Below are 243,793 nucleotides of genomic sequence, written 5' to 3' on the forward strand. Positions count from 1 at the left end.
ACATGATCTGACTCAGGTTTTAGCAGTCACTCTGGCCATGGTGTGAAGAGGAGGGTCGAGGGCAAGACTGTACAGGGGTCACTTAGGATAGGAAAAGGGCCAGAGAAGATGATAGCTTGTCCTACAGAAATAGTGGTGATAGTGACAAGTAATTAGGTAGACTTGGGTTATATTCAGAGATGGAAACAATGAAATTTAGTGGTGACTTGGATGTGGGGAGCAAGGGGAAAAGAAAAACAAAGGCGAGTCCTAGTTTTTTGACTTGAGGAACTGGTACAGAATAACATAAAATAATCCCAGTGTTTTTGTTTAATTGTGCATTTATATTTTAAAATATGTAAAATATACTTCTGCAAGATGTATTATTTACACGTGTGCTACATATGTGCAGTATTATTACCTATTATATAATCCATAAATCTATGAATTGAAGGATGGAGGGAGAGAGAAACACACAAAATTATTAACTCTGGTTTTCCTACAGAAGTTGGGAAGAGGAACAAGGTAAAGAAGGAGAGGAGGGATTTTCCTTTTTTGATATATTTGCTTCTGCTTCATTGTAATTTTCGATGAAGATGTATTAATTTTACCCAAAAAGATATACCATAGCTGTTAATACACCTGTAACTTCCGGGTAATAAGAATATAATTGTTTCATATTTGTATTATCAGGTTGTATTAGTTATCAGTTGCTATATAACGATATCACTATAAACTCAGTGACTTAATACACACCCATTATCTCACAGTTTCTGTAGGCCAGGAGTCTAGGCACAGCTTAGCTACATCTGCTGCAAGGTTGAAGTCAAGATGACAGTTGAGGCTGTGGTACCATCTGGGGCATGAGTGGTGAAGGAAGTACTTCCTTACTCACATGGTTGTTGGGCATATTCAGTTTCTGGTAGGTTTCATTCTGAAGGCCTCACTTTCTTAAGGGCTGTCAACCAGAGACCACCCTCAGCTCCTCGCCCCGTGGGTCTCCATGATCGCTTGCTTCCTCAAAGCCTATAAGGAAATGAGTCTCTTTTGTATATTTGAAGCAAGTATAAAAATGATAGTTGCATCAGTTGATTCTTTAGAAGCAGATGGTTGAGATGAATCAATCTACAACCTGGCCTTATAGAAGTTCACTGTATATTGTGTTTTCTCAGCCTTCACAATGACCTTTCCAAGACCTAACTCACACTGACTCGCTGTGACCTAACTCTGCGTCTCAGGAGAGTTTTTCCGCACAGATGTCCAGCTGCCTCTGCTATTTGATTCAGGCTCTCACATGGTTTAGTAAACACCCCCCTGAATGTCAGTCAAGCTCACAAGGACCCACTCTTTCTTTGTTTCTCTTAATTAACCTAGTACAGCCCTGGCCTAGCCCAGCAGCAGGCCCCAACCCATCTAGGCCAGTCAGTTTCTCATCTTTCAGTTCCGTTCACTTCAGTCTCAGTCGTGTCTGACTCTCCGCGACCCCATGAACCGCAGCACGCCAGGCCTCTCTGTCCATCACCAACTCCCGAGGTCCACCCAAACCCATGTCCATCCAGTCGGTGATGCCATCCAACCATCTCATCCTCTGTCGTGCCCTTCTCCTCCTGCCCTCAATCTTTCCCAGCATCAGAGTCTTTTCCAGTGAGTCAACTCATCGCATGAGGTGGCCAAAGTATTGGAGTTTCAGCTTTAGCATCAGTCCTTCCAATGAACACCCAGGACTGATCTCCTTTAGGATGGACTGCTTGGATCTCCTTGCAGTCCAAGGGACTCTCAAGAGTCTTCTCCAACACCACAGTTCGAAAGCATCAATTCTTTGGTGCTCAGATTTCTTCACAGTCCAACTCTCACATCCATACATGACCACTGGAAAACCATAGCCTTGACTAGACGGACCTTTGTTGGCAAAGTAATGTCTCTGCTTTTTAATATGCTGTCTAGGTTGGAAGGACTGATGCTAAAGCTGAAACTCCAATACTTTGGCCACCTCATGCGACGAGTTGACTCACTGGAAAAGAGTCTGATGCTAGGAGGGATTGGGGGTGGGAGGAGACGGGGACGACAGAGAATGAGATGGCTGGATGGCATCACCGACTCGATGGACATGGGTTTGAGTGAACTCCAGGAGTTGGTGATGGACAGGGAGGCCTGGCGTACTGTGATACATGGGGTCGCAAAGAGTCGGACACGACTGAGCAACTGAACTGACCTGAACTGAACTGAGGTTGGTCATAACTTTCCTTCCAAGGAGTAAGCATCTTTTAATTTCGTGGCTGCAATCACCATCTGCAGTGATTTTGGAGCCCAGAAAAATAAAGTTTGCCACTGTTTCCCCATCTATTTGCCATGAAGTGATGGGACCAGATGCCATGATCTTAGTTTTCTGAATGTTGAGCTTTAAGCCAGCTTTTTCACTCTCCTCTTTCACTTTCATCAAGAGGCTCTTTAGTTCTTCACTTTCTGCCATAAGGGTGATGTCATCTGCATATCTGAGGTTATTGATATTTCTCTCAGCAATCTTGATTCCAGCTTGTTCTTCCTCCAGCTCAGCATTTCTCATGATGTACTCTGCATGTAAGTTAAATAAGTAGGGTGAGAATATACAGCCTTGACGTACTCCTTTTCCTATTTGGAACCAGTCTATTGTTCCATGTCCAGTTCTAACTGTTTCTTCCTGGACTGCATACAGATTTCTCAGGAGGCAGGTCAGGTGGTCTGGTATTCCCATCTCTTGAAGAATTTTCCACAGTTTATTGTGATCCACACAGTCAAAGCCTTTGGCATAGTCAATAAAGCAGAAATGGATGTTTTTCTGGAACTCTCTTGCTTTTTCGATGATCTCATCTTTAGGAATCTGGAATTGGCTGCAAGAACTGCTGTCAGAAAGATATCCTTACCCTTGACAACTGTCACTCTTGTTCCCCATCTCACTGGGGTCCTCAGAAGAGAGGACTTGACCATTGGGAAGGAAGCTGGACTGATGGCCTCAAGCTTCCTTCCAGCTACTGACTCATTCTTTCATTTGTTCTGGAAGTATTCATTGGTCAATGACTTGTTGGCACTTCACGACTTTTCAGAAGGAAAGCTATGACAAACCTAGACAGTGTATTGAAAGCAAAGACATTAGTTTGCCAACAAAGGTCTGTATAGTCAAAGCTATGGTCTTTCCAGTAGTCATGTATGGGTGTGAGAGTTGGATCAAAAAGAAGGCAGAGAATCAAAGAATTGATGCTTCTGAACTGTGGTGCTAGAAAAAACTCTTGAGAGTCCCTTGGACTGCAAGGAGATCAAATCACTGAATCCTAAGGGAAATCAACCCTGAATACTCACTGAAAGGACTGATGCTGAAGCTCCAATACTTTGGCAACCTGATGCGAAGAGCCGACTCATTGGAAAAGACCCTAATGCTGGGAAAGATTGAAGGCAGAAGGAGAAGAGGGCAACAGAGGATGAGATGGTTGGATGGCATGACCGATTCAATGGACATGAACTTGGGCAAACTCCGGGAGATAGTGAGGGACAGAGAGGCTCGGTGTGCTGCAGTCCATGGCATCGCAAAGAGGTGAACATGACTTAGTGATTGAACAACAACAACAATAATGCCTTTTCATTTAATCTTGACAACAACATTACATCCATTTGACTTGCTAGAAGTTCAGTAGCCACAAGTCAGGAGGCAGGTGTTTATTATCACCTACATTCTATAGATGTAGAAACGAATGCTTAAAAAGGTAAAGGAACTTGCCCACAGTCTCAGCTGTGAAGGGGGAAAGCATGAGTCTAAAAAGAGATCTGATTGCAGAGTTCCTTCATTTTACTCCTGGAGCTTGGGAGCACTTGTTCTCCCATCTCACAGAATTGGAGGTGGCCTGGGGAACAGATGTATGCCGGGAGGGAGGACTTGATCCATCTCAGATGACGCAGTTCTGAGGACCATGCAGTACCCCAGTGTAGACACAAGGGGGCAGAGAGCCACAGGACACACAGCTCCCCGGGCCTGGGCAGAGTATGGGTCTTGCTTCTTGCTTCCTGCATTCCCTTAAGATATGTACAACCATAAAGCCTGCGTTCTTTTACATTAGGAAAAGAATATGTACAACTATTAAATATATACCCAAACTATAAAATAGTTCATAATTCATTACAGGAAACAGAGGAAGGACTGAAGAATAAAAAATGAATGTGGAGAGAAAAAAATGAGAGTAGTGACAAGTGTCAACACTGCAGGAGACCAAGATCCTACTAAATTTGCTTTTTTAAAAAAAAACAAACAGCATTGTCATTGAGATAAAACATTGCAAGAGTTTATCATCAAACAGTGCTTTAATTCTCACTTAGTTTTTGAAAGAAAGTAGACCTCTTTAAATTCTCTTTTCCTTATCTATACTGGAGTAAAAAATAGCTTTCATTTTTTATAATTTTATTTATTTTTGGTGGTGCAGGGTTTTCAGACTTCAGGGTGGTTCAATCAGGAGATTCTTAATTTTTGAAAGGTTTTCTTGCCTGGGCTTTTCTCTAGTTGTGGTGCGAGGGCTTCTGATTGCGGTGGCTTCCTTGCTGTGCAGCACCGGCTCTAGGGTCTCCCGCATTGGCAAATGGATTCTTACTGAACCACCAGGGAAGCCTGAAAAATTCTAATTGTAGAACAGGAAGAGTATGTAATCTCATTTTATAGGAAAGAAGTTTACTTTAATGATGTTTTACTCTCATCTCATAATATTTTAGAATGTTAGTACAAAGACAAAATCTTGTGGTTCTAACACAGGCAAAAAAGGGCTCATCTCTTGAGATTGCCCTGAGAGCGAGTGAAGTTAGGGTAAGAGCCAGATCTAGTTGAGCTGGTCCAGGGAGCCCTCTTCGGGCCCTCATCTTACTTGGGATGAAGTACGGTACGTCCAATAACCTACAGGACAATACAATTCTGCCTTTATCATGCTTTCAAAGATGAAGAATCTCCTGCTTGAACCACCGTGAAGTCTGAAGCACTATACTTTATATGCCAACATTCCTGGTCATTTAAGTTTCATGAGTAAAAAGAAACACTCTGCAGAGCAGGAGGCAAGCTTCTGGTCTAGTGAGGATGGAGGCACTGATGCTGTCAGGCAGAGAGTGGAGAGGAGAGGGCTGGGATGGTGCAACACTGCCCTGCCCCGTAACTCAGAACCAGGACAGGAGGCTGGTGTTGGCCCGTGCTGAATCCCTGACTAAGCTGGCTCCGGTGTCCACACTGACCACCTTCCTTCCCACCAGATGGAAGGATATGTTAGGAGTGTGTCGTACTGATACGGACAAAACCACACACACATTACAACCCTGGTTGGGGCCATGCTTCTCTGGATCACGCAGACACATTTCCTTGGCAAAGAGACCAGTGTTTGATGTTCGGAAGTGAGAGAACTCAAGGAGCCTGAGCTCTCTGTTGAACACACTGGGGAGAAGCTCTTAGTAACAAAGTGGATGGCACGAGAGCTTAAGCTTAGGAACTCCTGTGGCAGTTTGGTTTGGTTCAGTTGGAAAGTGCAGGGGAAATGTGATGAGGCTGAACTCAAATTATGATGATGATTATTTCATGAAGCCAGACTGAGGAGGAAAGTGAGGGAGCCATCTGGTGGCTTTAAAGAGGGGATTACACATCTGTGCTGAATAGGACAAGGCTGGTGGTGGGGAGACCAATCCTGACACCCTCGTGTCAAACCAGGAGTGGGGGTGTCCTGAACTAAGGGATGAGCAGTGGGAGAAGGGGAGGGACAGAGCTGCAAGGGAGGTGGGGCGGGTGGGCTTGGTGATCACCCAGCTAGTGGGATTGGATGAGGTGATGTTTGTGAAGTGCTTAGCACAGAATCAGGAGAACAGGCAGGAATGGATAGACGTCCGCTGCTACTGCATGGGAGCAGAGTTGAGGGAGATGGAACAGAGGAGGGGATTGTGAACTACATGGGAGTGAGCCCTGAACATTCTACAGGGCAGCCGGGAGGAGTGATGGAGTCAGCCCAACACTGAGAGAAACACCAGAGTGAATGGAGCCCTGGCGCTGCCTCACAGCAGATCCTCATTTTTTGTCCTCACACCCAACAAAGACAGGCGGCAGATTTCTCAGGAAGACCTTCCTGCTCGTCCCCATCAGAGCAGCATGCCTAGGTTCAGTGCTGCAGTGGACAATCCAATCTGAGCAAGGAGGTCCACAACTTGGTCCATTCCCATCAGCCTGTGCTGTCCACGCTCCTGGGGTAACTTGGAAGATGGTATTTCTGTGTGAGTGCCTGTCTGCTCTGGGAGCAAAACTTAGGATGATGAAAGACCATCTTGCCGCAAAAAAAAAAATTCCCTTACGCTTTGCAAAATAACGTTTCTAGAACACCTGTGCAAGTTTGCAAAATGCTTTCACAAGCGTGATCTCATGTGATTTCCTAATCACTTGCTGCTTCAAGCAGAAGAGGTTCGGACAAGGCAGCTGCGGCGTCTCTCTGGTTGTTAAAGCTAATTGTGTTCATTTGGTTTTGGCTGTGCTGGGTCTTCGTGCTGCACAGCTTTTCTCTAGCTGTGCGAGTTTGCTGCAGTGCGAGGGCTTCTCATTGCGATGCTTCCCTTGTTGGGGAGCATGGGCTCTGGGGCACAAGGGCGCTATAGTTGAGGTTCCTGGGCTCTAGAGACAGGCTCAGTACTTGTGGCGCATGGGCTTAGTTGCTCCACAGCATGTGGGATCGTCCTGGATCAGGGATTGAACCCTGTCTTCTGCATTGGCAGGTGGATTCTTTACTACTGAGCCACGAGGGAATCTGCTGTCTTTGGCTTTTGTTCTTAAACTTTCTCTCTTCCTGGTCAATGGGTCCTGGCTGTAACTAGGGCAGGAGAGGTGGGTGCTTGTGTGACTCCTCTTGGGCCTGCACATTTCGGGTGGGGGGTTGAGCCTACAGGTTTTGCCGATTTCCTACTGCCATGGATCCCTTCTTACCTCACCTCTGGACAGGGTCTTTGGCTTCCTTCAAACTCAAGGGTGCCCATCTGTGAAGACTTCTGGGCAAGAGGGGGATCATGGGCAGTATGTGCAGAGCCGGGGTTGGGAGGCATTATGTTGAGTTCCAGAGAACAGTTCTGGAGCTGCGGCCTCCAATCTGAGGCAGGAAAAACAGTTCCCCCGTCCTTGAATGCATCATCTGATTTTTGTATTATCTAAATTCTGATACAGGAGAGCTTGGTTAATACAGGTGGGTGGATGGGTAAGATTGAAGAGGAAATTTTCAAAATGGCCAGACATATAGAATCGCAGTGCATTTGTGCCCTTTCTTGCTGTTTAGCAAACTGTGCATCCTCAGTTGTGTCCAGCTCTTTGTGACCCTAGGGACCATAGCCCACTAGGCTCCTCTGTCCATGGGATTCTCCAGGCAAGAACACTGGAGTGGGTTGCCATTTCCTTCTCCAAGAGATCTTCCCGATCTAGGAATCAAACTGATGTTCCTTGTGTCTTCTGCGTTGCAGGTAGGCTTTCTTTCTTTCTTTTTTTTTTTTTTTTACCACTAGCGCCACCTGGGAAGATTTAGCAATTTGTAGCTTCCCCAAAAGAAATGTCAGAAGCCAGCAACTAGTTGCTTCGGGAGGACACCTTAACAGTCTTACCAAAGCTACAGCCCCATGTGCTGTGGCAGGTTAAGTTCTGTTCTTGTTGACCCATCAGCTGAAGTTCTTCGACTTCCTGGCTGAAACCACAAGCTAGAGAGCTCAGACAGCCACACCGCAAGGACACAGAGTCCCTTGGAACTCAGACTTTCTAATAATACATCTTCTCAGCAGTGCCTGGAAATTAAGTGTCCTTGTTTGTTTTACTGGAGACAGCGGGACTCCCTCCAATTTTCCTCCTCCTTACGATGGGAGTGATTTCTTCAGCACTTGCTTTTCGGAGTATAAGAAGCTTGGAGAAAGCAGCTATGGATTCTCTTTGGTTTTCTTTCTAGAAGCTTCCATCTTCCTAGTCAACAAGTCACATGATGTAAATATACCTGGGGCAGGGCTGTCGGGGACTTGTGTGACTCTTCTGGGTTCTGCAGGTAACTGACTTCACCCTAACTCCAGTGGCTGTGGTAATCTGGAGCGTGACACTCGGAGGCACGGGGAAAACCAGCTGCACTCTCAGCAGTCAGGGCACCCCCAGGGTCAGACTCCTGTGCCTTTAACTGAGCGGAGTCTAGAATGTTTCAGGGAACCAGTTCCAGGCCTGGAGGATGTTCCTTTGCTCTGAAGTTTCCAGATTATCTAGGTCAGGGGAGGAGACTCTGTCCCATGAGACCCCACGCAGACTTTAGAGCCATGGATGTTTGTGTAAAAGGCAGGTGAGATTCAACCTGCAGTCTTTTTTCTGGGATAAACTTTCTTCCTGAGTTAATCTCAGAGAAAGAGCACCTTGATTGATTTCCTCCCCAGAATCAAGTCTCTAACACTAGAAACTGGGATGTGTGGCTTTCGTGAAGAAAGCTTTTATCTCTATAAGGCTGGGGGCAGTGGGGTAGAGTCATTAAGTGTAGGGACTTTGGAGCTGGGTTCCTGGCCTGGCTTTGTCACTTGATAGCTGTGTGGCGGTGGGCAAGTTCCTGAAGCTCTCTGCACTTATTCCCTCATCTGTTAAGAGGGGAAAGTAACGCTGCACAACTACCTCACAGGTCTCACGGTAACGGGGAAATGAGTTAGTGTGCATGAGGCACTCAGAACAGTGCCTGGGATGTAGTTAAGTGCTAGATGAGATTTCGTTGTTGCTGTTATTTTCACTTTGAAACCAGAGGAGAACCGGAAGTAAAAGGTGTCATGTTCGGTAGCCTGGAGCAGTGTCTTGGCCTGGGAAGCAGGAGACCGGGTCTCTCTGGTCCAGCTTCCCACGAAGTAATGGGGTGACCCTGAACCACTCAGAACTTCAGCTCCTTCACTGAAAATCAGGTGAGATAACCCAAGTGTCCATCCATAGATGGACAAGTGGAGTGTCACATACACATACAATGGACTGCTATTCAGCCAGAAGCAGTAATGAAGGTCTGACACAGGCTGCAACATGGATGAAACTTGAAGACATTATGATAAGTGAAATGAACCAGACACAAAAAGACAAGTATCACCTGATTTCACTAAATACCTAGAAAGGCAAATTCAGAGACTGAAAGTAGAGCTAACATGACCAGGGCAAAGCTGAATAGGAAATGAGTAGTTATTGCTCAACGGTGACAATTCCGGGTGACGAAAACGTTTCAGAAATGGATGATAGGGTCGATGATTCAACACTGTGAATGTACTCAATGCCACTGAATCGTACAGTTACAACAGCAAGCTTCATGTTATATATATTTTACCACAATTAAAAAAATTCAAGCATAATAAGAAGTCAAACACAGAGAAGGAGAAATAAGCTGACTTTGAAGGAGACAGACATGTGCTATATAAACTTTGAAACATTTTTAGTAGTCCATGAGGATATAAATATGGGTTACCAGGAAAAAAATGAGGTGCTGATGGCGTCAGCCCCCAAGTCCTTTCCAGCTGCAGCCTGCTGTGAGGTAAAATCCCTTTTCTTCTCGCACTTTCATGCCCTTGGTTTCCTTCAGGATGCAGCTCCGGACCAGTCTTCCCAGGCCTCCCGCCTCCTCTTGGCTCTGCCTGCTGCACCCTCTCTCAGGGGCCTGCTGCACTGTAACTTGCTTTTATTTCTTTCACGTGATTTTGGCTGTCTGCCACCTATGTTGTTCTCTCCTCAATGAGGAAGGATTGTAGCCTCTCCAGCTACCCCCAAATCCCTGACTCAGGATGAGTCAACAAGGAGGATGTTCCCTCCTTAGGACCTGGTTCCATCATGTTTGACCTAGGTTTTACAAACTTTTTAACAAATGCACCTTACTTTGTGACCTGGACTGCATGCATGTGCACACGCACACACAAATATATATGTAATGTTCATGAACTTTACCATTTATTATGCATGGTTCAACCTTGAGATCTGTGATTTATTTGATTTGTGAAAGTGCTTATAGATACACTGATTTCGTAACCCCTGACTGGTTCATGCCTGGGTGTGTTGGCCACTGGCCACTAGGGGGAGCCGACACGCCAGGTTGCGCAGATGAATGAAGTAGGCTGGAGGGCTCAGAGGAAGTGGAGACAACCTTTTCAGCCTTGGCGGGGACCTCAAGATGCCTACACATCCCTTAACAAGCACCCTCACAGAGGGACTGGAAGTGCTCATTCAGGCTTTATTTAGTTGAACAAACATCTATTTTGTTGACTTAGCTGAATGAACTTAGTTCCTGGTCTCTGTCTCATGAGGGGCGCCCTTTAAATGTGTTGAGTGTGGGAGAACATCCCTGGTGGTCCAGCGGTTAAGACTGCACATTCTAATGCAGGGGGTGTGGGTTTGATCCCTGGGTGGGGAGCTAAGATCCCACATGCCTCATTGCTAAAAAACCAAAACATAAAACAAGCTGTGTTGTAACAAATTCAATAAAGACTTTAAAAATGGTCCACATCAAAATATCTTTAAAAAACATGTGTTGTGTGCTGGTTGTTGGATTTTTGGCTTAGGACTCAGACCCCTTTCCTGCTGGGGCAACACAGAGCTCCTCTCTTCCCTTTTTTTTTTTTTTAAATAGTCTTATTTTTGGCTGTGCCAGGTCTTTGTTGCTGTATGGGTTTTTTTTTACTTGTAGAGAATGGGGGCTGCTCTCTAGTTGCTGTGTGCAGGCTTCTCATTGCGGTGGCTTTTCTTGTGGAGCATGAGTGCCAGGGCATGTGGGCTTCAGGAGTTGCGGGTCTTGGTTTCTAGAGCGCAGGCTCAAATAGTTGTGTCATAGGGGATTAGTTACTCCTCAGTATGTGGGATCTCCCTGGATCAAGGATCGAACCCATGTCTCCTGCATTGGCAGGTGGATTCTTTACCACTGAGCCACCAGGAAAGCCCCTTTCTTCCCTTTTTGCACAGCTGCCCTTCAGATGTGTCATTGAATGCCTTGCATTAATGCCGTGTAGACTCTGTCCCACTGAGCAGGTTCTAAACTGTACTACTGTACTCTGTGCCAGGCACCCTCCTGAGCCTAAGCACATGAGGCTGGTTGTGCGTGCCATTTTGATTGTGGGGAAAGTGAGGTCTCTAGAAAGGAACTGCGGAAGTAGCAGAGCCTGGCCCTGGTGATCTTGGGGCCCATGCGCAGGGAACACTCTGCAAGCACGTCAGCTGCGGTAAGGACGCCTGGCCTGGGCTCCCTCCCTCCCTCACACGGATGCGAGCAGACATCCATCTCAGCTCCTGCACAGCTTCCAAGTCTGCCTGAAGCCACAGGCCAACAGGCATCTCAGACTTCCTCCTGGAGCACCATGAGCATCAAGCGTCAGCTGGTTAACCACATCAATTTCAGTGGCTCTCACCGTGATCGACAGGTAACATAGTTCCTACCCTTGTTCTTCTACAGTCATGTGTGAGAAGCAGTTAAGGTGATGACTGCTGTGTGCTCCAGTGGGGCCAGGAACGCATGCTTCAGTATTTGAGTAGATTCAGTAGTGAGTAGACAGCTTATATCCAGAGTAAGCCAGAAGGATTACAGTACCATTAAGGGATTCCTTTCACCTCATTAGCAAACGGTAGAGCTCTCCTCTCTGCCAACCGCCCCATCCCCAACCTTGATGTTCACACCCTCAGCATGGTACAACCAATGTCCACACTCCATGTTACATGTTAGGCTGGGGCCAGCTGTCAAAGGTTGTTTTTTTATTTTGAAAGTCACTCAGTTGTGTCCAACTCTTTGTGAACCTATGGTCTATACAGTCCATGGAATTCCCCAGGCCAGAATACTGGAGTGGGTAGCTTATCCCTTCTCCAGTGGATCTTCCTGACCCAGGAATTGAACTGGGGTCTCCTTCATTGCAGGCGGATTCTTTACCAGCTGAGCTATCAGGGAAGCCCAATCAAAGGGCATGGGAGATACCTTTCAGCGAGTGCCCAGAGACTGAGCTGGACTTACGTGGTAAGACTGCCTCAGAGCAACTCCACGGAAAAGAATTCAGAAATGATTATGGGGATTTCCTCTGTTGGCCACAGGGGGTAGCCACAGCCTGGGGTGAAAATCAAGTTTGCCAGCTAAGTGCTTAAGGGGACTGCAACACGTCTCATGCCAGTCATCTCTGATTCTGCCAGGAGGAAGCCAGAGGCTGTGGAGATCAAATTCCCCTCCCGCTTTCTGGTGGAGTCTCCCCAGGAAGAACAGACTGGAGCCATCTAGTTGCTCCCTCAATTGTACCTCACCCTGATCCTTCTCAAACGTTATTTACTATGGGGACTTCCCAGTGGTCCAGCGGTTGGGAGTCTGCCTTGCAGCGTGAGGGACATGGGTTCATCCCTGGTTGGGGAACTGGGATCCCACCTGTCATGAAGCAGCTGAGCTTGTGCGCCACAAATACTGAGTCCGTGTGCTCTGAAGCTTGAGAGACACAACTAGAGTGTGCGTGCCACAAAGAAAGATCCTGCATGATGCAACGAAGATCTTGTGTGCCACAACGAAGACTCAGTGTAGCCAAATAAGTAAATATTAAGAAAAATATTTACTACAAGCTCCCTGGTGGCTCAGATGGTAAAGAATCTGCCTGCAATGCAGGAGACCTGGATTTGATCCCTGGGTCACGAAGATCCCAGGAAGGAAGGCAATGGCAACCCACTCTAGTATTCTTGCCTGGAGAACTGCATGGGCAGAGGAACCTGGTGGGCTATAGTTCATGAGGTCGCAAACAGTCGGATATGGTGGAGCAACTAACACTTTCACACTTCACACAAGCTCCCAAGACTCTTTTATGACAACACTCTTCTCTTCCAGCTGATTTTGGGCCCCTTTCCCACCTCACCAGGATTTTCAACCAGCTTCCATTTTCTGTCCACTGCTGAGGTTCACAGTCAGTGGATGCTCTGTGGCAGCTAACTCTAGTTAGGAGCTCCCGTGTGGCGACAATCGTGGCAGTGACAAAGGTATCGTAAGGCCTCCTCTGTAAAAACGTTCTGAAACATCAGCCTCCAGAGAAGATGTGACTGACTACCTCCACACTCTACTGCAGGTATTTAAGGAGGGTAATGACAGTATATCTCTTAAGCAACCAGCAAATCCTGGCCAAACTATAATTGGGAGAGGATCTCACTATGAAAGATTGACTGCATTTTATGGTTCTGAATCCTTTACTTTTTTGTCTACAGCCAAACACTCTGACGTGGCTTTTCAGTTCTTCTCACAAGAGGCAGAACTCGCTTCCTCATCTCCTTGAATGTTAACTGGTCTTGTGACTTTCTGAGGCTGAAACAATGCCACAGAAATGATGACATGCCAGTTCTGAGCCTAAGCCTTGAAGAGCCTTGTCCACTTGTCCTTCTCGTGTGTTTGTTGCAGTTATAAGAACACGTTTGGGCTATCCATGTGGCAGGAGGCATGCGGAACAGACCTGAATTGCCTCAGCTGCCTGGACAAAGCCGGCTTCAGTCAGCTGACAGAAGTGAGTGAGACCGGCCAAGACTGGGAGAAGCACCCCAGTGACCACCTGGACATGTGAGCAGTGCCTGCTTATTGTTGTATGCCAGTGAGGCTCTGAGAGCTGTGTGTTACACAGCGTTATTGTGGCCATATGTAACTGACACACCCACTTAGAAATCAAGAGTGGGATGCATTCCTGGAAGAATTATTAGAAGCAACTTTCACCTTCAAATAAAATGGGTTCCTGTAGATTGTTTCTTCACTTGCATTGATACCGCAAAGTGAATATCTTTCTCTGGTCTTCAATTCTAGATGGATTTAATATCTGGGTAGAAGCCAGCAAGTGAGCACAAGTGAAAAGTCATTCTTTGTTATTAGGTTTCACGTGAACAGAGGTGGAGAAGCAGAGACAAGAAAAGTGACACCTATCTATATTTTTGGAGACGTCAGATAACATGTGACCTCCCTACCAGATGTGGTGGGATGTTTGTAGCAGTTAGTATTTCTCATGTTGGCACGTACACGTAGAGGTCAGTACCTATACAGATCTTTGAAAAGTAATCTTTGTAAGACTTATTGGTGGGTAGTGGCAGTGCTTGGCTTCTGCAATTTCAGTGTAGGTCAAAAGCACAGATACAAACCTGGCAAAGCAAATTCATAGTCCCGAGTTCACTGTGCTCTAGCAATTGTAGGATTATTGGCCTCCTGAGCTGGGGTCCCAAACTCTGACACATGAAGATAAATAGAAGTGCTCTTCTCCTACCTTTTAAAATATTACATAGACTAGAATACAGAGCAGGGTTTTTAGGACAGACAGCAAGCTTCTGGCTGTCTGGTTATACACATGGTCGTATATTCTGACAATGACTCAGTGGGGCACACAGAGGAACCTCATTAACACTCTCTGGTCACTCAAGGCCTGTCATCAGTCAGTGTCAGCAAGTGTTCTTTCTGAAAGTGAGTCTTGTCTCTGAGAGGTTAATTTATAGGTGGGGGAGCATATAAACAAGTTTCCCCCTTTCCCAATGAAACACTGACTTCTCCTCCCTCTTCCTCATCTCGATTCAGTCTCTGACCCCGGGGCTATGGACACGCACGTCATGTCTTTAGACAGGGAAATCCCTCAAGTTGGTTCCCGGTCCCAAGGGCCCCAGAGGCCGTCACTCACAGATGCCTCTGTCTCTCCGACCTTGGCATAAGTGTCGAGATGACCACTGTCCTGGCTCCGTAAAGGGAAGCCATTGTATGCCCCTGCCTGATGGTAGAGTAAGAACACAGAGATGGAATTCAGAGGTGGCAGCTGAGGGATGGCAATGTCGCACACCCGCTCTTTCCTGCCTCACTCCACTCCCCCTGCCTCACTGAGGTTTCGGGAAGAGACAGTGACTTCTCAATGAGCATTCATGAGGGAACAAGCCAACACAAAGAGACACTCAGTGGGATTAGCATAAATAAAGATTTCTTTCTCAGCGTTATGTGTGGGTCATTTTTTTCCTACAAGACTGCTGTGATTCAAGTAAAGTCTTCTGACCAAATTTAAAACCCAATTCTGGATGAACACAGGCTTTATAAACACTCAATATTATTATACAAGCTGTAGAAAGAAAGAGTTGCCACTAGATAATAGTGGCATAGCTTTGCAAAATTCCTTTTTAAATAGGGGAGCTTAAAGTTCCACACATGGAACAGGCTAACTGTAAGATTTAAATCACAGGAAAATGCAAACAAACAAAGGAAATCCCACAAAGATTAGAGAGTGCAGACACTTAGGTGTTCCATCCAGCAGGCACCTGTGGCTGAGACAAGGGGAAGTCCACTTATAACACTCCGTTCCTTGAGCAGTGGTTCTCAAAAGTGTGGTCTCCAGACCAGCAGCATCAGTATCACCTGGGAACTTGTTGGAAATGCCAGTTCCTGGGCCTCTTCCAAGACCTGCTGAATCAGAAACTCTGGGTAGGGCCCAACGGTCTGTGTTGTTACGATCCCTCCTGGGGATTCTGATGTGTGATCAAGTTTGAGAAACGCAAGTTTGTAAGATACATTCAGTCTCACAAGATAGATAGGAAAGGGTTTTCCTTCCCAAAGAGATTGAGTCCTTAGTACCCAAAGACATTTCAGTAGTTGGTTACCTTCTCTTCTGTGCATCAAGGATGGTCCTGTACTGAGCATCCTTGAAAAACTAAGAGTCATTCTAATAGTCTCCTGTGTTCTGTGATTTCACCCTCAGTGACTCTGTCCCTGCTGTTCACATGTCAGCTGCTAAGCCCTTTGGCTACAGCAGCACCCACTTCCTGGCACCAATTTCAATACCAATAAAACCTAAGTTATGGTGTGGTAACAAATTGCAGCCTAACGTCCCTAACTTAATGTCATCAAGATTTATTATACTGTCCATAATACACCTGTAACACAGGTCAGCACTGGACCGCTACTCCCTGCAGTCCCTGGGGAAGCTAGGCTGATTTCCATCTGCACACTTGATTCCATGACCACCATGATGGGGATAAAGAACCTGAGGAGCTGCACACTGGCTCTGAAAGCTCCCATCTGGAATGGACACGTCATGTCATTTCCACTGATGTTTCATGGGCAAGGGAGGTCACAAGGTCATGCCTACCATCGAAAGTGGGAGGGCAGTACCCAGAAAACCAACTGGAGGAACTGAACACAATCCGAATGACTCCTGTTGCAGGTTACATGCTTGGGTCACAATACTCACCGTGCGCAAAGCTGCACACCAACAGAAAAGAGCCAGAAGGGACCTCCTTCTTCTGCCGCTCTGGGTGCCACTCGTGTGCTCGTTCTGTGCGGACGTGGCACCTCTTTCGTGAAGTGGCAGCCAGGAGAGCCCAGCGCTCACCATGGTGGACGAAAAGCCCAAGGAAAGAGTCAAGGCTGAGAACGATGATCATATTCATTTGAAGGTGGTGGGGAAGGATGGTTCTGTGGTGCAGTTTAAGAGGCATACACCACTTGGTAAACTAATGAAAGCCTGTTGTGAACGACAGGGCTTGTCAATGAGGCAGATCAGATTCCAATTTGACAGGCAGTCAATCAATGAAACAGACACAACTGCACAGCTGGAGATGGAAGACGAAGATACAATTGACGTATTCCAGCAGCAGACAGGGGGTGTCTACTCAAAGGGGACCCTGCATCTTGACTGTAGAATTCTGTTCTCCCAGACCAAGACAACGTCCTCAATTAGAAAACTGCAATGTGGTTCCATCACACCCTGACGACTACAGTAATAGTTTCTCTATTCTTTCATTTCCCCCTCCCCATTCCTTTCTTGTACAAAGTAACTGGTGTATGTGTACAAGCACATTGCATTTTTTTAACTAAATGGCCAATGGTATGTTTTGATTGATATAAAATGGAGATGGGCTAGGGAAAAACACTGATTCTGTGAAAATACCCCCTTTTCTCCATTAGTGGCACGCTCATCACTTCTTATCTTTATATTCCAGTAAGTTATTTTGCTCTCACTGTTTAACAAAAAAAATGAGCAACATAAAAATTCTTGCATACCTTGTTTGATTGAAGAATTTTAATGTTTTTCATTTATCCTTGTAAAACCAAGGACAATTTTATAACTTTTTTGTATGTAGCTGTTACATATAGGGCAATCTGTCTTTAAGCAGGGATAAATTACTCCAAAAGAAAGGAATCCTAGATAGTGTTCCCTTCAAGTGAAGCATCTTGTTGTTTAAATAAACTTGTTTAAAAAAAAAAAAAACTGGCAGGAACTGGCAGGGCAGAGTTCTCAGTCTTATATTTACTATCTCTTTGGTCCTACTGACCTTCAAACAAAATCAATATCTTTTTTCTCCCCAAGAATATCTTAATTCATAAAATGTTTTTATTTTCTAATAAAAAATATTAAAGTTAATATACCCACAGGAAAGTGCATAAATCATGAGTATACAGCCTGACAAATGATCACAAAGTAAACCTAACAGATCAGCTACAAAAGGCTAGGAGCAAGATTGCTGTTGGGGGTGCCCAGCCCCTCTCAGGCCTCTCCTTCCCCTTCCCAATGGGAACACCCCTCGGACTTCCAACACTCATTCATTCAACTCGGATTTATCAGCCAGGGACCGGAACTCTTCAGTCCTGGCAGGTGTTACAGACACAAGCAGGAAAGCCGATCTTATGAAGCTTCCTGTCAGAGGGCTGGCTTTCCTGGGGAGGGACATATTTCAGAGAGGGTTTGGTGGTGTGTGTTGGGGGGAGAACTCTCTGAACTTTCTGAGACCCTTATTGATGAGTGTTGCCTTTATTACCTGTTTATTTAAGCACATTTAGGATTTCATAACAGAGCAGATGGGGTCACAGCTAGAATCTCTTTGCTGCCTGACACATGAGAAGTTAAGTAGTCCGCCCTGCTGGCACCAGGTCCCCGAAAGCCAGCTTTTCCAGCATTGAGCTGCCCTGGGCACCTCTGGGTGAAGCAGCTCCTGCCCACCTGCAGCTCAGGGGTTTCTCTTCCTCCCCTTCATAGTGGTTCTAGGGCTGGGTTAACTGGATCTTTCTGAGTTGGGGAATGGGGAACAAATGAAAAACATATGTTTTCCCCCAGAATGCCATTTGGTCTCAGGAATATTTTTTATGCAGCTTCTATTATCTGAAGGTTAGGGATATGGTGCCCATTCCCTTGCCTATGAAATCAATAGTCTTAATGGAGAGGCAGAGGGCAGCTGTTCCTAAAATGCCAGCCCTTCCCCAAATGTCCTCAAAATTAGGCTACACCAGTACTTTGCCTTCCAACTTGTCTACAAAATTCTTGCTAGGATTCAGGCCAGGTATCTCAGGGACACCATGATGAGTGCTGACTTACTCCATCTTTCACCCTTAAAGAGCTGATGTGACTTCCCAACTCCTCCCCATAGGAAGTAGCCAGGCCTTTGGTGGGGAGGGAGGGCAAGCCTGAGCAGCTCTGGAACACTGTGACCAGCGGTTCAGCCACATCCCTTCAACAAAATGTACTTTAAATATATTTTTATGATCAGCTGGGCTCTAAATTACAGCCATGCTGAATAAGAAGAGTGTAAACATATGATTAGTAATTTCCATATGGCAGAAAGCACCAAACAGTCTCTGGCTAAGGCCCAGGGCTCAACAAGAACTGTTCTTCCAGTAAAAAAGAATAAGAAAATTGCCTTTATTCCAAAGTCAAAGCAACAGGCCATGACCTTCTCTTTCCTGTACAGTAATAGTCTGGCTTCACGAGGAAGTGGGGAATGAAAGAAAAGATGAACTTAGGAAAATGTTCCAAGAGCTGTCTGCCTGCTTAACTTCCATCACTCGCTCATGGACAGAGCCACCTCCTCCTCCTATACCATGAACACAGAAAACATATCCTGGGCAGCCCTGATCCCTGGCCGTCTGGTCATGACTATTCCAGGAGATGCAGAAACGTCACTGTATGTGGGAAAATGCCACATGAAGACTGCTCAGCCAAGATAAATGATTCAATGTCAGGTTTCTTGTTTGGCCACAGCTCTCCCCACCCCAACTAACTTGTTTGGAAAAGAACATATGAATAGCATCTCATAATTCAGGAATGATAACATTCTCAGTGTGGACCAATGGTCACACTGGGAAACACCTGGGATGCTTTGATAACAGTGCAGATTCTCAGACCTTAAGCATTGGAATCCTCAGGGTGGGGCCCAGAATTTGCATTTTCATCAGCTCCTTCAGGAAATTCTTAGGCATGCTGTGAACCACTTACACAAAAGCCTCAACAAAAATAAAACTGTCTCTACTTGCAGCAGGCTCCCTGGACCCCAAAAGGATTTAAATCATTAGGATTTAAAGAAATGTTATTTCCTTTGAGGGAAAAAAAATAGCAGATTTCTTACCTGATTCTATCTGCAAGAACTGTTATATATCTGCAGTATTTCATTATTATTAATACAAAAGTCCAGGATAAAATTCTTCTCATTAGCATACTGGTAACTTATGGGAAGGGTCCAGTACTTCATGTATTTTGGGGACTACTGCCAAAAGCAAGGCCTCCTCCCCCATAGTAAGCACAGGATTTAGTCCATTTAGTCATGATGGTGGAGGACAAGGGGTCAGTTTTGCTTTTTTTTGTTTCAACACTACAGTCTCAAGTTTTCTGCTGCTTTATACCTTTTGTCTTGGGGAGGATTCCAGGTTAGCCTCCACATTTCTAGGGCAAGGATGTCTGGGGAATTGGCTCTCTGTCACTTAAAGGTTAAGCCTTCTCTTCACTTAAGCTGGACAATACACTGAGGAGTCTCCAGCCCTCTGCTGCCCTCACTTGGGGACTGTGCCCAAATCTCCTGCCACAAATCCCTTTATGGAATGGTGCCCCCATAAATCACAGCTGTCCCAATGGGGGAAGTCAGGCTGGTTTTATAGTGTGCCAAGATCCCAAGATAAAAAGCATTCTAAGTGCCCAGAGCTAGCAGAGCAAACAAGGCACAAGCTAGCATATGTTACCCAGAAGTTGGCTCCATAAATACCTCCTTCCAGATACAACAAACACTCATTTTCTTCTGCAAAACTCAGCACAAGGAATCTGAAATGCCGCACGCAGATGTAGGAATTCATTTTCTTACGCATGGAAGGTACGAGTGCCTTCTGTTCTCAAATGAAACAAAGAAAATTCTGAGGACTGCAAACCCCCTGAGATACTTCCGTGCTCAAAAGGCGTGCCATACTGTTAAGGGGCAGAAAACTCACAGCCCCACTTCTCCTCAAACACCAACTCTTCCACTTTAATTTATTGTCCTATTTCAGGTCTGAAGGAACTTGGGTTTGAATAACTATCTGAAATGAAATTTAGCACAGATCCCAGAGCAAGCAGATCCATCACGGAGGGAAAGGGGTGCTCACAACTCGAAGTAGCTGTGCCCTCACTTTCCTGGTTCAGTGATACGTCTCCAATACACCCGGGCTCTCACAAATGGAACTGGTTAAAGTTCACCACCAGTAACTGTGCCAAAACACAGTTGCATTTTGGCTGCCATGCTTCTTCATTTCATACAAGAATCATTCCCTTCACCTTTTACAAAGTACCTGAAAACAGGTGCTGCTGAGCCAACAGCACGCTGGAATAACGTGTGTATAGTTTCATCTTTCCTTTCTCATTCCTGCAGGTTTCAAACAGTCACCCAGCAGCTGCCCCCCAAACTAGAGTCAAGGACCAGTGCTTCCGCACCGGAGAAGAGTTAGCTTAGGAGTTAATTGTGAGGTTACCTGTCTGATGAATTGTCTGCCTAATTAGGTCTTAAGTCTGAGACTCCTGCTGTGCAACCTGAGTAATGAGCAGAGCTGGAGATGGAGTCATGTGCTTGGAGGTGTCTCCTTTTGTTGGAGCCTAATACAAGTGGCCCTGGTGGCTCAGAGGTTAGAGCGTCTGCCTCCAATGCGGGAGACCCGGGTTCAATCCCTGGGTCGGGAAGATCCCCTGGAGAAGGAAACAGTAACCCACTCTAGTATTCTTGACTGGAGAATCCCATGGACAGAGAAGCCTGGTAGGCTACAGTCCACAGGGTCGCATAGAGTCGGACACAACTGAGCGATGGAACAGAAGACAAGTGGCCATGAAATTAAAAGACGCTTACTCCTTGGAAGGAAAGTTATGACCAACCCAGACAGCATATTAAAAAGCAGAGACATTACTTTGCCAACCAAGGTCCGTCTAGTCAAGGCTATGGTTTTTCCAGTGGTCATGTATGGATGTGAGAGTTGGACTGTGAAGAAAGCTTATTGCCAAAGAATTGATGCTTTTGAAGTGTGGTATTGGAGAAGACTCTTGAGAGTCCCTTGGACTGCAAGGAGATCCAACTAGTCCATTCTGAAGGAGATCAGTCCTGGGTGTTCATTGGAAGGACTGATGCTAAAGCTGAAACTCCAATACTTTGGCCACCTCATGTGACGAGTTGACTCACTGGAAAAGACTCTGATGCTGGCAAAGATTGGGGGTGGGAGGAGAAGGGGACGACAGAGAATAGGATGGCTGGATGGCGTCACCGACTCAATGGACGTGAGTTTGTGTGAACTCTGGGAGTTGGTGATGCATAGGGAGGCCTCGCGTGCTGTGATACATGGGGTCGCAAAGAGTCGGACACGACTGAGCAACTGAACTGAACTGAAGACAAGTGGACGGGGCACTCACCCTCTGCCCATCAGCTTTCACTGCCACTGCTGTAAGTCAAAAGAATCAAGGCAGACAGCTGTCAGAAATGAAGCAGGGACAAAATAAAAGAGCTTAATGAAATTTTATTTTGAAAATATGGCAAGAGTCTAAGGCACTTCAAACATTTAAATACATATGAGACCAAAGTAAATGTAACATGGGATAAAGGAATCCATAAATACGTGGAGAACTACACTATGTTTCTCTAGAGGCCAATGGATAGCCAATTTCTCTAACACAATTCAACTTTCATCATTAGACACAGGACTGTGCAAATATTAATAAAAATACAGCAACATTACATGTCGTTCTTCATGTCTTCAGTTACTATGGAATATAAAAGTTCAAAATACTGTGTCAATTTTATATAGATACCCTTTGTATAAAATGTTATATAATACGGCCACCTAGATAAAACCAACTGAGTAGACTTCCTTTTGTTAAGTTTTACACTTTTTGAGAATTCCACCTTTTATTTTTAAAACCAGAAACCTACCAGCCCAGGCCCGATTCATTCATAATCAAAGTCATCTCAACTTCCTTATTTTAAAATAATAAAGACAAAAGGAAAATCAACAAAACCATCCTGGAATGGAGCTTTCAAAGAGCTTTCCAATGGGTCCACATTTAGTAAATATAAATACCTGTGGAAAAGTTTTAACAACACCATGCCAATGAGAACTTGATACTCTTCAGCAGTGGTGGGGGCGTGGAGAGCAGGAACAGAAGTAACAGAAGCTGCCCACTCAGGTCAGGTTACAATTTCCTACAACTGTACATAACGGAGCAGAGACTCAACAGCAAGTGTGCCCTACACAGAGGGAAGATGGCCAGAAGGGAGGCGTGTGTGCCCAGCCAGAAATCTCCTGCTGGCTCAGCTTCCACTGGCAGCTCCAGCCTTCAGCCCCCAGTTTTCTGTGTTCTGTTTGCTGGTGAGCTCAGGCACAATGTACATTCAGTATCTGTCAGCCCAACAGGAACAATTAGCAGCTTAGTGGTGGCATGTAAATGGACGGCTATTTGCACACAATCAGTCAAATGACCCTCGGTGGGTGGGACCAGGAGATGTCTTCCTTCCAAGTCTAGGGGTGCCCTAGAGACCAGGAAAGGAAAAAAACAACAACTGGGGGTTAAACAGTGCTTCAGGTAGATGCATCCTCTGTGACACAGGAACTCCGTGAGCACCACATATAGCCAGAGCGAGGAGGGCAGGAACCCCATACACGGTCCTCCAGCAGGAGCCACTCTCAGGCCAGCAGGCTTGGCAGAGCCACCTCCAGCTGTCCTGGGAAGTCAACTTCCTGCTGAGAGGGAACCCTGGGACCACAGGCTGCTGCTCACTGTCTGTTTTAAGAAAGATGCCAGGAAGGCGATGTGTATTTATGGGCTCAAGATGTGCCATTTGGATAACTCTGCCCAGAATAAACCCTTCCTGTGAAGGTATGAGGACAAGCAGGCATCTAGCCTCTGCCATACTAACCATTAGCACTCCTGGCCCTCTGGGTGGGGCAAAAATTATGAATTCTTACACTCCAGACTCAAACTTTGGTTTTCAGAATCATCATGAAACCTGCATGTCCTGACAGTTCCCCGAGGAAAGGGGCCAACTAGTCTGGTGGCTTTCAGCCTGTGTACGAACGCCAAGCGCACAACACTGACCGGAGACTGGGCTTTGGCGAAGTTGACGTGGGCGTACAGCAGGACAGCGATGTCCTTGTGTCCGGCTTCCAGGGCTATCGAGAGTGCAGTGCTGCCATCCTGGAGACGAGATGAAAACAAACCAAGATGGGTTTCTCAAACTTCCAGGTAGCCAAAAGCTAACAGCACCAGTCCCTCTCAATTGGGTAAGGCTCCCCAGTCTGTTTGTTCAGTTCTTTAGGAAACCTTCTGGACCTCTGAGGTGCCAAGACTGAAGGGTGTCAGGATGATAGAGGCACAATCCCTACCCCGCCCTCAAACAAGGATCAGCCCGTTGATAGGGTCATCACCTCACGGTGGTCAGTGTGTATGTCTGAACACGGGGGAGTCTCAACAAAAACAGGCTGCCCAGGAAGGGCTCTAATTCACCCAACTAGCCCATGGGCAGGGGGCAGTAGGCAAAGGCAGGGATAGAAACGCAACTTTTTTTTTCTTCTTATAATTACAAACGAGCCATCAAGCAGCATGGTGTCTGTTCTGATGCCCTACAATTTGCCAAGAATCTCTTAACTTTCTTCTTGGGGAGGGAGTGGGTCCTATAGCCCTAACCACCCTTGTAGAATGCTCCAAGTCACATCTACATTTAAGCACTGAATCCTGCTGCCTTGAAAGAATATATCTTATGGATATACAAGGGGAAACACTAAATATGGGAAGAAAAATTTTCAGTTAGGATTCCATTAAAATGCAGGAATTCAGATGGATATAAAGATGTATCAAGACAAAAACAGTATACTGGACATCAACTATACTTTAACCAAAAGTAATTAACAATAATAGACAAAATATGGCACAACTTATTTTCTTTCTAGACCTGGGATAAGGATTCCCTTTTGGTCACCAGTGGCAGCGAACAATCCGTGTGTTTGAGCCTTAGGGTCCTCCCTCCCACTCTGAATTCTGGGAGTTACTTTTCTTCCAGAGGCCAGCTGGATATCCTCCTGCTCCTTGAAGGATAAGGAAGCAAACAGGGGACCAGGATTTCTGGAAGTCACTGTGGCTCAATGGCCTCTTATTATGAGATCTACAAGCTGTTCTTTGCTGAGTAGAAGTAAAAGCAAACAGAGTCAAGGCACAGGAAACACAGACTGCTCTTAAGGAAAGAGAAGCTGGAAGCTGGCCCTCCTCGGCAGCGGATGTGAAGGGAATCTGGTGCAACCGCAGCTCACGTGCTCCTGGGGAGGTCACTCCAACTGCAGACGCCAGTCAGCCCTTCCTGCCAGTGAGTGCCTGAACTGACCGGCGCTTCCTGCTGGTGTGGGCCTACCAGGATCTCAAGTGTAGCGCAAAGGAGAATGTTTCCCCTCTAATCTTTTAGTGTTTGGGGCCAATGTAAGCCCTGGTTTCAACGTGTGCTCCAGAGAGATAAACTTTCAAAAACAGAACCAACCCAGCCAGTCCTCTGGGACCTTTGGACCTCTGAATCTTGTCACCACTCAAATGTTAGTTCCTGTGCCATGACCTGTTGGTTCTCCTGCTCTTTGGTCTGGAGGCACCCAGATCAGCAGCTTTCCTCAGAATTTTTTCCAGTTTTCCAGGCAAGGGGTTATCTGGGAATGGGAAAGTTTGGGAACTGGGAGAGGAAGATGAGAGTGACAATGACGGGAATAGCCCGAGAAGGAGTGGGAAAATGTGCTGAAAACAAGCCAAGATAGTCCGCATCCCCTAGCTGATGAAAGGCCACAAATTACTCACTCGGATGGGCCCCAGTGAAGGGTTTCCAAGTGGACCAGGGGCGGGGGGCGGGGCTGCTCCTCTTCTCTCAGTGCGCCTGGCAGCTACCTACACCGAATCCGTTTCTGTACTGTGAATCTGTTCACCTCCCTTCAGTATACCGGTTCTCGTACATGCCCATCACCTTCTTCCTTTTATAAATTTTGGAGTAAGGCCTATTTCTCTTTCTGCCCTTGGCTTCAGTTAATGGGAATATTAGTTTGTACACCGAAGATGCTGCCAAGCTGGGCTGTGAAAGGAAGTGGCCTGGATGACAACACAAATCCCTGAGGAGGATAAAGGAGGATTTGCTCTCTCCCTGGTCAAGCAGCACTGCCTCTCCCCCAAGTCCCTGCATGTTGCTGGCCTGGAGGCCCCACCAGTGGAGACAGCTTACATTGTCCTCCAGGTGGCCGTTGCAGCCCGGCTGGGCCAGCAGCAGCTTGACAATCTCCACGTGCCCGTGCTCACTGGCGCACATCAGGGCAGTGGAGCCCTCGTCGTCCTGAATGTTGACATCAGCCCCGCAGGCCAGCAGGCCCTTCACCATGTCGATCCGCCCGTGACTGACTGCCAGCATGAGGGCCGTCTGTCCTGCCTGTGAGGAGAAACGAGAGCGGACTTGAGAAGCACGTGGTGGATTGGCAGGGTGTGACCCACAGTGGGGCTGTGCTGGGGGAAGGGAAGCAGGGAGAATGATAATGGGAAAGCATCGACAGGGAACTGCTTGGGGCTGGGTGGTGGCAGGCATGGAGAAGCTCACTTCTCGTGACTATGAGATCATAAGTAAGACCCTAAAGTCATGAGTTAGTTTTCCCTTTGGCTTGGAGGATCCATCTCATGATAGCAAGGAGCTGGAAAGTTCAGAAGATGGTCACAAGTCAATTGCGATCACATCTGGGTGAGGGGCCCTGTGCAGGCAGGAAGACACTGGGATCTGGAGCCAGTCAGGGAGCAGTGGCCACTGGGTAGATGGTGGGGACTCCCAGTCACTCACAGGCAGGCTGACCCACAATTCACGTGCACATGGCTTCAAACAGATGCAATGCAAGGCAGAGAAGGGAGAAGTTTCCACTGTGTGGTTAAGCGGGCATTTCACGGGTGTGTTTGGTCATTAAGGACCACTGGGCAGCCACATGGACTGTGCTCAGTGGTTAGGAGTGTGGCGGGGGCACTTGTGCACGTCACAGCTATGCCAGCTAGCACAGAATCTGCAAGTAAGTGCACTCACCTGGCTGGCTTTGGCGTTCACATCCCCACAGGCGAAGAGTTCTTCCACAACTTGCATGTCCTTCTCTGCTTCCACGGCAGCGAGGGCTGCCAGCATGATGGGGGTGTACCCTGCCTTATTCTGGTGATCCACGTTACACACGTCTGCAAAAACATGAGTCTCTTGAGGCAAGAGCCAGTCTTCTAACAGCAGCAGTTGTCCTCCTAAACTGAAGGTGTGGAGTATGGGACAGCCCAGTGAAATGGCCTCCAGCAGTCAAAGTCCCAGAGTGAGTCAGAAGGAAATGTGAGAGATGTTTTCATACCAAACCAAAGAAAAAGTTTTTTTCTAGTTCATGAGAAATGACAGCAAGCTCTCACAGCCCCTCTTGTTTGTAAATAGCGGCTGAACTACAACAGCCTGGAAGTCTGGGAGGCTGCTCAAAGTAATGGTTGCTTTGAAGAATACAATATAATGTGTGATCTAGACATTAATCTCTGTCTAGAAAAATCACCATTTTGGAGCGAAGAAGGTGATCAGAGGTACAAGGGAAAGAAGGATTTGTAGAGGCTTATGCAGGAACACTGAATATGGTGTTACCCGCTCATAAACCACTGATCACTCTGAGACCCTGAGCTTGATGCTCTCATGTGGGACCCTCTGAATCAGAATCCAGTCACATGACACCCAGCTCTAAGAACTGTTGTCTGACAGCAACTTAAGTTAAATCCCTTACGAACTGTCAGGGACTCCTAGACTCAATAAACCAGAGCTTTTCTAGTCCTGTAATTCTTAAGAAGTCTTCAGGGCCTAAATTAGGCTTCCCAGGTGGCTCAGTGGTAAAGAATCCGTCTGTCAATGCAGGAGACACAGGAGCTAGAGTTTAATCCCCGGGTCAGGAAGATCCCCTGGAGGAAGAAATGGCAAACCACTCCAGTATTCTTGCCTGGAAAAGTCCATGGACAGAGGAGCCTGGCAGGCTACAGTTCATAGGGTTGCAAAGAGTCAGACATGACTAAGCATATATACATACACAGGGCTTAAGTTATCCTGCAGGCATCCTTAAGTTCCTTCAGCACTTTCTAATAAAATGAAAGGAATGGAGAGTGCAGGCAAGATACTTTTTTATGTGAGACCAGATACAATTCAAGTGCTTAGGGTGTTTCTGTCATTGAGATTGAGAAGAGATTGTATGGTGCAAACGTTCTTAAGTTCTAAACAACTGCATACTAGGGACATAATGGTATTTACAATAGAAATATTTTTTAACATAGAAAAGGAAAAAGAAAAGAAAAAAGCCGTCTGATGGAGAAGCGGGTGAACAGACATGCTCTTCAAGGCTCCTTACTATCTCTGGCATTCGGCTCTTTGCTGATGTTGCTAGTATCCTAGATTCACACTCTTTATGGAGCCACAACTCAGTCTATAAAGGTGAGCATTATAAAAAGTGAAGTAAATCCAGAAAAGTGATTAACCAAAGCCATGCAACAATGGAACTAAAATAATTTAGTTTACCAAAATATTCTGCCCATGCAAAATTTCCAAGGGCAGATTAAACTGTTACTTTCAGGAGCAATCCTGAAATCTGGTTCTTAGCTTTCCCAGATATTATCCACTTCTCAATTTAAACAGTAACTTGGACTGAGAGTATCACCAGCTCTGTTTATAGTCTGGAAAGTCTGAAGGGAAGGAGGCTTGGAATTCCTTCCTTTAAACTGGAAACAGTTTTATCCTAACATGGCCCCTAAACTGGGAACAATCAAACTTGGAAAAAGTATTTGTTTGGTCTCTTCTCTGCATTAATCCAATGTTCCCAAAACAAAGCAGAAAAAAACTGGGACAGTTGGGTCAAGAAGCAGAATGGGAAAACTGGACAATTGCATTGCATATTCTAAATCAGATGTTCACACTGCGTTCTCATTCATCAGACTGAGGTACTGTGGATTCTGTACCCATCAAATTAGAAGTAAAAATACGTATTTCAAAAAGAAATAAAGTGACTTGTAGACTCAAGATATCGATAGTAGGGCTGTTCCATTTGAACATAAAGTTGAAAGCTCCCTATTTCTCAAGGGGACCCTTCTATGTAACACCCCCTCACTCCATGTTTAGTATATCTACTGGCTATATTCTCGAAAGGTGAGCTCTAATTACTAACAAACATTTTCACTGTTTTTATTACTATGGTTCAGATACAAGAATAACACTTTCTTTCCTCAAAGCTGATTCCCCAGGAATAGGGTGCATTTTGGAGGGAAGAGTGATGATTCTACCGCAATCTTTTGCAGCAGCTCTGCCCGGTCCCCACTGTCAGTAACTGCACAGCTCTGCAAAGTGGCTGGAGAGGGGTCACAGCCCAAGCACAGAGAGAGCACACAGACAGGAAAGCTGTGGCTCTGGCCCCAGGAGCAGCGTTCTGCCTCTTGAGAATGAACCTGGCAAGCCTACCTGAGTCAGCTCAGGCAGGAATGTGAGTCACGTGTGTTACCAAGGATACATCTTGCTGAACTGCAGCACGAATATCCTCAACGGCACCTTCCAAACAGATCTGGAATCTGCTTCAAGCCTCCCATGAATGACTCAAGAACGAGATTCTTACTGTCTCATGGGGCAAAGCAATGGAAAGGTTTTTAGAAGGGTCACAGAACTGAGGAGTGGGTTGGTTAGCTCCTTCGAAATGAGTCACAACCTGAGTCTGTTGGAGGAGAGAAAGGGACTGCTAGCGTACCCGCATCCAGGAGCATCTTCACGATCTCGAAGTTGGAGTGGGACACGCTGTAATGCAGGGCAGTATTGCCGTTGCCGTCTGCCATGTTGATGACGTGACGCAGGACTTCTGGGGAGATGGCCTCAAAGGCAGCTATGTAGTCCCCCACCATGGCTGGGATGGCTGACTTCTGGCTGGACACGCGGAACCACTCGTGCTGGAGGGTGTTCAGACAGAACCGCTGCCAAGACAGCAAGGGGTTGGCCATTAGTAGTTCTATTTATAGACCTTTCTGAGACCCAGCTGGAAGCCCAAGAAGTCAGGCCTTTTATAGTCAAAGTACATGCAGATAGAATCCGGTCTCAAAAGAACAACTAGTAAAACCCAGAGCCCTCAGAGAAGCCTCAAATTCCAAACTGAAGTATACCTTCTGATTTGCACACACGCACGTGTTCTAATTTCTATACCATTGTGCAAGAATTATACCAGGATGCTCAACTGCACCCATTTCCCTGTGAGCACTTTACCCTTCTTCAAAGCCTGTTGAACTTTCTTAAGTTGATGCCTGATTCTTATTAGTGTGCGTGCAAAGTTGCTTTAGTCGTGTCCGACTCTTTGTGACCCTATGGACTACAGACAGCCAGGCTCCTCTGTCCATGGGGGTTCTCCAGGCAAGAATACTGGAGTGGGTTGCCTTGCCCTCCTCCAGGGGATTTTCCCGACCCAGGGATTGAATCCGAGTCTCTTATGTCTCCTGCACTGGCAGGTGGGTTCTTTACCACTAGTGCCACCTGGGAAGCCCCCCTTAATTAGTGCGCATGTTTGTTATTAGTAATTATTTCCATGTGAAAGAATTCATTCAGTGAATTCTGAATGACGGTATGTTTGTTATTATTCTTTCTTAATTACATTTCTCCTGTACCACTGAAAGGGGTACACTGAAAGTGGTACACTGTGCAGAGAACTTCAAAAATACGGAGAATGTTTTCCCTAAGAAAACACATCCTTCATTCATTAATACTATGTTTGCCCTGAAGAAGCAGTGAGCTTTTCTCCTTTTCTGGTCTTACAGTTTAAAAAGAAGTTGTTTCATGATTTAAGATTTTTTATGTATGCATTTCATCCCAAGTTTCCTTATTCTTTTTCTAAAATACTTATTTATCTTTGTTGCTGCCCCTGGGATTTTTCTGGTTCTGACGATTGGGGGCTACTCTCTAGCTGCCGTTCGGGGGCTGCTCATTGTGGTGGCTTCTCTTGCTGAGGAGCACAGGTTCTGGGGCGCACGGCTTCCGTAATTGCAGCTCGTGGGCTTAGGTGCCCAGTGGCACGTGGGATCTTCCCTGACCAGAGATCGTACTGGTATCCCTTGCATTGCAAGGCAGATTCTTAACCTCTGGACCACCAGGGAAGCCCTTATACTTTTCTTAATGCTTGTATTACCTTTTGCTGTTCTTATCTGCCCTCATCTCGTCTTTAATACATAGTCCCTTAAAGTGATGGCTATCTGGGGTCCTTGCAAGATTGTTCTAGTTTTTTACATTCGTCTTCGGTTATTTGTTTCTATTTCATGTACGTTCTTTGAAAAACTGAGCTCATTTTATTTCAGCCCTTTGGAGTCTTACTGATTTTTTGGTTTTCCCTCTGTTTTCTTTCTGATTGTTCATAAAAATATATTGTTCTCCCTGAATTATCCTTCTCTTTGTAATTTCAGACTTTGGATTATATTTGTGTTTTTAGTCAGCTTTCTGAGATAGGAGTTCCTCATGTTCAGGGAATTTTTCTGATTACGCCTAGCAGTCTCTTAGCCTTTAGTAAGCCCTCAGATGAGAGAACCGTTCTGTTTCAAGATTGTCATGTCCACTTAGAATGGTGGTTTGGTATTACGATAGTGCTGTAGCTTCTCTCTTTGTTCATCTTAGCAGTGAATTGGGTGGAGCCATGCACCAGAGAGGCTGGCTGCGTGTTTGAGGGCCTGCAGTGCAGAGGTTCTGTTGTCGGTTACCTAACCCTGGGCTCGGTTAGCCCCTGCTTCCTGCGCTTGCCCCTCATCTGGCTGCAGAGGAAGAAGGGTAAGGGGTGACCTTGCTGCAGGGCCACTCAGGCCTCTTGTTGTCTCATCTGGGTTAGGGTTTTGCCTGCCTCCTTCCCTCACCGGCCCCTTGTTCCCTTGTTAGCGTAGAGGAGAAAGTAGAGAAGTCTGGAATGTGGGATGTGTATTAAAAATTGTACAGTGTAGAGAACCTTTCCGGAGAAGGCAATGGCAAGCCACTCCAGTACTCTTGCCTAGAAAATCCCATGGATGGAGGAGCCTGGTGGGCTGCAGTCTGTGGGGTCGCTATGGATTGGACATGACTGAGCGACTTCACTTTCACACATTGGAGAAGGTAATGGCAACCCACTCCAGTGTTCTTGCCTGGAGAATCCCAGGGACGGGGGAGCCTGGTGGGCTTCTGTCTATGGGGTCACACAGAGTTGGACACGACTGAAGTGACTTAGCAGCAGCAGCAGCAGCAGCTCAAATTCTGACTCTGCTATCGATGAGCTGTCCGAAGCTGGGGAAGATACTTAACTCTGTACCTCAGTTTCCTCATCTGCAAAATGGGGGTAATAAAAATACCTTTCCTTCACCATGTTTGTGATGACAAATGAGGTAATACATGTTAAGTCACTTAGGCCAGGGTCCATTTATTATTGAACTATTAATATTATGTAGGGAAGTTGGCCTTAAAAATGATTTTCATAGTAATCAGGACAGGAGGAATCATTTGACACAATTAGGCTGCCTCCTTCCTATCCAGTCCAACTTCAACTCCTTCAACATCCATCTCCACAGCACTAGGCTGGAGACCATAACCATGCAGGCAACCTGATTCTTACTACATCCCAAATAAAAATGTTCAACCACAGAAAGAGAATAAAAAGCAAATTTACTTTTTGCTGAAACAAATTACTTTTTTTCCATCAGGATCATCTGCATCTGGTCATCAGACCCACTTGCCTTCCCTTAGGCTGTGGACACATGAAATTGGCATTTCATAGTTTGGGTCACTTGAATGAAAAGGGTCCTGACCAGGAAACAAGTCATCTAATTTTTCTTTTCTTCTGCTCACTCACATATTCAGATTTCAATTCCTCTGGACACCTCACACAAAAGGAAGGGAAATTATGTCATCTGGGTGTCAAACTCTGTTATAGCTACATATTCAGTATCCTGATATGGTCACATGGTCCTGGCGTTGCGATCATTCACATTTGGGACTTTTCATAGCACAGTACTTTAAACATGTCTTTACTGAATGAATATTCAATTAGCAAAAAAAAAATGAACCAATCCTGGAGTGTGTGCTAAGAACATGCTTGACAATTGGGACCCCAGAAATGTTAAGTCCTCCCTGAGGATCATATAACCTAGTATTATGGGTTGAGTCCCTGGTGGCTCAGTGGTAAAGAATCCACCTGCCAATGCAGGAAACACAGGTTCAATCCCTGGGTCAGGAAGACTCCCTGGAGAAGGAAATGGCAACCCACTCCAGGGAAATCCCAAGAACAGAGGAGCCTGGGGCCTATAGTCCATGGGGTCACAAGAGTCCAAACAAGACTTAGTGACTAAACAGCAATAACAATGAGGAAGGTAAAAGTAAAAGTATATAACAGCTATAAAATCTGGGGTCTGAAAGCATCAGTTTTAAGTTCAAGTTAAACCTAGTAGGAAAACACTGCAGTGACCTTTCCTGGTTTTATTATTTGTGACCAAGGTATAGACAGGCACTTAGTCTATACTGATAAGAGTTCAACATGTACATAAATGTCCCCCTAGGTCAGGGACTGCATTTAGTATTTTCTTCTGTAAACATCATTGCTATGCTCCTTTTTCAGTACAATATTTGAAGGTCAAGATTCAGCTGGCTCTGATAAATTTAAGTTTCTAAAGCAATTTAAACAGATGTGAAAAGACAGCATAATTAAAGAAAATGACGCCATATAACAAGGTAATATGATTTAGTTGGGATTAAAAAAACCATGGGATGAGAACTGAAGACAGGTATCATCCATTCCGAGCACTAACTAGTAGCTACTTATAATCTTTAGGGCCTCAGTTAAAGCGAGATAGACCAGGATAGAGTGTCCTGGTGGGCACATGTACGTCCTTCTCCTGTGCTAGCCATCGCCAATTTTTCTTCAGATTGGGTTCGTTATAAGAGGAAAACTATTTGCTTTTCTAGCATTAGGTAATTCCCTAAGTCTCTTCCAGTCTTAACATTTTGGTTTCATAACTTTACAATTTTGTGAGACCTATGAATCAAATTTCTCATCAGCTGTAGACTTTGATTATTTAGCATAAAACTTCATATTAAATCTTCCACTAATAAGCAAAGATTCAAATGAACATTACTATCTAGAATAACATGAAATGCTATACCTTCTCAATGCACTGAATTCAAGTGTCTACCAGAAGGCTGGTCTAACCTATGAAAGAAGCTGCAAATCTAAACATCCCTAGAGCAACATACGTGGCAAGAACATCTGATTCACCATGGCCATGGAAATATTCATCTGTCCTGTGTTATGCTACTCATGCTCCTTAAGGCAACTGTCTACCTCTTTGCCACATGCTTCTAAATCTCTGAAGCTGTGAGAGACCAACAAGTGCAGTTATTTCTAGGTTTAAAAATAGTGACTGCCTGCATTCCACATCAGAGCATAATACGCAGTTTCATAATTGAAAGGAATGCTGACCTCGGCTCAGATAGGTTTCTCTTAAAAACACAGGCTAACTTAAAAAAAATTCCAGGACTCTGCTCCCTGGATCACAAGGTTCTATAAGCAGTCGGACACGCAGAAAGATGACAAATGGCTGCAATTAGCCTTCCTTTCCATATGCAAGTATTTGCCTCGCAGATGCTCAGCCCCCAAGAAAAGTACAGGCTGGAGAAGCGAGATCTGAAGTCAGGCCTGAGGGAGACATTCACAGGGTTACCCGGCACCCAGGGCAGCAGGATGGTCACTCTGCTCACACATGCTAGGAACAGTCGGGGGGAAAGAGGCAGGCAGCAACAGCCCGGGGGAAGCCTAGAGATAGGGTCTGTAGGTCAGACTCACCATATCCTTGCTGGTCAAAGCTTTCGGGTCATTTATATTATTTTTCAGTAAGTTGCATGCAGACAACATCTTTTCACTTAATTCATATCTAGAAAGGGGGAAAAATAGAAGAGAGCTCAAGACTGATTATAGAAGGAAAGGCATTTTTACCTCAAACTCTATAACCCTTTACAAGTCCAGGAGCCTCAAGTCAACCTCAGCAGGTTGTGGTGGTGCTAGGTGCCTGCCTGGGAAAGTCCAGACACCTGAGGTCGGATGCTACACACAGAGCCAAGGCCTCCAGCCAGAGCTCTGGATTTATTTCATGAGGGTAGCTTTCAGTTTTACCACTTTGGCTTGTGTGGCATTATGGAGATTTTCCACTTCTTTGGTTCTAAGTTCTTAAACATATTTTTACTCTTGAGGGGTTGAAGAGGTCTGAATTACCACACACCCATTATGCTGACCAGTAAACCATACATCTGAAATCACATCTGGTGACTCAGGAAGGGTTTGTTTAACCCACACGAAAACATAAAAGTCAGATTAAAGTATACTTCAATAAAGCTTTTAAAAAACCAAGATATCAAAATATTGAGCCATTTAAAAATACTTGAAGTATAAAGACACTTACCTCGTGTTAATGAGGTTAAATACTCATTTACCAAATTAGTTTTCTGAAATGTTCTAGTTATACTTCACATGGTGAAAAAACATACTGAAATTTCCATCTGTTCTGCTGTCTCCTGTTCTATAAGCATCGATTCCATGTTTGCTAAGTCTTTAAAATTGGTTACACTTTTAGCACATGTTTTAGCCAACCAGAGTGTTTGATATTTCAGCTGCTGTTTATGACAGTCCCAAAGCCATTCTTGTGGTGATCCCAATCACTCAATGAGCAATAAACTATGGGCATGTGACTGATCACATCATCTCTACAGTAAATGTGATCTTTGGTTGAGGCCAAAAACTGTTCCTCTCATATAGTATCAGTATGGACCCATAATATCAGTAAGGACACCTGTGTAAGGATAAATGGGTAATGGTAAAATCTGAAACTTCAAAATGTGAAATATGTTGGTTACAAAAAATTCTAATATGCCTTTAAATATAAATGGGGTTGTTAAAACAATGGAAGCTTTAGTGGTGCTTAAGAGTTACGTGGATGGTGCCTCCAGATACAAAGTTAGATATTAAACAGTTAAAGAAACAAAGGTGAACAGATACCAAGCCCTTCTCTTTGCTACCATAAGAGATCTAGCAGATTATTACTTCTGCACTTGTATCTACTAGCATCAGGACAAGAAGTACACATCTAAAGAACAGGCAAAGTTTAGCCCTTTGTTGGAGACTGGAAAGACTTATCTATTAAGATTCAACTGCACAATCTGCACAACGAGCCAATTCTACTGCCAAAGTACACCAAACGTGGAAAGGGGGAGGGGAGGGGAGGATGTACCACACCTCTCTCTGATTTCCACCTTCTCAGGCTCACATTCTGGAACCTGCATTTCAGCTTCCACCCTGGTGGACGTGAAACCTTCCCCAGTAACTGCGTGGTGGCCTTCCGCCATTCCCCGAGTGTCTTCCTCCTCCTCTTCCTCCTCCTCTTCCTCGGGAGGATACTCAGGGACATCACACTCGTCATCTGACTCGGAAGAAGAGCTTTCATCTGAGCTGGAATCATCACTGGAAGTGGTTTCATACCTAGGTGGCAATTGGGAGTTCAGGAGATGCGAGGTGCGCCCATGAAGACCCAGTGACAGAAATGTTTATGAAGGGAAAGCTGCTAAATGACTCCAGAAATTTCACCAGAGGTTTTCAGACCCTGCACTTAGAAGTCTGGAGTAAGGTCTACTTAGAAATCTGGTGGTTTTGAATGGGTTCTCACTTAAAAGGTATAACCAAGGTTGCTGAGCAGTATCAGATAACCACTTGTAGAAAACAATATGTATATATATAGCACCTCTGACTTAGTGTAAATCAAAGGAAACTTATTTTATGGAAACCAATTCTCTGGTTGTTCATCTTTCCTGTCCCTTTTCTTCCCCACTTTCATTCTTCCTTTTCTGTACCTTTGACTCTCCCACTGTTCAAGGTAAGAAGATTACGTAAGTGACCGACAGTCCCTCTGGTACACGCTCTCCAAACTGTGGGACACATTACCCAAGAAAACGTTAATGACTTGGAAAGCAGACACCACTAAGTTAAACCTTTGTGGGACACTTTACTATAAATATTATCTCAACTAACTCTGCACTATTGTTTCTTATTGAGACCGTGTATGGATTAATAGGATTAACTGCTTTGATTCAACTGTAGGAGGACAAACAGGCTTGACTATTTATTTACCTGGGCCAATTACAAGAGAAGGAATAAAACAACTAAGACACATTCCATTTAGAAAGTGAAGAACTGACGGCATGGAGAGGTTACTCTTTGGGCAAGAGGCCCTGCTATTCTGTGTGTGAGCCTGGAGAGCCAAGCACAACAACCGTTCTGAGGGAGAGGAGGACCACCCTGGCTCGTGGAGCAATGCTCAGTCTTTGCTGCTCGGTCCTGCCACAGCTAAGTTACAGGCTGTCCAACAATGCGGGCAACCTGCTGTCTGCTGCTTTCCTTGAAGACCACTTGTTTCACATTCAAGGTGAGAGGATGTAGATTACTCAGCTTCATCAGGGATCCTTTCAAGAGCGAAATATCCTTACAGAGAGCAAGAACAGAGAAGAGAGGCCCAAATGCACCTTTGTGAGGAGGGAATCTTCTGTCACCCTATGCGGCAGCATCCTAGACTAGCACCTTTAAATAGGACTTAGGTAGACAGGAGGCAAAGGAAACAGACCACACATCAACACTGGTACCTCCATCTTTCCTTACCCTCCGTTAATGCCAACAAACTGAAGATTCTTTTTTGCTCCATTTGAATCTTTGTTGGCATCTTTCTTCTTCATGATGGACTTCAGCGTACTTTCATTATTTGTACATACTGTGGAGAAGTGAATCATGGTGATCAAAATCAATATAATTCATACCCATATAAGTAAGTGAATAGGTATTCTTTATGTACATTCATTTTTTATTTATGTAACTAGAGATCTTGGCATGTATATATGAGAAACTTGTCCAAAATCCATTGGAAAACTGTGTGCATGCAAAGAAAATGATTCAAAGTTCCATTAATAACATTCTTTAAATGGAAAACAAAAATCCATTAGTCCTTCCAGACATAACAAAAGCAGTGACAAACTAGCATTTATATCAGGCTTTACTGTTTATGAAGTGATGTCATATCTCATTTGATCCTCAAAAACCATCTAGGCACTAAGATAGGGATTATTATGTCTTAAAGGCCCATCTTTAAGACAGCAGTTGAGATAAACCTAGAAAAATTTATACCTGCCAGACTGTGAAACAGTGAAATGCTGTTTAAAATATTCTGTAATTTGCAACATCAGATGAGTTTTCTTAAGGGTACCTCATCGCTTTCTTTGATAATCTTAAGAGATATTCTAGGTCTACTTCCTAACAACTGTGTAATCATTTTTCCAGGTCAATTTATAAGAAACATGGGCATTAGACTGGAATGCTGACAACTTTGGTCCTGTGCTGATGCTGAGAAGGGTTGTGAGTGAGGAAAGTTACCATAGAGGCCAGCAGCTATCTGATCGTCTGTCAGGTTCACTGGAGACAGCATGCTTTCCTGAGTGGGGAACGTGTCCTGGCTGCCGATGGGCTTCCCTTCCGTGGTCCCCACCTCCTGCAGGGATGTCTGTGAGTTTAATGGCCCTCCTGACTGAAGGCCTCCACACTTACAGGTGTATTCCAAATTACTGCCTGTGAGGAAGGAGAAGGAGGCACAAATGTGTGATGCTAGGACCAAATAAAATGGGCTAAATGGTTTTTTAAAAAATTCTTGCAATTCATCATTTTCTCAAGCACTTTTCTGGTGTTTTCCTTCTGCATAATTAGCACTACTACCCAAGCCATCTAAAAATCAAACCCCCGAGGCCTTGCTGACTCTGACCTCTTCCCTTTGACCGCATCCGGATCGTCCTCCTAACCCCGCAGCGCCTCTGTTCTGTCTGTTCTGGCGCTGCCGCCTCACCTTACACTGGACCACCAGTGTAGCATCCTGACTGTCCCTCTTCCTTCACATTTACCCCGCTCCCATACTGCTACAGAGGAGAACTCCCACTCAGCTCAAAACCCATCCTGATTCCAGCTCAAATGCAACTTGAAAAAACCTAAAAGTCTCGTTACCACTCAGAAAACATAGTTCATACTATCAATACTTAGCGATATTCTAACATCTGCCACTTGGCACTAGCTTACCTCTCCAAGTTTATTTCCCACTACACCCAGTGGGTGGAACTCCTCCCAGTGTAGAAAGTGGGGTCTCCTCTTTTCTTATAAGCACACCTGCCTTGGTTTACTCTCTCCTGCCTGGTGCTGCTCCTTCCCTAGCCTTCCTCACATGGCCAACCCTCCCATTACTTCCTCTTCCAAGCCTTCCCTCATCTCCCCATTGGAAATTAACACTCCTTTCTCTGAATTCTCAAGGCCCATCTTTAAGACTCTACTATTGCCTAGAAAATCCCATGGATGGAGGAGCCTGGTAGGCTGCAGTCCGTGGGGTCGCTAAGGGTCGGACACGACTGAGCGACTTCACTTTCACTTTTCACTTTCCACTTTCACACATTGGAGAAGGAAATGGCAACCCACTCCAGTGTTCTTGCCTGGAGAATCCCAGGGACGGGGGAGCCTGGTGGGCTTCCGTCTATGGGGTCACACAGAGTCGGACACGACTGAAGTGACTTAGCAGCAGCAGCATAAGATCTATAATACAAGGTACCAGCTGATTCCTGTGACTATCTTAGACTCCCTTCTTGTCTGTAAATATTTTAAGGGCCTACAAAACTAATTTAATCAACTTTGTTTCTCTCACTGCATCTTCTAGATTGCTTTTGCCTATGTTAGGTACTTTAATATCTGTTCACTGATGAAGCAGAAAAATTAATTATTATTATGTAATTAACATATATATATAGGTATAGCACAGAATTTGTGGGTTTCCCAGCTGGTGCCAGTGGTAAAGTACCCGCCTGCCAATGCAGGAGACATAAGAAACACAGGTTCGATCCCTGGGTTTCGAAGATCCCCTAGTGGAGGAAATGGCACCCCACGCCAGTATTCTTGCCTAGAGAATCCCATGGACAGAAGAGCCTCGTGGGCTACAGTCCATAGGGTTGCAAAGAGTCAGACATGACTGAAGTGACTAAGCACACACACACACACACACACACACACAGAATTTTCAACGTGGCTGACATTTCCTAATTCTGTTCATCAATGGCACAGTGCCTCCTCCTTTAGTTCTGTAGACACTGGGACCTCTCTGATGCTTTCTTCACAAATTCATCTCCCAACTCAGCATGGACAGACAGTACTGAATGCAGCCCTTCAAATAACGTTCAACTGTCCCACGATCTGATGTGACCCCTGACAGCGAATAAGAAATGTCTCCAGTGCCTTTTCAGGCTCCAGAATCACTGTGGATGGTGACGGCAGCCATGAAATTAAAAGATGCTTGCTCCTTGGAAAGAAAGCTGTGACAAATCTAGATAGCATATTAAAAAGCAGAGACATCACATCACTGACAAAGGTCCATCCAGCCAAAGCTATGATTTTTCCAGTAGTCATGTATGGATGTTAGAGTAGGGCTATAAAGAAGGCTGGGGGCTGAAGAACTGATGCTTTTGAACTGTGGTGCTGGAGAAGACTCTTGAGTGTCTCTTGGACAGCAACGAGATCAAACTAATCAATCTTAAAGGAAATCAACCCTGAATATTCATTGGAAGAATTGATGCTGAAGCTGAAGCTCCAATACTCTGGCTAGCCAAAGCAAAGAGCTGATTCATTGAAAAGACCCTGATTCTGGGAAAGATTGAAGGCAAAAGGAGAAGAGGGTGATAGAGAATGAGATTGTAAGACAGCATCACCAATTCAATGGACATGAGTTTGAGCAAACTTGGGGAGACAGTGAAGAACAGGGAAGCCTGGTGTGCCGCAGTCCATGTGGTCAACAAGAGTCAGACATGACTTATTGACCAAACAACAGTAACAACCAGTGCCTTTGCTTTAAGTAAACAAAGCAGGGCATTTATCTTCATTCCTCCTTTTCCAACTTCATTCATCATTACTTCAAAATTACTACAGTAACCTCCGAAGAGTCTCAACAGTTAATCCTCAAGTGCCAAAACACTTCCTAGAGAAACACTTTCACTAGGCACTTCCCCATTCCAGAACCAACAATGACTTTTAAAATGAAAATACATTAACAGTTTTATTGTCATGAAACCTTAAACAGTCACAAAAGTAGAGAACAGTATAATAAATCCCTCTGTTTCCATACTAGCTTCAATAATGATCAGCTATCTGATTTCATCTATACTGCCTCCAGCCATTCACAATGATTCTTCTGAAGCAAAAGGTGAAGATCCTATCACTTTCATTCATAAATATTTCAGTATATATTCCTGAAACATTCTTAAAAAATAAGCATAAAGCTAAAACCATCAAATCTAAAAAAAAGATAATTTGAAATTATTATATATCTGGTTAGTATTCAAATTTCTGCAGTGATTTCTTAATGTTTTTTAATAGTGTTTGAATCAGAACCTCAGCCCTATATTTCCATTGGTTACTATGGTTTTTAAGTCTTTTAATCCATAGTTCTCTTTCCTTCTAAACACAACTTTAAAAATATTTTTTAAATTGACGTATAATTTATATAAAATAAAATGAACAGAATTTCAGTGTAGAGGTTGATGAATTTTGGTAAATATACATGCGTGTGTGAGCACCTCCCTAATTTAGCCGCAGAACATTTCTGACAACCCAGTAAATGCACACTTCCCACCTGCTGCCCGTTTCTAGATAATCTTCCCACTGGAGGCAACCACCCCTCTTCTCCAGAACTTAGTTTTGTAAACGAGGGCTTTTAAAAGCTCCTCCAGTCAAGGTCCACCTTCTCAAGCAGGTGCCTGAGGATCCTTCACAGTGAACATGGACAGCTTCTTCTTGCCTGGGGTAATTAAACTGCTCAACAACTCCTACCCTCTACTCACTCAGAGTGGTCTGGTGACTTGGTAACTCCCACCTCTCTGCCCTTCCTTACTAGGCTGTCTTAACAGGCCTGGAATTTCAGCTTTCTTAACCAACAGAATTCCACTCATTCTTTTCAAGGGTTGGCGTCATTTCTATTTCCTCTAGCCTTTTTCCTATAATACCATTATACACAGATCTTTACCCTTCACTGTTCTGCAGTGCCTACTGTCCAGACCAGAATACATCCTGCCCTCTGTTTCCTTGGTCTTATACATCCCTTCTGTGAGAAGGTAAGCTCCTTGAAGTCCCTCCGTGCTACATTATCTGTGTCCTCTGCAGTGCTCTGAACAGTGCTGGACAATTGAAAGACTTCAGTAAGTGCCTGTGTAATGCAACAGAAAGTCACAGGGATTCTGTTAAGTCTAATGAGCAAGGCAAAGAACGACGATAAATGTTAAACTAGTTCTCATTAGTTGGGTCAGAGGAAATTTGTCACCTTTATTGTCACAAAATGTTTTGCAGATTGTGTTGAAACTCTGGCTGCTCTTGAGTGACCCAGAAACAATTGCCTGATCTTGTGTTTAGCGGGCACAGATAAATGACACACACACCAGCATTAAGACTGACAAACGACTGCTGTGTTCAAGTAAAACACATGAAAAGTGCAGACAAAAAAGTCAAAACTAAAGTGGCCAACAAAATTCAATGGTTGCAACCTGGTTGCCCTTAGAATGCCAGAGTTAGGTGTAAGATACAAAGAACTATCTGCAGATGGATCCAGTATTAGTAGTTTTTAAAGTTCTGCAAGTGAGACTTCCCTCAGTGGGGAGGAATCACCTGCCAATGCAGTGGACATAGGTTTGATCCCTGGTCTGGGGGAATCCCGTACGCTGCGGAGCGCCTAAGTCCGTGTGCCACAACTAGCAAGCCTGTGCTCCGGGGCGGGGGTGAGGAGGGGTGGTCCATAACCACTGAAGCCCGCGAGCCCTAGAGTCCATGCTCCACAGCAAGAGAGGCTACTACAACCAGAAGCCTGTGCGCTGCAGCAGGGGAGTGGCCCTTACTTGCCGCAACTAGAGAAAAGCCCACTCAGCAACAAAGACCCAGCACAGCCAAAAATAAATGAATAAATAAAATTTTTTTAAAAAAGTTCCACAAGTGATTCTGATGTGCAGCCAGGATTAAGAACCAGTGAATTAAATTGATCAATCAAAAATTTGCTGAAAACAATGTAAAACTTGACTGTGGTAAACAAGAGTTTAGACTTTCCTTTAAGAAGAGCCAACTCATTGGAAAAGACTCTGATCCTAGGAAAGACTGAAGGCAAAAAGGAGAAGAAGATGGGAGAGGATGAGATGGTTAGCTAGCATCACCAACTCAATGGACATGATTTTAAGCAAACTCTGGGAGACAGTGAAGGACAGGGAAGTCTGGCGTGCTGCAGTCTATGGGGTCACAGAGTCAGATACAACTTAGCAACTGAACAACAAAAGCTGATTTCACTCTATCAACTTGGACCATGTGAATTATCAGGAATTACCGGTGGTTTAGTTAGCAGTCCTGGACCACTAATGGTAGAAGTCCATGACTAACAGTAAATGCCATGCAAACAGTAAGGGTTAAACAACAGGAATAATCACCAAACACCTTTAGAATTCTGGTACGCTGCCCAAGCTGCTCAAAATTCCCACAGTGGGCAATAGTTGTGCAGGTACCACTGGGGAGTCAGTGAATAGGGGAGGGGGCAACTGCAACCTTTGGTCCTTAACTCAAACTTATAATGTCCATAAATGCCAGTAAAGCATGAGCTCCATTTTACAAATGACCAGATTAGTGATAACTAACACAAATGACAGAAATCTCAGTGTTCCAGAAAATAAGAGCATCCTCAAGGCATTAATCTAATTCTAAAGTACACTTAGTATTTAATATATGGATAATTTTACCACAAGTTAAGGCAAACTGTAATGAAAAATAAAAACTTTTTTTTTTAATGTTTTTGACTTTAGAAATGTTAAAGCTATGTGCATGCTAAGTCGCTTCAGTTGTGTCCAACTCTCCATGACCCCAGGCTCCGCCAGGGGTCCTCTGTCCATGGGATTCTCCAGGCAAGAATATTGGAGTGGGATTGCCATGTCCTTCTCCAAGGGATCTTCCCAACCCAGGGACTGACCCCAAGTTTCTTATGTCTCCTGCACTGGCAGGCGGGTTCTTTATCACTAGAGCCACTTTTATATATTTTAAAAAACCAGCGAAAAACAAAAACAGAGACGCTTTTAAAGAAATCACCTTCTACAGTCTCCTCTGTGATATTTATCTGTATAGAATAGGTATTAGTTATTGGCACATAGCAAATATGCTTCTAAATTTATTAGAAAGTTGACTTTTATAAATAAAATGGATTTTAAAAGTTGCTCTGTTCACATACTGTAGCTCTTCTGGCATGCTAACTCATATTTTTATTTATAATGCCAAGTGCTTTCTGAAAACACAGCTATGAACAGTGTGGCCAACTATTTAATTATGTCATTGTGCCAGATTTTCAGTTAAACATTTGATTTGATTTTTAAAGAACATCTAACTTACTTGTCAAAAAGAAATAGGACTGAAATTTCTGAGTCATAATGTAGGCCATTCATTTAGGCGTTTTCTCAAAGTGTAACTTCAAATGGGTCTAAAATAATACTTCCATTTTTTCCATAAGGAAAAGGGCTTGAGCACAAACGTACCCTTTTCAGTCTACATATTAGTTTGGGGAACAGACAGTAGAGATTATTCATGAAGGATCACCTTCATTGGCACACATTACTTTTGAGTGGAAAGTATGTAGCTTTGATGGAGGAGACGACAATCCCTGTCTGTAGGCTCACCTCTCAGAGCTCTCCTTGAATACCAATGCTTGTGGCCACCAACATAAAGTCACTAAATGGTGAGAACTGCAGTGTAATAATTTCTAGGGCCATTTTAGTATTTCCCTGAGACATACCAGACAGCTGTCATGAATGTATCTAAAAGTGGGTATTTGGAAATTAAAATGCTAGAGTGTTATCAAGAATCAGATGCTCCCTCACCACAACTCCACCCACATTTAATTACACACCAATCCAAGACTTGACCCAGAAAACACACACTGACCGGCTGTATTAACTAAACATTGGGTTAAGCCGACATGCTCTTGAGTTCTTCCAGATACAGCTAACACTGTCCTCTCCATCCTAAGCGCATCTTCTCCCTAAACCTCAGAGAACTTAACTGCAGCTGAATTCTTCAAGCACTTTTACTTTCACATTATTCGGTGGCTAACATACACCTGCACGGGTTATCATTTGTATTTCTGGTATATGTGTTTCTGCTTCCCAACTGGATTGCAAGTTCAAGGCTTATGCCACTCTCCCTCTGTTTCAGCACCACACTTTGCATACAGTTGACAACAAATTCATAGCTATCAACAGATCTGAATAGAGATGGGGACAGAGCAAACTTTAAGTATGTTTACTGAGATACAAATGACTTGCCTATTGAAGGAAGAACCAATAATTTTAACCATCAATCATTACCAACAATTCCCTTCATCATTTATGAATGGACATCCAGGAACTAAATGCCATTTCTGTTCTTAAAAACCACCTATCTCTATGCTTTAGCCAGAAATGAACTGCATACTTCACAGATTCATTCAGAGTAGAAGTGTCAAAGTAAACTTTCATCTTTTCCCAGAATGCATATACTTATTTCACTAATACTCATCTAAAATGATAAAGCATCAGTTTCTCTTTTAAGAAATTATTTTCAAACAAGAGTCAACTAAAGGGCTCACAAAGGGGGTGGACCGATTTTAAATCTTTATAAAAGATTTTTCTCAGGGCTGAAGTGTTTTCCCCAAGGTCAGTAACAGATGTCCTAGATCTGTAATTTCAATCTGGGCGTTGTGGGGGGGCGGGGTGGGGACGATAAGCTATCCCTTTTCAGAGTCTGATAAAAATTATGCACTTTCTTTACAAAAATTCCAAACACAAAACTATTTCATGAAGCTATGGAGCCCAGATTAACAACACTCACTTTAAGGCTGTTTATTTCACAGTATTTTCCGGAAATAGGACCTGAGTGTGCCTTATTGAGTGGTAGCAGTGGGTGGCAGCAGAAAATCATGAATTTGGGGAAAAATTGTTCCTCGGATGAATCTGATGGGCAGCCTGGTGAAGAGCTAATTTTATAGAGTAATTCTGCTGAAAGGGCCCCATGCAAGAAAAATCTAAACCTCCCTTCTCATGACACAGGAGGACACGGCAGCCCAATACCGTTCACCCCAGGTGTGACTGCAAGTTCTTGGGCAACCAATACCAGACATCAGCTCTCTGACCTCTGGGTCAGAAGACTTTCACATCATGCTCTCACACACAATGTTCCAGAAATATTTGGTTTGGATTATTCAATGCTCTTATAGCATTACTAAAAGCAAATTGTGATTTTAAAGAGAGGTACTGTGAAGAATGCTGATCGCCGAAGAATTGATGCTTTTGAACTGTGGTGTTGGAGAAGACTCTTGAGAGTCCCTTGTACTGCAAGGAGATCCAACCAGTCCATTCTAAAGGAGATCAATCCTGGGTGTTCATTGGAAGGACTGATGCTAAAGCTGAAACTGCAATACTTTGGCCACCTCATGCGACGAGTTGACTCACTGGAAAAGACTCTGATGCTGGGAAAGGTTGGGGGCGGGAGGAGAAGGGGACGACAGAGAATGAGATGGCTGGATGGCATCACCGACTCTGACATGAGTTTGAGTGAACTCCGGGAGTTGGTGATGGACAGGGAGGCCTGGCGTGCTGTGATTCATGGGGTCGCGGAGAGTCGGACACAACTGAGCGACTGAACTGAACCGAACTGAACTGGGACCAGTAAATGGTATATGATTTGAACTAAGGAAACTAACTAGAAATGATATTTTGTAACAACCTTATTTTCCCTGTTTTTGCTTTGGCTCGGATCTCTGTCGACAAAATTGCTTTCACAGTTATGGGAATGACTTCAAGTTCATAAATTTTTTTCTTTAGCAAACCCAAGATAACTAAGAGTGCAAATATGGAAGCTGATTTAAAAAGCAGTTCTTTTATCTGCGTATGAGAGATGATTTTTCTATAAATCATGTGGCAGGCCGTTAAGTTCCACAGTTATAGATAGTTCTGTTTGTTATTTGCTCAGAGACAGTCACATATTTTTAGAGTATTTGTAACTGCAAGTCATTTGTCTAGAATATTCTCTCTCCTCCTCCTCTTGTCAGAGGTAAAAAAAAAAAAAGAAAAAGTAACCCACTCCTCAAACCAAAACAATCTAGTTGATTCACAGAAAGAATAAACATGTTTTTCCTGAGGTTTCTGAGAAACTTATTTCCTCTTAACCTTTTAATTCCATGAAAGAAAGTATTAAATACATTAAAAGTACTTTAAAGATCGTCTTTGATTACCATCAAATTCAGATGCATCAAAACTGTGACATTATCTCTCAAATTCTGAAAAAAATGTCTGTGATGTTTCATGTGAAAAATACATAGGCCAATATATGATTCAAATATCAAAAAATGATGTCTCTGAAATACAGAATTGCATCTCTGAACATACCAAACACAGGGGGTTACCCCATGACAGCATGAGGGAGGCTCTCAGTATTTTGTGTTCTTCTGAACTGTTAACTTGTTATAAGCACATACTCCAGTTATAACTTCAAGAAACTGAACAGGAGTGCTAGGCATTATTATCATGCTGTTAAAATAATGCTATTTTGCATATTAAAAAGTGATACTTTCCAATCTTCAACCCTTGGAAAACTGAAGAGGATTCTCTGGGTTGGTACTAATATACACCTAGTTTAATTTGGGGCTTCATTTTGAACTTTGACACAGATTATGGAAGAATCTGAATTGAAAATTTATTCTACTCTTTTTGTGTTTTCCCATTGTTATAGTTCTTTATCTTGATAAAAGTGTTACCTGGAGAGGTATAATAATGGGGGGGAGCAGAGGAAGGTGATGGCTAAACAGAATTATGAAGACAAAAGTCTGCATTAAACACAAAAAACTATTCATAACATGTTTATTTGGCAGTTTGTTCTAGACCTACCTTTCCATTTTTGTAAGTATGAAAAACAGGTAACAGCAAGGACAGCCAGCATTTATACTTTGTGCTGCAGACTATTCCAAACGCTTCATTCATACTGATTCACTAAAGATTCATTTCAACCCTGTGAGGGAACGAAGACAACCTGTCCTGGTGCTGAGAAGGAATTTGAACCCAGAACACCCGGCTTTGGAGCCCAAATGTAAATTCTTTACACTAAATTACTAGGTTCCCATAAGTGATCATTTTTATATAGAAATGTATTCTAGATTGTACATAAGCAATATTCTCTAGTGTTCAGGGTACACAATAAGCTGGAGTATATCTGACACCCTTTCATTCTTCACAGCCTGTAGATGTTGAGATCTCTACTATATCAAGCTGCTTTCATTTTCACCCCATACAACAAACACCAGATAATAAAGTTTTACTTCTCTAGGTTAAGTTCCCAACCAAATTCCTTCATTAGAACTTTAAAGCAAAATACAAATGTGATGGGAATTACAGAAATACTTTAAAGTTGTTCTTGCATGCTCCAAGAGGGAGTTGCCACTATGATCAAATAAGTGCTATAAAAAATATTTATGTTTTGTTCATGAATGTTGTATGCTTCCTGCATTTTAGCTGATTAATTAGGTGTTCATGTGCAGGATCAGATCTAAACAGTGATGTCTGGAATGTCAGGGTGACTGGAAATAGACCATAAAACACTGCAACACAGCCAGACAAAACCTCCACCCGAGTCTTGATGCTCCGGGTATCAGGCGGATTACACCTACGATACAGCTGAATATTTCTGGCAAGAATGTGAAATAGAAACCCTGGTTTGGGGAGGAGGGAGGGAGGCTGACAGGAAAATGCGCTTACAGTGGATGATGTGCTGCACCATCTGTGTCTGGTGGTATTTAAGTGTCTCATTTTGACTTCAACATCTGACATGATTTTTAAAAAGTAGTGGAAACAGACATATTATTAGCTACTTAAGACCTTGCTTTAGTTCACACACCATTTTAATCCCTTTACTCTAACTAAAATGACTCCCTATATATTCATTAGACTGTTGATTCCAAAAGGCAAAAATCTGTTATACATCACCTATCATTGTCATGTTCATTTTTTCTTCCACAATAAGCTATCTGTTTCACAGCACAGTTACTAAAAACTAACACTGATTCAGGTTTGCAGGTGAAACCTCAGAAGACATAAAAATAATCTACTTTGAAAAAACCATGAAAAAAAATAATCTGTCTATGTTAACCATTGCCTTTTTGGCTATAGAGGGAAACAAAGAATTTGAAATTTTTGTTAACTTATATTTAAGTCTCTGCTGCATGTTTTCACATAAAATTAAATTTAATGCACACCATACCAATCATTTGAAGCATTTTAATTCATTTTATGTGTAGTACTTGGCTAGAGCAGAGAGTGTGCTTTTAGTAACTCTGCAAACCTCACACTACTGTTTAACATGTCAATAAAAGAAACCAGACTGGCATGCTAGCAGCACTACCCCAAGGACAACAAAGATCCCTGTGCACACTGTAAGCCAGTGATGAACACACTGACAATCTTATGGGATGGATGCCCTTCGAATGACCATTTCACAATGAAGTATAAAGAAGGATGACTTTCCTTCCCTAAGTCACATTAGTTCATGAGAGGTGAAGAGCCAGGAATGGAACTCAGTGGTAGGATGATAATATGCACGATGAGAACGACACGTAACTGACAGGAGAGCTCAGTTTAGTGCAGCTCACAAGGAAACAGCGTATGTCACCACATCTTCCAGGGTAATTTCATTTTAAACTTCAATTTAAAGAAAAGCAAGGGTGAACAGGAATCCCAATGAACAAGGGAAAAGACAAAAAATGTAAGCCTCTAACAAAAGAAACAGTGTTGGAAAGGCCTCCCTTCTCTCAAGAGTTCTGGCTCCCTGTCAGAGAGGCCTTCCTGGACCATTCTATCTCCAGCAGTCCCCACCTCTCCACCATCACTCACTGTTTCTCTAAGTGGAGTTCTTTTCTTTATAACATGTATCACTTCCTGACATATTTATCTTTTTATTGCCTGTGCCCCAACTGGAATAATATAAGCACTATGAGAACAGGACCCCATATTTATACTTAAAACAAAGCAGGAATTTAATCATTATTTGCTGAATTAATGAGTTTGCATGAATTGACAGAGTCTCTCTCCCCTAAAAGTTTTAGTTAAAAACACTTCATACCAGTATTTTTTTTATTGATCGTATACTGGTAATTGTGGTTGAAAACAGTGCAAGATTTTTTTTCAGGCTGCCCTGTGTGCAATCAGCAAGTAAATAACTAAAAGACATCTATCAAACTAGCAGCCTCGGAAGACAGCCCCTAAGCCAGGCAACACTACTTTGCTTTTCTTCTTCTAGTTTTAGTCCTCAGCCAGGGGAACGAAACTATCAGATAATGAGAATCAGCAGAGCTGTTTATGGGTTTAGACTCTTGGTTTTTGTTCTACCTATGACCATTCTAAAGTTTGCTCCATGGCTCCAAAAACTGGCTTCAGCAGTTAAAAAAAAAAAAAAAAAATCCCTCCTAGATTTCCACTGTCCCCACCCTCGCTCACTTCTAGGTCCTTCAGAAGTGCCACCTACCTGTGACCTTACCCAAGCTGGTTTTCAGGAAGTCAGGGTGCCTGAGCTCTTCAAGGCTTGCAGATTTCATGACAGAGTTGATTGATGATAAGGTGCTGATGAGCTGGGAGTTGAGGGAGCCAATCTGTGAGTGAGGTTCCCCAAAAGCTTCTGCCAGTTCACTGTAGTTCTCAGCCAGCAGTGCCTGCTGTTCCGCCAGCAGCTTCTGGACACGTTCGATGTAGTGATCCAAGCCTGTCTCCATTCCAGTCGGTGCCTGGGGCTGGGGGCTCTCCACGAACTCTCCTACAGGCTCATCCCCAACACCTACGCTCCTCCGGCTGCCTGTCGGCCCCACTGTCAACTGGGGAGGACCACACGCTATGGTCCTCATTTTGAGGCCAACCAGATAGTTGTCATTAATACTGATCTGCCCCACGCCTGACTCTTTGGTCTTTGCAGCTGATGGCCTGTCAAACCCAGCGTTGCCGGAGAGCACCGTCCCCACTCCGATGGACCGCATCTTGGTGGAGCTGACGTCCTTGACTCGGCCTTCTCCCACGGCTACTGTCCGCATCTCCACGGTGCAGGTGCTGGTCTGTTTGTCCACAGTGCTAAGGGAAGTGTTGGTACAGGATTCTGTGAGCGTGGCCAGCTCAGTGTTGGTGAACTGGCTCACCTGTTCCAGAACCGTGCTGGTGTGCTGGCTCACAGTTCGAGGCACTGCCATGATGGCAACTTCCACCTGGCTGACAGCCTCTGTGTTTACGCTTCGGGAGGCACACTCCTTTGGAGAGCAGACGGTCACATCAACAGAACAATCTCCGCAGCCGATGGAGCGCACTTCTTTGAGATTCAGGTTGGTCCTGAGGAGTGCCAGGTCATTCACGGACTCCTCTGTGTTGCTGCCCGTTTCACAGACACTGATGTCCATACCTATGCTCTTATCACACATTTCCACCGACCGCCCAATACATCTGTCATGCATTTCCACCCTTTCCTTAACAATCCACCAATTCATGGGCAGCTCAGGCCCCACCTCTTTATTCTCATGATGGGGCTGGCAGGAGATGCCTACACTACTTGTTGGCACGCATGTCCCCACACATGTGTCAACCACATCCACGTGACTGCCAGCCATTTGGTCTCTGGTGGGTACCACCGCCTCAACCATCTTGCTGAAAACAAGCGGCTGGGCCATCACGGCTTTATCAACTTTTTTCCTCGAGCCAGCAGCTTGCAGTTCTTGCTTGAGTTTAGTCATCTCCCGGTCATGGGTGGTTTCTTTAAGCTGTACTTCCAGGCGATAGATCTTATCCTTTAAGGCTTCTATGGTCTGCTGTTGCAGCTCAATTTCTTTGTCAGCTTCAGTAGTCACTCCGAGCATGGCTTCTGTCACACTGACCCCAGAATTCCTCGTCTCAGTGACCATGCCTACAGCGGCATCCTTACAGTACCTGGCGCCCCTGCGGTACACGACAATGTCGTTCATGTCTTCATCGGCGCCCACAGCCACAGACCGGAACTCTTGAGGCCGACACTCCCCTTTCTCCCTGAGCTCTGAGGAGGCCTCATAGCTGCTGTCCTGGATCTTCTGCTCCAGGGCCTGCATGTCTGCTGTGAGCTGCCGGAATTCCTTTATCCTCTGGGTGCTCTGCTCCACGCTCTCCATTTCTTCCTCCTCGTAGTCAATGTATAATTCCCCACCACTCCTCCGGGTCCTGGACAGCTGTTCCAGCTGGGATGCATTCCCAGCACTGTAGGACCGTTTTCTCACACCACAGACATCGTTCTGGGATGCTGCTCTCTGGTTTTTCAGCTGTGAAGCCAACTGTCTTTTCTCCTCTTGCAGGACAGAGATCTTCACCTGGAGCACAGGGATGGTTCGTACCTGCTCTTCTAGCTCCTTCAGGCGCTTCAAGGCAATGGCCATCTGCTCACGGATGTGCTGCAAGTGTATGGGGCTCACGTTGGTCACTGGAGTGGAGATCCCTGAGCTCAGGGGGCTGTGACGGATGGAGCTCCCCATGGAGGAGGTGGTGGCAGCAGCTGGGGCATAGCCACCATAATCCCCATTGCCTTGGTATCCATTCTGAATCTGGGTCATGGTGGGATTGTGGTTTCCAGAACCCAGAAAGGAGGAAAGGGAGCTGGTGGAGCCCAGGCCTCCAAAACTGGCCAGCCTGGGCCTTCGGAACTCACCAGGTGCCACCTGCATGGTGACTCTCTCCTGCTCGAGTCTTCTCCGGGTCTCCATCAGTGTTTTGGTGACATGAAGGTTGTGCTTTGGGAGTTGCGGTGATGGTGGTGGCAGCTGTCGACTTTCTGGGATGGTAAGAAAAGTGGGAGAGGTCTCCAGAGGGGCAGGTGGCTTTGGGATTGGGGTTGATGTAACTTGGTTTCGGGCTAGGAGGAATCTGGGGCACTGCCTGTTGTCATCACTGTTGGAGGATGAGAGGGATTCAGTGGAAGTCCACACGCAGTGCTGGCCAGGTGCAGCCCTGGAGTCTGGGCATGGCCCAGATGGCTTCCGCCTCTTCTGGATGTTCACTTTCTTGATGGTGTTTCCTTTCTGTATGTCATCCACGTATTTGAGGAAATCTAAGTCTAGTTGGTAACCATAGGGGGTCTCCACAAAATAAGGATCTTTTTGTTCCCTGTCTTGTTCTCCATTCAGAATATCATCTGCTTTTCCTAAGAGAGAGAGAGAGAGGGGAGATTATTATAATGCCATTAACACACACAATGATAAAAACTAGTCTTTGTATATGTTGTAGCATGGTAAGCAAATATGATTTAAGAGCTAACAAATCTATGTTCTAATCCTGAATCTACAACTTAAATGGGTATTAACAAACCTCTCAGAACTTCAGTTCACCTCTGAGTAAAAATGGAAATGCTGCTGCTGCTGCTGCTGAGTCACTTCAGTCGTGTCCGACTCTGTGTGACCCCTTAGACGGAAGCCCACCAAGCTCCCCCGTCCCTGGGATTCTCCAGGCAAGAACACTGGAGTGGGTTGCCATTTCCTTCTCCAATGTGTGAAAGTGAAGTCGCTCAGTCGTGTCCGACCCTTAGCGACCCCATGGACTGCAGCCTACCAGGCTCCTCCATCCATGGGATTTTCTAGGCAAGAGTACTGGAGTGGCTTGCCATTGCCTTCTCCGAAAAATGGAAATACAAGTATTTAAATCATAAGGCTGTTAAAAGAATGTAATGAAAAAATGATTTTTAAGAGCCAGGCACATAGTAAGTCCTTACCAAGTACTTGAGTTTTTTAAAGAATCATTGAAGACTTGAAAGCATTTTCAAGTAGATAATTTCATTTTCTGTCTATAGTCCCTTGAAGTATAGCAGTCACTAAGACTGCTACTTTATAAAGTGTACTTTGAGGCAGAAAAAGTGAGAAGTCTTAAAATAACAGACCAAGTCAGTGGAAAGCCAGGAAGCCTGGACATGAGTTCGCCCACCTACTGCTCTTTTGGAAACTACACAGTCTTTCTAAACAGTGGCTGAGGTACCCCAGCGCCTGACCACCCCTACAAGATCACAATTCGCCTAGACACCTTCCTTGCAGAGAACACTGGGGCACATGGGACACTGAGTGACTAACTCCAGCAGCAAGGGGGCAAGAACAGTTTGTGGGTAGACTTCAACTATATTTTGTGGCTTCCTATTTAAAAAGAAAACAAACTCTATCCCATCAGAGGAGGAGAAGCTGTTTTTGCTTTTTTTCCCCTCTTTGACTTCTTCTGGACAAAACATCCACTATTTCAAGAATACAAAACAAGGTATTTATATTTGCGATGGATCCAAACAGATGCAAAGGGAGAATGAAAATAAAGGAAAATTTATTCTCTAAACACTGGATCATATGGCACTCGATAAACGCTACCTCTGGCTAAACCAAATGGTTAGAAAAGGAAACATGAAACTTTCAAGGAACAGATCTTGCTGCTGACCTGAGCTATGCATTTCAAACTGAAAACCAAGGTTGTTTTTGTTTACATTGTAGGATTAAACAATGTGTTTTCCTAGAGTCATGATAACAAGATCTGCATCTGAGTGTTATGGGAAGGATCCCAAAGTAATGACTGAAAATGCAAGCCATCAGTACCCCTACCTCTAGTGTTAGTTGCTCAGTGCTGTCTGACTGTTTGTGACCCCATGGACTGTAGCCCACCAAACTCCTTTGTCCACGGAATTCTCCAGGCAAGAATATTGGAATGGGTAGCCATTCCCTTCTCCAGGGGATCTTCCTGACCCAGGGATCCGAGCCTGATCTCCTGCATCACAGGCAGATTCTTTACCTTCTGAGCTAGGAGGGAAGCCCTATGGCTACTCCTATCCTGGGCATAAAAGCCCACCTGACTGCTGTCAAGGCCCAGGTACTTGCAGCAATTTGGATTGCTGGTCTGTGCTTCCCACACTCAACAGTGCCGAATGTGACACCCCACAGTGTGAATGCTCTGAACAAACCTTTGCCTCCATCTGCCTGCTTCCCTCTAAAATGTAGGAAAGAAAAGTACAAAAAAGAAAACTGCCAGAGAGGAATAAAAAGTACCCTTCGTATTGTCATTTAAAACGCCATTAAGTTGTTCTAGCTGTTAAAATTTGTGAATAAGATTTCAATTAAGGCACGTGGATACAGAATTCTATTGGAAAGAGGTGCTCAGCAGCAAATATTTTTTGACCTAAGGAAGGGTACACTGATGAGGAGCGCGGCGCCGGAAAACTTGTGCTCCAGCTAAGAGAACGTGTCCTCTTTCTTTCCTTTTTAACTCCACAAGGACAACATGCTCACTCAAAGTATGCAGCCAGACCTGTTTCAGTGCTGTCTGAAACTCCATAAGCAAAGAAAAACTGCAGGCTTGGGACAGGTAGATTCTAAGCTGGGCTGGCCCAGGCCCTTGAGGCCAGCGCTCCCTGCTGCCGCCCCGGCCGCGGCCGGGGGACTGAGCCCCAGAGGGAGCCCCTGCCGCCCTCCCGCCTGCCGGCCGCACACCTACCGGGCGCCCGCTGCGCTCTCGCCGGCTGGCCTGCCGCACTCCAGCTCGCGGGCCCAGGCTCTCCACCCTCCAGGGAGGCAGGGCGGACACCGGGAGAATGGGCGGCGGGCCGGGCGCACACGCCATAGGCCCGGGCCGCACCAATGAGGTCTCGGCGGCCCGGCGGCCCCACCCCCGCACCCTGAGCGGCTCCGTCCCGCTCGCACTGCGAGCAGGAAGCCCGGAGCTTTCGAGAACGTGTGTTCTTTTTGCCCGTTCTGCCAAGAGTCAAAATAAAGCCGGCAGTTTAAACGTCTCCACAGAGAGACTCTGTCTCTGTCGCACCGGTCCCTTCCTCGTGAAAGAGTGTGTGTTCTGCTGTGGCAACTAGCGGCCTCGGCTCTGGGCCACCTGAGCAAGTCGGGGCACAAAGGGCCCCACTGTTCACCGCGGGGTCTCAGCACCGCCCCGCGCGTGCACGGGATCCCAGTGCCCGGCTCCGCACACCCGAGTTATCCTTGAATAGGGATCTCCACCGCGCCTTTGCCACGACTGAACGTTTCTTTAAAAAAAAAACTTTTTAAAAACCACCTTGCTTAAAAAAAACCAAAACTATATATATATGTGCTATACACACATATATAAATACAGTACACTAGTAAAATATTGTAAAGCAATTATACTTCAATTTTAAACAGAACACGAAAAGGAATTTTTAAAAATGTTATGCACAAACCATTTGAAGAAAAAGTAACTCATATCTCACCACCTAGTGGCAATTGTTAGTATTTTGGTATAGCTCCTGTTTTTCTGTGTGTATCTTAACATAGCTAATTTTGCCTCTTACGCGTCTTCCTTAGGAAAGGTTGATTTTAGTTTATTACTCTTCAAAACTTTTAAAATGCATTAACGTCAAGGTTTAGAAAACAAAACATGTCACACTTTCCAGAGAAATTCAACTGACTTATCTTTAGTTATTTCTGAAGTTCAGGAAAGGTACAGGTCATGCTGAATTATCCCCAGATGAACTTTGGACTTCTAAATCTGGGAACCAAGGAAGGTTAGAATTTAACCATGGTGAGCTTGATTATTTCCTAATAGTGTTCGATTCAGGCTGTCCTGAGGACTTGTAATCCAAATTTCATTCTCCAGCAACTAAAAAGGAAGATGTATTTCTCAAGGTGTCATTTTTCCAAACAATTCTTCACAGTACAAATTATTCTACTGTTAAGTAAAGATACCTAGTGTCATGATTATTTTATTTCCTGCTTTCTACCTTTACATACATTAACACAAACAGGACACTTAGAGTGCCCTGATTTCCCAACTTTTTTATGTGTTTGCCTTGTCTCTCTGTACTAGACTGAGAGCAACAAATTTAATTTTTAAAAGTTCCTTCTTTGCTCTCCGTTCCAACCACACACATGAATTAACAAGATGCTATGAATAAAGATGTTTTATAATGTTTACTGAAGTAATAACTGAATATACAGTATAACTGAGATCTCTGAAAACCATTTAAATACTCTAGTCTGAAGTTGCTTGTTCTATATTAGTGTTAAGGACATTTATTATATTGATACTGTTTCAGTATTTATCTTTAGGTTCTGGAATCATGAGTGATTTTAATGTTTTTTAATGTTTAAAAAATTTTTTAAATTAATAAATAAAACATTTTTTACAGCATATAGGTATTCATCTTTTAGAAATATGATTATAAGTCACTGTTTTGAATAATACATGGGAATGTATTGGAATGTATTGAAGTAAAAAAGATAGCTCATATGACAGAGGAATGTACTGGGCAAAGATATTTAGCAAAGATAACTAAATGTTCCTCAGTATGTGCTACCTCACCCTTCCATATGAACTGGACTCCCTTTGTTTAATTGGGCAAATATAAACACAGTATTTCCCCAGCTTCTTTCGCTGTTAGTATGCCCATAAGCAGATATGTCATGCAACAACCCCCAGAAGCCTCCCTTCTAAGACACAGGACTAGCTCTTTGACATCCTTTCTCTTTGTTTCTTCTTGTGTCTTGCTGTCTGGAATGCAGATGTACTGACTGGAACAGTAGATGCTATTTTGGACTTGAGATCACATTGAGGGATGGAGGAACAAGGTGCTTGAAGGAACCTGGGTCTATAAGAGCTTTGTGGATCAGAGCACTATCAGTTCAGTTCAGTTCAGTTGCTCAGTCGTGTCTGACTCTTTGCAACGCCATGAATCACAGCACGCCAGGCCTCCCTGTCCATCACCAACTCCCGGAGTACACTCAAACTCATGTCCACAGAATCGGTGATGCCATCTAGCCATCTCATTCTCCGTCGTTCCCTTCTCCTCCTGCCCCCAATCCCTCCCAGCACCGAAGAATTGATGCTTTTGAACTGTGGTGTTGGAGAAGACTTTTGAGAGTCCCTTGGACTGCAAGGAGATCAAACCAGTCCATTCTAAAGGAAATCAGTCCTGGGTATTCATTGGAAGGACTGATGCTAAAGCTGAAATTCCAATACTTTGGCCACCTCATGCGAAGAGTTGACTCAGAGCACTATACTACTCCTGGAAAACTTACCTCTCTCTACACATTTATGTGAATTTATATTTAATTTTGTTTAGCTTTTGTTTGCTTAGAGTTCCTGTTCAGTTCAGTTCAGTCGCTCAGTCGTGTCTGACTCTCCGCGACCCCATGAATCACAGCACGCCAGGCCTCCCTGTCCATCACCAACTCCCGGAGTACACTCAAACTCATGTCCACAGAGTCGGTGATGCCATCTAGCCATCTCATTCTCCGTCGCTCCCTTCTCCTCCAGCCCCCAACCTTTCCCAGCATCAGAGTCTTTTCCAGAGTTCCTGTTACTGAGAGCTAAATTGAAGTCTAATGGATACATTACTCTTTGCCCAGTGTTGTCTTATCCCCCTCATAAAAAAGAAAAAAAAAAGAAAGAATTAGGACTAGATCTTGAAAAGAAAAATGTTTAATAATAAACTGGGGAGACATTACATTAAAACATTTTCATTACAAAAAAATTGATAAATTCAAGAATAATTAAGGAAGTGTAAAAACAATGTGAAAAAAAGTCTGTAAACGGGTTATTAAGGAGACTGTTAACTGCCTAAAAAGCCCTTTTGGACTAACAGAGCTTATATGAAGCCAGAAACCACTGGCTGTTATCTGCAACTGGAATCCGGAAAGTAACAGCTTCCAGTTAAACAGTCTGGAATCAGAGGGGTGTCCCTGGTGTTTACAAGAATTTTCTGAATGTCTGGAAATCCAGAGGTAGAGACTGTTCCTGGCACCACCTCTACCTTCATTATACAGCATTTATTGAAAGCTTAATTGGGTGCAGAAAATGGTCCTATTCAGTGGAAAGAGTAGGAGGAAGGATTTATAACAAATAAAAGGAGGTACAGTCTAGATGTGAAATAAATGCCAAACACCAGAAACATAACACTAAGTTAGGTCAGTTACAAAAGTATATTATCAACAAGAACAATCTGATGATATATGAAAAAATGATCAATACTGGATTAACCAGGAGATGAGTTCTGAAGACAAAGTAAGTGATGACAGAGTAAAATGGAAAGAGGCGTTGATGAGCCAGGTAAGAGCCTAGTAGTGCAACGAAAGAGGGGGCTACAAGAGAAGGGGGTGACCTGGTACAGAAGGGGATACTGCACTGGGTCTGGAGCAGGGGAATCTCACCTCTGAGAGGTCGCACACCAGGCCCTGTGCTAGGGACTGAAACGATCAACAAGGAGTGTCTTCACAGCTGTGTGTGGAATAGACCAAGGTAGGGAAAGAGATTAAATTCCAGGGGACCAGTTAAAATGTTATGGTACCCAAATGTGATGTGACGACCAAATAAAAAAAATGACACATATATGTTTACCTTATATGTATAGTTAATACTGATTCTCAAAAGACAGTTTTAGGAACACCGCACTCTCTCCCTCCCCCTTCCCTTCCCTTTCCTCTTACTACTATTTCCCAAGTACTGCTGGAGGAGCTGGGGGACTCAGAGTGAACAAGGAGACAAGGCCCCGTTCCCACAATACTCGCAGTCCAGCGTGGGGGCAGCGGGAGGGGGCGCAGGGGAGTGCATGGAGAAGGAAAGAAAAGGCAGAAGCAAAGTGAAGAGGCAGAACCAGCAAAATTTACATTTGTGTGTCAGCCTAAGTGGATGGGCTTATAATATGCTCTACGTGGTTTTTCAGGGTTGAACTGCTTCCTAGACACCAAAGGTCAGAGTCCCTTTTCCATCCTCTCTCCTCTAACCCAGTTTGTACAGTCTGCAAACTGGGGAAACCAAACACCAAATGGGACAGCACTGACTGGAGACAGCTTCCTAAGTCCAGACCAGATCCCCAGGTATTCAGAGAAAAGCTGAAAACAACAAACTGATGGTAATTCTACCCTTTATTTATATATTCACCAGCCATAAAACTAGTGCTCTGTGACAGAGCTAGTGCACAGACCCAAGAACAATTTGAAATGCTCCTTGCAATTTTTCTGCATTAACAAAGTGAAATGGAGATATGGCTATTTCAAAAGTCATTTCGTTTAGATTCATGAAGTATTATACGGTTTTAACTTTTCAAAGAAGTTAAACTTAATGTCCAAATAATATTCGGTTTGGGGAGACATAAAAAGTAATGTAGTGGCCAGGAGGTAGAAGATTAGAAGGTAAGAAACTAGTCTGGGAGTACTAACCTGCTAGCGGTGTTTCTTAACCAGGGCTGATTTTGCCCCCCGGGAGATATTTGGCAAACTCTAGAGACAATTTTGCTCGTCACAACTAGAAAAGGGGTGCTACTGGCATCTAGTGGGCAGAGGCCAGGATGCTGCTAACATCCTACAATGCTCAGGACAGTCCTACCTTCCTCTGCAAAGAATTACCCGGTCCAAAATGTCAGTACAGTCAGCTCTCTGCATTTGTGGATGTGAAACCTATAGACAGAGACTGTTAAATGTGCTATGTCATTTTATATAAGGGACTGGAGCACCAGTGGTTTTGCTGTCCCTGAGGGTCCTGGAATCAATCCCCTGAGGATACTGAGGGCAGACTGTGGTGTTGAGGCTGAGAGTGCCTGTACTAAAGACAGTGAGCAAGAGTAAAAAATTCACATATAGCAATTGAAAATTTGGCTATGTAAGCTGTGTTCTTCAAGTCTTCCATTTTTCAGCAGGACCACAGCATCATGCTCAAGTGACAGGATAATAAAAATGCCAATTTTGAGCCAGAAACCAGTAAACACTATTCTGTACACCCTACCACAGTGAGCCATTCTTTACTCTGAGTAAAAAGCACTGGAGGTTTACGAAATAATATGTCCTGGTGGACTTTTAAATGGGCAAAACTTTGATATTATTACTCTATCTATTAATTAGGATACAAAGGCTTCTTTGTCCTGGTTTCACCACTGCATACTCTAGGCCCAATTACTGACTAGTGGTGCCATGAAAAATAATTGCACCCATGTGCCAACACTCTTTTATGTGTTTTTCTTCAGCAGATATTCTACCTGACTATTGAAACTGAAGAACTCTGCTAATTCCTATTACTGTATTGTCCCCTCTCACATGAAGCATGAAGATTTTTGCCTAAAGAGCTGAGTCAGTCCCCAAGAAGCACATAATTAAACACAGATTCCCATACTTAAAAGCAGCAGAGTGCAAGCATCCTGCTGTTTAAAGCAGTCAAAAAGATTCAACATCAGCTGAGGCTGAGAGGCAGGAAAGAAAAGCAGTAGGATCAACTCTGAGATGAACTTGATGAGAGAGAAGTTCTCATGGAGATAATTACTCAGAGTATGAAAGTAATTGAGTTAGCAAATCAACTCTCCCCGGGATGGAGCAGGGGACGAAGAAGACAATGATGTGGAACAGGTCCTTCTAGACAGGTTTAACAGGAAAGTTCTGATGACACTGTTCGAATTAAGACTGAGACCCAAGGAGCTTCTCACACCAAAATCTACGGGAAACCCTATTTGTTAGAGAATACACAATGAAAAGTATAATAATGTAAGTGTTCCTTCTGTTTTTTTCCAAGAGTGTATGGCAAATGAGATTTTTCTCTTGCTCTTCCAATTACCAAAGAATTGTTTTTCTATCTGCTTTTTTCCCTTATCCATCCAATCATTCATTCAAATGATAAGCACCTATTAGAAGTCACGGCTGGTTCTATAAAACCTGAATCCCTGTTCTGTGAAGTTTATATTACCTACTTGATTTCACCTACACTTCTTTTTGGGTTGCAGCTGCTTTAAACGGCTACCCAAATATGCTTTGTTCAAATAAAATGACAACATGAAGGAAAGCAAAAGTGGCTGCCAGAAGTTCATGGGAAATACCAGCTCAACATAACTCAGTTTTACAGGCTTGGTTTGTTTATATGACTAAGTTATAATGTGCTGTTGTTTCTTATATCTGGAACTCTTCATTACTGCTTCTGGCTTCTTCCCCTACATCTTCAGATCTCCTCTCATAGCTGTTCTTATCTCTGTGTTTGTAACCTGTCCCCACACACATTCCACTGTCTCCCATCACTGCTCCTTTTCATCCTGGTCCCACATTCCAGGTCTACCTGTCTCCACACCCCAGAGATGGAATGCTGACCCAGGGAAGCTGCAATTGTCAGGCTGAAAGATGGATTTATTCTTTCATTCAGTAAGTATTTATTAAGAACCTATACCATGCAGCAAACACTGCTAGGACTAAATCAAAAGGGACAGAGAGCCTACCTGGATAGAACTTGTGAACTCTAGGAAACAAAGGATGCATAAAAATCTAACAACTATGATAAGTGCTGTGAGACTAAAATCCAGGAGGTATGTGGGGACAGAGCAGGAACCCCTACCTGGGCTGGGCATAGAGAGTGTTCTGCCAGGGTGCTGTATTTGAGGGGTCCACTGGGCTAAGTGTGTGTGTGTTTGTGGGGGTTGGGGGTATTTGGCAGGGAGACCAAGATGGGAGAAATTTTAGGCAGAGAAAACAGCATCTGTGAAACCTGCAACTTTTAGGAACTGAGAAGAGCTTTGCATGATAAGGAAAACACAAAGTGAGGCAGAGAGGGGACTGCGCCCCAGTCACAGGTCCCTGTGTCAGGTTTGTAGTTCTCAAGTGCATCAGGCAGCTACTGAACACAGGAGTGAAAAGATAACGATTTGTGTCTTAGCAAGACTGCTCTGGCTAGGTGCTGGAGTTCCGTTCCGTTCCGTCGCTCAGTCGTGCCCGACTCTTTGCGACCCCGTGGACTGTAGCCTACCAGGCTTCTCCGTCCATGGGATTCTCCAGGCAAGAATACTGGAGTGGGTTACCATTTCCTTCTCCAGGGGATCTTCCCGACCCAGGGATCAAACCCGGGTCTCCCGCATTGGAGGCAGACGCTTTAACCTCTGAGCCACCAGAGGTGCTGGAGTATGTATTTAAAATTCTCTTCAGCAATCTTCATGAAGTTTCCACAGACTGTTCAAGTCCCTATGAATTTTTCTTGCGGTATCACAAATTCCTTTGCATTGTGTGAGTTTTAGTTACTGAACTAGGTAAGAAGTGCTAGCCTTACAAGAACTTCAGAGCGTGCCAGCATCTGGGGGCAGTCTGTGGTCCACACCTTCCCCCTAAGCTATTCAAGAGGAAACTGAGAAGGCCTGACATATCTCAACTCCTCTGGGCAGAGCTGCAGACAGGGATCGGGTCTTTGTATTCATCCTCTGGGGCTCTATCCTTGACCTCATTCTGCTAATAAGAAAGAAAATATTTTCTTTAAACCAATGGATGACTCACTGTAGAGAAAAATGATGGGATTTCCTTTTCAGAAGGTGATTTAAGTACAATAAATCTAATCTGGGAGGGGTGGGGTGACATGAGTGAGGGCAGGAAGAAACAAGAGAGGACATTTTAGGGAATGCAGGCCCTGACTGAGCTTGTTGAGATGCAGAGCACAAACTCGCTCCATATTTGAAACTAAAATGGGCACAGCAGGGGCTGAAGATGTCTGTGAAGCAAAGCTGGCTGACCCTGGCAGCCAGCAAGTGTCCTGGTGGAGGAGGGAGGGACAGATGGGCAGCATACTACTGCCGACGTGCAGTGCTCCCAGCTTCAGGCCCTGATTTTCTGCCCACGCTGACCAGGGGCTGAATTACCCAAGCGAAGGCTAAAGACAGAGAATACGGTCTGGGAGAACGTAAGCAATACATCCTGAAAATTCAAGACTTCTACCCACCACAAGGTCTCTGACAAGCTGAATTAATTTCAGATCAGCTGGCCTCTAACCACCTGAGTGCTCTCTCTGCCTGCCTGACAAGGATCTTGCTGCAGGGGACCCCTATTGTTTGAACTCAGACAGCAGGTTCTACCTACTCCTTATTTATCTCAGTTGTCAGCACACATCAGATTAGCTATTTTAAAAGAGTGTCTGGGGTCTAGTTAGTTCCCAAACTCACTTTTAGGTTCCACTGTCCAAATCTGGGATAAGTTGGGCATCAAAATAATAGGATTAATGATAGTAGCAGATGACAGTCCACTGAATAAATCAGGTATCTATGAGTCCATAATGCTATAAGAAATATATAACAGAGTTCCAACTTATATTTCAATAAATAAAGAGTTATGAAAACAGTAAATCACCATTTAACAACTATTATAACAGTAGGTGACCCAAGCAGGAATCATCAACGGATGCTGAATCTAGAGTATAGAGATTTCCTACTGAAGAACAGGAATTTTGGCCTCAGGATGCCTCGCACAAAAACAGCTTTCAATCACTAAGGAGAAAATGGTGATACTATGGAGTAGAAAGCTGATCAAGAACCACATGGACTAGGTGATAAAGGTTACAATCACATGTCCCTGAGGCCCTGATCTGAGAAAGCACATATCAGTCTTCCTGGGTTTCTGCTTGGAAGGTATGACCTAAATCTGGACATGTCAATAGATTTACCTGAAAGACATCCCACAAAAAGACAGATCTCTCTCTATCTTTCTTTATGCCATGCCACACAGCTTGCAGGATCTTAGTTGCCCAACTGGGGATTGAAATCAGGACTCTGGTAGTGGAAGCATGTAGTCCTAACCACTGAACCGCCAGGGAATTCCCAGGTCTCTCCTTTTAAAACTATCAAGGTCATCAAAGAAAGGCTAAGAGCTATTTCAGATTGAAGGAGATTAAAGAGATATGACAAAAACATGTCTTTATATATATACCCACACATACAAGTACATGTATACATAAAGAGATAAAGCAAATGTGGCAAAATATGAACCACTTGAGAATCTGAATGTAGGTGGAGGAGGCAAGAGAGTTCTTTTATGAATTTTCTCTAAGTTGAAATTATTTCAAAATAAATTACATAAATGTAGATGATGATAACCTTCCTCTACTTGTGCCTCCAGTGTCTCTGGGGTACGTGAGAGCAGTCAGCCAGTCACCGGGGAGCACAGCCAACACTCTGCTGCTGCTCATATGCAAATAGAGCAGTCTGTTTTTTATCAAGACTAATGTCTCCGCGCTCCTATATTACATATTCTTTGAGGAATTTTACATTTGTTTGAGGTATCCCTGGAAACTTGCAGAGCCTTCTCAAATATTAATCTTGCAGATTGGTTGCCAGGAGCCCCATTACAGAACATAAAGTTCCTAAGTTCATTTCTGTCACATTAAAAGTCTTCACCAATTTGGCCCAATCCAGCACTTCCAAGTCCCCAACCCCTCTTCCTTCCAGAACTTCAACATACCAAGACACTTTCAAGCCTCTCTGCCTTCGTTCACTCTGTTCCCTCTTCCGAGTATGCCCTTCCCCAGCCTCTTCCACTGATCACAACTGGGGCCCAACCCAAAATTTCCCATAATTTGTAGAGTCTTCTCTTATTCCTAACTGCTCTGTCCTGGGAAGAAATGGTCACCTTCTCCCCTCCATCCTCCTGGAACACTTTGTTAACACACTGACCTGTGCTATGAGTACCAGGTGCATGCCTGTCTTCCCCTACCAGACTGCAGGTGAGCCGGGGGACAGAAACCAATTAATACTTATTTTTTCTATCCCTCAAGGCCTAGCACAGTGCTTGGCACATAGCATGCTCAGTATTTGTTGAAATGAAAAACCTCATGCCTAGGCATGTACCATTTAGTTAAGTCTGGGAGGAAGAGCTGTAGTGATTAAAATCAGATACTCTGGGTTTGAATCCTGGCGCTGCCACTTTCTGTTGGCAAGTTAGATTCCACTCCAACTGTATAACTGGGAAAATAACAGACCTGCTTCACAGTGCTAATGTGGAGCACTCAGAGCTAGGTCTGTGGTCTGCTATTATTATTTACTATTATTGTTTGGTGAAGCATACACTCCTGGCATACTAGTCCAGAACTCCTCTTTTACACCCTGCTTTTTTTCTGCCTGCCCATGGAGCTAGGACTTGAGGTGTCTGTGATATTTTTCAAAATCAATTAAATGAGTCTGTGAAAATCTTGAGGTCTACCTGGTTTTTGCTGGCTGAAGGAGATGCTGGCTGGGCCCTGCAGTGGAGGTGCATGTGTCTGTGTGTGCACACTAGGGCTCAGGGTGAGTGGAGTGTGGATGCTGGTTAGGTATATAGGGAACCCTACTTTAGTATCAATTATACATAGGGAGGAGGTAATATAACAAAAGCAAAAGCAGACAGGCTTCTCCAACCTTTAAAAGTATATTATAACCAAGAGGAAATATTTTCTTACAATATCAAACCAGTTAACACTAAAGAAAATCAATCCTGAATATTCATTGGAAGGACTGATGCTGAAGCTGAAGCTCCAGTACTCTGGCCACCTGATGAGAAGAGCCAACTCACTGAAAAAGACCCTGATGCTGGGAAAGAATGAAAGCAGGAGGAGGGGACAGCAGAAGACAAGATGGTTGGATGGCATCACTGACTCAATGAACATGAATTGGAGCAAACTCAGGGAGATGGTGAAGGATAGGGAAGCCTGGCATGCTGCAGTCCATGGGATGGCAAAGAGTTGGACACAACTGAACAACAACAACAACAACACAATAAGAGGACAAAGGTAAGCACTGATTTTTATGAACTATCCTATTCTATCTCTAATTAGGTCATAAGAGCAGAACATTTTTTAACACACTATGCACAGATGTGTGCTGTAGAACCACTGAATACACTTCCATGCGGTTGTCCAGATTGGGGGGATGGTATAATTTTTTCATAAAACAAGTACAGGAGCTATAAATACTTCTGAGTTCACAGTCCAGCAATGGGCAGCAAGGGTCTGGAATCACACACGCAGCAACAAGGTCTGTATGTATAAAATGAGAATGTTGGTGGAACTCAATGATTTCCAAAGGTTGCTTCCAGACCACAACCCTCTCACTATACTTCACACAAAGTTCCATAACATCACCTGCTAAGTGATCAAGTGACGAAAGGAATTAATTGAAGCAGCTGTCAGGCCAGATGAACGCAGGCAGACGGAGCCAGGGGCCTTGCTCTCTGCCCCCTCCATTTGTAGCACTTTCCAGCTGCATGGTGACAGCTAACACAACCTAACAATCCCCAAAGGCAGCTTCCTTTTGCTGGATCATCAGTCCCACTCAGGGTAGGTCTTAAGAGTCTCGAAGCCAGGCTGCAGGTGAGCAGTGAGAGGAAAGAAAATGGAAAGGGTTACAGTTCCTGAGAATGGAAGGGGCGATGTGTTAATAAAGGACACATTGTAGCAAGGAGGCATGTGACATTACGGAGGCCGTGAGGGTCACACAATGGCCCTCTTCTCCAGTGCTTAGTGCCAACTAGAAGATGCAGCAACTCTACCCAAAATCTGTCTCCTAATAGTTGAGATGCCTGGGCTCTTTAGGGCTTATTCTCACAGCCTCAGCACTCCTGTCTTCTAACGTCCACTGTCTGATTTGAAGACTTAACTGCTGAACTAGAGCCTAAATTTATCATGCATGCACAGAAGGGAACTAGCTTGGGGACTAAATGCTGTTTTCCAAACTTTCTTCAAAAATAACACACTGCTCTAAGCGTACATAGGAAATGTGCCAGTGCAGAGGGTAATTCTGTGAAAAGCAGAGAACCAGCACAAGCTAGGACTTTGGGACAGAAAGGCTTTTCTAACAAAACATTATGCCTTTTGGCGAGGTGGGAGAGGCTAAAGTAATTATATAAATCCCAGCTCTTATTTTGTTTTACCATGTTTACATAAGAAAAAGAAACCAACTTCAAGGCACACTGAGCAGCTCATTAGAAAAACAGCTGAAAACAAATGACCAAAAATGGAGTCACCAACAAGAAAGGAAACTCTGGGAGTTAAGCAAGCCAAGAACTCAAACCTTAGTGTATATATATACATGCGACCTCTCATTCCCATGACAATGACGTCTTTATGTTAGAGCCATGGCTAAAGCTGAAACTGTCACTGAACCAAAAATCCAGGGCTGAGTTATTCTTTCCAGTCTGTAAGAAAAGCAAATATTTTTCATAACATACAGAGCTTGAGTTTATATTTCACCAACCCCCACCCACACGTCACACTCTCCTGTTTTTCTTTTTTTGGGGTTTTCTTACTTACCCACCCAGAAACAAAATAACTGTGATTTTCAGCCAGCAGGAAGCCAAGTCTCGGGCCCACTTCCCTCAGCGTTATAGGGCCTGCACACGTTAGCAGGCAAAGAGCCCAGGAGCTGCTTCAGAGCATTTATTTATACCCATTTGGAATTTCCTGACCAACTAACAGCCTGCTGGCCACGGGGTTTAATTCCAGGACTCTCGGCGTCAGTGAGACAGCAAAAACTACTGACGAACAGAACCGCTACAAGGATCTCAGCAACACAGAGGTGAAGACAGGTGTCTCCCAGGCTCCTTCCAGTTTTTCAAACAAACTATGCTCATGTTCCTCAGACACATGAAATGCTGACCTAGAAATGCAGCTGTAAACCTGCTAACTCTTGAAAGAACACAGAAGGCAGCAAATGTTTTCTCATTCTTCCTGCTGACTTGGTCCCTCCTCCTCTAAACCATCCAGGGCTGAGAAAAGCTCCCAGTCATGACCTGAGTCAGGGCGCAGGGCTGGTCTAGGAAGGAAATGATTCAGTCCTATGCTGAACCCAGGATCAGCTGGAGGCAAGTGATTCCTTTTTTTGGTTCATTCTTATTTAATGCAACATGCAATTTGAAGGCTAAAAACACTCCCATTTGTAAACCACAGACCCAAACCTTTTTTTTTTTTTTCATAGTTCCTTAAACATTTTATCCCAACTGGATCATATGACGTTCAAAGACACAGAATTAGTTTCCAAACAAGTGCATTCTGTTTTAGGGGGATAATGTTTTTAAGTGATGTTTTGTTTCTGTTTTAAAAATCTAGTAAGAATCATCTGTCCCTCTAATGGTTTAAATTCATCAACTAAAAAAAGAGGGAGAAAAAGTCCTTTTAAATCTGTTCTTCACCTGTGTGCCTAAGTACACTGGGTAAATGTGGCTGATTCTAGTGGAATAAGATTGACTGAATTCCATCTACAGGGAACAAGCAAAGCCAGTTCTAAACAGTAAAATGGAGATTAACAAAGATTGAGGATGACTCCAAAGGTCCCGTTTTAAAAAATTCTAAACAGAGGACAGCTATGAGGAGAGAGGCAGAGTTTTACGAGAATCCCCTGGATTTGCAGTGTCTAACTGGTTCACCTTAGCGCTGGCACACACCTTACCTCACTCCACTTAACTCCTCACTCCACCCTCTGCTCCACCTGGTTCAGTTCAGTTCAGTTCAGTTCAGTCGCTCAGTCGTGTCCGACTCTCCGCGACCCCATGAATCACAGCACGCCAGGCCTCCCTGTCGATCACCAACTCCCTGAGTTCACTCAAACTCATGTCCACAGAGTCGGTGATACCATCCAGCCATCTCATTCTCGGTCGTCCCCTTCTCCTCCCGCCCCCAACCTTTCCCAGCATCAGAGTCTTTTGCAGTGAGTCAACTCGTCGCATGAGGTGGCCAAAGTATTGCAGTTTCAGCTTTAGCATCAGTCCTTCAGTTTTTGAAACAGACATTTTCCTGTGTGAAGCTACAAAGATCAAACTTTTTAAGATGATGTGGGACTCATCTGGGCTTGTTTTACACCAAATCAACTGATCCAAAGAGAAATAACAAACTAATAAAGAACAAAGTTTCAAGTGCCAGATACTTTGAAATATAGGATCAAAAATATTCCAAATTATTTTATCCAACAACACCTACATTTAGTTAGACTAATTTCCCCCTTGTTTCTGGACTTTATAATTTATTGAGGTATTTACATACCATAAAATTCACCCATTTTAAGTGTACAGATTTTGATGAGTTTTAGTTAATGTATACAGTTATTTACCCATCCCCACAATTCAGTTTTAGAAAACATTCATCATCCTAAGATTTCCTTAGGCTTGTTTTATCATTTAGAAGATAAATTTTCTCCTCTGTGCTTCTGAAAAAATTGTTATTATTTAGTTACATTATTATATTCCAAACTAAGTATTAATATCAAAAGACTTGTTCTTGAGAATTAAACTGAGGAAGACAAAAGCATCTGAATGAGGTATTCCTTTCCTGAAAGGAAAAAAATTTGGCTAAATTTTTATTTTGTAAATATTGTGTTCTGGTAAGAATAGAGCTTATTAAGCAGTTGAATATAATTATTTTCTCTGTGTGCTTCTATGAAGCCAAGGTCTAAGAGAAAAAGCCACTGTATACAAATGAATGTCTAGTCCTTTATCAAGGACAATTTGGGTGGTGGCTCAGACGGTAAAGCGTCTGCCCACAATGTGGGAGACCCGGGTTCGATGCCTGGGTCAAGAAGATCCCCTGGAGAAGGAAATGGCAACCTATTCCAGTACTCTTGCCTAGAAAATTCCATGGATGGAGGAGCCTGGTGGGCTATAGTCCATGGAGTCACAAAGAGTCGGAGACGACTAAGCGACTTCACTTTCACTTTATCAAGGATGACATGGGTTGGGATGGGAGAAGAGTTAAAAATAGGAGCTCCTTCTGCCTGCAAAGTGTCAGTCACAAAGGTTCCCACTGTCGTGAGAAAGACACACCTGTCTGTCTCTGCTGCTGCTGCTAAGTCGCTTCAGTCGTGTCCGACTCTGTGTGACCCCATAGACGGCAGCCCACCAGGCTCCGCCGTCCCTGGGATTCTCCAGGCAAGAACACTGGAGTGGGTTGCCATTTCCTTCTCCAATGCATGAAAGTGAAAAGTGAAAGTGAAGTCGCTCAGTCGTGTCCGACCCTTAGCAACCCCACGGACCGCAGCCCACCAGGCTCTTCCGTCCATGGGATTTTCCAGGCAAGAGTACTGGAGTGGGGTGCCATTGCCTTCTCCGTGTCTGTCTCTACTCTCCCTTAATTTATATACAAAAGAAGCCACTGAATGTGATCCGGGAGGATGAAGATGTACTCAAGGCCTTTCCTTTGATAGGTGGGCAGGAGCCAGCAAAAGGACTCCCTGTGAGGAGGGAAATAGGCTGCAGACAAAGGTTTCTGTGACACCATGCTGGCAGGCCTTGTCCCAACGGTCCTCCCCTGGATGGTGGTGCAGGATGGCAGCCAAGCATATCTGTACCCACAGTACTTCTGATGCTTACGTAACAGGTTAAGTGCATCAAGACTCTTCTCCCCAGAGCGCCTGACCCCTAGTCTAGAGATAAAACCAAAGCTAAATGAACTACTGAGTAGTAACAGTGGATTACATTTTGGACAACTTAAGGTGCGTACTTCCCGACAGCCTGAATTCACCTTCCTCCCCTAATGTGTTCCTTTTTTCCTTGTTACCAACTTCTTAACACCCTTCCAGTCTCAAAGACAAAGCACAAATGCACGTGAGTCATCAGTTTCATAAAGCCCGCCTCACAGCCATCCTTCCTCACTGCCCACTGTGCACAGTTATTTTGGACAGCACTGTTCCAAGGGCTTGGTACATGTATGAACTCATCTCATCTTCAAGACAACCTTATGATGAAGCTTATGTCATCCATGCTGCCACGCCACTGATACGTTAATACGACACAGCACTGGACAGTGATGCCCTCTTCCCTGTAGCCCTGAGAGGGCAAAGAACAGTGTGTGGTGGGGAGGGAGCTGGCCTTTCTGAAGGGTGGGGAGGAGAAAGAACATGTTACTTCTGCACTTTTGCTGGTTCCTTCCTCTTCTAGTGTGTCACCACCCCCTCCTCAATCTTTGCAGACAAAAATTCTCCCAGTTTGCAAAGACCAGCTAAATAAAGTATCAGTTCTGTTGGAAGCTGTCCCTTATCCTAATGTGGGGTCAACCTCTTCCATCCAGGCTTTCAGTGAAGCGTGCTTTCTCCTCTATATGATTCGTGCACACATCTAACATCCCTACAAACTTATGGGAGCCCCTGTCTTCTTCATTCAACCAATGTTGTGCCCCCGGCACTGCAGGTGCCCAGGGTCATTCAATTCCTTCCAGAGGAGCCACACTTGAAGTGTTTGTTTCCTTTTAAAGAACTGTATGATAATGTCAAGGACTCTGAACCCATGCCCTCATTTCACAGCTAGGGCAGGTCTCTGGGCCAGGGGGGTGACAATGCTAACATCAACTCTGCCAATCAAGGGGAAGTGCCAAGGCTGGAAGCCGTCAGAGCGGACACCCCCCATGCCTCAAGTTTCCCACCCTGCTGCACAGTCAAAGCACCTGGGGCTGTTTCCAAAAATGCTGAGCTGTCCCCCCATCTCTATCCCGATGAATCAGAATCCCCAGGGTGGGGCCAGGGGCATTAGCAGTTTAGAAGCTTCACAGAGGAGTCTATGCCATGGCCAGGGATGAGAACCTCAGCTGTGAACTCTGCAGCTCTTAAGTGTGTTTTTCATCTTGACTTAAAGGAAGCTGACAGCCAAAATGGGGGCAGCCCCTTAAGTAATTCAAGTAGCCTCAAGGGTCAGATCACAAGTTCAAATACCTTCAGCGTCCAGGTTAACAATGCAAAGGAAGGAGTTCGGAGGGGTTTGGGAGAAACTAGAAGGCACATGTCCTCTCCAGTTGACTATGGTGCTATGGAAGTATACACTCATGATCCAGAAAGACGTTTCAGGAGTTGAAGAAACTGGTATTTTTATATGAAATTATTTAATGGAAAAATCTTGGCCATTAATTCAAATTAAAACAAGACCTTGGGTTGGTCAAATAGAACGCACTCCCAAGCCTCAGTTTAATACCAAGCAAGGACTTCACCATCTATTTGGGATCCAATCTCATCCTGTTTCTGTCCCTTTCCTTTTCCCATTTTCCAGCTGGCCAACTGTTTTCCCCCTCTTATTTAAAATTTCTAGAGTCCTTGTTGAAACAAATTGAATACAAAGACAACAATCAAGACAAAAGCCTAGGATCCCTACTGCCACTTCTCTCACAGGTAATCTTAATGTGCAAAAATGCTTAACGTGAAAAAGACCTATAAGTCTTTATCCTAAAAAGAGACAGGGTGATAGTAAGGTGCTCTGCTATCATGCTCATGGAGGGCCTGCATTATTTCTGCTATATTTGAGACTTCCCCTCAACCCCTAAAGAATTCAAATACCTTATTATGCTGTGTTAACCATCCTTTCCTGCCAGACCGGTGAAGGGATGTGACACTAAAACCTGGGTGTCTAAGAGAACTGCAATGACTGAGAAAGTGTATTCATGCAGTTCCTTTCCTCATCACCAAGGTTCCTTCTCCACCCACCTCCATCTTAGCCTGAGGGGGCTGACAGGACCTGAAGGGGATTACAAGGTTAGGACAGGTCTAGCAAGGACTTACAGCTCTTTCTCATCATAGGTGTGGACAGCATTGGGTGTTGGAAGAGGACTCCTCCTTTAGCTGCCTGGATTAGAAGGATCTGCACCTAAAACTTATTATCAGGGAGATTTTCCAAGGAGAGGCCACAATCAACATGAAAAGGGTGTGCCCCAGCGGAGGTGTGTGATTCCAGTTGGGAAAGTGAAATTAGGAAGAGGATGCTATGTATGATGGGCCTAATCTAAAAGACCAAAATAGGATCTTGTCTTTGTTGAACTTGACCTAACAAAGTGCATTTCCCCAAACACATTTAAGGCTTAAATCTGGAGTCACACTGAATTTCTACACGTTAGGCTTTCTTTATGGTCTGGGTTGCCTCATGATTATTAATTTCATCAAATTTAAACTAGAGACTTTCTCACAATATATTTTCATCCAAGGTTTGAAATCAACATTTAAAAAAACCAAATGACAAAATGAACTGGGACTTGAAACTAGAAGATTTAAAACTTTAAATGAAATTACCACAGAGACTAAAGGCTGTAAAATGATGAAGCAGCAAGGACAGTTTATTTCCTTCCATCTAAAAGAGGTGATAGATCTGTAGAGACCTTTCCCAAAAAACTGTGGGTGAGAAAGAAGGTAGAGCAGTGACCATACTCCCACCTTCGAGGTTACCAGCTCAAGTTCTCATCCAATTTCAACCAATCCACCAAACCGGAGTAGCTAATAAGCCAAAGGAATTGATTGGAGCCCCTTCTCACTCTGGTTGGATTGTTAACAGAGAAAGAAACAGAGAGGTCAAGGGAGCTAGAAAGAGCCTCCCAAACAGCCTCTGACAATATTCCTCTCTGGATGACCACGTCGTACCTGAACCCAAGGCATTTAACAGACAATAGCATTTTAAGCCTACCTTAGGGGACATGATGGAGAAAATGAAGATACTATTAATTTCCACTTAGATGTGAGGTATGAGGAGGAAGAATGCAAGTGAGTACGTGTGACAAGAGTGAAAGCCACCTGTTCATGACAGGGAACTACCCAGGTGAACAGGCTGGGAGAAGATTGCCCAGCATATGACAATTTAAGAATGGCAACCGGCAGGGCTCAACTTCACCTCACAGATTCCTAAGCAGACACTGTGCTTGTATCTTACTCTATTAGCTGCCCAGTGTTAAGGCAGCACCAAGGAAGTGGGCTGTAAACCTTTGTTGGTTGAACATTGGTTATTTTGGGTATAATGCAAGCCACGATGGGCATACCATCATACCAAGATGAAGATGACATGAATCCTGCCTCTTAAGACCTCAAAGGTACAGATTAGTGAGACACAATCACAACTCTTACATAAAAGAGAGTGATGGTGACTATTTAACAGGATAGAAAGCTCTCCAGGAATAAAGAAGCGGAAGGGGTGAATTCACACTGGGAGTATCTGAGGACACATTTTGGAAGAGGTGAGACAGAAAGCAGGACTTAAAGCATAAGAAGGGCTCATATGAACAAATATGAGAAAGACAGCCAGGTCAAGAGAACAACGCTTTGGGCAACGCCACTAAGAGGGGAACAGGGTCGGTAGCAGCTGGGATGGTGGAGAAGCCTCTGCTTCTTTCACATGACTTGGGATGGAGCTATTCTCTTACTACCTGGAGTCAGGCAGGCCTGGGAAGGCCAACCGTGATTTCTGCAGGTACCATGACTGAAGAAACAGAGAGACTATGGTTTGTCAAAGTAAGGCAAACACAAAGGCTCCGAGTGCAGAGCAGAAAACAGAGATTAACGTTACTGAAAGCTAAAATGTTTGGAGAGATAGAAAAAATAACGAAAATATTAGAAAGCTAAAAGATCCTTAATCTTGCCAGCTATCCTTAATAAAACAAAATCAAAGTAGTGAGAATAAGGCAAAAGACAGACCAACATTCACAGAACCTCAGTGTTGGTCCTTACACAAAGAAGGGAAACAGGCACCCTCTGCCAAGTATATTTCTGTATAGTCATATAAAAGTGAGCTATTGAATGAATGAACTAACTGAACTGAATTCTACTGAGCTTTGGATCATTCTTTCTGGTAATTCCCAAACCATACCATGCTCATTTCAATTGACCACAATTTGGAAAGCCTACCTTTTCATCATCAAAGTGTACACAGGACAGAAAACCAAAGGATAATACTCTAGAGGAAAAGTCCCCAGATCTAAGCCCCCTTTACCTTTCCAGAAGCTTTTCTGTCTTGGATTTCTTTATTTAAAATCAGTATCCTGGGGTGGTGTAAGTTCCAGAGGCTGTTTTCTAGTGCCCAAATAATGTCCGAGCACCACCTTCAGAGAATCCGTAGCTTGTTATATCAGCACATAGAAGGAGATACTCACAACTACTGGGATTCCTTACAGGACAGGATGACAGGTAACCGACCACAGAGCTAATGATGGGATATGACCATTTCCCCTCACACTGCCAAGCAGCTGTCTCTGTGGCAGAGCTGAAAGCTGTGTAAAGTGTGGTGCTAAAGGAAAAATCTGGTGGCACAGGGCTTCGGAATTTTGCAATCTTTTCCTGTAAGCTGGATTGTTGGAATGCTTTGACATGCGAACCATTCCCTCCTCCCTGACTGGCCTATGGACTTCCAGGTCTCCACCCTGTCGTGCTATAAAAATCAGTGTATCATCGGGCTGACTCACCACCTGAAGAGGCGGAGTACCGGCTAGGGGACATGCTGCATGAAGCCAGTAGGTACTTCAACCTGCTCCTCCAGGTCATGGGAAGACAAATCAGTCTTTGTCTCACAGTTGGAGGGAACATGCCCAATGGGCTGCCTCAAAAAACATTTCCAGGGGGTGGTCCTGATTTGAATGAAGCATCATGGTCAATCAGTCTGAAATGCTAGGGAAAAGGAAAGTTTCTTGGTGGATACTCTCTCTGAGTATCCACCAAGATGAGGAGGACACTGAGCAGAGGGAGACTGAACTTTTTTACGTTTTAGTTAGAAGAATGTAAGAACTGATGTGTGTGACTAAGGCTTTAAAGATATTAAGCAGCCGCGCTTATGAATTATTAGAAATATCCCCTTTGTCTTCTCCCCTTTTCTTTCAGGAGACTCTTAAATGTGCCTGCTGTATAGAACTCTTGAAATGCCTTCAGCTAACATATTGATGCAAGAAAAAGGGGACTCAGAAAGTGGACAGGGAAATTTTGGCAGTACAAGCTGAATCAATGTTTTCACAAAGTTATTTGCAAAGTTGATAGAACTTATCAACTAAACCAAATATTGTGAGACTAAATTCAGAAAATCCCATGACTAGCACTTGATTCCATCTAACAGAGATCATGTCCAAAATGCATAAGATCCCTTGGAGAGAGAACTGTTTCAATCAAATAAAATCACAAAAAAGGAACTAAAATAAACTTAGGACTTGTGACTAATAAAAAGAGCTATAAATAAAAAAACTGCTTTCATAAACCATTACTCTAGCATCAGCTCCTCTAAATAAAGGTTTATATGATGAAATGTAGTCATGTCCACAACCTCTTATCCAGCTGATAGAAATGTCACAGACTACTCAAATCTGGCTTGTCACAAACAAGACAGTGTAAGAGTACAAAGATTTAACTTTCAGAATAAGAACAAATCCCATGAATCCAACAATTTGTTTCTTGGCCCAGTTCTCCCTCATGTCTATAGTTCTGTTTTTCATTCTGTTGGTTAGAAAAGCCTTCTAATATTACAAAATATTATTTAATCTTCATTTTCAGCCATGGTTTGCTCCAAGAACTACTAGGATTAGAAATCTGGTCTCTATTTCAAAAGATCCTCAAAACAGCTACATATTTATTTTTAAGCTGTGAGATCACTTGTTCATATAGAATGGTCAGATGAGATCACTGATGCTATATATACAAATGGGCTGCATATTTCAAACACTTCTCTTGTTTTCAGCCTTAATAAAGAACTGCAAGCGTATCCTCTAAAACATGAACATACTTTTCCTAAAGCATATGGAAATGAGTAAATCAGTTATAGCACACTCCAAAAATATCTAACAGGGCAGCCGAGAGAGGAAAAACAGAATCATCACTTTTTTTGGCCTTAGAACTTCTACAACTGTTTGAATGAATCTTATCAAGGCTCATTTCCCGGTTGGGTCTTCTTTGAGGTTTTTATTAGAGAAGTCTACTCAATACCATTTTAAAATACACTGCCAGAAAAGAGCAAGAATGCATTATTTCTGTGAATGTGAGAACACCACTAATTATTTTTCATGCCAGATAAAATTAAACAGCCTTTTATAGAAAAGGTCCCCAAAGCAGAAGTGAGCGTTAGTCACTCATTTTCCTCCAAGTGCATTCAAACCTTTCTTAGAAATTACACAAAGGAGATGAACAAGAATTATCCTGGACACAGGAAGAAGGAAGCTGATGGGCTCAACTAGCCCACCCAAAGTTCTTCCAGAAAGAGGGGAAGTGTATAACCAGAAACAAATGCCGATACTCACGATGAGAAGCTGGCAGATGAGCAGGGCACAGAATATTCAAATAAATCCCTGTAGAAGGGCTGTTGTAATCCTATGCCTGCCTATGCAATCTCCAAAAGATAGCAAGAGCTCAAGTTCTTAACATAGCAAAAACTCCCTGTTGGGATTCTGTGCTTTTTTCTTTCTTGCTGGCACCGACGGAGCACCTGGGCAGAAACTGACAACGGAAGGGTACCTTTGCTCAAGACCTAGGACTAGCAGGAGCCCGAAGTCTACTCTTCCTACACCCAAGTGGGCTGGTACTTGCTGGAAGATAAGCCATCCTTCCTCAGCTTAGCTGGAGAGCTAACCGCCTGTCTGAAATCTGATGCTTAACCCATTAAGACTCACGGTTTAAAGCAAAAATCTTATAAGGTAAAGCTGGCTACAGCTTAAGACCAAAGCCTTGAAAGTTTATAAAACAGGCAAGCCCTGACAAGGGAGGGACTCTTCAGAGCCTCTTTGGGGCTGGATGAATTCTGGGGCTCTGATTAACCAGACAAGCAAGACTCTAAAACCCAGGGTCCCTGTTTGTAGGTGGTCTTGGCGTTTTAACACTTACGAAATTCAAATGTAAATGCTTCTTAAAAAAATAACTATCTTCCCAAATGCCATCACTATAAGAAAATAAATTATTTCACTTAGAAATTCAGTGTGGAATTAGCCTTCAGTTAACTAACAACTAACAGTTTCATTTGAAGTTGAAATGATAATCTAATTAAATCCAGTTATTAAACACATCAAATAAAGGGTGAAACTGCATGAGGCACTAAATATACAAATGTTTTATATATATATATATATATATGCAATTAGAATACACTTGTTCATTTGGCTCTCTAGAACAATTCACACTAAGGAAAAAAATAATCCCTGTCAGGAGAGACATGTTATTTATAATCATTCTACTTTTGGGTTTTATGTAGTTTTCTGAAATATATACTTTCCCATTGATCTGTCCAATTAGATCTTCATAGATACTACACTTCTGATTTTTAATGTCAACAGAATGTGTCAAACAAAGAAAAATGACTCTCCACTTTAAATTTCTGGGTTAGCCATGGGGGCAAGTCATGTTTTTCCATCTGAACATAAAAGGGAGATTGAACAGAAGAGATCAAAATCCTGGCTAGCTCTTACATATGTTTTTATGTTGGGCGATTCTGTTACCCTCTCAGCTCTTCTGATAACCACTGAACATACCACTTAAGGGAAAATGCATTTAATTCTGTTGCAGATTGCATCAGGAGACTCCAGAAGGTCAAGTAGGATACTCACAAATTAAAGCAGCCCCAGTTTCTCTTCAGCTCACCCTCTGTCTTTGGTATAATACAAACACAGAGGTCAGGTCTGACTCACCACCACAAACACACCACCTCTGCCATGCTCTGTGACATTCTTTACAGATGGTCTCAGAAAACACCAGGTCCCCTCCAGCCAGACCAGTCAGTGCAAATTGGTCTTGTTCTTGACAAACAGCATTCATATCCCTGCTGTCAGGTTCACCGCAGTGGGCTCAGAGTTCTGTTTGAGAAATGCTCCTGCCCAGAAAAAATATTTACACAACGGAGAGTAGGCTGCACTGCACCACAGCCGTCTACCTTCTCTGCCACGAGACTCTGACTCTCTCTGACTGACCAGGTCTTATCTGTGGCCTTTGTACCGCATTTAACATCAGCATGGAGACAAAACTTGGAGCCAAATAACTGACGAGGTAACAAGATTTTATGACAGTTATTTAAACATTTTAAATATTTTTATGAAAGTTATTTAATTTAAAATGATAACCAAATGGTTAATGCAGTTCAATAAGTATATTGAATGAGTAAATATGCATCTGTCTGGGAAAATATACATATGTTTAGGCTGTGAAAGAGAAGAGCAAGAGGGGAGAAACTGTAATAGACTAGCAAAGGCAAGTCTATTATTAGAAAAAATACAAATGGTGATGGCAAGCATAAAAAGTCATTTAACTGTCAAACACAAGACAATTTTCTTTCCCCAACATCCCAGCATCTGACAGAGCCTGGCAGAGGGCACCTGAGCAGGTGTTAATTAGATCATGACAGAGATAGCAGAACAAGGAGGATGGTGATTTCTCCTGACTTCTGACCAGCACTTTACATCTTAAAAAGTGTTTTGACGGTTATTGTTTTATTTTTTCTTCATAACAATCCTGTAAAGAAGGTAGGACAAGTATTATTATCTTTATCTGACAAATAAGTCACTTGTTATTTGGCTTCTAAAGAGACTCTAAACTCTAATTAAAGTTTCACAACATTAATTAGTGTTCAGAGAGGCATCAATCAGTACACTGTTTATAACACGATGGGAAAACCTGGGAAAAAGCAGACTGTCCCTATCCCTAAATTCTGCAGAAATACACCAATTTTTCTAACCAATGACTCCCATTTACTTCCTACTTGGCTATAAACAAAGAGAACAGTTAATCATGAGCAATTTATGATGTTCATACTTCATTACATTAACAAATGACATTAGTGTACTCTTAGTAACACCATAATAAAATGCTTTAAATTAATGAAAACAAAACTGGACCAATCAACAGAAGTAGGATGAAGGATCTGGTGAAAAAGACATAAAATTATGACAAACAATTGATAATGAGGGGGTGGGCAGTAAGAAGAAAGATGAAATCTGGAAGGGCTTTAGAAGTAAGTTTGCCAGGTTTAGCAAATAAGAGGACACCCAGTTAAATCTGAATTTCAGATAAACAAAGGGTTCTTTAATAGTGTAAGAATGACTCTCTTTTATCTGGATACTCTGTTCACAAGGAGAACTTCAACTTCCACTAGAATGTAAGATTCCTAAAGGCAGGGCTTTCTGCATATTTTGTTCCCTGCTCTATCCCCAGGGCCCGGAACAATGTTTGGCACATTTTAAGGGCTCAATACATGACGTACTGGTAAAGTTTATTTCTTAGGCTTAGATGGTATGTACATGAATGCCTGCTATATAACCTTTACATATTTTTTTATGACTGAAATGTACAATAATACATTTTACAAGTTACAGTTATTAATTAACCACTCTTATAAGGGGGAGGAGGTTGGGGGATGGAGTGGGAGTTTGGTACAAGTAGATGCAAACTATTACATATAGAATAGATAAACAAGGTCTTGCTGTATAGCACAGGGAATTATAGTTAATATCCTACGATAAATCATAATGGAAAAGAATATAAAAAAAGAATGTACATATAGGTATAACTGAATCACTTAGCTGTACCAGAAATTAACATTGTAAATAAACTATGTGTTAGTTGCTCGGCCGTGTCTGACTCTGTGCAACCCCATGGACCTTAGCCCACCAGGCTCCTCTGTCCGTGGGATTTCCCAGGCAAGAATACTGGAGTGGGTTGCCATTCCCTTCTCCAGGGGATCTTCTCAACCCAGGAATCAAACCTGGGTCTCCTGTAGTGCAGGCAGATTCTTTGCCATCTGAGTCACTAGGGAAGCCTACTTCAATTTTTAAAAAATCAATACTTTCTACCCAATCTAACTGAAGGACTCAGTGGGGAATGAGAGTGTAAAATGACTTGTGAATGGTCCCTTATCCAATTTAAACTCTAGACAGGGACGTGAACATGGTATGATCAGTCTTCAGGTGTGTCTTGCAGCAAGGGCACAGTGTAACTAGGTTGTGCTTTTCTCAGTTGTCTTCTTTTGCATCTGCTATATTCCTCAGACCATGAAAAGTGTTTCTTTTGCCAGTGTTCTGACTCCATCGTCACATGAGATTTCTGCTCATGTTCTGAGGAGCCCAAAGCAGTGATTTTTCAGGGGGAGGGGGTAGGAAGGGAGACCTCTTTGGGACATAACACATCTAGGGGAAGTATAGTTTAAGAAAGCATATTTAATATTTACTTTATTTTTGAAAATGAATAAAACATATATTTACTTCATACTTAACACTTCTACTGAACTATCCAAATAATGTAGTTTTTTCTCATGGGAAAGATCAGTCACCAGCCTTTATTAGCTTTCATAAAGCTCTCTTTATCCCATCTTAATCTGGGTCTGTAAATGTTCTTAAGTTAACTACATTTCAAAAAGTATAGTTATAACTCACATACGTTTTTGTATTGTTTGGCTTTTTTTTTTTTTTTTTACAATGGCTAGGTATTTCTTCTGTAATACAAAGTGAGAAAAGAAATGCAGAGATTCTTATAAGTATAATTTCAACTATATGAAATATATAAAATTTATAAAATGAAATAATGCCATTTGCAGCAACATGAATGGACCAAGAGATTGTCATACTGAGTGAAGTCAGTCAGAGAGAGACAGACAAATATCATATGATGTCACTTTTAAGTGGAATCTTAAAAAATGGTACAAATGAATTTATTTTTGAAACAGAGCCACAGATGTAAAAAACAAACTTATGGTTACGGAGTTAGGAGGGAGAGGGGATCAATTGGGAGACTGGGATTGGTATATACACACTACTATATATAAAATAGATAACTAATAAGAACCTACTGTATAGCACAGGGAATTCTACTCAATAATCTGTAATGGTCTATATGGGAAAAGAATCTAAAAAAGAATGGACATATTAGTGACTAAACAACAAATAACTAAATCACTTTACTGTGCACTTGAAATTAAACACAACATTGTAAATTAACTATACTCCAATAAACTTTTTTTAAAAAAAGTAAAATAAAATTTTAGAAAAGAGAAAAAAATAATGGCTATATGGAAAATGAGCAAAACATTTATTTCGGAGTGGTGGTATTACCAGTAATTCTTGCTTTATTTTTTGGAAAATACTAAGCTTCTATACTATAAAATTTTCCCTAATGAGTTTCATATATATGTGTGTGTATATATACATACACACACACATATATGTATATATAGTTTATACATGCATATGTATCTGTGTGTATATACACACACACATATTTATATACATATATGTACATATAAAATAAAGGTATGTGTGACTAAGCCTCTAATCAGATTTGTTTACAGGCTTAAAGAGGCCATGGTGACTAGTACAAACAAAAACCTTCTGTTCCAGGCACCTGTCTGAAATAACAAATCATACCCTGACACCCCAGAAGTCACAAGTCAGAGAGTTTTTCTTTGCTTTCAGACTCAGTCCTTAGACCTGTTAGGCAGGCTACCAAGTGAGGAAGGAAGGTTATAACTCTATCATCAGACTTCAGGAACAAAGGAAAGTGATACTCCAGGACAAATCAAGTTGGAAAAGGAATTAGGGTCACTTGGGATAAGTATCTAAACCCCTGAATATAGAATTCTGTCAGAGATACCAGAGGGTTTTGAAGAACAACTTCAAGACCCCTTCCTCTGAGTGTGTGAAAAGAATTAAGGGCAGGAGAGGGAAAGGAGATGATAGTATCATGGGGGGATTGAAACCCACTCAAAACTCTTAAGAAAATTCACAGTGTTTCAATTTCTGCCCGTATCAAATATTTGACTAGAGAAACAAGTACTAATCCTAACTCTTCTTTCTTCATTTAGGTAAGTTACTGAGCTTCTCTGTGCCATGATGTAGGGACAGCAGTGGTGGTGGTGAGAGTGATGATAACACATACTCTCATAGGATTACAGATGATTAAGTATAATAATGCAGGCAAAGCATCTTGGGTACCATGGTAATACTAACAGTTCATTAAATATTATGTATTGTCATTCACATTATTGACAGCAATCCTGAGCAGAATCTATAAAAGTCCTGAGAAGTCGAGCAGCAGAAAGGACAGGAAGAAGAATGAACGGATTAAGATCAGTTGTTCCATAATTAACAACTGAGTTTATCTGGGTTTGATCTGGGGCAAGCTATAGCATCTTGTTAGAGAGGATGCTTGTAGCTGGGATTGCTGACACAGAAAGTCTCCTAGGGGGTGAGTGGGCCCATTTCAGAGGTCTCCTCCTTCTCCTCCTGATATTTTACAGCTTATACAACACTTGTAGGCATGTTTCTGAAGCTCTCATTGGTTCTAACCCTGCAGGCTGACATACTTACTGATGTTTTACACATGGAGAAATAGTCCTGCCCCATTAATTCATGGTAATGTAGAAGATGGGTCTCCTGACTCCAACCCTACATTCTCTCCATTACCAGTGCACAGAGACAGCAGTGCAAGGACTCAAGTGCTCCACAAGAATTTGCACATAAACAATTACTGCTCTCACACATTCTGCTATTTGGCAAACAACTTAAAAGAAGAATGAACACTTGGAGTACTACTTTGGAGAGGTTGTCATCTCCTGCCATATACAGTATTATACACTTTTCTCAGTGTTTGTCCTATAAATTTCTCCAAAATCTTATGTAAACAATACAAATTACAGATATGCAAAATATATAGGCTTCTAATATAATCAAGTAAGAATCAGAATACAAATCTTTATGATTCATAATATCTATAGCTTACTGTATATTTCTTTTTGGATAAGTTAAAGAATGAATATACCCTTCTCTTATCCCACTCCCCCACTGTTGGGCAAAATCAAACAAAAGCTGCTTGGGAGTGAATACTAAGGATTGGTTTTAAGCATTCAGATTCATCTCTTCTCTCATTGTTTGATCCCTCATAAAGAAGTGTAAGAGAAGTATACATTATTCTTGCATTAGCATTCAGGATTTTACATTTATCTTTCAACATTCCAATAGAGTTGCCTTAGATAATAATTTACCTAACTGATTTTTGTACATAAAAACTAAAGATAAAAGCAGATTCTGCAAGATTTTAAACAACAAAAACTTTAATGGACAGAAACTGCTTTGAAATTCTAGTTATCTAGGCAACTTATTATTATTTATCCATTATTTAAAAAGAAGCAAATTAGTCTGAGCAAAGACACACACTAATGCACACACACACACACATACACTCCAGAATATGGAGTTACCTGAGGCACAGCCGTTAACTTTCGTGGTGTGAGCCATGCTGGCTTGAATCCAATGACCGATCCAGAAAGGAGTGAGAAGTCATGCAAATTTTATGCATCAAGTTCCCAAATGCATTCAACCTGAAACAATAAAGAGAGCCCCATCAAAATGGGTCATTTAAAAATATGTGTAACACTAAATCTTAGCCTTCTGTTTACAAAGATGACTGCTAATGGACAGAGCAAATCAGAAAAGTGGGGAGAGACAGCCTGTGCAGCAAGGTGGTGACTGCCCTGTATCTGGCCACTGGATGTTTAGAGTGATGCACCCACAGATGCACCCATGGACAGGGACTGAAAGCGGGTCTCTAAACACAATACTTCTATGGGAGATAAAATAGGTTCTACAGAAATGTGACTTTTTGAGGAAGGTGTCCTTCAAATATAAATACGTATCATTTCACAAACTATTTCTGGTTTTTAAACTTATCTTCCTTTCCAAATTTTGGTTCAACAGTTTCATTTTTTCAATTACAATTTCAAAGCAATGTAAAATGCTATGCAAAATGCTGTTGTTGCACCAAATGTTCACATATTTTAAAAAGATTAATTTCATGTGAATTCTCTTGTAAGATCTCAAGTTTTTCACTGATCCAGTCTTTTAAAACATAAATCTGATCCAGGCAGTCCTCGTCTTAAAAAAATATAAAAATAAAGATCTGCTCTGTCCTGTTGGATAAACTTCAAATGACTTAGCATGACATGCAGTTTTGAAACATCAGGGTTTATGTTAGGCAACATATTTCTTATTTTATATTGATTTTCTACTTAAAAGTTAACTGAGATTACTACAAGACATTACAATCATAAAATTTAAAACAAAAAGAAAAGAAGCCCATTGCTCTAACCTTTGCTTCCACAAAATGCTTTTTGAAAAATATTGGCAAGGAAAGCAATGAAGGTACAATCAGGAATATTCCATTTCTTCCATTGTGCCCAAATTCTCACTCTAGACCAACAAAATCTGAAGAAATTTAGCTTAACAAATTCCAAGCTGAGAGACAGAGTGAAAATTGAGAAACCTACATAAGCTCTCCCAAACAGGAGAATTCTAAAATAATAACATATCCATGTATCCTGTATCTTAATGCAGCTATTGATGCCATTTAAGAGCTTTTAATAATACAGTAAAATACTGAAAGTATGTTGATCAAAAAAACTATTCTGTCATAACCTATTTTGTTAAAAATACATATATACATATTTATACATCTATTTAAAACAATTAGAATAAATACACCAAAACATTCATTGTGGTTGCCCTTCAGTGATACAATTATCCATGATTTTAGCTCCTTCATTACTTTTGTCATAGTAATTATTTATAAAAGAGACATTAGATACTTCCTGTCAACTTGGTTTAGTTTGCTTTAAAATGAACTGAAGAAAGAAAAAAGCATTTTAAAATGCTATGCAAAAGGAAACTATCACGCCACGGTCATGGAGATTGTAAGAGGTCAGAAATATAAGTAAACAAAAAGGAAGGAAAGGGGAACTGGCTAACCCCTTTGATCACACAGGGTGAGAATTCCTTACTGCTTAGCTGGGGATCTTTTCTTCACTCTCTGAATGGGTCTGCACTATGGTTCAAAGATGTCTACTGTGAAAGCAACTCAGTGCACTCTGAGGGACCTTCTACAGGCTGCTTCTGAGAGGCGTGCTCCCTTGTGTGGCTTTTCCAGCTACAGCTGAGTACTGCTCAGCTTGCCCACAGAGACTCAGGTCTCACTCTTCCACTGGGAGGCCTCCCACCTCCCTGCTGGTCCCCAGTTTCTATCTGGCAGCTCACCAAGAGGACAGGACAGCTCTAATCTCTCTATGTGGTCATCACCTGACATTCTGTTGGAAATAGGCCCTGGTTCAGGTCCATGGCACTCAACTTGGAGAGTCAGAGCTAGGCAAATATAAAGGCAGGCTTTAGGGATAAGAGTGAGCATTATGTCTGACAAATGTAGCTTTGTTAATAAAATAAGGTGGGGACTGGGAGAACTGAAGGAGGAGTGGGGTGACGAGAGGGCAAAAGGAAGAAGCCCAGCTTCTGGAATTATTCAAGTAACTTTACTTTTAAAAGCCAACAACAGCAAAAACTCTTTACTGGTCTCAGTCGAGCCCTGTGTGTGTGTGTCTGCGTGTATGTGTATTCTTCCTTCATAATGGCTTGTAAATACCACCATTTAAACTCTTGAGGGAAAACTGAAGGCAAGAAGAAACATGCTGCTTGTGTTATGGGTGAATGAAGTATGTGTCAAGGTATTTGGATGGATATGTGCCCAGAATCTTCCGAGTCAAGCTTCATAAACTTTGGTCCAAGGTCCTCTCCTTGAACATCTTTCACCTGGCAGAAGATCTTTATCTCAGATCCAAATTGGTCTCTCCCACCCTCCCCCAAACTGAACAATAAAATCAAAATGAGGAGGAAGCCTCAAATTAGGAACCACAGGCATATCACTGGTAAAATAACAAGACATGCCTGTCACTGGGTGTGGAGCCTGTCAGTGTCTGTGCAGAAACAAGTTTTATATTGTGTTATCGATCTTTCCCAGTTATTGTTCATGCCTGACAGGTGGCTTCAAATTGTGAGGACTCGGTCTTCTTAATGATATGCAGATTCTTATGTCAGTGCATTGTATAAACCATGAAAGGTTTGGCTGTGATCCATTCTCTGTTACAGATCAATAAACTGTTTCTTTTCTCTGTCAGAGAAGACTGCAAACCTGTAAATCTTAACTAGTACAACAGTGGCTTGGCTTTTCTGGCTAAGAAAAAGCACTTCTTTGAAGGGATTTAGAAAAATATATCCACAGAGAAAATAATTTGCCTTCTTGCCTGTTTATTTAAAGAGACTGATTTGCATTGAAGAACAGCTCCCCAAGTATGGTGCCGAAAATAATGTAGACGCATGAATTAACCTCACAGATACATTAGTTTAATATGAAACAGATATGAAAAAGAGCTCACTTGATGTTTTAAAAGAACATCAATGAAAACAAATAAGCAAAATAGAAACTTGATGTGCACTCTAAGCCAGTATTGCCAACCAATCAAATGCCAATGCCCTGGTTACAACCAAGATTATGATGGTGATGGTGACAACACTGATGGCAATGCTGATGACCTCCAGTGCTGATCAAGCGCTTACAATAGTTACTGAAATCTAAAATGTCATCTACTCTGAAGTGTACTGTTAAGTGCCATTGGTTAAAAAAAGATGTTGTTAATTAAATGCTAATAAAATGCTCCGATAAATTACAGTAATTGTAAGATATATCCTCACTTAAGAAGTGTTAAAATGTGCATCTTGAAATTGGTGAAATAATGTTATCTTTAAGGCACTTTTAAAGAACTTAACAGTTATTACATTAATTAAACTACAACAATCCTATGAAGTACTAACATCCTCTCGCTACATTTTACAGATAGGAACCTGAGGTTTAGAATTTGCTGAGGTCACATAGCTGGTAAATGAAGGAGCTACGTTTTAGAGCTAAGCAATTCAGCTACAGCTCATAGGCCATGCTTTGTGGTTAGTGACTTAAGAGTGAGAGCATGACTGCCGTAAGAAGTAAGAACTCCCATGCATAAAGTCCCTTTCAAGGAGTTACCTAAGGGATGGATATGCTTACTGAAAGGATGCTTTGTTTTAATCCCTTTTAGGTAGAAAGTTATGTTTCAGAATTTTATGTAATATTGGTTTTAAAGCAATTACATTTCAAACTTTATTCTTTCAGATTAAATGTTTAAGGGCTTGAGGAGGAACCTTCTCAATATACCATGGTATACTCAATATACCATGACACACAGGGTATATTTTAGCACTTATTGGTCATAATCTCTTCCAGAGTCCATAAGATAGCAATCTTGATTATTAATCTTGATTCATTAGACTTTGCCATGAATGCCATTTGACTCTTTCAAAAAATTCAGTGCTTAAGAAATTTTTCACCACTGAGAACAGGTGGGAGATTCTCAAGGGAACTGTAGGAGTTTAAAAAATGGACAGGATAAGGGTAGTATAACTGGAATAAGAAACTTGCTGCTCAAAATGACAATTATGAAAGGGGAAACAACCATTTTGACGTGCAAGTTCTAGAATATCTTTTATAACATTTTCAAAATATAATTTATAAAGTTACAGAAGCAATATAAAGAATTTGACTTAAAATCTGGAAAAGACAAAACATGCCAAAAAATGACAATTTACTATCTGACAATCCTAATGTTGTCATTGCTACCACTTGAGACACTTTTTAATATATTGACTATATGCATATTTTAATTACCTCAATGTGCTTTTAAAGACCTACGCCATCCTAGAATCTGAACCAGCCAATATTTTGTTTCCATTTCAGAGACATAATGTCGGCAGCAGCATGGCACAGGAACGGGGGCTGCGCAGTGCAGGAGCTAGCCCACATCCAAGGTCAGGGGTGACGGCTGACAGGAGCTACCCCACGTCCAAGGTCAGGGGTGGCGGCCATGAGGAGATACCACACGTCCAAGGTAAGGAGCAGCGGCTGTGCTTTGCTGGAGCAGCCGTGAAGATTACACCCCACGTCCAAGGTAAGAGAAACCCAAGTAAGATGGTAGGCGCTGAGAGAGGGCATCAGAGGGCAGACAGACTGAAACCACAATCACAGACAACTAACTAGCCAATCTGATCACACGGACCACAGCCTTGTCGAACTCAAACTAAGTCATGTCATGTGGGGCCACCCAAAACGGACGGGTCACGGTGGAAAGGTCTGACAGAATGTGGTCCACTGGAAAAGGGAATGGCAAACCACCTCAGTATTCTTGCCATGAGAACCCCATGAACAGTATGAAAAGGCAAAAAGATAGGACACTGAAAGATGAACTCCCCAGGTCGGTAGGTGCCCAATATGCTACGGGAGATCAGTGGAGAAATAACTCCGGAAAGAATGAAGGGATGGAGCCAACGCAAAAACAACACCCAGGTGTGGATGTGACTGGTGACGGAAGCAGGGTCCGATGCAATAAAGAGCAATATTGCATAGGAACCTGGAATGTGCGGTCCACGAATCAAGGCAAATTGGAAGTGGTCAAACAGGAGACGGCAAGAGTGAATGTCAACATTCTAGGAATCAGCGAACTAAGATGGACTGGAATGGGGGAACTTAACTCAGATGACCATTATATCTACTACTGTGGGCAGAAATCCCTTAGAAGAAATGGAGTAGCCATCATAGTCAACAAGAGTCCGAAATGAAGTACATGGATGCAATCTCAAAAATGACAGAATGATCTCTGTTCTTTTCCAAGGCAAACCATTCAGTATCACGGTAATCCAAGCCTATGCCCCAACCAGTAATGCTGAAGAAGCTGAAGTTGAACGGTTCTATGAAGACCTACAAGACCCTTTAGGACTAACACCCCCTAAAAATGTCCTTTTCGTTATAGGGGACTGGAATGCAAAAGTAGGAAGTCAACAAATACCTGGAGTAACAGGCAAATTTGGCCTTCAGGTACAGAATGAAGCAGGGCAAAGGCTAGTAGAGTTTTGCCAAGAGAACACACTGGTCATAGCAAACACCCTCTTTCAACAGCACAAGAGAAGACTCTACACATGGACATCACCAGATGGTCAACACCGAAATCAGACTGATTATATTCTTTGCAGCCAAAGATGGACAAGCTCTATACAGTCAGCAAAAACAAGACTGAGAGCTGACTGTGGCTCAGATCATGAACTCCTTATTGCCAAATTCAGACTTAAATTGAAGAAAGTGGGGAAAACCACTAGACTTTTCAGGTATGACCTAAATCAAATCCCTTCTGATTACACAGTGGAAGTGAGAAATAGATTTAAGGGACTAGATCTGATACAGTGCCTGATGAACCATGGATGCAGGTTTGTGACACTGTACAGGAGACAGGGACCAAGACTGTCCCCATGGAAAAGAAATGCAAAAAAGCAAAATGGCTGTTTAAGGAGGCCTTACCAATAGCTATGAAAAGAAGAGAAGTGAAAAGCAAAGGAGAAAACGAAACATATACCCATTTGAATGCAGAGTTCCAAAGAATAGCAAAGAGAGATAAGAAGGCCTTCCTCAGCGATCAATGCAAAGAAACAGAGGAAAACAACAGAATGGGAAAAACTAGAGCTCTCTTCAAGAAAATTAGAGATACCAAAGGACTATTTCATGCAAAGATGGACTCAATAAAGTACAGAATGATATGGACCTAACAGAAGCAGAAGATATTAAGAAGAGGTGGCAAGAATGCACAGAAGAACTGTATAAAAAAGGTCTTCATGACCCAGATAATCACGATGGTGTAATCACTCACCTAGAGCCAGATATCCTGGAATGTGAAGTCAAGCAGGCTTTAGGAAGCATCACTACAAACAAAGCTAGTGGAGATAATGGAATTCCAGTTGAGCTATTTCATCCTAAAAGATGATGCTGTGAAAGTGCTGCACTCAATATGCCAGAAAATTTGGAAAACTCAGCAGTTCCCAGAGGACTGGAAAAGGTCAGTTTTCATTCCTATCCCAAAGAAAGGCAATGCTGAAGAATTCTCAAACTACTGCACAATTGCACTCATCTCACATGCTAGTAAAGTCATGCTCAAAATTCTCCAAGCTAGGCTTCAGCAATACGTCAACCGTGAACTTCCAGATGTTCAAGCTGGTTTTAGAAAAGGCAGAGGAACTAGAGATCAAATGGCCAACATCTTCTGGATGATCAAAAAAGCAAGAGAGTTCCAGAAAAACATCTATTTCTAATTTTTTACTATGTCAAAGCCTTTGACTGTGTGGATCACAGTAAACTGTGGAAAATCCTGAAAGAGATGGGAATACCAGACCACCTGACCTGCCTCTTGAGAAATCTGTATGCAGGTCAGGAAGCAACAGTTAGAACCGGACATGGAACAACAGACTGGTTCCAAATAGTAAGAGGAGTGCATCAAGGCTGTATATTGTCACCCTGCTTACTTAACTTATATGTAGAGTACCTCATGAGGAACGCTGGGCTGGAAGAAGCACAAGCTGGAATCAAGAATGCCAGGAGAAATATCAATAACCTCAGATATGAAGATGACACCACCCTTATGGCAGAAAGTGAAGAACTAAAGAGCCTCTTGATGAAAGTGAAAGAGGAGAGTGAAAAAGTTGCTTAAAGTTCAACATTTAGAAAACTAAGATCATGGCATCTGGTCCCGTTTCTTCATGGCAAATAGATGGGGAAACAGTGGAAACAGTGGCTGCCTTTATTTTTTTGGGCTCCAAAATCACTGCAGATGGTGACTGCAGCCATGAAATTAAAAGACCCTTACTCCTTGGAGGGAAAGTTATGACCAACCTAGACAGCATATTAAAAAGCAGAGACATTACTTTGTCAACAAAGGTCCGTCTAGTCAAGGCTATGGTTTTTCCAGTAGTCATGTATTGATGTCAGAGTTGGACTATAAAGAGGGCTGAGTGCCGAAGAATTGATGCTTTTGAAGTGTGGTATTGTAGAACTCTTGAGAGTCCCTTGGACTGCAAGGAGATCCATCCAGTCCATCCTGAGGGAAATCGGTCCTGAGTGTTCATTGGAAGGACTGATGTTGAAGCTGAAACTCCACTATTTTGGCCACCTGATGCAAAGAGCTGAGTCGTTTGAAAAGACTCTGATGCTGGGAAAGATTGAGGGTAGGAGGAGAAGGGAACAACAGAGGATGAGATGGTTGGATGGCATCACCGACTCAATGGACATGAGTTTGGGTAAACTCCGGGAGTTGGTGATAGACAGGGAGGCCTGGTGTGCTACGGTTCATGGGGTTGCAAAGAGTCGGACATGACTGAGCGACTGAACTGAACTGAACATACTAAGATTTGTCTCTTTAGGTACAAAAGTGGGCATGGATACATCCAGGTCTCTCACAGACTCTCTCCCATCCACATCCACTCTACATTACGAAAGTACATCAGCATCTTTCCAAAAGTATGCAGAAGGAAATGCCATCAATGAAGAGGTTAAAACCTTCTTGGAGCCTGCAGATGCCTCAGAGCCTTGCATGGCTATGCTCCAGCTGGGTTGCTGTGCATCACACAGCTTCCTCAACACTTAGAAGTAATGGTAGCAAGTTTTCTTTCCTGGAAATTTTCTGTGATGGAAGTTTATCAGCTCATAACCTAGGCTGAAACCAGGTACTTCTCTGCAAAAAAAAAAGAGTAAAAACAGTCTGGAGAAGAGTAGACAAATGAAAATTAGAATTATTAAAGTTTGTGAAAAGTTTACCACCTTCACATTTTTTACTTTAGAGGGAAGTAATGTTATGACTCAGGACAGGCATGTGAAATGGTATTTATTGACTGCATTGGTTTACCTCTAATGGGTTTAGGGAAAACAGACCATTAGAGAATCCTAAACCTTGATGTTATAAATAGTCTATATTAGTGAAGCCTTGCTCTTAGCAAGCATCTCTCCTGGTGGTAGATTATGAGTTAAATTATCAGTGCTTTTGCTTACTCAAATATCAAAGAATCAAACCAGTTACAGATATAAAAGAATTAGTTTGGTACAGTTTGAAAAGATTTTTCTTCATTTCCTATTCAAATTATTTAAAATGTGCAGCTCTTTATTTACTGCTGTAGCAGACATTTTCCCTTTAATTCCTTCAGGATTCTTATGTGATAGTCTCTGTAATTACTTTTAAATTGATCAATACTGTTAATAACAAGTTCAAGGGTACCTGGACTAAATAAAAGGGATCACAGCACATTCTTAGATTCTTATCTTCTAAAGAGTAGGTCTCCAAGTGTGGTTCCCAGAGCAGCAGCAAAGCATGACCTTCTGGGACCTACTTAGAAATGCAAAGTCTCAGGCCACTCCAGACCTCCTGAATCATCAGCTCCAGGGTGGACCTTAAGTCAATGAGGACTTTAAAGCCAATCAGTAACATAAGATAAATGATCTTATTTTTAAGTAGTTTGCTTACGCATTTTATTATCTTTAATGAGAGGTAGGTCAGGGCTCCTTCAGTTATGATATCATGGGGAAAGAACACTGGACCTGGACCTTCCAGGAACAGTTTATTCAGACCAGTCCTTTGATTTTAATTTTCAAAAAATATTTTATTTTCTAATCTTTAGAGCAGAAAGGTTCAGCCATGCTACACAGAAACTTCCCAGATATTCTTGTATTTTCCCCAGAAGATACAAGCTTATTTAAGGGAAACTTAAAGGAGGTCAAGTGCCTAGATCAGAAGGTACTTTATAATTTGCTGCCTGACAAAAGTTCCCCAAAAGTTAAACTGTGTTATCAAAATAGCATATGTACTTGAAGTGAAAACGGTTACGGGAAAACCTGCAACCAGAAACCAAGTCCAGAGATGTAAAAAGACAGCACTAGCATCTACTGTACTTCATTCACAGTCAAGTTCAAGTTGCTCTAAACAGGCCATTGAAGCTATTCCAGTAAGGCTGGAAAACTGCTTTCCCTTCAGCTGAAATAAATCTCATTTATGCTTTTATCTTTTTAATATAGACTCAGAACATTCTCTGCTCTTTTATTGTCTCAGGCTTTCCAGCTGGGACAAGCAGACTGCTTTCATGACTGTGCAAAAATCTAGCTGATGTTCATCTACCCATGCTCGAGGGCAAATTCTAGCTTATGCAGGGTGGGGGCGCTGGCATCTGCCATGGAGATTTCATTTAAAACTGGGAGATGGCTGAGAATCCCTGTTTCCTGCTGGTGTCCCATTCTACTGAGAGATGCTCCGGGTGACAGCGGCGTGGTGACAGCCTGACCTGACCGGCCTCAGGTCACACCCAGGAGGCAGGTCTTTGTCGTCTTGTCAGCATGGAAACTGTCGGCTCCTGGGGTTACTCCCACCAATTTCAAATGCGGAGAAGCCACTGATGCTCTTTTCAGTGCCAATTCAGAAGCCATCAATCACCCAAGACTTCTGCCACATTCAGCTGGGAAATGCAACAGGCCAAGGGAAGCCGACTCCCCGACAAAGACTTAAAACCCTTTCTCCTCACCTAAAGTCCTGCCTCTTCCGTCCTGAGCTTCTCCATTCCCGCTTCTAAAAGACTCTGACAGCAATGTCTCAACTCCACCACGCTAGGAAAAGTACCAGAGCATAGAACTTGCCAAAGAAAAGGCTTCACCCCCCTCACCCAGGGCAGAAAGGCTGGGTTCAACATAAACTGAAGCCATGTACCAAGAAGTCTGGCTCATAAAGTGTGCGATTTGGCAGCACTTAGGAGCCAAATGCCATCAGCTTCTGAAATGAGGGCCTTGGGGCATGACTGAACATTCAGGCTTCTGGGTGATAACACCAACTGGGCAGAGTCTGAGACAATGAGGTAGAGAGCGAGCTCCCAAATTCTGAAAGACAGGGAACGATGAGATCCAGACCTGGGGGGATAAAAGACCCGATAGTATATGTCTATCAGACTAAAGCAAAGTTAATTCACAAACATTTGAAACTACAGATGGCATCAGAGAGAAACAAAACCAAAAATTTCTAGCTGTCAAGGGAAGATAAAAGTTCATTAATGACACAATAGCTTTATTTTTAATTTAAAATGTCTAGCAACCGTGTTTTTACTTGTTCTACACTATTTAAAAAAAAATAACGTTTGTGTTGATGGACATCTACATGTGTTGGTCAATATTTACTAAGTCCCATGCTACTCAAAGCATGGTACCCAGGTCAAGAGCAGCAGCATCTGTGTGACTTCTTAAAAAAAGTAGACTCTTGGACCCCATTGAAGACATACTGAATCAGAATCGGCATCCTAAGAAGCAGCCCAGGTGATTCGTACACACACTGTGGTAGGAGAGGCACTGGCTTAGCCCTGTTTTCCCCATCAGGCCTCATGCTTCTGAACAGGTTACCCTGTATCCCAAGGGACCCCCCGGGTGGTTCACAGCCTTGGCTGGTCACTGGAATTACTATCGAGGTCCAAGTACATGACTGGTAATTATGTGGTGATATGGTGTTACATTATATGGTAATAATTATCCATGAAGTTGTGCAGTTGGGGCCCAGGCAGAAGTATTTTTTAAGGCTCCCTTAGGCGATGCCAATGTGCTATGTTTGAGTCACTGGTCTATTTCAGTGGTTCTCAGAGTGTGGCCCCAGAACAGCTGTATTACCAGGGAACTTCACAGAAATGCACATTTTTTTCTTCCCACCCTCCTTCCAGCCCCTGCTTTACTCACAGTCACACACACGCATGCATGCACCGAGACTGTAACTGTCTTTACAAAAAGAGAACTCAATAAAACCTCAGAGTTCTCAGAAGGCAGCTGTTCTAGTGTCTCTTTTACACAATTTATTGAGCACCTGAAATAAAAATATGTTTCATAAAGATGGCATAAAAATCACTTTAAAATGATAATGAAGACAGATAGATACATGTCTAGGAGCTGAGGGGACCACAGGGTCAAACATGCAAATGGGGGACCCGTGGCTGAATGGTAGATAATTCCACTGCCCACTGGTGATCTGCAGGGTGTTTACCTGACAGCAATAGCACTTCCCCAAGTCTGAAAATGCAGCATCCCAACACTCCCCATAGATTCTGCTTCAGTGAGTCTGGAATGCAGTTGAAATGTATATCCTTCACACACATCCCAGTGATTCTTGTTATCAGAAAAGGTTGGAAAACACACTGCCTTATAGACTTCTACTCCCTAGGTCACTGGTTCTCAAAGTGTGACCCTGGACCACCCATGCCAGCATCACCTGGGAACACGAAATGCATATCCTTGGGCCCCACCTCAGACCACAGAATCAGAAAGTCTTCAGGTGGGTCCAGTGGTCAGCATGTGCACAACTCCTCCAGCTGATGTGAAAATCATGGCACCAGGCTATTTTCAAAACTCTAAAGTATTATAAGTGGAAACTGCCTGCTCTTTTTCAGACACGTAGGTTTTGGTGAGACGTTCTAGCCTCATCTTGGGCCCTGCCTGTGTCTTTCTCAGGGAAGGGACTGTCCTCTTCCAAAGAACAGCACGAAAGAACACACTGAAGACAGTCTTTGGTTGTCATCATAAATTATTCACCTGGACAGGAACAGAGCAGAGTGCACTGCTAGAATGAAAGCAGTTACGCTAGTGTGGTAGGAGATTTAAAAAATATCATAAAATTTCACTTTTATTGGAAAGACAATCCAACAGTAACAGGAAACAAAATAAGTGGCTAATGTGGTGAGATGGCCAGATCTTCCTAGTTCCTGTCCTTTCTTTCTCTCTTTCCAGACTGTTGTTCCATCAAGAAACATGTTTAACATATATATATGGAATTTAGAAAGTTCATAACGGGACCTCTTCTGAGGAGGTCCTTGGACTTCTTCGGCCCCACCCCGGCAAAGACAGGACCGGCAAGACCCAGGAAGATGCAGAGGTCGCGGGGCCAGTAACCTAAAATGCAGAGTGGAGCTTCTAAACTTCACTGGTCTCTAAAGCCATACTGCCAATGGACAAAAAATGCAGAGCAGCTCCTGCCCCTTGGCTCAAAATGTCAGTTACTGGGAGAAGGCAGTTATTTTGATGGGCTTCACAGGGATTTTGCTCTGTTGAGGAGGCCTATCCTGAGCAGCAGGCCCTGGATGTCCTACTTGGAGAGAGATGGTTTGGAGATCATTCTGGAGGAAAGGCAGTGCAAAATGGAGACAACATTCTGCTAATACTGCAATTGGGGGCTGATGAATAAATTGCAAAGTAATGACAATAAAAAAAAAGTTCATAACGATGACCCTATATGCAAGACAGCAAAAGAGACACAGATATAAAGAACAGACTTTTGGATGCTGTGGGAGAAAGTGAGGGTGGGATGATTTGAGAGATAACACTGAAACATGTATATTACCATATGTGAAATAGATCACCAGTCCAAGTTCAACTAGTGAAACACGGCACTCAAAGCCAGTACACTGGGACAACCCAGAGGGATGGGATGGGGAGGGAGGTGGGAGAGGGGTTCAGGATGTACACCCATGGCTGATTCATGTCAATGTATGGCAAAAACCACCACAATACTGTAAAGCAATTAGTCTCCAATTAAATAAATTAAAAAAAAAAAAAAGAAACATGTTTAACACAAAGGTATGAAAACCAGTTCATAGTCTCACTGTGTTCAAATGCAAGAGAATTTACTTTAAAATGTAGGGAACACAAGATAACATTGACAATAAAGTGACAAGTCTCAGAGGGGTTTTGAAACCCGTAAACCAAATGCAAAGTTCTGTGGTTTCTAGGACACCTACAGTTCTTCTGTGTATTCCTGCCACCTCTTCTTAATATCTTCTGCTTCTGTTAGGTCCATACCATTTCTGTCTTTTATCGCGCCCATCTTTGCATGAAATGTTCCCTTGGAATCTCTAATTTTCTTGAAGAGGTCTCTTGTTTTTCCTATTCTGTTGTTTTCCTCTATTTCTTTGCATTGATCACTGAGGAAGGCTTTCTTATCTCTCCTTGCTATTCTTTGGAACTCTGCATTCAGATGCTTATATCTTTCCTTTTCTCCTTTGCTTTTTGCCTCTCTTCTTTTTACAGCTATTTGTAAGGCCTCCTCAGACAGCCATTTCGCTCTTTTGCATTTCTTTTCCATGGGGATGGTCTTGGTCCCTGTCTCCTGTACAATGTCACGAACCTCCGTCCAGAGTTCATCAGGCACTCTATCAATCAGATCTAGTCCCTTAAATCTATTTCTCACTTCCACTGTATAATCATAAGGGATTTGATTGAGGTCATATCTGAATGGTCTAGTGGTTTTCCCTACTTTCTTCAATTTAAGTCTGAACTTCGCAATAAGGAGTTCATGATCTGAGCCACAGTCAGCTCCTGGTCTTGTTTTCGCTAACTGTATTATTCTGCAAGGAGATCCAACCAGTCCATTCTAAAGGAGATCAATCCTGGATGTTCATTGGAGGGACTGATGCTAAAGCTGAAACTCCAATACTTTGGCCATCTCATGCGACGAGTTGACTCACTGGAAAAGACTCTGATGCTGGGAAAGGTTGGGGGCGGGAGGAGAAGGGGACGACGGAGAATGAGATGGCTGGATGGCATCACCGACTCTATGGACATGAGTTTGAGTGTACTCCGGGAGTTGGTGATGGACAGGGAGGCCTGGCGTGCTGTGATTCATGGGGTCGCGGAGAGTCGGACACGACTGAGCGACTGAACTGAACTGAACTGAGGACACCTACATTGCTCAAGAGAGAGGTTCTGAGGCTTTATGAAGCATCCCAAAGAGGATGGACCCAAGGAAAGTCAGGAAGCCCTGAATTTCCATATATTTCACAGGACACAGATCTAGACAAAAGGTCTAACAAGTTACTATCCTAAGTTACAAGAGAAAACTGATCCCCTTACCTGGAAACCTCTTTTCCCCTGGCCTTTAAAGATGCTTGTGAGAACTAGGAACTCATCCACAACAGCAGAATTCAGGCATAAGCAAAATAGCAGCCCAAGACAAAGAGCCTGGGAACTGTGTCTTCATCTCGACTTGGCCTGGAAATACTTCCAGGGCTATGAGAAAGTTACTTATACAATCTAGACCTCCAGTTCTTCAAAGCTAGACTTGGACAGCCCTACAGACACTTCCAGACCTGACAGACTTTCAGTAATTCTGTTCTTCTAAATCCTGGGCCCAAGGGGGCACATGAGGCTCCCCAGGGCTGATACTGCCAGACAGGGTAAGGCTGTAGGGGACCTTGTGCATAGGTCAGCAGGACAGGGATCTTGTCTCACAGGCCCCCACGGCCTCCAAAGTTCCTCCTGGCACAGCGATGGCCAGTCAAAGAACTCCTGACAATCAAAATCAAAGGGTTGCTGCAATAGCAGAGCTCTCATTTTTCCTCCAGTTCAGTCCCAGAGTGGTTGCTTATTTCTGCAGCTTTCAAATTAAGTTATCTTCCCCCTCCTCAATGTAATAGTACTAAATTTCCAACAATAAAAGTTTAAGAGAGAAAGGGGAAAATCAGCTGTAATTTCATTACTATCTACATTTTGCTATATAGCTTCCCAGTTCTTCTCTGTGCTCACATACACATGGGTGTACTTACGTATTTTTCTCCAAATATGTTATTTCATTTCTTTTAACATTATTGCCATCTTTTACAGGTTCAGTTCAGTTGCTCAGTCATGTCAAACTCTTTGCGATCTCATGGACTGTAGCACTCAGGCCTCCCTGTTCATCACCAACTCCCGGAGTTTATCCAAACTCATGTCCATTGAGTCAGTGATGCCATCCAACCATCTCATCCTCTGTCGTCCCCTTTTCCTCCCGCCTTCAATCTTTCCCAGCATCAGGGTCTTTTCCATTGAGTCAGTTCTTTGCATCAGGTGGCCAAAGAATTGGAGTTTCAGCTTCAACATCAGTCCTTCCAATGAATATTCAGGACAAATTTCCTTTAGGATGGACTGGCTGGATCTCCGTGCAGTCCAAGGGACCCTCAAGAGTCTTGTCCAACACCATAGTTCAAAAACATCAATTTTTTGGTGCTCAGCTTTCTTTATAGTCCAACTCTCACATCCATACATGACTACTGGAAAAACCATAGCCCTGACTAGACGGACCTTTGTTGGTAAAGTAAAGCCTCTGCTTTTCAATACGCTGCCTAGGTTGGTCATAACTTTTCTCCCAAGGAGTAAGGGTCTTTTAATTTCATGGCTGCAATCACCATCTGCAGTGATTTTGGAGCCCAAAAAAACAAAGTCTGCCACTGTTTCTCCATCTATTTGCCATGAAGTGATGGGACCAGATGCCATGATCTTCGGTTTCTGAATATTGAGCTTTAGTTCAGTTCAGTCGCTCAGTCGTGTCTGACTCTCTGCGACCCCATGAATCACAGCACGCCAGGCCTCCCTGTCCATCACCAACTCCCGGAGTTCACCCAAACTCATGTCCATAGAGTCGGTGATGCCATCCAGCCATCTCATTCTCTGTCGTCCCCTTCTCCTCCTGCCCCCAACCTTTCCCAGCATCAGAGTCTTTTCCAGTGAGTAAACTAGTCGCATGAAGTGGCCAAAGTATTGCAGTTTCAGCTTTAGCATCAGTCCCTCCAATGAACACCCAGGATTGATCTCCTCTAGAATGGACTAGTTGGATCTCCTTGCAGTACAAGGGACTATCAAGAGTCTTCTCCAACACCACAGTTCAAAAGCATCAATTCTTCGGCGATCAGCTTTCTTCATAGTCCAACTCTCACATCCATACATGACCACGGGAAAAACCATAGCCTTGACTAGACGGACCTTGGTTGGCAAAGTAATGTCTCTGCTTTTTAACATGCTATCTAGGTTGGTCATAACTTTCCTTCCAAGGAGTAAGCGTCTTTTAATTTCATGGCTACAATCAGCATCTGCAGTAATTCTGGAGCCCAAAAAAATAAAGTCTGACAAGGTCTCCACTGTTTTTCCATCTATTTCCCATGAAGTGATGGGACCAGATGCCATGATCTTTGTTTTCTGAATGCTGAGCTTCAAGCCAACATTTTCACTCTCCTCTTTCACTTTCATCAAGAGGCTTTTGAGTTCCTCTTCACCTTCTGCCATAAGGGTGGTGTCATCTGCATATCTGAGGTTATTGATATTTCTCCCGGCAATCTTGATTCCAGCTGGTGCTTCTTCCAGCCCAGCGTTCCTCATGATGTACTCTGCATATAAGTTAAATAAGCTGGGTGACAATATACAGCCTTGACGTACTCCTTTTCCTATTTGGAACCAGTCTGTTGTTCCATGTCCAGTTCTGACTGTTGTTTCCTGACCTGCATACAGGTTTCTCAAGAGGCAGGTCAGGTGGTCTGGGATTCCCATCTCTTTCAGAATGTTCCACAGTTTATTGTGATCGACACAGTCAAAGGCTTTGGCATAGTCAATGAAGCAGAAATAGATGTTTTTCTGGAACTCTCTTGCTTTCTCCATGATCCAGCGGATGTTGGCAATTTGATCTCTGGTGCCTCTGCCTTTTCTAAAACCTACTTGAACATCTGGGAGTTCACGGTTCACATATTGCTGAAGCCTGGCTTGGAGAATTTTGAGCATGACTTTACTCGCGTGTGAGATGAGTGCAATTGTGCGGTAGTTTAAGCATTCTTTAGCATTCCCTTTTTTTGGGATTGGAATGAAGACTGATCTTTTCCAGTCCTGTGGCCACTGCTGAGTTTTCCAAATTTGCTGGCATATTGAGTGCAGCACTTTCACAGCATCATCTTTCAAGATCTGAAATAGCTCAACTGGAATTCCATCACCTCCACTAGCTTTGTTCCTAGTGATGCTTTCTAAGGCCCACTTGACTTCACATTCCAAGATGTCTGGCTCTAGGTCAGTGATCACGTTATCATGACTATCTTCGTCATGAAGATGTTTATTGTACAGTTCTACTGTGTATTCTTGCCACCTCTTCTTAATATCTTCTGCTTCTGTTAGGTCCATACCATTTCTGTCCTTTATCGAGCCCACCTTTGCATGAAATGTTCCCTTGGAATCTCTAATTTTCTTGAAGAGATCTCTTGTTTTTCCTATTCGGTTGTTTTCCTCTATTTCTTTGCATTGATCACTAAGGAAGGCTTTCTTATCTCTCCTTGCTGTTCTTTGGAACTCTGCATTCAGATGCTTATATCTTTCCTTTTCTCCTTTGCTTTTCGCTTCTCTTCTTTTCACAGCTATTTGTAAGGCCTCCTCAGACAGCCATTTTGCTTTTTTGCATTTCTTTTCCATGGGGATGGTCTTGGTCCCTGTCTCCTGTACAATGTCACGAATATCCGTCCAGAGTTCATCATGCACTCTATCAGATCTAGTCCCTTAAATCTATTTCTCACTTCCACTGTATAATCATAAGGGATTTGATTTAGGTCATATCTGAATGGTTTAGTGGTTTTCCCTACTTTCTTCAACTTTTTCACTCTCCTCTTTCACTTTCATCAAGAGGCTCTTTAGTTCTTCATTTTCTGCCATAAGGATGGTGTCATCTGCATATCTGAGGTTATTGGTATTTCTCTCGCAATCTTGATTCCAGCTTGTGCTTCTTACAGCCCAGCGTTCCTCTTGATGTACTCTGCATATAAGTAAGCAGGGTGACAATATACAGCCTTGACGTACTCCTTTTCCTATTTGGAACCAGTCTGTTGTTCCATGTCCAGTTCTAACTGTTGCTTCCTGACCTGCATACAGACTTCTCAAGAGGCAGGTCAGGTGGTCTGGTATTCCCATCTCTTTCAGAATTTTCCACAGTTTATTGTGATCCACACAGTCAAAGGCTTTGGCATAGTCAATAAAGAAGAAATAGATGTTTTTCTGGAACTCTCTTGCTTTTTCAATGATCCAGCAGATGTCGGCAATTTGACCTCTGGTTCCTCTGCCTTTTCGAAATCCAGCTTGAACATCTGGAAGTTCATGGTTCACGTATTGCTGAAGCCTGGCTTGGAGAATTTTGAGCATGACTTTACTCGCATGTGAGATGAGTGCAATAGTGCGGTAGTTTGAGCATTCTTTCGGAGGAGGCAATGGCAACCCACTCCAGTACTCTTGCCTGGAAAGTCCCATGGATGGAGGAGGCTGTTAGGCTGCAGTCCAGGGGTTGTGAAGAGTCGGACATGACTGAGCAACTTCATTTTCACTTTTCACTTTCATGCATTGGAGAAAGAAATGGCAACCCACTCCAGTGTTCTTGCCTGGAGAATCCCAGGGACGGGGGAGCCTGGTGGGCTGCCCGTCTATGGGGTCACACAGAGTCGGACACGACTGAAGTGACTTAGCATTAACAGCAGTTGAGCATTCTTTGGCACTGCCTTTCTTAGGGACTGGAATGAAAACTGACCTTTTCCAGTCTGGTAGCCTCTGCTGAGTTTTCCAAATTTGCTGGTATATTGAGTGCAGCACTTTCACAGCATCCTCTTTTAGGATTTGAAATAGCTCAACTGGAATTCATCACCTCCACTAGCTTGTTTGTAGTGATGCTTCCTAAGGCCCACTTGACTTCGCATTCCAGGATGTCTGGCTCCAGGATTAATATCCTGAAGAAGGGAACAGCTACCCACTCCGGTATTCTGGCCCGGAGAATTCCATGGACTGTATGGGGTCACAGAGTCAAACACGACTGAGTAACTTACACACACACACACCTATTAATATAGCTCTTCTTTTGATACCTGCATAACATCCTCTTTCATATTTATGCTATATTTTATTTGACCTTTATTTTTGAGTATTCAGATTCTAATTTTTTCATATTACAAACTCTTTAAGGAACATATTTTTCCACACAGCTTTGTGTACTTATTCAATAATTTGCTGTGAATCAATTCCAAGAAGTGGATTTGTGAGAAGAAAAGAATGAGCGTGCGCATTCTGATGGATAATGTCAGTATGCCCTGCAGAAAGGTGCCAATTAAAACTCTCACCAAAACTTTGTGGGAGGGTCAATGAAACTGGACTCCATGCTGACCTAAGTTTATTGTTTTCAGTACAGCAACACACCCTCAAGTCAATGTATTTAAAATCTTTCTGTACACAATTAATATGTTTTCACTAAGTTTGTATTTAATACAGCAATTTTAGTTGCAATATAGAATTCTACGTTCATTCTTCATCCTTGGCTCAGAGTGATTTATATTTTATAAAACTCAACACTGTTTCTGAGGGTAAATTTATAGAAAAAAAAATGAATTCTTTCATCCAGAAGTCTGAGGATGAGAAATGCCTGACTACTACAGGATATGGGGCTTGGTATGTAACCAATTAGTCAGAACAGAGATAAGAATAAATTCCAGACTTCTGTCCTAAGACTGAAGGGGTCATGATGTTGAGAGAACATAGTTACGGCTGGACCCAAAGTACCTTCTGGAACAAATACTCCTTTACCCTCTCAGAAGAGGTATCCAATGCACACACATCCCCAAAACAAGCAGATGCTTAAGAGAGAATTCTGGTAAAGCAGAGAAGAAAGTTCTAGCTATTGCTGGAACAGTTGAGACCAGATTCCTTAAATTACCATTATGGAACAGAAATTTATACAACCAATTACAGGTTAACATAAAAAAACTTCTGAAGTTATGACACAAAAGTAGACTTTTTAAAAGAAAGAGAACCAGGAATATGAGGAAAATACAAAATTTATATGTACTGACAACATTTATTTTAGAGGTGCACTTACAAAAATAAAACCATAGTGTTAAAGACACATGTATATATTATATATAGTGTTGCATGATCATAAAACTCTTAGTTGATATTCTTTAAATAGAAAGAGCTCTGAAAAAACCACCTAAATCCTTCTTTTGTAGATGAAAGACATTGTGTAAAATAACAGAAGTTAAATAGCCAGAATATAGTCTAACAAACTAGTCAGTAGAGGTCTGTGTCTTTATTTAGAGAAGTGAGGAGAGGAAGGCACATCACAGCTTTTACCTATGAAAGAGGCAGAAGGGGATGGAACTTTCCTTTTCTGAATTTCCTCTAATTTTCTATTTATTTTCTTAATCTTTTGCTCCCCATTCCTTTCCTCATAACCTTTAATAGATGTAAAAGGAACCAGTTCTGGGAATTCCAAGCCCATGGAATGTATATTTCTTTATTCTTCTCATTAGCAGGAACATTGGGCTTCTGCAGGGGATACCTTAAGGTTTTTGTGTTAAGGAGAGAGAGAATAGTATTTAAGCCCTAAGTGTCCAGACAGTTCCTCTTGCTCTAACCTCCCACCAAAACACAACATCTCCTGACAGTGGAGGGGCTCTGAGTCACTGTGGTGCAAGACTGACCTCCAGAGTAAGAACCCATCTGAACACTCATTTCCCAACAATTCACTAGACAAGCAGTGGCCCGGGGTCCCGCAGCACCAGCACCACAGACGCAGAATCTCAGGCCCTCAGCCCAGACCTACTGCCCAGAATCTGCATTTCAACAAGAGCCCCACATTAAAGCGAGAAGCACTGTTTCAAGGGAGATCTCTGTACCACTTTTGCCTCTCTACAAAGGGAAACGGGGTAGTGGTAAAAGGATCCATTCCATTGATTTTTCTTTATTTTTTGAATTTCAACTTTCACTTTAAAAGTCTTAAATCATACACATTTCTTCAGGCCTCATGAACACAGAGCCCAACCCCAAAGTCCAATACTGCTGTCAACAGAGAATGGCAGGGTTATGCATTTGCTTTTTTTTTTTTTTTTTAAGGTTTCAAAGGTATTTACTATTTTTTTAAGGTTTCAAAGGTGTTTACTATTTGTATTTTTTATTTGCTTTGCATTTGCTTTTAAACAAAAAAATTTGCAGTGAACTTGATCAAACTGCCATGCTTTGATGATCCTTGGACTGCATATACTAAAACAGTAAAGTATCCTCTTGATCTCTTTTTTAAAAATTGAAGTATAGTTGATTTACAAGGTTGTGTTAGCTTCAGGGGTACTTTTTCAGATTCTTTTCCACTTCAAGTTATCACAAGATATTGAATACAGTTCTCTGTGCTATTTTATATATATATATACACACACACAGTAGGTCCCTGCTGTCTATCTCCCCTTGACTTAAAAAAAAAGTATTTATTTCTTTATTTTTGGCTGTGCTGGATCTTTGCTGCCACACAGGCTTTTTTCCTAGTTATGGCAAGCAGGGGCTACTCTCCAGTTGTGGTGTGTGGGCTTCTCATTGTGGTGGTTTCTCTTGATTCTAGGGTGCATGGGCTTCAGCAGGTGCGGCATGTGGCTCAGTAGTTGTGGCTCCCAGACTCTAGCGCACAGGCTCAGTAGTTGCAGCACATGGGCTAGGTTGCTCTGTGGCATATGGCTTCTTCCCGGATCAGGGATTGAACCTGTGTCTCCTGCATTGGCAGGTGGATTTTTTACCACTACCAAGGAAGCCCTTCCCTTGACCTTTATTTAAAAATTCATATTAATGCTGGCAGGAAGAGACAAGGAATATCATTCCATTATAATAGGGATTGCAAGTAGACACATAAAGTGGCACCTTTCTCTTTGTAGAATTCTCTATTTTGGACCTTTCACTGCAACTTTCTCAGTCTAAAAGGGGAGGAGGCTGTGGCAGAGAGGCTGCAACATGGGCCCGTCCCTCTAAGCTGAATCTTTAATCACAACACGAGAGCCATACAGGTGGGGAAGGGGCGATAGACATGTTTTACAACCACACTGGTTGGCTGCCGTGGGTGAATAATGGTCAAAAACTGGATCAATACCATCTTAATGCATATGTTCACACTGAAGGAAAACCTTGAGGGGCCTTTAGAAGGAATGTCAGCCTTCAAGCTCCAACAAGCCATACCCGAGTGAGAACCTTTCAAGTGCCAAAGCTGCTGTTCTGAGTCTGGGTGAACAAACACATGCTCTAGTCTTAACAGCTCACTAGAACCCTGCTGTGATATGAGCTGATAATCAGACACAATACAGTGACTTAAATCTCTAAGTTGCATTTCACGATATTACTGGACCAAGTCCACACTCTGAGATGAGTTTCCACAGATCGTTACAGTTCCACTAATTTTCTGGTTCCTTCCTCATTTTCTCTTATGCCTTCAGCCAAGGTGGCCATATAACATATGGTCCAGATTGGAACATTTTTAAGAATGCTAAAATGATAAAGAGATGGGATGCTAGGACAACAGGCATAACCTAGGACTGTCTCAGGAAAACTGGAACATATAATGTTCCTACCTGTAAAGAACTAACAGAAACAAAAAGGGGAGGGAAGGGAAAAACAATAAATAGAAACACTGGGAGACTTATAAAGACACTCTAGAAACCAACTACAAAATGGCATCTTATATATTTCTCACTGCCATGGGGTTCATTCAATACATCCTTATTAATAAGATATAGTAAAAATGCACTATGAGTGCTAACAAAGGCGGATAGCAATGTGTGGTGTCAAAAGAAGTTATGTTATTTCCAATAACACTTTGCATAAACTCCAATGAAATAATTTCTAGAATGCAAGGCTCCTAACAATACAATCTCAAAACACTCTCCTGGGATGAATCACATTTGACATGCATTGTTTCTCTCACTTTACCCAGAGTCTCATAAGTGGGTTATCTCAATGGTTTCAGGATTAAAATTCTCCCAGCTTCTATTTTTAAACCAAACATGACAACAAACATGTCCACACTTTATAATTTTACAGTGCTTTCACATGTATTATCTTAGCTAAGCTTTCAAACAGCTTTGTGAGATACCTTCTCCTGTAACAGATAAGAAAACTAAAGCTCAGAGAAGTGAGCTGCACGCATGACTTACTGTGCAAGTGCAATGATTATGTCACCCTTGTTTTCTGAGCATCTGACATCCAAAGCCTAGGACAGCTGATATTCAAAACTATTTTTAATTAATTAAAACTCCTTTTTTGAATGAATGAATGAATGAATAAATTCCATAAGAAAAGGAATTGGTCCATATTTATTCCTGCATCTATGATCTCACTTTATGACCCAGAGAAGGCAAATCTAGTACATATGCAGAATTTTTTTAAAAGAATAAGGGGATGATCCTAGTAAATAAAGATGAAAGTAACAAAGAATTTACTACTAAGTAGCTAATACATCTTAAAGGAGAAGGAATATGCAAAAATGGTGATCTCTAATAGGTAGTAGATGAGCTGTTGTTCAGTTGTGTCCAACTCTTTGTGACCCCAATGGACTATACAGTCCATGGAATTCTCCAGGCCAGAATACTGGAGTGGGTAGCCTTTCCCTTCTCCAGGGGATCTTCCTGACCCAGGAATTGAACTGGGGTCCCCTGCATTGCAGGTGGATTCTTTAATTCCAGAAGGCAGAAATGCACTAGAGCAACTAGATCCTTTCGTTTTCCACCTGATTTCCTTGGACTTCAATATCAGCTCTATGGATAACACTTTCCCCAAACTACCCACTGAAGGTCTTGGATTGGAGCTGGTGTTTCATGTCTCTGTTGTATATAAGTATGGGCCAAAAGAAGTGAGGTCCTTCAGCGCCTTTACTATTTGTTCTTTTGAGTCAACAAGGAAAAAGTAGCTTGGAACACTTCACGAGACCCTGGCAAGAACTTTTCCTTCTAACACTTTCCTTTCAGTGTTTTTCCTCACTTGATACCATGGGTGCACACAACTATACTGAATTTTCTCCTCAAAACCACTTCCTTAAAGTAAATTAGAATGATTTTTTTAAAAAGTGCATGCATGTGTGTATGCTCAGTCATGTCCAACTCTTTGCTACTCCATGGATTGTAAGACCTCCAGGTTCCTCTGATTTTCCAGGCCAGACTACTGGAGTGGGTTACCATTTCCTTCTCCAGGGAATCTTCTGACCCAGGGATCAAATTCGCATCTCCTACATCAGCAGGAGGGTTCATTACCACTGAGCCACCTGAAAGTGAAAGTGTTAGTTGCTCAGTCGTGTCTGACTCTATGTGACCCGACTGCAGCCTTCCAGGTTCCTCTGTCCATGGAATTCTCCAGGCAAGAATACTGGAGTGGGTTGCCATTCCCTCCTCCGGAGGATCTTCCCCACCTAGGGACTGAACCTGGTTCTCCTGCAGTGGCAGGCAGATTCTTTACCATCTGACCTACTAGGGAAGCCCCTGAGCCACTTGGGAAACCTTAAAAAAAGAGTGAGGATTAAATACACATTTAACGGAGAAAGATTATAGAAACTAAAACATTACACTTTTTTCTCTGTAACTTTCATCAGTTTGAGATCTGGTCAGTGCTAAAGGTAGACAATTATAATAGAGTAGTTAAGTTTCATAGAAAGGCAGAGAGAAAAAAAGAGGTATGAAGTGATAGTTCTTAAATTTCAGCTTCTGTAACTATTTATCATATTTCACTAATATAATAAAAGTACAATATAGCATACTTATAATACCAAGAAATATCATAAAATATCAGTATGTAATGAGATATCTACCCAGAGCTTACTTGTCTAGTCACTCTGACTAGAGTGACTAGAAAACTAATGAGAACAGTTTCGGGAAAACTGTTGAGAACAGCAAATAATAAGAACAGAAAATAATCAAATAAACTATAAGTAAAATAATATCTATCAACGTAGCTTATGCAGAAATCCCAAACCCATGGCCAATTTACTCTTCTTTCACATGTTCTAAATATTAAATTTGGTTGTTTGGGTACCATATTCCCAGTAGAAGGTCTGTACAGTCAAAGCTATGGTTTTTCCAGTATTCATGTATGGATGTGAGAGTTGAGACTATGAAGAAGGCGGAGTGCCGAAGAACTGATGCTCTCGAATTGTGGTGCTGAGAAGACTCTTGAGAGTCTCTTGGACTGCAAGGAGATCAAGCCAGTCAATCTTATAGGAAATCAACCCTGAATATTCATAGAAGGACTGTTGCTGAAGCTGAAGCTCCAATATTTTGGCTACCTGATGTGAAGAGCCAACTCACTGGAAAAGACCCTGATGCTAGGAAAGATGGAAGGCAAGAGAAGGGGGCAGCAGAGGATGAGATGGGCAGATAGCATCACCGACTCAGTGGACATGAATTTGAGCAAACTCTGGAAAATAGTGGAGGACGGAGGAGCCCAGTGTGCTGCAGTCTATGGCACAGCAAAGAGTCAGACATGGCTTAGCAACTGAACAACAACTCCCTAGTAGCCCTGGTCAGATTGTAAGTTACAGGGATTGCTTGAGAAAGTCGTAGTAACTCAAAGGCAAATTCCTACAGCAAGAGAAGAGTTTTGAAAATAATGTTTAAAAAGCTGAAATGTTGGAGCAAACATCCCTATAAGCTGTATGTTTCCTGGGGACAATCATCCTATTATAAACATAGACCCAACTTTCTGTAAGAACCTTAAATTTTGTTCCATATATTGTTTAAGAAAGTCTGTAAGAAATGCTCTAAGTTCTTTGGCTATGTTTTTCTCTTTAAAAAAATTAAAGATATAATTTACATGCAGTAAAATTCACTCTAAAGTTTTAGTATACAGCTTTGCAAGTTTGGACAGACATGTGGTCGCTTAATCCCCATTGCAGTCAAGATACAGGTTAGTTCTATGACCCGGACAAATTCCTCGATGCCCCTCTGGAGTTAATCCCTTCTTCATCCCTGTCCTCTGGCAACAAGTGATCTGCTTTCCAGTTCCTGTAGTTTTGGCTTTTCCAGAATGTCATATGAACAGATTTGTGCATTATTTTTTGAAATGTCTGTAAGGATATAATCAATTTCAGAAAATTTTCAAACCAAATGGTTCAAGTGAGAGAGGGACAGAGAAGATATAATTTGAGGGACAAATTCTGAGTCACTGGGAATGCTCAGCTCTCCAGAATACAATATTCTCTGGTGAAGAAGCACAACCTATATTTTTACTGAAATATTTTTAAAATAATGCCTGGGGATACTTACATTTTCCAAAGGTGTGTACAACTGTCTAGATGGGTACCCTAAACAAACTTAGAAAGACATAAAAGTAAAACAAAGGGTCAAGCAATGACAGTATTAGATGCTGTTCTGCTCTGAACAGTTAGCTCTAGGAGTCTACCATCATGCTTTTGATTCTCTTGTTATTCCTGCATGTAGTCTAGACTAGTACTAAGCACACAGTAAACACTAACAAAAAACTTGTTGGAAACAACAAACAAAAAGCTTGTTGAAAAAAAAAACATTTAGTTTTGTGGCCAAGCCAGATCATTAAAGCCAAAAGTTAATTTGTGATCAAATCACAAAATAATGCTTGCCCTTTTTTCAGTTGCATAAATTATTAGTTTTTAAACATTAGAGATTTCATTTCTTAAAAATGTGACCTCTCTTATTTCACTGATTATTAACTTTAGGCCTAATTCTTAAACTCCTAAAAATTTCAGAGTAGTCCTTTTTACCCAGGTCAATGGTAATACTTTTCTGAAAACAGCAGTACATACATAAAATGCATGGATACTTACCATCTTAACTTGAAAGCACAGTGAGTACACATCAATTCAAAACTCTGTGCTTTGTTTACCTGCTTTCCCAGAAGACAATACATAACTCAGCCTGTTAGGTCAGGATTCACTCTACTTCTGTTACAGAGGTTAAAAAGATCAGCCTTACCACAGACATTGAATGGAGAAGAACCAATCCTGGTAAAGAATGATGCATTTTTTATGTAATGACACATCCACGACTGCACTAAAATATACATTTTCCCACATACAAATCAAATCAAAGCTAAACCTAGTTCATTTATGTTAAAAATCCTTTGCTGTTAAATCAGATTCTTATGGGAGAAACCTCCTAGAATCTGAAACAGAATTTTGCATGGTCAATAAACAAAAAAATGTATTGCAGAAAGGATCTTATGCTGCAAAAGAAGCATTTAAAGAGTTAACTAATATTGAAACAACAATATTGACAGTTGTTTTTAAAATGATGAAGAGAGGATCTTAAAACAAGGAGAATAAAAGTTTTAGTTATCAAATAGCTATTTTAAGGTAGTAGCTTTGAAAAGCCTGTGAAAGTTATGGACCTTTTCACCAGAAGATGCACATACGTACACACAGAAACACACACATCTAAATGAGATTTCAAAAGGAGACAGACGGCTGTCTCCCTACCCTCAACAGATCCAAAGTTCAAAACTTCTGTTTTAAAGTATAGTGAAAGTGGAAGTCGTTCAGTCGTCTCCAATTCTTTGTGACCCCATGGACTATACAGTCCATGGAATTCTCCAGGCCAGAAGAATAATGAAGTGGGTAGCCTTTCCCTTCTCCAGGGGATCTTCCCAAGCCAGGGATCAAACCCAGGTCTCCCGCATTGCAGGCAGATTCTTTATCAGTTGAGCCACAAGGGAAGCCCTTTAAAGTATAAGATCTTTCCAAACTGTGATCTAACCAGACACTTTAAAATGACCATTACTTTGCTCTTCTTCAATGTTTCCAAATAGGTTTTCCTCTTTTTTTCATTTTGTTTATTAAAAGGTTCATAACATATTAAACATGGAGCTACAAAGTAGAAGGAAAAAAATGATAAATTTACTCAGTTGGAAACATACATTAGGTTTTCCCAGGTGGCTCAGTAATAAGTAAAGAACCTGCCTGCCAATGCAGGAGATGAAGGAGACATGGGTTCGATCCTTGGGTTTGGAAGATTCCCTGGAGGATGAAATGGAAAACCACTCCAGTATTCTTGCCTGGGAAATCCCATGGACAGAGGAACCTGGTGGGCTTTGGTCCCTGGGGTTGCAAAGAGTTGGACACAAGTCAGCTACTGAACACAGCACACAGAAACCCACATTAACTACAACACTAGGGATACTTACCCTCATCATTACTCCAATACTGGGTTAGGAGAGGCAAAGGCTCCAAGGAAAGGCACAGAAACAAAACTCAAAATACTAAAAGGAAGTACTAACTATTTTCCATCGATAGTAGAAGCTAAATAGATGGAAGAGAAAAAAAAAAAAGGTGACAAGTACCTATTTACTGTGAATGACACAGAAATTAATTTGCCTTTAGAAATTCAATTACATTTCAAATGAGAATTACCTGCCACATAAATTCTTGTCTAGCTTGAATTTTTCTCCCTCTCAAAGATGGTGAATTCTATCAGCTGGTCACTCACGGAGCCACAAACCATCCCTCAGTTCTCGTGGCTGAGTGTCCCCATGAGACAGGAATTTGGGGTAGGAAATTTACAAAAGCACTGCTGACATTAGCAAAATAAAACACTTGTTCAAAACCAGACCTGCCACTAAATTCCACTCTCCAATTTTCAGTTTGCTGAAATCTAACTCAATTCAGAAGTGTTACTGTGAAAATAATGTTTGTTTTTCAAGGTTTGAGAGGATAAGGAAATGAGTCTTCGCATGTTACCCTCAGAGTAGGCTGTTCTCTCCCACTACTTTTTTTTTTTTTATGTGAAGCAATGGTTTTTTTTTTTTTTTTAATTTATTTTATTGGAGGCAAATTACCTTACATTAATATATTGGTTGGTTTTGCCATACATTGACATGAATCCGCCCCGGGTGTACATGTGTTCTCTTTCTTGAACCCCCCTCCCACCTCCCTCTTCCCCATATCCTCCCTCCATGTCATCCCCGTGCACCAGCCCCAAGCATCCTGTATCATGCGTCGAACATGGACTGGTCACTTATGATAATATACATGCTACAATGCCGTTCTCCCCAATCATCCCACCCTCACCCTCTCCCACAGAGTCCCAAAGACTGTTCTATATGCCTATGTCTCTTTTGCAGTCTCGTATACAGGGTTCAGGTTACCATTTTTCTAAATTCCATATATATGCGTTAGTATACTGTATTGATTTTTTTCTTTCTGGCTTACTTCACTCTGTATAATTGGCTCCAATTTCATCCACTTCATTAAAACTGATTCAAATGCATTCTTTTTGATGGCTGAAAAATACTCCATTGTGTATATGTACCAAAGCCTTCTATCCACTCATCTGCAGATGGACATCTAGGTTGCTTCCATGTCCTGGCTATTATAAACAGTGCTGCAATGAACATTGGAGTACATGTGTCTCTTTCAATTCTGGTTTCCTCGGTGTGTATGCCCAGGAGTGCGATTGCTGGATCATATGGCAGTTCTATTTCCAGTTTTTTGAGGAATCTCCACACTGTTCTCCATAGTGGTTGTACTAGTTTGCATTCCCACCAACAGTGTAAGAGGGTTCCCTTTTCTCCACACCCTCTCCAGCATTTATTGCATGTAGACTTTTGGATAGCAGCCATTCTGACTGGTGTGAAGTGGTATCTCATTGTGGTTTTGATTTGCATTTCTCTGATTATGAGGGATGTTTAGCATTTTTTCATGTGTTTGTTAGCCATCTTTATGTCTTCTTTGGAGAAATGTCTGTTTAGTTCTTTGGCCCATTTTTTGATTGGGTCACTTATTTTTCTGGAATTGAGCTGCAGGAGCTGCTTGTATATTTTGGAGATTAATCCTTTATCAGTTGCTTCATTTGCTATAAACAGGGAAAGCATTCCCACTACTTTTGGAAAGCACAAACAGAGTGGCGTGAGGATGTCTCCTTCCCAGTTCCTTAGGTGCAAAGTCATTTGCTTTAAAATTCTTTGGAATTCCAATGCTCAGAACACGCTGTACATTGCTTTGTTTATGTGTTAATGATAGTGGTATTGATGATCTTATTAGCTGTTTCACAGAACAATCCCTGTTTGGAAAAGGCAGAAAGAAGACTAACAAAAAGAGAGGATCATCAAGATGGATGCTCTTCTTTACATCCAATAACCAAAGTAAACATGGGATAAGGTGGATTTTAGTGCAGGAAACAACAGTTGGGTAAAAGACTTTCACTTCTTTATCTGATAAAGCCAGAGTAAATATACACAAGCCCAGACTACCTCTAACCATACTGCACACATCTAACTGCATTAATTATCACTTTCACGGGGAAATCACATTTCTTACAGATGAATTTCTCACCACTACAGGTCTTTCCCCCACATAGGGAAAATGTTTTTCAGGTTTGGAGTATCATTGATGGTAAATGAAAATTTGATTTGGGCTAACAACATGGCTCTTGCCTACATCTATTTAAAAACTGACAATAAAATGGAGCACTCTCTTTCAAAATTTCACTGCAACCTAGGCAGACATTTTAAAATGTTCATGTGTGTTCCAAAAAGGTTTTCCATTCAAACAGACTTCATCTGCCTGAGCAGTTAGGACAAAGCTGAACAGTCAAGAGTCTAATACTTTACAAAGCACAGGATTTGGGATGAGAGATTTGGGGTTCCCTAACGCAAAGAGTCAGTCACCACTGAGCGACTGAACTGAACTGAACTGACTGAACTCAGGTGTGGAATTATTCTAAAATAAAGCTATGTACAATGAAGACTTTACCTAGAGCCTGAGACAGGCAGGCAGGCGTGTGTGAACGCACACACAAACACACACACAGGAAGGTAGAAGGGAATGGCACTGCTTGGTAAAATCATCCAAGATCAGCAGATGAAAAGAAGATGGGCTCTTGAGAAACTTACTGCAAATGATAAGAATGAGAAAAAATTAAAATGGAGACACATCTTCAAGTAAAATATAGTGGAATACAATCCTAGACAAAGTAAAAGGACAGCTTGGAAACACCTGATGAAGCCTGGTGAAACAACCTGTTTAGCATCAGATCTCTGCGGGAAAAGTACATCTTTTAGAGTGTTTTTATGGCTGAGCCTGGTGGGCTACAGTCCATAGGGTCACAAAGAGTAGGACACGACTTAGCAACTGAGCACACACATGGGGCTCCTTTAGGAATGTAGGACTTACACGGAGATATGGTTTTTTTATGTACTATGCATTTTATGATGCTTTTAAGTCATCAACCTTGTTTAGGTGAATGTATTAAAATACACAAAAATAAATGTAGTTAAATCCATTTGAACTGCCGCAGGTTACAAAGAGTAAACACGTCCTAAACTGTTGACCTTGTTATGTCCCTTTGCTCTCTGGCCCCAGCAGTGGCACAGTCAAATTGACTGGCAGGATGAAGAACCATCCTATGGAGGAGTCAGAAGGAAATTTCAACATTCAAATGATTCAAGGATCAAAGGAATCTATGGAAGAGAACTGTAGGGAACCGAGTGCTTCAATGGCAGAAATCAAATTCACCAAGTTTAAGACAACAAAGCTAGGCTCTCCTGAAAGGATGGACAACTTTTGTTTGCCCAGAACTTGGGAGCAGAGAACCAAAACATTCTTTGCCAAATATTCTGCCTCAAGTTGACAATACACATTGGGACACTTCACAGAGCTGGTGCCAACAAAGTAACTTGAGCACCAATGGTGAGGAATCACTTACCTGAGATTCTATCACTATGCTTATCCTGAGCAAAATCAGAGCATCCCTGACAGCAGCTATAGTTACATCCCTAACAAGCTATAGTTTCCTCCTGGAAATGCAAGATGGTGCCCCAGAAGGCAAAACCTCAGGAAGGTATAGGAGAAGAGAGCTCCTCTGTCTATGGGATTTTCCAGGCAAGAATACTGGAGTAGATTGCCATTTCCTTCTCCAGAGGATCTTCCCGACCCAGGGATCGAACCTGGGTTTCCCACATTGTAGGCAGATGCTTTACTGGCTGAGCCACCAGGGAAGTCTAAGAGAGAACAGAGGTGGTTAATATGGAACAGGTGACTTCAGCCAAGGAAGCTTTATAACTCCACAGGTAAGAAAAATAGCAAGAGCAGGGAGCCTATGTGAGTGAACTCACTGCCCCTCCTTTCCCATTCATTCAGTCAAATCCTGTTCGTAATCAGCCTCTGACACAGAAGGTATTGTTTGTCTACATTTCATGTCATGCTGGACAGGTCAGGGTTCCAGGCAGTGAGATGAGATCTATCTTTCTTCATGGCACTGGTCTGCCAAAAGAATCCCTGGAACTGCAAGAGTCTATGATACGTCATGAAAGTATTCAGATGTTTCAGAAGTTGATGAAAAGCCTCAGATAATTAGTGTCAGTGAAAAAGAACCACAACAGTACACTTCTTGGATGAGCAATGTCTTAGTCTACAACTAATGATGGAGACCATGTAGCTAAATTAACTTGCCCCTCAATAACTGCTCTGCTGCTGCTGCTAAGTCACTTCAGTTGTGTCCGACTCTGTGTGACCCCACAGACGGAAGCCCACCAGGCTCCCCCGTGCCTGGGATTCTCCAGGCAAGAACACTGGAGTGGGTTGCCATTTCCTTCTCCAATGTGTGAAAGTTTATTTTTGATAAGAACCCCTGGATCTTCAATTTCAGTTTCCCCAACAGTGACTGCTGCTATATAAGCTAGGATATAAAATAGTGGACATTCCATAAGGGCTTACAGAGTATGAAGCTGACAAGCAATACTCAGGATCTGGGAAAAACTACGCTCTTGATAGAAAATGACTGAGCTCCACTTCTTCATTACTGCCCATAATGATGTGGAACAGAAGGGAAATGAGATGCTTATGATCCAGGTGAGGAAAGGGAAGAGGGAAGGTAGATACTAAACAAACAGAAACAAGCACCTACTTTGCATGGTTAGATGTGCAAATAATGAGAAACAAGAAGACATGGAAACTGCCTGGTACAAGAACACTGAGAAGTCTGAAATTATTCTGATAATAATCACCAAGGATTTGGTGTATGGATATCTAAGAGCAATTCCTTACTGTCTCCTGGGAAACTCCTAAATCCCATTTTATGAAAACAGACTGGGCTCTATTCCAGACCAACTGACACTTAAATATGACACTTGAATATGCATATTTAAAAAAAGTTCCTCCAATAATTCTGATGTATTGGCCAAAATGTTCATTTAGGTTTTTCCATAAGATGGTATGGAAAACCAGAATTAACTTTTTGGCCAACCCAAGACAATGAAGACTGAATCACTGTCTGAGAGTATTAAAAAAAAAAGTCAAACTAAGACCATCTAAAGCCTCTATGTACCAGGCATAGGTGGTTCAGTGGTAAAGAATCTGGCTGCCAGTGCAGGAGACGCAGAAGATACGAGTTTGATTCCTGGGTCAGGAAGATCTCCTGGAGAAGGAAATGGCAACCTACTTCAGTATTCTTGCCTGGGAAATCCCATGGACAGAGGAGTCTAGCAGGCTATAGTTCACGGGGTTGCAAAGGGTCAAACACGACTGAGTGACTGAGCACACGCCATGCAGAAACTGAGTTTATGATCCTTTATAAAAGGGCTAAAAAGGAATGTGAGTGAATGGATGAAGAGATAACATTAATAAATTGTGAATGCTATTTTTACTTTTTATTGTTCTTACTTTCTAATAATAGAAGGGGTGAATGTTCTATTTTAAGGACCAGGGCGTCCCTGGTAGCTCAGTTGGTAAAGAACCTGCCAGTAGTGCAGGAAACCCAGGTTCGATCCCTGGGTGGGGAAGATCCCCTGGAGAAGGAAATGGCAAACCACTCTAGTATCCTTGCCTGGAAAATCCCACGGACAGAGGAGCCCGGTGGGCTGCAGTTCATGTGGTCTCAAAGAGTTGGGCACAATTGAATGAACTAACACTGGTCTCAAAGGGGCTTATTATGAAAAAGATATAACAACATTTCCTTCTGTGGGTTATACTGGTCTTAATATTTTGGGGAAAGGGTTTGCACAAATAAATTCAGGATCTCTGGTTCTCTGAAAAGTACACTAGAGAACAAAAAGAAGAGCAGACATGCCCAAGGACCTCAGAATCTCATCAGAGATGTGACCTTCACAAAGGTCCAAATGATCAGAACAGAGAGTGGGCAAGGAAAGTTCCACGGAGCAGAGGACCTGGGGGAAGGGGACACCGAGGGTATGGAGAGAAAGAGAGCAGGTTTACTGACAGTCAGGCACAGGCTTTGTAAGGGCCACCATGGGAGGCCAAGATATCTAGGTGTGGGGTTGGGGAGGGGGGCTATACAGTGAGAAATATGGAAGGCCTGTCGTCCTGATGATTGACTCTCCCCATCTGTTCTACCTAGGTTGGTTACCACAGTAGCATCATTCCCCTTGGCAGTGACTGCTTGGGGAAAGGACATGTGACTCAATTCTGGTCAGAGGGATTTAACGAGACATTCTCTAGGAAACTTCTGAGAAAAGTTTTCTCAGTCCTAAAGGAAATACACAGTGCTGGTCTGGATGTGGTGCTCGGCACTTCTGCAGCCATTCTGCCACCAAGCAGAGGATGAACCAGCAGACGGTGAATAACAGAGTGGAATGACATTAACAGCCTGAGCTACTGATTCAACCTCAAAAGCTGCTCTCTGGACTTATGAAAAAGATACAATTTTCTTATTGTAGAAGGCAATTTGATTTGGGGTTTTCTTGGGTTGTTGCTCACACCTAAAACATATTCCAACATGAGCACTAGAAAAATGAGCTGGAATGAACTTTTGGGGGTCCCCAGACCAGGTTCAGCAATATGGATTTTGCAAGATGGGCAAAGAGAATTTATTAATTAGGACTGGCACTGCTGGTACTAACCTGAATGGCAGGAAAAAGTATAACAAGTATTATTATTTTATTAATACCCATAAATCTTTCATTTATTTTCTTATGGGACAGAAAAAGTATGTAAGAAAAGTCAAGATTGGTTAGAAAATGGTACAGAAACTCATAACATGTGGAGAGAAAAGTCTGTTTTCTCTTGTCCTATTTGCTTTGCTATAATACTTACTTTCATTATATTCTGTAATGAGGCACCAAGACAACTTCCATGTGGTAATCAATTCTAAGTTAAACCCTCAATGGAACTTATAAGAAAGGAAATGTCCCCCAGTCTCTTCACACACACACAGTCAATGTGTAGACACAGAATTATGAAAAGTCCCATTTGAAAGGAAGGCTGTGCTTTGTGCCCTGAAGGTTGCTACACTTGCATTTGAAAGTAGAAGTTATTAAAAAAACAAAAATGATAAACTGCTTCATTTTGCATGAAACCTCCATCTGTACCAGTTACAGTATATATAATAAGTAATTATCTGCTCCTAGTAATTATCTTCTCTAGCCAGTTTTAAAATACTTTCCATTCAACTTTCCTTTTAAGATTAACAGTACAATTATTAGCCATTGATTCTTTTAACTTCTCGTAGAACCTCAAGGGAAAGCACAATTATCTAGACAAATAATCACAGTGTGTGGATATATCATCCCAGAGATCAAAGTGCTGCAGTATGGAACTTCAGCAACATTTCTGGCCAAGAAAATCTTGCTGCTGATACCTGATGGTAAAGAAAAACATGAAACTGACTTCAATAGAAGTTTGATGCCATTCTGTAAGACCTGACCAATGACTGACCAGTCATCCTAAACTGAGGATCACGTGCCCCTCCTTTTCATTCAAATCTTTATTAGGTGACTACTAAGGTGCTGGTCCTCGGGAGGCAGGGATCAATGATACTGCCCTTGAACTCACAGAACACAGAGTAATGGAAGGAAGTTATTACAACATACTGTAATTTAACTGTATGTTAAATACTGATCCTATAAACAAGAGCTGAGATGTACAGAAACACAAAGGAATGGCAGATTACCCAATCTGGAATGTGGGGAAGGATTATCAGAGGACATTACTCTTGAAAGGAATTTTAAAGATGAGTAAGTTGTTGGCCCTGAAGGGGAGGATGTGTAGTCTTCAAAGAAGACGTATAGCAGATACAAAGGTAGGAAGATTCCAAAGGGCTCTGTATGAGGGAATTGTGGGAAAGTAAATATGCAGGGCTTCCAATCTGGCTCAGCTGGTTAGGAATTGGCCTGTAATGCGGAAGACCTGGGTTTGATCCCTGGGTTGGGAAGATCCCCTGGAGAAGGGAAAGGCTACCCACTCCAGTATTCTTGCCTGGAGAATTCTATGGACTGTATAGTCCAAGGGGTCACAAAGAAATATGCAAGGGCTGGAGATGACTAAGGGCTTTGTATGCTAAGCTGTGAGGATCACAACAAACTGTGGAAAATTCTGAAACAGATGGGAATACCAGACCACCTGACCTGCCTCTTGAGAAACCTGTATGCAGGTCAGGAAGCAACAGTTAGAACTGGACATGGAACAACAGACTGTTTCCAAATAGGAAAAGGAGAACATCAGGGTTATATATTGTCACCCTGCTTACTTAACTTATATGCGGAGTACATCATGAGAAACTCTGGGCCAGATGAAGCACAAGCTGGAATCAAGACTGCCAGGAGAAATATCAATAACCTCGGATATGTGGATGATACCACCCTTATAGCAGAAAGTGAAGAAGAACTAAAGGGCCTCGAGATGAAAGTGAAAGAGGAGAGTGAAAAAGTTGGCTTAAAGCTCAGCATTCAGAAAACTAAGATCATGGCATCTGGTCCCATCACTTCATGGCAAACAGATGGAGAAATAGTAGAAACAGTGGCTAACTTTATCTTTCTGGGCTCCAAAATCACTGCAGATGGTGACTGCAACCATGAAATTAAAAGACACTCCTTGGAAGGAAAGTTATAACCAACCTAGATAGCATATTAAAAAACAGAGACATTACTTTGCCAACAAAGGTCCGTCTAGTCAAGGCTATGGTTTTTCCAGTGGTCATGAATGGATGTGAGAGTTGGACTATAAAGAAAGCTGAGCACCAAAGAATTGATGCTTTTGAACTGTGGTGTTGGAGAAGACTCTTGAGAGTCCCTTGGACTGTAAGGAGGCCCAACCAGTCCATTCTAAAGGAGAGCAGTCCTGAGTGTTCATTGGAAGGACTGATATTGAAGAATACTTTGGCCACCTGATGTGACGAGCTGACTCATTTGAAAAGACCTGTATGCTGGGAAAGATGGAAGGCAGGAGGAGAAGGGGACGACAGAGGATGAGATCGTTGGATGGTATCACCGACTCAATGGACATGAGTTTGGGTAAACTCTGGGAATTGGTGATGGACAGGGAGGCCCGGAGTGCTGCCGTCCATGGGGTCGCAAAGAGTCAGACATGACTGAGCGACTGAACTGAACTGAACTGAACTGATGCCAAGCTAAGGAGTTTGGATTTTATTTTGAAAGCAGTGGGAGTCACTGAAAGTCATCTGAGCTCCAAAGCCACAGGTCTGGGTTGGTTTCAGGAACTGCTACTCTGACTGACATGAGGAAAATGACCTGGTGAGTGGAGAAGGAACGTGAGAGCAAGGAGACAGAGTCCTGGTAGTTGTTCCATCCTGAAGTGTGAACAGCATAAATTTCATAGATAATTCTGTTTGCTGGGCATAAATTGCCCTGTATATTTAACCAGTTTTTAACTCAACTTGTGAATTCAAGTTTTCTGTCTCAAAAGCAAAGGAGGAAGAAAATATCTTGGGTGGGTGCGATGCAACACGCTAACACTGAGCAGCAACAGCAGATACAGATCCTCCTAGAACTGCTTGTACCAAGGCAGCTGTTCCCATCAACCAGCCACATGCTGACCCTGCCTTTTTTTTCTCCAAAATTTATTCATTTATTTTAACTGGAGGTTAATTTCTTTACAATATTGTAGTGGTTTTTGCCATTCATTGACATGAATCAGCCATGGGTGCACATGTGTTCCCCATCCTGAACCCCCCTCCCACTTTCCTCCCCATCCCATCCCTCAGGGTCATCCCAGTGCACCAGCCCTGAACACCCTGTCTCATGCATCAAACCTGGACTGGTGATCTATTTCACATATGGTAATATACATGTTTTAATGCTATTCTCTAAAATCATTCCACCCTCGCCTTCTCCCACAGAGTCCAAAAGTCTGTTCTTTGTATTTGTGTCTCTTCTGCTGTCTTGCATATAGGGTCATCATTACCATCTTTCTAAATTCCATATATATGTGTTAATATACTGTATTGATGTTTTTCTTTCTGACTTACTTAGCTGTGCATAATAGGCTCCAGTTTCATCCACCTCATTAGAACGGACTCAAATGCATTCTTTTTAATAGCTGAGTAATACTCCATTGTGTATATGTACTACAACTTTCTTATCCATTCGTCTGCCAATGGACATCTAGGTTGCTTCCATGTCCTGGCTATTGTAAACAGTGCTGCAATGAACTTTGGGGTGCACGTGTCTCTTTCAATTCTGGTTTCCTTGGTGTGTATGCCCAGCAGTGGGATTGCTGGATCATATGGCAGTTCTACTTCCAGTTTTTTAAGGAATCTCCACATTGTTCTCCATAGTGGCTGTACTAGTTTGCATTCCCACCAACAGTGTAAGAGGGTTCCCTTTTCTCCATACCCTCTCCAGCATTTATTGTTTGTAGACTTTTGGATGGCAGCCATTCTGACTGGAGTGAAATGGTACCTCACTGTGGTTTTGATTTGCATTTCTCTGATAATGAGTGATGTTGAGCATCTTTTCATGTGTTTGTTAGACATCTGTATGTCTTCTTTAGAGAAATGTCTGTTTAATTCTTTGGCCCAATTTTTGACTGGATCCTTTACCTTTTTGGTATTGAGCTGCATGAGCTGCTTGTATGTTTTTGAGATTCTTTGTCAGTTGCTTTGTTTGCTATTATTTTCTCCCATTCTGAAGGCTGTCTTTTCACCTTGCTTATAGTTTCCTTCTTGTGCAAAATGTTTTAAGTTTAGTTAGGTCCCATTTGTTTGTTTTTGCTTTTATTTCCATTGCTCTGGGGAGTGTGACCCTGCCTTTTTGTTAAGACAACAATCAGGTCCTGACTAAGTTTTCTGTAGCCTCTCTCATTTCCTTTTGTTGACGTTCCACGGGAAACTCATCTTTGCTTTCGATTAATTACCTTTATTCTTATCATTACCCCCTTTCTTCTCAAAATGAGCACTCATGTTCCACTAAGAGATGAGCTAATATATGCAAAGTGCCTAGTACAGGGCCCGACATATAAAGGGTATGAAGTAAATTAACTATTAATATTTTCTGCTGTTTACTGCACTTTTATCTCCCCCAGTATAAGCCTTGGGAGTCCCTGAGCCCAGTTCTCTCACATTTGGACTGTAAACGGCAACTCTGAAACACTGTTTCTCTAGTGAGAATGCAGTAGTATTGTTCTGGACCTTCACTGGGAGAAAGAAGATTCAGTGTTTGTTATTTATATTTGCTTCAGAGACCAATGCATTTTCTCTCAAGACATGTGTCTGGATATTTATAATTTGTTTGTCTACGATGTGCCTTACAGGAACCACAAGGATAGTTAAGTTACTGAATCATAAAAGGTCACTGCTTTTCCTAGCAACTCATCTGAGCAGATGGCAAATGACTATTTTTACGGCTTGTTTCTCTATTACATGTAGAAATATTTATTAACGTATTTCTGTTGCATTTGTGCAACCAAGTTAGGCAGCTGCCAGGAAGGCTGAGGGAAGGGACTCAGGGCTTTGTCTGAACAAGTGAGCAAGCCTCACCTGGGGGATGGGAAGCAAGGAACACCCATTAATTCCTCTGAAGTAAAAAAGATGTTAAGCAAGGCAACACCAACAGCCACCCATAGTTGCTTTCACTGCATAAGGCTCAGTTCAGTTCAGTCGCTCAGTCGTGTCCGACTCTTTGCAACCCCATGAATCACAGCACGCCAGGCCTCCCTGTCCATCACCAACTCCCAGAGTTCACTCAACCTCATGTCCATCGAGTCGGTGATGCCATCCAGCCATCTCATCCTCTGTCGTCCCCTTCTCCTCCTGCCCTCAATCCCTCCCAGCATCAGAGTCTTTTCCAATGAGTAAACTCTTCACATGAGGTGGCCGAAGTATTGGAGTTTCAGCTTTAGCATACATTTCATTAAATCTGAGATGTCACCATCACAAAATGGTCAGTATTTTGTGTACCACTGAGAAATCAAAAGCACTTAAGTGTGGAACTGAACAGAGGAGTCCTACATGAAGCTGGGGCTCCAAAAAGCCACAGAGGAGTAAGCCTGCCACACAGAAAGAGATGGCAATGAGAACCTGGAACTGCATGGAGGGAAGGGGGACCTTCCCAAGGATTTGAACTACAAGCCCACATGTGGGTAGGCTTACATCCTGAATTCCCACCACCAGTTTGGTCTAAACACCCTCAGGCAGAGATTCTCATGCCTGGTCTCAGTTTGGCAGTGCCCAGTGACTGGCAGAGGCAAATTCTCAGAAAGACATGAACTTCACTGGCAATTATAAAATGCACCCCAATCTCAGATATATTAATGCATAAAACCAGGTACACTGAGGAACAGAAATACAGAAATGCTCACCTACTCTGAGGCCCATCCCAGGCATTATTTGGAGTCTGGAGTGGAGAATAACGAAACCCAGGAAGAGGGCAAGACAGAAACCAAAGTTCAAAAAGCCAGTTATCCAACAGGTAGCCTAATGCAGGGAATGAATGCACACAGGAGACAGGCAGGGCACCCAGATTTCTGAAGCCAGAAATAGGTCTGGACAAGCGGGCTTGGCACGGTGCTAAGCCTCTATCCATTTGTTTCTCTGGCTTTCAGAGCTGGGACAGAATCTCTCCCAGCTTTACTTCCTTATCAATAAAATGCAGAAAATACTTTCTATAGAATTACTAAGGAAATGGAACAAGCAACTGCATTTTATAAGTATTTCATATACTATTAAAAAACATTGTGACAATAAAAATTATGCTTATTATTCTTGATATAAATATTTTGAATGCTCTTTTAGTCAGACTTTGTGATTGCTGCTGCTGCTGCTACGTTGCTTCAGTTGTGTCCGACTCTGTGTGACCCCAAAGACGGCAGCCCACCAGGCTCCCCGGTCCCTGGGATTTTCCAGGCAAGAACACTGGAGTGGGTTGCCATTTCCTTCTCCATTGTTATTTCTACTTTATTAATATAATTTTCACTTAGCAGACGGCTGTGTATAGGTCAGGCACTTAATAAATCCTTATTAACTAAACAAATAAACACTACTAATTTTGGCCCAAACCTTACTCCACCCTAAATTTCTGAGGGCTAGGTACCACCATTGCTGAAAACAGAAAGGGGAGAAAAGACAAAACACCTGACCCCTGCCTCAGTCTAGAACATGATGTATTTATGCTTAAATAAGTACACAGATCCTACATATCCACCGTTGGTCTCCCTGAAAGTCACATCACAGCAAAATCAAAATATTAGCAGGGATGAAGTGCAGGGATAAAACCAACAGATTGAAGGCAGATTCTAGGAGGCAACATTACAATGGATTCAGATGGATAGAAGATAGGCAGCTTTAGTATGGGAGGGTTGTTCCATTACTGGCCAAAAGACCCTCAGCATCACCAAAGAGTATCTTTGACAGAAGAAACCAATGTCTTGGGGCATTTGCCAATCAATCTTATTAACAGAGATCAATAGGGAAAGGAGGTCCTTGCTAAGGCACATGCTTAAAATGGGAGGGGAAAGAAAGTACTAGGCTGGATAAGAAACTTGAGATGAAAGATGAGGGCCTCCATTTCCAACCTGAGTGGACCTGGGTATTCTAAGAAGATGCTGTGGATGAGGGAGAACAGGAGGGAAGGGAGACTTGGGTTTATCCAGGCTCTGTCCTCATCTGTCACATGCCTCTGAATTTGGCCATCAAATAAGGAATAAGACAGGATGGTCTATGGCACAATCTGTCTCTCACACTTTTTGATTTCAGATTTGTTAATTAACAAATCTCTTGCTCACCCTACTCTTTGGCCAGGAGTAAAGGAAGAGTGCTAAGGAGAGAACAAATCAAGTAAATAGGAATGAACAAAGACAAAATTGGTGGCTACAGAGGTAGAAGGGGTAAGCTACAAAGAAAAGATACTGGGAAATACTGGTGTACACACGGAGAATACAATAAATTAAAGGGAAGGTTCAAAAAGTTGAATAGAATGCAGGGAAGTTTTTGAAGTAATTTAAGGGTGGGTTCAGGATGAAAATTATAATTTGGAACAATGGAGAGTGGCTGAAATTGGGAAATGACTGGAGTGACTGGAGAAATGAGCAGTCTAGAAGGAGGGCCAAGCTCTCAAAGTCTTCAAGTATACAGGACGCTCCCCAGGCCAACCCACTCAGGAGACTGATCGTTTTAAAGTATGAGTCCATGTTTGGCAAAAAAGGCTTGAAACTTCTTTTCATTGATTTTATTCTGAACATTTGTTTCAGTATCTCTCAGGGTACTTCTTTGGGGGTTATTTAGTTAAAAAATCAGGGAAAGGCAAAGACCTATTCAAAAATTTTTAAAAAGTGATTAAACAATTCTGAGTTCCAGAAATTCTGTACAGAAGCAGGGATATAGAAATATAGAACTTTTGACAATGGATAATTATCAGAAGATTCAGCACACGTTTCCTGTGGATAAAAAGAGAAAAGACAAAAACATGGAGGCCTGTAACTTTCCCAGAAATAAACAATTTTTCTGGGAAACTTGGATATAAGGTTTATTTTACCTAGGTCAGACTGCTAGCCAGCATTTTTGTTGGACTCAAGTTCTTAAAGATTTAAATGTTTCCTATTCTCAACCTTTGGCTTACAGCTAAATACTTAACAGTTCTTATCTGGGGGCCCTACTTGATAAGAACTTGGGAAAATGTACTAAAAATATGTCTTAACAAATCTTTCTCATGATAGGAGCAGTCTTTTTCCTCTTTGAGGAAATCTGGCTCTTATTGCTAATCTACAGGAATCTGCTTCTGAAGAAGGGCCCTGTGGGCTTGTGGGGTCTGCTCTGGACATTAACAACCTTAACTGCTGTATAACCTTGGCAGCACCTTCAGACCCCAGAGCATCTTATAAATGCAGATTTCTCTGACATTTACATTAGGCTGCACAGACATTTTATTTAGAAATAAATTTAGAAATCAAGGAATAAAAAATTTAAATAGTCTGCTCAAGGGCATAAGCAAGTCCATGTCAAGATTTCAATTTTAAATTAAAGACTGGATGTATGCCTCTTGTACTAAGAGGCAGAGTCTTTTTGGTGGTTTATTGAGGAAGTTTTAAGTTGCACTTTTAAAGGAGATAAAAATGCTTTTGTTTAGTGTAAATTTTAGGATGCTTCTCTGCAGCTCTCCAGGTACATACTAGATTCATTTGAAATTTAAGTAATCATTTACCCATTTTTCACTTGCTCCCACTGGATTTTAAGCTTCTTCCAGGACAAGATCCATGCCTTATTCACCCTCACAGCCATCTTTCACCACGCCTAGAGCAGTGCCCCATCACAGCCTTAGGGACCATGAGTGAGGAGGTTCACAGATGACTGTCTTCTTTTTGCTTCAAGGGAAGCCTTTGAGGTTGAAAACACAAGTCATCAATTCCAAATAAATTTTTTTGGTTCCACGAACTGCTCTACTGGTTCAAGTCAGACTACTCCTTTATCCCCTTCTTTTCCTCCCTTGTAAAGTGCCAAGACACAGCACAGCAACAAAAGTGGTCACAGCAAACTGTGTGGTATAAGCTTAAGGAAGGGTTGAAAACAATTTTAGTGAAAAATATACTTCATATTAAAAGAAAAAAACTGAGTAAATTTCACTTTTGAAAATTCTGATTCAATATTTCTCTGAATATCATGCAAAGTTTGCATTCTCTCTCCTTTTCTTAATAAGCAGCTTATGTACAGGCTACCAAGGATGCAGAGCCATGCATAATTAAGTCCGAAACCCCCATTACATAGTCTGAGCTCTGTCAATAAGAATCAATGAACAACTGAACATCTGCACTTGGGCAAATCACTTACCTCTTAAAAGATACACTCTTTTTCTTTTAAACCTTGAGGGAATATTGAGAAAATTAGTACTTCAATCTACACAACACTTTGAAGGGTGAAATTTTATACAGTTTTGTATATTTGTACAATGAGAATGAGCGGTAGAAGAGGTTTTTACTGCTGTTATTGTCCAAAAATAACCATTCAACAATTCAGTGGAATTCTAGAATTATTTTTATCTTTCTCTATTTTTCTATATTGATGACATTTGTTAGAAATGAACATGTATTGTTTTCTACCAAGCCAATAGTTTTATTTTTTTTACATACAGATTTTTGAGTAGTAAAAATGGAGTAAATGGATTTTAGACAAATTAAGAATTTCATGACAGTAAAAAAAAAAGTGCTAACAGGATCCATGGGTACATGGATTCATGCTGCTACTGCTGCTAGGTTTGCTCAAATGTGTGAGAAACAGAGCCTCAATAACCATGCAGAACTCTTGGGGGACTGGTAAACTGTCAAATGGATACAAGCTTTGAGGCTGGGAGTCCTGAGTTTTAAGTGTCAACTCTGCCACTAGTTGGCATGGGCTCTTGTCAGATAGTTTAACCTCACTGTGGTTTCCTTATCTGCAAGAGGGACTCACATACACACACACACACACCATACACCATACACACAGGAGTGACAATAACACAGTAAAGCTGTTTAATCTGGGCAGTTAAGGTATGAGTTTCAATTAGTGTCTCTAGGGTGGTAGGCAGGTAAGTGAATGTGCCAGAAAGATGGAAAGCTGCCTCGTGGTGACAACACCACCAATCAGTCTAGGCACCAGAAAGCCTGGTCAGAATATCTGATTTGGCTTCACTTTACTGGGACAAGTCACCTTCCCTCTATATCTGTGTCCTTAAGTGTTGGCGGCAATGTGGTTGTCTTTCTACTTCCTGGAATTATTTTGAAAATTAAATAAGATAAACACAAAAGCAACTTGAAAGTAAAAACAAAAACAAATTTAGAAGTATTCTGAAATTATTTCAGCGCTTTAGCCCTTAAAGTTTAGATAAGCCAGATGGGAGAAAATAAAGAATTTGACCTAAGAGTCAACTCTGATAAATCAAATGACTACTACTTTTCAATCTGGAACAGGATCAATAAAAAAAAAAAGCACATTGTGCACAATGATGCTAAAATGCGAAATCATATATATAGTACCAAGTACCCAGGGGATGTTCAGCGAATGAAAGTGGCTTGCACAGAAGCAGAAGCCTGGGCCTCCTAGAGCATTTATAACACCATGTGGTAATTGGATGTCCACCCTCGTGCATCTTCCACCAGGATGTGTGTGAGCTTCTAGACTGCACAGGTGATTCCATGGGTTGGGGGTGAGGCCTGGATGAGTGTATTTAAAAAATCCAACTCATTGAGGATTTTGATGGTGTATAGCCAGGGTTTAGACCCACTAACCTAATCCAAACAGTTCATTCTAAAGGAGATCAATCCTGGGTGTTCATTGGAGGGACTGATGCTAAAACTGAAACTCCAATACTCTGGCCACCTCATGCGAAGAGCTGACTCACTGGAAAAGACTCTGATGCTGGGAAAGATTGGGGGCAGGAGGAGAAGGGGACGACAGAGAATGAGATGGCTGGATGGCATCACCGACTCAATGGACATGAGTTTGAGTGAACTCCGGGAGTTGGTGATGGACAGGGAGGCCTGGCATGCTGTGACTCATGGGGTTGCAAAGAGTCGGACACGACTGAGCGACTGAACTGAACTGAACTGAACCTAATCCAATATGGTAATCTCCGTCTTCCTCAGAACTAAAGAGGTAAGATATTAACAAATCATCTTTCCACTCTGGTGAGAGGGAACAATCAATAATAAGACTAATTTTTACTGGGTACAGAATTGTGCAAATCCCTGTTGCATGCTGAGAGGATTCAGGAAACCTATTCATGACTGACAAAAGACAAATACACCTAGAAAACCTCTTCCAAAAATCTTTCTGAACTCTTGTAGACTTTCTCTTCAAATGGTTAAGGAGCTCCAATATTAGCTTCAGGAGCTTTGGAATGATCAGAAAGTCAATGAATCCAACAGGTAAGTTTATAGCTGTAATCTGCCTGTTTCATCCAAGGTAGCCTTTCATTTATTCTTGTCATGGCCTTCCTAAGGCAGTTTTGGGGATTTGTTCTTATATTCCTGTTCTCTCTCTCAATATCTCTTTTTCCAAGAGGCTTAAGCAACACCAGAGGTCCTCAAGACAAGCCAAAGCCTTCTGGCAGAGCGTCCAAACTGTACCCCCTTCACTGGGAAGGGCACAGTCAATGTAAGATGCCACATGGGTTACGTGCATGTGGAGCAAGTGAGAGAGCAGGCAGGGCTGGCAAGTGGGTTCTGAGCTGTGCTTGCCCTGCTTAGAGAGAGGGCAACTCATGGTCTCGATGAGAGAAACAGAAAGAAAACGTCAACAGCAGCTGGAAGGATGAATGTCTGTTAGTCATGGGAAAGGAGGAAGCGGATGATCATGAAGTTTCAGACTCTTCATCTCTAACTGCCCAGAATCTGTGCTCCTTGAAGATTTAGAAACAGTGTAGATTCACCAGTACTAGATGATTCATGTCTAAGGCCTTTAAGTCTACTTTTTTCTCCCTCCAGTAATGGGCCACGGGGACATTAGAAAACCCTGTGTGGATTCAGGTTCCTTTTTTGACATGATGCCTTGAGAATCTCCATACTGCTAAGTCAGTATGAAACTCAAACCCGACGTGAGTGCATGTGGGGGCTTTCCATACACATGTTCAATAAGGTCAGTAATGCTTCATAAAGCTCACGTATAATGATCTAATTCTGGCAGAGCTAATACAAAGAGTTCAAAATGAATTCATCCTTGATAGGACTTATTAACCATTTACCCTGCTAACTTTATCTGATATCCATCAACTGTTCAGTTATTCTTTTTATCAGATGAAACCCAAAAGTACAATTCTTAGCTATAATACATCACTTTCCTCAAAGGGTGAAAATGGACTTCAACTTCTCTTGAAAACCAGAGAGACAATTAAGCATCTTAGATTTCTGGTATTGAGTATTCTGAAATTATTTCAGCAGTTTAGCCCTTACATAAAAGTTTAGATAAGCCAGATGTAAGAAAAGCAAATTAGAGAATTTGCCCCAAGTTTCAACTCATAAATCAAATGATTACTACTTTTCAATCTAGAATATGATCAATTCAGTTAGCAAACTGGTGCCTTATATTTAGGTTAAGACAAAAGCTGTCAACAGGACTGTAGTCACTGAAAGAAAGAAATGCTTCTTTTTATTGCCGATTCTACTCTATGCCAACTTTTCTTTTTCTTGCACATTACTACCTGTTGCTTAAGGTGACCCACAAAATCTGGTTTAAGATGATGGATTGTTAAAGAGTTAGTGTCCTATTCCAAGAAAGGGTGGGAAAAGAATGGGATGTGGTTAATGACACTGAGTAACACAGAGTAAGAGCATTTCAGAAGATACCAGCGGCTGAACAAAGTCCTGTGGCTTGTCCAGACCTGAACCAGGCAACTGAGAATGTTAACAGAAGAATTTAAACCAGCCAAATATGCCTGGAGAAACACTCCCACCTGAGGAAAATCTAGATTTTAAAGTATTTTTAAATTATAGCAAAGAACTAAAATTTTAATTAAAAACTTTTAATATGGGAATACATTATATATAAACCCTCTGAAAACTACAGTAATGCTAACTTGAGAAAATCTGTGTTCTGTAAACTGTATGTACCTAACAATTTGAAGGCAAGATTCCTTGTGGATCATTAAATATCTTCATCCATTCTGTCCCTAGCTGAATGCTGGAAAGCTATTATGATTACATAGCAGTTCATCTCATTATAAAAGAATGGCATATTTAGCTATTCTGACTTAATGCCAGCTCTTCTTTTTGTAAATACACTTTTTCAAAGTTTAAGGCAACTTGTGCGTTCAATTGCTCGGTTGAGTAAAACTCTTTGTGACCCCATGGACTGTAGCCCATCAGGCTCCTCTGTCCATGGAATTCTCCAGGTGAGGATACTCGAGAGGTAGATCTTCCTGACCCAGGGATTGAACCTGGGTCTCCAGCATTGCAGGCGGATTCTTTATTGTCTGGCCACCAGGGAAGCCCTAACTGGGCCCACCCAAATCTGATGCTATGCAAAGGGTAAATTATGCCTAGCATCTGTCCTGAAGTAGAAGTTGTCAGGATAACAGCTCACTGCTGACTTAGTTTTATTCTACCTGTTTTCTCCTGTCCTATCTTCTACTCAACTAGATAAAAAAGGTTAAGCACTGAGATGCCTCTAAGTACTGTATGGCTTGAAAAATTACGTTTCTAAAACAATTTTTGAGGCATAATATGATACCTATCCCAAGCCTCTCAACCTCCCCTACTCCTTTAAGACAAGTATGGACTATGAAGAAAGCACTGAAGATTTGGCCCTACAGAGAGGACTTTTAAATTACCTGAGCATGTGCTTCTTTAAAAAGAGTGGCTTGCACTAGTTAAGGCTTATAGTTTTTTCTCCTAAGGGTGCTACGGAATGTCACCAATAGATAGTAAATGTAAGTTCAGAAAATGTTAAGTCCACATTTAAAAACATGTTCTTAATTTACAAGTTACCCAAATAAATAATATTAATTACCTGTTTTTTTCCTCCAACAACTTTATTCTCTATTTTAAGGCTGCAGGTAAGTTTGTTCAAACTACTAGAAGGAGGAGATTGTACTTGGAATAATAGGGTGGAGCCAGTTCTGCCTCAGGACAGACAAGAGATGGTAGGAGCCAGAAGAGAAAAGGCAGTCTCCCCACCCAGTGCATACAAGGCTTTCCTACTGAATCAAAGCTTCTCTTCCCAGATGAAAAATTTGAGTCTTGTGGTTGAAGACTTTTTTTTTTCCCATTGAGCAAGCTTCCTTATTCATAATCATTCAAAAAATTATTTCATGGATGTGAAGAAGTGAATTAGGTATCTAAAAGTGAACATGTTTTCTTTAAAATGGAAGTCTTTGCTTATAAAGAAATTATGTCCTGATAAATATTTTGACAAGGAGACAAGACCATTTTCCTGCATTAAAAATGTGGACCTGTCGGAATTCCCTGGCAGTCCAGTGGTTAGGACTCGGTGCTTTCACTGCCTTTGGCCAGGGTTAGAACCCTGGTTGGGAGAACGAAAATGCTGCAAGCTGTGTGGCATGGCCAAGAAGAAAAAAGTGACCTGGACGTGAGAATACTCAACCTTTTCTCAGTGAGTGCCTCAGTTCTACACCACCGGGATCTAGATCTAGAACTGTCTAATGTATTCTTGGAATTACTGTTCTTTATCCTACATAAGCTAACCACAAAAGCATGAGCAGAAATACTCTTCAGGAGGACGTCTAGTGTGCAGGGTAGCTAACAGGGGGCGGGGGGCCACATGTATTCTTTGGTAACTGCCCACCATAAGCGTGGTGTCCGGAGGGTGGTTCCATAAATACTGTTGACTGACAACACCCAGGATTCATTCCTTCCTCCACTCTGCCCACACCCTCTTTCCATGAGATAGTCCATTCTATAAATATGTTTTCTTTTTGACAACAAAAGTGATAAGCCTTAAGTGGAGCTTATTCCTGAGAGAAACTTAAGCAGAAAAGAAGAAAACAGAACAAGTAGTGCAAAGTGTGTATAGATGTGTGTCAGGAACTGGTCTGCTGATCTGAACTTATGCCAAAGAAGATAGGTGTGGAGCAGCACCCTATCTACCTAAATTGACAGTGGGAAAAATTCAGTCTGAGAAGCAATTTTTCCTACCAGCCCATTTTGCCAGTGCCTCCTCCCACAGTCAAATGAAAGAGTAGTTGGCTCCCTATCACTGTGGAGCAGCTGAAAAGGTGACACTGGGCTCTTCCTTCCAGGCGGGCTTCTGGCCAAGAAGAAAAGTATCTTCTCAGACTAAACAGATACACCTAGGTGAGCAAGGGCTGCTGTTTTTTAAAAAAATTAGTAAGAAAGTAAAAACCAGGATATGAGACATTTGCCATTCCTCACTCCTTTTTCCTTCCCTACAACTGATTCCATTTTCTTTTTGAAGACAAAGGACACATCTGGCTTTGAAATATAAATGTCTAACAGCAAAACTGATAGGTGACAGCTGTTGGATACAAACTGTTAAACTAAGCCACTGAAAACTGAAAAATATATCATAAAACTTTATTACACTTTATTGGTCATAATAGATTCCTTGCAAGAATAAAAAAAAATCAATCTGGCTGACCCACCCTTCATTTATAGTACTATGTTTTGAAAAGTCAAATAAGAAACTACTTTCTTTCAGACTATTAAGATCTAGGGTAGGAACAGCATTTTCAGACACATGGCAGATCATATTACTCTTTACCAAACTTTTCTGCCTTTTCCCAAGGGAAATTATATAGCACCTCCTGTGCTGCACTCAAGTGTAGCCATGTGGCTGGCTTTGGGCAATGACCACATATCACTTAGAGAGGAAGCCTGAAGTGCTAGCATGGAACTTTACCTTGCTCTCTTATCTTCCTTGGCTCTGAAGAGCAGCAGTGATGCAGACTGAGGCTGCCCATCAACAGACAAAAGGTCAACACAGAGAAGAGCTACAGCTGACCCACGAGGGACACACAGGACAGCTGAGAGAAAGCCCCTGAGATACGGGGTCATGGAGCATAATTACTATCTTGACTGTTATTATGTATCTTACCTAGGGCACTTAAAAGCTTGGGTAGAGGGATGGATAATAAGTTCACTGGTGAAACCTGGTAGGTACCAATTGAATATAAATCAAATATTTCTTTGGAGGGTGTGGAAACATGCAGTTTTTAGGTTAAAGGACAGTTTATAGAAGTGGCAAGCAAAATAAGGGCTTTGTACATTAGAGATCCAGGTTATGCAGTTTGATAGCAACTTAACCAGCATCCAAAGTATCTACTCTAACAATCAGCATAAGATCTGCCATCTTTAATTCACTTGCTTCAGATGTGAGTAGAAAGAATATCAACTAGCCCCTGAGGAGTCCTTGAAGTAACTGCCAAAACAGTGTCTCTTTAGTTCCCATGGATACATCTTGTAATAAGGTAGCTCTAGGGATGGGCCTTACCTGGTGGCTCGGAGGGTAAAGCGTCTGCCTACAATGTGGGAGACCTGGGTTCGATCCCTGGGTTGGGAAGATCCCCTGGAGAAGGAAATGGCAACCTACTCTAGTACTCTTGTCTGGAAAATCCCATGGACTGAGAAGCCTGGTAGGCTACAGTCCATGGGGTTGCAGAGTTGGACACGACTGAGCAACTTCCCTTTCACTTTCAGGGATGGGATGAGGAGCCTGGTAGGCTGTAGTCCATGGGGTCACTAAGAGTTGGACAAGATTGAGCTATTCACCTTCACTTTTCACTTTCATGCACTGGAGAAGGAAATGGCAACCCACTCCGGTGTTCTTGCCTGGAGAATCCCAGGGATGGGGGAGCCTGGTGGGCTGCCGTCTATGGAGTCACACAGAGTCGGACATGACTGAAGTGACTTAGCAGTAGCAGCAGCAGCAGGGATGGGATGAAAGTTAAAAGCCTAGTAACGCAAACAAGTGCCCAAGATTACTTAAACCTTGAAAGTCCATCTTATTGGTTGACATGTTTTAGCATTAAACAGCACTCCTTTATTGAGCTGCAGTCAGGGGTGTGGTTCTAGGCTGATGCTGGGTGGAGAGGTAAGGCTGGTATGATGATTACTGAAGAGTCACTGCTGCCTCTTAATAGAATTCCCTTCTGCTGTGTGCCTTCAGAGGTTTGTCTGGGCGAGCAATGGCATCAACTCTGCTGCATGGCATATGTTATCAGCTGGCATCACCTCTGGACCTTGGTATTCCAAGGACCCGGAGTAGGTCAGCATTCTTCCAGGTGGATTCAGCAGTTGTTGTCCCTCTTCTTTCATTACACATGGATCTTTTGTTAGATCAGGTGCCACTCAGAATCCCCTCTACCACCATCTTTTGTCTTTAGACGTCGAAGGGAAGATATAAAATTTACTCCTAATGTCTTTGGCATACTTTATAGTGACCCAATCTATATCCAGAAGCTGGTATTAACTGCACAAATGCAAAGACCAACCAGGGAAGGTAATTTGGGACACACCAACTATCTAATCTTTACCAAGAGAATATATCCTATGGACTAGCCTTGAGCTAGGTACCGTGAGAACAAACTGGAATCCTAGGGCCTAGGTCTTAAGCTCAAATGGGTTTTTTAGTTAGTTGATGAACAAAGAAAAAGAGAAAGAAAACAAGATTACTCTCTTCTCAACTAGCACAACCTAGAAATGAAGAGCATGTGTGTACACAAACCATAACTCAGAGACACATGAGATCAGTAAGAGTTGGAGAATGCAGCCAAGACTTTCTCCCATCCAGAGAAACTTTTAAGGGAGGAAAAAGGGAAGCCTAGCAAAAAGAAGAATGTATGATGCTAGAAAGACTAGAAGAGAAAAGAATACAATTCATCCTCAAGTTATTTGTATACTAACAGTTTCAATCAAAACGCAAACAAAAAAGATAATTCATAGTTCTCAAGAAAATGATACTAAAGCTGACATGTGGAAAAAAAATGGTTGTACCTTTAAAAATAGGAGGAGGAAGCGGGGGCGGAGGAGAATGAACTATCTGCATGATGTGTAGATGGAAAGACAGCTGAGTAGAAGAAAAAGTACATGACGCGTTTATACAAAAAGTATAACAAAATGATACATTTACAGTTTTTTACTACATAAAACTGTGCTTATATCGAAATAATTGAAATCACAACCATTAATAAATGCAAATGAGTAAAAATTTAAGATTTTTAGAGTAGAAAATTATTAATGAACATTTCTTTACGAGATCATGCCTACTACATTCCACAAATTCCTTTACTTAAAACCTCTAATCCAGAGGTTCTCAACCCTGGGCAACACCTCCTTCCTTCCTTTGCCCTGTTAAGGAGGCTCGTGGGAATCTGTGTCGTGGGGTCCTCATAATGACTGAGAGGCATGACTGGTACTTAGTGGATAAGGGCCAGGGATGCAGAATACCCTACGGCGCACGGGACAGTGATACGCAATGAAGAGCTGTCCTGCTCGCGACACCAGCAGCACTGCTATTAACAGAATGCCAAGCGGACAAAGACCAGTTCTTCTAAGACGGCCCACGTGCTACCCAAGGTCCGCTGCACGCCAGGCACGTGTGCTAAGCCGCTCGGCTGGGTCTGACTCTGTGACTCCATGGACTGGAGTCCACCAGGCTCCTCTGTCCATGGGATTCTGCAGGCAAGAGTATTGGAGTGAGTTGTCATGCCCTTCTCCAGGGGATCTTCCTGACTCAGAAAATCAACCTGTGTCTCTTACATCTTCTGCACGAGCATGTGGGTTCTCCACATTAGCGCCACCTGGGAAGCCCTAAGATACACTGCAAAAACCCTAAAATCCAACCAGATACTTTTTACTTTATAATATTGTAATTTTTAAAGAAGTCCAACTTTTTCACTAAAAAAAGCTCTCAAAAAGAATGCAGTCTCTCCTCAAAGATGGAAATGGACAAAGGATTTTTACATAAGTAGAAAAACATCAAATCATCTAATTTCCTGAGACAGGTTAATATTGCTTTGATGCTAGAAATGATATCTGAACAAACACAGAGGGCCTAAAAGTTATCCCCACTTACTAAACACATTTTTCACCCTATCATTTCATTGCTATCCCATAGCTGGTCCAGAATCACTGTCAGCCACTCCTGCTTGTTTCTTGTGAAAAAGCACACTCAGTGCCACCCAGTATGCGTGCAGCTACTATGGACAGCACCTTCTCCGTTGCCCGGAAGAAAAAGGAAACAGAAAAACTCCCTTTCCTGTGAGGTGTAGAAATGAGATCCTGCATGTTCAGTTAAAAGATTTTCCTCTTTTTCTGCATCTTCAGTATTTAAAGAGATGTGAGATCACATTTAACTTTCCAAAAGGCTGATGATACTGCCATCTAGTGAACACAGTCATTATACCAGAAAGACAAAAATGTAAGTGCTCACGGGCCCATTATTTCTAAAGTAGACTTCAGGAAGTATAACAAGTAACCTATTTTAATATCATAAGTATCACTTATTATAACATTTTAAAAGAGGGGAAAAGTTACTAAAAGAAAGTTTGCAGTCTAGGTATTATTCTTTGTATTATCAGCACAATAGGGGCATAGAAGCAAATGATACTTTCCTATAAAGCACAGAAGCCCTGCGCTTCCTCCAGCAGTGAGGGCTATGGCTGCACTTAGGATCAGGGCTTGTTGATGGCATAGCCCACTAATCCATGTGTGGTGAGTACCTGTGCTTTTTTTGAGTAACTAGCTTATAGAATCCTAAACAACCTGTGAGCCATGGATCTGGTCACAATTCTTTCCTTGCCTTGGCTGCTGGACCGCACAGAGTTAATCAGCCTATGTCTAGTGTATTTACAAGCCCTTACACAATACATGTTCTGTCTTCATCCCTCATTTCCTCTTCTGACTATTTCCCTCTGTCCGAGTAGCCTCACCCACTGATCATTAATTTCATTTTGTACATCCTTAAGTCACCATAAATTCTTTTCTGAAAGACTGAGTACATATAAATGAAATCCATTCTTGTCATTTGTTGTGTGTATGATGCCACGGTGGGAACCCTGATCATATAACCATAAATATATGGAAGACAAGTGTCATAGGTCATGATGATTCCTGCCTTGTGTGGGTCCCCTTTCTACTTGTTAACTCCTCATTAGAAGAACAGCTGATGGTCAAAACCAGGATTCAGAGTTATTTCTCACTTACAATCACTGTCTTCTACATATTCTAGTATGGCCTCAGAAGACATCATCATCTTAGGGTGAAGGTTAAATTCATCCTTAGGATTTCATGTTAAATTCCTGAAGCTTCTTCACCTTATGGGACTGCTTTTTCATTTTCCATTTGACAAATTCATTGACTCTCACTGCTTTTATACCTTGTCCTATTTCTAAATACCTCTGGAGAAGGAAATGGCAACCCACTTGGAGATAAGTCTAGAAACCCAGTTTAACATACTGGAAACTAAAGTACCAAGTCAGTGAGGAACTTGGCCAGGTTAGCAGGATTCTTTGTTCACTGACAATTATCTGAGACTTACTAAAAGATTCCTTAATTTGCCTATTGTTTTTATAGGTCATAAGCTTGGACCAGGCACAATACTAGAAAATGGAATGCTGGGGACTGACAGCTAACAACCCCAAAGGCCAAAAACCACCATGCATGTCAGGTCTACCTTCCGTATGAACTGAGGATGGAGACATGGCTGACAGGCAGAGTAATAAGGCAATCTGGTTACACTCAGCCTGGAGTAGCAACATGAGCACGCACAGGACAGAGAGGACAAATCTTAGAGAAAAATAATGGTGAATAATTCAAAGAAACAACCAAAGTGCATTATTCTTCCATGGACTCAGGGAATAAACTAACACTTCTGTGAAGAATGATCTTATGTGTGGGCTTCTTTCTCTTTGCTCAGCCACAATTCCCAGAAAAGTGGGAAAGACTACATATCTGATTTCTGCTGGTAGGTCTAGAAGATGAAATCAAACAGACACTCAGGTCACAGACATGCAGCCGAAAGCATGTTCTTCCCTTAGCGTACCAGAACTGTCTCCACTGGCCCTCCTGGCTTTTCAAGCCTAGTCATCACTCCAGGGCCTAGAGTACACAATTCCTCTTTTATCTAGAAGGATTCTTCAATGACCTTTAAACCCAGGAAAGCTCAGCCCTGCTGGTTCCAGCCACCTCTTGATAGAGTCAAGGAGGCATGGAAATCACTTAACATTACCTGATACAGGAGATTGCAATTTGTCAACCAGCTACTATAGTAAACCAACACTTCATACTGCTGTGTCTTGTCTAAGGAAGGAACTGCTTGGATTCCATTTTTCAAATCATACAAAAAAACCAGTACTTTAAACTACACAGTATACCATCACTACTTCCATACCATTCCATTCATCACTACTATCTTTTCTCATTCAATACGACCTGTGCCTAAGGGCTCACTTGGAATGGGACTGAGGTCCCACAGAGAATTTGTATTTTATATACTTCTATACCAGGCTCATTTATTAGGATGATCATGCATTTATAATCAAAAAAGAGTCTTGGATAAATAGAAACTCTAGCCAAATCAGAACTTTAGCCTTGTTATTCTTGTGAATTTATCACAAAGAAATAATTTATAATGGCCTGAAGAAGTACCAAAGAATTACACACAATCCACATTTTTAACTTCGGGAAGATGGTTTATAGATTATGGTACTTTATGGTACTTTAATATGATTAAATACTATTTATCATTATAATTGTAAAGGCTTTGTAAATGAATGGAAATCTGTACCATCTTAGGTAAAAGTAGTACTCCAAATACACCACATAACTAAAATGTAAACTAAATGTATGTAAGAAAGACGAAACCTGTTATAGTAGTAAAATTTATATATAATTTAAAATATTTCACTGACTTTCTTTAACAAGTAAATATAAAAAACCTGCTACATAGTGGTTCAAGGAAAATTAATCTTATCGTAGTTCCAGACTAAGATACTGACCTACCCCTCCTTTATTTAGAGTTACCTTCATTGGAATTTACAAGCATTCCTAAATTTTGCTGAAGTTCACTAAAGAGGTCCCAATGACTTAAAAGATAAAACACAGTAGCAGGATCAACATCTACAGGGTCTATTTAAAATGGACTTGAGGTAGGGATTAGAAGTTTAAGGAATTCTTAGAATTTACAAACAAATCCATTTAAAATATAAGGCATAAACCTACCAAAGTTCTTTCTAAATTAAAATACTTCAGTGGCATCACAAAAACATCATAATGATCAGTTCAATAACATGTAAATTTTTTCTAGTCAAAGCCAACTATTAGGTGTGGACAATCTTTTAAAAACATTTTTATTGTTTCAACTGACTTTCCAAAGCCTTAGGGGTCAAGTTTTCTCCCCTTCAGATTCTCAGAACATAAGGATTTTCAGTGATCTTTCAGAAGCTCAAGTCCCAGTGGGTAGATGGACAAGAAGGAACAGCAGGAGGCCAGTGGTGACACAGAAAGCTACCAAGAAGTGTGAGTACGTGCTCATGTTTTGCTTCCCATGCTTCCATCCAAGAAAATGCTGTATCGAAATGATGTGTATGAATGCATCCATTATGCATTATCACCACTGCCTAACCCCACTCACAGACTTAATACTGGCTCAGCTCACCTCCCTTGGAGACAATCTGGACCATCAACTGGGGTGGAGGCTCTTAAGTAACTTTATGAGTTGGCTTCATCTAGGTAGCTTCTCAGGTGTGTTTCAACGGTCACACCCTAAAAACTGACAACATTCTGTGAACAGTGGGTCAAGTCTGTTTATCCCCTTGGTTTGAAGGACAGACTGACCAAATCAGCCCAGCCTGGGTAATGACTGCACTACTCTGAGGTAGAGATTGCAGATACAGCCCACCCTTGTGATCTTCAACTCACTCACAATTTGCACATGCAAATACCCTCAAGTTAACTATCTTCATCTCAGATGCTCTAAGACAATCACCTTTTTCTAATTGCATTGTTCAATAGAGAATTTTTTAAAAGTCAAAATATTTATTTTAGGTCTTTAAGAGAATATACAAATACTAATAAAGGACACTCATCTCACACGCTAGTAAAGTCATGCTCAAAATTCTCCAAGCCAGGCTTCAGCAGTATGTAAACCGTGAACTCCCAGATGTTCAAGCAGGTTTTAGAAAAGGCAGAGGAACCAGAGATCAAATTGCCAACATCTGCTGGATCATGGAGAAAGCAAGAGAGTTTCAGAAAAACATCTATTTCTGCTTCATTGACTATGCCAAAGCCTTTGACTGTGTGAATCACAATAAACTGTGGAACATTCTGAAAGAGATGGGAATCCCAGACCACCAGACCTGCCTCTTGAGAAACCTGTATGCAGGTCAGGAAGCAACAGTTAGAACTGGACATGGAACAACAGACTGGTTCCAAATAGGAAAAGGAGTACGTCAAGCTTGTATATTGTCACCTTGCTTATTTAACTTATATGCAGAGTACATTATGAGGAACACTGGGCTGGAAGAAGCACAAGCTGGAATCAAAATTGCTGGGAGAAATATCAATAACCTCAGATATGCAGATGACAACACCCTTATGGCAGAAAGTGAAGAGGAACTCAAAAGCCTCTTGATGAAAGTGAAAGAGGAGAGTGAAAAGGTTGGCTTGAAGCTCAACATTCAGAAAACGAAGATCATGGCATCTGGTCCCATCACTTCATGGGAAATAGATGGAAAAACAGTGGAAACAGTGTCAGACTTTATTTTTTTGGGCTCCAAAATCACTGCAGATGCTGACTGCAGCCTTGAAATTAAAAGACGCTTGCTCCTTGGAAGGAAAGTTATGACCAACCTTGATAGTATATTGAAAAGCAGAGACATTACTTTGCCAACCAAGGTCCGTCTGGTCAAGGCAATGGTTTTTCCCGTGGTCATGTATGGATGTGAGAGCTGGACTGTGAAGAAAGCTGATTGCCGAAGAATCGATGCTTTTGAACTGTGGTGTTGGAGAAGACTCTTGAGAGTCCCTTGGACTGCAAGGAGATCCAACCAGTCCATTCTAAAGGAGATCAATCCTGGGTGTTCATTGGAGGGACTGATGCTAAAGCTGAAACTGCAATACTTCGGCCACCTCATGCGACGAGTTGACTCACTGGAAAAGACTCTGATGCTGGGAAAGGTTGGGGGCGGGAGGAGAAGGGGACGACCGAGAATGAGATGGCTGGATGGCATCACCAACTCTGTGGACGTGAGTTTGAGTGAACTCCGGGAGTTGGTGATGGACAGGGAGGCCTGGCGTGCTGTGATTCATGGGGTCGCGGAGAGTCGGACATGACTGAGCGACTGAACTGAACTGAACTGAATAAAGGACAGTTGACCTACTTATTGACATAGAATGTGAAACACATCAAATAAGTCATTTATGTTGTAACTCTGAAAGTTTTATACTCTTTACTTCAAAGATTCCATGGTATTAGATACATCACACAGATCCACACGTACACGTGGAAATTTTCAAAGGGAAAACAAATGATGTATACTATGCACAACTAAGTAAGGATAGCACAAACATGAAAGAGGGTTGCTATGGTGCTTCCCAGCAATCAGTCTAATTTCAATACCACATCTATTCCAGTGCTTTTTTCTTTGTCTAAAAGTCCTTGCCACCTTACCAAGTGCTTCCCTCCAAGCACAGGAAGTTAAGAGCACAAGGAAAGGGAGAAGTTACAGACATCCTTACAGCCCTGGAAGTAAACATTTCTAGAACTCTACTTCTGGGTTGGGTGAAGAAAGTAAGGCCGGCCCTTCTGGATTGGGGTGAGGCAGGTATGTGCAGTTGATCCTGGAACTGGGTGGAAGCAGGAATCTGCACAAGAACCAACAAGTTCACAGGAGAGGCAGCGACTGAACGTGTGTTTAGCAGTCTTAACCATCTGTTTTCAAGTGGATTAAGATTTGCCAAATTTAACCTTAGTGCCATTCTGAATGACCCAACAGCTCACAAAGGGATTAAAGAAGGTGAAAGAGGGTATCATTTCCTGATGACCAGTCTAAGAGTCAGTTTTAAAGAATGATCCATGAAAAACTCACAAACTGGAATTAAGCTCCCATCCCCAAAGTTTTTCCTAAGGATAAAACACTTTAAAATCTGTGTTTGTTTTCTATACCTGTGATTCTACTTCTGTTGTGTAAATAAGTTCATCTGTACTCCCTTCTTTTTAGATTCCAGAAAACAAACTTATGGTTACCAGGCGATAATGGGGAAGACAGATAAATTGTGAGACTGAGATTGACATACACACACACTACGATACATAAAACAACTAACTAATAAGGACCTACTGTATAGCACAGGGAACTCTACTCAATATTCTGTAATAGCCTATATGGGAAAAAAAATCTAGAAAAAAGTGGATATATGTATATGTATAACCGAGTCACTTTGCTATACAACTGAAACACAACACTGTAAATCAATTTTACCTCCAATAATTTTTTTTTTAAAAAAGCTACTAACTAAGGGAAAAAAAATAAAAATAAAAATCTGAATGGATGATTACGCTTTACCAGTTTCTTCAGGGAGAGTAGGGCCCCCAGGGAGTCCTCCTTCCCTAGCTCCTTCTTTGCCCTATAGCTCTGCTCAACCACTGTGAACCTGGACCATCCCATTCACTTTCTGGGTAAAGAGGATCCTGATTTTTTTTTTTAAACTTAGAATATTCTTATAGCATGTCATCCACAGCTATTCATTTTTTTTATCTCCTCACCTCTCCAGCTGCAGAGAAGGGATGTGGGTGTGTGTGCATCGCATAATATATATATTTACATAAATATAAATATGTATATATTTCTTAGTGTTTATGTTCTTTCACTTCTTTATCCCTTTGTCTAGGCTGATCACCTTGCCTACCATAGAAGGGCTTCTTTGTTTTTCTCTCACTCCGTAAAGCCCAGTGTAGATATTTCCTCCTCTAGGAAGCCTTTCCTGATTTCCTCACCTCACCCCACGATAAATGCCCCTTTCTAGTGCCTTCATAGTGCTCTATGGAAAACTTCAAAGGGCTTAACATACTGTTAAGATTTTGTTTTTACTGCTTTTTTTTGTTGTTGTTCTTTCTTCAATTAATCCATTAGTTTCTTTGGGAAGTCTTCTATTTCTTTACTCCAGCATTGACCCATATAGCAAATAATAACTATCTAAAAATCCTTGCTCCGTGCTCGAATGAGTTCGACTTTGCTCATACACTTGTTGTTGGTAACCTCCTATATTTTATGCAAAATGGCATACTTAAATGCCTCCCTTTCATCACTTGGAAATCAGATTAGTTCCCTCATAAGACTGCCCTATAGAATCACTGATAGCGAAGATTAAAAAGTGATTAACAAATAGGAGGAGTTCAAGTTCTAGTCTCATACTTTCTATATGCAACATCTCTTTTAAAACATTTTAACCATAAACTTATAGTACATACACTTTACAAACTATATTTAAAACACATCCTTATAGCAAGACACTTTGTAATGAAATATATTTTAGACTCTTCAGCAGATGGACCTGATGTGCTCCAACCACAATACTGTGGTTACTTACTTCACTTCACTTCTTACTTCACTGCATAGAGTTCAGTTTTCCCATGTTTGCAATTCTCACTGCTATTCATTCTTCAGGCTGTTGTTATTTAGCCATTACGTCGGGTCTGACTCTTTTGCAACCCCATGAACTAGCCTGCTAGGCTCCCCTGTCCATGGGATTTTGCAGGCAAGAATATTGGAGTGGGTTGCCATTTCCCACTCATTCTTCAAGACCCCAAAGCAAACGCCACTCTTCCATGGAGGTTTCCTCAAACTAGACAGAAAGCATCTTTCAAAGCATCCTCTAGTCTCCTACAGCGTTCTTTGCCTTATTTGTCTTTGCATCACAGCATGATGTCATGTATGTATATGAGCATATCCAACAGATGCTCAACAACTACCATAGCAACAATGGCCCTTTACAGTTCTTTGTATATATAATAGAGAAAAACGAGAAACAGACTAAATATTCAACATCGGGGGACAGCTTAGCAAAAACCATGGCACATAACACAACAGCATACTATGTTCCTAAAATATGACTTCTGTCCATTTACGAAAACATGCACATAAAATAATGCTATGTAGAAAAAATACACAAACAGAATGTGAATGATGGTCCAGTTTTTAGAATATCTGGGTGCACATTTACCAGGCAATTTTAAGTTAAATAAACTTGACATTAATTCATGTTATTTTTTGTGTACATTCATAATATATCACATCACACTCATCTTAAATTCTTCTGCATTTAATATGTAGCCAGGGTGGTCTCACTACCTTAGAAATTATCAAAAGCATCCCCAGTGACCAATGTCTAAGAATCCTCATAAATGCTTTAACACTGCTTCAAGTCCAAATTCTCAACGGACTTAGAAAAGCTTTATTTGCTATTCAATAGCTGCTTTGAAACACACCCTATCTGAAACCATCAAACCAAGTGATACAAAAAGCTAACTCAAAGCTGATCTCTGTATCCTTGGCCGTGTTAAGAGCAAGGGATCCAGTCAGTATGAGTGTTAGGGCAAGCCATGGAGACCAAAAAAACCAAAGAAAAAAGGATGAGAACCAAGAGGGTGGGTGAGGGTTTCTGTCATTCTATCACTGCCCGTTATCTAGGCCTTCCCCTTCCAGGGGCTGCATGCAGCATGGACAGCACAGCAGGGCTCACCCTCCGTCCATACACACCTGAACTTATCACTGCATTGAGTCATGAGTCCAAATATTCTAAAATAAGGAAATTCTAATGACAAAAAGATGTTTCATGTCAAGTATTTGACTTTAGGGAGTCAGACCTCAGTGAATTCTACTTAGGTCAATTCTTCAAAAGTTTTAAGAGTCTGCAAGTGGCACATATTTGATTTTAACAATCTTTTCCCTACATTTCATTTTCTAAGTCACTTCGTTAGGTGTCACTTAAAATACAGGCAGTAATAAGATACTTCCCATCTCTGATAAAAAACGGACCTGGACTAATTTCTTCTTCCCAACATGGTCATGTCTTCAGTAGTTCGTTAGTACAATGACAAGAACTTTCTCTGAAAGATTAGTTGTGAGTGGGTGGTTCTACTGTCTGCCTTAGATGCACATATAGTAAACATAAAATGCTCTGACAATTTCCATTTCCTAGTGGAAGTGTCACTCACATGAAAGTCACATGACTTTTTATATACAAATCCAATAGTCAAACAGAATCTTTTATAGTGTTTCTTTGTGACTGCTGTGTTTATGCTATCCTTCACTTCTCTTCTTAGCCTAAGAAGGAAATTTTCAGACTAGATAAGCTGGATAGCTCCTTCACATCCCAACCCATCCATCACAGCAAAACCCTTTAATATCTTAAGCCCAACATCTACAACCCTCCTTGTCCAGAGTCTGTAAGGCAGGTTTTTAATGATGTGCCAGATGAAAATCCATCCTCCTCCTCTTCTCAAGACCATCTTCTTCCAAAAGAGTATCTCATCATGAGCTCAGCGTCATCAGATGCTCATACCTTAGCAATTTAGGAAGGGTAACTGTACATGGTATATTAAAAAGCAGAGACATTACTTTGCCAACCAAGGTCCATCTAGTCAAGGCAATGGTTTTTCCCGTGGTCATGTATGGATGTGAGAGCTGGACTGTGAAGAAAGCTGATCGCTGAAGAATCGATGCTTTTGAACTGTGGTATTGGAGAAGACTCTTGAGAGTCCCTTGGACTGCAAGGAGATCCAACCAGTCCATTCTAAAGGAGATCAATCCTGGGTGTTCATTGGAGGGACTGATGCTAAAGCTGAAACTGCAATACTTTGGTCACCTCATGCGACGAGTTGACTCACTGGAAAAGACTCTGATGCTGGGAAAGGTTGGGGGCGGGAGGAGAAGGGGACGACAGAGAATGAGATGGCTGGATGGCATCACTGACTCTGTGGACATGAGTTTGAGTGTACTCCGGGAGTTGGTGATGGACAGGGAGGCCTGGCGTGCTGTAATTTATGGGGTCGCGGAGAGTCGGACACGACTGAGCGACTGAACTGAACTGAACTGTACATGGGGCTGAAGTTAGGGCTTTTTACTTATTCAAGGTATGTTCCCAGTTGCATCATTCTGCCAGGCTTCCTAAATACAAACTATACAACATTAATGAGTGTGGGGTGAAGCCCCGGGCATTCATACCAAAGGTCAAGGCAGTCACAACTGACTCATATTTATAGTCTACACACTGCCATATTTAGTGCTTCATTTTCTCTGCCATTAAATACAATACTCTTCCAGTTTGAAGCAGGAGTCTACTCATAGGAAAGAAAGTAAGTCTAAAAGAAAAGTTATGTTAAGGTTCAAGAAAAAGTATGATTGTATCATCTGGGAGCAATATAACTTTCCTCATACCTAGTATTTTATATCTAGGAACCAAAAGCCTGACAATAGCTAAGCCCAAAGGAAAAAACCCCTAATATTAAAAAATCATTTTAAAGATCCTTTGAAGTATTTTAGAATATAAAAATACTTTGAAGGAAAGGCAATCATAGAGACATTCTCATCTTTATTGACATGAAGACAGCCACAGTATATACTATCTGGAATGAACAGTGAACTCAGACAAAATTCAGACCGTTCTCTGGCTAACTGTGCAATCTTGGATAAGTCATTTAACCTGCCAAGCACTGAGTTCCACTTCTAAAAAATTAGGAGGTTTCTATTAGGAAAAAATGAGATGATATTTGCAAACTCCCCAACACAATGTCTGGTGTATCAGTTCAGTTCAGTCGCTCAGTCGTGTCCGACTCTTTGCGACCCCATGAATCACAGCATGCCAGGCTTCCCTGTCCATCACCAACTCCCGGAGTACACTCAAACTCATGTCCATCGAGTCGGTGATGCCATCCAGCCATCTCATTTTCTGTCGTTCCCTTCTCCTCCCGCCCCTAATCCTTCCCAGCATCAGAGTCTTTTCTAGTGAGTCAACTCATCACATGAGGTGGCCGAAGTATTGGAGTTTCAGCTTCAACATCAGTCCTTCCAATGAACACCCAGAATTGATCTCCTCCAGAATGGACTGGTTGGATCTCCTTGCAGTCCAAGGGACTCTCAAGAGTCTTCTCCAGCACCACAGTTCAAAAGCATCAATTCTTCGGCGATCAGCTTTTTTCACAGTCGAACTCTCACATCCATACATGACCACGGGAAAAACCATAGCCTTGACTAGACGGACCTTTGTTGGCAAAGTAATGTCTCTGCTTTTTAATATGCTATCTAGATTGGTCATAACTTTCCTTCCAAGGAGTAAGTGTCTTTTAATTTCATGGCTGCAATCAGCATCTGCAGTGATTTTGGAGCCCCCAAAAAATAAAGTCTGACACTGTTTCCACTGTTACCCCATCTATTTCCCATGAAGTGATAGGACCAGATGCCATGATCTTTGTTTTCTGAATGTTGAGCTTCAAGCCAACTTTTTCACTCTCCTCTTTCACTTTCATCAAGAGGCTTTTGAGTTCCTCTTCACTTTCTGCCATAAGAGTGGTGTCATCTGCATATCTGAGGTTATTGATATTTCTCCCGGCAATTTGATTCCAGCTTGTGCTTCTTCCAGCCCAGAGTTCCTCATGATGTACTCTGCATATAAGTTAAATAAGCAGGGTGACAATATACAAGCTTGACGTACTCCTTTTCCTATTTGGAACCAGTCTGTTTTTCCATGTCCAGTTCTAACTGTTGCTTCCTATTTAATAAATGATTATTAGCTTCATCATCATTATTTATCATGTCTCCAGGAAGGAAGTGAAATCAAGAACCCAAATAATCACAACAATACTTGTTTGGTACTTTGAATATTACCTCTAACTTTAACCTTAAACATATCTATCAACTGTACCCCTTTATAGGACGAGAAGGTTCTTTTGCTGAAATATAGGGCCAATGACACTCCACTTACTTCCACAACCATGACTTAATGTAAAACAAAAGCAAGTATGGAAAGTTTAAAACAGTTTTAGAAATTCTTTTTTTTTTTTTGACCAACTCATAATTTTGTTTCAGTACAAACAAAAACAAGATCAGTGTACAAACCATAAAATACTATCAGTAAATATCACCCTCTCCCAGGTTATGAGTTCAATACACATTACAACTTTAGCCTCACTCTAACCTCTTCTCCTCTGTATAAGGTTGCTTTAAAAGAGAAAAATTTAAACAAGTGCATTTGCTCTTTTTAATTAAAATAGAACATATTAATACTAATACAATTAGTAAAATATTTCTGTTCTAGATGAGGGAAAGGAAAAGAGAATGATGATTGATGTAGGAACTATTAAGAATAAGCAACTACTAAATGTTAATGAGGTGTCTCTCCACATAACTAATTACAGTAGTCTCAAACTATTAACCTTTAAACTGGACGCAAGACACCCAAGCTATTCTTTGTAAATTCTTTTGGCTGACTGACCATACTATGATAAGTTATCAAAGCTACTTCAAGATCACTTATGGCTGCAAAGATAATTTATACATTTAAATGTCAAGAGATAGCCAGGTATATTTTCAAAACATTATAACACCAGGCTTTATTTACCAGCTAAGGATTATACCGTATTATACCTAATCCCATGGCATCTGGTCCCATCACTTCATGGGAAATAGATGGGGAAACAGTGGAAACAGTGTCAGACTTTATTTTTCTGGGCTCCAAAATCACTGCAGATGCTGATTGCAGCCTTGAAATTAAAAGACGCTTACTCCTTGGAAGGAAAGTATGACCAACCTAGATAGCATATTAAAAAGCAGAGACATTACTTTGCCAACAAAGGTCCATCTAGTCAAGGCTATGGTTTTTCCAGTGGTCATGTATGGATGTGAGAGTTGGACTGTGAAGAAAGCTGATTGCCGAAGAATTGATGCTTTTGAACTGTGGTGCTGGAGAAGACTCTTGAGAGTCCCTTGGACTGCAAGGAGATCCAACCAGTCCATTCTAAAGAAGATCAATCCTGGTGTTCATTGGAAGGACTGATGCTGAAGCTGAAACTCCAATACTTTGGCCACCTCATGTGATGAGCTGACTCACTGGAAAAGACTCTGATGCTGGGAGGGATTGGGGGCAGGAGGAGATGGGGACGACAGAATGAGATGGCTGGATAGCATCACTGACTCGATGGACATGAGTTTGAGTGAACTCCGGGAGTTGGTGATGGACAGGGAGGCCTAGCGTGCTGTGATTCATGGGGTCACAAAGAGTCGGACACGACTGAGCGCCTGAACTGAACTGAACTCCCAAATTAAAGTATACAGGAAGTGGGAACAATATGAAAATTTCTTACAAAATGAGGAAAATGTACCTGAAAAATTCATCTTTTAAAGTTATGATATAAACCTGATTCTTGTTGAAAAAGGAACAAGAGACACTTTCTCTCTACCTAAGAAACAGTGGTAAAACCCAAGAATGAATTTTGAAATAGAGCAAAATGCTTAGGAAGATCATTATCATTGTAGACAAACAGATTTGCAACTACTATCATTTCAATCATCACACATAAAATATGCCTTGAATTATGCTTTGTTTTCACAGAAACTGCTGGCCAAAAGAGCTTGGATATAATAACAGAAATACAGAGAACCAAAAACTATTCTGATTACTTTAAAATAAGGAATGAACTGAAAATGAAGAGTCAAAAATCCAGAGAAACTGACACTATGTAATCACTCACTAAAAACCACAACATCACTTTTGCTGTATTCTTCCCCCAAAAGCACACATAACCTCAAAGTAAACATCAGAAAAGCTCAAATTCAGCGTCACTAAACAAAATAACTGACCAGTACTGCTCAAAAATATTAGTAGCAAGATCAGGATAGACAAGGAAAGGCTGAGGAACTGTCACAGTATAGAAATCTAAAGACAGAAAAACTAAATGCAGTCTGGATCCTGGAACAGAAAAAGGACTTTAGTAGAAAACTGTGTGTAACGCTAATAAGGCCTGTAGTTGAGCTAAAAGTATTTTATCAACTTAAAATTTCCTGATAACTGATAAGAAAACTATGGTTATGTAAGATGTTAACATTAGGGGAATCTGGCTGAAGGGTATATATGAACTCTGTATTATCTTTTGCAACTTTGCTTCAAGTCTAAAATTGGAGAATAAACTAATTTTTATTATTTCAAAATAAAGTTTTTAAAAAAATCATATGGATGAGGAAAGCAACTGCTGTATCCTTACTTCCCACTTTCATTTGGTTTTCTTTACTTGGAGCATATTTTTTTATGAAAGCACATTCTTTTATGAAAAAAATAAAGTCTATTCCTCTGCTTTACCTAGCTAACCATAGACAAGCATAGAAAGATGTGAGATAAGATTCGGTGTGAAAGAATATCACAGTGACCTTCCCCAAAATGAATATGGTCTGCTTTCTGCAGTTTAGCTAAGCTTTTCAGTTAGTCCAGAACAAAACAAAGTCTAACTTTAGAACCTGTTAGCAAATTCTCAAAGTGGTCCTTCTTAAATGGCCGAACAAGAAAATACTAGGTGTTCAAACAATCTGTCAACCAGGCAAAAGATCTTTTGGCATAAAATTCAAAGATATTTAAGAGTGACTGCCAGCAATGGGTGGGTGGGGTGTGGTTAAAGAAATCTATGTTAGGAGTGGGGTGGGGTATACAAACGGCAAGAGAGAGGAAAGCTCAAGAGGTGTCTATGTGCTACTAGCTGCTTCCTCACTTGACAACAGTAAACTGGACTGACAGTGAATTTTAAAACATCTTGTTCACAAATCTCTCAAACATACCAAAGAGGATTTTATTACTTATATTCTATTTAGATTACTACATTTATTAATATATTATATGGGTTAGTCACACTCTTTTCTCCACTTTCCCTCAAACATTTAAGTACTCATTGTGATGCTCTTTCAGTTCAGTTCAGTCGCTCAGTCGTGACTGACTCTTTGCGACCCCATGAATCACAGCACACCAGGCCTCCCTGTCCATCACCAACTCCCGGAGTTCACTCAAACTCATGTCCATCGAGTTGGTGATGCCATCCAGCCATCTCATTCTCTGTCGTCCCCGTCTCCTCCCGCCCCCAATCCCTCCCAGCATCAGACTCTTTTCCAGTGAGTCAACTCGTCGCATGAGGTGGCCAAAGTATTGGAGTTTCAGCTTTAGCATCAGTCCTTCCAATGAACACCAGGATTGATCTCTTTTAGAATGGATTGGTTGGATCCCCTTGCAGTCCAAGGGACTCTCAAGAGTCTTCTCCAGCACCATAACATTAAATAGCATCTATGCCCACAGCAGATAGGCACTTAAAAACAAAAACAAGATCACTTACTGTTCATCAAAAGATATAAGAACTTTTTTTACCTAAGTAGTTTTATTTACAGGAATTTATCTTAAAGATATACAAGTATACACTAAGGTAAAAAGACTGTTAATTTTTGCAATGTTTAAAACAGAAAAAAACTGAAAACACACTAAATGCTCATTAAAATATAACTTTTAAACAAAACAGTACAAAAAGGTACTCTCCAGCATTTAAGAAGAATAAGGTCCATCTAGATGTACTGACAAAGAATGTATTCATAATCTATAATTAAGTAAAAATAAGTTAAAATGTAGACAAAACGAGTCTACAAAAAAGTGAATATGTGTATATATAATATATATACATTGTATATATAATATATGAAAGGATGTATACCAAACTTAAGAAGAATCACTCTAGGAAAATATCTGTAGAGACATTGGGGTTCTTAACTAATTTTTAAAATAACCAGTGGAGATCATTCTTTTAACTTTAAATTTTAGAAAAGTAAAAATAATGTATAAGCGGCTGTGTTTCTATACATCGAGAAAAAACAATCTAACAGAAAAAAATAAGAAAACGATTTATGATTGTATCCAAAGAATAAAATACTTAAGAATAAATTTAATGGAGACAAAAGACTTATACCCTGGAAACTACAAAACACTGCTGAAAGAAAATATGGAAAACCCAGATAAATAGAAAGACATCCTACGTTCATGAATTAGAAGACTTACCACTGCTAAGATGATACCACCACCCCATATTATCTACAGATTCAACACAATTCCTATCAAAATTCCAACAGCCTTTTCTCCAGAAATGGAAAAGCTGATTCTTAAATTCATATGGTAATACAAGGGGATTCTGAATAGCTAAAATGGTACCAAAGAAGAAAAACAAAGTTGGAGGACTCACATTTCCCAATTTCAACTTATTACAAAAATAAAGCAATCAAAACACTGTAGTACTGGCATAAGATATAAATCAATGGAGCAGAACTAAGAGTGCAGAAACAAACTCTTACACACATGGCCAACTGGTTTTTCAAGAGGGTGCAAAGATTCTTCAATGTAGAAAGATAAACTCTTCAATAAATATGCTGAGACAATCAGATATCCATATACAAAAGAATCCAGTTGGATCCTCTACTGCACACAGTATGAAAAATTAACTCAAAATGGATTAATGAACTAAATATAACAGAAAAAAGCATAAAATCCTTAGAAGAAAATAAAAAGGTGAATCTTTCTGACTTTGGATTAGGAAGCAATGGATACTTAGATGTGAACCCAGAAGCATGTCCAACAAAGGAAAAATAAAGAAAGATCCTTGAGCTCTTTAAAAAAGGAAAAAAAAAAAAAAAAACTTTTGTGCAAAGGACATTATCAAGACACTCCTGGGCATGTATCTGGAGAAAAACATGATCCAAAAGGATAATGCACCCCAATGTTCACTGCAGGACCGTTTGCAATAGCCAAGACTTGCTGCTGCTACTGCTAAGTCACTTCAGTCGTTTCCGACTCTGTGTGACCCCACAGATGGAAGCCCACCAGGCTCCCCCGTCCCTAGGATTCTCCAAGCAAGAACACTGGAGTGGGTTGCCATTTCCTTCTCCAATGTGTGAAAGTGAAGTTGCTCAGTCGTGTCTGACCCTTAGTGACCCCACGGACTGCAGCCTACCAGGCTGCTCCATCCATGGGATTTTCTAGGCAAGAGTACTGGAGTGGCTTGCCATAAGCCAAGACTTGGAAGCAACCTAAATGTCCATCGACAGATGCACAGATAAAGAAGATGTGGTACATATGTACAATGGAATATTACTCGGCCATTAAAAAGAATGTTGTAATGCCATTTGCAGCAACATGGATGGACCTAGAGATTGCCATACTGAGTAAAATAAGTGAGAGAGAGGAGAAAAACCGTATGACATTCCTCATATGTGGAATCTAAAAAGAAATGATATAAATGAACTCACAAAACAGAAAGAGACTAATGGGAAGGGACAGTTAGAGAGTTTGGGATGGATAGGTAAACACTGCTATATTTAAAATGGATAATCAATAAGAACCAATTGGATAGCACATGGAACTCTATTTAATTTTATGTGGCAGCCTGGGTGGGAAGGGAGTTTGGGGGAGAACAGATAACGTGTATATGTATGGCTGAGTCCCTTCACTGTTCACCTGAAACTATCACAACATTGTTTTTTAACAGGTTATATCCCAATACAAAATAATTAAAAAAAAAAAAAAGTGAAAAGACAACCTAAAGAATGGGAGAAAATATTTGCAAACTATATATCTGGAAAGGGTCTAATACTCAGAATGTAAAAGAACTCTTACGACTCAACAATAGAAACAACGCAGTTTTAAATGGGCAAAGGACTTGAATAAATACTCCTCCTAAGAAGATATGCAAATGGCCAATAAGCACATGAAAAGATGATCAACATCATTAGTTATTAGGGAAATATAAATGAAAACCATAATGAAATAGCACTTCATCTTAAAAATGGCTATAATTTTTTTTTAAATAAAGGAAAAATAAGTGTTGGCAAGGATAGAGAGAAATAGGAACTTTAAGCATTGCTGGTGGGAACATAAATGGTTCAGTTGTTACAGAAAACAGTTTGGCAGTTTTTCAAAAAAGTTACACAGAGTTACCATACAACCCAGCAATTCTACCTCTAGGTATATACCCCCAAAACTGAAAACAGGGACTCAAATACTTATGCATCCATGTTTACAGCAGTAAAAAGGCAGAAAAACTCAAATGTCCATCAATGGTGAATGGATAAACAAATTGTGGCATATCCATATAGTATATATTATTCAGTCATAAAATGGCTGATACATGCTACAACCCGGATGAACCTCAAAAACACACTAAGTGAAAACAGCCAGACACATAAGGTCACATAATGTATAACATTTACATGATATATCCAGAATCATGACATAATAGAAACAACACAGAAGGGGCTGCCAGGAGCAATGGCAGGAGGGAACAAGGAGTTACTGCTTAACACATCTAGGGTTTTCTTTTGAGGTAATAGGATGCTTTGGAACGAGAAAGAAATGGCTGCTGCATAACACTCTGAATGTGATAAATGCCACTGAATTGTTAATTTTTAAATGGCTTGTTTTTTGTTGTTGGTGTTATGTGAATTTCATCTCATTAACAATAAATACAACTTTAGAAATAATGTACAGTTAAGATCAAAACACCAGTCGCCACTGAGTTACTTTACTCTGGAATAGTAAGACTGATACCAATGTGGATGGGCATTTTTGGCACGCAGATGCCTCTCTGTGGAACACTCTAGATAAAGGACTGTTCCAGGGAGAAGAAAACATACTGAAAACCAGGGACTGTAAGTAAGCACTATCCCCGGGGCAGCAAAATGATCCACTGCCTGAGACACAGCCTAGTTCAAATTAGGATAAGGGCTGAGAGGACAGACGGCCCTGGATGCCTTCAGTCTCTCTTCTCTCCAAACGATCTACAACAATGAACTTCTAAGAAGTACCATCCTCCTTTACAGGTGAGGAAACTGAATCACAGCTCAGACACAGCACGCTGGGGATGAAGCTGGAAAAGATGTAACTGATTTGGTATAAAAGCTTCCTGTTATCATTTTACCAAGTTCTAGAAATCAGCATTTCTCCTATTCTTTCAGTACAAATATTCTCACTAGGAATCTATTTGGAAAAACACCCTAAACAGCAGTAGAATCACTTTGCAGTTGATTCTCTGGTTCTTCTTTTTGTGGTGGGAAATCCCCTTCAGAGTGCATTCACACCAGAAAAAGTACTGTCCTTTTAGTTACTTGTTTTCTGGGCCACATCAATTAACTCTCAGTTAATCCTTCTCAACAGGTATCAACAACTGCATTTTACTTTAAGCTTTTTGCTTTGGCCATTTCATGTGATCATTAGGATACAAGAAGGTAGCTTCTCATAACTTCTTAAAATCAAACTGTTTCTGTAACAAGAAAGAGTGATATGAGAACTTTTATATCTTTATCAATTCTCTTAATTTGGAATAAACAAATTATCATCAATACAAAGTGGCTAAATTAAAAGATTTCTTTAATATGGTAGAGAAGGCTGGAATAAAAATGACATGGAATATTAACTCTCCAGACTTGTACTTGTTTTCTCAAAATTTTCCACATTTTAACTGTCATAATTAAATATTACTAAAGATTGCTGGGAGAAATATCAATAACCTCAGATATGCAGATGACACCCTTATGGCAGAAAATGAAGAGGAACTAAAGAGCCTCTTGATGAAGATGAAAGAGTGATAAAGTTGGCTTAAAACTCCTTGCAGGTCTGTATAGTCAAAACTATGGTTTTCCTAGTAGTCATGCACGGATGTGAGAGTTGGACCATAAAGAAGGCTGAGTGCCAAAGAACTGACGCTTTTGAACTGTGGTATTGGAGAAGACTCTTGAGAGTCCCTTGGACTGCAAGGAGACCAAACCAGTCAATCCTAAAGGAAATCAGTCCTGAATATTCATTGGAAGGACTGATGCTAAAGCTGAAGCTCCAGTACTTTGGCCACCTGATGCAAGGAGCCAATTCACTGGAAAAGACCCTGATGCTTAGAAAGATTGAGGGCAGGAGAAGGTGACAACAGAGGATGAGATGGTTGGATGGCATCTCTGACTCAGTGGACATGAGTTTGAGCAAACTCTGGGAGACGGTGAAGGACAGGGAAGCCTGGTGTGCTGCAGTCCATGGAGTCATAAAGAATCAAACATGACTGAGAGACTGAACAACAACAAATTTCTAAAACTGTGGAAACTAACAGTTATTACCCCATTCAATATATTTGAATATTCAAAAATATCTACACTTGTAGATTTGAGTTATTTCTCTACTTCAGCTCACTGGACCTCAAGATAGTCTACAAAATATAAACAATCTCAAGCTTACTAACAATTTAGGATTTTAAAGTGTTTCTGCTTCTCTTCTCTTCCAGGACTGGTTCCCATCATTTTATCAAGAGTTCCTGAAATGAGAACTCTGTTAAGGTGGAGGATTTAGAGACTTACAAAGTCAAAAAGAAATCATAACTCCTATATTTTTAATCATCCATCCTCCTGGTGTATGATTTACCCCATAATTCCCACAAGAAAATGAAGAAAGTTTTGAAGAACGAGTTATTCTCAATGTAAATCTTACAGTCAGCCTCTGTCAATCATGTTAGCCTTTTCCGCTGGTTAGCCATTCTCTACCTCCTGCCAGAAAACTACACCACTATTTAATTGCTTTGTGACTTCACATTTTATTAAGAGGCAGAAAAACATAAAGAGCTAAAACAAGGAGATAAGCCCATTGCCGTAAATTGTCCCCTTAAGCAATGAAACTTGCCTCTCTAGTGTAATAAGGTGGGCACTGTGGAAAAACCCCGACAAGTGCAATTCAGCCTAAGTCCAGAGCCCCCATCACTTACAGAAACTCTTATAGTTCTCTGGACTGCAGTGCCATAGATCAGAACCTGGGGCAGCCAACTTGCATGCTTTTGAATGCCAGTGTGAAGGGCATAGCCCAGTGAGTCAATTTGCTCTCCACTCTACTCCACCCCAAATTTATTTTCTATTCTCATGGACCAAAAAAAGGGTGAGGGGCAGAAGAGAATGAAGAGAGACAAAGTTGTAAAAAACTGCAACCTGAGAGCATGCCATCTGCCTTCCTGTTTCCCTGGAAATCAAACTACTTGCTATGTAACTCAACGCAACAGTTAAATGTTCACCCTCATGAACTCGGAAGAATTTTTTTCTTTCCTACTTTACTGGCTTCCCTGTAAGTCTCCATTCCTTCCTCTGTCGTGAGATGGGTATCATTATCAGATCACACCACATTCCTGAATGTGCCCTAGTCCCTACCCTCTGGAAGATTATATCCAGTGACTCCCAAAAACTAAGTAAGCCTTGGTGTTTAAAGCCCTGAGAAAATACCAACTAGTAACTTCTCTAGGATGCTGCCAGCCAGAACACAAAGGGTTTAAGTGTTTTTAAAGCCCACTGATGTGTAGAAGAAAGCATGTTTAAGACATTTTTCAGGAAAAGCATGCAAGTATATGAGTGGTGTATGTGTGTGTGTGTATAAACAACTAATATATTTAGTAAGCATAAAAAAAGTCAGAAAAGGTATAAAATAAACTCAGCAGTGGTTATATTAAGGTGTGGGATCAGAAGCTGGGATGCAAGTCATTTTTCTTTCTGAATAAATGCTTTATGGCTTGAATATATACCAATGGATATGTATTATTTCTGTAATTGATTTTAAAAGCTAAAATATGGAAAAGAATGGTGACTAAAAAAGAAAAAGAATGGTAACTAATCTTTTGAAACCAAAAATCAAAATACATGTTCTACTAAAGCATTTTTGTCCCTCATTTAAGTGCAAGAGGCAGTTAACTAAAAGTAACAACAGACTGGTTCCAAATAGGAAAAGGTGTATGTCAAGGTTGTCTATTGTCACCCTGTTTATTTAACTTATATGCAGAGTACATCATGAGGAACACTGGGCTGGAAGAAGCACAAGCTGGAATCAAGATTGCTGGGAGAAATATCAATAACCTCAGATATGCAGATGACAACACCCTTATGGCAGAAAGTGAAGAGGAACTCAAAAGCCTCTTGATGAAAGTGAAAGAGGAGAGTGAAAAGTTTGGCTTGAAGCTCAACATTCAGAAAACAAAGATCATCTGGTCCCATCACTTCATGGGAAATAGATGGGGAAACAGTGGAAACAGTGTCAGACTTTATTTTTTTGGGCTCCAAAATCACTGTGGATGCTGACTGCAACCAGGAAATTAAAAGATGCTTACTCCTTGGAAGGAAAGTTATGACCAGCCTAGATAGCATATTAAAAAGCAGAGACATTACTTTGCCAACAAAGGTCCGTCTAGTCAAGGCTATGGTTTTTCCTGTGGTCATGTATGGATGTGAGAGTTGGACTGTGAAGAAAGCTGATCACCGAAGAATTGATGCTTTTGAACTGTGGTGCTGGAGAAGACTCTTGAGAGTCCCTTGGACTGCAAGGAGATCCAACCAGTCCATTCTGGAGGAGATCAATTCTGGGTGTTCATTGGAAGGACTGATGCTAAAGCTGAAACTCCAATACTTTGGCCACCTTATGCGACGAGTTGACTCACTGGAAAAGAGTCTGATGCTAGGAGGGATTGGGGGTGGGAGGAGACAGGGACGACAGAGAATGAGATGGCTGGACGGCATCACCGACTCGATGGACATGAGTTTGAGTGAACTCCAGGAGTTGGTGATGGACAGGGAGGCCTGGCGTGCTGTGATTCATGGGGTCGTAAAGAGTCGGACACGACTGAGAGACTGAACTGAACTGAACTGAACTGAATTTAGTCATTGGAAAATTGAAGTTTCCAGGTTTCAATAGTTGGGTATTTTTTTTTTAAGGTAGACATAGTATCTAAAATATGACTGTCAAAATTTCAAGATTGTCAAAATTGTCCACAAAAAATTCAGGTTTCATAAGGTTGTTGTTGCTGTTGTTCAGTTGCCCAGTCGTGTCTGACTCTTTGCTACCACGAGGACTGCAGCATGCCAGGCCTCCCTGTCTCTCACCATCTCCCAGAGTTTGCCCAAGTTCATGTTCATTGCACTGGTGATTCCATCCAGCCATCTTATCCTCTGATGCCCTCTTCTCCTTCTGCCCTCAATCTTTCCCAGCATCAGGGACTTTTCCAATGAGTCTCCTGTTCACATCAGATGAACAAAATACTGGAGTTTCAGCTTCAGCATCAGTCCTTCCAACAAGTGTTCAGGACTGATTTTCCTTAAGATTCACTAGTTTAATCTTCTTGCTCTCCAAGGGACTTTCAGGAGTCTTCTCCAGCACCACAACTCGAAGGCATCAATTATTTGGCATTCTGTCTTCTTTATGGTCCAACTCTCACAACTGTACTTGACCACTGGAAAGACCATACCCTTGACTATATCAACCTTTGTCAGCAAAGTAATGTCTCTGCTTTTGAACACACTGTCTAGGTTTGTCATCGCTTTCCTGCCAAGAAGCAACAGTCTTCTGATTTCATGGCTACAGTCTACATCCGCAGTGATTTTGGAGCCCAAGAAGAGGAAATCTGTCACTACTTTCACCTTTTCCCCTTCTATCTGCCATGCAGTAATGGGGCTGGATGCCATGATCTTAGTTTTTTTAATATTTAGTCTTAAGTCAGCTCTTTCACCCTCATCAAGAGGCTCTTTAGTTCCTCTTCACTTTCTACCATTAGAGTGGTATCAACTACACTTCTGAGGTTCTTGATGTTTCTCCCACCTATCTTGATTCAAGTTTGTAACTCATCCAGCCTGGCATTTCTCATCATGTGCTCAGTGTATAGGTTAAACAAACAGGGTGACAGCAGAAAGCCCTGTCGTACTCCTTCTCGATCTTGAACCACTCATTTTCTCTATACAGGGTTCTAACTGTTGCTTCTTGACCTGCATACAGGTTTCTCAGGAGACAGGTAAGATGGTTTGGTATTCCCATTTCTCTAAGAGCTTTCCACCGTTTGTCATGATCTACACAGACAAAGGCTTTAGCATAGTCGATGAAACAAAGACAGATGTTTTTCTGAAATTCCTTTGCTTCTTCTATAATCCAGTGAATGTTGGCAATTTGATCTCTAGTTCCTCTTCCTTTTCTAAACCCAGCTTGCATCTGGAAGTTCTTGGTTCACATAATGCTGAAGCCTGCTGCTGCTAAGTCACTTCAGTCGTGTCCGACTCTGTGTGACCCCATAGACGGAAGCCCACCAGGCTCCCCCGTCCCTGGGATTCTCCAGGCAAGAACACTGGAGTGGGTTGCCATTTCCTTCTCCAATGTGTGAAAGTGAAAGTGAAGTCGCTCAGTCGTGTCCGACCCTTAGTGACCCCATGGACTACAGCCTACCAGGCTCCTCCATCCATGGGATTTTCTAGGCAAGAGTACTGGAGTGGCTTGCCATTGCCTTCTCCGATGCTGAAGCCTAGCTTGCAAGATTTTAAGCATGACCTTACTAGCATGGGAGATGAGTGCAACTGTCCATTGTTTAGCACATTCTTTGGTACTACCCTTCTTGGGGACTGGGATGAGGGTTGACCTTTTCCAGTCCTGTGACCACTGCTGGGTCTTCCAAATTTGCTGACATAATGAATGCAAAACCTTGATGGCATCCTCCTTTAGGGATATGAATAGTTCTGCTGGAATTTCATTGCATCCACTAGCTTTATTAACAGCAGTGCTTCTTAAGGCCCTCTTGACTTCCCACTCCAGAATAGTCTGGTTCTGGGTGACTAACCACACCATCATAGTAGTCTGGTTCATTAAGATCTTTTTTACACAGTTCTTCCATGTATACTTTCCATCTCTTTTTGATCTCCCCAGCATCTACTAGGTCTCTACCATTTTTATCCTTTATTGTTTCCATCTTTGGGTGGAATGCTCCCTTGATGTTTCCAATATTCCTGAAAAGAACTCAAGTCTTTCCCCTTTTGTTGTTTTCTTCTATTATCAAACATGGCTCATTGAAGAAGGTGTTCCTGTCTCTTCTAGCTCTTCTTTGAAACTCTGTATTTAATTGGATATACCTTTCCCTCTCTCCCTTGCTTTTCACTTCTCTTCATTCTTATGCTATTCGTAAAGCCTCCTCAGATAACCACATTCATAACGTAAGATATTGAGCAAATAGAACAAGTCCCTAAATTGGCAACATCATGTCTTCCTTCCTCTTGGAAACTAGGACATGGTAGGTAAACCTAGAAGCATCCCTCCTGATGGTGGGCCAGCATACACAGGAGGAATTTGGCTTAAGTCAATGAATAGTTTTTGTATTTACTTTTTGCAAAAGGACTACCCAAGGAGAAAAAAAACAAAGGAAAGAAACAAAAAACAACACTGGAGTCCCTAAGGACTGTAGTTTGGGTCGGACCTCTCTTTAAAAGAATTACGAAGATTGCAATTGGCTACTCTTTAGGGAAAAAATTAATTTTCATTCATATCTCAAGTCATACTTCAAATAGTTTCATACAGATGAAATACTTTAAAATGAGAAACAGAGCCATAAAAACTACAATAAGAAAATACAGGTAGATTTCTATGCAGTCTTGTAGTTAGAGGTGTTGCTATTCATTCAGTTATTCTACAAACATTCCATTGTGTGTGTGTGTGTATGTATATATATATATATACACACACACAACACCCTTATCCATTCATTTGCTGATGCATATTTAGGTTCCTTCCATATCTTGGCAAGTGTAAATAATGCTCTGCTGTGAACAGTGGGGTACAAGTATCTTTCTGAATTTATGTTTTTGGTTGGTGTTTGTATTTTTTTATATACCCGTGAGTGGAACTGCTGGGTCATATGGAGTTCTATTTTGAGAAACTCCCTTATTGTTTTTCATACTGACTGCTTCAATTTACATCAACAGCTTAAGATGGTTCCCTTTTCTCCACACCCTCAACAACATGTGTGATTTGTGTTCTTTCTAATGACAGTCATTCTGACAAGTGTGAGGTGACAGCTCACTGTGGCTTTGATTTGCATATCACTGATGATTAGTGAGGTTAGGTCATCTTTTCATGTGCCTGATGGCCAACGGTGTTCCTCTTTGGAAAAATGTCTATTCAGTCCTCTGCCCATTTTTTAATCAGGTTGTTTTCTTGATGTTGAGTTGTATGAACTGTTTATGTGTGTTGGATATTAATCCCTAATTGGTCATATCATTTGCAAACATTTTCTCCCCTTCAGTAGGTTGTCTTCGTTTTGTCAACGGTTACGTTTGCTGTGCAAAGGCAGTAAGTCTAATTAGGTCCCATTTGTTTACTTTTGCTCTCATCTCCTTTGCCTTAGAAGACAGAGGTCTCTGTCCTCTGTCTCTCCCTTCTCCCCTCCCTGCTTGCTGCAAAGAAGGAGCCTTCTCCCTCCAGATGCTCAGCCAGCCCAGGTCCTGCAGTCCTGGCCCCTTCAATTGCCTGCTCTCTTCCTGATCTCACCACCCATCCCCCTTCCCTTCACTTCCCTCCTCCCTCCTCCCTGCCTTCCTTTCAATATGTCCTTACCCCACTCTGCTGCCTCCTCCCACGGCATCCCACTTTGCTCCTTCCCTTCCCGGTATGTTTCCACACCTGGGCAGGTGTACACCTGTACCTCTTTGGCCTATCACTGTGTCCCAGAGCATCAAGAGTACAGATTTACAGTCAGAGGCCTGGAGCACACACTCAGCTCAGCCAGAGACCACTTGCATGACCTCAAGTGAACAAGTCTCTTAATTCCTCCAAGTCAATTTCTTCCTCTGTAAAACAAGGTTAACAATACCTGCTCCACCTCCCTCAGTTATGTTTGAGGATCAAGCAAGACAATGCATGTAAAAGTGCTCTGTGAGCTTATAAAGCACTTTTAACATTCTAGTTATTCCTGTTACTTCTCTCCCCTCAATATCCTGACCCTGCATCATCAAGGGAGCCTGACCTTCAGGCTGCTCATGGTGTTAACATGTAATAACAACGTCAGCATCTCCAGTTTCTGCTGTGAATTACTAATCCGGTAATGATCACGTTTAATTTAAAACAAGTACAGCTGACTCTTGAACAACATGGGAGTTAGGGGTGCCAATGCTTCACACAATCAAAAATCTATAGTCGGCCCTCCATCCATGTCTGCCTTCTTCAGAATCCAGAGTGCCACATCTGCAGGTTCAACTAGCTACAGATCATACAGTACTGTAGTATTTACTACTGAAAAAATCTGCATGCACCCATGCAGTTCAAACCCATGTGGTTCAAGGGTCAACTGCATATAATCTATGGTTTTTTAGTTACATGAGCTTGGACTTTTGGAAGACAACAGCAGTAGCCAACAATTACTGAGCTCATTCCAGGAGTCATGCACTTGTTCTAAAATTGCTGATCAATCGCTCAGTTGTGTCTGCCTCTTTGCAACCCCAAGTACCACCCCAGAGAAGGTTTTATTATTATTTCCACTTTTTGATGGGGAAACTGAGGCAGAACAAAACTGCCATGATTTGAACCCAGGCATCTAGCCCTAGAGTCCATGTTTTTACCCATTGTCCTGCAATGCCTTTAATGACTAAGTGAAGTCTACAGTGGAGGCAGAGAAACCAGTCAGGAGGCTAAGGCTCTAAAGGATTAGAGACAAGAAGATGGACCTGACCTGCACTCTTTTAAAAAGGCAAATGAAATTATTCATTTGCCAACTACCTATGTTATTGAGGACTTACGGTCATCAGGTACTTCCATATTCTGCTGGTGGGAATATAAACTCCCACAACCTTTTGAGAAGGCAACTAGCAGAATGCATCAAACACCTGAGGGATTCATTCCCACACCGTGGGCTGACTCAGCAATGCTACTTGCAGCAATCCGCCCTAGACAGACAATCATGGACGTGCACAAAAAATGTTATTACAATGTTGTTTCTGAAACTAAATAAGGAAAAACAAGCAAATGTCCAACAAAAGGAGATGAGGTAGAGAAACCAATGCATACCAATATAAATGAACACCATATAATGTGAAATGATGCTGTAGAAAAGAAGGCAAAGCACATTGTCAAGAAAAAAGCATGTAAAAAAGCCTGTTGGTATGGGCTTTGGCAAATGACTGGTTCAAGTTCTGAGTAGGTTTACCAGTTTTCTGAGCATGGTAAGTTATTTAAGTTTTCTGAGCCTCAACTTTCTCGTGTACAGATGGGGATAAGAAAAGCACCAACCCCACAGGGTTGTGAGAATCAATAAAGTAATGTATATAAAGTGGTTGGTACAGAGCCTGGTATGGAGTAAGCCTGTGATAAATGTTTCTCATTTGCAAAAATATAACAAGTTAACACATATGACACACACACACACCCCATTACAAATAGTTGTAAAAAAAGTATTATAAATAATGTAGTAAAATTTTAACTCTGGTTATCTCTGGAAGCGAAATAGCAGATTTCTTTAAGTTCTCTGTATTTTCTAAATTCTCTTTATTTGAACAAAGCCAGCAATATATTAACATTTAAGCATCTTCATTTTTTCCAAGTAGCCTTAATAATAAATATTCCTTTCAATCTATTAAGTTTCTCTAGTATAACCCAGTCTATGCATATTGTGTTTAAGGAAATGGGGTACTTTTATTGATTTAATCTGAAGAGTAATACATTTCCCCCTTTATTTTTCAAACAGCTTGCTCATATTTCATTATATAAAAGTCTTTTCTGCACTCATATATTTTCAGATTAAGAGCACTCTGAAGGGATTATTAGAGCATAAAAGCTAGAAGAAAAGAATAGATTAATGTCTCTTAAAAAGCAAAGTTAAAGAAGAAAAACATGACAACTTCATGATAGTTATATGGGAAAAAAGTATACCTTACCTTAAGTATGTAAGGCCAGAAATTACTGCAATAAATATCTCAACTCCATGGACAATTTCTTGGTGTGGTCAAAAGATGGAAGTAATTCAATAGTTCAGCAGTCCATCCAGTACAGTGACAATCATTCTGAAAGAAAAAAAGAGTCTCACTGTGGGAAATGTGATGGGGCAATACTCCTTTCCAACAGGAGAGGGGAATCAATTACTAAAGACAGCTATGCAGTTTATTATGGTTAAGGCATCTTCTGGTTGCAGGTGGAAGTGGCAGACCAGAATTAAAAAAGCCTAGGATATCATCATACCTCCTTTCCTTTAGGTTAAAGCTAGTCACTAGCTCTTGGGGTGTCTCACCATCAGTTCACTTGTACTTCATGTACTTCTTTTCATGTATCCATCTGCTACTGCTGCTGCTAAGTCGCTTCAGTCGTGTCCGACTCTGTGCGACCCCATAGATGGCAGCCCACCAGGTTCCCCCGTCCCTGGGATTCTCCAGGCAAGAACTCTGGAGTGGGTTGCCATTTCCTTCTCCAGTGCGTGAAAGTGAAAAGTGAAAGTGAGGTCGCTCAGTCGTGTCCAACTGAGTGACCCCATGGACTGCAGCCTACCAGGCTCCTCCATCCATGGGATTTTCCAGGCAAGAGTACTGGAGTGGCTTGCCATTGCCTTCTCCGATGTATCCATCAATATGTACATATATCAGCTCACAAATTTTTATATTTGGTATCTTTGTCATTTCAGAATCAGACTAGCCCATAAGAAATACATGGCCTTTCTCGGAAAATCGGCTCCACTGAGGATTTTCACTGTGAACCGCAGTTCCCCTAGATTAAAGCTCTGGGACTGTTTTCATGTCATTCCCTCCATCATTGCCCACGCCAGTATCAGCCCACCACCACCTTCCCTTGAATGCCCTACTGCTCTCCACTCTTTTTTACTCCTATGCCTGGTACCTCAATGGGAAAGAATCTGCCTGCCAAGGCGGGAGATGTGGATTTGATCCCTGAGTCGGGACGATCCCCTGAAGAAGGAAATGGCAACCCATTCCAGTATTCTTGCCTGGAAAATTCCAAGGACAGAGGACCCTGGCGGGTTACAGTCCATGGGATCACAAAAGATTTGGATATGACTGAGTGACTAAACAACAATAAAACATGCCTCCACTAGTACCAAATTCTTTGGCACCCCCACCTGTTTATAACAGCAGCCTCTATCCTGGCCTCTCTCTGCAGATCATTACCTATCCAGCTGCTTTCATACCATTACTTGGGTAACCTTGGATAGTCCCCTATCTTCTGTGTCTGTTTTTCCTGAGTGTAAAATCAGGAACTGATTTCAACATTCTCTATACTCATTGTGCTTTGAAGTCAGACGTGTTCAATTCGGGCCTAAGTACTCTAAAAACTCAGACACATTGTATTTCCTCAGAGCTCATTTATTATGTATAAAATGGAGATGATATCATCTACCTCTAAGGTTGCTGTAAGAACTATGAGATCTTGCACCTGACATACAGCATGTACAGCAAATATTAGTCAGCCAACCCCACCTCACAGGATACCTCCAACTCTGAAGTTCTTTGTTCTTCTCATCTCCAAATCTAGCATTCTATTACATCCACATCTCTTATGTCCACAGTCGTAATACATTTCTCTTCCATTAAATGTAAACCCCTCTGCTGGCTTTCAGGTTCCTTCATAATCTGGCTCTACTTTATCTTATCTTCCTCCAGCTTCCAACAAACACCTTCTGTCCTAGGCAGGTAAGTCTTGTTACTTTTCAGAGAACACATACTCCTATGCCCTGGTTTCACAACTATCATTCCCCACACAAGACACAGCTTTTCTCATTCCCTCTGTGAAGCCCATCTCAGGTTCACAGACGCAGAGATCCCACCTTAGAGATAATTTAACCCTCACACAGTTTCTCAGTGGTACTGGCCATTGTTTTGAGTTTATTGAGCTTAGCTCTCCAACTGGAAAGTGACTATTTTGATTTTTTAAACTTTTCATTTTGGCATGGACTACATCAAAGCTTTTACAAATCTGGTATTTTTTTTTTTTGCATCATCTCTACAAACGCTTATTGAAATTTATAAGCCTTTGTGCCTTGACCTCGGAGAAGGCAATTGCAAGCCACTCCAGTACTCTTGCCTAGAAAATCCCGTGGATGGAGGAGCCTGGTAGGCTGCAGTCCATGGGGTCGCTAGGGGTCGGACACGACTGAGCTACTTCACTTTCACTTTTCACTTTCACACATTGGAGAAGGAAATGGCAACCCACTCCAGTGTTCTTGCCTGGAGAATCCCAGGGACAGGAGAGCCTGTGGGCTTCCGTCTATGGGGTCACACAGAGTCGGACACGACTGAAGTGACTTAGCAGCAGCAGTGCCTTGACCTAAGATTCTTTTATTAATTCCACTATTTTTGTTGTATGGAAGGAGCTTATTCCATCATCAGTAAGTAGACCATTCATAGGCAACCTGGGGTCTGTTCATAGAGCCAGAGATGACCTCTAAGTGTCTCCAGTGTCTGTAGATTTTGAGTCCAAGCAAACATATTCTAATTCCAAACACCGTTTTATGACCCAAACTCCCAGCAGCAGCAGGAATGACTCACAGTGAGGAAAGAGTAGCTGCTAAACTTTTACCTCAAAAAAGATGAAGCACTAGGAAAATGAAGGTTCTAAGGGGAATGAGTCAAGACACAGTGAAGGTTCAAGGGAGATGGAGGAAGATGAGCCAATGAAAAAGACAGAGAATGGTTACAGAGGCAGGAGAGTAACTGTGGGGGTAGAGAGGCACATCAACCCAAAGAAAGACAAGTGACCTCAAATGCTGTGTCTGGAGACTAACAAGATGTCCCTGGATGTAACAATTACTAGGGAGGTCACTGAGGGCCCCTGAGGACAGTTTTCAATAGGGCTTGTCCAGGATGCAGACTGAAAAGGATTGAGAAGAAGCTGGGCAAGCCAACAGAGACAAGGAGAGACTTTCCTGTCAAGAATTGTGATTATCAAGCCAAAAGGGCTATGCTGGTCATTTTTTACCCTGAAGTTTATTTAACAGTCTGATAAAAACTCTCATTCTTATTTCCTTGCTCTATGCCTTTCCATATACACAGAGCTTGGCTACTGAAAATAATTTAATGCAAATCCTTCCAGCCTCTCTCTCCTGACACCACTCTTTTGTGCCTGATTTTGGTTCTCTAAGAGACCTTACAGAACCATTCAACAGCTATATGCTATCAAGTCTGAATGTCTAAATTATATTTTCCTGCTCGAGATAAATGATAGTTATTCATTTAACAAAGAAAAGGAAATGTATCAGATATGCTGAAATGTATCAGATTTTAGTATGTATCAATACAGCAAAAGTCCAGATTCATGTCAGATATCATATGACTACCTTTGGGTAACCTACATAATATATGCTGATTTGTCAAAAAGATAACTTTAAATGTTTCTTCTTTCTTTAAGGGTCTTTACCAAATGTGTATAAAAATCAAATATGAATAACAAAGAAAATTTAAGCACCATTAGCATTTTTTACTCTTCTATTTTGATATGATGATGTCACATTCATAAACATAATAAATGTGTAAGCATATTAAATTTTTGTTAAAAATGAATTCTAGGCATTATTTTATAACGTGCTTTTCCCATTTATTTTTATATTGATGGAAGTGTTGTGTCACTTATTAACTTCTTATGCCTTCGGTTTTAATGAATGTACAATCATCAATTTTAATAAACCTCCCTGAAGCATTTAAGTCACTTTCAGTTTTTTAATATGTAGATAATGCTAAGATGGATATCCTCAAACACACTACTAAGTACTTGCTAGGGAGGAAGTCATGGGTCAAATGTGAAAAAATATGCATTTGATATTATTGATAGTGTGTCCTACAGAATGTTTCACTCCCTATGTGTCTGAGTGGTATATGAGTAGCATATAAGTGGTATACTTCTCTACACTCCTTTTAAACGTTATCAAAACTATCTTACAGATTCCATAAGTTCCCTATTATTAACATATCTCTGAGGTTGAACATTTTTTACTATTTTGCACTTCTCGTATATGTCCTTTGTTTTCCTGCTACAGTGTCCATCTTATTTACTTGTAGCATCTCTTCATCTATGAAAGATATTATTAGCTTGGTACTTTAATAATGCAGAGAAGATGGTATACTAATTGGGAACCTTTGGGTATCAGGAACAAAACCAATTCCAGGCTCTTTTTTTGAACCAGAAAGGCTCTCTATCACAGGATACAGAGGTATCCTTATATGAGGATACTATGTATGAAATTTGACAAAAGTGTTGCAAATAATTTCAGCTTTTAACTTTATCTCTAAAATGGTCCACCAGTTCACTGGTCTACTTTAAGAATTAAAGAAAATGCAGGTAAAGTCATGAATGGAAGCAATTATTGTTAAAACAAACACAAACTCAAAAAACTCTATTTCTTACCAAACACTAACTAAGGTACCTTATTCTTTGGATTCTTACAATGAGCCCACTAAGCAAGTATTATCATTCCTCTTTTACAGATGAGATGAATTAAGCATGTATAGCTAGTAAAGTTATAATCAGATATTTAACAAATGAGCTTTGCACTGATGCTAAAAAAAAAAAAAAAGAGTTGATAACAGAATTATTCTCAGCTGTATTTTAAATAACATTTCTTAAAAGTCATCTCAGGAACTACTCCGGCCCCTGTACCAACAGTAAACCAGGTTACTAGCTTCTGCACCACCTATTCTTTTAAATTTCACATTAATAACCTCTCTTCTCCTTCCTCTATGATGTGACTTTACTAATAAGTGCCATTCTGGCAACAAAATAAACAATTCTGTTTAGGAACCAAGGCCACTTCTTCAGTTACTACTAACTGAACCCCGTGACACACACTTTACTTTTTAACATTCCAAACACTCTTAAAGGTGCTTCAAGTTGCTTATACGTTAGTGATGTCTGTAGTAACAGCATGCACCTGAACCTATGCTTTTGTCTGGGTGGAAGCAGCACTGTGCTGCATAAATATTTTATGGACAGCTTGTACTGAAATTCTAGATGAGGAGGCATTTACAGATTCTATGTAATATACTGACTGCTCAAGACCACATATTTTTTGTTAATGTTTTGCCATTTCCTATGGCATTTCCCTTGATTTAATCTTAAGTATATCCTTCCAAAATATTTTTATTTTTTAATGCATTAGTTGTGCTGTGGCCAAAGCAGTGCCTAAAATAATGGCAAAAGGAAAGCATATGATCACTGAAATTGAATGCACTCACAATTAGTCTAGTTACTGAGAACTCTGAGGGCAAAAGTGCATATGTGTGAGCCAGGGAGACAAGTTTCTCTGAAGGAATATTAACAGAACTAAATTATCCACTGCCAGAAAAGGGACTCTTTCCCCCACTCTTTTATAAATTCACTAAAGATTTATAGAAATGCTCACTAATTTGAAGGCTATTCTGACCTTCCCAGGTGGCACTAGTGGTAGAGAACCTATTCCAGTGCTCTTGCCTGGAGGATCCCATGGACAGAGAAGCCTGGCAGGCTACAATCCATAGGGTCACACAGAGTTGGACAGGACTGAAGCAACTTGGCACTGGGCTTCCCAGGTGGCACAGTGGTAAAGAATCTGCCTGCCAATGCAGAAGACACAAGAGACGTGGGTTCAATCCCTGGGTCAGGATGATCCCCTGGAGAAGGAAGTGGCAACCCACTCCAGTATTCTTGCCTGGAAAATTTCATGGACAAAGGAGCCTGGCGGACTACAGTCCATGGGATCGCAAAGAGCTGGACACAACTGACCACACACACATGCATACCTCTAGAGTAAACAGGGTTACAAAATATGGTTTTGGAAACATTCAAGCAACAACAAATGCCTAAAACTCCTGCCATCTGGGGCAGGTACAGCACCCATACATTAGTGACCATGAGAAAGAGCAAGTGATGCCTTGAAGTGGGGCTGTACCCACAGGTGACTGCTCCTGAGCGACTGCGGGGAGGCAGAGCCACCACACTGTCTTCCGCAGCCAGCCCTTGGATAGTTACTGCCTCTAGGGCATGAGGCTTCCTCAATGTTTTTCTCTCTGAACTCTCCTCATTCACATGAGGAGGGGGCTCTGGCTTCCCTGCTTCAGGGAGGCTGTGGTTGGGCTTCCTTAAGGAAAAAAGGGTTTGAGAAGAGAGAAACACCACCACCACCACCATCTTCCTTCATAGTAAGAGGAGATTCTTGGAGAAGGACTGTGGGACTCAGATCAGCAGAGGATCATACCTATTCCCTGGAAGCATCCTCAGATGTGTCAGAGCCCCCAAAGCCTGACCAGATGCTGAGCTTAGTCTCCCAGCTGTGAAAAAGCATCCTCCCCAGCCTCAAACACGGCCCAAAAGCAGAGGGGACCAGTATCAATGGGTGACTCAGGGTGCTTCCCTGACCTCATGAATTATAGTAAGAAGCTGGAACCTTGGCACAACCTTGGGAGAGTGGTGTAGGAAAGAGATTAAAGTCTAATGAAGGTTACTTTCCTGCTGCCTTAAGAAAGCAGAAGCTTACAGTCAAAACTAACTGGATTCAGGAAAATGCACTATTTCTTGCACTCTCAAGTATGTGGACCAAGAGTGACTTCCAATTCAAGTTAACAGCTGAGCGAGGAAATGAGGAAGAAGGGTTAAGCTCTAGGAACCTACATATTTTCCTGATAATATTAGTTTAAATTTGTTGGCTTCCACCAGTGGATCAGAATGTTATTCAGAACAAAGAATGCTTTTAGAGATTCATGAGGCTTTTGCGTTATGCAGGCATTCCACCAAGAACATCTGGCCTCGCTCACCACCCCTGCTGTTTAAAGGGTCTGCACTAACAGAGATAGGGGGCCCAGAGGCATCTGCTGCTGATGGCCATGAGGCCTCATGGAGTGTAGTCACTTTGGAAAATCCACTGCAATTCATGATTCTGATTCAGAGTCTGGCCCAAGGTTTTTTAGGTCCAATATCCAGATTTTCTTGGAGCCAAAGATGCTTACTCCCCCAGAGTGGGGTTAATGAGTAAACCCACAGCAATATGTTAATGGTATGTGTGTGGGGGAATGCTTTTGTCCCCTCTACGCAAACTACTCCCTTCTTTGGAATGTTCTGAGCCAGCCACAGGGTCAGAGGTGGGCCTCCCATGTTGTCTCCCAGTGCATACACACATCACCGGTCATGGATCACTGGACCACTTAAAGACATCAGACCCAGGCTGGGCAAAACTGTTCTCCTCTGGGGCTTGGAAATGGGGGCTGAGGAGCTGCCAGCCAGGCTCTGGCGGCAGATGGATCTGTGAACAGCACCACAGACAGAGCCGGTCTGTAGCAGAAAGGTGAAGATAAAGCTGAGGGCAACAGAGCCAACATAGCGTTTCAAATTCCTAGGGCTTTCCTGTTTTTGATTCCAGCTTGTTTCTGAGGATCCTGGATTCTTTGGAGTACTTCCGTATCCTGATAAAATGCTCCCTAAATCAGTTTTACTCCTTGTAGTCGAAGATTCCCAACTGAATACCATTCTTTCCCTGTTACCATGTTATCAAGCTAACAATTGGGGTGTGCTGGGTGAGCACTGAATCAGCCCAGAGAGAAGCAGACCCAGGGTGGGGTGGGGTGTGGAGGGGGCAGGTGACAGAGTACAGTCCAGGCGCTCAACTAGAAACCCCTCCCCACTGACCAGATCTCTCATCCCTCCATTTCAGTTTCTCCTCTGCCACATTGCGCCTCACTGAAACCCCTTTTTCCAGGCTTGCAGGCTGAATACTTGAATACATTAAAAAGATACATACTCAAACCTATATATGATCAATTTTTCCTATTTTCAGCTGCAGACATTTTTTTAAATCAAGATGTAACAGTAAAATCCTGAGAGTTATGAGTGTGCTCTGCTCTCAGGGTCCACCCTTTGCATAGGGTTGATATCTTAAAGATGAAATTTTTAGCATAGCTTGGGTCAACATTTCAAGTAAAAGTTAAATATTATATACATAGGTGAGACAAAATTGTTGTCAGAATATTATGTTTTCTGACAGAGAACTGGTAGGGTCTGGAATAATTTCTCCCATAAACATCTAAGGAGTGCTTCTTGAAATGATAAAGAATAGTTCTGTTTGGCAATGAGCATTTTATTTTCAATTGTCATCCTTGATTTCTCCTTAAGAACTTGCATCGATGTTGTGACAGTGTATAAATCTAGCTGCTTATGTATGTATTTTTAAATCAACAATGACTCAAACTGTGATACAATCTGGCAGGGAAATGAAATATATATATATTAAGTTTTTAAAATACTGTATATAGAGGGCTCAAGAAAAAAGCTTTTCTCTTTTAGGATTAATCGATCAGAAATGAAATATCTAACTGCTATCCATATAAATTATATTGGTAATATACATAATTTTGTTACACTCCATTGTTTGGCAAAAGCAAAAAAAAACCATGCATAGGGAATAAGGATCATTCAGTCATCCAAAGCAACTTCCTTACTTGGTATCTATATTTATGAAGTAGGAAGAATATTTTCACTTAAACCAAAGAAAGCAAAAGTGTGATGGTCTTTTGTAGCTTGTTGGTTTTTATGATCATATCAGAAAGTGATTGCCTCTCTGACGGGATTACCACCTGGCTCAATTTCCCACTCCAGTATTCTTGCCTGGAGAATCCCATGGATGGAGAAGCCTGGTAGGCTACAGTCCACGGGGTCGCAAAGAGTCGGACACGACTGAGCAACAGAATGGAACGGAAACCATAAGCCCCAGGACGGAAAGCTCTATACCATCTAGTATTTCTCTCTTTCAGTTTTCTGTGAAGGAAGGGAACACATCTGTGGGTGACTTGGGGATGTGATGGCAGGAAGTCCCCCTTGCTGGACTCTGCACAAGGGAAGGGTGTGTGAGCAGGAAGTCATCAGCAGTCTGCTCTTAGATGCTCCGAAGGATGCCATATTACCTTCAGTGTGCCCCTATCCCCAAAGTTCAAATGTGAATCATCTTTACTACCCCAGAAAATTGTAACAGAAGGTACCATTTTAAAAAACCAAACACCTACTCCTCTTGCCCAAACGTTCTCAAAGGTTAGCATAAATAACAATCACTTTGGGGGATTATTAAAGTACAGGCTGCTAGCCCCACCTTCAGAGTTTCTGATTCAGTAGGTCTGGGGGAGGGGGATGGTTGCTGTTGCTGGTATGGGGAAGGGTGACAATTTGAGAACAAGTGCCTTTACCAAATCGAAGTCTGTTGGACAGGGACATGAACTCTTCAGGAGATGATACAATCATGCACAATATCAACAGCTGTTTACCAAGTTCCTTACCTTAGGGACAGGGAATACAATGTTTTACAAGGAAAACAAAGTCCTTTCTCCCCTCCTCCCCACATGCCTGAAGTAAAACTGCAGTTCCAGGAAGAAGCACCAAGTTCAGAAGGAAGCTTTCTACTTCTTGAACACAAATGGCATCCCCTGTAAGCTAATGCACAGCTCCTCATATGAAAGGGATTATCAACTCTCAGCAATCATCAAATAATCAAAGCAAATAGCTGAGACTGAGATTACAACTAAAAGATAAGTACCCATGAGGTAGGAGGAACATACTAATGGCACACACGTGACCAGGGTTAGGACTGAATGCAGGAGATCTCGTGGAAAGCCCCTTTAGTGCAGGGCACAGCAGAGGCAGCCCAAGTATTTGTTCCTCGTCCACCTCCTTACGACCCTCTCTGCACCTTGTAAAGACAGGTTCTGAAAGACTGCCACGGTCATCCATTCTGGAGCCTCCAGGGAGGCTGCCCCACTGCTTCCTACCTGAGGTGCATCATCTCAGCAAACCCAAGTGTTTAAACTACATCAACAATTATGGGCAGACTGTATCAAGCCAGTGGTTCTCAGAGTTCAGAGTGCATCACAAGTATGAGGAGGGCCTTTAAACAACACAAAATGCAGGAGTCCCACTTCTTGAGATTAACTCAGTAGGTCTGGGGTGAACCCTAAAACAAGCTCTCCGATGATGTGAATGATGCTGGTTCAGGATCACACTATGAGAATCATTTGTTGAACTCAGTCCTTGCTTAGATAAAACAGAAGTCTTTTCTTACACAAATGACTGAGAATATGGATGATGTCATCATCATGTGACTTATTTCAGGCAAGTACTGTACTACCTTATGATTTAACTCTCCATATGTAGATTGAGACTACCCTCTCCATAATATTGTAAATCTGATGGAAAGTTTGTATTGAATAATTTTAAGGATGTTACCAAGTATCCAGCTGTTTTTTTTTAATAATACTTTTAACTGTTTTAACTGAAATAATTTGTAATATTTAAGACAAGTATCTGATACCCCTTATTCACCAGAAAAGATGGGAGAACTCTTTATCTTTGAAAAAAGATAAAGCCTAGCAAATGTAAGCCTTTCTCAAACTTCAGAATACTCTGAGAAGATCCTTTTGATTCTTCCTCATGAAAAAAAAAACAAACATTCAATCAGTTTCCACAGGGTTCAAACTTTTTAAATATATATATGCTTAAAAAAGTTCTTTATTGAACATAAAGAACTAAACAACATAAAGGCTTCCTCCAATTGAGAATAGGATGGTACAGGTGTTCATTTCAACCTGGTGGTCCACTGTTTCAAATTGAAACATATAAGCGCCAGACGTCAATCTTGGGAAGAAAAAGCAGGAATCAAGGCCCGGTACCCCAGAGTGACCCAGTCAACTGGGTCAGGCAGTAGAGTATGCCAAGGAAATGTTCTCAAACTTCATTAATTACTAGAGCCCAGGCTCTGGTACTTCAGCACAGACAGCTGGTGCCCTGCCCACTCACCCTCCTTAGGCTCCTTAGCCTTTATGGAATGTTACAGATAGAGAACTCCTGTCTTCTTTCCCGAGAGAGGAGTGGATCTGAGGTGGTCTTTCAAATATTTGCAGTCACAGGGCCAAGGCGAGATGCTGCTAGTGATGCATCAGTGATTCCTACTTTTGTAGGATAAGATGACTCCTTTCACTAAGAAGACAGACCTAGGTTACTTTGGCAAACATCCTGGAAGCACAGAGCAGAAGTGGATAGACAGAGCCCCATTAATCTCCCTGTCTGACCCCTCTAAAGTCAACATTAACCTATAAACATATAACAGATAAAATCTAATATAAACATAATAGTTGACTTTTTTAATATTAGACTGTTTAATAGTCTAAGTATGGACATATTGCCATTACCTTGTAATGTAACAAGATGGACCTTCTCCCATCCATCACACTGATTACAAGGAGGTAATTCTTCACTTTTTCATTCAGAACTTTTAAAAGTAAACAACTATCAATTTAAGGGTGAGGGCTGAGTTAGAGAACACTGTTAATTATTTTGACATTTTCTTCAAAAATAAAAGCAAAATGATGCTTTTGGACTTTCCCAATGGTCCAGTGGCTGAGAATCTGCCTGCCAATGCAGGGGACGCTGGTTCAATCCCTGGTCTGGGAAGATCCCACATGCTGTGGGGCAACTCATCCTATGAACCACAACTACTGGGCCTGTGCTCTGGAACAAGAGAAGTCACAGTGAGAAGTCCACACGCCCCAACCAGAGAGTAGCCCCCACTCGCGGCAGCTAGAGAAAGCCTGTGTGTAGCTACCAAGACCCAGTGTAATCAAAAATAATAAACTAAAATTAAAAAAGCAATGCCTTTGACTTCTGTAATCCCTTCTACCCTCACTACCTTTCCTTTCCCACTGATAATGACTTCTGTTATTTCTGACATAAAGAAAAAAATCCCAATTTCTATTTATTAGATAAATTTAGAGACTGACCAATTATAGCAGCAGCACATCAGCATCATGAATTCTGAAAGTCAGACTCTCTTCAACCCAGGCAGTAATTAAAATTAGCTCAAATATTTTTCTGCAAACATGCTGAAAAGTAAAGATAGGTTCCTGCTAAACCTAATCTCTACTGCATTAGGTCATATATTATGGCAATGTTTGATAAGACTGCAAAGTATGAAAAAGGAATTCAGGAAGATATCTGCCCCCTTCATGTCAATGTATGGCAAAACCAACCAATATAATATTGTTAAATAATTACCCTCCAATAAAAATTAAAAAAAAAAAAGAAATCTGCCCCTTGTTTTAGCTCAGCAAGAAATCACCCTGTTCTAGCCCAAGGAAATCATATTTCAGAAATTTTCTAAAGACAGAAAGATGTATCATTCTGCCAGAAATAGCCACTTTTGTCTGATCAGCTAAAAAGATGCAAAGAATGCACTGGCATAAACAAATTCCTGCTTGACATATATGCTCTTTAAAATAGTATATGGATAAACAACAAGCTCCTACTGTACAACACATGGTACTATTAATATATTCAATATCTTATGATAAACCATCATGGAAAAGAATGTATATGAATAACAGAGTCACTTTACTATATAGCAGAAATCAACACAACATTGCAAATCAACTAGACTTCAATAAAATTTTTAAAAGCATGTTTTTAATCACTGATTTTTTTTTACCATTACAAGCTAAAGGTATATATGGGAAAATGTAAGGAAAACACTGACTTTCCAGTTCCAACCTGTTTTAAATGGAAATACCTGAATAGAGGAAAATGTCTATTTCCTGGGTGGAAGAGCAGACACTTATACCCAACTACAATAATCCCAAATTCTTTTGCACACAGAACCAAAAAGAAAATGGGAGGAATAGTACTTGGTGAATTTAGGACTTAATTTTATGAGACAGGAAGCTGATGAACAAAATCTGAATCTTTAGCAATACTTATTAATACATTTTCCTATGAAATTTTCCAAATTTCTTTGCATTGACTTTCAAACAAAATTAGTTGCACTTAATCAATCTCTATGTGTCTAAGTTTCTCAGCGAAGACTCTGCTTCAATAGCATTTCATCATCCATTAAAAAATAGAATTGTGATTTCTCCATTTTCATTTCTAATTTTATAGATTTGATTCTTCTCCTTTTTTTTTCCTTGAATCTGGCTAACGGTTTGTCTATTTTATTTATCTTCTCAAAGAAACAGCTTTTAATTTTGTTGATTTTTACTATAATCTTTTTTCTTTTTCATTTATTTCTGCTCTGATTTTTATGATTTCTTTCCTTCTAATTTTGGGATTCTTTCTTCTTTCTCTAGTTGCTTTAGGTGTAAAGTTAGGTTGTTTATTTGATGTTTCTCTTGTTTCTTGAGGTAGACTTGTATTGCTATGAACCTCCCTCTTAGCATAGCTTTTACTGAATCCCACAGGTTTTGGGTTGTTGTGTTTTCATTTTCATTTGTGTCTATGCATATTTTTACTTCTTGTTGATTTCTTCCATGATTTGTTGGTTATTCAGAAGCATGTTGTTTAGCCTCCATACGTTTGTATTTTCAAGTTTTTTTTCCCGTAGTTGACATCTAATCTTACCGCATTATGCTCAGAAAAGATACTTGAAACGATTTCAATTTTTAGAAATTTACCAAGGCTAGATTTATTGCCCAGGATGTGATCTATCCTAGAGAATGTTCTATGTGCACTTGAGAAAAAGGTGAAATCCATTGTTTTGGGGTGAAATGCCTTATAGATATCAATTAGGTCTAACTGGTCCATTGTATCATTCAAAGCTTGTGTTTCCTTGCTAATTTTCTGTTCAGTTGATCTATCCATAGGTTTGAGTGGCTAATTCATGTCAATGTATGGCAAAAATCATCACAATATTTAAAGTAATTACCCTCCAATTAAAATAAATTAATTTAAAAAATAGAATTGTGTTAAGTCTCTAAGTATAAGTTTAAAGGATATAAGTGCCTGGAAATCAGAGCACATAACCTGGTCAATTGTTTTCTTGCTAAAAATGTGTCCCTATAAATATATTTTTTTTAATTAAAAGCAAAGCATAGCTATTTCCTTATTAATTTTTTTAAGCAATCTACTTTTCTTTAACTTGTGATCTTATTTGCTAAATCTTACGGAATGCATTCCTAGCTAAGGCTTTTTATTTTATTATTATATTTCCCCAGTGTAAGTGTTCAGCATTTTTATTTGAGGAGGGCTCCAACACTACAACAAATCCATTAATACGTGTCGCCAAAGGAAAACTATGTACCTTCTGCATTGCCACAGCCTCTAGCAATTGTCAACAATCCCTCCAGTGAAGCTTTTCTCTGGCTCCGGCATATACACAGCTGTATCAAGTGTTGCTGTTTGCCTTGGTAACATACCTTTTCTTGCGGAGAAGACATATGACACCACCTTGTTACTCGAAACACCCACAGCAGAGTTGGTGCAGGATGGAACACCACAGCTGGGTGGAAGGGATGTCAAACCATTCATCTGGGTTAGGTCTACATGGAGACAGGCACCCACACACCACCATAGGAGTGTAAATTTTTCCATTTTGAAAAAAAATCAATTTGGCAAAATGCAACAAGGGTCTTTAGAGCAGTTCCAGTCATTTTATTTATACATATATACACACACACACATATTAATAATTTCTGACCCATTCACTTTGCTTCTACTTACGCTAAGGGGACAATGTTCAAGAAAATTCCTCAGATTTAGGCAAAAATATATTCACTGCCCCCCTACTGTAACAGCAAAAAGTCAGAGACTTTAATTATTGCTAAATTATTATGCAGACATTAAACATGTTTATACAGTCTCATGATTAATATAGGGAGTCTTAAATAACTATTAAATTCACACATATATATCCCTCAAACTTTCAAAAAACAAATGTTCAAATACTTAGTATACATGACAATTAGTATAAGTTATGAAGGCAGATAGTTTTAAAACAGAAAGTAAGTCTCCAGTGCTCAGTTTCCAAAATAAATAGTGTAAAGAAGGATGTGTTCAGATTTTATCAAATTAGTCCTGCCTTTTACGATGATGAGAGTTTCTCTAACAGTCAGTTTAATTTTCTAGTCAGAGTATCTCAGGGACAAAGTCAAGGTCACAGATTAGGTTTCTAGGGACCTGAGTCTTGATTTTTTTCCATATCACAGGCTGTACACCCAGTTAGGCCCGCTGGGAAACAGTGCAGCCAGATAGGGAGGCTCAGTTATCTCAAACTGTTAACCACGATAGGAAAACAAGTCCAGGCTTCATATTCAGGGCATGTTAAAGACACCATATTTTCATGGTGGTGAAAATACAGCTAAAACTTTTAAAATTAAATCTAAGCTAACTCTACAGAGATACAGCTTTCCTCCGTTCCGTTCTGTTCCGTCGCTCAGTCGTGTCCGACTCTATGCGTCCCCGTGGACTGTAGCCTACCAGGCTTTTCCGTCCATGGGATTCTCCAGGCAAGAATACTGGAGTGGGTTACCGTTTCCTTCTCCAGGGGATCTTCCCGACCCAGGGATCGAACCCGGGTCTCCCGCATTGGAGGCAGATGCTTTCCTAAATGTCCATATATGTACACATATATTTATAGATCTATAAGTATACATATGAAGAATTCAACACATTCTGCAAAGCAGCAAGGACAGACCATACTCCAAGCAGATTACAACAAAACCACCACAGAATTAAAAAACACGCATTTAAACAAAAACTCAATACATGAAGAAAAAGAAACTATTCTCCTAAATAACTGTTTCGAACAAATATAAATCCTAATATGAGACTGTTTTGAAAATAACAAAATGACTTAGAGTGGGAAAGGCATAGAATAAATAAAAACAGGAACTCTACTCATTAAGTCCTATGAGACCTGGTCAAGGTGAGCAGAGAGAGAAATACAAGTTAAGTAATCAAAATAAGTGCACTACATCTCCAAATGAGGAAAAACACTCATTGTTAAAAGTTACAAAACAAAATACTTCAGGAACAAATGCATTAAACAGAAAAGAACAGAAATAGTAAATCCAAGAGCTTGTTTAAAAATCCAGAGGTAACCCTCTTGTAAGTCTACGTAGAAGTGAGCACAATTAGAGACAAGGTAAGTACTATGAAACATTAATGGAATATAAGGAAGATAATGATGAACAACACAGAAGTAAGAAGTTATGCTTTTCAAAGTACAGTTGACATAATAGAGGGGCAGCAGGAGGCCTGGCAGAGAGGGCAAAGAGTTGCAAATGCAGACTGAGAAGAGATCTCCTGTCAGTGTCCGGCAGACTGAGAAGAGATCTCTCCCTATAGGCCTCCCAACACCCCAGAGTGGAGTGGATCCAAGATGAGCAGCACAGCTGGGCAGAGAAGCGCTGGAGCCATCTATCTCAACCCCAGGGGCCAGGTCTACAGGGAGACAGGCACTCACAAACTGCCATGCAGAAGACAATGGTCCCCTTTCTTAAAGAAACTGGTTGGGCAAAATGCACCAAGCAATTACAGTTTTAAAAATAAATATTTCTAACTTCCGACCCTGCAATTTTGCTTCTAATAATACACACTAAGAAGATGTTTAAAAATAAAATAACCCACAGACTTAGGCACAAATACATTCAATGCCCCACTATTTTTAACAGAAAAGCATCAGAAACTTAAATTATTATTCAGACTTTAATATATTCATGAAAACATTAAAATGAGAACATCCTTCGTCTATAAAGTTACAGGAAAATGGGAATAAAATTGAAGAGATTACACAAAGGAAGGTCTGACTGGAAGGAAAATACATCAACATTTTAATAGCATTTGTCCTTGGTCTAAAAACAGTCTTGAGAGACCGATTTTTAAAACCTTTGATGCTTAACTGTGGTGAGAATGAGTACGATAATGCATGTTAAAATGCTTATCACCATACTGGGCACAGAGTTCCTTAAGAGAAATGTAAGCGATCCACATGTAGGGTCACCTTCTACCTCACACCTGACTAGTTTGCGCCTTTAGTCAAAACTGATCTTTGTTTAACTTCTGACCTTTGTTTAAAGTTGGAACAATCATAGTTACCTGATAGGGGCATGAAGATGAAATGAAACAGAGAACGCAAACTGCTGAACTTAGGCATTCAATAAATGTTAGTATTCTCTCTTCTCTTACTTTTTATGAGACTATAAATTTGTTTATGCTAGACAGTTCTGAGGGAGTTTAAAAAACTGACTCTAAATTCAATACCACTTAGTCAGTTAAAAAACATTTGCAGGAACATACTCAAATAAGGTCTGACTCCAAAAAGCTCATGCACTGTTTCAAGTGGCAAACAGGCTTTAAAGTGGAGCAACACTGACCTCAAGCTCTGCAAGGAGGGGGCCCAGAATGCCGCTTTTCAAAAGAAAACATTCTCATGGATGTATAAATAGGTTTAACATTCCCAACCATGGCTTCATTTATATGGCACTTCCAAACTAGGAAATGCTGCAAAAAATTTCCCTGTTGATTCCAACCTACGCAGAAGAGACTTAGAAGAAATGAGTTGTGTTCTGTAGAAGAAACCTTTAACCTAAACCTGTCTGCATGAGACTGAATGGGAGCAATCATGAAACCATTCTTTCCCAATCCAATAAGTACAATAAGTTAATTCTTAAACATAGAGCTGCTACCATTTTCTCCCCACTAGTAACTATACAGGAAAACCAGATGGATAGGTGGGGAAGAACTTTATAGGACTAATGGTCTCCAGTTCTCTGGTTTACCTAAGTTACAAAAGTTTGCCTAAAAAGCCTTCATTCAGTCATTCAATTGTGTCCAACTCTTTGTGACCTCATGGACTGCAGCACTCCAGGCTTCCCCGTCCTTCACCATCTACCGGAGCTTACTCAAACTCATGTCCATTGAATTGGTGATGCCATCAACCATCTCATCCTCTGTCGTCCCCTTCTACTCCTGCCTTTGATCTTTCCCAGTATGAGGGACTTTTCCAATGAATCGGCTCTTCGTATCAGGAACTTCAGCTTCAGCATCAGACCTTCCAATGAACACTCAGTATTGATTTTCTTTAGGACTGACTGCTTTGGTTTCCTTGCAGTCCAAGGGACTCTCAAGAGTCTTCCCTAACACCACGGTTCAAAAGCATCAATCCTTTGGCAGTCAGCCTTCCTTATGGTCCAATTCTCACATCCATACACAACTACTGGAAAAACCATAGCTTTGACGAGACAGACCTTTGTCAGCAAAGTAATGTCTCTGTTTTTAACATGCTGTCTAGGTTTGTCATAGATTTTCTTCCAAGGAGCAAGTGTCTTTTTAACTTCATGGCTGCAGTGATTTTGAAGCCCCCCAAAATAAAGTCTCTCACTGTTTCCTCATCTATTTGCCATGAAGTGATGGGACTGGATGCCGTGATCTTCATTTTTTGGGTGTTGAGTCAGCTTTTTCACTTTCCTCTTTCACCCTCATCAAGAGGCTCTTTAGTTCCTCTTTGCTTTCTGCCATAAAGGTGGTGTCATCTGCATACCTGAGGTTATTGATATTTCTCTCAGCAATCTTGATTCTAGCTTGTGCTTCATCCAGTCCAGCATGTCGCATGATATAATCTACATATAAGTTAAATAAGCAGCTTGACAACATACAGCCTTGACATACTCCTTTCCCAATTTTGAACCAATCTGTTGTTCCATGTCCGGTTCTAACTGTTGCTTCTTGACCTGCATACAGGTTTCTCAGGAGGTAGGTAGGTGGTCTGGTATTCCCATCTCTTTAAGAATTTTCCAGTTTGTTGTGATCCACACAGTCAAAGGCGTTAGTGTAGTCAATGAAGTAGATGTTTTTCTGGAATTCTCTTGCTTTTTTATGATTCAACGAATGTTGGCAACTTGAGGTCTGATTCCTCTGCCTTTTCTAAACCCAGCTTGAACATCTGGAAGTTCTCAGTTCACGTACTGTTGAAGCCTGGCTTGGAGAATTTTGAGCATTACTTTACTAGCCTGTGAGATGAGTGCAACTGTGCAGTAGTTTGAGCATTCTTTAGCATTGCCCTTCTTTGGGATAGGAATGAAAACTGACCTTTTCCAGCCCTGTGAACACTGCTGAGTTTTCCAAATTTGCTGGCATATTGAGTGCAGCACTTTCACAGTATCATCTTTTAAGAATTTGAAATAGTTCAGCTGGAATTCCATCACCTCCACTAACTTTGTTCGTAGTGATGCTTCCTAAGGCCCACATGACTTTACACTCCAGGATGTCTGGCTCTAGGTGAGGGATCACACCATCATGGTTATCTGGATCATTAAGATCTTTTTTTGCATAGTTCTTCTGTGTTTTCTTGCCACCTCTTCTTAATATCTTCTGCTTCTGTTAGGTCCTTACTGTTTTTGTCCTTTATGTGTCAATCTTTACATGAAATGTTCCCTTGGTATCTCTAATTTTCCTGAAAAGATCTCTACTATTTCCCATTCTATTGTTTTTCCTCTTTCTTTATTTTTTTGCTTTGTTCACTTAGAAAGGCTTTTTAATCTCTTCTTGCTATTCTTTGGGACTATACATTCAGATGAGTATATCTTTCCTTTTCTCCTTTGCCTTTTGTTTCTCTTCTTTTCTCAGCTATTTGTAAGGCCTCCTCAGACAACCATTTTGCCTTTTTGCATTTCTTTTTCCTGGGGGTGGTTTTGATCACCACCTCCTGTACAATGTTATGAACCTCTGTCCATAGTTCTTCAGGCACTCTATCAGTTCTAATCTCTTGAATCTATTTGTGACTTCCACTGTATCATCATAAGGGATTTGATTTAGGTCATATCTGAATGGTCTAGTGGTTTTCCCTACTTTTTTCAATTTAAGTCTGAATTTTGCAATATGGAGTTCATGATCTGAGCCACAGTCAGCTCCCAATCTTGTTTTTGCTGACTGTATAGAGCTTCTCCATCTTTGGCTGCAAAGAATATAATCAATCTGATTTTGGTATTGACCATCTGGTGATGTCCATGTGTAGAGTCATCTCTTGTGCTATTGGAAGAGGGTGTTTGCTATGACTAGTGTGTTCTATTCGCAAAACTCTTAGCCTTTGTCCTGCTTCATTTTGTACTCCAAGACCAAATCTGCCTGTTATTCCAGGTATCTCTTGACTTCCTATTTTTGCATTCCAGTCCCCTATGATGAAAAGGACATCTCCTTTTGGTGTTAATTCTAGCAGGTCTTGTAGGTCTTCATAGAACCATTCAACTTCAGCTTCTTTGGTATTAGTGGTTGGGGAATAGACTTGATTACTGTGATACCGAATGGTTCGCCTGGGAAATGAACCAAGATCATTCTGTCGTTTTTGAGACTGCACCCAATCTGAATGCCCTGCATTCAGACTCTCTTGTTGACTATGAGGGGTACTCCATTTCTTCTAAAGGATTCTTGCCCACAGTAGTAGATAAAATGGTCATCTGAATTAAATTTCCCCCTTCCAGTCCATTTTAGTTCACTGATTCCTAAAATGTCAGTGTTCACTCCTGATATCTCCTGTTTGGCCTAATAAGCCTAGTGGTCTTCAAAAGGATATGGGAGTGGACTTGCAAAGGAAAAACAGAGGATGTCAGATTTTAGTGTCTCTTTTACACCCACAAGCGTAATTGTGTAAGGGTGAGGCTAGTCACCATTTTTCAGTGAAGTTGTCCCTGCACATGCCTTGCTGCCTGAGCAACCACATTTCTGCCAAGTGACGCTGTCTCCCACTTGCTCAGCACCTATGAGTACCCCATACCAGTCAGGTGTTTATACCTCTTTCTAGGCTTCCGTCATGGGGTCACACAGAGTCGGACACGACTGAAGTGACTTAGCAGCAGCAGCAGCAGTGATCAAACAAGCTACAAGGATTGAACTGAATTTGTTGGGTCAGAGTCCCCCAACATTTCTGAACCACACACTAATTTGAGATTCTGATAGGAAATCCTAAAAGTAGTGAGGGTGGAAGGAACCTCTGCCAAACAAAGCATACTAACAGATAATCCTGGATTCAATTTCACTGACACGTCTCACCTAAAGCCCAAAGAATAGACACTGGTGGTGATTCTATTTCCTATTTGAAAATAAAGAAATATATGTATACTCAAGCAATTCTAAAATGAAAGATTATATGCTTCAACAATGCACAAGGTACTTATGAGGTTTACTCACGTTTCAATACCTTATTATTAGTGGCAATGAGAGAAGTCCCATCAGAAATAAAACAGCACATTTATTCTCAAACACAATGCATGGAACTGACACAGACAGAATATCACTCCAGTTATACAATAGCTATTCAGAGCTCTCAGTTGATGGAATATTCACAGTTTGAGACTGAACACAATGCACAAAGAATAGAAACACAGACAAAGTTGCCATATTAGGGGTATGGATAACAGAATTAGTTTCTGAGCAACAGAGACTTTAGTAAGGGTTTTATATAAAATAAACAAAATTAATTTTTATTAATGATCAGTATATAAAAATAAATCTGACAAAATATTTCATCAGTTTGCTTTAAACAGTTTTACATGACAGAACTAAGCTATTCAGACTTGTTTTGCTTTTTCTCTCAAACAACCAAAAAAAGTACTTGTAATTCCTTCTTCATATGATTAGATATTATCTGAAATTATAGTATCTGGCTGTCAGAATGATTTGAGAATCAATGCATCTGTTTCCCAATTTATAAGATATGAACAATAGTACTTTTTCCACAAAGATGAGAAGTACATCTTTTCAAGGAAAAAAAAAATGTTTGTCTATGCCAGTTCAGCATGTATTCCACAACCATTGTCTTGCATTCATTCAATAATTATTTAAATAGTGAGTTGTAATTATGAGTCAAACATTAAAAAGATGAAATTCAGTTGTGTCTGACTCTTTGCAACTCCTTGGACTGTAGTCTACCAGGCTCCTCTGTCCACAGGAATTTCCAGACAAGAGTACTGGAGTGGGTTGCCATTTCCTTCTCCAGGGGATCTTCCCAACCCAGGGATCGAACCCAGGACTCCCGCATTGTAGACAGAGGCTTTACCGTCTGATCCACCAGGGAAGTCCATTAAGCAAAATCAGACCCCATCTCTTTCTTGACGAAGTTTATTCACTCCTTCAACCATTAGAAAGATTTAGGTTGAAAAATCCACTACCTGATAGTGACAGCTAATATTTGTATAACATTTTAAAGTACTATCCTATGTGTCATCTCATGCAATCGTCATGATAACTCTTGGAGAAGAATTGATAATTACTTATCACATTTTACACATTAAGAAACTAAGGCTTAGGAGTCCAAGTGGCTTACCCCAGCAGTGCAGCTGGAATCCACTGCTCTAATGATATCAAAACACCATCTTGTGTCACTGGAGTTGGGTTGTGGGTGATGAGAATCAAACATGTGCTAGATCATTTTGAGTTCTCTATTAGGAATGTGACCTACAGCAGCTTTTTGCCTGTTTCCATCCTTTCAAGAAGCAGAAATTACTAGCTCTGGTAGTGTGTAGAAACGTAGTTCATTTCATTTGGGAAAGCCTGACTTATCTAAGTTATAAAAAACATTAATTTGCCAGAAGTCACAATCATGGATTCTCAGGGCTGAGTTACAGCCTGATACACAGCTCCGTTCACTGATGATTTCTACAAGCTCTTATGTGTGTGTGTGTGTGTGACTTGTTTTATTGTAATATTTGCTTTACCGTGGTGGTCTGAAACTGAACCTGCAATATATCTGATATGCCTGTATGTATGCACGTGTATGTGTATGGATATATATATTTATGTATATATACACACACATATGTGTGTGTGCTTACTAGATTCGTCATGTCTGACTCTTGGTGACCCCATGGACTGTAGCCCACCAGGGTGCTCTTGTCCATGGGGATTCTCCAGGCAAGAATGCTTCAGTGGGTTGCCATGCCCTCTTCCAGGGGAATCTTTCCAACCCAGGGATCGAACCCAGGTCTTCCACGTTGCAGGCGGATTCTTTACCATCTGAGCCACCAGGGAAGCCCAAGAATACTGGAGTGGGTAGCTTATCCCTTTTCCAGGGGATCTTCCCCACCCAGGAAATGAACCAGGGTCTCCTGCATTGCAGGCAGATTCTTCACCAGCTGAGCTACCCGGGAAGCCACATACATATATATATACATATATATATATATCCTCACAATATATTTTAAATTTTACTTTTGAATCATCAAGTCAGTATTCTTTTAACTTTATTCACATATTGACCTTTTCTAACTTTATCCACATATTTACCTTTTTTTTTAACTTTATCCACTTATTTTTCTGCAACTTTCTGCTTCCATCTGTGATCATTTTCCTTCTGCCCGAAAAATTGTCTTTACTTTTTTATTTTCTCTACAATCCTATTTGATTGCAGAAATCTTCCACAATATTTTTCTTATAGATTCTTAACAATGAGTTTGCTACAACAGTATAACTGACATGATAAGACTAAAAAATCACATCTCTAAATAAAATAATCATCTGGTCCTATGTAAAAACTTTCATGGTATTTTTCAAGGGTTGCAGATCATGGTCCAACATACAACCCACTGCCAAATCCCTTCTACATCATCTCTGATTTGGGGTGGAGGAGGGCAATCCAAATTCTTTAATATGTCCAGTTCTACCGGTAAGACAATTTGGCAATAAGTATCCAAAGCTTTAAAAATATAAAACGACTAACTCGGACCCAGTTATCTCATTTCCGAGAATTTGTCCTAAGTAATTAACCTGACAAGCACACAGTGATGAGAGTATCTCAAAGATGTTCATTGCAGTGTTGTTGTTTATGATATTCAAAAACAGGAAAAAATCAAAATGACTATCAGTAAGGGATGATTTCAATAATAAAGGAGTGCATTCATATAATGGAACGCTATGCTCCTATTAGAAATATAATACAGATATATAACATGAAATGATACACACGCTATATCCAGTGAAAAAGCACTTACTAAATAGTATAATCCCCATCTTACCGATGTATACACAGAAAAAAATCTTGATTTAATTGACAAAGAAAGGAATCATCTTCTGTGCCTATTCAAAAGTTCTAACTCTACCCACTGAGGCTGAAAATTAACTTTGCTCTCTTTTTCACTTAACAGCCTTTCAAATGTTCCTGGCAGTGCACTGGTTCTGGTCCATTTACCTCCCTGGTTTGCCCTCTGAAAATGTGGAGCTCAGAACTGAACACAAGCCCTCAGAGGCATCCTGACCAAGGCAGAAAACAATGGGATGATTATCTTCTTTGTTCTGAGAGCTGTGACACTAAATCTTTTGGAGATGGCCAACTATGTCAAATGGCTGGCTAAAACCTAAATCTCTTTAAGGAGAGCTGCTATTGATCCAGGTCTCTCCAATTCAAAGGCACACAACTCGCCCCTGCCCCCTCCATCCAGACATCAGGAAGTTGCATTCAGTAGAGCTTAGTTGTATATTTGTTCATGTTGATGGTCTTTAGCTTTTGAGAACCTTTTTCTATCCCAATTTTTGACAATCCATTGCTCAGCTTCCCTGCCAACTTTGGAACATAGATTTGACCCACCTTTCTTTATCAAAGATCACTTTTTTCAAACCACAACACCAAGTCATTTTGGAAGGGCTATTTAAACATTTATAATAATTTAAAATATTTTTATATTAAAACAAATATAGGTAAGTTAAAATGTGAAATACAGAGTGGATTGATCTTTGTGAAAAGACAGGAAACAAAAGAGAAGGAACTCTTTCAAGGAAAAGAACTAAATTGAAAGCCTAGCCAACAAAGGTAGAAAAGTAAACAAGTAAAACTAAAACTGTGCTGGAAAGACATGACACAGGGAAATAGCCAAAGACAAAGCACCAAATGGGTTAGGAACTTAATTTGAGTAAGTAAAGTAATTGGATAAATGATTGAATTATCTTAATGGAATAAGGACATTAAAGTTTAAATTCCCACCTTGGATCAATGGAGTAATGAAAAACAGCTATTAAAAAGGAAAACCTAATAGTCACTGTGTCTAATTTATTTCATTTTCTAAACCTTAGTTTTCTAAAAAGATATAAAGTATCTTTTTATATATCATGGCACCTTAATCATTATACTATAACTTTAAAGTGATTTTGGGTATATTTATATTTCATCTTATCAAAGGGACCAAAGTGAAATAAGACTAAAATACCATATAAGGTAAATAACACTGATGCAACTATTTCTACCTCTTGTGTTCTTATCCAGATCACTCAACATACTTAGAATCCTTTACTTTTTCTTGCAAAAAGAAAATGAAAGTAGTAGTGCAAATTTATCAGGATGATAGTTAATAGTACAGATTATTTACTAAGCACTCTACAACCACATGAATGAAGTTGATAACATGATTATACCTACTTTATAGATGTGGAAACAGACTTCATGGTTAAATGATATTAAATTATTAGAGTCACATCTAGTAACTGGCAGCACTGGGACTCTAATGGCATGGCTGACCCTACAACTTCTCTTTCTATAGAACATACATACATGCACAGACAAAAGAATTTTTATATGGGCAATATCTATTCCTTAATTTAAACAGAAGGAAGTTAAACAAGATAAGCTAAATAATAAACTTTAATATGCCTCAAGATTTTTTTGAGGTTCATTATCAGATGTGGCTTGGCTCCAAAATTTCCCTTCCTCCTCAAAATAAGACTTTAAAAAATGTGTCTGTATTCAGTTACAACTTTGGTTTCTTCTTCTAAACAAAACAGATTCCAGAGAAAGAAGAAATAAGAATTGCAACCTAGCTAACCCTTTCCCGTCATCAGCTCTGAAGTAATATTTTCTTTACAGCAGAAAGATTAAAAAGTAGTTTCCTTAAATACAGCTCTGAAAAGTTTAAGGATTACTTTAAATACGACCAATGATATTTGTCTACACACAATTTAATGATGCTATTACAGCATCATGAAGCTAAAAGTTTTTTTGTTTTATTTTAGAAGGATTTGTCAGCATCTTTATCACCTCTAAAAGGTAATTTTAACTTTTCAAAGTAATATTTTCCTAATTGTATTTTGAGAAAACACATTTTCAAAAACATTCACACATTGGGAACACACAGATCTTGTTAAATCAAATATTTCATATTCCAGTACAAGTCTGGACTCATCAAATCTGAAAGAATTTCTGAAGGCTTTCCAAACCAGCCTATGTGATTTAATATCCAGCCAAATAGGAATCTTAAACTTTTGGGTTACTGCAGCTAATTCTCAGTCATTGCAAGACAAGAAGGAGAAATCCAGCAAAGCTTCTGGCACCAAAACATCCCAGAGTAAGGACAATTCCCAAAACATGCAAATTAGAATACTTTACCTAATTGGATTCAGAATCCTGATTTATGTTTATTCGTTTGACTCATTTAATTTAGCAGTATGGGCAATTATGTCATATATCTAGCACAATGGAAGAGTTCAATCGTTCTAGATTCATATAGTATGTACCTGGCATGTCTAAGTTATATGTTGTCAAGACAAGTGTTGCAGGAAGAAGAAGCAGATCACCTACTGTTCTCCCAATAGTGGAGATAGCTCCATGGAGTCACTGTCCCACCCATGACCCTGGTGGACATCAGAATAACATTCTGCTTTGGGTTGTGGATGCAGTCTGAGACTAGGAAGTGGCCTCCTCAGGGGCAAGCTATTGACCCATCTAATTACATCAGCATTATTTCTGTCCCCATACCATTCTCCAGGCCTCTGTCTTCATGAATATGGAACCAGCTCTTTCTAATGGAACAAAGTTTAAATCCTAGAGTGTGGACTGATGGAAAAACTGTGGGTCAAGCACAAAATGCTGTTCCTGTCTTTAGCAAGCTCAATGACCGTCACCTATTTTCACATCAAAAGCCGTACCCACTAAAGCTGGAGGTTAATGAATGGGCAAAATCTTACTGTACTGACTTTTTATGATGTAAGTGGGATCTTAAAGCCTAAAGTTCAGAGCAACAATGCTCCACCTTTAAAGCTGCTGTAACTCAAGGGGTGTTGATAGATCTAGGAATAGAATATCACTTACACTGTTCTGGAGACCCCAATCTTTGGGAAAGGTAGAAAAAAGCTAATGACATTATTAAAAGACACCCATGTAAGCTAACTCAGGAAACACAAGACAATTGGTTTATAGTTCTATCCATAGCTTCCCTGGTGGCTCAGATGGTAAAGCGTCTGCCTGCAGTGTGGGAGATCCGGTTTTGGTTCCTGGTTTGGGAAGATCCCCTGGAGAAAGAAATGGCAACCTACTCCAGTACTCTTGCCTGGAAAATTCCATGGATGGAGGAGCCTGGTGGGCTACAGTCCATGGTGTCGCAAAGAGTCAGACATGACTGAGCGACTTCACTTTCTTTCTTCTTTCTTTCTATACCATTCTTGAAGTATGGTCCCCAGATCAGCAGCAGCAGTAGCAGCATCACCTAGGAACTTGTCTCAGACAAATCCCTGAACTCCTGAATCAGCAAGTCTGGGGACAGGACCTAGCAATCTGAGATTTTTTAAAAATGCTTATTGGAATATAGTTGCTTTACAACATTGTGTTATTTTCTGCTGTAAAGCAAAGTGAATGTATGTATACACATACATATAGTCCTTCTCTTTTGGATTTCCTTCCCATTTAGTTCACTCCAGAGCACTGAGTAGAGTTCCCTTTGCTATACAGTAGGTTCTCATTAGTTGTTTTATACATAGTATCAATAGTGTATCTATGTCAGTCTCAGTCTCCCCATTCATCCCCCTTCTCCTACTTGGTGTTCATACATTTGTTCTCTCTGTTTGTATCTCTATTTCTGCTTTGCAAATAGATTCATCTGTACTATTTTTCTAGAATCCACATATATACAGTAATATATGATATTTGTTCTTCTCTTTCTGACTTCCTTCATTCTATATGACAGCATCTAGGTCCATCCATGTCTCTGCATACGGCACAATTTCATTCCTTTTTAGGGCTGAATAATAATCCATTATTATTTCTTCTTTATCCATTCCTGCTGATGGACACTTAGGTTGTTTCCAGGTCCTCGCTATTGTAAATAGTGCTGCAATAAACAGTAGGCTCCATGTATCTTTTGGAATTATGGTTTTCTCTGGGTATATGCCCTGGAGTGGGATTGCTGGGTCATATGGAGGTTCTTTTTTAGCTTTTTAAGGAATCCTCATACTATTCTCCATATATTAAAACTCAGATTGCAACCCTCTTACACTGTTGGTAGCAATCTGAGTTTTTAGATCCCTGAGGGGATCAGATGAGCATTATTGTCTGAGAACCATTGCTATAAATTATATTTTTAAAATAATCATTCACTGAGATTATCGCTATCAGTTCAGTTCAGTTCAGTCGCTCAGTCGTGTCCGACTCTTTGTGACCCCGTGAATCACAGCACGCCAGGCCTCCCTGTCCATCACCAACTCCCGGAGTTCACTCAAACTCATGTCCATTGAGTCGGTGATGCCATCCAGCCATCTCATTCTCTGTTGTCCCCTTCTCCTCCCGCCCCCAACCTTTCCCAGCATCAGAGTCTTTTCCAGTGAGTCAACTCATCGCATGAGGTGGCCAAAGTATTGCAGTTTCAGCTTTAGCATCAGACTCGGGTTTAATTTCCATTATAGTCACTAAGAGTAATTTACTGATCTTCTCAAATTCCTATAAAATAAATTCAAAGGGAAGTTTTGAATTTACCAAAAGTTCAGGGTAAAAGTAATAAATATCAAATTTATCCATTAGTTCCTATTCTTTTTTATGTGATCTCTAGAACAAAATCCTCACTATAGTTAAGAAAATACTTCATTACATTATTCAAATTTACTGAATCCTCTATATTACTCTGGTTCCCCAGTACATGAGTTGACTCCCAATTACCGCCCAAAACAAACTTGACCCTGAAACCAGAATTGCATGGGGCTTTAGAGCAAGGGCCTGAGTTCCTCTCAGATGTCACTTTCCACCTGGGTGCTCCCAAAAAACTCAGTCACTTTAAGCCTCAATTTTCCCAAATGTGAAAAATGAAAATTACGGTACAATCTTCATCATGGGGAAGTAGTCAGAATCAAAAACATTTAAAAACATATAGCCTGGCACAAAGCAGCTCTCAACACACAACAGTAATTTTATCGTTATCAGCTAACAGAACTATTCAATATTAAATACTTCTGAACATGCTTAATTCTTTAAGAAGTAGAGGATATAAACATCTAAATCACTTCCTACAGGAAAGCACCTGAAAGATGATTTTTTTAAAAATAAAGATGACAAAGTTACAATAGCATTTCATTCCTAACAAAGGATCCCATGATAGAAAAACAGCTCATTCTGTAATAAAAGGAGTGTATGCAGTATCTAACCGCAAATACCCTGATCAAGAGAAAACATTTCAAAATATTTTCTTTAAAGATCTCTAAGCTGTTATAGGGGGTAAAGCCAAGGCACAGTACAGACGTGAGCAGATTAGTCAAGAATGTGATTGGATGAATTAAAGAAATTACATTTTGGCACGGCTGAAGTAGAAGGCTGGCAAAATTCCAAGTTTCTGCTGGTTCATTCAAATGAGTACTCCCCCTTTCTTTTTGCAGCTGATAACTTAAAGTTAAAACACATTTTTTACTGTAATTAAAAAATCAACGCATGCTCAGTTGCTTCAGTCGTATTTCAACTGTTTGCAATACCATGGACTACAGCCCACCAGGCTTCTCTGTCCATGGGATTTCCCAGGCAGAAGTACTGGAGTGGGTTGCCATTTCCTGCTCCAGGGGATCTTCCTGACCCAGGGATCAAACTCGTGTATCCTACATTTGCAGGTGGGTTCTTTAGAAGCCAAGTGTTTCAGAGGAAAAGCATGTCTCATCTTGAGTAGCTTTTATTTTACTCAGTATTTTGACCTCTATCTCTATTAGTAAGATTCACCTATTGAATTCTTCCTGTCTGTCCTTGCTTTTTGGTGTCTTTTCCTTGTCCAGTTGTATAAAAGGGATAATTCTCTCTTTAAAGAATGAGCTGGGAAACTTTTTTTTTTCTCATATTCCAAAACATTTTTAGAGCACAGAAATTAAGTTTCTTGACAGTTTCATGGAAATGCCCTGCAGACCATTTGGGCCTGTTTTCAGGCAGTCTTAACCTTTGCTGATGCCACGTTGATGCACAGCTGGAACACAGATCCCTACAAGTTATCTTCCTTTTCTCTTAGGCAGTTCTCTGTCAAAAGAAATGTTGCTTAAGAATCTTTTAAATATGTTCTTGGATGACATGAACATCATTACCAAATATTATTTAACAAGCAATGATGATGTCTTTATCTTCCTGGTATCAACCAGGAACTGCCACCCTGTTCACGTTAGGTTCATCTACTTCCTTCCGTTTTCTACTCTGCTCTCCTCTCTAGCCTCTCATCCCCTTTCCAGCTTTCCTTTCCTCTCTCCCACTCAACTTCCTCAAGATGTGAAATACAACACTCAGGCAGAAAGATGGCTGGATTTAAAGTGAAGACTTCCAGAGCTACATTACTTTGGAGAATATATGCTAAATATATGGCAGATTATTTTGGAGTGTGGGAATAGGGGGAAAGGGGCTAAAGAAAGTTAAAAAGTTCAGGGAAAGAATGGGAGAAAAAAGGTGGATAAAATGGAAGCGTTGGGGGAGAGAAGGCTACAGGGCCTTTTTCTTATAACTAAACCTCCCCCTGCCATAACCCCAAGACCTACAGTTGAGAGCTTGTATGTCCTCTCAGGCTGCCAGGCATTGCCGCTCACTTATAAGATATTAATTTTATAAAAGAGTACAGGTTATTTTCTATTCAGGGTTTTTTGAGAAGATGGCTTATCTGTTCTTGCTGCTCAGCGTGAAGATATACACTGTTGAAGATCTGCATTCAGGCTTATGCATAGATTTGGGGAGGAAACGGTGGCTTGCACCATCTTTTTAAAATAATGAGTGGTTTTTGGTAATAAACACCCTAATGGCTACCATAAAACCTAGTTAAAGATCAGAGCTTCTCTTTAGAATTATCAATATCTAAAAGATGCTACATATTACTAACCTCTGGATGAACCAAACAACGGATTAAGTCGACTTATTGATCCCACCTGCACTGTGTTTTTCCCCCCATAGGAAATTGTTATTCTGAGTATCTGCATTTCATCCAGTGGTATTGAGACCACTGACATACCAGACATGCCCACATCAGAAAGCAAGTCCGTCTTTTGTGTACTTAACTGCACAGTACTGTATACAGTACATTAGTACAGTACCTTTATTTCAAGCCCAGGATGTCCGGAAACATGTGTTAAAGCAGCAGTATATAGCTGAATGTGTTAGTTGGGTACTAAGGCTAACTTTGTTGGACTTATGAACAAATTGGACTTACAAGTGTACTCTCAGAATGAAACTCATTCATATGTAGGAGACGTCCTAACAAGACAAGTCTACAACTCAGAAAAGGGCCATCATCTGCTACCAAGATCTTGTACCTATTGCCTCCAGAACTGTGTGAAATAAATTTCTGTCATTCACAAAAAAAGAAAGCAAGTTCTTGCTCCAAAAGGGCTCAGTTATTGTGGAGGGAAAAGACAAAAGCCCACCAAGGTGGTTTTCCCTAGGGAACCTCTTGACATTCCCCCCCCCAGGACTCTGCGTGTACAATCACCCAACTCCAATTAAGGATTGTTCTGCCCTTTAGAAGCTATCAGAAGATGAAAGCAGCCCCAGGAAGAACCCTGTTCGCTTCCTTTAGACAGACAATAGGCAGCCACCTGCTCGGGGATTTATTCACCAACTTCCGAGTTCCTCTGTCATAGAGTCACCACAGCTTGTGCCCCAGAGGACAGGGAGAAGAAAGAAACAAACGAGCCAGGTGGCTGGGGCAGAAGGAGAAGTCAAACCCCTACAGTGCAGCCTGGGGCTTCTGAAAGCCAGGTTGCTCCCCATCGCAAGCTGTGTGCTGAGACAGATGTGAGACAGATGTTTGAGTGGTAATAGGAAAAGGAAGGAAAAACAGTTTTTTATTCTAAAGGAATGAGAAATGGACAAACATGAAACAGAGCCTGCCTTGACACACTGTGGGGCTTTCCTCTATCAATCTAGCTCAATTCTGCCACAAACAACTTCTTGGCAATTTTCTTCACTAATAAACTGAAGTACTTTAAATGAACTAAGTCAGCCAAAGAATGAGGCGTTATCACTATGTACTCAGTAAAGCACTCTTTACCCACAGGACTCAGTGGGGTGTTAGGAAGGCAACTGGCCTGTAGTCACACCTGCAGGAAGTTGGGGGAAGATCTTGCAGAACAGTTTTAAGGGGGCATTTTCCACTCCCTCTATGAGGTTTTGGAACAACACCCCTGGACAAACTATCAAAGTAATAGAGAAGAAATAAAATCAGAAGAAAAGATAAAACACCCAAAATTCACATACGCCTCCTTCCCCTCTGCTGTCCTGTGGAAGAAAAAAAAAAAAAACTTCTTTGGAATTAGTGATGGAATTAAAATGAAAAAAATTAATTTTACACAATTAATTTATATAGTCTTATCTATAACTTAATGCAATGTACAGTTTTTTAACCAGACTATGAAATCCCTGCCAATTATATATTCATACGCATTTCCCTCTTATTTATTTTTATTGTCTAAATACAAAATGTTCATCATGAATCTTTTAAAAATCCCAATAAGAAACAAATTTCAACTTATAATACCAAAAGAAATTTTACCACTGTTAATACTTTAGGATATCCATTATATTTATTTTCATGCAAATGTATATATATAAATATATGTGAGTTAATTGGTGGGGGATATTTGTTCATAAAAATTTCTTCATACTACATCTATCGGATTTTTTCTCATAATATATGTCTGTTTAGATAAATATAGATTTGCTCACATTTTCTTTTCAAATATTCTTGGCAAATATCTTTGCTATTTATTATGAAAGTTGTCATAGAAAACAAACAGAGGCATCCATACCTGCTGCTGAGGGTTTAACAGCAAAGGAAGTACCAAGTTCACCTGCAATGATCACAAAGTCAGGGATCCACCATATATCATTGATAAAGCTTTGGAAAGTCCTCCTGGGTTAATATCTAAATAACATAAAGATCATGAAGACCTTATTGCCAAATTCAAACTTAAACTGAAGAAAGTAGGGAAAACCACTAGACCATTCAGTTACGACCTAAATCAAATCCCTAATGATTATACAGTGGAAGAGAGAAATAGATTTAAGGGACTAGATCTGATATACAGAGTGCCTGATGAACTATGGACGGAGGTTCCTGACATTGTACAGGAGACAGGAATCAAGACCATCCCCAAGAAAAAGAAATGCAGAAAAGCAAAATGGTTGTCTGAAGAGGCCTTACAAATAGCTGTGAAAAGAAGAGAAGCAAAAAGCAAAGGAGAGATATACACATTTGAATGCACAGTTCCAAAGAATAGCAAGGAGAGATAAGAAAGACTTCCTCAGTGATCAATGCAAATAAATAGAGGAAAACAGTAGAATGGGAAAGACTAAGGGTTTCTTCAAGAAAATTACAGATACCAAGGGAACATTTAGTGCAAAGATGAGCTCAATAAAGGACAGAAATGGTATGGATTTAACAGAAGCAGAATATATTAAGAAGAGGTGGCAAGAATGCACAGAAGAACTGTACAAAAAAGATCTTCATGACCCAGATAATCACGATGGTGTGATCACTCACCTAGAGCCAGACATCCTGGAATGTGAAGTCAAGTGGGCCTTAGGAAGCATCACTACGAGCAAAACTACTGGAGGTGATGGAATTCCAGTTGAGCTATTTCAAATCCTGAAAGATGATGCTGTGAAAGTGCTGCATTCAATATGCCAGCAAATTTGGAAAACTCAGCAGTGGCCACAGGACTGGAAAAGGTCAGTTTTCATTCCAATCCTAAAGAAAGGCAATGCCAAAGAATGCTCAAACTACCACACAATTACACTCATCTCACACAATAGTAAAGTCATGCTCAAAATTCTCCAAGCCAGGCTTCAGCAATACGTCAACCGTGAACTTCCAGGTGTTCAAGCAGGTTTTAGAAAAGGCAGAGGAACCAGAGATCAAGTTGCCAACATCCCCTGGATCATCGAAAAAGCAAGAGAGTTCCAGAAAAACATCTATTTCTGCTTCATTGACTATGCCAAAGCCTTTGACTGTGTGGATCACAATAAACTGTGGAAAATTCTGAAAGAGACGGGAATACCAGATCACCTGACCTGCCTCCTGAGAAATCTGCACGCAGGTCAGGAAGCAACAGTTAGAACTGGACATGGAAAAACAGACTGGTTCAAACTAGGAAAAGGAGTACGTCAAGGCTGTATTTTGTCACCCTGCTTATTTAATTTATATGCAGAGTACATCATGAGGAACTCTGTGCTGGAGGAAGCACAAGCTGGAATCAAGATTGCCGTGAGAAATGTCAATAACCTCAGATATGCAGGTGACACCACCCTTATGGCAGAAAGTGAAGAGGAACTAAAGAGCCTCTTGATGAAAGTGAAAAAGGAGAGTGAAAAAGTTGCTTAAAGTTCAACATTCAGAAAACTGAGATCATGGCATCCGGTCCCATCACTTCACAGCAAATAGATGGGGAAACAGTGGAAACAGTGTCAGATTTTACTTTTTTCGGCTCCAAAATCACTGCAGATGGTGACTGCAGCCATGAAATTAAGAGACGCTTACTCCTTGGAAGGAAAGTTATGACCAACCTAGACAGCATATTAAAAAGCAAAGAGATTACTTTGCCAACAAAGGTCCATCTAGTCAAGGCTATGGTTTTTCCAGTGGTCATGTATGGATGTGAGAGTTGGACTATAAAGAAAGCTGAGCTTCGAAAAATTGATGCTTTTGAACTGTGGTGCTGAAGAAGACTCTTGAGAGTCCCTTGGACTGCAAGGAGATCCAATCAGTCTATCCTAGAGGAGATCAGTACTGATGTTCATTGGAAGAACTGATGTTGAAGCTGAAACTCCAATACTTTGGCCACCTGATGCGAAGAGTTGACTCACTGAAAAAAGACTCTGATGCTGGGTAGGATTGGGGGTGGGAGGAGAAGGGGACGACAGAGAATGAGATGGCTGGATGGCATCACCGACTCAATGGAGATGAGTTTGAGTAGACTCTACTCAATGAGTTTGAGTAGACTCTGGGAGTTAGTGATGGATAGGGAGGCCTGGCGTGCTGTGGTCCATGGGGTTGTGAAGAGTCGTACACAACTGAGCAACTGAACTGAACATAAAAGAAGGAGCTGGCATTCTTTCCCAGAGAAGCTTCTGCTGGTTCTCTGAATTGAAAAAAAAAAAATTTCTCCAATAATCATTTTCACTGAGGCTTGCAATATGGTACAAAGACTACTAATATTATGAAAGTATAAGGCTTCCCTGATGACTCAAATGGTAAAGAATCCACCTGCAATGCAGGAGACCTGGGCTTAATCCCTGGGTTGGGAAGATTCCCTGGAGAAGGGAATGGCAACCCGCTCTAGTATTCTTGCCTGGAGAATTCCATGGACAGAGGAGCCTTGTGGACTACAGTCCATGGCATCACAAAGAGTCAGACATGACTGAGCAACTAACACACTAACACAAGGATTATCTTAATTTCTTTTCCTTAATTATTTATCCATAAAAATATTCTTTCCTCCATCAAAATACCAATGGCATTTTTCACAGTACAAGTAATTCTAAATTTTACAAGGAAATATAAAAAGGACCGCAAAGAGCCAAAACCATCTTAAGAAGAACAAAGCTGGAGAGATCACAATCCCTGGTTTAAAACTATATACTATAAAGCTACAGTAATCAAAAACAATATGGTACTGACACAAAAACAGATACACAGATCAGAGATACAGAAGAGAGCCCAGAAATGAGCCCACACTTATATGGGCAATTAATCTACAACAAAGGAGCCAGGAATATACAATGGGGAAAAGATCGCCTCTTCAATAAATGGTGCTGGCAGAATTGGACAGCTACCTGCAAAGGAATCAAACTGGACTACTTTCTCATACCATCTGCAGCAATAAACTCAAAATGGATTAAAGACTTACATGTAAGATCTCAATTCACAAAATTTGTAGAAGTAAAAATAGGCAATCTGCTCTCTGACAGCCGTTTTAGCAGTATTTGTTTGGATACATTTCCTTAGGCAAGGGGGGAAAAAAGAAAATAAATAAATGGGACTACATGAAACTAAAAAGCTTTTGCTTAGTAAAGGAAACTATCAATAAAATGAAAAGCCTATTTGACTGAGAGAAGATATTTGTCAAGAATATATCTGACAAGGGATTAATGTCCAAAATATACAAAAAACTTGGCATCAAAAAAAAGAACCCAACTGAAAAATGGACAAAGGTTCTGGACAGACTTTTTCAAAAGAAAACATACAGCTGCCCAACAGACATGTGGAAAGATGCTCAACAACACCAATCATCAGTGAAATGCAAATCAAAATCACAATAAGCCATCACCTCACACCTGCCGGAATGACTATTATCTAAAAGACAACAAATAATGTGTTGGAGAAGATGTAGAGAAAAAAGAATCCTTGTGAATTGTTAGTGGAAACGTAAATTGGTGCAGCCCAACCACTATGGAAAACACTAATTCCTCAAAACCTTAAAAACAGAAGTACCACATGACCTAGCAATTCAACTCTTGGATATTTATCCAAAGAAAACAAGAACACTATAGAAAAGATGTATACATCAGTATGCCCACTGCAGCATTATTTTACCATTGCCAAGATATGGAAGCAACCTAAGTGCCCATCAATAGATGAATGAATAAAAAGGATGTGGACTGTATGTATACAATGGAATAGCTCAACCATAAAAAAGAATGACATCCTTCCATTTGCCACAAGATGGATGGCCCTAGAAGGTATTATGCTAAATGCAGTAAGTCAGAGAAAGACAAAAATTGTATGATCTCACTTATATGTGGAATTTAAAAACCGAAACAAATGAACAAACTTAACTAAACAAAAAGAGTCACAGATACAGAGAACAAACATGTGGTTGCCAGAGGAAGGTAGTGGAGAGGGAGAGTAAGAGGTACATACTTTCAGTTACAAAATAATGAGTCACAGGTATAAAATGTACAGTGTAGGGAATATAGCATATACTATCATAATATCTTTGCACGATAACAGATAATTAGACATTCAGTGATCATTTTGAAAAGTAAAGAAATGTGAAGTCACTATGTTGTTGTATACCAGGAACTAGCATGTGAATTATACTTCAACATCAAACAAATTCACCAAAAGAGATCAGGCTTGTGACTACCAGAGGTCGGGTGGGGGGCTGGGGGTTGCGTGGGGAGGAGGTTGGATAAAGGTAGTCAAAAGGTATGAAATTCCAGTTATAAGATAAGTAGGTAGGAGGGATGTAATGTACAACATGATAAATATAATTAACTCTGCTGTGCATTATATATGAAAGCTGTTAACAGAGTAAATCCTAAGAGTTCTCATCACAAGGAAATATACATTTTTCCTATTTCTTTAATGTATCTATGTGAGATGACAGATGTTCACTGACCTTACTGTGATAATCATTTCATGATATATATAGGTCAAATCATTATGCTATGTATCTTAAACTTATAAAATGCTGTGTGTCAATTATATCTTAAGAAAACGGAAAGTATTTAAAAAATTCTCTCAAGGAATTATCACAACAAATTTTTAGTACCTTAATAAAAAAATCTGGCAAAATCAGACACATGAGAAATTGTTTTCTTAACTATACATAACCACATGCTATTGAAGTTATGAAGACAGAGTATAAATTCCACAGTATGCTGCTGCTGCTGCTGCTAAGTCATAGTATGGAGAACTTTAAAAACAGGATAAATGTTTATCAATTATTTCCTACAATTCTGACTAGGGAAAAAATAAAAAAATGTGAAGTGATCTCCAACTGTTAATCTTAACTATATGATCAAAGAGTTTGCCATATTGGAAATAAGATTTATATCAATATTCTTTAGCTTAAAACTTCCCACTTTCTCCCCACCACCACTTTGCCCTTTCACAGTATTGGCTGGTCCACTACAGAAATTAAAAAGCTACAGTGTGTTTTACTATTTTGCGATATTGTAGACTTTTTAGGCCATAACTGCAGATATAAGAAAAGCATGGTTTACCATTTGTATATGGCACTCACCATGCAGTAAGAGAATTTGTATCATTAGCCTTATCTTTAAAAATTATGCGAAAAATCAATTTTATAGGGAAGGGCCTAAAATAAGCCTCTACATATAATAATTAATTCAGAAGCAACATGTCCACAACCAAGGCATATCTTGCATTCAACATGGCAGTTCATTTTAATTCACCTCCGCTACCACTATTTTAAAATTAAGATGTTTCCTGTTCTTAATCCTTATATTCTCACTATCTTGCACACTCATTGCCAAAACTTATTATTAAGCTTGTTTTCATTCTTCCAAGGGCTTTAAAATCACCCACTGTTGCAGGGTAAAATATTTCTGAAAACAGAAAAGGTAATTTAGTTCATCAAACTTACCCAGGATTCCCCAAGGCTCTTCTGTGAATTCAAATGCTTTCCCATTGACAACACATTACAGTAGATTTTCTTGTTCATTGGACCCAGGACACTGGCAGCCTCAGGTTAGAGGGGCTCACAACATTTAGCCAGCAATCTTTTTGTACTGAGTAAAACACAGATTATCAAATGAGCAGCCTACATGTCTGAGGGACTCAGGCTGCAATCTGAGAAGGCTGAAAAAGGACACCAAGAGAGAGTTGCTAATTAATTCTTCTCCTCATCAGCTCCAAATGTTTCAGACAGCAACTGGTCTGGGAACACAGTTCTGACATCGTCAAGATAATGACTTGATTTGTTCCCAAAACGCTGGGAGAGCTGCTGCAACCCTATCTGGTGAGAACCATTTGTACTCTTTTCTTCCCAAAGCCAGAAGCAAGTCTTGCTTCTAAAGACAAGAAACACTTCCTGTCTTTTCTCCAAGCTTGACAGTCAATGGGCTGGCTGACTGTGCATTAAAGCCTTATCAACCTGACACTGAATTATGGGCTACTTTAGATTAGCTAAAGCAATATCTGTCCCTGGGTAACAGAATTTCCTGACCAATGGTACTAAAATACAGACGTTTTACAATGTGCCCAGAAACAGAATTTAGGACACAAGGTTACCTCGCATTAGAGTAGTGGGTGGTGGGTAGTGAAAATGACTAAAGGAAAAAAAAAAAAAAACAGGTGAAAAACTACAATGTGCTAAACAGCATCATCCCTGGCCTCTGCCTACTGGGTGATAGTCCCTCCCATCCCCCCAGGTTCAACTGTAACAACCAAAAATGTCTTCGAGGGCCCCATGCACAAGGGGTGCAGTTTGCATACTAAACACAGGCACCAGCTAAGGCGGTATGTAGGAACTGAAGTCTCACTCATCACCCACTCGGGAATGCCTCCACCCACAGGGGCACAGTTTTTCCTAAAGGCCTCAAAGGCTCCACCCATACCAGCAGAAGCACTGCATCGACACATGCTGTCTCTCCTTTCTCACACCCCACCCACTCCTCCACCCTCTCTGCTCTGGGCCCAGCAGCCATCAAGCTTCTGAAACTGTTCCCACTGCCAGAGCCATCAGATATGACCCACTTCTCGTGGTTCCACAAGATCAGACACCAGCAACTATGCCTTCCTTGAAGTGCACTCTTGAGGGCTTCCTCTGACCTTCCTGACCATCCCTCCTGAGTTTCCTTTGCAGGCTGCCCTTCAGGGTTTAGCCCTCAGCCCTCTCCTCCCCACCCAACCCGGTGGTCATTACCTCACAGCTGCAACGACAATCCAAATGGGGGAGATTCACAGAATGCAACTCACTGTGCTCTTCCTCTTCTTCCTGAACTTTAAATTCAGAGGTAAGCTGACATCTCCCTTTTGATGTCCTGTAGACTCCAGAACTCAACCCAAACTCACTGTCCTCCAGCACAAACCTCCCAGGAGTCATCTCGCCTGGTAGCAGCTGGTATTCTCAGAAAGCTGGGCACTGTACTTCAGTCTTCCTCCCCAATCACCTCTGAAACCTCCACTCTGCCCATCCTACTCCAGCCCCTTGGCCCCTGTCCTTGCCCGGACTAAGACTTCTCCTACCTGGGTATCACTACAGGTGACTCAGTTCTCTGGCCATCCTCACATCCCCCAAGCTGGAGGGAATTTTCCAACCTGTTCTGATAGTTACATCATTCAACAGCTTAAAACTATATAATAATTTCTTGCCACTCTTGAGATAGATTTCAATTTCTTAACATGGTCTGCCAGGCCCTTTACAACCTGTCTCCCCATGCCACCCCCTCCCATACCCAACTGTACCCTCCAATCTGAAATCACAAACTAAACTCACTTTGCTTCTGAAATACAGGATGTTCTCCCCCTCTATCTGGAACAGCTCCTTGCCCAAATCCACCACTTCACCTGGCTGACCCCACCTCACCCAACAGGTTTCCACTTAAACTCCTCTGACCCCCACGTCCCACTAAAGTTTCTGGTTTCAAGTGCCCGTAATAGCCTGCACTTCCCCATCAGAGCACTTACTCGGCTTATTTGCCTGATTGCCCAACTGAACATGCTGTTTCTCTTCTCTTCACCACTCACCAGCTTCAACCTCGCTTATTCCTCCCATACAGTGTTGGCTGGTCCCTCTGTTAACTGCTAATCTCAAATCTGTTATGACTCATCATCAAAGTCGTAAAACTACAGAGTGCCCCTCTCTGTACCAGAAGTTATAGTGATAAACACACATATATGAAATGGAACTAATCCTCAAGGGAAAAAAAAACAACACATCAAAGTGGGCAAACAGCATAATATGAAATGTTCTGTTTACCAAGCAATAGATCTACAAATGCAAATTAGTAAAGATAGCTTGAAAAAATGGGCGGTGAAGAGATGCGAAATGGAGAAATTATCAGGATGAAGCAGACAGAGTCTGTAGCCTCCTTCTAGAAAGAAGGATTTGGACTTAGATTTTGAAGGTGGTGAGGGGCAAACAACTTTTGCAACCATCACCAACTCTGTAAAATCAGCTGGATATATCATGTTATAAACTGCCCCATGCTAGTTTCTGGTAGCATTGAGAGCATGATATGGGACAGTCACTCTTTGGTGGCGTGAAAACTGTAAGGCACAGAGATCTGTGCTGATTCTCCCTCCATAAAAGCAGCAGCGAATTCAACTTTTTCAAATACACTGCTGCTACTGCTGCTCACTGGAAAAGACTCTGATGCTGGGAAAGGTTGGGGGCGGGAGGAGACGGGGACAACCGAGAATGAGATGGCTGGATGGCATCACCAACTCTGTGGACATGAGTTTGAGTGAACTCCGGGAGTTGGTGATGGACAGGGAGGCCTGGAGTGCTGTGATTCATGGGGTCGCGGAGAGTCGGACACGACTGAGCGACTGAACTGAACTGAACTGCTGCTCAGTAGCTTCAGTCATGTCCGACTCTGTGCCACCCCATGGACTGCAGCCTACCAGGCTCCTCTGTCCATGGGATTTTCCAGGCAAGAGTACTGGAGTGGGTTGCCATTGCCTTCTCCATCTCAAATACACAATTAGACAGAAATACTAATAAATAGGTTGGGTAAAAATTTACTTCTTGTTACCTCTCATAACATTTACATATGTGACATTTTAAAATTGGAAAATTTTCAACCAATAAACTTTACATATCATTTATGAAGTCAAAAAGTGAAAGTGTTAGTTGTTCAGTCATGTCCACATCTATCATGACCCCGTGGACTGTAGCCGGCCAAGATCCTCCATCCATGGAATTCTCAAGGCAAGAATACTGGAGTGGGTTGCCATTCCCTTCTCCTGGGGATCTTCCCAACCCAGGGATTGAACCTACATCTCTGGCATTGCAGGTAGTTTCTTTACCATCTGGGCCACCTGGGAAGCCCCACTTAGGAAGTTAGATGTCTTACAAACATGCTTTCATATGATTCTTATGGCCATCTTCTGAGAGAAGCAGTATTATTCCCACTTTACAAATGGGAGAGCTGAGGCTGTGATCAGAACAGACAGAATTCTCTTAAATCTGACTCCAAACCCCATGTTCTAAGCTGACTCTCAAAATAAGTAACTGAGCAAGAAGTAGCTTTTGCCAAATAGCAACTGATGGCAGAAATCCACCTGTTTGAAAAGGAACCTTTACAGGTATCTATAAGTCAGCCAGCAATGTTCCAACTCAAACTAGTTTCTGTCAGTTTAGTTTCTTAAATAGCTGTAGTCTGAGGCAGAAGGCAATGGCAACCCACTCTAGTACTCTTGCCTGGAAATCCCATGGATGGAGGAGCCTGGTAGGCTGCAATCCATGGGGTCGCGATGAGTGGGACACAACTAAGCAACTTCACTTTCACTTTTCACTTTCATGCATTGGAGAAGGAAATGGCAACCCACTCCAGTGTTCTTGCCTGGAGAATCCCAGGGACAGCGGAGCCTGCTGGCTGCCGTCTATGGGGTCACAGAGTCGGATACAACTGAAGCGACTTAGCAGCAGCAGCAGTCTGAGGCAAAACATGCCTCTTAGGTACTTTTCAGACTCTTTTGTCAATCATGGAGTAACCTTTACTGAAAAGCTTTAAGTTCTCCTCCTTCCCAGAGAGCTGAGAACAACCCAGAATACTTAAGAATTTGTGTCATTCTTAGAGAGAGGTCCTAGGCTCCTTGGACTTTGAATATGGCCTCCTGCTAAGTTGCCTAGGAAAAGAACACATCTATGGAGCAGGTATTACATGCCAAACATGTTGCAATACCATCTTTCTTAAATTCAGAAACTTTAAATTGGGTACTACTATTCCCTCCATTTTACAGATGGGAAAGCAGAGGCTGAGAAGTCCAGAGCCTGTGCTCTTTCCACTCCCTACATCATGCAGCCTCTGTCACTACCCGGCAAACACTGCTCTCAATAGCTCTGCTCTGAGACAAAAAAAGATGAATACATTAACAAGGGTGGCAGGAAGAAGTCCACTCCATAGATGGGCCTATTAAGAGCAAGGTGTTATGTTGAATGAGAAACTAAAAGGACTGAAACCTCACAGAGATTGTCTATGTGCGAAAGACACAGCCAAATCAGTGAAAGATAGAAAACAATATCTCTGAGGTCTCTCAAGGCTCAGCACTACTGACATTGTGGGTTGAGTAACTGTCTGTAGAGGGAGCTGTCCTGTACATTGTAGGGTGTTTAGCAGCATTCCTGGCCTCTACCCACTTGATTCCCCTGAATCATTAGAATAAAAAACTTCTCCAGACATTGCCAAATGCCCACTATGGTGCAAATTCACCACCCCCCCACCGGCCGCATACTGTTTGAAAACCACTGCTCTAAGTGAGATAGGTGTTGAAATCCACAGAAATAACTGGCTGCTTCAGGGCCTTATCTGCATTAAATGCAAGTCTTTTTTAGCACAGTAAGACAAGCCAACCAAATGTAGAACTATCTTACAAGAAAAAAAAAACAAAACAAGAATCCCCCTCAAATTACTCCTTCATAAAGGACATTAGTAGCACTTGAGACAATGTTTACATTCTCTCAGACCTGTGGTTTATTGAAAAATTAATTTATCCTATCCATGCTTTGATCTTCAAGCAAATTATTTCCTGAGACAATATTTAACTTGTGAGTGCCCTAGAGGCTAAGCAGCTGTCAGAAGGGAAGTGGCATCAAATTCCAGGTGGCAAGTAGAGAGGGGGCTTCCCATCCACCCAAGCAGACCCTGCTCAGAAACACACCAAGTGCCTCCAAGGGGTCCAATTGTCCCATGGAAGATTAGAGGTTCAAACTACAATGCAGCTGAGCTCTGTCTTCAAAGAAAAAAACAGCCTATTAAGGCATGGGTCTGTTTTATATACGAGCACTAGTATTTCCATTATGAAAGCCTTTTTTGTTATTGTTTTAGTTTTAGTTCTTAATTTCACAATAAGGAAGACAGTCAAAACTCAAGCGGTCTCCCTGCTTCTATCCCTCCTTTTTACTAAAAGAGGGAAGGGGGAAGCGTCCAGTGTTCCAACAGCTTTTGCTCATCTCAAATCTGTCCTGCAAGGTGCATGCTGCCAGCCAGATGGAACTCATGAGCCCTGAATAAAATTATTTGTTGCATTAAAAACCACATCTTGACCTATGGCTGCAAACTAAGACCAGAGTTAACTGTGTAATCTGTAAATACTGAGCCTTCTATAGTAGGCAGGATAATGCAACCCCCAGACACAAAGATGCCCAAGTCCTCATTCCCAGATCGATGACTCTCCATGATACCTTACATGGCAAAAAAGGACTTTGAAGATGTGATTATAGTTAAGGACCTTTGAGGATAGGAGATGTCCTTGGGTTATCCACATAGGTCCAGTGTAATCATAAACCCCTGAAAGCAGAGAGCTTTTTCTAGCTGTGGTCAGAGACAGAGAGAGAAGTAGCAGCAGGAAAAACTCAAAGCATGTAAGGGATACAACTCACTGATGTGGCTCTGAAGATGGAGGAAGGGGGTCATGATCCAAAGAACACAGGTGGCCTCAAGAAGCTGGAAACAACAGATTCTCTCCCAGAACTAGCCCTGCCCACCCCTTGATTTGATTTTAGCGAGACCTGTGTCAACCTTGTGACCGACAGAACTGTAAGATAATATGTTCGTGTTGTTTTACACAATAAACTTGTGGATTTTGTTACAGCGAGGTTAGAAAAATGAATACAGATTTTGGTATCAGGAAGTGCGGTGCTGCTAGAACAGATCTAGAAATGTGGAAGTGGCTTTAGATTTGAGCAGTGAGTGGAGCCTGGAAGGCTTCTGGAGAGGATGGTAGAGAATATCTAGCTTGCCTTGAACAGACCTGTTTGTGGACATACAGATGTTTGTTAATGATTGCGAAGGAGGACTCAGGAGGAAGTGAAGACTGTAGAAGAGAAAGCATAAATCCCCTTGGAGAGATTTACCTAAATGGTCAAGAGCAGAGGAAATCACGAACACTACCATATACCATACCCTACTGTGTTCTCAGAAAGTGAAGCCCCAGGTGGGGGGAGGCCCCTGACAAACTGGGGACACCTCTGCCACCCAGCAGCTTCACTGGCCAGACCGTCTCACTCTGCAATGCACAAGGCCACTGTCCTTGGAACGCTGCTACATCCCAGCCATGTGACCTGGGGCAAACGACCTCTGTGACCTGCATGCAGCGATAATGCTAGCACTGGTCTCGCAGGACTGTTCTGGGGATTAAATGAGGGCATGCACAGAAAGTCCTTGGTGTGGTGCTGAGTGCAGAGTAGGCACTCCAAAGTATGAGCTATTTTTCTGACCCCATCTAGAGGGAAAAACACTGGACAGGAATATATCCTTCCTTTCTCCCACAGAAAAGTCTTCCCTAGAGAATACTTAGGGCCTAAGCATGAAAGAAGAAAACAGAGGCAAACATGGATGCTCAGGAAGCCAGTGCTCTTATAAATCAAGGGCAAGGTTTGAGGACTCAATAGGGCTATTCCAAAAAGCAAGGGACAGATGGACTGAGGGCTGGGGAAGCTGCCCAAGGAAGCAGAGAAAGACAGAAAGGAGGTTGAGTTGTTCCTGCTGGTGACTCTATTACTGGAAACTTGCCAGCTGCAGTCTGAGAACACTGGGCAGAGATGCTGTGCCATCGCCAGTGCCAACTTGGACAGGAAGTGATGCTGCTGGGTCCCACGGTCAAGAGGCGAGCAGGAGGGGGTGAAAGAGGCACCCTTAAAGAAAGGCATCATTTTTAATTCTCCTACCTGGCTTCCTACCTCAGCCTTCCCTCTTCATCCATGAAATTATAAAACACAACAAAAATTAAAAGACCAAGAGTTATTCATATAGGGGAAAGACAAAGCAAAATTTTATAGAAACTTACAGAATTTTCTACTGAGGAAAGCTTTTTTTCCTATTATAAGTTTTTGTTTGTTTGTTTTGTTTTTTAGTTTTGGAGCTTTCATAAAGTTTCTGGGACAAGACATCACTGGGAAGAAAAGAGGCCCTAAAAGCATTTGAAAATCTCTTTCTGTCTCTGTACCCTTGATGGTAAATTACAGTAGTTCATTCCCCAAGATTAACAGTCAATAGTTAAATGTCAGCCAGCAGGCTACTGCATAACTAAGGGGGGAGCGGGGGGTGGAAATTCACCTTAGGAATGCTTATGACAAAACCAGCTGGCAAAGAACTAAATCATTCTCCACTAGTATGTTTATAAGATAGAATATATACATCTGCCAACACAGTCAGCATTTTCTGCCTAAGAGCGGCATTTTCCTCCTTTCTTTTTCTCAGAAAAAATCTCCTGGTGCCTGTTGAGAAGACATCACATCTTACATTACTTTGTTGGCAGTAAAATTCACAGCCTCCCTGGCAATGTAATTAAGGCACACATTTTTATGACCGAAGCACATGTACCCACTGAACACAATAATGCTTTCAAAAAGAAGAACAAACAAGTTTCAAAAGTTCTTCCAAAAAGCCTATTGTTTGGGATTTACACGCTGGAGAAACATACATTTCTACATTTTCTGAATTTCCACAAGTTGGGTAGCTCTAAAGGTTCATTCTTCATACTCCCACTATGATTATTCAGGCCCTTTCCTAGTAAACCCAAACAGGCAGTTATCAAGGCAGATATACCATTTGGGTCCATATGACAATAGAGCTGGATCTTTCTTCTGCCCATCCCTTTCTCTGCTTCCCATACTGCAAATCTCTCCTAACCCTGTGGGGGAAAACAGAGTGGTAAAAGGACTGGGTGACATATTCTTCTCCTTATGTGAACCCACATCTGTGACTCGGGGAGTGTCAGCCAATCTCCAGATCCTCCTCAAAGGACGATGTGAGTGCACAGTGACTTTGTTTTGCTTTTCAAAGCCTGGAGACAGGAGGTATGGCTTGGAGACAGTTAGATAATGAACTTAGCTACTGAAAACAAATTCCAGACTACTTTTTGAAGAGCGAAACAACATAATGAGTAGGAACCGTTCCAAGTTCACATGACCTTCACATCTGCCTCACTTAGTCCATCAGGAACTAGGAATGACAACCTGGTTTTGTTCAACTGTGAAAAAACCAGCCTCTGTTACCCGGCACTGTTCACCTTCAATCAGGATAGTCCAGACATCCAAACATGATCAAGGAAAAACTATCTGGGATTCAAATAAGCCAAATAACTCAGACTGGAAGATCAAGTATTTTGAAGATAAAAATATATATGTATACAAAACTTTCCATTTTATACATTTCTTTCAGGGGCATAAGAGGTTTCATATAACACTTTAAATGCCTATGCATTATCTCATTTGTTCCTTAAAAAGATCCTAGTAACTGTCTCCATGACCATTCTTCAGATGAACAAACTGAGAAAGGAGAAACTTAGAAAGGTTAAACAACACACCCAAGTCACAAATCCGCAGACCTAAACTCTGATCCCAAACTCATGGTCTTAACTCAGGATTAACATCTATGATACACCGTTATGAGCAGCAGATTCTTAAAACAGCTATTCGTCCAAACTGCCCTGCAGGTTCAACGAATTTTACTGACAATATTAATTATTGTCTCCTTTTTTCAACAATCTTTGTTCCTGTATCTTTGCCACTGACTAGCTGTCAGTCACAGTATCTTCTTGGCACTGGCTTCAGAGCAACGCAAATATTCACAAGTGCCTTTCTTGTCAAAGAGTTACCATCACTGCAGGACAAAATCCAATTCCAAAACGTTCTGACCAGCAATCACAGGGTGCCAGACACTCCACCATCTTCAGAAAGTTACCTAGGGTCTCTGATCACAGCTTCCTTCCTGCCCCCTCCTACAGCTGTGTACACAAGCTTTATCATAACCACAATGGCCAGTTTTGTTTTCTGGCTAAGAGAAACGATATGCACAGTTGACCGATATGCACAGTTGACTGAGATGCTACCATGGGTAAGGAAATCTCTGACCTACTCTAGAAAACTGCAAGTGCATTTCTTCATAATAAACTCAAGCAGTTTTACCCACTTCCAAGATGTTTTAAAACCAGTGATTAAGAGTGAATTTTAATCACAGGCTTAACCAGCAAATTGTATGCTCAAGCCAAGTAGCTTAGTGAAGACTTTCAAATAAGAAATGTTTAGCTTCTGAGTATCAGCTATATATCTAAACATAAAATAAAACAACTGGAAAGTAACATAGTTGTTGTCAAGGGGAGGGGAAGGGAATTAAAGAGTTAGTATTTAGTGGGTACAGAGTTTCTATTTGGGAAGATGAAAATACTCTGGAGACAGATGCTGGTGATGAGTGCACAGACATGTGAATATACTTAATACCACTGGATTGTACACTTAAAAATTATATTAAAAAACATGAAACAAACAGGAAAACGTATGCTAGCATTCAAGTGACTGCTTCTTTTTTGAAATTTCTCACTTATAAAGGGAAATGAGGCCACAGCAGCACCTTTTAAAACAAACCTCTGAAAGACCCTGGGCCCACTCCAGGCATTACAGGGAAGATTTTAAACCCAAGTTTTAGGTAAAGAATTCCTAAAGGGAGATGAACACTCAAATTACTGTTCAATCTATATACACTGTAATGTCTAAATGAAGCCAAAGTTTCCTGAGTGTCCTCTGAGGAGAGGACTAACCACGGGGGCTTAGAACCGCTCACCCATCATTTTACGGTCCTGTTATAGACTAAACATCTGTGTACCCTCCAGATCCACACGCTGAAGCCCTACTCTCCAGTGTGATTGTATCTGGAGGAGGGGCCTCTGAGAGGTAATTAGGTTTAGATGCAGTCCTGAGGGGGAGCACCATGATGGGATTAGTGTCCCTGCAAGAGAGGAAGAGGCCAGAGCCCTTCCTCCTTCCACACAAGAGGACACTGCAAGAACACGGCCTTCCACAAGCCAGAAAGTGGGCTCTCACCAGAACCCAAGGACGAGGCACCTTGACTGGATCCCCACCTTTCAGAACTGTGATAATGTCTCTCCAGTAACTCAGTATGCAGTATTCTGTTACAGCAGTCTGAGCTAAGACAAGTCTACTCCATAATATATCTGTGCTTGCACCCATAGTCAATTAATGTTTTAAACTCATTAAATCAGTTTCTGAAATGCTTCACTCATGAGTATGCACTACAGCTCAGGTGGCCACCTAAACAAGTTCTCTTCTTTCTCGCTGTCACAGTATTAATATGGCAACAGTCTGGCTCACACAGACACACACAAAGAAGTGGCAACTGTTTTTTCCATTTTACAGTCTATTCGGAGCAACACTGAGGAGAGGTGCCAAAAGGCTGTCATGGTTCAGAGTGAAACAGTCTCCGGTTCACTGAGTCTCTTTTCTCATCTCAGATGGATAAAGGCTTTTCACTGAAGGAAAATCACCAATGTGACTTGCACTACAGCTGACTACTGATCACGTATTTTCATCACCTGAGTGTTCATCTCAAATGACTTAGTGTTCCCACAATCAAGTCTCTTCAACTCTCAAAGCTAAGCTTTGCTGTGCAATTGTTGAACTATGTAATCACTTTTTTTCTCTCCCTCAAGGCTAAATATTCTGATGTGTAAGCCAGTTTTGATGCCAAAGGTGAATAATTAAGTACCTTTTACCCCTGTTTTGGCATCTTGCTTCCTCCTCATTGGAGGAGGAAGCTTTGAGTTAGAAAACTATGACCTTTACCTAGGGTGGTGTACTTCTTTTTACACTATATAAAATTCTGATTGGTTTCCTTTAAAATTTACATAATTCAAGCGTTAGTGCAAAATTGATGATTAACATCAACAATAAAATTAAAATAAAAATTTAATCTTCCCTAATACAAAAATATGTTGGAAAACTTTTAACAACTAGAATAATGTCACAAATAAAATACGAATAGCTCAGCAGAGCAATAGAACAGAAACAGGCACAAAAGCATATGGGATTTTGTATATTGTAAAGGTAGGCAGCATTTGCAATCAAAAAAAGAGAAAGAAAAATGAATTATTAATAAATATTGGGAAAACCAGCAGCCATCTGAAAAAGGTAAACTTGACATCCCTACTTCCTAAAATAAATTTAAGATGGATTAATAATTTAATTATAAAAATGGAAACCACAGAAGTATGAGGAAAAACCCAGGTAGAATATATAAAAAATACATATTTTATAAAATACAGAAAAAGATATGTTATATAAATATATATTTTATAAAACATACAAAAATATATATTTCAGACTGGAAAAGACTTTTTTCCCTTTATGGTATTCAATTCAAAGGCTTTAAAACTAGCAGTTGGTAAATTCACCTACTTGAAAAAATGCAACATAATCCAAGTCCAAAAAATGAATAATAAACTGGGAACAACTCCAATTCTTATTACCAAAAAAGATCCTATTTCCTTTATAAATAAAGTGTCACAACTTGAAAACTAACAGCCCAATAGCAAAGGACAAAATAGTTCACAGAAAGGTAAATACAAATGGCTCTTATAGACTCATAAAAAGATATTCAATTCTTAAGACAAAGGCACATTAAAACCATATGAAATACCATTTTTCACTTATCAAACTGCCAAAGATTAAGCAGTTTCATAACATAATATGTTGGCACAGATGTAGAAAAGGTACTTTCATACCTTGCCGGTGATAATTATACATCCGTTCCATTCAGTCGCTCAGTCGTGTCCGACTCTTTGCGACCCCGTGGACTGTAGCCTACCAGGCTTCTCCGTCCATGGGATTCTCCAGGCAAGAATACTGGAGTGGGTTACCATTTCCTTCTCCAGGGGATCTTCCCGACCCAGGGATCGAACCCAGGTCTCCCGCATTGGAGGCAGACGCTTTAACCTCTGAGCCACCAGGGAAGCCCGATAATTATACATAGTAGCACAATTTTTGGAAAAGTAAATGGCAACCCACTCCAGTGTTCTTGCCTGGAGAATCCCAGGGACGGGGGAGCCTGATGGGCTGCCGTCTATGGGGTCGCACAGAGTCAGACATGACTGAAGTGACTTAGCAGCAGCAGCAGCAGAATTTTTGTGGGAGACATTTGGGGCAACATTTATTACAATTATGTGTGTGCATGCTCAGTCATTGTCTGACGCTTTGCAACCTCATGGACTGTAATCGGTTAGGCTCCTCTGTTCATGGAATTTTCCAGGCAAGAATGCTGGAGTGGGTTGCCATTTCCTTCTCCAGGGGATCTTCCCAACCCAGGGATCAAACCCAGGTCTTCCCGCATTGCAGGCAGACACTCTAACCTCTGAGCTACCAGGGAAGCCTCAAGGGAAGCCCATAAAAAACACTAAAAACTTTCAAAGAGAAGAGAGGGAAAAGTTCCAGCTTTCATAAAAGGCTGGAATTTTTGCAAGAAATCTTGTCAGTTATGAAGGAAAAAGATTTCCAAATCAGAAAAGTAAGTTTAGCTAAACTATCAAGAGTGTGGGAGTTGGGTGGTATAACTTAGACATGCCAAATTTCAAGAAAATGTATCTCCCATGTAAATTTTCTCAGAAGCTGCTAGCTAATGCCCTCCACCAAGAGAAGAGACCGAGAGAGACCACAAGGAAAGGACACATCATGGGATCCAGAAAACAGAAATAACGGGCATCTCTGGGCTGATAGGCACCCTTCATAAGGAATGCCTTCAGAAGGAAAGATCAGACAGCTATCCTGAGGTCTTTAAACATAAAGAAGACGGTTGGGCTTCAATCTGGGTGTGAATCAGTGACAGGTACATAAATCTAACCATTCTTAACTCTGGGTGAGAAAAAGGTGTATTTGCGGAAGTAAATGTTATTTAAATGACACATCTTAGTTATGAACGATTTTCACAGTCACTATAATCTAAATGCTATATATCAATCAAATTAAGCAACTAGGTTTACATTAGGAGGATTTTAGAAAAGACTGTATGGGAGATGTTATGAGTTACAGTCTCATCTTCCACAGTATGGAGACAGGAAACAACACTCAAATTCAGATTTTTAAAAATCAAGAAATGACAGAACAAGCATATTTTCTCAAAATACTGCCTTTTTCACATCACAAGTATCACCATTTTCAACAACATTAGGAGAAAAACAGATTTCTAAGTAGTTTTCTGTAAGGAGAAGGAATCGGGAGAAAAGTAGGGCAGAGGGGCTTCTATTTTCATTTACAGGCCTTACAGGGTAATTTAACTTTTTAAAGTATATACACACAAACATACAAAACATTGACATTTTCCACAGAGCCAATATTCATATTTTTTTAAACACATGAGACTCAATGATGGGCTAATCTGCATTACCAATGTAATAAAATCCATATTTCAAATAGCATCTAAGAACAACCTATGGTTTTTAGGTGACTGGTGCTGGTACTGTCCACCAACTCCAACCTGAGGGTTGGGAACATGGGCATCCCCTGGTTGACCCATTCATTAGGAGAACACCTCAAACACAATGTCAGATGGATATACTCTTTGAAGGTGTTCCCAGTACTCTTGTGATTTCCATTACCTCATTCTTATGAGAGGTGAAGTTAGGGATGTGTGTTTGAACGCAAGACTTGATTAAAGGCAACTTGAATAGGAAACTGAACTGATTTGTAAGAAACAATGGCTTTAGGTAATCAGATTTTTTAAACAAATGGAAACTACCGATCCTCGGAGTGACAAACTCAATTTGTTGAAAAAAACAAAAACACTAGTTGTGGGCTTTCCCAGTAAAGAATCTGCCTGCCAATGCAGGAGACACAGGTTTGATCCCTGATCCAGGAAGAAACTACATGTCTCAGAGCAACTAAGCCCATGTGCCCAAACTATTAAGCTTGTGCTTTGGAGCCCTAGGAGCCATAACTACCGAGCGCATATGCCTCAGTTATTGAAACCTATGTACCCTTAGAGCTCATGCTCTGTAGCAAGAGAAGCCACCACAATGAGAAGCCCCTGCACCACAATGAAAATGCAACTAGAGAAAAGCACAAACGGCAGCGAAGACCTGACACAGCCAAAAATAAATAAATAAATTTTAAAAATTATATACGAAAAAGCGTTGTGTGGTTACTAAAAGAGTCACTGCAAAATTCCCATTTTCAGTTCAAATGCTTAAGTAGCAGCCACAGGAGCAGGGAAACTGGCACAAGCCTTGAGTCTTACACTCCTAGACCACGTGGCTAACATCACCACATCCCTGCTTAAATAAAAGTACATTTACTAGAATTATTAACTCAAATTTGACCAACTGATGAATGTGATGTTTGCAGATTTTTTTAAGCATCTTTGTGACAGAACTTGCCCAAATTGAAAAGAGGTTACTCTAAAAATTTCAAGCAAAACTGAAGTTCTAGGAAGACATTTAGGCCTATGGCTTTGGAAACCCCTAAAACAGCTCTCATTTTAAAAGCACGTTGTAGGACATCAGTTAGGTATCCAGACTGAACAGCCTTCTGTTAATTTAATCCTCCCTGGTTTTAGCCAACAATTCCTCTTATTGAACTGGGGCAAGAAATTGCTCAAATTTTCTGTCAGAAATAAAGGCCCTTGGGTTTAAGAAGCAAGAATTTGAGACTGACTAGCCTAAGAAGAGGAGAAGGCAATGGCACCCCACTTCAGTACTCTTGCCTGGAAAATCTCATGGACAGAGGAGCCTGGTAGGCTTTAGTCCACAGGGTCGAGAAGAGTAGGTCACGACTGAGCGATTTCACTTTCACTTTTCACTTTCACTACATTGGAGAAGGAAATGGAGACCCACTCCAGTGTTCTTGCCTGGAGAATCCCAGGGACGGGGGAGCCTGGTGGGCTGCCACCCATGGGGTCGCACAGAGTCAGACATGACTGGAGCGACTTGGCAGCAGCAGCAGCAGCCTAAGAAGTAAACAATGGTAGTTTACGAGTACATTAATATCTGTATAATTCAATCAAATAAAAGCCTATGAAGAGATAACACATTCAAAATTGCTGTTTCAGAGCAATGATCAAACCAGTAAGCACACTGCCTGAAACAATCATGACGATCTGGATGAAAGTTCAAAAGAAAATCAGCTATAAGCTAAGATAAACGACTCTGATAAACTATGACTTCTTTGTAGAACAGAAAAGAATTCTTACACACCAATTACTCTAAAGGTTACTTGAATGGTCTAACAATAAAAGGCACAGTTCTTGTCCAAAAACAAAGAAAAAGAACTACAAAACAATTTATCAGCAAATGAAAGCTAGTAGTCCTAGCGTTAGTTGCTCAGTCATGTCCAACACTTTGCGATCCCATGGACTTGGCCCACCGGGCTCCTCTGTCCATGGGATTCTTCAGGCAAGAATACTGGAGTGGGTTGCCATTCCCTTCTCCAGGGGATCTTCCTGTCCCAGGGATCCAACCTGAGTCTCCTGTATTATAGGCAGATTCTTTACCACCTGAGCTACAGGGAGGGGAGACAGAAAAGGAGGGGAATGATTGCATTATTGTACCTACATACTGAAACACAGAATCACTATCAAAGTTGAGCATAAGACTTAGTTCCTGGCAGCCAAAGCATAAACGGAAACTGGATGAGGTACACAACTTTCATGACTGGGAGAAAAAAGTCCCAGTTCATCAGAGAAATACTGTAAATGCTTTTCAAACAGTGAACTGAAACTGAAATATACACTTCCTCCTCAGAGGGATTCTGAATGGCACAGCAAATCCTCATCAGTAGTTTATTCAACAATAAAGATGTATTGGGGAATGTAAATTGGCACAGCCACTATGGAGAACGGTATGAAGATTCCTTATAAAACTAAAAAGAGAGCTACCATAAGACCAACAGGGTCTGAAAGGATTCATGCACCCCAGTGTTCAATGCAGCACTGTTTACAATAGCCAACACATGGAAGCAACCTAAATGTCCATCGACAGAGGAATGGATAAAGAATATGTGGTACACACATACAATGAAATATTATTCAGTCATTAAAAAGAAATAATGCTATCTGCAGCAACATGGATGGACCTAGAGACTGTCATACTGTGTGAAGTTAAGTCAGAGAAAGAGAAATATCATATGATATCCCTTATATTCAGAATCTAAAAAGAAATGATACAAATGAACTTCAAAAAAAAAAAAAAACAGAAACAGATTTAGAGAACTACAGGATTGGGGTAGGGAAATGTTAGGGAGTTTGGGATTGAAAGGTACACACTGCTATATCTAAAATGGATAACCAAAAAAGTCCTACTGTATAGAACAGGGAATTTTGCTCAATGTTATGTGGCAGCCTGGATGGGAGTGGAGTTTGGGGAAGAATGGATACATGTATATATACCACTGAGTCACTCTGCTGTGCAGGAGAAACTATCACAACACTGTTAATCCACTATACTCCAATACAAAATAAAAAGTTTTAGAGACTTCCTTGGTGGTTCCCTGGTTAAGACTTCGCCTTCTAGTGCAAGGGGTATGGGTTTGATCCCTGGTCTGAAAGCTAAGATTTCACTTGCCTTGGAGACAGAAAAACCAAAACACAAAGAACAGAAACAATACTGTAACAAATTCAATAAAGACTTACAAAAAAAAAAAAAATCCATTAAATGCCTTCTACATTTTCAGGCTCTGTTCTGGAAGTCTGATATATATCAGCCAACAAACCAGATAAAGATCCCTGCCCTGGGGAAGCCCATATCCTACGGGAGTAGATGAACAGTAACCATCATAGGCAAATTTAGTATGCTATACTGCTACTGCTAAGTCACTTCAGTTGTGTCCAACTCTGTGCGACCCTACAGACGGCAGCCCACCAGGCTCCACCATCCCTGGGATTCTCCAGGCAAGAACACTGGAGTGGGTTGCCATTTCCTTCTCCAATGCGTGAAAGTGAAAAGTGAAAGTGAAGTCACTCAGTCGTATTCGACTAGTAGCGACCCCATGGACTATAGCTCACTAGGCTACTCTGTACATGAGATTTTCTAGGCAAGAGTACTGGAGTGGCTTGCCATTGCCTTCTCTGTAGTATGCTATAGGGGAAAGAAAAGGAAGAGCTAGGTAAAGCAGGTCAAGAGAAGACAGATTATAATTCTGAACAGTTAAGGTACTGAGATGGTGACATCTGAGCAGGACTCAGCATGAACAAGCACAGAGATAAGAAGAGCAGCCTGTGCAAAGGCCCTGAGGGCAAGTACATACGCATCTCTGAAGAAGAACAAAGAGCCACTGCTGCTGAGCACAGGAGCCGGATGAGTGCTGGAGAGGATGCTAGAGCATGACAAGGGACCAACAGGTCAAGAACGCCAAGGGGTTCACTGTAAAAACTTCTCTTATAGAAACAGGAAGCCAAGAAAGGGTTTGAGGAGAAGAGTCTCATCTGACTTCTGTTTTAAAGGGACCACTGTTGAGGACAGACTGTAAGGACAGAAGCGGGGAGACCACTCTTGAGGCTGCTGCAGTAATCTAGGTAAAAGAGAATGATGGCAGTGGAAAAGGGGGAAGAGGTGACAGGTTTTGGATATACTTCTAAGGTAGAGTCAACAGGAGATGCTAATGGATTCTAGGTGGAGAGGAAAGAATGGAGAGCAAACACAGCCACAGTTTGCAGGTATTTACCATCTATCAAGGAAGACTGTGATAAGAATGAGTTTGGGGGGAAATCAGGAATTCCATTTCAGCCCTGCCAAGCTTGAGGTGGCTATCAGACATTAAGGTGGGAACACCAAGAGGTAGTTGGACAAATAAGTGTGATGTTGGGAAAAGAAGTCATAGCTGGAGAAACAAATGTGAGAATAATTGGAATATGGATGGTACCTAAAGCTTTGAGATTGGATGAGATCACCAAGGGAGCAGATGTCTAGAAAAAGAATCAAGGATTGAGCACTAACCATCTGTGCAGCCCCCCACACACACACCTTTCCAAAATCATAACTATGAAGAACTGGCAAAGATAAGTGAAAAGGAGTGGCAAGTAAGCCAGGAGGAGAACTAGTAAATGTAGAAAAAGTTTAACATGAGCACACTTTATACTATCCATCAACAACAGCAAAGTCGCATCATCAAGTCAGAGTTCAAGGAAGGCACTTTCAAGGTGAAGCTACCGCACTGCAGTCCAGGGTTTTGGCCAATTCTGCATGATTACTATAATCTGTGAGCACCATGCAGAGTAATGAAGGACAAGCCAGGACAGGCCAGAGGCAGGAGGTCAGGAGAACACAGGCAGATAGGCACTATGAGCCCAAGGAGAATATCAGAGTTTGGAGAGTAAGCTGTATGAGAAGCCAGAGTAGCTTGCTGGGAAACACCAACTTCAACCCCCCAAATTAGCCTGCAGTCCTTTCCTGACCTGTCCCTGCAGAAGTGTCTATTACACTGTTTTCATTCTGCCAGTTCAATCCAACTCATGGTCCTGGGCCTGGAAATCAGATCCCATGGCACATCAGGAGCCCCTTCCTCATTATCAAAAGGCCAGAAAGAGTTTCGCCCTGAGTGCAGGGGACAGAGACCCCAGTAACCCCCTAAGCACACACATCTGCTTGTGAGAACAATAAAGGAAACACGGAAAGGAGTGTTCTCCCCATCCTACTCCACCTCCTCTTCTTTACTCTCTCTCTCTGCGTACTTCATGTAAGTAGGCCCTCTCAAAATGTTTAATTGTACCAAGTAAGCATATATATGTGTTTACATACAACCTTCTTCCAAAAAGGGCATCAGGCAACCTTCAAAACTAGATTAACTTACCTTAAATTTAAAAACAGAAAAATAAATTGAGAACAAGGGAAAATATAGTGGAGCCGTAAGCAAAAATGACTATCATGAAGTTCTACATGGCAGTTTAATAGTGCGATATAAACTTGAAAAAAGCAATAAGGAAACTGCATCTCTTACAAGAGTCACAGTGTTCAATCAAATATTCTTCCAAGAAAAGTCCCAGCACCGCCTGATAGGGAGGCCTAGGACAGCTTTTCTAATGGTCCTTCAGCAAAAGGCTGCTGAGACACACAAAAGAGCTCACAGTGTGTGAGAGGTTCCTGTGGAGTTTTTTAAACTCTTCACTATCCCTCGACACAAGCTAAGGACATCACACATCTGATGCATTAAAAGACATTAGAAGTTAAAGAAAGTGCAGCATTCCAAGAACCCAGTGCTCTGATGGAACTGGCGTGTAGATCCTTTAGAATTTCATCAATGAGCCTTATTTCTCTGTTTTCATGAGCAGCTGGGGCAGGCAAATGCTTAGGGAGAACCCCAGAGTGCAACAGTCAATGTCACCAATCAAGGGTCCACTTACTATAAAAGTCAGCCAAGCAGAAGAAATCTCAGCATTCTCATAAAAATTACAGAAACTATCCAAGATTCTTGCCTCAACAGATTGCCCCCAACTTCACGCAAAGGCTGTGAGGATTCCCCAACCCTGAAAGAGTTCTGAATTTCTCCAGCACGTAGATGGTGAATAAACAGCCAAGGCACTGAAGTTCTACATCTCGCAGTAAGTACGGTTACAATTTGCCATCTTTCTTCAAAGGATTCTAACTTTGTATTTTTTAAATAAGACAGAAATTTCACTTGTGAGAGAATATTTACTAAGCCCCAATAAATTTTAGTATTGCCAAAAGGCTCCTTCTCTACTCTTCTTTTGACAGAACCATCTGCCTTTAATTGACTAGCAAGACCATATCAATACAGATAAACAAAAAACAATGACCAATAAGACAGCAGTAGTACATGGAAAATTAAGAAATAAAAGTCCAGAGAGTAAAAGAGTCATTTCTAGATTAAAATATAGATCGAGACCCTTGAAAAACCATGAGTGGAAAGTTACCAAATTGTGGGTACATCTCTGCAGTTCATAAGAGATCTATCAGTCCCAAGCAAAAACTAGATCTGTTTCCCATATCTAGGCAGATTTCTGAAGCATAACCTTTTCAAAAATACAGATTTAATCAATTCCCAAAGCCGTTTCTAAATCAGCATCCTGGCCATTAAACTTCTTTGAATTAAACATAGTTTTCCACTATGGTAGATTATGTTGTTGTTTCAATTATTTGCTGTACTCCCCATAAGAGGATTACACCTCCTATGCCATGTGACTTACAGAGGCTCCAGATGGAAGAATTAATTACACGTCCTACCCTATTGTTAGTAGGCTTAGCCATGTGACTTGTTTCAACAAACTGGATGTGAGTGGAAGCAGCATATAAGCAGAAGCAGTAACAGTCATGAATGGACTGGTCATTTCCTTTCTTGCCCTCATGAGACTGCCCCAGACTGTGTGGCAGCTCCACAGGCCTGGATCTAGAGCAAAGACCACCCCTGGAGCAGAGCCAGAGCTATCATGTAATGTGAACAAGAAATTAAAATATGTTGTTTTAAGCCATGAAGCATCATCTAGTCTAAGCTTAGACATGAAACCAATGCTCCCTTTAAAAAAATGTTTTAAGGCTCAATGAAATAATTAATACTCAGAGCAGCCTAATAAAGGTAGACGAACAAGTAGGTTTTAGTGCCAGTGAATCTTCATGCTAACCATCTGCGTAGGAATACAATAAACTGAAAATAACATTCTGGCTTTTTTAAATTAAAGTTTTCACCTTGTAAATATGTGCTTTAGAGGGAAGGGGGAAACTTAAGCTACTTGTTTGACTGACCTTTAGAAGATCTTGTTGAAAACAATAGTAGGTTGAAAGAAGATAAGGTTCAAACAGCTCACCCTTCCACAGGTATGTAATTAATCTCTAACTGATGTGGGGATAAAACAAGAATCAAGGTTATAAACTTAACTGGCATATCAGTCTCCTTGCAAAACAAGGAAATGTAACTGCCTCATATTTTATGGTATGTAGAAACCATTCTTTTCAAAGTCTAGGTCAGGTTCATTTTCAATTTTTAGTATTAGTCCCTACTTGGAAATCTTAACTCATCAGATATAAGATTTGATGATGCAAATAATTTTTCAAATGATAAATTAGGATAGAAGTTAATGAAAATTACTAGATGTCTCAGTTTTTTTTTTTCTAAAAGCCAAAGAAAAACAATGCCCAAAGTTAATACTCCTCTTATAGTTATTCTGATAAAACATATATATGAATTCACCTACAAACTTAATTTCTGAAAGAAAAATATTCAACACCACCTCTTACAAATTTGTGATGAGGTCCTGGCAAGCTAGAAGCCCAGAGAAACTCAGAACATGTGCTAAGACTAAGCTGACAAGGTGTCATATTCATAGGCTATAGTAAGAGTCTGTTTAATTGGGAGGAAACAAGTCGGGGGGAAAAAAAAAGGCACACTAAGAAGGTGCCGAGTGAAAAGTGAAGGGTAATTCTAAAAAACCCCATTCAGGAATAAACAATTTTCTTCCCACATACATTTCCCTTATTTGAAAAATCAACCCAGCTTCAGCCTCGGCTGTTCTGTGTTCTCTGTGTGATCCCAGACTCTCCGACCACAGCTGACGGGACCACACAACGGTTCCCATTCTCAGAGGGGAAAAGGAGGCATAGGGAAAGCTGATCCGCCAGGAATGAGAAAGGGCTAAGAAGAGAGAACCATATGGTACAAAAACTTAGGATTGCAATGGGATGTTATGATAAGAAAGGACTGTAGTGCCATTCTCTACCCAAACGTGAGCTGAAGCAAAGATGATCTACAGAGAAAAGCCAAAGAATGTAAAAATGCTAGAGATAAGACATCACAAGTGTTCAAAAGAAATCGTAACTTCCAGGCCTAACTTCCCAATTCCCAGGAAGACTGGCTGGCTATCATGCACTTGCATTTCCCCTGGATTCCTTCCAACAAATTCCTTACTGGATTGGTTGCTATTTGTTTGTTTTGGTCAAACTTCTTATTGCTGATGCTGGTTTGCTGAAGCCAGTTTAAATGAGTTTCTCTTTTATGCAGCCGATAAGCCTTATTACTTTAATTTTTGATTTATTTGTAAATGCTTGATCTTAATAAACTTTTTAAATTAGAGAATAACACATACAGTAAAGTAAATAAATCTTAAATATTTCTCATGATGAACTTTTTCACGAACGAATATATCCAAATCATCATCACCCACTAAGTCCCTCACCAGCCAGTGCATCCTTGTGCCAACTTCTGTCACCTTCGAGTATTTTTGCCTCTCTTTTGATGTTCATATAAATGAAATCATACAATATGTATACTAATTTCTGAATACCTTTACTCAGTATCTATGAGATTCATCAAGTTTTGTGTAGCAGTAACTTGTTTTTTTTACTGCTGTGTAGTATTTCAATGCATAATCATACCACAAATATTTAGTCAATATCTGGCTTGTTTCTACTATGTTTCTATCATTCCAATATAAACATTCTTGTAAATCCTTCTGGTGCACATAAGCACTCATTCCTGTTGGGTATACATATCTGGGAGTATAATTACTGAGTAATAGTTTTATAGATACATACAAACAGCTTCCCAAAGTAGTTAAACCAATTTACATATCTATCAGCAGTGTATGACAGTTCAAGCTTTTCTATATCTTCATTTGGTTGTTAGGATTTTTTTTTTTTAATTTTAAGCCATTGGGTAGGTTTGTATTGGTATTTTATAATAGTTTTAATTTGCATTTTCCTGATGACTGATGATACCAAATGCCCTTCTGCTCATTTTTTAAATTATATTTTCAGTTTTTCTTATTAATGTGTAGCTGTTCTTTACATATTCTGGACAGGTTTCTTGTTGGATATATGTTATGACTAATATCTTCTACTTTGTGACTTGCCTTTTTACTCTCAATTTGTACTGTGGAATGAAAGTTATTAATTGTAATGACCATGAGAACAGACAAAACAGTACATGTTGCTGTGAGAAATAGATCAAATCCTCTGGGTCCATTAAGACACTGATTTAAGGAAAGTTCATCTGGTCCCATCACTTCTTGGGAAATAGATGGGGAAACAGTGGAAACTGTGTCAGACTTTATTTTTTTGGGCTCCAAAATCACTGCGGATGCTGATTGCAGCCATGAAATTAAAAGACGCTTGCTCCTTGGAAGGAAAGTTATGACCAGCCTAGATAGCATATTAAAGAGCAGGGACATTACCTTGCCAACCAAGGTCCGTCTAGTCAAGGCTATGGTTTTTTCCCGTGGTCATGTATGGATGTGAGAGTTGGACTGTGAGGAAGGCTGATCGCTGAAGAATTGATGCTTTTGAACTAGGGTGCTGGAGAAGACTCTTGAGAGTCCCTTGGACTGCAAGGAGATCCAACCAGTCCATTCTAGAGGAGATCAATCCTGGGTGTTCATTGGAAGGACTTATGCTAAAGCTGAAGCTCCAATACTTTGGCCACCTCATGTGACGAGCTGACTCACTGGAAAAGACTCTGATGCTGGGAGCGATTGGGGGTAGGAGGAGATGGAGAAGACAGAGAATGAGATGGCTGGATGGCATCACCGACTCGATGGACATGAGTTTGAGTGAACTCCGGGAGTTGGTGATGGACAGGGAGGCCTGGCGTGCTGTGGTTCATGGGGTCGCTAAGAGTCGGACATGACTGAGCGACTGAACTGAACTGAACTGAACTGAACCAGTTAACTAAAAGGGGGAGGGGCAGGGCATGGTATCCACCCTTTGCACAGCCCCTGATTATAAATACAATGTTGCTATCCTCACTTCCTCAAAACTTGATACAAGCAATCACTAACCTACCCAGTAGTGTGCCCACAGTTTATTAAGTATATTTATGCATCATACCCTGGAAACATTTTTATGAATGGTAAATGGCTTTCATCACCAGCCCTTAAAAGTCTAGCAGCATGTTTCCAGCACCACTCAGCATAATTAATGGTCCAGACTACTTCCCAGAAGAGATGTTCAGAGAACAGACATATGGTACCAAGAACATAACGCCTCTCTCCCCATCCCAGTGCCCCCAGAGAAAAATATCCTAACCTCAACAATTTCCCAGCAATTACCAGGAATTCTATTATCCTAAACAGTCTGTGAAAGTTTCCCTGGCCTGGGACAGCAAATGGAGCAACAGTTTTCTCCAATGATCATATTTCAAGAGATCTTGGGTAGAGCTCACACATCTATTACCTCATTGATCCTCTCAGCTCCTCTGTGCAGGACCTCTCATTATCTCCATGTTATACGCAGAGAGATTATTTTGCTCAGCCAAAATTGTGGAAGAACTTAGAGAAGGGAGGTGGCACTTAATGGCGTTGGGGTTTCCTACTGGACCCAGAGCCCTGAGTCCTCCTCTCCTTTGTTTTTTGGTCACTGGGTACTGATACTTTCTCTAACTGCTGCGAGGGTCAGGGGTAGGGGCCGGGGAGGGCCTGCTCGTTGCTCTGGTGCGCAGCTTCTCATTGTGGTGGCTTCTCTTGTTGGGCAGCACAGACTCGAAGGTGCGCGAGCTTCAGTAGTTGCAGTGCACACACTCAGAAGTTGTGGCACACACACGTAACTGCTCCACATCGTGTGGGATCTTCCCGGACCAGAGGTCAAACCTGTGTCCCCTGCACTGGCAGGCAGATTCGTATTCACTGCCCCACCAGGGAAGTCCATTCCTCTGCCTTGTTACTAGCTCCCAAGATTCTCCTCTGATCTACTGTGTGTCAGCTGGGATCACAATCCTTTCTCTGTTTCTCTGGTCATAAGCAAAGAAAATAGCTCTTTTGAGACTTTTTTGTCCCAGGGAGATTTATAGTCAGGAAATACTATATCCTAAATGTTCCTTCCTTTATCTTCCCTCTCTTCTCCATCTTCCTTCTCCCTCCTCTAATCAAGACACACTTAAACACCTAGGCATAATTATATTACTCTTCCTTTTCAGACACACAGAGGCAAAACCAAAAAAACATGCCTGGCAGGAAGTAGCAGACTTGAGGCTCTAGAGTCCAAGCTCCTAACCACTCACTGCCCTATAATGAATCAGGTCCCATCGATGTGACCTATCCAGAAATAAAGGTTAGGAGAGCGGAAAGGAAAGGCTGCCCTGGGTCACTGAGGGTCACGTAGGAAAAAGGAGGTGCTCGGAATGAGACAGTTTCTATGGATTCAGTACCTCCAATCCTGCCTGGGATCCAGGCTAAAATACAGATGTTGACATGTGAAGAACAGCCTGAAGTCAGGACTCAAATCAGGTCAAAGAAATGGCAAGCACAGTTATTTGGCTAACTTGGATGAGAGGCCAGAGGTAGGTTCACAACACACCTTTTCTTTGAAAGTTCCCAGGAAAAGGATTCATAAACTATATGAACTTCAAGCCCTTAAGCAGTATTTCCTTTTTTTGCTAGCATAGGTGAAAGGGCAGGGAAGCGACAGATTTTTTTTTTTTTTCTCACTGTACTAAAGCTATTTTATTGACTCTTTCTGGGCTCACTAAGAGTCCTCAAGGTCTTCTTACCCATTCTTGACTTCAATAGGTGAACCCTTGGCAGACTCTGCCCCAAAACAGGCAAAACTGAGCCCAGACACAGTCGCTCTTTATTTCTGAGTGAGAGATAGTTTGGTTCTCTAGAAGGTGTGAAAAAAAGGGGAAAAAAAACACAACAACTGTATGAGCACAAGGGATTTCACCAAACGAAAATAAAGTCTTTCCAATTAGCTTTTCCTGGTTTCCAAACAGTAGCCTTTTGTCTCCTGAGGTTGGCTAAAAGAAACCTAAAAAATAAAAGAAACAGTTCTCTTTCTCTATTAGCCTAAAAATTGATTAAAAAAACAAAACAAACAAAAATCTCCAAAAAAGTCCATGAAATGTGGGGAAGATAACTTACAGTAAGTACCCTCATGTCTCTAAGTTCATACACACGAAAGGTGTATGTCAAAGAGAAGCACTGGAGAATCAACCTGACTCACATACACACCTGGCAGGTGGGGTCAAATCTTGTTAGGACAAATCTCTTTATAACCAAACTGTTTAAATTTCAACAGATGGAAGCATGAAATTCCTGATCATCTACAGGAAAGGTTACTATTCAATGGGCACCTAAAACTACTATAAAAATTAATGAACTGGTACCCTTGTTCAGATCTGGCAGCCCTAGTATGTCACTGATGAAAGTATACATATTCATTCAACATATACTGTTGAATGCCTACAAAGCATAACTTGGCTACTCCACAAAAAGCCCCTTTTGTTCCTCAAGGCACTGTCTCCACACTGTTTGTCACCCACATGGTTGTCATTCCCAATGTGATGAACAATTCTCAGACCCCAGTCTACAGCCACAACTGCTCCCCTTTCCACTGCCCCCAGTAAAAACATACCAGAACACAAGTAAGTTCACATGACTTCATTCGAGGACTAACCTTGAATTCTCTCAGCATTAAAAAAAACTAAACAATATACACAAACTTTCAAAGTAGTGAACTATTTGAGGTGCTTCTCCCAATTGTTAGTGAAACATTGCCAAGGCTGACAAACTTTGAGTTGTAGGAAGTAAACCCCAATCTTTTCTCTCCCAGCCTCCTCTCCTTGATAGGGATTCAGCCAACTCTCCTCCCACTCCTGAATCATAACTTAGAAAGGAGATCAAAGGGTGATGTTTCCAGAGGCAGAGAAATCTTATTCTGCCCTCAAGGTCAGAAGCCAGCATTCTCCAAATACCCTTCAGGTCGTGCCGTACAAGATTCAACCCTGCCAGAAAGAAACCAAACAGTACCCACAAATACCTTAAAAGTATTTAAGACCAATAGTGTCTATCGCTTGGTCAGTATTACCCCTAGTAATATTTAAGGGAAGACAGAACACTGAACAAGTTCAGAACTAGGCTGCATTCTTAAAGAGGCATACAATCCTTAAAAAGAAACAATTAGGAAGATAAAATAGATGCCCTAAGGAGAAGAAGGATGAAATTTCAAAGGCCAACAGAAAATAAATCAAAACAAACTCAAGCCCACCAAGTCATATGTTAAGTTTCATTGAAACTACTTACTTCATTTTTAAAGAAATGGCAAAAACTTTCAGCATGGACACTGAAGCTTTAGAGTATTCAATTTATCCTTGTGTTGACAACCCCTGTTTTTCCTTTAAAAAAAACAAAAAACAAAATGCACCAAGAACTCAAATCTTCTTTTATATTTTCATGTGGAAATCTAATTCCTGGCCAACTACAGAGCATGACTCAGGCAAATCCCCTATAAAAACATCACAGTGAATGGCAAAAATCAATAGATTGATTTTACAAACTAGGAAAGTTGAAAGATTAAGACAACATGAGCAAACTTTCAGTCTTTCTATATACTGAATACTTTTATTCTCAGAACTAGTAGAGTTTATTCACAAACTTTCATTTTTTAAACTTTTATTAGTAGTAAATCTCTTGAGATGTATCTCCCACCAGCTAAAAGAAAAAACTCAAAAGAAATGAATTATACAGCAGAAAAGCTGGTTTAAAAAAGGAGAAACAGAAAAGCTGGTTTAAAAAACTGATACAATCTCAATTAATTCGTTAGCTGGCCTGACTTTTCTATCTCACTATGCTATAAAACAAAAACGAGTCATCTTCAAGGTGCTCATCTTCATAAGTCATCTGGGGAATTCAATAACACTCATTTACCTGAATAGCTAAAAGAGGACAAAAGACAGTAACAAGCATCATCAAGAATGCATGTTACAGGATACTCGGGGCTGGTGTGCGGGGATGACCCAGAGGGAGGATAAAGGGAGGAGGGAGGTGAGAGGGGGGTTCAGGAGGGGGAACTCATGTACACCTGGGGCGAATTCATGTCAATGTATGGCAAAACCAACCAATACAACATTGCAAAATAAAAAAAATAAATTAAAAAAAAATAAAAAAATAAAAAAAAGAATGCAGAGCAACCAGGACTCACATAAACTGTTGGAAATATAATTAATAAAACCACTCTGGCAGTATCTACTACAGCTAAACTGCATGGCTCAGTAATTCCACTCCTAGATACTTATCCTATCAGAAATGGATACATATGTTCATGAGAAAACATGCACAAAGTTGTTCATAATAACAATGTTCATATTGGTCCAAAAATAGAAACAACTCATTGTGTATCTCCAGTAGGATGGATAAACAGTAGTATATTCACACAATGGAACACAAAAAGAAATGAAAATAAATAACACATAGCCATCTGAAACAACATGGATCAATCTTACAAATATAGCACGGAGAGAAGCCAGACACAATAAAGTACATGCTCTGTGACTTTATATGTATAAAAAAAATTTGACAAAAGTAATCAATGATATTAGAAGGATACCCTTTGGGCTAGAGTAGTGAATCAAAGGGAGTATAACACAAAGATGATCAGCTTGGGTCTATGGCTCTATGGGAAGTCAGACAAGGGAGTATCTGATAGAAAACTGAGTCAAAAATCACATAATATGGACAATTCCAGCCACTAAAAAATCTGTTCTTAAACTAGCATTTTTAATAGGAAAGAGCAATTCTGTTAAGAGGAATACAAAAAAAGAGAGGGATTGGGGATAGAGAGGCATGGGGAGAGGAGGAGGGATGAATAAATTCAGGCTGAATGAATAAATTCAGGCTGAATAAATTTGATTTCTACCTATGCTCTAATTATTTTTTTATATTTTCCCTAAGATCAAAGGGTAAACAACTCAGAATTACCAAAAGAAATTGGAACAAAGATAACAAAAAATGCAATGCAATCAACAAATTTAATTTTTTGCTTCTAATCAAGCCAAAAATTATATAAAATATTAAAAGGAGTCTTAACTTCAATGCAATAAATGGAAGCCAACAAGAATAGAAGTTCCTCTTGTATGCTTCTCAAGGGATTAGATAATTATAAAAATGTATTAGTATGTCTCCTGAGACTTTAAGCCCCATTGCTCAATTCCATTAACTAACTGAAGTTTTTTTTTTTTTTTTTCCTGGCTGTGCTGCAAAGCTTGCAGGACCTTAGTTCAATCAGGGATTGAACCCAGGCCCCAGCAATGAAAGTGCCGAGTCCTAACCACTGGACCACCAGGGAGTTCCCCAAATGCATTTTTTTAAAAAGGAAAAAAAATACCCTACAATAGAACTTACCAGGTTCCTGACAGTGTCTGAAATATATAACTCTTTCCAATTAACTGATTGCTTCTGTAACGAAAAAAACATGAGGATACTTAATTTCTGACAGGCTTTTCTTGTGTATATACTGCTGCTGCTGCTGCTAAGTCGCTTCAGTTGTGTCCGACTCTGTGCGACCCCATAGACGGCAGCCCACCAGGCTCCCCTGTCCCTGGGATTCTCCAGGCAAGAATACTGGAGTGGGTTGCCATTTCCTTCTTGTGTATATACCTGTACACTAATAGCTAACTCAACAGTGTGTCTATTCCGAGATTCTTCAACAATGAGACTATCATTTACTTCCAGCATTCATACTTTAAATGCAAAGCTGAAGGAAGGAAAAGGCAAAGGAGTATCTGAGTTTAGAAGCCAGAGAGAAAATTAAAATTCCTGTATGGTATCACCTGCTCTGCTTATACAGAGCACAAGCTCACAGGCAATCCACAAACCTAGTAGCTGCTGTGTTTTCATAAGAGCCTCACTGTCAGGCATCCTCCATTCAAGACACTTCTGCTGTTCTTTTTCATTGCCCTTTCCAATACACACACACACACACACACTCCAACAAACATGAGCTTGCCACCTCTCCAGAGTCTTATCAAGAGTGTAATGCTTTATTTAAAATTACACAGATAACTGAAAAAAAGAGAACTAAAATTAATAAGAGAAAAATAATAAATAATGGGAAGCAAAGAGGAAAGGAAGAAAAGAGAGGTGGGACGTAATGCAAATTACACTCCTTCCTTCAGTTCAGTTCAGTTGCTCAGTCGTGTCCGACTCTTTGCGACCCCATGAATCACAGCACGCCAGGCTTCCCTGTCCATCACCAACTCCTGGAGTTCACTCAAACTCATGTCCATCAAGTCGGTGATGCCATCCAGCCATCTCATTCTCTGTCGTCCCCTTCTCTTCCAGCGCCCAATCCTTCACAGCATCAGAGTCTTTTCCAGTGAGTAGGCTCTTCGCATGAGGTGGCCAAAGTAGTGGAGTTTCAGCTTTAGCATCAGTCCTTCCAATGAACACCCAGGATTGAACTCCTTTAGAATGGACTGGTTGGATCTCCTTGCAGTCCAAGGGACTCTCAAGAGTCTTCTCCAGCACCACAGTTCAAAAGCATCAATTCTTCGGTGCTCAGCTTTGTTCACAGTCCAACTCTCACATCCATACACGACCACGGGAAAAATCATAGCCTTGACCAGACGGACCTTGGTTGGCAAAGTAATGTCTCTGCTTTTTAATATACTATCTAGGTTGGACATAACTTTCCTTCCAAGGAGTAAGCGTCTTTTAATTTCATGGCTGCAATCAGCATCTGCAGTGATTTTGGAGCCCAAAAAAAATAAAGTCTGACACTGTTTCCACTGTTTTTCCATCTATTTCCCATGAACTGATGGGACCAGATGCCATGATCTTCGTTTTCTGAATGTTGAGCTTCAAGCCAACCTTTTCACTCTCCTCTTTCACTTTCATCAAGAGGCTTTTGAGTTCCTCTTCACTTTCTGCCATAGGGGGGTGTCATCTGCATATCTGAGGTGATTGATATTTCTCCCAGCAATCTTGATTCCAGCTCGTGCTTCTTCCAGCCCAGCGTTCCTCATGATGTACTCTGCATATAAGTTAAATAAGCAGGGTGACAATATACAACCTTGACGTACTCCTTTTCCTATTTGGAACCAGTCTGTTGTTCCATGTCCAGTTCTAACTGTTGCTTCCTGACCTGCATACAGGTTTCTCAAGAGGCAGGTCAGGTGGTCTGGTACTCCCATCTCTTTCAGAATGTTCCACAGTTTATTGTGATCCACACAGTCAAAGGCTTTGGCATAGTCAATGAAGCAGAAATAGATGTTTTCTGGAACTCTCTTGCTTTCTCCATGATCCAGTGGATGTTGGCAATTTGATCTCTGGTGCCTCTGCCTTTTCTAAAACCTGCTTGAACATCTGGGAGTTCACAGTTCACATATTGCTGAAGCCTGGCTTGGAGAATTTTGAGCATGACTTTACTAGTGGGTGAGATGAGTGCAACTGTGCGGTAGTTTGAGCATTCTTTAGCATTCCCTTTTTTTGGGATTGGAATGAAGACTGACCTTTTCCAGTCCTGTGGCCACTGCTGAGTTTTCCAAATTTGCTGGCATATTGAATGCAGCACTTTCACAGCATCATCTTTCAAGATTTGAAATAGCTCAACTGGAATTCTATCACCTCCACTAGCTTTGTTCGTAGTGATGCTTTTTAAGGCCCATTTGACTTCACATTCCAAGATGTCTGGCTCTAGGTCAGTGATCACGTTATCGTGATTATCTTGGTCGTGAAGATCTTTTTTGTACAGTTCTTTTGTGTATTCTTGCCACCTCTTCTTAATATCTTCTGCTTCTGTTAGGTCCATACCATTTCTGTCCTTTATCGAGCCCATCTTTGCATGAAATGTTCCCTTGGAATCTCTAATTTTCTTGAAGAGATCTCTTGTTTTTCCTATTCTGTTGTTTTCCTCTATTTCTTTGCATGATTGCTGAGGAAGGCTTTCTTATCTCTCCTTGCTATTCTTTGGAACTCTGCATTCAGATGCTTATATCTTTCCTTTTCTCCTTTGCTTTTCGCTTCTCTTCTTTTCACAGCTATTTGTAAGGCCTCCTCAGACAGCCATTTTGCTTTTTTGCATTTCTTTTCCATGGGGATGGTCTTGGTCCCTGTCTCCTGTACAATGTCACAAACCTCGTCCAGAGTTCATCAGGCACTCTATCAGATCTAGTCCCTTAAATCTATTTCTCACTTCCACTGTATAATCAGAAGGGATTTGATTTAGGTCATATCTGACTGGTCTAGTGGTTTTCCCTACTTTCTTCAATTTAAGTCTGAATTTGGCAATAAGCAGTTCATGATCCGAGCCACAGTCAGCTCCTGGTCTTGTTTTTGCTAACTGTATAGAGCTTCTCCATCTTTGGCTGCAAAGAATATAATCAATCAGATTTCGGTGTTGACCATCTGGTGATGTCCATGTGTAGAGTCTTCTCTTGTGTTGTTGGAAGAGGGTGTTTGCTATGACCAGTGCGTTCTCTTGGCAAAACTCTATTAGCCTTTGCCCTGCTTCATTCTGTGCTCCAAAGCCAAATTTGCCTGTTACTCCAGGTGTTTTTTGACTTGCTACTTTTGCATTCCAGTCCCCTATAATGAAAAGGACATCTTTTTTGGGTGTTAGATCTAAAAGGTCTTGTAGGTCTTCTCCTTCCTTAGCAGGGAGTTAATAGCTATAGTTAAATTTGTGAACTCAAGTGTAGACTGTGGCAGCTTAAAAAGCAAGCTACACATTCTTGACACTCTTCCCATCAAGTGGCTAGTCTAGATCCCCTCCTCTTCAGTGTGAGCAGGCTTTGTGACTGACCCAATCAACAGAGTTTGGTAAAAAGGAAGTTATGTAACTTCTGAGATTCAGTCATAAAAGGCCAAGGAGATTCCAACTGGTTCACTTGAGGCACTCATAGCTCGTTAATTGTATGTGTCCACTTAGAGGGTATATGGGGATGAGTTTAACATTTCAATTGAATTCTGGGTAAAACAGATTGCTCTCCATAATATGGGTGGGCCTCACCCAATCAGTTGAAGGCATGACTAGGACAAAAAAGAGTGGCCTCCCTGAACAAGAAGGTATTCTCCAGCAGACTGCATCTAGTCTTCATCTGCATCATCAGCTGTCCTGGATGTCCAGGCTGCTGGCTCACACCACAGATTTTGGAATCACCAACCTCCATAATCATGAGCCAATTCTTATAATAAATCTTTCTATAAATACATGCACATCCTATTGGTCTGTTTCTCCTCAGACCCTGATTAATATCTGGGGAAAGCTGGTGGCCATGTAAATAGTGCAAGTACCTGGGGCCAGCATGCTGAAGTTGCCACGTGCAGGTATTCCAGTCAACAATCAATGCTGCGCCCAGTCTTCCAGCCATCCTTGCCAAGGCACATGGCATGGAAGTCAAGCCTTCCTGGACCTTCCGGCCAGCCAATTCACCAGCTGCATGCTACAGAGAGACCTCAGACAATGCCTCAGGAGGAGGAGAAGCCAGGCCCTACCTGCATCCTCGACCCATGGAACAACTGTCTAAGCCTCTAAATTTTAAGTTCAATGATAACCACCAAAAGAACTAAAAACAGAAATAGTTTACAGTTATCACACTGGAGAGGAGACTGTAGCTGAGCTGGGATCAGAAAGGAGTAAAGGGTTTTAGTTTTCATTTTAAACACTGTTTTGTTATCTGCATTATTCTTACTATGTACTATAGAAATTTAAACAATTTTAAATTAAAGAAACAACAGCAGCAAATATGTTCAGTACTTCCCGTGTACTAAATTTCAATGTGCTCTCTGTGCTATGTTTTAACTAATTTAATCCTCAAAAAAACCCCATGAGGGGAGTGCTTTTATTATCTCTTTTTAAAAGATGGGAAATCGAGACACAGAGAGATTTAGTAACTGTATCAAAGGTCACACAGCAAGCAGCAGCACCGAGACTCAAACTAGCCAGTCTGGGTCCAGAGCGACAACATTCCCACAAAGATTACCAGGCTGGTTCGGCAGTCACAAAGTCATTAGACGAAGGGCACAATCTCAAACTGCCATTCACCTGGGTTTCCAAGCATGTGACTAACAATGCTATCATGTGTCAAGCACTGCTGGACTTCCTTGCTTCTTCAAAGGCTATGAACTAAAATGAAATGCCTTTTACTCTAGTCCCCACCTGTACACATTCTTCAAGGTTCAATCTCCCCAAACATTACCCAAATCTCTCTCTTCAGTGTTAATTTCCCCTACATTTCCAGTGAGCCATTTTATCAGATATTTCCATCTTTCTGCCTCCAATTACATTTTGGATCTTTACATCTCCCCATCTGCTATGAACCAAATGAGGGTCTTCAACTCTGAATTCTCCCATCAGAGCCTTGCATAAAATAAAAATGTAATTATCACTTATTAAAGCTCCCTGATATTCATTTATTCTAAATGAAAGTTAGTGGAGCAGCCTTCACCTTAGAGAAATTTTCACTGAACTTTATTTGAGAGGAAAGGGAAGAGAGGGGTTAAGCACAATTCTACTCAGTATACACTGCTGCTGCTGCTAAGTCACTTCAGTCGTGTCCAACTCTGTGTGACCCCATAGACAGAAGCCCACCAGGCTCCCCCGTCCCTGGGATTCTCCAGGCAAGAACACTGGAGTGGGTTGCCATTTCCTTCTCCAATGTGTGAAAGTGGAAAGTGAAAAGTGAAAGTGAAGTTGCTCAGTCGTGTCCGACCCTTAGCGACCCCACGGACTGCAGCCTACCAGGCTCCTCCATCCATGGGATTTTCTAGGCAATAGTACTGGAGTGGCTTGCCATTGCCTTCTCCGTCAGTATACACTACTCCTCAGTATATACCCTAAATGCAAATTTGTAATGTATATCAAGTCATACAGTAGAATGTTCAAGTCACACTGTTTCCCACGGACAAAATTTGGAAACTAATCAAATGCCCATCAACCCCAGAAGGATAAACTGTGGCACAGTCACGGTGAAACACTGGACAGCAATAATGACTGAACCACAGCCACAAGCAACAACACGGCAAACTACCGCAAACATAACTGAGTGAAAGAAGCAAACAAACAGGAAAACCACAGAAACACACGATACGATCCCATGTGCACAGACCACGAGGACAGGCAAAACTAACCTACGGCTGTGACAGCAGTCACCTCGGGGAGGGGAGTATGACGGGAAAAAGCACAGCAGTGCTCTGGACCTTCATCACAGTGCTGGTTATAAGTTTCGGTTCACTGTGTGAACGTTAATCAAATTATACACATAAGCTGCATATGTTCCTCACAGTTCAAGTTTAAGAATTACTTTACAAGATGCATAAGCCAAGCCACCAGGTAGCAGGCATAAAACAGATACGCAGATGACACCACCCTTATGGCAGAAAGTGAAGAGGAACTCAAAAGCCTCTTGATGAAAGTGAAAGAGGAGAGTGAAAAGGCTGGCTTGAAGCTCAACATTCACAAGACAAAGATCATGGCATCTGGTCCCATCACTTCATGGGAAACAGACGGGGAAACAGTGGAAACAGTGTCAGACTTTATTTTTGGGGGCTCCAAAATCACTGCGGATGCTGATTGCAGCCATGAAATTAAAAGACGCTTACCCCCTGGAAGGAAAGTTATGACCAACCTTGATAGTATATTAAAAAGCAGAGACATTACTTTGCCAAACAAGGTCCGTCTAGTCAAGGCTATGGTTTTTCCCGTGGTCATGTATGGATGTGAGAGTTGGACTGTAAAGAAAGCTGATCGCCGAAGAATTGATGCTTTTGAACTGTGGTGCTGGAGAAGACTCTTGAGAGTCCCTTGGACTGCAAGGAGATCCAACCAGTCCATTCTAAAGGAGATCAATCCTGGGTGTTCATTGGAAGGACTGATGCTAAAGCTGAAACTCCAATACTCTGGCCACCTCATGCGACGAGTTGACTCACTGGAAAAGATTCTGATGCTGGGAAGGATTGGGAGCAGGGGAGAAGGGCACGACAGAGAATGAGATGGCTGGATGGCATCACTGACTCGATGGACATGAGTTTGAGTGAACTCTGGGAGTTGGTGATGGACAGGGAGGCCTGACGTGCTGTGATTCATGGGGTTGCAAAGAGTCGGACACAACTGAGCGACTGAACTGAACTGAACATTTGAAACCAACTTGGCTTCATTTGAGGGCAGAAGAGAAGTACAGTGGTTGTAGCATAAATTGGATAAGCTTCAACTGTGCTCACTGAAACGCGATTTTTAGAACGTGCACAAATAGTCCAACAAATGCCTAAGTGAAATGTTCGAAATTTCTCACCGAGATACCCTTTGTTGCTTCTGAATGTGCTCACTCTTGTCCATTTTAACACACTTCAGCTCCCACAAGTACTCCCCTTTCAGGCTTTTTCCAATCCTTGCCTCAATTTCTTGAATTACCTCCAACTAGACCCTTTCCCATCCTCTTCCTCAGACTAGGGGTAAATGCATGAGCACAGTAGCTCAGGGACTATATGAGAGCAGATGTTCTCTCACTGGCTTCCCTGATGGTTCAGCAAGTTGAGAATTTGCCTGCAACGCAGGAGACTTAGGAGATGTGGATTCTCAGCACTCAGGCAAGCAGACACCTTACTCACCAAATCAATCCAAGTCTGAACGTAACCATCCTAGTGGCTATTTGCCTGTGGTTTCTTTCTTTAGGGACAGTGGATACTTTAAAACTATTTTTAAATCTAGAGTCCTTTTTTTCCCCTCTAACACCTCCCCCCAAAACAAACATATACATACATAAAATAGAACTCACATCTGCTGAGGCAGAACCTCAACTACAGTGATTTGTGGACTTGGCAAATCTAAAGTGCAGAAAGTGTCCCAAAGCACGGGTGTGCCCCACCTGCAGGAATAAAATGTAGCCCTAATTTGTGTGTTTTTAAAGGAGGCAATTATTCCTCTACTGGAAGCTTCTCCTCCATCCTTAGATACTGTAATCTCCAGAGGACAATGTCCAGAGGACAACCCATTCTCAATTTTTCTTCCACTGCTTCAGCAGCAGCATCTTTTCCCAAATCTACCAACTGAAAAAGGACTGAAGTTAATAATCTGTCAGTTTTCTCATTCAATTTTCATCCTGAGAAAGCTTCACCTCAGAATGAGAGAGTGGGAGGCTGGGGGAAGGGGAGTGAGGAATAACTGATTAATGGGCAAGGCGTTACTTTGGGAGGTGATGGAAATGTTCTGGAATTAGATAATAGGGATGCCTGCACAACTCTCTGAATATACTTAAAACAAAAACACAGTAAATTGTGTCAACTTTTAAAATAAATAAAATGTGGGAAAGCCCAACTTTTCTGTAGAGAAAGTTGGATGAAACGAGCAAATAGCAGACGGACAGCTAAGTACCACCTAAAAACCAAGCTGAGTAAATTCACGGAATTAAATATGAGGAAACTGGCCCTGACTTTCCATTCAGCTCTGAGATGAATGGGGTGAAGCTGGGGCAAGAAAGTGCACGATTACAGAACTGGGTGGTTAACTTTCCTTGTTGGTCTCCGAGCGCCTGTCTTGATATAATACTTCATTAATTAATTCGACGAGACGAACCTCAGCAGAGACCATGTGCAGACAGCGAGCGCTTAGGGACGCCATAGATTGTTTTTAAGGCTCACTCGACAAACCCCTCTCCAAGCCACCCCGGCGCAGCACAGTTCTTGCTGACTTGCAGGACCCGCCGCGAAGAGTTGCCTCTGAGAGTTCCGCAGGGACCGGGTGGAGAAGAACGGTCAAGGGGAGGACGCTGCTGTGGCCATGGGAAGGGGGAGGAAGGGGAGTTGAGGGTCCAAGTGTGCTTAAGGGCGCTCGCAGCCTCCCTCGACGACCACCAGAAGCCCCTGGAGACTCCAGAAGCCCACGCTGTCCAGGCGGAGCTCGGCTGGCCGCAGGCCCAGGGCGCCCACACCCTTCCCCCACCTCCCGGCCCCGGCAACCTCGGCCGGAGCCATCTCCGAGTCGGCTGAGGGCGACCGAGGCCACCTGCCGCTCCGCCGATGAGGAAGAAAGTGGTCGACCGCCTCCCTCCAGCGGAGCCGAGCTGAAAACTTCTCGGGGAGACGCCTCGGAGAGCTCTCTCACTCGATCCCGGACGAATGAAAGGGCCCCAGGGGCACCCAGGGCCGTGCGTCCCGCTCGGGACGCGTCCGCACCCTCCCGCCTCCCGGCCCGGCTCGGACTTTCCCGCTGACCCCGAGCCGGGCGCGCCGCACTCCCCTTCCAAAACCCCCGAGCCCCTCCGCCACAGCGCGCCGAACCCCGCAACTTCTCGGACTCCGTCCCCAGGCCCGTCCTGAGGCCGCCGGGGTAACCCGGCGAGAGAGAGCCCGCGGGGGGCTGCCCTCCGCCACCGCCACGGCCGCCGCGCGCCCCGGCGCGCCCCAAGCCGGCCTGACTGGGCGTGGAGACCAACCGGGTCAGGGTCGGAGCCCCACGCCCCCAGCCAGCCCGCCCGGGAAGGTGGCGCGACGCAGCCCTCGGCTCCACTCACCTCCAGCAGCTCCTCTCAACCTGCGGCGCGCGCCGGCCGCTCGCTGCCGCGCCCGCGGCTCCGGGACCTCGGGGAAGGGGGCGGGCGCAGGGGGCGGAGCCGGCCCCGGGCCAGCGAGCGCCAGAATTAAACCCCGAACGCACCGGAGCAACCACCGCCCAGCTGCTACCGCAAGGGCAAGCAAGTCGGGGGAGACCCGCAAGCCTCCGACTCCAGGCGGGAAACGCCTGCGGCTGCGTGCCGGAGCGGGACGGGGGGACAGCTCGGGCCTGCAAAACCCCAGACGGCTCCCGGGACCTCAAGGAACCCCGGCTCTCGGCGGCGCTCTCTTTGTACCCAAGCGAGCCGGCCGGCGGGCAGACTCCAGTGCGCCTGCGCGCCGATCAGCCTCCACCAGGCCCACGGGGCACCTTCGCGCACC

The 243,793-nt window shown here is 41.6% G+C and overlaps 1 protein-coding gene, 1 long non-coding RNA gene and 1 pseudogene across 6 annotated transcripts; 1 reads left to right on the forward strand and 2 right to left on the reverse strand.

The window, feature by feature from the left end:
• Nucleotides 1-16,315: 16,315 nt before the first annotated feature.
• LOC129557128 (small ubiquitin-related modifier 2 pseudogene) lies at nucleotides 16,316-16,693 on the forward strand (annotated as a pseudogene).
• A 5,003-nt stretch (nucleotides 16,694-21,696) lies between these two features.
• KANK1 (KN motif and ankyrin repeat domains 1) lies at nucleotides 21,697-243,527 on the reverse strand. Of its 5 annotated transcripts, none has more exons than XM_055428333.2 (13): nucleotides 243,373-243,526; nucleotides 166,443-166,568; nucleotides 84,019-84,138; nucleotides 49,884-52,556; nucleotides 37,680-37,871; nucleotides 36,915-37,023; nucleotides 35,502-35,744; nucleotides 34,059-34,146; nucleotides 28,980-29,199; nucleotides 26,273-26,415; nucleotides 25,439-25,639; nucleotides 23,290-23,388; nucleotides 21,697-22,723 (listed from the first exon to the last, which is right to left on the reverse strand). In XM_055428333.2, the coding sequence occupies exons 3-13, from the start codon at nucleotides 84,053-84,055 to the stop codon at nucleotides 22,661-22,663; spliced, it is 4,068 nt and encodes a 1,355-aa protein (XP_055284308.2). In that variant the 5' UTR covers nucleotides 84,056-84,138; nucleotides 166,443-166,568; nucleotides 243,373-243,526; the 3' UTR covers nucleotides 21,697-22,660. The 5 variants fall into 5 exon arrangements, with proteins under 5 accessions (XP_055284308.2, XP_055284309.2, XP_055284311.2 ...); XM_055428334.2 differs by lacking the exon at nucleotides 243,373-243,526 and adding an exon at nucleotides 234,269-234,322; XM_055428336.2 differs by lacking the exon at nucleotides 35,502-35,744 and having other exon boundaries at nucleotides 243,373-243,527.
• Nucleotides 63,771-67,981, reverse strand: LOC129557625 (uncharacterized). The gene is made up of 4 exons (XR_008686247.2): nucleotides 67,403-67,981; nucleotides 67,164-67,287; nucleotides 66,236-66,457; nucleotides 63,771-66,130 (listed from the first exon to the last, which is right to left on the reverse strand). It is a non-coding gene; the product is annotated as an uncharacterized LOC129557625 (long non-coding RNA).
• Nucleotides 243,528-243,793: the final 266 nt, after the last annotated feature.

This window comes from Moschus berezovskii, chromosome 7 (assembly GCF_049115385.1).
Source record: "Moschus berezovskii isolate FMDL1 chromosome 7, NW_MosBer_1.0, whole genome shotgun sequence".
NCBI classification, from domain to species: domain Eukaryota; kingdom Metazoa; phylum Chordata; class Mammalia; order Artiodactyla; family Moschidae; genus Moschus; species Moschus berezovskii.

What these genes read in the sequence shown, in the direction of transcription:
- KANK1 (XM_088837918.1), bottom strand. Translation starts at nt 75,398, where the DNA reads ATGTTCCCTCCAACTGTGAGACAAAGACTGATTTGTCTTCCCATGACC. An exon ending in GTACTCCGCCTCTTCAGGTG is followed by an intron (nt 52,557 to 75,277) that starts GTGAGTCAGCCC and finishes TCTCTCTCTTAG; the next exon opens with GAAAAGCAGATGATATTCTG. An exon ending in GATAGCTGCTGGCCTCTATG is followed by an intron (nt 37,024 to 37,679) that starts GTAACTTTCCTC and finishes ACTTCTCCACAG; the next exon opens with TATGTACAAATAATGAAAGT.